At 36.6% G+C, this 267844-nt stretch overlaps 42 protein-coding genes, 2 non-coding genes and 1 pseudogene across 63 annotated transcripts; 24 read left to right on the top strand and 21 right to left on the bottom strand.

Moving 5' to 3' along the window:
• Positions 1–3174: 3174 nt before the first annotated feature.
• On the bottom strand, positions 3175–5405 carry LOC147276118 (dimethylnonatriene synthase-like). Its single transcript, XM_086255063.1, has 2 exons — positions 4364–5405; positions 3175–4128 (listed from the first exon to the last, which is right to left on the bottom strand). Exons 1-2 carry the CDS (start codon positions 5354–5356, stop codon positions 3499–3501), a joined length of 1623 nt encoding a protein of 540 aa, XP_086111189.1. The 5' UTR covers positions 5357–5405; the 3' UTR covers positions 3175–3498.
• A 3387-nt stretch (positions 5406–8792) lies between these two features.
• On the top strand, positions 8793–11142 carry LOC147276117 (cytochrome P450 CYP82J17-like). The gene is made up of 2 exons (XM_086253944.1): positions 8793–9992; positions 10310–11142. Exons 1-2 carry the CDS (start codon positions 9024–9026, stop codon positions 10934–10936), a joined length of 1596 nt encoding a protein of 531 aa, XP_086110070.1. The 5' UTR covers positions 8793–9023; the 3' UTR covers positions 10937–11142.
• A 4931-nt stretch (positions 11143–16073) lies between these two features.
• On the top strand, positions 16074–18585 carry LOC147276116 (cytochrome P450 CYP82J17-like). The gene is made up of 2 exons (XM_086253092.1): positions 16074–17099; positions 17507–18585. The coding sequence occupies exons 1-2, from the start codon at positions 16131–16133 to the stop codon at positions 18131–18133; spliced, it is 1596 nt and encodes a 531-aa protein (XP_086109218.1). The 5' UTR covers positions 16074–16130; the 3' UTR covers positions 18134–18585.
• Positions 18586–19648: 1063 nt separating this feature from the next.
• LOC147276115 (ER lumen protein retaining receptor family protein) lies at positions 19649–22633 on the top strand. Its single transcript, XM_086253093.1, has 6 exons — positions 19649–19877; positions 20888–21087; positions 21726–21866; positions 21974–22054; positions 22179–22306; positions 22570–22633. Exons 1-6 carry the CDS (start codon positions 19649–19651, stop codon positions 22607–22609), a joined length of 819 nt encoding a protein of 272 aa, XP_086109219.1. The 3' UTR covers positions 22610–22633.
• Positions 22634–24307: 1674 nt separating this feature from the next.
• On the top strand, positions 24308–26041 carry LOC147276114 (nuclear transport factor 2/RNA recognition motif protein). Its single transcript, XM_086255244.1, has 2 exons — positions 24308–25104; positions 25352–26041. The coding sequence occupies exons 1-2, from the start codon at positions 24399–24401 to the stop codon at positions 25906–25908; spliced, it is 1263 nt and encodes a 420-aa protein (XP_086111370.1). The 5' UTR covers positions 24308–24398; the 3' UTR covers positions 25909–26041.
• A 5994-nt stretch (positions 26042–32035) lies between these two features.
• Positions 32036–36422, top strand: LOC147276113 (Nuclear transport factor 2 (NTF2) family protein with RNA binding (RRM-RBD-RNP motifs) domain-containing protein). Its single transcript, XM_086253532.1, has 10 exons — positions 32036–32202; positions 32724–32794; positions 32897–33034; positions 33490–33769; positions 33842–34068; positions 34209–34386; positions 34493–34614; positions 34696–34755; positions 34917–34980; positions 35539–36422. The coding sequence occupies exons 2-10, from the start codon at positions 32735–32737 to the stop codon at positions 35856–35858; spliced, it is 1449 nt and encodes a 482-aa protein (XP_086109658.1). The 5' UTR covers positions 32036–32202; positions 32724–32734; the 3' UTR covers positions 35859–36422.
• An 11171-nt stretch (positions 36423–47593) lies between these two features.
• QUA1 (Nucleotide-diphospho-sugar transferases superfamily protein) lies at positions 47594–50203 on the bottom strand. The gene is made up of 3 exons (XM_086254798.1): positions 49961–50203; positions 48519–49766; positions 47594–48198 (listed from the first exon to the last, which is right to left on the bottom strand). The coding sequence occupies exons 1-3, from the start codon at positions 50129–50131 to the stop codon at positions 47923–47925; spliced, it is 1695 nt and encodes a 564-aa protein (XP_086110924.1). The 5' UTR covers positions 50132–50203; the 3' UTR covers positions 47594–47922.
• Positions 50204–52046: 1843 nt separating this feature from the next.
• LOC147276111 (acidic leucine-rich nuclear phosphoprotein 32 family B protein) lies at positions 52047–53341 on the bottom strand. The gene has a single exon (XM_086255340.1). The coding sequence runs from the start codon at positions 53339–53341 to the stop codon at positions 52088–52090; it is 1254 nt and encodes a 417-aa protein (XP_086111466.1). The 3' UTR covers positions 52047–52087.
• Positions 53342–58212: 4871 nt separating this feature from the next.
• LOC147276110 (uncharacterized) lies at positions 58213–61020 on the top strand. Its single transcript, XM_086254103.1, has 5 exons — positions 58213–58282; positions 58488–58615; positions 59476–59640; positions 59731–59850; positions 60232–61020. The coding sequence occupies exons 1-5, from the start codon at positions 58240–58242 to the stop codon at positions 61018–61020; spliced, it is 1245 nt and encodes a 414-aa protein (XP_086110229.1). The 5' UTR covers positions 58213–58239.
• A 1130-nt stretch (positions 61021–62150) lies between these two features.
• Positions 62151–65702, top strand: LOC147276109 (Pentatricopeptide repeat (PPR) superfamily protein). 2 transcript variants are annotated; one of them, XR_015123777.1, is made up of 3 exons: positions 62151–62261; positions 62402–65096; positions 65270–65702. XR_015123777.1 is itself a non-coding variant. In XM_086253351.1 (2 exons), the coding sequence occupies exon 2, from the start codon at positions 62599–62601 to the stop codon at positions 64978–64980; it is 2382 nt and encodes a 793-aa protein (XP_086109477.1). In that variant the 5' UTR covers positions 62151–62261; positions 62402–62598; the 3' UTR covers positions 64981–65258. The 2 variants fall into 2 exon arrangements, 1 of the variants encoding a protein (XP_086109477.1); XM_086253351.1 differs by lacking the exon at positions 65270–65702 and having other exon boundaries at positions 62402–65258.
• Positions 65703–65858: 156 nt separating this feature from the next.
• On the bottom strand, positions 65859–67448 carry LOC147276107 (wound-responsive protein-like protein). The gene is made up of 2 exons (XM_086253355.1): positions 67278–67448; positions 65859–66081 (listed from the first exon to the last, which is right to left on the bottom strand). Exons 1-2 carry the CDS (start codon positions 67346–67348, stop codon positions 66009–66011), a joined length of 144 nt encoding a protein of 47 aa, XP_086109481.1. The 5' UTR covers positions 67349–67448; the 3' UTR covers positions 65859–66008.
• Positions 67047–67108, bottom strand: LOC147276108 (small nucleolar RNA snoR101). Its single transcript, XR_015124111.1, has one exon. It is a non-coding gene; the product is annotated as a small nucleolar RNA snoR101 (small nucleolar RNA).
• Positions 67449–71390: 3942 nt separating the features above from the next.
• On the top strand, positions 71391–76688 carry LOC147276106 (Integrase-type DNA-binding superfamily protein). 3 transcript variants are annotated; one of them, XM_086253353.1, is made up of 7 exons: positions 71391–71650; positions 72685–72770; positions 72999–73117; positions 74350–74422; positions 74992–75172; positions 75898–76019; positions 76106–76688. In XM_086253353.1, the coding sequence occupies exons 2-7, from the start codon at positions 72728–72730 to the stop codon at positions 76258–76260; spliced, it is 693 nt and encodes a 230-aa protein (XP_086109479.1). In that variant the 5' UTR covers positions 71391–71650; positions 72685–72727; the 3' UTR covers positions 76261–76688. The 3 variants fall into 3 exon arrangements, with proteins under 3 accessions (XP_086109479.1, XP_086109478.1, XP_086109480.1); XM_086253352.1 differs by having other exon boundaries at positions 71392–71650; positions 72682–72770; XM_086253354.1 differs by lacking the exon at positions 71391–71650 and adding an exon at positions 72053–72263 and having other exon boundaries at positions 72682–72770.
• A 1752-nt stretch (positions 76689–78440) lies between these two features.
• LOC147276105 (Mitochondrial import inner membrane translocase subunit Tim17/Tim22/Tim23 family protein) lies at positions 78441–80770 on the top strand. Its single transcript, XM_086255027.1, has 3 exons — positions 78441–79059; positions 79194–79298; positions 80237–80770. The coding sequence occupies exons 1-3, from the start codon at positions 78855–78857 to the stop codon at positions 80512–80514; spliced, it is 588 nt and encodes a 195-aa protein (XP_086111153.1). The 5' UTR covers positions 78441–78854; the 3' UTR covers positions 80515–80770.
• Positions 80771–81224: 454 nt separating this feature from the next.
• FHA2 (SMAD/FHA domain-containing protein) lies at positions 81225–83979 on the bottom strand. Its single transcript, XM_086254627.1, has 3 exons — positions 83252–83979; positions 82203–82360; positions 81225–81753 (listed from the first exon to the last, which is right to left on the bottom strand). Exons 1-3 carry the CDS (start codon positions 83877–83879, stop codon positions 81544–81546), a joined length of 996 nt encoding a protein of 331 aa, XP_086110753.1. The 5' UTR covers positions 83880–83979; the 3' UTR covers positions 81225–81543.
• Positions 83980–85773: 1794 nt separating this feature from the next.
• DPMS3 (dolichol-phosphate mannosyltransferase-like protein) lies at positions 85774–90656 on the top strand. Of its 6 annotated transcripts, XM_086254364.1 has the most exons (7): positions 85774–85993; positions 86150–86263; positions 86411–86525; positions 87025–87465; positions 89152–89300; positions 89400–89507; positions 89982–90656. In XM_086254364.1, exons 5-7 carry the CDS (start codon positions 89199–89201, stop codon positions 90042–90044), a joined length of 273 nt encoding a protein of 90 aa, XP_086110490.1. In that variant the 5' UTR covers positions 85774–85993; positions 86150–86263; positions 86411–86525; positions 87025–87465; positions 89152–89198; the 3' UTR covers positions 90045–90656. The 6 variants fall into 6 exon arrangements, with proteins under 6 accessions (XP_086110490.1, XP_086110491.1, XP_086110486.1 ...); XM_086254360.1 differs by lacking the exon at positions 87025–87465 and having other exon boundaries at positions 85775–85993; XM_086254362.1 differs by lacking the exon at positions 87025–87465 and having other exon boundaries at positions 85775–85993; positions 86371–86525.
• Positions 90657–90899: 243 nt separating this feature from the next.
• LOC147276102 (uncharacterized) lies at positions 90900–95011 on the top strand. The gene is made up of 2 exons (XM_086254359.1): positions 90900–91998; positions 93377–95011. Exons 1-2 carry the CDS (start codon positions 91742–91744, stop codon positions 94767–94769), a joined length of 1650 nt encoding a protein of 549 aa, XP_086110485.1. The 5' UTR covers positions 90900–91741; the 3' UTR covers positions 94770–95011.
• A 1715-nt stretch (positions 95012–96726) lies between these two features.
• Positions 96727–101148, bottom strand: LOC147276101 (membrane protein of ER body-like protein). Of its 2 annotated transcripts, none has more exons than XM_086253846.1 (7): positions 100870–101148; positions 99948–100439; positions 99535–99585; positions 98661–99170; positions 97889–98068; positions 97545–97606; positions 96727–97398 (listed from the first exon to the last, which is right to left on the bottom strand). In XM_086253846.1, exons 1-7 carry the CDS (start codon positions 101078–101080, stop codon positions 96931–96933), a joined length of 1974 nt encoding a protein of 657 aa, XP_086109972.1. In that variant the 5' UTR covers positions 101081–101148; the 3' UTR covers positions 96727–96930. The 2 variants fall into 2 exon arrangements, with proteins under 2 accessions (XP_086109972.1, XP_086109973.1); XM_086253847.1 differs by having other exon boundaries at positions 98661–99161.
• A 4828-nt stretch (positions 101149–105976) lies between these two features.
• Positions 105977–109163, top strand: FATA (fatA acyl-ACP thioesterase). The gene is made up of 7 exons (XM_086254177.1): positions 105977–106450; positions 107259–107392; positions 107484–107597; positions 107979–108074; positions 108207–108294; positions 108366–108434; positions 108541–109163. The coding sequence occupies exons 1-7, from the start codon at positions 106064–106066 to the stop codon at positions 108814–108816; spliced, it is 1164 nt and encodes a 387-aa protein (XP_086110303.1). The 5' UTR covers positions 105977–106063; the 3' UTR covers positions 108817–109163.
• Positions 109164–110672: 1509 nt separating this feature from the next.
• Positions 110673–114402, bottom strand: LOC147276099 (RING/U-box superfamily protein). Its single transcript, XM_086254425.1, has 6 exons — positions 114227–114402; positions 113148–113431; positions 112924–112978; positions 112179–112288; positions 111340–111592; positions 110673–111082 (listed from the first exon to the last, which is right to left on the bottom strand). The coding sequence occupies exons 2-5, from the start codon at positions 113385–113387 to the stop codon at positions 111371–111373; spliced, it is 627 nt and encodes a 208-aa protein (XP_086110551.1). The 5' UTR covers positions 113388–113431; positions 114227–114402; the 3' UTR covers positions 110673–111082; positions 111340–111370.
• A 4605-nt stretch (positions 114403–119007) lies between these two features.
• On the bottom strand, positions 119008–121332 carry CDC45 (cell division cycle 45). The gene is made up of 2 exons (XM_086255231.1): positions 121269–121332; positions 119008–120982 (listed from the first exon to the last, which is right to left on the bottom strand). The coding sequence occupies exon 2, from the start codon at positions 120793–120795 to the stop codon at positions 119008–119010; it is 1788 nt and encodes a 595-aa protein (XP_086111357.1). The 5' UTR covers positions 120796–120982; positions 121269–121332.
• Positions 121333–122358: 1026 nt separating this feature from the next.
• On the bottom strand, positions 122359–125944 carry LOC147276097 (RPM1-interacting protein 4-like). Of its 2 annotated transcripts, XM_086255052.1 has the most exons (4): positions 125625–125944; positions 123204–123731; positions 122705–122887; positions 122359–122586 (listed from the first exon to the last, which is right to left on the bottom strand). In XM_086255052.1, the coding sequence occupies exons 1-4, from the start codon at positions 125628–125630 to the stop codon at positions 122557–122559; spliced, it is 747 nt and encodes a 248-aa protein (XP_086111178.1). In that variant the 5' UTR covers positions 125631–125944; the 3' UTR covers positions 122359–122556. The 2 variants fall into 2 exon arrangements, with proteins under 2 accessions (XP_086111178.1, XP_086111177.1); XM_086255051.1 differs by lacking the exon at positions 125625–125944 and having other exon boundaries at positions 123204–123740.
• Positions 125945–131658: 5714 nt separating this feature from the next.
• LOC147276096 (B-cell receptor-associated protein 31-like protein) lies at positions 131659–134188 on the top strand. The gene is made up of 2 exons (XM_086254931.1): positions 131659–132354; positions 133625–134188. Exons 1-2 carry the CDS (start codon positions 132069–132071, stop codon positions 133993–133995), a joined length of 657 nt encoding a protein of 218 aa, XP_086111057.1. The 5' UTR covers positions 131659–132068; the 3' UTR covers positions 133996–134188.
• Positions 134189–134556: 368 nt separating this feature from the next.
• LOC147276095 (Tetratricopeptide repeat (TPR)-like superfamily protein) lies at positions 134557–136403 on the bottom strand. Its single transcript, XM_086253485.1, has one exon. It carries the CDS (start codon positions 136396–136398, stop codon positions 134557–134559), a length of 1842 nt encoding a protein of 613 aa, XP_086109611.1. The 5' UTR covers positions 136399–136403.
• Positions 136404–139425: 3022 nt separating this feature from the next.
• Positions 139426–143624, top strand: LOC147276094 (putative methionine--tRNA ligase). Its single transcript, XM_086253484.1, has 14 exons — positions 139426–139850; positions 139959–140103; positions 140490–140643; positions 140762–140917; positions 141076–141306; positions 141471–141614; positions 141719–141809; positions 141995–142101; positions 142203–142317; positions 142433–142551; positions 142681–142746; positions 142850–142978; positions 143107–143250; positions 143356–143624. Exons 1-14 carry the CDS (start codon positions 139712–139714, stop codon positions 143473–143475), a joined length of 1860 nt encoding a protein of 619 aa, XP_086109610.1. The 5' UTR covers positions 139426–139711; the 3' UTR covers positions 143476–143624.
• A 326-nt stretch (positions 143625–143950) lies between these two features.
• On the bottom strand, positions 143951–144023 carry TRNAK-UUU (transfer RNA lysine (anticodon UUU)). The gene has a single exon. It is a non-coding gene; the product is annotated as a tRNA-Lys (tRNA).
• Positions 144024–144119: 96 nt separating this feature from the next.
• Positions 144120–148709, top strand: LOC147276092 (GPI transamidase component PIG-S-like protein). The gene is made up of 13 exons (XM_086253838.1): positions 144120–144339; positions 144452–145124; positions 145415–145499; positions 145623–145712; positions 145958–146031; positions 146261–146345; positions 146445–146531; positions 147150–147280; positions 147396–147477; positions 147580–147627; positions 147771–147843; positions 147959–148062; positions 148170–148709. Exons 1-13 carry the CDS (start codon positions 144186–144188, stop codon positions 148287–148289), a joined length of 1806 nt encoding a protein of 601 aa, XP_086109964.1. The 5' UTR covers positions 144120–144185; the 3' UTR covers positions 148290–148709.
• A 704-nt stretch (positions 148710–149413) lies between these two features.
• On the bottom strand, positions 149414–152283 carry LOC147276091 (nucleolar protein 56-like; annotated as a pseudogene).
• Positions 152284–154275: 1992 nt separating this feature from the next.
• Positions 154276–158566, bottom strand: LOC147276090 (uncharacterized). The gene is made up of 6 exons (XM_086253597.1): positions 158079–158566; positions 157032–157090; positions 156654–156916; positions 155534–155608; positions 155383–155445; positions 154276–154618 (listed from the first exon to the last, which is right to left on the bottom strand). Exons 1-6 carry the CDS (start codon positions 158180–158182, stop codon positions 154574–154576), a joined length of 609 nt encoding a protein of 202 aa, XP_086109723.1. The 5' UTR covers positions 158183–158566; the 3' UTR covers positions 154276–154573.
• Positions 158567–159774: 1208 nt separating this feature from the next.
• LOC147276089 (acyltransferase GLAUCE-like) lies at positions 159775–161183 on the top strand. The gene is made up of 2 exons (XM_086254097.1): positions 159775–160206; positions 160296–161183. Exons 1-2 carry the CDS (start codon positions 159775–159777, stop codon positions 161181–161183), a joined length of 1320 nt encoding a protein of 439 aa, XP_086110223.1.
• A 342-nt stretch (positions 161184–161525) lies between these two features.
• LOC147276088 (ubiquitin-associated (UBA)/TS-N domain protein) lies at positions 161526–166860 on the bottom strand. 3 transcript variants are annotated; one of them, XM_086254596.1, is made up of 10 exons: positions 166767–166860; positions 164484–164571; positions 164124–164198; positions 163886–163946; positions 163472–163539; positions 163277–163358; positions 162858–162941; positions 162632–162709; positions 162069–162188; positions 161526–161702 (listed from the first exon to the last, which is right to left on the bottom strand). In XM_086254596.1, exons 1-10 carry the CDS (start codon positions 166858–166860, stop codon positions 161526–161528), a joined length of 927 nt encoding a protein of 308 aa, XP_086110722.1. The 3 variants fall into 3 exon arrangements, with proteins under 3 accessions (XP_086110722.1, XP_086110721.1, XP_086110720.1); XM_086254595.1 differs by having other exon boundaries at positions 164124–164203; positions 164495–164571; XM_086254594.1 differs by lacking the exon at positions 166767–166860 and adding an exon at positions 165000–165133 and having other exon boundaries at positions 164124–164203; positions 164495–164571.
• Positions 166861–167735: 875 nt separating this feature from the next.
• LOC147276087 (amino acid-ligase) lies at positions 167736–169258 on the top strand. Its single transcript, XM_086255309.1, has 4 exons — positions 167736–168188; positions 168350–168478; positions 168708–168818; positions 168971–169258. The coding sequence occupies exons 1-4, from the start codon at positions 167888–167890 to the stop codon at positions 169105–169107; spliced, it is 678 nt and encodes a 225-aa protein (XP_086111435.1). The 5' UTR covers positions 167736–167887; the 3' UTR covers positions 169108–169258.
• A 43-nt stretch (positions 169259–169301) lies between these two features.
• On the bottom strand, positions 169302–173650 carry LOC147276086 (GPI transamidase component Gpi16 subunit family protein). 2 transcript variants are annotated; one of them, XM_086255307.1, is made up of 5 exons: positions 173278–173391; positions 171268–172541; positions 171002–171151; positions 170734–170914; positions 169302–170141 (listed from the first exon to the last, which is right to left on the bottom strand). In XM_086255307.1, the coding sequence occupies exons 2-5, from the start codon at positions 172501–172503 to the stop codon at positions 169963–169965; spliced, it is 1746 nt and encodes a 581-aa protein (XP_086111433.1). In that variant the 5' UTR covers positions 172504–172541; positions 173278–173391; the 3' UTR covers positions 169302–169962. The 2 variants fall into 2 exon arrangements, with proteins under 2 accessions (XP_086111433.1, XP_086111432.1); XM_086255306.1 differs by having other exon boundaries at positions 169304–170141; positions 171268–172527; positions 173278–173650.
• Positions 173651–174394: 744 nt separating this feature from the next.
• Positions 174395–177561, bottom strand: LOC147276085 (xyloglucan endotransglucosylase/hydrolase protein 2-like). The gene is made up of 4 exons (XM_086253430.1): positions 177381–177561; positions 175368–175471; positions 175013–175206; positions 174395–174885 (listed from the first exon to the last, which is right to left on the bottom strand). The coding sequence occupies exons 1-4, from the start codon at positions 177559–177561 to the stop codon at positions 174498–174500; spliced, it is 867 nt and encodes a 288-aa protein (XP_086109556.1). The 3' UTR covers positions 174395–174497.
• Positions 177562–179538: 1977 nt separating this feature from the next.
• LOC147276084 (ER lumen protein-retaining receptor-like) lies at positions 179539–182419 on the bottom strand. Its single transcript, XM_086253969.1, has 6 exons — positions 182237–182419; positions 181438–181703; positions 181143–181258; positions 180755–180828; positions 180004–180067; positions 179539–179900 (listed from the first exon to the last, which is right to left on the bottom strand). The coding sequence occupies exons 1-6, from the start codon at positions 182325–182327 to the stop codon at positions 179864–179866; spliced, it is 648 nt and encodes a 215-aa protein (XP_086110095.1). The 5' UTR covers positions 182328–182419; the 3' UTR covers positions 179539–179863.
• A 2448-nt stretch (positions 182420–184867) lies between these two features.
• Positions 184868–188279, top strand: XRI1 (x-ray induced transcript 1). 2 transcript variants are annotated; one of them, XM_086254656.1, is made up of 9 exons: positions 184868–185116; positions 185948–186003; positions 186096–186218; positions 186341–186480; positions 186921–186984; positions 187068–187170; positions 187251–187288; positions 187379–187462; positions 187616–188279. In XM_086254656.1, the coding sequence occupies exons 1-9, from the start codon at positions 185097–185099 to the stop codon at positions 187888–187890; spliced, it is 903 nt and encodes a 300-aa protein (XP_086110782.1). In that variant the 5' UTR covers positions 184868–185096; the 3' UTR covers positions 187891–188279. The 2 variants fall into 2 exon arrangements, with proteins under 2 accessions (XP_086110782.1, XP_086110780.1); XM_086254654.1 differs by having other exon boundaries at positions 186326–186480.
• Positions 188280–190486: 2207 nt separating this feature from the next.
• On the top strand, positions 190487–194203 carry PAP15 (purple acid phosphatase 15). Its single transcript, XM_086253173.1, has 7 exons — positions 190487–190979; positions 191157–191348; positions 191589–191922; positions 192028–192245; positions 192449–192639; positions 193061–193345; positions 193728–194203. The coding sequence occupies exons 1-7, from the start codon at positions 190712–190714 to the stop codon at positions 193869–193871; spliced, it is 1632 nt and encodes a 543-aa protein (XP_086109299.1). The 5' UTR covers positions 190487–190711; the 3' UTR covers positions 193872–194203.
• An 834-nt stretch (positions 194204–195037) lies between these two features.
• On the bottom strand, positions 195038–196684 carry LOC147276081 (RING/U-box superfamily protein). The gene has a single exon (XM_086253174.1). It carries the CDS (start codon positions 196345–196347, stop codon positions 195250–195252), a length of 1098 nt encoding a protein of 365 aa, XP_086109300.1. The 5' UTR covers positions 196348–196684; the 3' UTR covers positions 195038–195249.
• Positions 196685–199927: 3243 nt separating this feature from the next.
• On the top strand, positions 199928–201128 carry LOC147276080 (uncharacterized). 2 transcript variants are annotated; one of them, XM_086255038.1, is made up of 4 exons: positions 199928–200078; positions 200201–200265; positions 200565–200670; positions 200769–201128. In XM_086255038.1, the coding sequence occupies exons 2-4, from the start codon at positions 200259–200261 to the stop codon at positions 200851–200853; spliced, it is 198 nt and encodes a 65-aa protein (XP_086111164.1). In that variant the 5' UTR covers positions 199928–200078; positions 200201–200258; the 3' UTR covers positions 200854–201128. The 2 variants fall into 2 exon arrangements, 1 of the variants encoding a protein (XP_086111164.1); XR_015123972.1 differs by lacking the exon at positions 200201–200265 and having other exon boundaries at positions 200560–200670; positions 200769–200793.
• A 1628-nt stretch (positions 201129–202756) lies between these two features.
• On the top strand, positions 202757–206059 carry LOC147276079 (Pentatricopeptide repeat (PPR) superfamily protein). The gene is made up of 3 exons (XM_086254202.1): positions 202757–203216; positions 204153–204559; positions 205066–206059. The coding sequence occupies exons 1-3, from the start codon at positions 202788–202790 to the stop codon at positions 205790–205792; spliced, it is 1563 nt and encodes a 520-aa protein (XP_086110328.1). The 5' UTR covers positions 202757–202787; the 3' UTR covers positions 205793–206059.
• Positions 206060–220380: 14321 nt separating this feature from the next.
• Positions 220381–234180, top strand: LOC147276078 (chromatin modification-related protein EAF1 B-like). Of its 3 annotated transcripts, none has more exons than XM_086253388.1 (23): positions 220381–220806; positions 222396–222586; positions 222694–222748; positions 222829–222926; positions 223039–224494; positions 224583–224702; positions 224895–225176; positions 226058–226249; positions 226700–226780; positions 227073–227130; positions 227234–227745; positions 227866–227919; positions 228161–228218; positions 228313–228509; positions 228612–228665; positions 228764–228844; positions 229084–229221; positions 229367–229483; positions 230144–230244; positions 230442–230654; positions 230765–231146; positions 231297–233126; positions 233649–234180. In XM_086253388.1, exons 2-22 carry the CDS (start codon positions 222444–222446, stop codon positions 233043–233045), a joined length of 6141 nt encoding a protein of 2046 aa, XP_086109514.1. In that variant the 5' UTR covers positions 220381–220806; positions 222396–222443; the 3' UTR covers positions 233046–233126; positions 233649–234180. The 3 variants fall into 3 exon arrangements, with proteins under 3 accessions (XP_086109514.1, XP_086109515.1, XP_086109513.1); XM_086253389.1 differs by having other exon boundaries at positions 222385–222586; positions 233654–234180; XM_086253387.1 differs by having other exon boundaries at positions 222385–222586.
• Positions 234181–235058: 878 nt separating this feature from the next.
• LOC147276077 (uncharacterized) lies at positions 235059–238474 on the top strand. The gene is made up of 3 exons (XM_086254096.1): positions 235059–235441; positions 236047–236681; positions 237094–238474. Exons 1-3 carry the CDS (start codon positions 235157–235159, stop codon positions 238472–238474), a joined length of 2301 nt encoding a protein of 766 aa, XP_086110222.1. The 5' UTR covers positions 235059–235156.
• A 2450-nt stretch (positions 238475–240924) lies between these two features.
• Positions 240925–242052, bottom strand: LOC147276076 (Homeodomain-like superfamily protein). The gene has a single exon (XM_086255120.1). It carries the CDS (start codon positions 241931–241933, stop codon positions 241043–241045), a length of 891 nt encoding a protein of 296 aa, XP_086111246.1. The 5' UTR covers positions 241934–242052; the 3' UTR covers positions 240925–241042.
• A 1666-nt stretch (positions 242053–243718) lies between these two features.
• Positions 243719–253237, top strand: LOC147276075 (endoribonuclease Dicer homolog 3a-like). The gene is made up of 25 exons (XM_086254090.1): positions 243719–243813; positions 243943–244123; positions 244268–244381; positions 244705–244839; positions 245102–245171; positions 245562–245626; positions 245706–245837; positions 245974–246126; positions 246237–246366; positions 246538–246643; positions 246738–246930; positions 247020–247180; positions 247257–247475; positions 247615–247880; positions 248296–248564; positions 248667–249202; positions 249291–249376; positions 249525–249742; positions 249845–250054; positions 250440–250904; positions 250989–251261; positions 251523–251849; positions 252407–252659; positions 252766–252877; positions 253030–253237. Exons 1-25 carry the CDS (start codon positions 243719–243721, stop codon positions 253235–253237), a joined length of 4977 nt encoding a protein of 1658 aa, XP_086110216.1.
• Positions 253238–259580: 6343 nt separating this feature from the next.
• LOC147276074 (Sec14p-like phosphatidylinositol transfer family protein) lies at positions 259581–265278 on the bottom strand. 3 transcript variants are annotated; one of them, XM_086252904.1, is made up of 15 exons: positions 264863–265278; positions 264554–264605; positions 264157–264454; positions 263309–263408; positions 262815–263081; positions 262642–262719; positions 262455–262556; positions 262324–262373; positions 262109–262208; positions 261876–261965; positions 261687–261785; positions 261328–261418; positions 260466–260857; positions 260263–260337; positions 259581–260095 (listed from the first exon to the last, which is right to left on the bottom strand). In XM_086252904.1, the coding sequence occupies exons 2-15, from the start codon at positions 264558–264560 to the stop codon at positions 260039–260041; spliced, it is 1806 nt and encodes a 601-aa protein (XP_086109030.1). In that variant the 5' UTR covers positions 264561–264605; positions 264863–265278; the 3' UTR covers positions 259581–260038. The 3 variants fall into 3 exon arrangements, with proteins under 3 accessions (XP_086109030.1, XP_086109032.1, XP_086109029.1); XM_086252906.1 differs by lacking the exons at positions 264554–264605; positions 264863–265278 and having other exon boundaries at positions 260446–260857; positions 264157–264467; XM_086252903.1 differs by lacking the exons at positions 264554–264605; positions 264863–265278 and having other exon boundaries at positions 264157–264467.
• Positions 265279–267844: the final 2566 nt, after the last annotated feature.

Here is a 267844-nt window from a genome sequence, read left to right as displayed (position 1 = left end):
CAAATCACTCAAATTATAACACGTATATAATAATTAATTTTTAAAACCCTAAAATCTAGAAGAAAAAAAACCCTTAAAATCGTCAACGCGTTATAATTTTAGTAGATTGGTAACACCACGTCATTATATCATGTGGTGTTACAGTCACATACAATAATTTTTCCAAAAAAATATGCGCATAATATATACAAAATATACATGAGAATTGAAACTATTACCTTACAGTATGTGTCTAGTACGTTCATACGTATCATAGTTCCATTTGTCAAAATTTATTAACGACAAAATCGTGGACACTGTTTGGTACTTAATTTTGAGTATCACTTTATACTCATTACCAATCACATGAACTCATGATGAGGTTTATCATGAAAGAAAAGATGGTGGACTCCATCATAAACTCATGTGATTGATGATGAGTATCAAATTAATACACAAAATTAAATACCCAAATATTTTCCTAAAATCATTAGCTGATTTGCTCATAGCTTAGGACTAGAAAAATCATGACCACATAATCAGCTAGAAAAATCATGGCTAGAAAAGTCAACGAGAAATATCACGGCTAGACAAATCTTAGCCATGCAATCAGGTAGAAAAATCATGGCCATATGCAGCTAGAGCCACAATCGCTTTCTAGCTTGCATGTTTTGCATTTACACCACCCAAATTTTAGGAGTCGTCTTATAAATTGTACCCTTCAGCCGTCACAACTCTGAAATTAAAGGTGTGCATCATGTGAGGACATGCAATCATGCAGAATTGTCCTAGAACAGTCCGAAATTTTTTAATCCTAGATTAACTTTACCCCTCTTTTTTGTGGCTTTTTATCTTAATTTAACATTCGCGACTATCCCTTGGCCAAAAAATAAAAAAATAAACATCCGCAACTATCCAACTATATTATTGGGTTAAGTAAATCTATAAAGTTGAAGAATCAGAGAGGGCCGCCCACCCATAAATTAAATTTATATACCTAACGCCCAATTATTCTAACCCATATCAATCATTTCATTAATGTCACTATCGTTTAATATTTTTTTTTTGCCAAATGACACTTTTCGTTCTTGTATTTTCATCAAATTTCTATTGTAGTCTTATTTTTTTAATTTTGACATTTTCAATACTATACTTTTAGTATGATAGCAATTTAATCCAAAATATCAACCTCATTTAAGTTGTTAACGACAAATTTAACGTGCAAAGCTAAAATTGTGTCAATAATTTGGATTGAAGAAATTGGATCCATGATAATGTGGGAGCTAGAGTTAATTGAGTGGTAATTAATTATAGATAGAGATCAGTTGATAGTTTTCCATGTGTATTTATAGGAAATTAACAAACGTACGTATAAGAAGAAAATTCAAACTTAGAATATCTTGCAACAAAATAAAAATATATAGCTACTAGATATAACTTGTTAGTTGTTAGTTTGTTACTCACTTTCAAATGGTCAAAGAGACATAGACAAATGAAAGGACACCTAGAAACATACCTGCATAGCACGATGCAAAATATACATGAGAAACTCGCAAAACATGTTTTATTTGTTTGGTAAGAAAGAGGATTATTTCCTTACACGTCTACTACGTTACAACCACAAAAATTATTTTGTATAATTAATATACTATTACAGTGTTACATGTAATATAGTTAATTCACGTATTATAATATTTGATAAAAAAAAATTATGTGTTATAATATAAGTGGATATTTAATAATACTCTACAAGACCTTACAAATATAAATCGTGTCATTATAAATTTGTTTAATACTATATAGCACGTAGATTTATTACATCAAATAAAAGTATATATACCGATTTATACATAATAAATTTTCATCAGCCACACTCTCATTCAAAAATTATGAAGGACTATAAGAAGATAAAATCATTAGCTCATAAGTCATAACATGGCCCAGAGGCCCCAGATCAACTAGAGCCACAAATTTCGCTTTCCTGCATGTACGTGAGCAATTACAAATGTACAACGACATATATATATATATATATATATGAGCAAATTACAATTTAGTACCTCAACTTTATATGTTGTTTCAACTTAGTACCTCAATTTTGAAAACTTGCAAAAAAGTACCTCGACTTTCATTTTATGTCAAAATAGTACATCCGTTAGTTTTTCTGTCAAATAAACCGTTAGTTGACAGAAAAACTAACGGTTTATTTGACTTTCATTTTCTGCTACAAAAACTTTCATTTTGTAGCAGGGTATTTTCATCTTTTTCTTCAAATTTAAAAAATAATAATATTTTTAAAAAATTTTGAATAAAATTTTTTTAAAAAATAATTAAATAAAAAAATTTCATTAAAAAAAAAAAAAAAAAAAAAACCTTTCCCAGCCATGCCTATCCCCTCCCTCCTCCTTCTCCCCGCCCCCACCCAGCCAGCCACCAGCCATCCTCTCCCTCTCCCTCTTCCTGCCTCGACCCACCCTCTCCCCTACCCCCAGTCCTATCGTATCCCCTCCCACAGCCATGTGAAATTTTAATGGTGGCACCGAAGACTCATCAAATGTTGTGGCATTGAAGCAGAACTCAAGTGGGTCCACATCTTTGGTGACTCTTGGGTATTTGACAAAGCCTTGGTGAGTGCAGCCATCACAGGCTGGTAAGCTGGGGGGTACGACGGGGGCTGGGGTTGGGGGGGTGCGACGAGGTTAAGGGCTGTGGGAGGGGGTACGACGGGACTGGGGTGGGGGAGAGGGTGGGTCAGGGCAGAGAGAGGGGGAGGATGGCTGGGGACGGGAAGGAGGAGGGAGGGGATGGGTGGGGGGAGTGGGGGGCTGGTAAGGGACGAGGGGTGGGGGAGGGGAGGGGAGGGGAGGGGTTGGGGGCAGGGAAGGGAGGGGTGGAGGGGCATGGCTGGGAAATGTTTTTTTTATGAAATTTTTTTATTTTTTTATTTAATTATTTAAAAAAATTTATTCAAAATTTTTTAAATATTATTATTTTTTAAATTTGGAGAAAAAGACGAAAATATCCCTACCACGTCAGCAGATAACGGTTTATTTGACAAAAAAATTAAAGGAGGTACTATTTTGACACAAAATGAAAATTGAGGTATTTTTTTACAAGTTTTCAAAGTTGGGATATATATTAAGTTGAAATAACATGTAAAATTAAAGTATTAAATTGTAATTTACTCTATATATATATATATAATGAACTATTATTCAATGCAAACTCCAAAGAAAGGGCTAAAATACAGTATTGTAATTAATATAGAGGCGAATTAGATTCCCCTCATTCCCAAACATATATAGCTTGCACACAACTAAAATGGGAATCCTAATTCCCATTTGTTCATGAATGATGAGTACGTACATACAGCCAGGTGGAATTAATTAATAGCCCCTTGTCTTGCACTAATTGCTCTTATTTGTACTCTAGGCTGATGAAAATTAAGATGAAATGTTACTTGGATTTTGATAGATAAGAAAACACTTCCAGGTGCATAGCCCTATAACAATAAGTTCTTCAAAGGCATTGATAGAGATGAAGAGGAAGGCGTGGAGAGAGCACAGCTTCCAGTGGCCTCGCCTTAGGCAGGGCCAGGCCCAACCCTTCGCGCATATCTACTTCTTCATCACTTTCTCTCTTCATATCAAATCCTTGAAGCATTCGAGCCAAAACCAACTGAACCACATGCAGCCCAAGAGTCATACCAGGGCATGACCTTCTCCCCGAACTAAATGGAATGTACTCGAAATTTTGGCCTTTGAAATCGACGTCCACATGGGTCGTCATGAACCTTTCGGGTTGGAACTCACATGCGTTGGGCCACACATGTGGGTCACGCTGCAACTTCCATATGTTGACGAGTAAACGAGTGCCATTTGGCACGTAGTAGCCACCGAGATGGCAATCTTCTGTGGCCTCACGCAGGCCCGTTATCGGACCAGGTGGGTATAAACGTAGGGTTTCCTTAACAATGGCTTGGAGGTATTTGAGGTTGTTGAGGTCCGATTCTTGGACCCACCTGTCTCTTCCTATATTGGTGTCCAGCTCTTGTTGAGCTGCCTTCAGGACTCTTGGATTGTTGAGGAGTAGGGAGAGGACCCATGTTATTGTAACAGATGTGCTTTCAGTGCCGGTTAGGATTAGGACCTGTCAAAATAAGATGACCAAAAAAAGAAAAATAAGTCTCCCCAGATAATACTTAATTAGGTCTACCCTCCCACAAATGTAATCCATGTAACATGCATATGCCTTGATTGGTCCGCAAATGTACGTAATCCATGTAGCATTACTTGGTTACTAAAAATGTGATATGAATAGTTCTACTAAAAAAAAATTACTAGATATTTCACCAAATTATGAAATTAATTAATTAACTAATTACCAGTGCTGTGGCTTTGATGACAGTATCACTGCTATGGCCAGAAATTACACTCTCCTCTTCCAACTTCGATATCATTACATCCATCAAGTCACTCTCAACCCCAACATTCTTGCCCTCCAATCTTCTTCCACGATGCTCTTCAAGCCAGTTCCCAAGCACAGAGTCAAGCACCTTAAAACACCGTTTCATGGAACTCACATGCCCACCCAAATCCAGGCACTCAAGCCATGGCATGGCATCAGACCACACAAAAACCCCAAACAAATACAAAGCCTCTTTTATTGCTCTTTCGAAACGCCAAGCCTCGCTGTTCTTCTCATGATATTCGCCGTCCGTAAATCTCTTCCCAGCAATCAGCCTCACGTTTATATTGAACGTCAACTGCTCTAACAACTCACTCACATGCACTACAGTGGGCTGATCCACACTCTTCGTACAGAGCGAGAACAAACGTTTGATGAACGAGTCCACCTCTGAGACTCGTACGTGGCTTAGACTCTTGACCCGATGGGTCGAAAGAAGCTCTAGAGTGGCCAACTTACGAACCTCGCGCCAGTACTCTCCGTAGGGCGCGAGGGAGAACATGGCGTTGTTGTAGCCCAAGTACTTCCCTGCTGTGATGCTCGCTCGTGTGGCAAAAACTGTGTCGTTTTTTGTGAGACATTCTTTTACGAGTTCCCAAGAACTCAGGACAATAAGTCGGTGCCGGCCGAGTTTGAGGGAGTAGATTGGTCCGTGTTTGTCGGCAATGGCTCCAAGGATTAGGGCAATTGGGTCTTGAGTAGTACCCCCTAGAAGAGGGAGGTGCCCTATGAAAGGCCATGACCCTGAGGGTTGAGGGACTGGTAATTTGGTGCTCTTTGTGTTGTTGGTGATGGTCTTCTTAGCATAGGCTGTGATTCTCAGGGCACAGTAGAGAACCAGCAAAGCTAAGATTGTGTTGATGATTTGGATTGAAGAAATTGGATCCATTGTGGTGGTGGGAGAGTTCATTGAGTGGTGCTTAGTTACACTGCCTAGCTAGTGGTATATATAAGGAGAGTAAATTGTATACGAATCCTTTTAGACTAACTAGATCAATTTAGTCGGACAAAGACAAATGAAACAACACACAAAAAACATGCATGCCTATGGGCTATGGCCGTGGACCCCGAGTATTTTGGAAAGTTTTCTTACTACATATAATATAAGCCTCCACCACGTTTTTCACTACAATGGTGCTTTTGGTTGGCCATTCTCACACCCATCATAAGTTCATAACACTCACAACTCACAAGCATTGGATGGTCGCGGAGTACTATGTGGTCTATATATATATCATTGTACTGTAATACTACTATTGACCAGACAAAAAAATATCATTGTACATTTGTACTCCCAAACATTGAATAATTATATATCATGGCATATCATTCAACATGTTGGGGGGACGCACCTTGACTATGTGAATTCTGATTAATATATTAAATTAAATGTGTTCAATTTGTCAGACCAAAAAAACAATTGTTATATGTGAAGACAATTATAATATGGTTAATTTCAGTTCAGTACTTTAAGTTTGCTTCAAATTTTAATTTAGTACCTCATGTTTAAAATCTAGCAATCATACATCATTTTTTCAATTTTTTGCAATGTCATCGGTATGTATGATTGTTAAGAGATCTGATAAATGCTGATGTGACACTTACGTAGTACTCCCACAATGCTGACTGGATGCCACGTGGTTTGACAACATGACACATCATGCCAGGTGGCATACAAAATAATTTAAAATCTAAAAATTTAAGAATAATTATATGGCATGATGTGCCATGTTTCTATATTTTTTATGTCACGTGGCATGACGTGGCCTGTTATCAGATCACGTGGCATCTAGTCATCATTGTGGGAGTGTCATGTAAATGTCACATCAGTTTTTAACAGATCTCTTAACAATCTGACGGAGGTAAGACATTGCAATAAATTGGAAAGATGAGATATAACATTGCAAGATTTTAAACATGAGTCAATAAATTGAAATTTGAAACAAACTTGAGATACTGAATTGAAATTAACTCTAGTTAAGGGAAAAAAATAATTTTGATCCCTGTGTTTTATCCCAAAAACATATTGTTTTATGTGGTTTCAAAACTTCGCATTTGGTACTTGTGTTTTATATTGTTTGCAATTTTAGAACATTTTATCATCAACATGAATTTTTTTCTCAAATTAAAAGTATATCTTGTTTAAGTTCAATACAAAATAACAAAAAATCATATATATAACATTCAATTTGATTTTCAAACAAAAATTGAAAATTTGGGTTTGTTAAAATTGTCCTCATATTGCAAATGTTATAAAACACATACCAAATGTGAAATTTTGAAATCACATGGACCAAATATGTTTTTGGGATAAAACACATGACTAGAACGTACAACCTAGGACTAAAAACGTTTTTAATGGTTTTTATCTTAAATGATGGGTACAATCAGAATTCAGAAAGTCTTAATCCTCGGACGTACAACCTTATCTTAAATGTTTGCAATTATATGATTCTATATTTCTATCAAAGGGTTAAGTACTAATCTACACATTTTATCTTAACCAATGAGTCGTGGACCCCTGGTGGATCTGCTCTTATTGATGTCCTCTGTGGTTCGCGGTGTTGCTGATTAGAGCTTGGGGTATGGTGTTTTCCGTTTCATTGTTTTTGGGTTTTTGTGTTTTTGGGCCTTCTCTCTTGTGTTAGTTGGGCTAGCCTTTCTATAGGACTATGGATGTTGGGCCTCCCTTATTTCTAATGGATCTAATTACCTATTTTCGGCCCGGCCCGACCCGTTGCCATCCTAAAATGGACCGACCCCAAAAAATCTACAATGTTAGAAGGCCATCCATAAATTAGTGATATGTATCTAGACCCCAACTAGTCGTTCCATTGTCTATATTATATGTTATCCAACCCTTGATTTGTGTACCACATATTTAAGATATTCTACAAACTTCCCTTTCAGTCAATATTCTATTATTATTCATGTGTAGACGGAATTCACATGCATTGAAAATCAAATTATATATTAGTTGTGTGCAAGCAATTGAGTACTTGAAGATATATAACTAGACCAACTCAAAATTCTCAAGAAAAAAAGAAAAACATTATCCAACACGACATGTTCAACTCACCTAACGCTACTGATATTAAAATTTAGAATTTATTCTACCTCGATCATATTTATGTTCAAAATGTGTTAAAACCTATCTACAAAGAAAAATACGTCCTCTTGGCCAAAAAAAAAAAATACGTCCTATTTTAATTTTAGGTCCATTGATTTTAAGTTTTTAACTACTAAATTTCAATAACTTTTTAGTTTAGGTATCAAAATTAAATAGCATTTTAGATTAGGTACTAGTTGAAAAGTCAAACAAAATAATAAAGTAAAAAGTATTAGAATTTACAAATATTACATCACATGCAACTACAATAAAAAAATAAAAATAATATTACATCACAAATATTATATTAATTTATACTATATTGTATTAAAAAAAAAAATCAATCCAGTCACAACTTAACTTTGACTGTCTTGGTAAATTGAAAGAGAAAACTCACACCAGTATTATTTTGAGTAAAAGTATTGTTTTGACCTCTATTTATACTATATTAGTATATCGTAATATAATTTCTTTAAAAAAAATTCAATTAAGTCACAATTTAACTGTGACTGTCTCACAACCTTAGATGTGACTATCGTTCAGTCACAACTAAATTTGAAGTTGTGAGTGTCGTACAGTCACAACTAAATGTGAAGTTGATACTACATTAGTAAATTTTCAAGATAATATAAAAGCCTCAAGGGCAATTTTTTCAAAACCTTATAAATTTTAACTAACACTTATCATATGTGGGCCAAAGAACAAAAATGTCAAATGAAAAATGCTCAAATCAAATGGGTCAACATATTTGTGACATAATCTAAAAAACTACATTTAAATTTAGTAATTCAATTGAAATATTATATAATCTTCATGTTATATCAAAAAATTATTAGAATTTGGTATTTAATCCTAATTTTCTATTTAATTTTTAGTTACAATAATATTAGGTTTACTAAATAATGTGATATTAGAAATAAACAAGACACAAAGTGAGACTGAAATTCAATAAATAAAATATTGACAACCATTTATTAAACAAAATTTAGTCAATGCAAGAATCTAGATTAGGGTTACAGAGAAAGTAAGAACTTGAGAAAAAGAAGGAAGGAAAACAGAGAGAAAGAGAGTAAGTGATATGACTGAAGTGTTTGATTCAATGGAACAATAATCCGTACAATAGAGACTGACATATCTTATATGTATGGCTGTAAATCAATATAACAAACCTAACTGCATGACAGCTCACACAACAGACTAACTAATAATTAAGCTAACCAAACAGGTGCTGAGCCGAACCATAATACTGATTATACTGTTATGGCTTATCGTCGATACACTTTTTTTCTTTTGTTCAAGAAATGTAACAATGTTTAGTTGTTACGGGTCAATCATAAAAGTTTTGTCATTTGTCCTTGTCTTGTCTGCTATGATGGTCACCATGCATAAATTAACCATGAATTAGTTGGAGTCTTGGAGATTAAACTTTCATGTAATTGAGCCATAATCATTTATCACCATAGCCATCATGGATTTTATTTCTCATCTACTAACCATTGCAGGGCTCCTAGTCTTGGTTCTCTATCTATGGAGGGTCATGAGCTCTGGCAGTCCCAAAATGAAGGGCATGTTGTCCCCAGAACCATCAGGTGCCTTACCAATCATAGGCCACCTCCACCAACTCGGTGGCCGAATCCCACTTTTCCGAACCTTAGCAGCCATGGCTGACAATTACGGACCCATCTTCACCATATGGATCGGCAGGAACCGAGCCCTTGTGATCAACAACTATGAATCAGTGAAGGAGTGCTTCACCCAAAACGACAGAGTTTTGGCCAACAGACCCAAATCCACGCACGGGAAGTACCTCGGTTACAACTATGCAGCATTTGGGTTCGCACCTTATGGTCCATTTTGGCGTGATATGAGAAAGCTGGTCATGGCTGAGTTGCTGTCTAGCAGAAGGCTGGAGACATTGAAGCATGTCCAAGTCTCTGAGGTTGATGCTTTCATTAATGGGTTGTACTCAATCTGCAAATTAGGCAAAGGGCAAAATAGTCAGAAGGGTACAAGCCCAATCAAGGTGGTGAATATTAGTGAGTGGTTTGAGCACATGTCCTTGAATATAATAACCAGAATGATTGCTGGGAAGAGGTATTTTGATGGAAATGAAGGAGATGAGGAACAGAGGATTGGGAAGCTTATGAAGGAGTTTATGTATGTGTCTGGGAGCCCAGTGGCTTCTGATGTGATTGGGTTTCCTGAGTGGATTGATTTTAAGGGGCAAGTGAAATCTATGAAGAAGATTGGGAGGGAACTGGATTGTCTTATGGGGAGTTGGGTTGAAGAACATTGTGCAAGGAAACAAGGTGGGAGTGATGATCAGTCAAGCAATTACCAGCATGACTTCATTGATGTCATGATGTCTATGATTGATGATGGGGACAATTCCTTGTTTGGCCATGATCGTGTGACTGTTATCAAGGCAACAGCAATGGTATGTGCTCTTTAACATCTGACTATATATGTCCCAATCACTAATTAGACTTGTAAATGGTATCACATACAATAGATTTTACCATAAAAAAATCTACACTCGAGTAGTGAAAAAGTGAATTTGTTTAATAATATGAAATATCGATTTCATACTTGTTGTAAATAAATGAAATTTAGAATTGGTCCAGACACAAACAAATGGCATATTAAATTTATTAACACATCAGTTGTGATCTAAAATGTTGAAATAATCATCGGTGCCTCAGCTAATGGATTTCATCTATAATAACATTGTTCACAATTCTCATAATGCTGCAGAATCTTATCTTAGCTGGTTCAGAATCCACAGCAATCGGCTTGACATGGGCCCTCTCTCTACTGCTAAACAACAGGCAAACTCTGAAGCAAGCCCAAGAAGAGGTAGACCTCATAGTAGGCAAAGACAGATTAGTCCAAGACACTGATATCAAAAACCTGGTTTACCTCCAAGCCATTGTCAAAGAAACACTGCGCCTATACCCACCAGCCCCACTCTCAGTCCCACATGAGGCAATAGAGGACTGCAATGTCTGTAGCTACCACATTCCAAAGGGCACCCGCCTGTTTGTGAATTTGTTTAAGTTGCATAGAGACCCAAGTGTTTGGCCAGACCCAGAAGTGTTTTCCCCAAACAGGTTTCTCACAACTCATGCAGGCATTGACGCTTCTGGGCAGCATTTTGAGTTGATACCATTTGGGTCTGGCAGGAGGTCTTGTCCTGGTATCAATCTTGCACTCCAAGTCATTCACTTGTCTCTTGCAAGGCTGCTTCAAGGGTTTGAGTTGACAACACCATTGGACTTGGCTGTGGACATGACTGAAGGGTTGGGGATTACTCTGCCAAGGGCTACCTCACTGGAAGTTATCCTACACCCGCGCCTGCCCTCTGAATTATATCAGCAATAGGTAGAGACTTGTGATAGACTGATATATACATGCTCTGGTGATTGTGAAACTCTCATTGTGCTTGTTATGCAGTTCAGTTTTGTGCTCTGTGAAGTGTGAATAGTGTTATATATGTACCGATTAATATCATGTTTGTATTTTTTTTCTTTATAACATGGACAAGGTTGTGCTACCAACAATAGATCAATCGTGCGAGTTATTCTCAACCGTCGATTGATGTGAGGTTTGTGGTGATACTTGTATCATCAATGGCTAGCACTCGTCTTTGTGGACGTGGGTGAGTTTTATTAGTATTTTCCTATTTATTAATCGTGAACTCAACCAGGAGGTAATTTCCACATTTATTCTCTTACAAGAGTCTCTTATGTTGTAAATTCCTGGATAATGAGGGTCTTATTTGGTAACAAAGCCATTATATTGATCGCACCAACATTTCTAAAACTGAATTAAATTTTACAAAGTAAACTGTAAACCATTAAACATATATGCGGCTTATGTACTCATCTTTACATTTACGACAAGAGTTTAAGTTAATCAAAACTTAAAATTTCAATAATAGAGCACTTGCTTACTCGCTTTCACAATCATGACAAACATACTTAGAACTAATATCATACTGTATAACCCAATTGAGACATTGTAGAATAAACCAAGTATTTTTTATTTTTTAAAACAAAAAATAGTTTTTGAATATAATACCAAACAAGCTCTTAATGCCTTCTTTTTTTCTTCTCATTGGAGTTTTAGCAATTGTGCCGGCAAATAATAGGAAGAGAACGAATATGTTCAAGGATAAGAGAATTAAGAAACCTACAAGAAAGACTAATCCAATTCATAATGGAACGACTGAAGTGAGACTAATTACTAAATAATGTGATAATAGAAATAAACAAGACACAAGGTGAGACTGAAATTCAATAAATAAAACATTGACAACCATTTATTAAACAAAATTTAGTCAATACACTTATTTTCTTTTGTTCAAGAAATGTAACAATACCAATGGCCCCAAAAAAAAAAAAAAAATGTAACAATACACCTTTAGTTGTTACGGGTCAATCATAAAAGTTGTGTAATTTTTCCTTGTCTGCTATGATGGTCACCAACTCACCATGCATAAATTAACCATGAATTAGTTGGAGATTAAACTTTCATGTAATTGAGACATTATCACCATAGCCATCATGGATTTTCTTTCTCATCTACTAACCATTGCAGGGCTCTTTAGTCTTGGTTCTCTATCTATGGAGGGTCATGAGCTCTGGCAGTCCCAAACTGAAGGGCATGTTGTCCCCAGAACCATCAGGTGCCCTTCACAACTGTAAATATGAATCCACTGTGCACATATTTCTTATAGGCAACTTATAGCACCCACGTTTTTCACTACCTTCATAGGTCTCCACCACGTTTTTCACTACAATGGTGCTCTTGATTGGCCATTCTCACACCCATCATAAGTTCATAACAGTCACAACTCACAAGCATTGGATGGTCGCGGAGTACTATGTGGTTATATATATATATATATATATATATATACATATCATCGTACTTTTGACCAAACAAAAAAATATCATTGTACTGTAATACTACTATTGACCAGACAAAGAAATATCATTGTACATTTGTACTACCAAACATTGAATAATTATATATTCATGGCATATCATTCAACATGTTGGGGGCACGCACCTAGACTATGTGAATTCTGATTAATATATTGAATTAAACGTGTTCAATTTGTAACAAAAAAAAAAAAAATTGTTCTATGTGAAGACAATTACAATAGGGTTAATTTCAGTTCAGTATCTCAAGTTTATTTTAAATTTCAATTTAGTACCTCATGTTTAAAATCTTGCAATGTCGTACATATATCATCTTTCTACTTTATTGCAATATCATACCTCAGTCAGTATGACTGTTAAGAGATCTGTTAAATGCTAATGTGGCACTCTCACAATGCTGACTGGATGCCACGTGGTCTGACAACATATATGACACGTCATACTAGGTGACATAAAAAATAATTTAAAATCTAAAAATTTTAAAATAATTATGTGGCATGATGTGCCATGTTTCTAGATTTTTAATTATTTTTATGTCATGTGGCATGACGTGACCTATTATCAGATCACGTGACATCTAATCATCATTGTAGCAGTGTCATGTAAGTGCCACATCAGCTTTTAACAGATCTCTTAACAGTCATACTACGAAAGTATGACATTACAACAAATTAAAAAAATGAGGTATGACATTGCAAGATTTTAAATACGAGGCACTAAATTGAAATTTGAAACAAACTTGAGGTACTTAATTGAAATTACTCTAATAGAGGGAAAAAAAACAATTTTGGTCCCTATGTTTTATCCCAAAAACATATTTGTATGTGATTTCAAAACATCGCATTTGGTACTTGTGTTTTATATTGTTTGCAATTTTAGAACATTTTATTATCAACATGAATTTTTTTCTCAAATTAAAAGTATATCTTGTTTAAGTTCACTACAAAATAACAAAAAATCATATATATAACATTCAATTTGAATTTCAAACAAAAATTGAAAATTTGGGTTTGTTAAAATTGTCCTCATATTGCAAACGATATAAAACACATACCAAATATGGAATTTTGAAATCACATGGAGCAAATATGTTTTTGGGATAAAACACATGACTAGAATGTACAACCTAGGACTAAAAACGTTTTTAATGGTTTTTATCTTAAATGATGGGTACAATCAGAAAGTCTCAATCCTTGGACGTACAACCTTATCTTAAATGTTTGCAATTATATGATTCTATATTTCTATCAAAGGGTTAAGTACTAATCTACACATTTTATCTTAACCAATGAGTCGTGGTGCATCTACTCTTATTGATGTCCTCTGTGGTTCGCGGTGTTGCTGATTAGAGCTTGGGGTATGGTGTTTCCCGTTTCATTGTTTTTGGGTTTTTGTGTTTTTGGGCCTTCTCTCTTGTGTTAGTTGGGCTAGCTTTTCTATAGGACTATGGATGTTGGGCCTTCCTTATTTCTAATGGATCTTATTACCTATTTTCGGCCCGCCCCACCCTGTTGCCATCCTAAAATGGACCGACCCCAAAAAATCTACAATGTTAGAAGGCCATCCATAAATTAGTGATATGTATCTAGACCCCAACTAGTCGTTCCATTGTCTATATTATATGTTAGAGAAAATGTTAGCAAAAGAACTATAAATATACCCCTATTTTTAGTTGAGGATCCCGATTTCACTTTGATTCAATTAAGGACTATAATTTTTCAAATGGCTCAATCAAGTACATTCCGTCATGTCTGTCACATTTACCGTTACGAATTGGTCACGTGACCCTCACGTGACTAATTTATAAGGGCAAAAAAGTCTTTTCTCCCCTCCTCTCCCCTCCCCCCTCTCTTTTCTCTCTGCCCCCCAGCCAGCTCCCCCTCCCCGTCACAGTCATCCATCCCCGCCCCTCCTCCCTGTATACCATCGCCATCCCTCCCCCTCCCCCACCAGTCCCAGCCCAGCCCTGGCCCCATCTAGCTCCACCACCCCAACCCAGCCCAGCCCCGGCCCCGTCGCAAAACCCAGTCAAACCCAGTCAAACCCACCCCCAGCCCCGTCCACCACACCCAGCCGCACTAAGTGGGCAATGCCTGCTAGGAGCTCTACTGCCTGGAGCACGGCATCCAGCCCAACGGCCAGATGCCGAGCAACAAGACCATCGGCCGCGGCGACGACACCTTCAACACCTTCTTCAGCGAGACCGGCGCCGGCAAGCAAGTGCCCCGCGCCATCTTCGTCGACCTCGAGCCCACTGTCATCGACGAGGTCCTCATGGGCACCTACCGCCAGCTCTTCCACCCTGAGCAGCTCATCAGCGGCAAGGACGACGCCGCCAACAACTTCGCCCGCGGCCACTACACCATCGGCAAAGAGATCGTCGATCTCTGCCTCGACCGCATTCATAAGCTCGCTGACAACTGTACCGGTCTAGGGTTTCCTCATCTTCAATGCTGTCGGTGGAGGAACCGGGTCGGGTCTCGGCTCGCTTCTCCTGGAGCATCTCTCCGTTGATTACGGAAAGAAGTCTAAGCTTGGATTCACTGTGTAGGGGGAGGGATGGGGCGTAGAGATATGAGAGATGGCGCCGGGGCTGGGTGTGACTGGGTTTTGCGACGGGGCCGGGGTTGCGTTGGGGTGGTGGAGCTGGATGGGGCCAAGGCTGGGACGGGTGGGGGAGGGGGGGATGGCGCGCAGAGATACAAGAGAAAAGAGAGGAGAGGGGAGGGGAGGGGAAGGGAGGGAAGGGGAGAAAAGACTTTTTTGCCCTTATAAATTGGTCACGTGACCAATTTTTAACAGTAAATGTGACAGACATGACAGAATGTACTTGATTGAGCCATTTGAAAAATTATAGTCCTTAATTGAATCAAAGTGAAATCGGGATCCTCAACTAAAAATAGGGGTATATTTATAGTCATTTTGCTAACATTTTCCCTATATGTTATCCAACCCTTGACTTGTGTACCACATATTTAAGATATTCTTCAAACTTGCCTTTCAGTCAATATTCTATTATTATTCATGTGTAGACGGAATTTACATGCATTGAAAATCAAATTATATATTAGTTGCGTGCAAGCAATTGAGTACTTGAAGATATATAACTAGACCAACTCAAAATTCTCAAGAAAAAAGGAAAAACATTATCCAACACGACATGTTCAACTCACCTAACCCTACTGATATTAAAATTTAGAATTTATTCTACGGTTCTACCTCGATCATATTTATGTTCAAAATGTGTTAAAACCTCTCTACAAAGAAAAATACATCGTATTTTAATTTTTAGTTACAATAATATTAGGTTTACTAAATAATGTGATGTCAGAAATAAACAAGACACGAAGTGAGACTGAAATTCAATAAATAAAATATTGCCAACCATTTATTAAACAAAATTTAGTCAATACACTTATTTTCTTTTGTTCAAGAAATGTAACAATACCAATGGCCCAAAAAAAAAAAAAATGTAACAATACACCTTTAGTTGTTACGGGTCAATCTTAAAAGTTGTGTAATTTTTCCTTGTCTGCTATGATGGTCACCAACTCACCATGCATAAATTAACCATGAATTAGTTGGAGATTAAACTTTCATGTAATTGAGACATTATCACCATAGCCATCATGGATTTTCTTTCTCATCTACTAACCATTGCAGGGCTCTTAGTCTTGGTTCTCTATCTATGGAGGGTCATGAGCTCTGGCAGTCCCAAAATGAAGGGCATGTTGTCCCCAGAACCATCAGGTGCCTTACCAATCATAGGCCACCTCCACCAACTCGGTGGCCGAACCCCACTCTTCCGAACCTTAGCAGTCATGGCTGACAAGTACGGACCCATCTTCACCATATGGCTCGGCAAGAACCGAGCCCTTGTGATCAACAACTATGAAGCAGTCAAGGAGTGCTTCACCCAAAATGACAGAGTTTTTGCCACCAGATCCAAATCCATGCAAGGGAAGTACCTCGGTTACAACTATGCAGCATTAGGGTTCGCACCTTATGGTCCATTTTGGCGTGATATGAGAAAGCTGGTCATGGTTGAGTTGTTGTCTAGCAGAAGGCTGGAGACGTTGAAGCATGTCCAAGTCTCTGAGGTTGATGCTTTCATTAATGGGTTGTACTCACTCTGCAAATTAGGCAAAGGGCAAAATGGTCAGAAGGGTACAAGCCCAATCAAGGTGGTGAATATTAGTGAGTGGATTGAGCACATGTCCTTGAATATAATAACCAGAATGATTGCTGGGAAGAGGTATTTTGATGGAAATGAAGGAGATGAGGAACAGAGGATTGGGAAGCTTATGGAGGAGTTTATGTATGTGTCTGGGAGCCCAGTGGCTTCTGATGTGATTGGGTTTCCTGAGTGGATTGATTTTAAGGGGCAAGTGAAATCTATGAAGAAGATTGGGAGGGAACTGGATTGTCTTATGGGGAGTTGGGTTGAAGAACATTGTGCAAGGAAACAAGGTGGGAGTGATGATCAGTCAAGCAATTACCAGCATGACTTCATTGATGTCATGATGTCTATGATTGATGATGGGGACAATTCCTTGTTTGGCCATGATCGTGTGACTGTTATCAAGGCAACAGCAATGGTATGTGCTCTTTAACATCCGACCATATATGTCCCAAGTCATTAATTAGACTTTGTATATGGTATCACATACAATAGATTTTACGATAAAAAAGAAAAGTGAATTTGTGTAATAATATGAGATGTCGATTTCATACTTGTTGTAAATAAATGAAATCTAGAGTTGGTCTAGACATAAACAAATGGTATATTAACACACATCAGTTGGGATCTAAAATGTTAAAATAATCATGGGTGCCTCAGCTAATGGATTTCACCTACCATGTAATACGTCTAAAAATGTGTACCCTTAATCACCAAATTATCTCCCAGTCCACAAGATGATTACTTAGTGTGCCTTCTATATACATTTTCAAATTGCAACAACACTCTATAATAACATTGTTCAAAATTCTCATAATGCTGCAGACTCTTATCTTAGCTGGTTCAGAAACCACAGCAATCAGCTTGACATGGGCCCTTTCTCTACTGCTAAACAACAGGCAAACTCTGAAGCAAGCCCAAGAAGAGGTAGACCTCATAGTAGGCAAAGACAGATTAGTCCAAGACACTGATATCAAAAACCTGGTTTACCTCCAAGCCATTGTCAAAGAAACACTGCGCCTATACCCACCAGCCCCACTCTCAATCCCACATGAGGCAATGGAGGACTGCAATGTCTGTAGCTACCACATTCCAAAGGGCACCCGCCTGTTTGTGAATTTGTTTAAGTTGCATAGAGACCCGAGTGTTTGGCCAGACCCTGAAGTGTTTTCCCCAAACAGGTTTCTCACAACTCATGCAGGCATTGATGCTTCTGGGCAGCATTTTGAGTTTATACCATTTGGGTCTGGCAGGAGGTCTTGTCCTGGTTTGAATCTTGCACTCCAAGTCATTCACTTGGCTCTTGCAAGGCTGCTTCAAGGGTTTGAGTTGACAACACCTTTGGACTTGGCTGTGGACATGACTGAAGGGTTGGGGATTACTCTGCCAAGGGCTACCTCACTGGAAGTTATCCTACACCCGCGCCTGCCCTCTGAATTATATCAGCTATAGGTAGAGACTTGTGATAGACTGATATATAGTATGCTCTGGTGATTGTGAAACTCTCATTGTGCTTGTTATGCAGTTCAGTTTCTGCTCTGTGAAGTGTGAATGGTGTTATATATGTACCTATTAATATCATGTTTGTATTTTCTATTTTCTTTCTTTATAACATGAACAAGGTTGTGCTACCAACAATAGATCAATCGTGCGAGTTATTCTCAACCGTCGATTGATGTGAGGTTTGTGGTGATACTTGTCTCATCAATGGCTAGCAATCGTCTTTGTGGACGTGGGTGAGTCTTATTAGTATTTTCCTAATTATTAATCGTGAACTCAACCAGGAGGTAATTTCCAAATTTATTCTCTTACAATAGTCTCTTATGTTGTAAATTGCTGGATAATTAGGGTCTTAAACTCTTTGTTAGCCACCAATGGAGCCAATGTACAGACCATTTTTTTAGTCATTGTTTTCTTCCCCTGTTTTTGAGTTGTTCATTGTTTTTAATGAAAGGGTCAATGTTCGTTTCAGAATCACTTCCTTCTGAATTATTTTATGCAAGAAATTATATAATTCCACTTAGAGCCAAAGAAAGATGCCCCACTAATTTTATTTGGTAGCAAAGCCATAATATTGATGGCACCAACACTCCTAAAACTGAATTTAAATTTTACAAAGCAAACTATAAACAATTAAACATATGTGTTTATCTACTCATTTTTACATTTATAACAAGAATTTAAGTTAATCAGAACTTAAAATTTAGTAATAGAGCACTTACTTACTCCACTTCACAATCATGACAAATATATCTAAAGCTGACATTATATAACCTAATTGAGACATTATAGAATAAATCAAGTCTCTTAATGATTTTTTTTTTTTCTCATCAAAGTTTTAGGAACTGTACCGACAAATAATAAGAAGAGAACGAATATGTTCAAGACATAAGAGAATTAAGAAACCTACCAGAAAGACTAATCCCATCCATAATGGAACAACTGATCAAGTAGAACAATTTGAAAAATTAAAAAGTATCGTTAATTTTAAAAGCTTGGCTCTTAAGTCTTAATTAAACAAATAATTTAAAAAAATAAAAGCTGACAAGCATTGCATGTCCGTTTAATCGTTTTATTGTGTCATTAAAGTTTCGGATTAAATTCTTACAAAAAAAGAAAATTCATGGACTAAATCAACAAGAAAATCACCGAAAAGGTCAATACAAGGATTTGGTACCCAAATCCAACAGCCCCAAAAAGGCAAGCATTAACTTTTGGGATACAAAATCCATTGTCTGAAAATCAAAATTCCACGTGTCCATTCCTCATTGGCCTTGGAAACACTAACAACACAAGCGCCACATAGTATCGGACCAACTGCATGCCCAATTGCCCATCAAAACGCTCACACTCTTCTTCTCACATAACAACACAAACACAAATTTTGTTCCTTTCTCTCGCAAAAATCACTGCTTTTCTTTCTCCACAGGGCATCGATCAGGTGCAGAGCGGTCTTGGGCAGATACCATGGGGAGGAGGAGGACGAGCTCGTCAGTGAATGTGCTGTTTCAGTGGGTGAGGAGGCAGTCGATGAAGGTGAAGGTCTTTCTTGGAGCCTCGCTTGCGCTCTGTGCATTGTTGGCATTGAAGTTTTTTGTGAAGAACCACAACCACTTTTTCATTGCATCTGAAGCCGTCCATTTTTTGGGGATCATCGTCCTCATATATAAGCTCACCACCCAAAAGACCTGCTCTGGTATATAATCTATGACGTTGATCTCTATGTTTCTTAATCTTTCAAAATTCTGATTTTTTTTTTTTTGGGTTTTTGTTAATGGGATTTGTCATGCGTCTTGTTGTTTGAATTGGGTGGTTTTCAACTTCAATTTTTAATTGTGTGTTAGGTGTGACCTTTTATTAGTGTATTGTCATGGCAGAGTGGTTGCAACTTGCAAGGGTACAATTTTATAATTTATTTGGGGAGTATACTTTATGTGGCTGAAGAGGGTAGTATTATTTAACCAAGCATAGAGGTAGAAAAAAATCAACTTGTTAATGCCTAAATGCTCTACAAATAATATTAACTCACACTAATTATATAAAATTGTTATTGTTGTAAATAAATTGGACAAGAAAAACTTGTGTGTAACGGGGTATACACTCTTACTCTCACAAGATCTCTCACATACTAGTTATGTGAGCGCGTATTGTGAAAGTAAGGTGTATACCCCCGTTACACTCAAGTTTTTTTCTAAATTGAACATATGCGTGTGTCAAAAGAAAATGGTTACTGTTGTAAATAAATCGAATGAAATTTTCAAAATGAGAGAGAAATGATTGAATTAGCTACTTTAAAGCTTGTTGGTCAATGGGAAGTGTTCCAATAACAACATATATCTGGATAGCCTTTCTTTCCACATGAAATTTCCTTCAGTGCACTTTGGATTTCTTCTACCCTTATAACATTATATAAATTACTGCATGACTATGGACCTATGGCTGTGTCACTTTAGTTTTGTAGTCTAGCAAAATATCCATTTTCAAATGATTAATCTGATCCCTGTTGAAACCATGCAACAAAATTCGACTTTAGTCAGAAGAAGGTGTTATATTTGTAATTGGAATAAGAGTTAGCATTCTAGGTAACCATTTCAAAGTAATACATTTTCTTATTATCTTTATCAGTTCTAGCTTAGAACATATATATACCTTCAATGTGTATGTGTTAAAGAGTTTTTGCTAACCAGGTTTCTATTACCTAATCAGGTCTTTCCCTAAAGACTCAGGAACTCACAGCTCTGTTCCTAGCAGTAAGATTGGTTTGTAGTACCATCATGGAGTCCGACATTCACACTGTGCTAGATTTATCTACTCTCATTTCAACAATATGGGTCGTATATATGATGCGGTTTAAATTGAAGTCCACCTACATCAAGGAATTAGACAACTTTCACTTATATTATGTGGTAAAGATCTTCTGCTGTTTGCTATGGATAGAAAAACAGAACAATTTTACTCATTTCCCGTTTGGTTGTGTGTGTGTGTGTGCATGCGCCTGCCTGTGTGTGTCTATGTACATGTATTTGGGAATCATATTCTGTATGTCAATTCATCGGTATACAGTACCCATATGCTTTGTCATAAAGGGGGATCATTTGATGAAAATAATCAAAGACCAGTGCTATTAATTAAGGCAACATCCTCTTTTAGAAAGAACTTCATTAGAGATTAGAATTTTCAATTGAGACTACATTGAACATATAATTGTCAGGGTATGATCATTTATTAGCGAATTTAGTATGTTAATATTAATAGTAAATTTGAAGGGAAGACACATATTAGACATTGAAAATTGCTTATGCTTTGTAGTCTCTTTTCTCCACTGTGCACCACCAGATATTGCATCTCTCTTGCATGAATTTCAACGAATAGTATGGCCGGCCAGCCTCAATAACCTTATCATGCAAGACACACTAGATGTTGAATGGATATGTTTGCTCTGCTTGAATCAGAACTGAAACTAACATCATAGCTCTAGAAAAGGTACAAAAGTATTACAATTGTTTGACCTCATAAACCACATTTTGTTTTATTTGAATTGCAGGTGGTGCCTTCTGCTATCCTTGGCCTGTTTTTCCACCCATATACACTAGATACTCGCGTTAGTCGAGTCCTTTGGGCATTTGGTTCGTACATGGAAGCTGTTTCAGTACTGCCTCAGCTTCGTTTGATGCAGAATGCAAAGGTTCATTGAATCATATTCCATCTCAGATAGATTAAAACTGTTTATCACCTGTTTGCCAAGTGACCAGAATTGATCTTTGTTTTCTTCTGATATTGCTTTGCTTTCAGATGGTTGAACCATTCACAGCCCATTATGTGTTTGCATTGGGTATTTCAAGATTCTTCGCATGTGCTCATTGGATTATTATGGTTAGTAATGCTTTCTTCGATTCTAATATGCACATATACAAGTACTCAAACTTTAGTATACCGTGTGAAATTTGCAATCACAGTTGCATTGGACTAAATGCAACACTTTGCAATTTACTTGCAGATCTATGAAACTGGTGGGAGGTATTTATTCTTACTTGGGAGTGGGTATGTCTGGGTTTTGGCAGCTTTCCTCTGTGAGATGGTTCAAACATTCATCTTAGCGGACTTTTGTTACTATTACATAAAGAGGTACCCCCTCTCTCCTTTTGTTACTATTACATCAAGCTGATGTTGTATAATTATCCATGGCATGTGTTGAGACTAAAAAGACCACATAATATCATATACAAAGAGTCAAAGACCACATGATATGGTATATATCATGAGTAGTCATATATACCACATCACCATGATGATGACAAGGTACATAAATTTTCTCTAATTCCACATTTTAATGACTAATCCCAAGTGCCCCTAACCCTTTTATCACATATCCTTAATTTGTTTTGCAGTTATATGGAAGGCCAGCTCATAATGAGGATGCCTGTCTAAATTTCGAAGCTCAGACCAGCAAGGCATGCATGATGCTGTACTGCCTTTCTTTTTCTTTTATCAATATACAAGCATTTCCTGTAATGGTCTCTTATCTTTTTTCCTATGTTTATGTTTTCTTGGGTTCAGTTAGACACTTAAGACACATGTTTACTTGTGCATGCTTTCCTAATACAAAGTCATTCAGGAATTAATGAACAATTTTGAGTCAGGAATCTTGATAATGATGATGATGCGCGCTAAAATGGACAAACTAAAAGACTAGGTTTTTGGTGTGTAGTCGATTTTTCAATCTTGTCACATAAGAAAGACTATGCTTTTGGTGTGTTGTCGATTTTTCAATCTCGTCACAAAAGAAGCACACTTGATTTGACAACTAACAAATGGACTACTCTACTGAATGTTTTGTTATACCATGACTTAGTTCTACAGCATTAGCAGACAATGACATTATAGCCACCTTAGAACAACTCGATCAGGTAATTACTCAAAATTGTAATTGTTAGGAAGTTCAGTTAGAAAAGTTATAAAATTACCCAATGCAATCAAGTTCAATCCTCTTCCCCTCAACTCAAAAAAAAAAAAAAAAAAAAACACTCAAATTAAACTAAAGACTTTTATTTAGTTTATAATCATCATCGTTCTAATAAAAACTCTAAACTAACTTTATTGAACGTAATTTATAATATTGGCATAATAACTCAACTTATGTTTAAGAAACTATCTTACATAAAAGAATATGTTATCTCGTAAAGTGGGTCAAACCAAAGTTGCTTTTGATGGAGAATTCTCTTTTGGCTAGGAAATATCAGGAACAATCATAAGCAATCGCTCACGCAGCTACAGCTTTTATATCACGCGAGTCCAGCCAGCGACACGTGGCACCCATGCATCACATATTGAAACTGTAAGCATCGGTCATATGCACTTCAAACTCGGTCTATGCGCCACAGACCCTATCTTGTACTTTGAATAAAACCTCACTCTAAAACACCTCCACGTGTTCACCACGTGTCCACAGCTCTGTGCCTGAGGACACGTTGACACGTCAACATCAACACTCCGCAAAAGCTGCAGACCAACTTGACCCTGCTGCTGAGCTGTTGACGCTCAACATGCGCGCCACGTTTCGCTCTCAACTCCCCCCGTACTTCTAAGACTTCATGGGAAGCGGGCCCCGCATGAATCCGAAGGACACACGTGTCGCCACACAAAGGCGGCTACGTAATCTCTTCCTGCCCTGCGATTCGTGGAGTGAAAACGACGGTAGAGATTCGTGGGGTGATAGCGAGATCTCGCACCACGCGTCCGTACACTAATTCCAGCTTGTCAGGGGAGGCAGAGCCCTACGTTGTTATTTTAGGCCCGCCCAAGGATGAACACGTGTCCGACTCACATCTCTTCATGCACGTGGGCCACGTGGCGCGTTTTACACTTAAGGAGCTTCCGTTTCCCGCTAAAAACGAAGTAATAGCAAATTTTTCCACCGATTAATCAGGATTAGAGGTGAAGAGTTTGCTAATGCCATCCGCTAAATATAATCCAGAACGTCCTACGTGTCAACCACCGCCCTTTTCCCTTCTCCTATCTCGTCACGTGGCACCCTCCCTTGCCTATTTCCTCTCTTTCTCCCCCCTGAAAATCTGAATCCAATCCAAACCCTAATCTGAATTTCAAAGCAAACAAACTGGCCCTTACTATAAAACTCCAGCTTCAAGCTTGAAGTTTTGTTCTTTATGCAGTTTGAGGCTCTGCGATACATTGAATTAAATTATTGAGAGCTCTTACAATGAGGGAGGTTTCTGATCAGACGGAGTTGAAAGAGGAGGAGATTGAGCTCGATTTAGGTTTGTCGATTGGAGGCAGCAGTTTTAGAAAATCAGAGAAATCGAAAATCAACGGCGTCGAAAACCACACGACGGCGTTGTTGAGATTCAGCACTTTGTCGCCGTTGCCGATCGCCTCGTCAGAGCCGGAGAGCGCGCTTATCGATCCGCAGACAAAGCGGGAGATCCAGGCGCTGCGAAGACAAGAGGCGAAGAGGAAGCGAGAGGAGAAGAAGAGCCGTGGAGGAGGGAGGAACGAGTGCTCCCAAATCGAAGAAGAACAACAGCAGCAGCAACCGGCGAGCAAGAAAGAGAGAATAGACGCGAACGTGAATGTGAACGTGAATCTCAATTTGAGTAACGGGCAAATGGAGCAGCACCGGTACCCGGTCCAGCCGGTTCAGTACCCGTACCCGCCGGTGCAGTTTGTTCCGTGCTCGAACGGGTTCGCGTATCCTTGCGTGATGACGTGTTGGGATCCCGCTAGCGGCGGCGGTGGCGGGTTTAGGCCGTTTCAATCGCAGCCGGATTTGGTGGTTGACCCGTCGAATATCGATGGGTCCGACTCGGATCAGCAGAATGGTGGGTTTAGGAAAACGACGTCGTTGAACGGGTCCCCAATGTGCAGTTCCTCCACAGTTTCAGATCATTATAGCGGTTCACATGAAGGTATAAGTTTATAACTCTAAACTTTATTAATTATTTCTTTAATTTTCTTTTTTTCAATGTTTCCGATATTTAATGTTCGTCAACCAAAAAAAATATCTATGGAGGGTGTTCGAGTATTATTTGAGGGTGATAATTCTAAAACACTAAAACATAGGTTAAATGTCTCCCAAATTTTTTCTAGTTTTTCAAATTTCTAAAAAATGGGTTCTGATTTTTGGGTTTCAAATTCTTCTTCTTGTTTTATCAGGTGGTGGAAGCAGTGATACCAGAAGCCATTCAAGCCAGTGTTTACCAGAGCAAAACCATTTGAATGGTAATTCGAAAGCCAAAAACCACACTGCTACTTCTCACTCATTTGAATCTATTTACCAAGGCAATAATGGTGATCACAAAGTGGTTCCCAAAGAAGAACCCATTTCATCAGAAGCAAAACCACTTCCAATTCCCAAACCCATCTCACCCAAACAAGATCCTACAACTCCAACTCCAACTCCAACTCCAACTCCAAGTTCATTGAAGGAAATTACCAAAGTGGACATTCCAAAGCCCCCAAAACCCCAAACCCAGAGCCCAAATCCCCCTTCCCTCCCACAAATGCCGTATGTTTCGACCACAGGGAACGGCCCGAATGGGAAGACTATTCATGGGTTCTTGTACAGATACTCCAAATCGGAGATCAGCATCGTCTGCGTCTGCCATGGAAGCACATTCTCGCCGGCTGAATTTGTGCAGCATGCTGGAGGCACCGACGTCTCACAGCCTCTCAGACACATAACTGTGATCCCATCTGCTTTTGGAGGATGATGGTGACGATGATATTATTGTTCATCATCTTTGGTTTTTTCCAAATCTCTATTCTGGCTCGTTTGGAGTTCCTGGGTATGAAGGAGATGATGATCATGATGCAGAGGAATGTGACATTGCTTAATTTGTTGGTTTTTTTTTTTTTTTTGGTAAACCTTTGCTAACTGTCATTAACATACAGTTAAACCTTTTAGATCTCAGATTAGAGAGAATAACACCTGTCCCTATAACAGGGACAGGTAAGTTATTTCCTAGATGTCATGATGTATATTACAGTTATTACTCTATTTAGTATTTACATTTGACCTGCTCTTTTGAAAGTTTCAAGATTTTGCTTTCGCATACAGTTCTTCCTTTGTTTAAAAAAAGAAGGGGTACGGTTCGGCAGGCCCATTCATCGTGTCTATGAGCTTGAGCTTTGTCGTATTACTAGTAACAATGACGGGGAGGTTTTGGTACGAACCGGATAAAAGTTATTTGAAGTGGGTTTATGGAAGTCCCGCTAGGAAGGCTTTTTCGAGACTTGCATGTTCAAATAAACTTTACACAACTAATTAACCGTTTGGTTTAGTAGATGGCACAAGGTCTCTTCTATATGAGAGGAGGTCCTTTGTGCCATATGAGAAGAGGTCATTTATAGGAGGATTAATAAAATTAAAAAAATGACTGATGCTAATAGGTTTAATGTTCAAATCCTCCATATATTTGCCATATAAAGGATAAAAAGAACAAGAGCATCCTTCCATCGATTGTAGGTAGCTTGATTGATTGGTCGGCCATAATTTATTTCTTTTACAAACTCAAACTCAATTTTTAGATTGGTGGCAACCACAAATTGAGGATGTAACATTTATCTTTAAGTTTAGGATCAATGTCTCGTACATAAATAAGAAGCCTTCAACCCTTACAAAGTTTAAATTTTAAAAAAACTTTAATGTAACCTTGTGACAGTTTACTTCAATTTAACTATGGAGCACTAAACAAAAGAATAAAAAGTATATATGTGTATTATTGAATGTTGTGTTTATATGTGTAATTGTGTAAAGTATAGTATTAATAACATTCATTTATATTATAACACATACACTGATTATACAGCGTGGTAATATATCAATTATATTGAATAATTTATCTCAATTTAAAGAGCTCGATAAAATTGCTCTCGTACAATTACAGCACAGGCCCAAGTTACTTGGGGCTCAAGAATTATATATAACGTACACAACCTTACATACAAGGAATACATGTCCATAATTTTATTCATTTAACAATTTCAATGCCTTAAGTAATTGCCACATATATACTGAATACAGCCTAAAACAGTCCCAAATGGAAATGGAAATGGAATATAAAGAAATCAGTAGAGCCTAGAGGGCTAGAGGCATACAGATTCTTCCATCACATGACTTCAATATCTCTCATTTAGGAATATTGTATTCGTTTAGAATGGCTATATAGCAAACCAAATCATTTACTATGTTAAATGGGATTTTGAAACTTTTACTAAGATCCCTTGTGTGCGTTGAAGCACATCAATGCAAAATGCCCATGACCAGAAACTCAGTAAAACAAGCCGAGAATGGCCCATCCATTATGCAAAAGACAAAGCAAGCATTGGGAATAAAAAAGTCATTTTGTTTGTACCTCAAGAGGCAGAGAAGGTGAGCTGCTAAAACCCCTGCTAAGGAGACGGTCTTGGTCCGGAAAACGAATGGTCACATCTGCTTAAGTGATGTTCAGTTCACCATTAGGTCCATTACGGTGGCGTACGTGTAAAGCACCCTTAAAAATTGCTCTTTATCCCCCAATAATTGGGAAATTCGTCAAATTCCCCATTTTCATGTATTGCTACCTTTTTTTACCTTCAAGTAAAAAACTTAAAAATTTTGATTCTGTACGTGGACCATGTTTAATCCAAATTACCTTGTTCACCTTATTTACTTTGTCGACTTTCCTATGGTCGAGATAGTCTCTATTACTTCTCGATCGCCACCTCAATCACTCTCTTCACCAAAAACAATTATGATCATTTCAAACTTAAAGTAAAATTTAAATTTAAAACATTTGAGAGTTGCTCTCTATCCCCACCACTTATACCAATTATTGACCAACTATAATATCATCTAAGTCTTAATTCTTTGACACATAATCATAGTTGGTCAAGCAAAAGTAAATGATATGGATCCTGAATAAAATATATGTAGTTGACAAACCAAAAATAGAATATATGTACAATACTAGATCAAAGGTCAATTCTTAAATAAATAAAAGGATAATTCTTAAAGGACAATTTTATTTACTTCTGAAACCCACAATATAAAGTGGAGTGTCATTGAGGTTGAATAACCATGGATCCAACTTTGACACCTATTGATAGGTTAGTGGGTCGAGTTTTTGGTGTCGCTGGGTCACTCCCTCAAGTTTTGATTGAGCTTGAGCTAGGCATGGGATCATATTGTAGCTTGAGGATCTTAACAGTTTCGATCCTATGCAACCAGCTATCATCATATTGCACATAATCGGTTCAAATTATATAAACCATGAAGTTGAGTGGTTAGGTATAACTTTTTGAATTCCACAAACATCTTTTTTTTCTTTTTTTTGCCATAATTCCACAAACATCTTTCAAACAATCAAAACTGAAGAAAATATTAAAGAGAATTAAAGTAGTCAAACAATTAAATTGATTAAAAGTTAAAAAAATAAGGAAAGAAAAAAACAAGTTGAGAAAGAAAGTTGGATCTTGTTCTTTCTCATAACTTTATTGGTACGTAATCTACCATAAGTATACATATAAAATCTTATGGTGAATATGACAAAGATATCATTTAGAAACTCAGTTGAATCCGTGAATATGATGTTACAGTCAGAAGAGTATTTATTTTTCCCTTAAACAACTGATCGCTAATTGCCATTACTAAATGGAACCTTGCCAACTATAATTCCATACCAAACCCTCTTTTCATTTATCCTTCTGTGCTTACTATTTTAAGCAATACAAGCAATATAGTTAGAGATTGAAATTTTAATTACTTAACTAATTATTGGGAGTCACCAAACCAAATAAATTAATTATTTAGAAGTGAGTCATTTTGACAAAGGTGGGTGTGGGGAGGTTTCACAATTAAGCATAATAATCGATGAAGTTACTAATACCTCTAGTCCTCCATTGATGAAGTTCAATGTGGTTGAAAGGGGCAACAGTTCATTTCTCAAGGTAAAAATATTCAGTTTTATGTTTTTAAATGATTTTAGGTTTTTTAATATATTTGTAAAGTTTGAAATTCAAAATTGAACTTGTTTCAATACAGCTTCCAGTAAAATCAAAATTGAAAACAAGATCAGTCTCATCGGTCTAATATAAAATCAACAAATCTCCCTGTACAAATTATATCAATTGAAGATAAAATATTCCAAACGGATGAAACCCTTACTCCTTTCCTGTTTTGGCTCCTTTCTGACCTGATAGTAGTTCTGAAAAACAGAGGAAGCAGCGAAAAACAAAGCTAGAGATAATAGGAGATCGATGGTGGGAAGAGCAAGAGAAATTGAGAAATGAAGAGAGATTGAGAGAAGAAAGGACCAGGCGGAAACATGAAGAAGAAATGAGGATGTTCTGCAGTCCCACATCGAAAAAGGAATAGAGGCTGATGCGCTTTATAAATTATAATTGATTGCGCTAGTCAAACTAACAGAATCAACCCCTGCCGGAGAAGTTAACATACAGGCTTCACTTAATTAAACCTTTGACATTTGGCTGACCTGATTGGGCCCTCGATTTCAATTTAGACTTGGCTTTGAGCCTTTAATCGGTTTTTTAATTTTTTTTTTTTGCCAAATAGTTTTTAAAATTTTTCATGGTGGGAACTTCAATTCAAGAGTGAAACCAAATTCTAAATCATCCTATCTTCCATTTTCCGGACGAACAAAATATCATGTACACTAGAATGACAAACATACCTTAATTGAATCTAAAACATACCTCTTCAACCAAATTAAGCAGTCACAAAATTCTAAAGTGTTCACCGCAAAAATATATCAAATTGAAGCCAAAACATACCTCTTGAAGCACACTATGAGCAAATTTATTATCAAATTTGGGTGGGGTAAGAAAATTATAGCTAGGGTTTTAGAGAAAGACAAAGAGTGTCAATTTAGTATAAATTATTGGGTGTAACCGATACACTGATATGTGGTATAATCAATCTAACGTGCTATGATATTATTGTATGTTGTGTTTATAAGAAATTATTATGTATAACCGATGCACTGCCACGTGATTTTACCAGTCTATGTGTTATAATTTGCGTGAATATTATTAATATTATACCTTACTAATATAAACACATCGTCTAATAATACACTTACACGTTGGATTAGTTATACCACATGGCGGTATATCGGTTATATCCCATAACTTTTCTATATTTATATGTGTAGGATATAATATTAAAAACATTCACTCATATTATAACACATAAACTCAATAATGTTATAAAACTAACTAGTTAGTAAGTTAATACAAAACTAATCACCCTGTTAGGCCCATTGCACAATGTAATCTCAAAATCCGAACCGTTTATTTTTTAGGTCCTACTTCAAAGATCATTTATATAAAAAATCTCTAAAATCGGAAGTCATTTAGCCATTTGATTATAATAACAACTATTTCTATACTTTTATCGAAAATACTGATCGTCTATTTATTTGATCTTAATTACATGATTTTTGATTTAGTTGATTTTTTGCAATGATAATCTTTGAAATATAGCCTAAATAATTGATGGTTCGGATTATGAGATTAGTGATGTGGTGGGCCCAAAAGTATGGTTAGCTTCGTATTAACATGCTAACTGGTTAGCTTTAGAGCACTCCTCCACATAGACTAATACTACGTGACAATATATCAATTATACAAAATAATTTTTCTAATAATTTATTTGTTTTATCCAATATATCGGTCATATTTGATAGTTTGTTTTTCGTATTTATTTTTTTTATGCTACACTTGGTTGTTTTGGTCTTGGGGACAAAGCTAAATTTGCTAATATTTTTAGGGGAGAAAAAAAAAGTTACTAGAAAACTTGGAATTTAAACAAAACTCAGCATTTAAAAAATTACATGCTCTAATTTTCTTGTTTGGGTCCATAATTATAGAATTTACAAAATTCTATGTGGAAAAAAACTTGAGATTTGAAGGTTGTAAATTCAAAGTTTAAATTCTACCTAAATTGGTGTCATTTTCAAAATTCCAATTTTTATTAAAAAAAAAAAAATCGTGTCCACCCATCACCTTGCCAATTAATTACAATACCACACCACTACCACCATGCCGTCGTTACCACCACCACCACCACCACCACTACGACCGCCACCACCATCGCCACCACCACAGGCACCGCCATCTCCGCCTCCACCATCACTACCACAACCATTGACACCACCTCCGCCGCCACCACCACCTCTGCCACCACTACGACCGCCATCGCCGCCACCGTCACCGTCACCACCACTGCCACCACCACCACCCACCACCATCGACACCGCCACCACCACTACCACTGCCCTCTGCCACCACCACAGCCACTACTGCCGCCACCGTCGCCGCCACTGACACAGCCACCACCACCACCACCACCACCGACACTGACATCGCTGCCGCCGCCTGCATCACCAGTGCCATCACCACCTCCATCGCCGTTGCCGTTGCCGTCGCCACCACCACCACCATCGCCGCTGCTGTCGCCGTTGCCACCACCACCGCCAATGTCGCAGTTGCCACCACCTCCAATACCCCAATTTTTGCCACCACCATTTCTCTCATCGCTCGTGAGCCATCACCCCCTACTACCATCGACAACTCAGCACAAGCATCATTTTTATTGTTGTCACCATCACCATCACTCTTTTATAAAACTATTATAAATTTCATATTTAAATTCTATTATGATTACATTTATCTAAAAAAGAAAATTTATAAATTCTAGAATTTTAAATCACGTTATTTTTAATTCCGTCATTTGTGAATTTCTTAATAGTTTCGAACTATTTCATCAAAACGCTATAACAGTACGGTTACAATTCTCTGATATATAAATAGCCCAAAACCCTTTTCACTTTCTCTCTCCCCTCCCTCACTCCCTCCTACAAAACCACCGCTCTCTCGCGCCTCTTGAAGATCCGCAAAACCCTAGAAACCGCCAAACCCTCGACGGAGGTGAGAGAAGTCGCAGTCGCAGCGCACCACCAACCTCTTCCTCTTCTCTCACCTCGCTACCTCCGATCCACGCTCAGGTGCTTCATCGCTCTTCGATTCTCACATTATATATGCATTTCATATTTGAGTTTATTTTTATTTGTAATTTAAGCTCGCGTTAGATCTCTCTTTGTTTCAGAGAAATTTGGAATCGTAATTTTGAGTTGGTAGTGAATTTTAAGCTTCAACAGAGCTTGATTTTTTGTGTTTAGAGTTTAGAGTTTTGGTTTATGGAGTTAAGCTGAAATAGGTAGTGGATGCTTTGGGCCGGGTGTGCTTTGCTCGATGATTTTCGTGAAGGAAATTTATTTATAAAAAATATATTTAAATAGAGTGAGGTTGTGAAAGGAATTGTAATGTGTTTTCGGTTAATTAGAGAAAATATGTCTGACAGACTGAAATTGAAAGAAGTGTAGTAGTATTGAAATTTGGTGTTTTTCGTTGAACACATGAACTGTTTATGCTGATGAAGAATTGTTGATATATGTATATTTTGAAGAAACCATCTATTTCAATTTTTGTGGTTCATTGTGTGTAATGGTTTGTTTGGTTTCTGGAGGTCGATCAGAGATGGCATCTCCGGTGGAACAAGCCCCAGATGTGAATCTCCCTCCTACTGCCGCCGATGTTGTATGTATTGATATCCAATATGAACAGTACTTGATGTTTTATCACCGTATTGATCTTCATGGTTGCTACTTGGCTTTCAATGAAAAAATTGGTTAAATGTAGGTTGGCAATGCATTTGTGCTTCAGTACTACCGTATCTTGGAACAATCCCCTGAGCATGTTCACCGATTTTACCAAGATATTAGTAAGCTCGGTCGTCCGGAAGATAATGGGATCATGAGTATTACAACCACCATGGATGTGAGCTCCTTTCATGACCTAAATTTATTTTCTTTCTTTGTCATATTTGTGCATCTGCACGTCTATGTAATATCATATTCGTAGTTGTGATTAAAATATCCTATTTGGTGCCTAATGGCCATGTCTAGGGGTATTTTTAAATTTTTCCTCAGATTTTTTTGTATTGGCTATAGATATTTTCTCTGGGAAGTTTAAAATATAAAAAAATCTACATATTAACTTCTGCTGCTCTGGATTTTAGAGGCATCAACTCTCCCAGGCTAATTAATTCTTAGATTCAGTTGATTGGAGGTCCTTTTTTTTTCATTTATCTTGGATGCTGAAAATTATGAAGTTGTACAGAAGTCATCAATCCATTTTTCTCAGCAACTAAATTGATATAAACTACAAATGGAACTTATAAAAATTGTATAGTCTAAATCCTCTGTATACGTTTTTTAAATATTGTTTGGCAGGCAATCAACTTGAAGATACTTGATTATGGAAAGCTCAGTGCCAATATCATAACTGTGGACTCTCAAGAATCTTACAATGGGGGAGTATTTGTCCTTGTGACTGGGTATTTAACTGGAAAGGACAATTTAACAAAGAAATTTACTCAGAGTTTTTTCTTGGCCCCGCAAGACAAAGGTTACTTTGTTCTGAACGATGTTTTTAGATATGTAGATGATTTCCCCAATCAAAATGGGGATGATGGGTCAAATGATGTTGAATCTCCTGTTACCCCGGAACATGGTATGTATCCTTATGTAAAGTGTGTACTTTTGGTGTGCTAATTGATTTTGAGTGAGGGTATTCCTGTTGCAGATATTTCTGATTTGCAGGATAATCACGTCTCCGAACCTGTAACTGTAGTGTCTGAGGATGTTGGTGAGGAGGAAGTACACAATCCTCATGAGAATGGAGAAGTTTCAATTGCAGAAGAGGAAGCACCAGTACCTGAGGTAGTCGATGAAATTCCACATGATTCGCAGATGGTGGCTGAATCTAACTCTAAAATTGAAGAAGCGCCGAAGAAGTCATATGCCTCAATTGTAAGCAGCTGTTATACAATATCCCATGCCCTTAAATTTTTCATTTGTGGTTAATTTAGTAATCAAACTTGTGAAAGAAAAAAATCTCATTATCCATATCTCTCGTTCTTGTTCATATTCGTTGGGAACACTTGTTCCAGGTCAGGGTTATGAAGGACATTCCTGCGCCATTTTCTAATCCTGCACCTGCTTCATTGAGGTCTTTCCCAAAGAAACAAGAACAACAAGTGACCGCTGCTCCAACATCTGATCCGGTTTCAGAAGCAGTAGTTTCCAGCACAAATGACAAAGAAAATGGAATTAATCCAGAGGCTGAAGGTGTGCAGTTCATATATTGATGCTTGTTTTAACTCTCACTTGTTTCATATCCTACCATATGTTTGCATAAGAATATTGCTAATGTGAATTTGTTTCTTGTGAACAGCTGAAGGTCACTCTATCTACATCAAAGGTCTTCCTATGAATGCCACCACACCTCTAATTGAGAACGAGTTTAAGAAATTCGGACCCATCAAGAATAATGGTGTACAAGTTAGAAACCAAAAGGTTTGTTCTTTATCAACACAATTTTCTCTGTAAAATAATATTTGTAAAGTAATACTTATTGCTCCTCCATCTTTACAACAGGGGTTTTGTTTTGGCTTTGTGGAATTTGAGGTTGCAAGTGCTGTACAAAGTGCAATAGAGGTATTCAAGAGTTTTTCTGCTGACATTTTCTTTTTTTCTTTTTTATATTTAAGAAAAACAAAAGAATATGTTTAATCTTTTTAATTCTTTGACTTCACCAGTCTCTTATGTTGTCATATTTTAAAGTTCTTATGTGAATAATATTTCCATTGGTGTTTTAGGCTTCACCGGTTCTGATTAGTGGACGCCAAGTTTTTGTTGAGGAAAAGAGATCTACCAATCGAGGTGAGTTGAATTTTGAGGTTAACATTTTTGGATGCCATGCGATATCTAATTCTGTAGAGATTATATTATGGATTTATTATGGGTTCATGGCAATGGGCGTGCATCTCTATAAGGTATTGTTATATGCAACTAAGGTGTGTTACTGTCAGAATTAGATGGGGCCATGCACGATTTTAAATCTCTTGTATGCTTACTAGGGCGTAAGGGGAAATTTGTGATTTAAATAGCTTTGTTAGTACCATTCTTTTTCTGTTTGTTTTGGGGCACTGCTAATTACATATAGGGTTTATACGATTGTTACACCAACTATTTCTTGATTAAAAGGCATTTGTTCCATGAATCATTCCTATACTCCGTTTGTTTTCTTCCGATTAGACATAGATTGCATGTTGGCTGATTAGGATGTGGCTATTTAATCTGCTGTTGATTTGGAAAAATGATGTTTTTGTAGCATGATTTAATTCACTGAATTTTATATGGAGATTGTGCATATTTCTAGCCTCCTTGTTTATATATATTTTCTTAATATTTTTTGTGCTCATCTATTGTTATATGTAGGTAACAATAGGGGAAGGTTTCCATCCGGAAGAGGGAATGGATACAGGAATGAGTACAGAAATGAGTACAGAAATGAAGGACCAAGAGGACCAAGAGGAGGAGGCTACGGAGGTGGTAGAGGAGGTTACGGCCGTAGTGATTTTAATTTCAAGGGGGATTTTGGGGGTAGGAGTAGCAATAGGGGAGGATCATCGAGCCGTGGAGGAGGAGGTGAAGGATATCAGAGGTCTGACAATGCTGGTCGTGTACCCCGTGCTGTTGGGCTGGCTCTTAATGCTGCAGCTAAAAGTACAGCCCCCCGGGTGTCTGCTTCTGCTTGAGAGATAGTCATGGCTTTGAAGTCTGTTGGTTAGTGGATACAAATTTAATTTTGTTTGAAGTGGGTCGATAGCGAAGGTATTGGATAGGGCAGGCATTAAGAGAAGGGGGCCGTTTCTGTTCTTTTTGTGGATGAACCACCCTAATATTTTCCTTAGGATCTTATTCAACCATTTTGGGTCGTCTTTTTTTTATTTTGGGTTTCTGATTGGGGTTGATAGTGACGAAGATTTCTGCTTAGTATCTGTTTCTTTTGTTTTTTGTTTGCATGGGAAATGAGAATTGTTTAGGTTAGTGCTCATCTTTTGGTTTAGGTTTTCAATTTCCATGATTACTGTGGACTAATGTCAGCGGATGTGATCTTTGTCAAAGGAACTTATGAAAGGCTTCTGTAATGTTGGAGATATGAATTGATTTTATGCACCTCGGTTGAAATCTGACGACACTTTTAAAAATATTATTTAATGAGACTGAAGAATTTAGAATTAAATTATTTACTGAGTCTGAAACTGTGATGAATTTATAATAAATATTTAATGGAATAATATAATTTTTTGAAATACAAATTAATTTTACTTGTTTGTTTTCTCATCCTCAAAATGCCCAAAAGATCCTCTGTCATTCTGGGGACAGGATCTGGAATCCATAATTTGATTATAGACGGCAAATCAATCCGTCCAAAATTTAATAACCATCTAATTTTTTGTGTCTTTTTCCGAAAGATTCTTAAACCTGCTCTTAGGTGTACTGATCAACTGATAAAAAATAAATGGTTCAAAACGAAAAGCAGCCATTTGTCGTCCTTGCACCTAGGGCTCACCAAATAGCCCAAGGCCCGAAGCCCACCCGAAACCCGCCCAGCCCATTGGGCCCGAAGCCCGATGTGGCCCGACATTTGGGCCGGGCCGGCCCGGCCCGAAAATTTTTTGGGTTGGGCTTGGGCCATCCCCTTGAAGCCCACGGCCCGCCCAAAGCCCGGCCCGCTTAGGCCCGCTCAAAGCCCGCCCAAAGCCCGGCCCAAAGCCCGGCCCGAAGCCCAAAGCCCAAAGCCCAAAGCCCGAAGCCCGAAGCCCAAAGCCCGTTTAATATCTTCAATAAAAAAAAATATAGAATTTTGGCTATGTTCTAAATCGAACTTGAGACCTCATAGAACAAATTTCAACTCTCAACCAACTGAGCTAACTAGTTTATTTGTCTAATTGGTGAATCATAACATATTTAATAGGTTTTTCGTTTGTTTATTCTAATAAATTATTAATATGTTTATTAAGTATTTAAGTTATTATATAATTCTATAATGTTAGTAAATACTAAATAGTAATAGTGTAAACTATACTATGTAGTCTATGTAAGTATGTAATACCATAAATAATAAACTTTTAAAATTATATACAACATTACAAATTTACAACTATAATAAAACATAAATGTATATGTGCATATACAATTTTTATAATACAACTATAATTGAAGTTATTAAACCATGATGGCATGATTGTTCATTAATTTAACAATTTGAACCGTTCATTTTATATGTTGATAGTCAAATATCATCCTTACAAAAAATCGGTCGAATCGGAATTCATTTACTCGTTCGATTATCATTAAAAAAACCATGATCGTTAATTAATTCGACCATCATTACGTCATTTTTACATCTCTGATTGAGCTAATTTTTTGCAAGGATTCTCTTTGAGTGGGGAACTAAAACTTGAACGGTTCGGATCGTTGAAAACACGATCGATATATGAGCTTCTACATATAAATACACTTAAAGAGTTGAAGAGTATAATTCTAATAACTTTCTCGTTGAAACCTTATTGTTTTCATAATTGTGAAGACCACAACGTGATTTCAACAATCTGAACCGTTCATTTTCTATATTCATAGTCAAAGATCATCCTTACAAAAAATCAGCAAAATCGGAATTCATCTACCCATTCGATTATCATTAAAAAAACAACGATCGTTCATTAATTCGACCACCGTTACGTCATTTTTACATCTCTGATTGAGCTAATTTTTTGCAAGGATTCTCTTTGAGTGGGGAACTAAAACTTGAACGGTTCGGATCGTTGAAAACACGATCGATATATGAGCTTCTACATATAAATACACTTGAAGAGTTGAAGAGTATAATTCTAATAACTTTCTCGTTGAAACCTTATTGTTTTCATAATTGTGAAGACCACAACGTGATTTCAACAATCTGAACCGTTCATTTTCTATATTCATAGTCAAAGATCATCCTTACAAAAAATCAGCAAAATCGGAATTCATCTACCCATTCGATTATCATTAGAAAAACAACGATCGTTCATTAATTCGACCACCGTTACGTCATTTTTACATCTCCGATCGAGCTAATTTTTTGCATGAATTATTTTTGAGTGAGAAATTAAAATTTGAACGGTTCAGATCGTTAAAAACACAATTGCATCATTTGTTTATAAAACATATGTAATAAAATATATAATAAAGCATATATTACACATGTAATAAAATTAAAAAATCCAAACCCCATCCAAACCCCATCCAAACCCTGAAACCTCATCCAAACGGACCAAACCCCATCCAAACCCCTAAGCCCAAACCCCAAAATACCCTAAACTAATAAAATATTAAACCCTAAAGATAAGTCATAACTCATAAGTATATAAAGCTAAGTTTCACTGTAACCCTAAGTCTCTATTCTCTAACCATTCGCCGCCTCCTTCAACAGTTCAACATCAAACCCTCTCGGCCTCTCCAAACTTCTCACTTCTCAAACCCTCTCGAGTCTCGGCCTCTCCATCATCTGATCATCACCATCAATCCATCATCACTCTCTCAAACTCTCAGACCCTCTCCATCATCACGGTTTCACTGTAACCCTAAGTCTCTATTCTCTAACCATTCGCCGCCTCCTTCAACAGTTCAACATCAAACCCTCTCGGCCTCTCCAAACTTCTCACTTCTCAAACCCTCTCGGCCTCTCCATCATCACCATCATCACTCTCTCAGACTCTCAGACCCTCTCCATCATCATGGTTTCACTGTAACCCTAAGTCTCTATTCTCTAACCATTCGCCGCCTCCTTCAACAGTTCAACATCAAACCCTCTCGGCCTCTCCAAACTTCTCACTTCTCAAACCCTCTCGGCCTCTCCATCATCACCATCATCACTCTCTCAGACTCTCAGACCCTCTCCATCATCACGGTTTCACTGTAACCCTAAGTCTCTATTCTCTAACCATTCGCTGCCTCCTTCAACAGTTCAACATCAAACCCTCTCGGCCTCTCCAAACTTCTCACTTCTCAAACCCTCTCGGCCTCTCCATCATCACCATCATCACCGATTCACCATCTCGCCACCCCCAACTCCGATCGAACCCAGGCTACCCAGCAACCCACCAAACTCCGATCGATCGGACTCGATCCGATCAATTAATGATCAGATCGAGATCTGAACTGCGATCGGATAGTTGATAGCACTATCGCTCAGACAGTCCGAGCACCACCGCAACGCCACCTTCGCACCAGCGACTCCGCCGCAAGCTCCCTGCCAGTTTGCCTCCCTTTGCGTGTAACTGTGTAAGTGTAAGTCATTTTCCCTTTGTGATTTCAGTTAAGTCATTTTCCTGCCAGTTTGCCTCCCTTTGTCATTTTTGTGATTTCAGCAAAAAATTCATCACTGTTTCACTAATTGTGTTTTTTTTTTGTTGTGTGTGTAGCTGTGGTGAAGATTAATAGCTTGTGGTGAAGCTGTCCTGTGTAGGAGTTGGCCTCTTGTGTTGGTGCTGGTGCTGCTGCTGTGTGAGTGGCAAATGGCAATTTGCTGAATTTCAGTTTATTTGCAGTTTGCTGGTATTTTTTTTATGATAAGATCTGGTGTTTATGATAAGATCTGGTGTTTATTTGCAGTTTGCTGGTATTTTTTTTTGCTGGTAGTGTTATTTGCAGTTTGCTGGTATTTTTTTGCTGGTAGTGTTATTTGCTGGTATTTTTTTGCTGGTAGTGTTATTTGCTGGTTATTTGTTGGTAGTTTTTTTAGGATGTCTACTCACCCAGAGTCTAGTGTAATTGGAATCCATGAATCCATTGGTTCCCCCCCATCCACACCCCAATCTAATTCTATTCCTAAATCCAGTAGAAGTGAAGTGTGGAACTGGTTTGAAAAAGTTGTTGAAATTGAAAATGGTAAATCTGTTACAAAAGCAAAATGTGCAATATGTGGAAAAAAATTAGATGGCAGTTCTTCAAATGGTACAACTCATTTAGCTCGTCATTATAGGAAACATATTGAAAGCCAAAATGTTAATATTGGTAATCAAATGCTTTTACAATCAAATGCTGCTGGTAATTTGTCAAATTTTGTTTATAAAGAGGAAAATGCTCGAAAAGAAGTTGTTGATTTTATAGTTAGGGCAGAATTACCTTTTACTTTCGTGGAAAAACATGATTTTAAAGGAATGATTCAAAGAGGCTTTACTCCACAATATAAAGGAATTTCTGCCACAACTTGTAAAAGGGATGTTATGAAACTGTTTGTTGAAGGAAAATCTCAATTGCTGTCTTATTTTGAAAAATATGAAGGCAGAATTTGTTTGACTTCTGATGTTTGGTCTTCTAGACAAAAAATTGGTTTTATGTCATTAACTGCTCACTTCATTGATGCTGACTGGAATTTAAATAAAAGGATTATTTGTTTTAAAATGATTGAGTATCCACACAGTGGACAGTCACTTGCAACTCATATACATGAGGAACTCAACTCTTGGCGTATCCACAATAAAATTTTTTCAATTACACTAGATAATGCTTCAAATAATGATGTTGTTGCTGATTTGCTGCCTTTATATCTTATGATTGATGATGTGCCTAGACAAATGTTTCATGTGCGTTGTTGTGCTCATGTTATGAACCTGATTGTGCAAGATGGTTTGGCTATTTTAGGTCCTTCTATTGATAAAATTGTTGCAATTGTGCGTAGTTTGAATTCTTCAAATAAGAGACATGAAATTTGGAAAAAATGTTGTGTTGATGTTCGTTTGGATAAGAGAAACATAGACAATGATGTTCCTCATAGGTGGAATTCCACATATGCATTGTTAGAAGTAGCCATTCAATATAAAGCTGCCTTGCATAGATATGTTCAGACAATAAATCAATCAACTAGAAGTTCTACTTTACCGATTCCATCTGAACATGATTGGCTTGTTGCTCAGTTTGTTTGTGGTTTTTTAAAGACTTTTGATTCTTCAACAAAAATATTATGTGGTGTGTATTATCCTACTTCTAGTCGTGTGCTGACTTGTTTGATTGATATTCATTGTGCATTTCAATCATATTCTCATATTAATGCATTTCAAACTGCTATGGTTGCTATGAAAAGTAAATTTGATAAATATTGGGCAACTTTTCCTAAATTGTTTTGTTTTGCTACTGTTATGGATCCTAGGTTCAAAATTTGGGCAATTAGTGAGTGGTTAAATGTTATTGGTTGTGAGGAAGATGACATAAAGGTAAAGGTAGATGAAATTAAGTCTTCTCTGTTTAAATTGTATGACCATTACAAGTCTAATGTGCCTGCTGCATCATCACGAAACTCTACTGAAACCACAACTAATCCTCAAAGTACTGTTTCTGGTAGTACTAGTTCTTCCCCAATTTCTATTCCTAACTTTCAAAACAGTGCTATGAGAGCCTTGAAAATGGCAAAGGTGCAATCCTCTGTTTGTTCTACTTCTGATTTGCAATACTATCTTGATGCACCAGTTTTAGATGATGTTGATGAAACTACATTTTCTGTTTTGGGATGGTGGAAATCACATGATACACAATATCCTGTGCTTTCCATCATGGCTCGTGATTTGCTAACTGTTCCAGCTTCAACTGTTGCATCCGAAGCTGCTTTTAGTGCAGGTGGTAGAGTGGTATCGGAGAAGAGGGCTAGCTTGAGTCCGAACACTATAGAAGCTCTAATCTGCGTCAAAGATTGGCGCTTAGCTGAGGCAAGAATGCAAGAGGCTGCTCAAGAGGAGGATTGGGCAGAGGATCTAATGAATATCAAGCTATCAAGACCTGAATTTGTTGAAGAAGAGACCCCTTCCCCTGCTGAATCAGCCACCTGATTAACTGATTTTATTTTTTCAGTTTCACTATTGGTTTGTAATTTGTAAACTCCATAAGGAGTTAAGCACCATAACTCATAACTGCATATTGTTACTTTTAGTATAATTAAATCAATACATTTCAGTTTTGAGGGTTGTGTATGTGCCAACCTAGTTGGGATGTACATGTGAAATGCAAATGATAGATAGGTTGTGTAGGTGCCAACCTAGTTGGGATGTACACATTCTATAGTGATGCATTTCCCCCTCTATTTATAATTAAATTATATGTTGTTAACTTGTTAAATTGTGACTTTGGGAGCTGACATTGCAAAATTTTGGCAAGTTAAAACCAATGAATTAGATCTGCTAAGTTTTATAGTTATAATAGACATAAATTAGGCAATAAATTAAGCAATTTGAGAAGCCAAAAAAGCCTAATTTGGGCTGCCCGTTCGGGCTTATTGGGCTGCCCGTTCGGGCCTAGTCCGGCCCGGCTCTAAAGCCCGTTAGTCTCAAGCCCGATGGGTGGGCTTCGGATTTGTGTATTCAAGCCCAAGCCCAGCCCGGCCCGGCCCGAAAGTTCTGTTGGGCTCTTGTACTTCAAGCCCGAGCCCGGCCCGAGCCCGAAAGATTGGGCCTGGGCCAGCCCGGCCCGGCCCATTGCCGACCCCTACTTGCACCTATCCCAGATGGTGATCGATGCTCTCACTTTGAGATGGGAGTGGAGGTGGTCAACTATGGTCCCTTTTTTTTTTGGTTTTTGAGAAGGATATTTTGTTTTACTTGGCCAATACATTAAGGCAAATTGTTGGGTGGTAGTGTGGTATATTTAGAAATCTCCGGGCAGAAAAGTTGGTACTTGGTAGGTCAAGTTTGGGCTAGGACCACCATTTGACTCTAATAAGGCCTTCCACTATGCTGCCGGAATGTGTGACCCAAAACCCATTTTGGGCCACAAATGGGTCACACTTTAACACTACGGGCCGGAATGTGTGACCCAAAAGAGGGTGTAACCCAAAGTGTAACCCAGAAGTGGGTTTCATGTGTGACCCAAAATGTGTTGTGACCCAAATCCAAAAAGCAGCCCACGTGAAGAGAGAGAACCGGCTGCTGAGCTGAAAAGGAGGTGGGGCCCGCGCCTGTTGCTGCTGACGGAAGCTGCAGTTGCTGACGCAGATGTCGGCTGACGTCACGTGCTGGCTCGGTTGCAGCGCCTGGCGAGGACGAAGCTTGACGCGTGGCTGGCTTCCTTCTCACCAACGGTCCAGATCGGCCGACCGTTGGTGATCAACGGCTGCTGCGTTTTGCCTTTTTTTTTTTTTTTAGATGGGCCGGGTGATGGATCAACGGCTGATATTAATGGACCGTTGATAATCAACGGTCCAGATCGGCCTTTTTTTTTTTTTTTTAACAAATATTTAATAAATCATTTAAAATAGATATAATATCCGAAAAATTGCCAAAAAATTTCGAAAAAATTTTAAAAAATTCCCCAAACCCTCCAACAGCTATATTTTCAAGGATGTCTATATATATCACACAACACTCATATGGTTTCATCACAATTTACAACCTTTGTTTACCAAATTTACACAAAATTTTTTTTTCTTTGTCATGGCTCCAAGAGGAAGTGCTTGGGTGGTAGCTGAAGATGAAGCCCTAGTGATGGCATACCTAGAGAGGTCTCCCGACGGTTGTCTTGGTGCCCAAATTAGAGCCGCCATGCTTTGGGAACAAATTTATGAAATTTTCAAGCGTAACATGGGGGGTGAAACAATTCGTAAGGTTGGCGGTGTTAAAGCACGATTCAAAGATATTGCGCGTGATTGCAACAAATTTTATGCTTGCTTATTGGAGGCCGAGCGAATGCGTGCAAGCGGTGCAAATGATGCCAATGTGGTAAGTTTTTATGCATTTATATATTTGCATGATTATTTTTTGTATCCTCCAATTATCAAGCATATTTATATATTTGTATAATTATTATATGTTTTGTTTATAAATGAAGCATATTTATATAATAGTATTACTATTTTATTGTTTTGTATATGTATCAAACATATTTATATATTTGTATGATTATTTTTGGTTGTGTTTATAAATGTAGCATATTTGTATAATGATATTATTATATTGTATTTTCACTATTTTGTTTATCTATCAAGCATATTTATATATTTGTATGATTATGGTTTTTGTTTTGTTTATAAATGTAGCAAATTTACTATTTATTTAAGTTATGTTGCATTTCCACAAGAAAATTTATATATTTTAATTTTTATTTTATTATTGTAGTTTACGCAAGCACTTGAAGGCTTTCGAAACAAGACTGGATTCAAGTTTCCATGGGTGCACATTTGGGAAAAAATAAAGGAAAGTGCAAAGTATGCTGCCGTTCATGCTCCTGTTCGGGTTAGTGATTCAGAGACCCCCGCCACCGACGATGCCGACACTCCCGCCGATGATGATCCCGAGGAGACCGATCCAGTCATACCACTTGGCGAGGACGAAAACCCACCACCATTCCAACCATGCGGTTCCTCGCGGCCAAGGCCACCAGGGAGAAACCATGCAAAACGGGCCAAGGCAGCCGAGCCCGTCCAAACTCATATGGTTGAGGCAGTAGATCATTATAATGAAAATTCAAGGATTTTCATACAAACGAGAGTTGACAGAGAGCGTGCAAGGAGTGAAAGAGACGCCGCAAAGGAAGCAAGAGAAAGGATGAGGATCGAGAGGCAGCTAGAATGGGAAGAACAAAATATTATGGGCCAAGACCTCTCCAAAATGAATGATGGGCAACGGATGTATTGGGAGCAAAAGATGGCTGAAGTCATTGCAAGGAGGCAAATGCGTGCTAACCACCATTCGGAGTCCACTCCATCTGGATACTACCCGGATCTTTCCAACCTCACTCACTCAAACCAGGGGTACCCGCCTAATAATTAGAATTAGACCTTGCTCTTCAATTGTGTTTTTTAGTTTGAATGTTAATCTTGTTTTAAATTATGTTTGCTCTTTAATTGTATCCTTTAATTTGAACGTCAATCTTGTTTTAAGTCATGGTTTGCTATTTATTCAATTAATGTTTACATTTCCACCCAACATTGGATTCTCCCTTATTAACCACAGACTGATGCATGCTTTACAGTAGATAAGACTGATGCATGCTTTACAGTAGATAAGACTGATGCATGCTTTACAGTAGATAAGACTGATGCATGAAATGACTACACCATCATAAAGCAAATGAATGTGGACCATTCATTCCTTATCTCAAATGCAAGTGGTTTCAGTATAAATACCACTATATTTACCATGTTACACTCAATCTTATTTCAGGATCATTTCTCATTCCATAAACACCCAAATGAATACTTTGTATGTGTATTCATCCTCCTCCTCGTCTTCGGACTCTGATGCTGAATGGGATAGGGAAGAGGATGGAAGGGAGATGGTGGGTAAGTTGATTGTGTCAATGGGTCATACCGTCGTCGCCGGTACACCAAGGCATGGAGGTACTTCTTCAAATCGCCGGTACACACACCGGAATCGAGAAGCCGCCCACGAACGTCTCATGGACAACTACTTCATCCCCTCGCCAATCGAGGACACCGTGACTTTCCGCAGGCGATACCGCATGCACCAACCGCTATTCAATAGAATTCTCGAAGCGGTCTGCCTCCAGGATGAGTATTTCCGGCCAACAGTTGATGCCGTCGGTAGAGTGGGTTGCACACCTCACCAAAAGGTGACTGCAGCACTGCGGGTGATGGCATATGGCATTCCATATGATTTGGTCTCAGAGTCAATGACCATTAGCCAAACCACCATACGACAATCATTCTTGAAGTTCGTGAGAGCCATCACTGACGTCTTCGGACCAGAGTATCTCCGGAGGCCTACTCCGGCCGATTTGAGGAAACTTTTGCGAAAGGGGAGCCGTAGAGGATTTCTAGGTATGATTGGTAGCTTGGATTGCATGCATTGGGTATGGCAAAATTGCCCAATGGCCGAGCAAGCTGTGTACCGTGGGCATTATCGTGTCCCAACAGTTATCCTTGAAGCCGTTGCTGGGTACGACACGTGGATATGGCATGCAAATTTTGGTATACCTGGGTCGAATAATGATATCAATGTGCTGGACTGTTCTCATCTCTTTGATGATATGATTTCCGGCCGAAACCACAGGGTGAAATTCACTGTGAATGAGATAGACTACACCATTCCATACTTTCTTGCAGATGGGATCTACCCTCAATGGTCAACTCTTATCACTACATTGCACAGTCCCGTTCTTCCCCACCATAAGTTGTTTGCCGCTAGACAGGAGGGATACAGGAAGGATGTGGAGAGGGCGTTCGGAATTTTAAAAGCCCGGTGGCAGATTATAAAACGACCTGCTCGTTATTGGCGTCCGATTGAGCTTGGGTATATCATGAAGGCGTGCATAATATTGCACAATATGATCGTGGAGGATGAGCGCCCTGAGGATGACGGTAGGGATGACCCAATAGACCCAGAAGCGAGCACTAGAAGGGCAGAAGCTGAATACGAAGGTGTAGAACCATGTCCGACCGGTGCCGCTCCATCATCATTACCTGAGATGAATGTTCGTCGGAATTTGCTTAGGGACCGAAATGTCAACGAATCCCTAAAAACTAATTTGATTGAGCACATCTGGATCCGAGAGGGGAACCCACCACTTGCCCCAACATATTGACGACCTGGATCATGGTTCGTCAATATTGTTCTCATTATGATTGTTGTTGTTGTTTTTTCTTTAAATCATCGTATTGTTCTTGTTTTTTTTTTCCTTTTAGTGATCATGTTGTACTTGTTTTTCCTTTAAATCATCGTGTTGTTTTTCTTGTTTGTGGTTGTTGAAGTCCCGATGTTGTAAGGCTTATGTTGTCTAATTTATGAAATTTTCTTATTTTAAATATATTCAATATTGACCTTATTTTAAAGATCTCATTAAAATAAGATCACTAGAATCATTTTTATTATACTTTAAATTTAAAATTATCAATTAAATATCACTTAATCAATATTAGACATATTTTAAATATGTATAAAACACTGTGACCCAAAATGGATCACAGCACCATAAATGGGAGAATTGAGTCACAGCACTATTTGTGACCCAAAATGGGTTTTGGGTCACAAAAAATGGCTTTACCATAGTGGAAGGCCTAAGCAAAGGACCAAGGGGCAAAAAAATCGGTTGTCAAACATGAGATGAGAACGTCAACGAGCAAATACATGAGTGGGGAAGAACCCACTATCAACAAGAAGAAGCCCAACCATCTAACTTGAAGGTATATACACCATTTACTAATATTGGTCATCATCTATATTCTATAGCAGTTAACCTTCAACAGGTAGAGAGACTCAGGGTAGTCTCTATGCCAAACTATGCCACCATTGTTAACCTTGATCTTTTCTTGCCATGATATGGCTGACGAAAATAGATATAATTTTATTCCAATGGTGTCACCATGATATTTATAATGACAGAGAAATTGATCAGCGCGTACTCAGCATTGCATAAACATATTGAGCTTACAAAACCATCACAAAACTGAAATGCATTAGCAAATATCTCACATTATTACACCTATACTGATATTTGATAGATATGTTTGAAAATAGGACACATTATATTATGAAGATTGCTAGATTCTTTAGGGTCCAAGATACAGCTAAAGACAATTTTCTGTAAAGATCCATCGGTTTTAAAAATTAACATCTTCCAAGTAAATTTAAGTTGTATGAATCAATAAAAAGAGGACCTAAGATTAACATGGATAACAAGTATGCTACACTTAGCTTGGTGCAAATCTTCTCTATACTCAGTAAGAACAATTGGTTTGCAAGGAATGGAACCCACAAGAGGAATAATAGCTTACTAGCTTCAGGAGTAGCATTGGCAGTTCCTCCAACTAGAGCTTCACAAAACACTGTTCATTCAAAGACCAAAATTGCAGGCCTGAACAAACTCCATATCATAATCAACATGTTTTTCCCAGAGTGGCCGGAACTGGCTCATGGCTATATCAAGCCAAGGCTTCATATTCCCATTGAAGTGGACCACTGCAGCATTGCGAATCTCGTCCATGCTGATGCTCGGATTATAGCCAAGTCCCAGAACATGCCATGACTTGTCCAGTGGCTTTGTCGTTGAATAAAATGTGATCAAACCTGGGGGCAATGTCCCCAATTTCCACAAGGTACGGTTCTCATTCTGCAACAGGATCAACATCCCTTGTTATTACTCAAATACAGCACCAATCAATTAAAACCATACAAATGAAATCAATGCAAAGGGAGATAAAATGAATGAGATTTTCCCTTCTGTTTTTAGTAGCGCTAGTGACACAATCTTTATCATACCCTAAAGAATACTACAAGACCAACTAACAGGTGTATATTTGTCAAGCAACAAAAACTACAAATGCATCACAGTTTGCACAATATACACATCAGATATCACAATATTGATTTAAACATGTAAAGATACTAAGCAAAATTGCACCAAAAAGGAAAAACAAAATCATCTCTCACCAGTTTCTGCCAATGATGATACTCCTCTGTGCAGTTCTCCCTTCTCCAAGCATCCAAATCAAAGAAGTTCATTCCATAAGCCCACGCACATGCCTTGGGATTAAACTTCTCCTTGATCAAAGGGTGTGAGAAATTCATGTACTGCGCATATCGATGGAATGACCCAAAACATGTCTCGACCGCTCCATTCACCTTCCCATCCATATCAATCTTCCATAACCCCGTTAAGTCCTTCTGAACCACAATGTCATCATCTAAAAATAGAATTCTATGCAACTTTGGGTACATTTCTGGCAAATAAAACCGTAAGTGGTTCAATATGGACAAATACTTGGGGTTCCTAAACTTCATGTTTGTTGTATCTTTGGTTGCATTCTCCAGCTTATTCTCAAAGTAAAACTTCTGCAACTTCACATCCTCTAATTGCTTAAGCACCGGCACATACGAAGAATTCAAGAACTTGTAATCCTCCACGGCCTTCACTTCAACGTGTGCCCCATTATAGTCCTTTGATTTGAACATAACCTGCATTGCTCCAAGATTCATCTTGTCGGTCACCACATGGAACACGTGCTTCCATGGTTCCTTGGCGTTCTTCACCGCCGAATTCACCACCACAGATGCCGCAATCACATTATCCGAAAATATAGCATAATGGTAAAGGTTGGGGTCCTCAATTTCCGGCGGGGTTGGCTTCCCTTCATCAGTATACTTCTCGGGATGCGCGATTCGCTCCTCCATCAACCGCATTGCGACGCAATGCAAGCTCTTGGGGATCGATTTGGCGGCGATCAAGCTCGAGAAAGCTCCTTGCTTCTTGGCCTTTGTCAACTGCTCGTTCACCTGAAAAATGGTGTCCTTCAACTTCTGAATCTTGAGCTGATTATCGAAACTCTCCTTCGCTTCGGCAATCACTTGCCTCGTGACTTTGATACGCTCTTTCACTTCTTTCTCGAATTGGCGCAACACCGATTCGTCGATGGAGAGTCCATCAGATTCGAAGAGAGCGCGATAGGCCGGCTTGTTCATGAGATCGGAGTAGTTCCGCGAAAGATCGGCGAAGATCCGAACCAGCTTGGAGTTCTCGAGCTTCAACTTCCGAGCATAGCTAGCGTAAGCGAGGGCCAGAGTCCGATGATCATCCGCTTGCTTTCGGATCTGGTCCAGTCGGGGCTTCAGAGGATCCGATTTCAGAGCCAGCATGGTCCTTCTCGTGGATCCGAATCCATACGAACCCGAATTGAAACCCTAATTTCCACAATTAACAACAAAGTATTGATCAACAAAAAGCTTTGATTTTTCGTGCGAATCCAGTTCCAATAAACTTGAAATTCACGATTGGATCCGGAAATGCAAACCAGAAACTTGAAATTCCATTCCAAAAGAGGAATGGGTTTGCTTGAAAAGAGGACAAAACAGTGAGAGATGGGCGAAACACTTACCAGGTCGTTGAGATCAGACGAGTCGAAGGTTCGAGAAGTGAAGACGAAAGAGAGACAGATGAAGAGGAAGACGGAGACTGTAATGGCCATAGCCAAGACTCTGAAAGACGACGAGGTAAAGCTTCGCATGGTGGCTCTTCCTCCTCTGCTAGAGAATCGCAGGTTCGCCATTTTCAGTTTGGTTGTGACTTGTGAGATTCACACTCTCACTCCGATTCAGTCAGACATCACCATTTTTGTTTTGTTTTTGTTTTTATTTTTATTTCTAAAATATTAATTATTAACTGTAAAACCGCGGATAACAACTTCACAAGTGCGACTTGACGGTGCTTAATAAAATCATCCAATCATGTGGGGCCCGTTACAGATACTGGTTCATTTGACTTTTTCACTTGTTCCGTTGTTCGCTAGTGGTGTTTTGGTGGTTTAATAATTAGTTTTTTTTTTTTTTTTTTGTCGAATGGCGGTTTAATAATTAGTTAACTACGCATATTCATAAATGTAAAGTGTTTAAACTTTAAATTAATGCTTAGTAAGTAGATTTCCTCAAAAAAATGCTTAATAAATAGTATGTGGTAATTATAATTTGGTAATATTAATTGAGGTAATAAATATTCATCAATTGTCACATCATATGATCAGTTAATATAATTAGTGAGTTTAGTATTTTTTTTCCTAGTGTTTAATATTAATGCAGTGTTAAGTATAGTAGTCCACATATAAATAGGTTAATTAAAAAGTAATCATAATAATTAATATAATAAATACATATTAAGTGATTGATTTATTATTTCTTGGTGTTTAATATTAATGCAATGCGAAGCTCAATCTTCCACTTATTTGAGTGGTTATGAATTATTTATTGAGACATACTCTACTCATGAGGCCTATATTGTGTGCGTTGTTTTGCACCAAATAAAAATAATGGTTTAAAAATAGGCATACACTAATTCTTCAATGAGAAGAATCTCTTATAAATATAATATTCACATTGAAACTTTTTCATCTAAAATACTGTAAATTGAAAATATTCTTTATATTCTAAAAAATTATGATTATAATTTCCAACGTTTTGAAATACTAAAAAGAAAATGACATTCCCAACAATTTTCTTTAGTTAAACAAACGGTGTGTTATTAATAAGTGCAATTTATGCTGTTTTGCCTCAATAGCCCAACTTGGCATTCTCTTGCTATGGATGCCATTAATTTGGTCATGGCCACACCATGAGAAGAAGAACAAGGTATAATAAGGTATGATAAAAGTTGCAGTGTTGCAGGCTGTTGGGTGCAACTCTTATATGTCTGGTAGGTTGTCTCATAAACAATAACAGCACGCCATGTGACTTTTTATAACCTAAGGGGACTCCATTATTAAAAGAGGAAGGCTCTCCTAAATCCCATTATTAAGAAAAAGCAAAGCTACTTTACTAAAGGGGTCTTCTTACCGACAGAAATATGATAGCACCTCTATGAAGTATGTGTGCTTGTTGGATGTGCACAATGGAAAGCTCTAACTAGGTAGGAATGTAGGATGTCCAACTCATCATGCCTCACTCACACTATAACCTTACTATGAGTCTATGAGAATGATTCAAGCCATGGAAAGAAAACCACTTACACTAAAGTTATGGAGAGCTAAACTTACAGGGTATAAATCAAATTTAAGCTTAGCTAAGCTAAACAAAGGTACTTAGTGATTTGACTTTCTTATTGTTATGATCATTTTCGACCACGACGTATTATCATTGTCATGACTGCGACAATAAAATAAATTCTAACTATAATGACTTGATTATCTAGGCCACAACTACCACTTCATCATAAGTTTATATTTGTCCCATTTAAATAATTTTACATAGAAATTTATGTGTAATTAAAAATTCTATTAAAAGAGGTGGGATGAGTAAGATGATGAAAACAAATAAGATAAACACTCTTATTTTATAGTTAATTTGTGGAAGACAATTTCATATCTTAATTAAAGTGAAAGAAAAAGGCATTTGTTGTAAGACAAACTAATAAAGCATATTTACTTGTGGTTCTTACACAAAATACACATAATTTGCTACTTGGATTTAGCATCATTAATTAAGTACCAAAGTAATTAAAATCTAAATTAAATCAATCAATGGTACCCTTTCTTGCCATGCTTGGTGACATGGTGCAACCATCCAAACCCTTTGAGGGCCTTGGAAAACTTGACAAGATTTGGCCTTCCCATCCCCAAATTCATCTTCCCTGCTGAGAACTTCAAGGCCTGTAAGCAGCACAATTGCCCACCGAACTCTTCTTCTTCATCATCATCATCATCATCATATTCTTCATTGTTCTCAACCTTGCCCTTCTTGCCCTTCTTTGAGTTGCTTTTCTTCTTCCCCTGCACTTTACTTGACTCTGTCTCATCATATGTCTCCCAAAGCATGTCCATCCCTTCACCTCCATCAGCATTGTGTCTCTCCTCAAAAAGCTTGCAAGCCAATGTCCTCCTCCACTCTTTTTCTCTCCTCATTGACCCAAACCCTCCAAGATTTGGACCCAATTGAGAATCCTCCATAACTTCCATTGTACTGTAATCTTCATTATTAGCAGGGCTTCCAAGATTTGCTCCTAGAACTTGGGAATTTGCCTTGGATTTGGAGCTAAACCCTCTATAATCATCACCCATTTCCTTGGATTCTCTTCTCATGGATCGTTTTTCTCTTCCATCTTCAACTTTATCGAAGTGTGTTCTTAGTGGCTTGACTTCTTTCTCATCCTTTTTCTCAATCATATTTACCAATCCCTTTACTCCTGGCCAAGCAACCTCAACTGGGTTTTCATCTAAAATGGCATTTGCAGCTTCCAACAAACCAGCAGTAGCATCAAAATTGGCTTCATGGCTGGGCCTTTCTTCAACTGGTTCTTCAAAGGCTGCTTGTGAGCAAATTTCTTCAACTGGATTCTGGCTAATTTCGAAGTTAGACGTATCAAACACAATCTTATATGCTTCAAGCTCCACAAAAGATCGAAATTCTTCACGATCATCATCGCCATCACTACCATCTAGTACTTTAGAGCACTGCAATCTTTCTAAAACTGTTTGGTAAGTAGTGAGAAGGCAACAACCCACCTTGGTTTTCGACAGTTCGGGACTGGGATCGTCTTGGACAAGGCAGCTGGGAGAGACTGTGAGGTAAGCCAGAACAAGGAGAGCAGTAGTGATGAACAGAGGAGATAGAAAAGAAAGAAGCTTGAGGAGGTATGGTGAGAAGAAGATGAAGTAGGAGAAGTAGAGAGGGTGTGAGAAAATGAAGAAGCAGACATTGAAGAAGTCAGTGAGAAGAAGAGTAGAGAATTTGGTCTTCTTGGATGTGTTTGGTGAGAGAGAAAATTCAGACATTTTGGTGTGAATGGAATGGAATGGAGGTGTGGGAATTCTGGTTTTGTTGCAGGAGAGAAAGTGTGAAATTGGAAATGAGAGCGGCGTGAATAAAGGAAACAGATTGAGAAGAGTGAGTGAGTGAGTGAGTGAGTGAGTGAGTGAGTGAGAGTGAGAGAGAGAGAGAGAGAGAGAGAGAGAGAGAGAGAGAGAGAGAGAGAGAGAGAGATTAAGGAGCAACTATAACAAAAAGCAACTTTAGTTAGACTAATTATCAAAAGAAGGAAAACATGTTTGGAAACTTTCTTTTCCCTTCTTTTCTTTTCTTTCCCATCTACAACTACAACCACCAAATTATGTTTCATTTGCAATTTGGATTTACCCAACTGACCCTTCTTAATTACATTAGTGGGATCAGCACTGCAGTCTCAACAATGAAAATTAACTACTAATTATCACAGAGTTGTTACATGGAGTAAGATCAAATTTTTATTTATATCTAGGTAGCTAGCTAGCTAGAGTTTCATATTTGAAACTCTAGAGTGATATCCAATGATCTTGGCAATTAAAATTTGGTGGTTCTTAAATATATATGGACTAGCTAGTATAATATCATATTCAGACCATTCATTGCACCTTAATATGGGAGTTGTAACAGATCATATATATCCCAATACAAACCTGCAAAAGAAAAAAGATAAGATAATCACAAATATGATCAACAAATCTCTGGTTTAACACTTCTCCTTATAGAAAGGCTGACATGCTTGATATATGGGTGAAAATCATGCCATCTCAAAGGCCTGTTTTAGTTTGAAATTATGCTAATATGATAGGCTTGATAGCAATCTGGTCAAATTCCACCATACAACTATCTTCTGCATTTTTTGGAGAAATAACAATGTAAATAAAAACTAACCCCATGCGGAAAACTTTCCTAATATGTATATATCTTGAGGCTAATCATGCATGCATATATTAATTACAGGGTAATTAGCACCCTCATGAATGATATAATATTCCCTGGTCCTAATTCTCCACCAACACCAACTCATCACCAACTCATCACCAACTTATGTTTACTACCATTAATTTGTTTTTCTTTAAAACCAAGTCATTGGAGTCAATGCAATGGGCAAGCTGGGCCCACAGAGTAAATAGAAGGGGGGAAAAGGATGTGGGTTCAAGTGCAACAACACAAGGTGTGATTGAGGGGTTGGGGTGTGACTGTGAGAAATTAGAATTAGGATGCACATGGAAAGCCACTCATGGTCACTCAAGTACATGCCATGGCCATGCCATGCATACTTTCCTTGGTCCCTGGCTTTTTCACCTCTAAAGGGACCCATCTTTGTCTCCTGTCACTCTTTTTAGTCATGAATTAGGGTATATGTATAATTTTGTATATATATGGACAGTCATTTGGCAGAGTCATTTTTTCATATACGTGCTGTGCTTGACCTGGGTAAAGTCTTCTATCTTGCCTTTGTAAGTAAAATAATATAGGGTTCCTTCCTCTGCAAAAGGATATATATGACCCTTGGATCCTTGTGCAGTTGTGCTTAAATGGTAATTATAATGGCTTTGTATAATCATGGGCATTTGGGGGACCTCATGGAAACTAACTCAATCATGCACACACAGAGAGACATTATTATCCCTTATGACAGTAGCTGCAGGGACAAAATCAGAGGTGCTATACATGAGTTTAGAAAGATGATATGCAGTTGAAATATTAGTTAAAGAGTTAATCCTTAATAAGTACTTCAGAAAAAATGTTATCTATTAATTAGAGAAACTATTGCTGGTAGAATCAGGCCTTATTGATGGTTTTCAGTTGTGGTTTCTCCAAATCTTACATCACTGATTATAGAGTTTTCAAGGTTCCATTTAGTAATATATGGTAATTGGCGATCGGACTTGGAGGTAAACAACTTAATTGGGTAATAAAACCCTCTTTCTTTCTGGGTGACAATAGTTCTTCCTTCTCTGTTGAGGTCTTACAGACTTCGACTGCATGTACTTTTTTCAGTGTGTCAATCGCTTATATGCATGGGATGATGATATGGTTGTTAACTTGTTATAGTCACAGATAAGGGTGTTTTTAGTATGGAAGATGGAACAATCCAAAAAAATTAACTTTGTCGATCAATTTTTCTAGAGTGTTTGCGGGAAAAATAAATTCCCCAAAAGTTGAAATATCGTATTTATGAATTTAACCAAGTTTCTAAGTAGGAATGTCTTCTTCCATTCCACCATAAGATTTTATATGCATACTATCAATGAATTTATGAGAAAGAACAAAGTGGAATTTGCTTTCTTTAGTTTTGGCTTGTTTTTTTTTTTTCTCCTTATTTTTTAACTTAATCAATTTAATTGTTTGACTACTTTACTTCTTTTTTATATTTTCTTTCAGTTTTGATTGTTTGAAAGATATTTGTAGATTTACCAAGAACTCGACCCACTAACCTATCAATAGGTGTCAAAAGTTGGATCCATAGTTATTCAACCCCAATGACACTCCACTTTATACTGTGGGGGTTTTTTTTTTTTCAAATATATTGTTGGATTTCAAAAGTAAACAAAATTGTCCTTTTATTTATTTGGAAATGGTAAGATCTTTGGGGCAAGGAGTTGATCGTATCCTCTTAACTTGGTTCTAATTTCAACGGACTCAATATACATTTATAACAATTTTTAGGCGTGTGATGTACTGATATCACATTCCTAGCTACTAGGCCCTGACTCTCCATGTGAGATTTTGATTTTGATATGCAAAAAGTTGCTAAATCCTCCAAACCAGCAGCCAAATGATGAGATTTAATTTTGTATATATATTATTGCTTTCCAACTTGCTCCAGTATATGACTATTAACGAATGGCAATAATAACTACAATACTTTTTAGATAGTCTGATTTAGTAATAACTACAATGTTCCTAATGCAATTGACCTTTAATCTAATGCTACATGTATTAGCAATTACAACTAAATATACACATATATTATGTCTTCTAATTATTTTGACCTTTGATCTAATATTGTACATATATGATATATTCTATTTTTTTTTCTCAATTACATATATTTTATTTAGGGATATCCAAATCATTTACTTTTACTTGACGAGACTGTGATTATGTTTTAAAGAATTAAAGACTTTCTATATGAAAATTTGTATCAAATGATTTATTTTGCATGTTTCTAGTTTTATAACACAAGTTCTCCTCGAAAAAAGATTGACATGTTTGAAACACGGAAAAACAACCTCATGCAATCCCAAAGGCTATGCAACTAATTTTAACTAGTGCTAAAATGATAGCGCGCATCTGCTCAAATTAAACATTATGATTCTTTATTCGCTTAATTATTAAACAAAACAATGGATTTATAGATGATTTTCTTAAATGGACTCTACTTCCTGCGGAGGGTTAAGGATGAAGATCGGGGAGTACACTGCAAAGAAATTGAGCTTAAACTTTCATGTTTATGTTTTTCTTTATTAGATGGAGGGAATCCATTATCTTACATTACCACTTGAATTAATTCAAGAGTTTAAATAATGCAAAAGATATATCAAATTCGTATACCAAATTTTAAAGGATGTGACAATATACATGTTACAAGTAAATACTAACAAGTTCTAGATTTTTTTTATTTTATTATTATTACATGGATAGGGAAAAGGATTCCAACTCGAGTGTGTAAAGAGGCCAACTAGACCAACCCAATTCATTACAAGTAACTTAGAAATGATTCAATAAAATATTTTGGAATCCAAATTTAATACACAAGTTTTCTGTTTTAAATTTAAGAAAACAAAATTTGAACCCATTTTTTTTATCAACACACGTGTCAAAAGAATGTTGTGGTACGGTCAAATGGAATAATTTCGGGTGTCCGTACAATCTACCCTCCACTCAAAACAGTGACACACAAAATGCTGAGACAGTGAGACAGAATACATCGAGTACATTTTCCTTGCTCACCAAGTTCCCTTTCTTATGTTAAAACCCCAACCTCTTTGCCTTTTCCATGGATTTTAGCAGCTCACTGTGACTCTCCGTGGTCTTTGGGCTTCCACAACCACCACCTTCTCTGTTCCGAGGTACAAAGAAAATGACTCTCTCTTCCCAATGGCTTTTTTTGTCTAACGTGCTTAATGGGTCACCCATTTCTGGCTTGTTTACTGAGTTTCTGGTAATGGGCATTTTGCATTGATGTGCTTGAAGGCACAGAAGGGCTCTTATTTATTGTTGGCTTTGTTTATGGTTGCTCTTGATTTCTGTGCTCTGGTTTTGTATGAGAGTGTATTTGGACTTTGGAGTTTATTTTACATTTTGGCCGTGGGTTTGTTCACTTAACTTGGTGGGTTTTGGTGGGGTTCACTTAACTTTCCAGGTGAGAAATTTGGAATTCTTATGAATTTTTGTGTTTTTTACTTGGATTCTCTTAAGTTAACATGATGGATGATTTGGTTTGCTGTATGCAACCTAAAGATGACCGAAAATATTGAACTCATCTACTGGATGATTTGGTTTGCTGTATATTCTAATTCCATTTGGACTGTTTTGGGTTGAATGATTTCTCTAGTCACTTTAATCACAGGCACACAAGGGTTATGAGTGAGGAAGTTATTGTTTACCTTTCCGTTCTTTTTTTTCTTGTCGCCTTTGTTGTCTTCCTGCTACTGTGAGTGTTCTGTGTTACTTAGCTACAGCTTCTCACAACCATACATACTCTCATTTGTTGTCCAATCGTTTAATGAGAGTTTAATTGTTATGTCATTCCCACTTGAAAGTCAAATTTCCTTCATTATAATTAGTCTGCTTGTTTATCAAATTAAGGAGTACGTGATACACGAGAATGGCCAGCAAACCAAGTGAGCTCTCTGCAAGGGTAAAAAGTTTGGAATCAACCATGGTGAGCTTAAGAAGCCACAAACGCTTGAGAATATGCTCTGGTAAAAATTATACAAGATATGACTAATTGCTTTTGTTGAATACTTTGGTATTGTTCCACTGCTTTTAGTATTTAGCATGCTTATTCATACGGGTTTTAAAGCTTTGTAATTCTAATCTGTCAGGGCTTTGGTGACTAAGAACCTGATCAATAGGTTTTTGTTTATTCTTAACTGATATTATTCACCAAATTGTGGGTCTTTGCAGGGAGAAGTTCTGTTCTAGATCCACTTCCTTCGTTTTGTGACAAAGGAACTGCTCCTCCAAATTCTACCCATACAAAACCTGATATTGTGCATCCCATGCCATCAAATGATGTAAATCAGCCAGAGGGGGTAAGAATGGTTTACCAGTCAGTCCATATTATTAGATCACATGCATTAGATGGACCACTGTTTCTGTGAAGATTTTATTAATGTGTTAAAGCATTTGTCAGAATTCCTAGGTTAAAAAAATCTGTAGGATGGTAACTTCCATCCTGAATTTTGTCAAAATACATGTTATATAACTAATTTTTTAGAGGACTTCTATGAAAATAACTGATGAACCTTGAATAAAAAATTGTATATGTGTCAAATTGTAATTGGCTTGTGAGTAGTAGTGCCTCCTTATAGGTAAGGAGCCAAGCATTTTTGATGATTTATATAATTAAAAACTTATACTGTTTTTGTTTCCTTGTCGTGATTGGCTCTGAATATTAACCTGACTAGTTATACTTGATCCACCAGATCCCCATATGAAATAAAAGAGGAAATGAGAAAACTTTTCTTTAGGGAAATCACTAAGTAGGTGACTTGGCAAACAGTTTTTGGATGTTGGTGTCTCCAGACCTGGTTTTATGATCAACTATGCTCTTAATTCCTAGTTGCTTGGCCTAGAAGGTTAAACAGCAGCGTATTCTTGTACTATTCTTATTATGACTAAGTCATCCGAAATAATTAAAAGAATTAACAGAAGTAGGAAATCTAAAAATCTATTTTGGAATAACCAATTTGAGATTCTAGATTCCCAGTCAATCATTTCTTGCTTTCTCCGGTAAGTTTCATTTGCATGCAATACTCAGATATGGTCAAAACATAAATTCTTCTTAAATGTCTTGTAAAACTCAGGTCAGTCAGCATTAGATTCAATGCTTTGTTAATATGTAAAATAAGTATTATGATGTGTATATTCCAAAATGTATTATTATTTCCAGTATATGACTGCTACAAGGGGGTCCCCTGAGAAAATCACTATGTTGAAAGAGCCAGCTGCTGCAGAGAGAATTTTGCTGGGCCTACTTGGCCCTGATGATACCAGGATTATGCAGGCGTATGCTGACGGTGGTCTGAGGCAGAACTTAGCCCACCATGCCCTTGCTGTGAGTGATTGTCCTGAAGATTTCATTGCTTTAATTACTATTTCTGTGTCAGTTTGAATAAATTTTGCATTGCTGTTGATTATTATTCAGGCCTGCCTCCATTTTGCCATGTGGCTAAGGGAAAATGGGGAATCTTCTTGTGCCTCCAGGGAGCGTGGTGAAGCCATAGATTGTGTTGCAGAGCTGGAGGAGACAGTTAGAAACTTTGAGGTGCCATATGCAAAATGGCCAGCTGAGATAATCACTATGTTGAAAGAGCCAGCTGCTGCAGAAAGAGCGTTGCTGAGCCTACTTGGCCCTGAGGATACCAGGATTATGCAGGCGTATGCTGATGGTGGTCTGAGGCAGAACTTAGCCCACCATGCCCTTTCTGTAAGTGATTGTCATGAAGATTTCTTTGCCTTAATTACTACTTCCATGTTAGTTTGAATAAATTTTGCAATGCTGTTGAGTATTATTCAGGCCTGCCTCCATTTTGCCATGTGGCTAAAGGAAAACGGAGACTCTTCCTGGGAGATTGATGAAGCCATATCTCGTGTTGCAGAGCTGGAGGAGACGGTTAGAAAATTTGAGGAGACCATTGCCAAGAAGGGGGCAACTGAGATTCTGAGGCATCAGGTCCAAGAATACACTGGCATGGAGAAGGAGTATGAATCTAAGCTGAATGGTGTGTTAAATGATGCTGGCCAGCAGGGGCAGAAGGCTAAGGAACTGGAGGCCTTGCATCAGGAGAAGGTTACTTGTCTGGACGAGGTCTTGAGGCAGCTTGAGGAAGCCAAGGCCGACCTTGCCAAGGTCACTCATGGTCGTGACATAGCTATGACACGTGTTAGACAGCTGACAGGTGCCCTGACTTGGGCTAGACAGCTCTATGAGCAGGCTGAGGTTGAAATGAAGCAGGTTCAGGAGGACTGCGAAATGTATAGGGTCCTGTGGGACATGGAGAAGGAAGAGCATGCCAAAGAAAGGATTGCTCTGATTGCCAAGCTCGAGCTCAAGGAGGACCTCCAAAGCCAAAAGCAAAAGCAGAAGAAGGAAGATAGGGTCATGCTAACCCCAGAGCTGATTGAAGCCCTGAGCTTTTTCTGGACGATATGCAATCAGTGCAATACGCACTATCAGTTTTTCAGGATTTATCTAAATCGCTCTGTACACTGCCCTAATTGTAAGAAGAACTTTATGGCTATAGAAAAGGCTCCACCTCCATGCAGTAGCACTTCTCGCCAGCAACATCAGAATGCTCGGCTGGAGATTTTTGACAAGGCTGTGGGAACACTGAAAAAGGAAATCGAGATGGGGATGTTGGGACTCTCGGAGAAGAAGCAGCAAGAGATGCTGGCACTGATCACAGAGTTGAGAGGTGCTACCCCTTCCCACTGAAAAGAGTAGGAGATTAACTAACATCCATAACAAAAGGCAACTTTAGTTTAATTAAAAGATAGAGATAGAGGGGAGAAAACATTTTGGAAACTGTCTTCTTTTTTGTCCCATCTAACCAACCTTCTCAAATATCAAATGCACATTGTTATTATATGGAAGTAGGATCTGTCTTTCCAAGTTTGGATTTTTATCAATCTTGTTAATCTCTTCTAGCTTGGTGATCAGGTTGATCCATTGTCACGATAGAAGACTACTGGAAATCCCCGCCTTGATCATTTTCGGAAGCACCTTCTAATTGCATTTAGATTATGAAAACCCTTGAGTGATCAAATGATTTTGGGAGTTCAAACTTGGCGGGTCTCCTCTTAAATAGGGACTGGTAGAATACCATGTTCATACCATTCATTGCACCCTTATATTGTATCAGATCATATAGAAATACAAGCCTACAAAAGAAAAGAGGTAATCACAATTATGACTGGATCGGACACCAAGGGATTTATAACATGGAAACCAAATTGTTATTCAGAGAGACATAAACTGTGAGTGTAGTACAAGTTTACAGCCAGCAATATTAACTTATGTTGCTTTCCTTATATTTCCACCAAATTTTCTGCCCTTTGTTATAACATTACTTGGGTAGATTTTTCTATAAATCGGGTGCATTGCGCGGGGCTTTAATATAAATCATGTGAAAGCCACGGCTTAACCCTCAATTATTAAAGTCGGGTGCAGTAATTCTTATGTATCAAATAAATTTTTGAATTACTTGACCAAAGATATTAAAGAAAAGGTTAAAGAAAACCATATTTCTAATTTTATGACGCTAAGTTATCGTTGAAGGAAGACTGACATGTTTGAAATATGGTTAAAAATCATGCAATCCCAAAATAGAAGTATGATCGCTCATGCATGAGGATTAATGAATTGAGTGTCCTTTTTTTTGTATTTTCGGCTTTTTTATTCCCTTGTTGGGTTTGTTTACTTGGAGTAGAAGTGTATTCATTATTGGGCCCAAGTCACCCAAAGGACTAACAACGCTGAGGCCCATCCAACATAGTAAATTACGAAATTACCCTCTGAGTCCCTTAAATAGTTAAATTAAATCTGTTTCAGTCTCAGGCTCTCAGCTGCTCCGAGTGAAAAATTATTCACTATGAGTCCTCTCTATACCTCAATAGAAACCTCACGCAGCTCTCTAGTTCTCTCTCACTCTTGTTTTTCCCTGGACTTCAAACCAGGTCAGTACCTCTCTCTCTCCCTTCCTGATTGATTTGCACTGAAAATGGAATTGTATTTCAGTTTGTTTGTGAATATTCTGTCTATTTTCAACTAAGGGTCTCTCTCTTAATTGACAATGTGATTAATATTTTACATGCAGTCTGTCACAATTTTGAAGCGATAAGCTTTTTTATTCGTCAATCTTGATACCCCCAAGTTGTTCATTGAATACTTATTCAACCCAGTTTTGGGCATGCGAAGTTGTGCTATAAAAAATATATTTATCGGCAAAATTGAAGGGTGGTTTTGTTGGTAGTGAGCTGAGTGTTAAACTTTTCTGTGTGGTTAAGAATTAAGATGCTGTCCATGAGGATAGTCAGCCATCGAACAGCTTCAGTTTGCCCATCTGCTTTATATCTTTTACTTGGTGATGCTAGTTATAGTGTATCTCGGGTCTTGGGGTTCCAGCTTCGAGCTTATTCAAATTCCGGATCTGTTTCTGGGTTTGTTGGCTCTTATTCTTTGGCAAACTCAAATGTACAAGATGTTGTTTTGAGAATAGGGTATAAATTTACTCTTCAAGTGAATTTCTTTTCAATTGCGACGGGAACAATCTTGGTTCAGGCTCGAGACCCGGCTAAATTAAATGAGGAGATACAGAATGCAGTTGATGAGCATAAACTAGATGATGCATGGAAGTTGCATGAGCAGCATATGCAGATGGATGGGTTTCCTAGGAAATCTGTTGTGAATAAGCTTTTAACTAGTTTTTCAGAAAGCTTTGAAGTCGAGTGGCTTGAGAAGGCTTATGGGTTGGTAGAACAGGCTGTTGAGGAAAGCAAACAGAACTTGTTGGAGAAGGAGACACTCATTTATCTCTCTTTTGGTCTTGCCAAAGCTGGATTACCCATTCCTGCATCAACAGTTTTGAGAAGGATGGTAGAAATGGAACAATTCCCCCCTGTTTCTGCTTGGTCTGCTATCTTGGCCCACATGTCTCGAACAGCTCAAGGGGCTTACCTTGCTGCCGAGCTGATTCTTGAGATAGGTTACTTGTTCCAAGATAATAGGATTGACCCACGTAAGAAGTGTAATGTGCCTTTAATTGCTATGAAGCCTAATGCTACTGCTTTCAACATTGCTTTGGCTGGTTGTCTCTTGTCTGGGACAACTAGGAAAGCAGAGCAGCTCCTTGACATGATGCCTCGAGTTGGTGTGAAAACTGATGCTAACCTTTTGATATTAATGGCACAAATATATGAGAGAAATGGACGAAGAGATGAGCTTAGAAAACTTCAAAGATATGTCGATGAAGCCCATAACATGAGTGATATCCAGTTTCGGCAGTTCTACAATTGCTTGCTGACATGTCATTTGAAATTCAGGGATCTAGGTTCTGCATCCAACATGGTTTTGGAAATGCGACGGAAAGCAAAAGAAGCAAGAGGATCCCTTGCAGTAGCAACATTGGTATTTGATTCTACTCATAGTGGCATCAAGTCCCCTCTTGGACGGGGTTCTGGATCTGAGCAACGTTCAAGTTATAGAGAATCATATGGTTATGAAGTTAATGGATTATTCAGAAGCCCTGTAATATCTTATGAAGAGTTTTCTAGGGATAGAAATTTCTTGAGACTTGAGGCTGAGGCAAAGGAAGTGCTTGATGTATTGTTAGCTAAGTTGCAGAGCCAAGTTGAATTGGTAACAACTGATCGTGGTATCCTCCAGCCAACTGAAAAAATATTTGTAAAATTGGTCAAGGCCTTCTTGGAAGCGGACAAAACCAAGGATTTGGCAGAATTTCTTATAAGGGCAGATAAAGAAGATTCCCCAGCTTCCAATGATGATTCAGCCTTGGTTCATGTCATTAATTCATGCATATTGCTTGGATGGTTAGATAAGGCACATGACCTCCTTGATGAGATGTGCTTGGCTGGTGTAAGAGCTGGTTCTTCTGTATACGCCTCTCTTTTAAAAGCATATTGTGAAGCAAATCAAGAAAGAAATGCAGCATCACTTTTACGAGATGCTCGTAAGGCTGGGATCCAGCTAGACTCAAGCTGTTATGAGGCATTGATCCAATCCAGGGTGCTTCAGAATGATACACAGGGAGCCATCCATCTGTACAAAGAGATGAAAGAGGCTAAGATACCAAAAGCTGGTCATCAAAAGTTTGAGAGGTTGGTTAAGGAATGCGCAGGGGGTGGTGAACCTAGGTTGATGGTAAAGCTCTTGCAGGAAATTAAGGAAGGGCAGACTTTGGATTCTGGGGTTCATGACTGGAACAATGTAATCCATTTTTTCTGTACGAAGAGATTGATGCAAGATGCTGAGAAGGCTCTGAACAAGATGAGAAGTCTGGGGCACACACCTAATGCTCAGACTTTCCATTCTATGGTCACTGGGTATGCTGCTGTTGGAGGAAAATATATAGAGGTAACAGAGCTGTGGGGCGAGATGAAGTCTCTTGCTTCTGCCACCTCAATGAAGTTTGATCAGGAACTCCTGGATTCTGTTCTTTACACGTTTGTCAGAGGTGGATTTTTCAGTCGAGCAAGAGAAGTTGTGGACATGATGGAGAAAGGGAAAATGTTCATTGACAAGTACAAGTACCGAACACTCTTCTTAAAGTACCACAAAACAATTTACAAGGGCAAGGCTCCCAAATTTCAGACCGAAGCCCAACTAAAAAAGAGAGAAGCAGCATTATCGTTTAAGAAGTGGGTAGGATTGTGTTGAGGAAACTTTTTATCTACTTCATTCATTCCGAAGCCTAAATGTAATAAGCAAGAGGCACTCTTATAGAGTCCGGCGAGTAAGATTGCCATGGGCAACACAAGTTAAGTACACAATAAGTATGTAATTATGCTCCTTTCTTACACATTGTCTTGTATGCCTTTTTTTCTCCTTTTGGATGAGTAAATTTGAACCACAAATTTGGGTGAATCTTTGTCTTTTATAGTTGTATGTATTAGTTCTTCCTGCAACATCTGATCTTAATTGTATTTTCTTTTCCATGTGGGCACAGGTCTTTGTAGCTACATGAATGTGGCCGGAAAGTCTCCTCCAAGTTGTGTGAATCTTGAAGATTGGCTTCATACCTCTCCAGCTGACATTTATGTTTTTGGTTCTATAAATCAAGATACACTCTCTTTATAGTGTTGATATTTTAGTTATGCAACATTATTTGTAGTTACAGAATCCTCCTCAATTCTTTTGGTTTCCAGGTTTCAAGACATGGTTCCTTTGACGCTGGCAATGTTTTGGGCACGGAAGACAATGGGCCAGCAAAAAACTGGGTAGCTCTTATAAGAAAGCCTCGAAATGTCTTACTGGCAGAAGTGGTGGTTTCAAATTGTCATACACCTTCAATTGTAGAATTAGTTGTAGGCTACAGTGATATGTTACTCAGAATTTAGATCCTTTTTAAAGTGTTAATATTTCTATTCCAAATTATTTCTTCACCATTTAAACTTGCCTTTATATTTTGGCCAAAGAAAAAAACTTGCCTTTGTATGAGTCAAGGGTTGAAACTTAAAAAAATGTTTGTGCCCCATCTCTTGACTCTTGAGGGAGACTCATAAAGACAAAAGAGATTATTAAGAGACTCCGCAAAATGATGAGAATTTACTGGTCACGACATCATATTAAAATCAAAATGTGATCTTTGGGTTCGGTAGAACCGTAGAAGTACATCAATAGTAAATGTATTGATGAGTTACATAAAAACAAAGACATAGCAATAAGTTTATTATGCCAAGCTGTGGTCACTCATTCATAACAGGCTTATTCTCGCTGGCCTTTGGTCTCTGTTCCTTGGGCTTCTGCTCTTCCAATTTCCTGGAGTGCCCAACAAAAATACAACCATATGTCAGGAGGCATCTCATGAAAACCATACCAATTGCACAATAAATAAAAAGAACAAAGAAAAAAAAAACCATGCACCATATAAAAGAGTGCCAACAGAGCATGTATCAACTGAGCAGAATCCCATATGCATTCCGCATGTGAAAGTTCCAAGTAAGGAGCGCAGAAAAAGAAAAAGGAACACAAAACAACTATATAAAGGGAGAGCCATGTTACTGAAAGCTCTTCTTCTCTTATTAGAGAATCTGAATTTCCCATAATTGACATCCTATTGACACCATCTGACTGCATAACAAGACTTTAAAAAAAATCAAAGGGGATTATTCAAGACAACTCTAATGAAGTAAAACTGGTTATACAAGAGCAATAAGTAATGATCTACTGCCTGTCAAGCTCATATAAAAGTTTACACACAACCAGTAACATTGGACAAAGTATGCGCAAAGCACCAAACTTGATAAGATGCACCTTAAAACTTAGCAATCTATCACACATGCATAAGTAGTAGAAGTGTAAAACCAAATAAAAAATATGCATACCAAAAAAAAAATTCACACTCAACATAGTATTAGTATGTTTTATAAGCAAAACCAAGCATTTTAACACAAACGTCAAGTTGATGGACACTAATGCATATCCTCAAGTTGGAGGTCTGCTAAAAGACCCCTTGAATCATCAACAACTCTAACACAGCTATAGCATAAAGTCATTTTTTTCAAGGTTATTTACATAAAATTCTCAACTGAATCCTGGTTCGGCCACGCAAAGTACACTCAAAGACAGAAAATTTATACAAAATGAACTTGAATAGTTTTCCATAGGTTTGAAATCCCAACTTATCAATAACCCATTGCAGTATTTTCCACATTTGGATTTCGACAAAGTTAGAAGACTGAAATATCCTCACTCAGAAATGTTTCTCAGTAACAGTTTGTTTGGGCATCAGTTAATAGCTTGTCAACATTGAACTTACCTGAAGTTCAGAGATCAAGTGTAAACCATCATCTGCACCATCACACACACACGCGCGAAAACATGCACTCATGCTCACATAGGATTGTTATGAACAAATTCGAAAAGTTCGAAACAAAAATCCCCAATTTGAAACGAATTGAACCCAAAAAAACCCCTAAAAAATAATTGAAGAAAGATTGAAGAGAAGGGAAAACCTCTTGTCGGAGGAGCCTCCCTTCTGGCTGAGGAAGGATCGGAAGAGGGGTGAGTTGACGTCGTAGATCATTGTGCCGATTCCGCTTTTCGCTGATTATGCTCTGATGATTGGAAAAACCCTAACCCTAATTTTGTCTGCGTCGTACAGCTTGTGCAACCGTTAGCTTAAAATGTCGTATGATGTTTTATAGTGCCCAAGGCGATGGACTAGGCTTTTAAATTGGGTATGGGCCACGTGATCATCTTAATATTGGGCTTTTGGTCGGATGCGGACATTGAGCCTTACTGCTTTTCAGGCCCAAAAAGCCCAATTGCTTTTTGGGAAAATAAAATATCTAAGAAAATTCTGTTGTGATATTCTAATAATGGGCTCAGTAAAAATTTTCTTTAGAATATAAAATCATTTTTTATACAAATAAATTAATATTAAAATAGGTTAAAGGTTTGATACCTCTCAATGTAATATCGAAAAACAATCATAATTTATAAGAGATGTAATCTAAAAAACTTGTTCAATACATATTTCAAAATATATTATCATGGTTAACCGGTGTCCGATAAGATTTTATTTTTATAGCCACACTACCACTCAGCGGTCATATATTGCACCAAGCAAAAATAATCAAAATGTCTAATTTTCTAGTAGTGAGGAGACTAGAAAGGCTGCCAAAACTGTTTTGCAATGGTAATTGAGAGAATGTAGATAGAAGGATGATGAAGTTCAAATAAAATCTCAAATTTTAAATAGTTATTAATGGTGATAATATTTTTATTTGTTCATATATTCTTACTCTTTTTTTTTTTTTTTTCAAAGTGTATACATTCCTACTATAATATTCATTTATGTTTAACAATTAACAGACTTTCATATTATTTACCAATTTAAACACAAATTGGTGTTGTATTATTGGAGTGGAGACTATGGACCATGGACTTTGAAGGAGGCAACCACATCACATGGTTGATTGGAAGGGAACTAGTTTTCCAAAGTCCGAATTACAGCCATAAGTTCATAGCCCATTTGTTGTCCTTTGTTTGGCATTGTCATATTAATTTCTTTGTCAGGGAGGTTTGCTTTTTTCTTATTCTTAATAGTAGCTAGGTAAGATATTTATCATATTGTATATGATTGATAACAATTGACAACCTTTAAACCTTATAGAACAAAATTTAGTGAAAAAATTTGGTTAACTAAATTTTGTGAATGTATCCGTACTCTTGCTTATATTTTGCTCCTAAGTCGCAACAATTTTTCTTCTATTTCTTGTGAGACTAGCTTCAATTAAATATAGGGAATACAAATTTCCTATTATAGATGTGTATATCTCTTTTAGAGTACACATCTGTTATATGGAAATTTTATTTCAAATTTAAAATCAAGAGATAGATACGATGAATGTATACACATATTATACAATAAATTTATTCTAAATTTATAACCGAGAGACAAATACAATGATTATATATACTTGTAACATGAAAATTTTATTCCAAATTTATAAATGAGAAATAAATGCAATGGATATATACACCATCTGTAGTGGCATTCCTTTATGCCAAATTCATAGGACTTCTAGAGCAAAATAACAATATATCAAAATCTTATCTGGCATATCTGCAAATGACTCAATACTCTGTTTCATATGCTGTTGTTAAGATTTCTTGCATATGTTATGGTGTCCTTAATAGGGGGATGAACAATTTCTAAGGCCAACCCAGCATTAGAGGAAAACAAATCTTTTTAGAAAGCCTTAAATTAATCCTTGGAAATATTGTTGTGTTTGTTTCCTTTTTGGTGGACTAGCATAATTATTATGATGTACAAATAATAAAATCGGATTAGAACATAACACTCCCCCGGATTAGAACATAACTCTCTCCCGGATTAGAACATAACCTACCCCCTAATTAGAACACAACTCATTTAATTAGTGGTCAGCATTTAATTGACTTTATAATTTTAATTAGTGGTCACTCTATTATAATTTTCTAATAGAGTGATATTCTATTAAGCGCAGTCTAGTGTCATGAATGAACATAAATGGTTGTTCGGCCAAATTATAGCCCATCTTACATTCTTACCCCACTAAAAATAAAAATCAGTTGTAAAATCTTTGGGCCAATCAAATATAATCCTGTCCTTTTCTAGATCAATGGACCATGGGTTTAGGTTTAAAAATACACTTGATAAGTCTTTTTACGGACTTGATCAAGTTATAAGCCTAAACTCAACTGACCCCTAATTAGCGTCGTATATAGTTATCATCTCATTTTATGTATGTAATAGGTTACATTATATAAATAACCATAATTAATATATTTTATTGTATTTATTGTGAAATATTCATCATAATTATAATTATGTAATATATCGATTAAAGATGACGTGTAATATTTTTCTCAAGTTAATTAGATCGGCCAACGCACCTTAAAATATTGTAAGCATATTATATCTTTCTAAACATCAATTGTCCATTAAAATCATGTTACCAAAACCCAAACAACCAAGCCATATGTAACGTGTTAGTTTGATTAGAAAAGTTGATTACTCATGAGGACAATCATTATGTAGAAAAGTATGTTTGGGTTAGGGGCCATATCAGCCACATTGAGCCCAAACAGTTTGGGTTTGGGGTGTGGTTGGCGGGACATTATCCTCATTCTTATATGGCAGGCCGTCCATCCAATCACCGTTTCGTCGGTGCCCTTCGCTCGCTACCAACCAACCCGCACTATTTAATAGTTTCGCTTAACCCTTTGTCCACCCTTCACTATTTTCGTAATTACTAATTTGTCCCTTGCCCCTCTAAAGTCTAAATTATTATGTCCTCTCATGGGCACGGCACTGAGGAGTGAGGACTTCTTATTGAATGACTTAATTGCCCTTAATGTTCTTTCGCCATCACCATATAGTGTTGTCATGTTATACCATTCAACTATTTTTGTTTTTCATATATTTCAGATAATATTTATATGAATAGAGAGAATTTCTCTCTAATATTGTAGAAAAAAAGGTACTATTAGACCAATATCTAATTGGTATCCATTCATGAAGTTAAATATTACGTCTTTTTAATAAAATTATTGTTAATTAACAAAACTCTTAGCTCAAGTTAAAAATAATAATAAATTAACAAAAAAGATCAACATAAACATCACATGGTCTAGTAATGCCCATACGATCAAGAAATTATTTCATGTGATGGTAATACTATGTAGCACACTTACCCTAAATGATTGTACATGTATTATGAATTGAATGGATATGTATTATGAATTGAATGGATTCATACACGACTTTACATATAATAATTTATCTATTAAATCATCAATCAAGAAATAAGTTAAAGAACCAACAAATGATGATAAAGAATCGAATCAAATACATCCCATATTTAGATTAGTATCGAAGTTTGCAATTAAATCTAATTAAAAAATGTAAATTTCTCCTTGGAACGATGATTTTCACCATCAATTTGGGACTATGTAGGGCCCTATTATTTATGAGGAAGGGATGTTCAAAATTTTTTTTTCTCAAAAAGAGAAGGTATTAGTGCTTTGCCTTCGAAGTTCCCGTTAAAGTCGAAAATGAGATGAAAATAGTAAATCCGACTCCATCTCACTTATCTGATTATCATTTATATTTTTCTAATAGTTCGCCAAATAGAAAAAGAACTCTAAACCATACAAAGCAAATATTAAAGAGTTTTCATTGTAGGGAAGGTTTGACCTTAATTAACAAAGAAATATCATAATCCAATTTCACTTTAATATCTAATACATTGGTTTCAACAACTTTTGGAACAAATGCCCTTTATTTAGCTAATAACCACAAAGCATAAGCATGATTTGGAGTTGAGTCTTATCTATGGGCGGAAACAACAAGAATGTTATGAACAAACAACACCATTAATCACCCAAAAGGGCCGAAACAGAAATCACCAGGGGTATTTTGGTCAACTTCCAGTATCTCAAGTACATCACTAACCGTGGTATTTGGCAAAGATTCAAAGGTAAAACTGGAATTTCAACCCAAACCAAAGTACACACAGAAAGCATACGTTCCCCTTTTCTATTATTCATCCGTCTCTATATCTTAAGAGACTTGTCTCTCTACAGTCTACACCTAAATACCACCACCAGTCCACCACCACCCTCTCTCTTAATAACACACAAAAATGGGAAATAAAAACAAAAGGTGGTAGATGCATGAGACACAAAACAGCATAGACTTTCTTTCCTATTTCACCACCTTCCCTTCCTTAAAAATCAATCCCAATCTCTATTTGTCTATTTGAGCCTCTGCCAGGGATTTTTACCAACTCCCTCTGTCTCTCCGCGGTCTCTACGCTGCCACAACCGCCACCTTTAGGTACAAACAGACGTCTTTCTCTTCCCAATGGCTTGTTTTTGTCTTTTGCTTTAATGGGGTGTCTCATTGTTGTTTTGTTTACTGAGTTTCTGGTCATGGGCATTTTGCGTTGATGAGTTTTAAGGCATAGAATTGTTCTTGTTCATTGTTGGCTTTGTGGGTTGGTCTTGATTTTTGTGTTCTGGCTTGTTTGAGAGTGTATTTGGAGTTTATTTTGAATTTTGGATGTGGGTTTGTTTTTACTAATAGCCATTCCATGAAAGGTGGTAGGTTGGTGGGGTTGACTTAAACTTTCCAAGGTCTTGACATTAGGAATTCTTATCAATTTAGGTGTTTTATTTTTATTTTTTTGGATTCTTTCGATTTTAATGCCATTCACAATTTCACATGATGGACGATTTGGTTTGCTATTTGCAACTTAAAGATGACTGCAAGTATTGTCACCTTGCACCAATTATAACAGTTTTGAGCGAAGAGATACCTAAATGAGAGATATTTCAGTCATGTCCTGGAAAAAATTTTGCTTGTCTCTACCGATTTTGTTATATTCTAATTCCATTTGGGACTATTTTAGGTTGTACAAGCCTAGTCACTTTAATCAAAGGCACACAAGGTATATATTGACAGCATAACTGCTCACAACCATAAATATTTCTAATTTCCAGTTCCTTATAGCTTTTGTTGAGGTGATTTTTGGTGGTAGCAATTGGAATCGGAAATATAGTTTTAGATCATGCAACCTCTTGGTAATCTTTTATCCTGCATATGAATTTAGTTGATGTATGGTGATAACAACATAGTTACTTGCATTAACGATGTCCTTTATAGTTACTCGCATTCTGTTTTGATTTTCCTTGTTCATATTTACATGTCTAGTGCTTGTATAATGCAATGAAATCTTTTAAATTAGTTTCAAATGTGTTAATAAACATGTATACTCTTTTAATGACAGCTTAATTGTTAAGTTGTTCCCTTTTGAAATTCAAATATATACTTACTTTATTATGATTGGTCTGTTTGTTTTATCCAAGGAGTAAAGTGAGCATTGTGCATCAATAATAAGGGTTGGAGTCAACCATGGTGAGCTTAAGAAGACGCCGACTCTTGGGACTATGCTCTGGTAAAAATTAGTTGATACAAGATAAAATTAACTGCTTTTGTTGAATGCACTTAGATCGTTCTTCTGCTCCTGGTATTTAGCATGCTTATTTAGTACAAGTTTTAAGTTGTGTTATTCTAACTGGTTGTGCTTTGAGATGAATTTGCAATTTTTATGACTAGGAATCTAATTCAATAGGTTCTCGTTTATGCTTAAAGATATTATTCACCAACTTGTACTTCTTTGCAGGGCCTGCTCCTGTTTTTGATCCTCAGTTTTGTGACAATGGAATTGCTCCTCAAACTACCCATACAAAACCTGTCAGTGTGCATCCTATACCTTCAAATGTTGTAGATCAGCCAGATGGGGTAAGAATGGGTTATTAGTCAGTCCATATTATTATATCACATGCATCTGATGGACTACTGTTTTCTTTTAAGTTTGTATTTGTAGTGTTCTTTTAAGTTTTTATTCTAGTGTTAAATTCACCTGTCAGGATTCTTAATTTTCCTTTTTTTGATGTTATATATATACACTATATGTTTTAGAAAGAAAAATATGAAGGATGATAAAGTCCATCCTGGTTTTGTCCAACTACAGATAAGGAAAAAAGAGAGAAGAAATAAGAAAACTTTTCTTTAGTTCAAAAGATTTTATAATTCTGCTAAAGACAGGATGCACATATATGCCCTTTTAGTGTGTCATGTGTAAGACTTTTTTTTTACTAAGTAGGCATAACGAGTGAAAATGAGCAAGAGTTGAGTAATTATTACAGTGCTCTTCTTATAAAAAAGTAATTATTACCGCATTCTAGGCTTGAGAAATCAATTTGGAAAGTGATTGCCAAATGTAACTTTAGTTTCATATATCTATTTGCATTGGCAACCATCTCATGCAACTCATGTCTAATGCATTGTCTTTAGTAATTGTAAAGGTAGTTATATTATAGCTGCATGTTAAAGTAAGCTGAGAGGGGGAACCTATGGCAACAAGATAAGGTGAAAATGATCATCATATAAAACCTAAAAATACCTTTTTCATTATAAAATTATTTCCTTTTGATGAATGAATAGGAACTTAATAGGAAAGAAAATTTCATTTGGATAATTGGATATCATGGCTTTTAATGAGTCAAAATCACTAAGCAGGTGACTCAGCAAACCATTTATGATGTTGGTGACTGCAGACCTGGTTTTGTGACCAAATATGCTCCTAATTCCTAGATTCTTGACCTAGAAGGTTAAACGGCAGAATGTTCTACTATTCTTTATTATGAATAATTTAATGCATCCAGAAAAAGAAAAAGAAAAACCAGAAGAAATTGAAAACTCTATTTTGGAATAACCAACTAGAGATTCTAGAGTTCTAGTCAATTATTTCTTGCTTTCTATGGTTAGTTTAACTGGCATGTAATACTCAGATATGATCAAAATATAAATTCTTCTTAAGCAACATCTTGTAAAACTCAGGTGCATAACAGCATAAGTTTCTGTGCTTTATTTATTTGTAAAATAGCTATTAAGACATGTATATTCCAAAATGTATCATTCCCAATGCTTCAACTTCTGTTATGTTTATCTGATGTTTTATTTATTACCAGAAAGTAGAACCTCGATCATCAACTGCATCTGGTTCTAGCTTATCAAAAGACCAACACGACCAACAAGATGCAGGTTAGTTGTTTCAACTACGTGTTATGTGTGTTTGAGTTATCTTGACCAATTGGATGTTCATTGATTGCTTCTACAAAGGGCAGTTAATATTTCTTGGTTTCCTGTTAAACTATTCTTCCTAATGATAGATTACATAGATTAGAATTCTGGATGTCTTGGAGGCACAGATGTGCGAATTCATCCTTTTGAAGTGTATATTTTATGTCTTTACATTCTGAAGCTGTCACAAAAAATTTCTTTTGTTTTTTGCTTTTATTTTCCCTAATTTCTTGGAGGAGCTGAGAGTCTAGGATTTTGCAGTTATTTCACCTTTTTGTATACCTTGCAAAGTTATGGGTTACACCTCCTCTTTGATGCTTTTAATCATATATTTAAATTCTATATATCAATTGAAAGAATCTTGTATTTATCTATGAATCCACAGACAAACATATTCTTGATAATGGAAATAATTCAAGTAATGTGTAAGTTTATCCTTTAGAAAAAGCTTTTGAGGTGCAATGTCAGTTTTGGAGTTTATGCTACTATTCCAGTTTGATCTTTTCTAATACATATTATGCTATTTGTAGGACCACCAATAAAACGCAGAAAGCGACATCGCAGAAAGCATTTTCTAAACCAAGAACCATGTCTAATGAGAGGTGTCTATTTTAAAAATATGAAATGGCAGGCAGCAATAAAAGTTGACAAGAAACAAATCCACTTGGGCACTGTTGGTTCCCAAGAAGAAGCTGCCCATTTGTATGACAGGTAGAGTTACATATTTGTCAATACGAGCAATTGCTATTGGATAAGGAATAGTAAGAATATGCAGTAGATCTATCACTTGTGCATAACATCTGATAATGACCTGGTCCTCCTCCTTTTCTGAGAGAACTTCTATCAGCTGACTTGACATAAGTTGGACAACCATAAACCATGCACAGGGATTGGCTACACAATCCTCTTTTGTCTACCCAGTACCTTATTTTAAATAGAGATTGGTCATCATGTTGTTACAAACAGTGTGAACTTAGATTCTTCGTTGCCTTCTACACTTTGAATTTCTACCAGCTCCAAATAAACAATTTTAGTCTTCATTGTTGCTTCACTGGTTTTTGTTGCCCGCATTCTTCAGACAGACAGGACCTCCATCAGATAGGACATGCCATCCACAATGTTCATTCAGTCAGTTTTCTGCTAGGCTTCTAATCCTTCTTTGTCTTTATTTCCTCCATCCTTTCTTTTGTCTTCTAATGGTTCTGTGTTTTCCTTTTTCCGTCATTGTTTTCTTTCTCTTTTCTCTGGTTTTTGTTATGTTAATCTAGACCTTATTGTTTATGCCCTTTCCAACGTGATATAGTGGTTGATGCCATTCCCCCAGCATGCAAAACATGAAACATGATAAGCCAAGTGGGAAAAGGGATGGTAATCATTATGTGTCAAATACTGCATTCGCTCATATAAACTTTGTTGTTTTTATTATTTGTATTCAGGGCGGCTTTCATGTGTGGGAGGGAACCAAATTTTGAGCTTCCTGAGGAGGAGAAGCAAGAACTCAGGCAATTCAAGTGGGATGATTTCTTGGCCATGACTCGCCAATCAATTACTAATAAAAGTACTTTCTCTCCTCTTGTCTTGTCTATCCCCCTCCGGCTTTACGTACCTCAGTTCTTAAATGGTTTACTTTTATAAAATATTCAGAACACAGGAGAAGGCCAGCGGAGGCAGAGTCACAAAAGAGGTCCGAGACTCCTCCATTGGAGAATGATGGTGACTGGGATGATGGCAAGGAAGGAGAAGGAGTAAATGGTCTCTCAGCTTCAGAAGATGTGGAGGAAGACCCATTAGCCTCTTGAAAATAATGGTTCATGCCTTCATGGGCAATGCTTAATCTCCAGCTTCTAACAGTTAAGTGCTACCTGATAGGCCTCCATTTTTTGGTTCATAAACGCCCATATTAGGGCAGACATGGTAGTTTTCATTATCTTTTGCTAGGGAAATGCCCAATAATTAGTTCCAGATTAGAACTTTTATAGTTGCCAATCGCCATAGGTCAAAGGAACCTTTGCAAGGCGATAATTCTATTTTTGCAGCGGAATCCTTTTAAGTTCTAATTTATTATATGCTGTCCAGGTTAATTTATTTATGATTTCCTTATAGTTGACCATATCCTAAATTTGTTGAGATGCTGATACAAATAACAGTGACTCTGAGTTTAGCAACATTTTTTCTGATATATTGGGGAATAGTCATCAGATAAGAAATATATGTTCCTTTAAGTTTCTCTTCTTCTCTTATTTTAGTGTTTCTTTATTTAAATAAGTGATCGCATGATAGCTTCTTTAAGTTAAACATTAGCAGAAGTTTCTTGTTGAAAAAAGGGGGTTACTTTTGTTAGTTTGACTTTTAAAGTGATTATTTAGAAGAAAAAAAAAAGAAAAAGAAAATAAGACATTGATCAACTTGATGTGTCTTGGAGCCTTGACAAATAAGGTGATAGAGGACAGTGTATTTAGTTGGGATGGTAACGAGGCGGGGGCGGGTGATGGACTGATGTCCATCATCCCCGTCCATTTTCCATTTATTTCTCCCTAAAAAGTAAAAGTCACTCAATTATGGGTGAATTAAGTTTAATGGAGAAGATTATTATCTATACTAATTAGTAACTAATATGAATTTGAAAAAAAAAAATAATTTTCTATGTTTGAATTAAAAAGAAGAGATACTAGATTAATTCAAACACACACATGTATGATATAATTATAATGGCCATAACACGATACTTTTTTCAAAGAGCTTGAATTAAAAGAAGAGATACTAGATTAATTCGAACACAACACACGTATGATATAATTACAACGGCTATGACATGAGTAGAGCACGAAGTGAGCCCAAATGCCCTAATTAAGTACAAGTGTACAACCTATTTACCATTCTTTTTTCTATTTTGTTTCTTTTAAAAAAACTTTTCAATATAGAATTTCATCTTTGGAAACAAAACAATACTAACTTTCTAACTAGTAGTTTTCTTCTCACAATTTTGAAGAATCGTCAAGTTCGTATTTCTTTTTCTCCAAATAAAGAAAATATAAGCAGAAAAAAACATTAGTTAAAAAATAAAATAAAAACAAGAGAAAACTTATTTATTACGGGTGATATGTGTGTGATATATGTCTCTCTCTCTTTCACCATGTGTTATGTCACCTGATGAGAGATATAAGTAATTAATGGACCTGGAGCCAGGCAAAATATACCAGACTTGTACCCAATTTTTAATCTCAACCCTTGATTCAAGTTTGATGGCTGAGATCTTGCCATATCAACAAATCCTCTTTTTTCATAAAATAATAGGCCAAAATAATATTGAAAAGATTTTTTTAAAAAAAAAAAAACCACCATCAGCCCACCGCACCACCCACTCCTCCGGCTCTCCCGACCACCCTCCCTAGTCCCTACCTCCTACCCTTTTTTTTCTCTCTCTTCTTTTCTCTCCCTCTGCACTCTCTTTCCTTCTCTCTCTCTTCCTTCCATATCGAAGTCCCGAAGTCCGACGCAGAGATGATGGTGCAGCGGTGGCTAGGGCTTCTTTCTTGTTGAAGTTCACCATCACACCATGCCCACAAAAATTCAAAACTTTGAGCAGCAAATTCTGGATATGATTCAAGAGGGAGAGTATGGGAAGAAATGGGTTTCAGACTTGGGGGCTTTGCTTACACCACCGTCATTATGCCGAGTGAGTTGAGAGAGAGAAGGGAAGATGGAAAAATGGGAGGTAGGGACTGTGGAGGGTGGTCGAGAGCGCAGACAAGGAGGGTGGTCCGATGGTGACGTGGAATGGGAGAGGAGGTGGGGAGGGTGGTCGGGAGGAAATGAGGGGAGGGAGGTGGCGGTGGGGTGGGTCTGGGCAGTGTACTGGTGTTTTTCTTTAAGTTTTTAATATTAATTTGGGGAAAATTAGTTTGGTGATGTGGCAACATCTCAACTATAGAAAAAAACTGAAAGGCTTGGATTAAAAGTCTGGTACCAGTCTGGTATATTTTGCTCGGCAGAGGATCAGGTCCGTAATTAATGTATAAACTGGTTAAATGAAATGAAAGTTTTACTCGTAACATGTAACTCGCCCATTTAGGGCACATCTTGAGGATGAGATGGGCTTCGGTGTGGGCCATGCCGTCAATGTACAAAGTACAAACGGGTCAAATTTTAATGGGCCGGCCTGTTTGACACCGAAAGTCAAGTTAGACTTATGGTTGGTATTCCGAATACCCGACCCACAAATCGATCCAACAGTGGCGCAACCGGATTCGACCTCATGGTTTGTAGTCTGCACCGCCACACCGCTTCCATCAACAAAAACGACTCCGAATATTTTGGGTTGAAGACTGAAGAAGTGAGAACTCAGGCGAAGCAAGAAAACGAGCAAAAGTAATTTTGATAGGTTTCGTTGTTTATGGCTTCGGACGATCCAAAAGCCGTAGAAGCAGAGGCTCCATCTTCGTCTTGGTGGAAGGAGCGCATCGTCTTCTCCACTCTCCTCGCAGGGGTTGCTGGCGGAGGAGCTGGGTTGCTCTCCAAGCATCGCAAAGTTGTAGGTCTCCCAACCATTTGTGCCACTTATGCTGCGAACTTCGCCATTGTCACAGCTTGTTATTGCGGTAATTTCGCTGTTTTCATTTCAAATTTCAATACCCATTTGGTTTGATTGACTGGTGTGTGTGAAAATGCCAAAGAGAGCTTATTATATGGGAATGAGTTGTTGTGTGATAATGGGTTTGTCTAATTTTAACAGGGGCTCGTGAGTATGTTAGAGTAACTCGAAAAACGGAACATGATGATCTGCTGAACTCTGCAATTGCGGGGTTTGGTACAGGTGCTATTCTTGGGCGCATTCAGGGTTAGTTCCTTGTCTGTCTGTCTGTCTGTCTCTCTCTGTCTCTCTGTCTCTCTGTCTCTCTGTCTCTCTCTCTCTCTCTCTCTCTCTCTCTCTCTCTCTCTCTCTCTCTCTCTCTCTCTCTCTCTCTCTCTCTGTGTTTGGAAACTAGACTGAGAAATTGGGTTTACTTTTCTGTAATCAGGTTGTGTATTCTTTTATGGGACTGGGACCAATGTGATATAGCCATATAGGTAGTAACTGAAATTGCATTGTAGCTTGGACTTGTGTTATTCATTTGCAGTGGGTTGGAGTGTCTATATGATCTAACCCAACCTAATATGGGAGGGCAGTAGTAATATGTTTTGGCTATTGGGAATGAGTTCTTTGGCCTGTAAAAGAATCATGAATATAATTTTTTGGTTTCTATTAAGAAATGTGTGCCCAGTTGCTGAACTCTGAGTTATACAGTCTTGCTTAGAGGAACTGGAAAATTACCTGATTCCAATGACGCTCAAATATAGCTTAGCTGGGACTTAGTTCTAGGTGTAGAAAGAATTCATCCACTGCTATCTTTGAGCAGGACATCACTAACTAAGAGACAGGTTAAAGGCTTTAAGCTCTTAAGTTCTGGGTGGGGGCTAACTCTAGTGATAGAGCACTTATTCCACACCCACCACAAAGTTCGACTCTTGCCCTTCCTCTCTTAGGTCTTAGATTAGGCCTCCTTTAAAACCAAAAGAAAAAATTTATTCGGTTATGATATGTGAGCTCTGTTCAACTCAACTAAGTCCCAGAGTCCTTAAACCACAAACTTCTTGACACAAACTGTGTCTCTAAAACTGGTATTTGCTAGTAGGAAAAGGGTTATATGTGTTAATTGTATCCTCTAATGTTCATAGTAGTTTGAAATCCTTCCTCCTCCCTCCTGTAGTTAAATTGTTTTGTTCATTGGTGTGTAGGTGGTCGAATTGGTGCTGTCCGCTACTCAATCATCTTTTCTGCTGTTGGGGCAACAGTGGATTATGCTACAATTAAACTACGACCTGTCTTAAAGAGCTACAAAGAATCTATGGTTGGGAGTAATGGCGATTCACAGAAGAATGCTGGTTGGCTGAAATTGCCTGATTGGTCTCCGATCAAAGTACTTGATGAAGAAGCCCTTGCTGCAAAACAGGCTCGTGAAAAACAGATGTATGCACAGGGGACACTTGGTAAACTAAGCAAAGAAGAGTCCTAAAGTTCTGTTACACGTATCTTACATTTTTATGTATGTCAATAATAATGTTTCTAGGGAATGCTTGAAACGTTTGTCAGTTTTGGTTGCCTTGTGTTTGTGTCACTGTTTATCTCCCATTTTGGAGATGAATTTGTACCTTTTACTCCTATTTACTAGGTAAGGTCTTTGCGAATAGCTAAAAGAAGATAAAAATATGCAAGGAGATTATTGACTTTTGGATTCACATTCACAATCAAACATTAATTAAATTTCCTCATTTCTTTGCAAAATCTTGCTTTCTCTACTATGGATGTCTCTTCGCTCAACTTCAACCTACTATGATAAAAATAATAATAATAATAATAATAAATAAAATAAAAACTTACTCCGATACCACAACAATGTTTTTGCAACTCTTTATAGAAACAAGGAAAATTTTGGCAGATACTTCCTTAAGATTTTACTTTGACCAATTTGCTTCCCTTCTTCTATCAGGCTTCCATTGGTTATCAAAATTTTCTTTGAAGTGGATGGTTCATTTTATTTTATACGTCCTATATTACTATCACTCAATCCCCATTTCTTGTGTTTTATCAGACCAAGAAAAAACCTGGATAACCATATTATTAATTGTAACATCATTTAAAATTGACAATCATATACTTAACAATCTACCCAGAAAGGATCCATGGAAATAGGACTGGATTCAAACAAATTGAGAGTGATGATAATTTCAAATAATAAAAAAAACAACAAAATGATATACGGCTAAGGGCTGATGTTGCATACATGAGTCATTAATAGAAAGAAAAAACCAATTTGGTCCAGGGGATAAATAGTACTATCATGTACAGAAAATGTCATTGCAAAATAGTCCATATCATTGCTAATCGTTTTACATGTACCCAACCAGGGATCCCATAGCTCATATTGCTGCTTGACAACAACTCACAACAATTGTACAAATCCCGGCAATCTGCAACCCACTTTCCGGAGAACCACATTGTAAATGATCAGCATCAAGGAAGGTCACAATGATGTCTTGTAATTTTATGAAAGCAGAGAGACGAGAGAAACGAATTCCAGTGTTACCCGGCCCTTGGACCTAGTGTTGATGACAAAGTGTTCTGGGTATTTTCTTAGCAACATAAGCAAGCCGTACCATGGTTTCCCTTTTGACTCAGGACCAGGCCAGTCCTCAGAAGTGAGATACCTCCTCACTCGAGTGTGATGCCAAACGCTACTATACTGCTCCAACAACTGAACAAGAGTGATATGGGAGTAAGACAGAAATCCAGGGTTCAAACATCATAGATATAGTAAAAAAAAAAAACCAGAATTCACTTCACGGATTATATACATGAAAAGCAAAAACCCCAAAAAAGTGCCAGTCAAACACCATTAGGAGACAAAATTATGATTTGTACTTGGAGAACAATAACTAATGATGCTGCACATCGCAGATGACTACAAAAAACTGTAGCATCCATCACAGTCTTCACAGATGAGACTAAGTAGTGGAAATAGCTGATGCAATCTACAAATGATCATCACCAAACAAAAGAAAAAAGTACAGTTGCTTTTCTGACCTACCCTGGAATGGATATTGAAGGAAGGGTGCAGTTGGAAAATAGATGAAAGAGGAGCGTTGAAGGTTATCAACTTATCATTAACAAATATTTTGTCCAAGAGAATATGTCAAGACTAACCTCAGCATGAAGTTTCTCCATAGGCATCCATTCTCCAGGACCACAAAGATCAGAGAGCACAATAGCAACAGATGACACCACATCCTTTTCCTCCAAATGAAGAAGTTGCTGATTGTCAGTGTCTCGATCAACCCTTGATCTTCCATCTCCCTTTTTCTCTGCAGAAGTTGAAGATAAAATTAACGAACACAACAATAGTTACAACTTAATAGTTTAAAATAAATACGCATGTCCTATTCTGATTAAAATTCTTAAGAAGAAAAAGGAAAGAATTCTCAATGCGGGTGTGTGAAAATTGGGGAAGATACAACTTCAGTGTCACCAATGTTCAACATTGATGGGATGAACCCTATCAATTTACCATAGCATCTTAAGTTAGAGGTCCAACCACAATGAAAGAACACCAGCTCATGAATTCCTAGTGAAGAATCAGTGTCATGTATTCATGGACACATAGCGCAGCCCAGTCTACTTGGAAGGACACCATTAACATTAATATTAACAAGACAGGCAAAGATTCTACAGGTGAAGCTTTGAGCTAACGATGGCTTTCAATCTATTGGTTTGGCCTAGTTCCACTGAAGAAATGAAAAACTAGTTCTTAACCATTGGAGGTGTAAGTTGTTTGATTATCTAACACAAGTATAAACTGATTACATACAAAACATAAAATAGCTCATGTTGACAACATAAACAAAATCAGAGAAGAGCCATCAACAACTAAAACGAGTACTGCTACAAAGGTTCGAATGCAAAAACAGTAGAACAATTCATCTCATAACCCCTTTCTACAAGAAGGCTACCAATTGAACAAAAATTCAAGCAGAAATGGGCATGAATGTAAAGTGGCTAAACTCAAGACTGAACCTAACAAGCAATGGGAAACACTTGACAATGCCAGCAATGGTTGATCAATCCAATCAATCAAAATGAGTCCTATCATATGATTCAACAAAAACAACTCTTTTCACAATTCAATTGCCAAATTAACATCAAGCCCATCAATTTATCAAACTCTAGAGAAGAGAAAGCTAGACAGAAGCACTAACCCAAAGCCTTGGTGCCCGATCCAGAACCCGACCCGCCACCATACCCAAAACCATCATACCCTTCCCTCCTCATCTTCTTCCCACTACCACTACCACCACCAACATCATCCTCATCCTCATACTCCTCCTCATAAAACTCCCTCCCCCTACCCTTCTTCCCCACCGACCCGCCCGCCGCCCCACCCGAATGGTACCCGTAATGGGCCGGCACCACCGGGCCTCCCGAAACCGCCACCGCCGCGGACCCGTAATGCCTGGGCCCAAGAGGCCCACCCAGAATGCTCCTCACGGGCAACAAGAAGTAGAATTCCTTGTCCCCAATCTGGAGCAGGTCCTGCGAGTCGAGCTTCACGGGCGGGTTCCCGGGTAAATGGAGCACGCCCTCGACGAGGCACCCGTTCTTGCCGAGCACCTCCAGCGCGAAACGGCGCCGTGCGAAGTCGTAGAAGATGCGCGCGTGGTGGCGCGAGATGTTCATCCCGCCGCCGAGGCTCGAGAGGTCGACGTCCACCGTCGATTTCTTGGAGTTCCGGCCGAGGATTATTGAGTAGGTCTGCATGTAGTACTCGAAGTCCTCTCCCTGAAGCTTCGCGAACCCGGCCTCCACATCGCTGCTGCTCGTCGCCATTGTCACACAAATTTCGCAGAGGATCGAAGAAAAAATTGGAAAATGCCCAATTGGACCACAGGGTGGGCATTTTAACAGTGCACGGTCAAAAAATCGCGTTAAAAAAAAAAAAATCAATACCGTCAAAAAAACCGAACCGCATCGGTTCTCTCCGGTTTCGATTTTGATTCTACACCTTATTTAACTGCACCGAATTGAACTGCACTGCATATTTATAAAAAATATATTTTTTATATTTTTATACATATATATACACCGAGGGCCCTTCCAATAAGAGATCCCTTATTTAGTGTTAAATAAGGGATCATCCTGTGTGGCCCACACGGGTCGTTTTGTGTTAATCTGAACCGTCCATTTTTTACATCTCCATTGATAGATCATCTTTGCAAAAAATCAGCCAAATCGGAAATCGTTTACCCATTTGTTTAAGCGGTCAAAGTTTAAAACAAATGGACGAACAATAATTCCTCTATAAACACCTAAACTTTGACCGCTTAATCGAACGGGTAAACGATTTCTGATTTAGCTGATTTCTTGCAGGGATGATATATCAATGGAGATGTAAAAAATTGACGGTTCGGATTAACACAAAACGACTCGTGTGGGCCCCACAAGGTGATCCCTCATTTAACACTAAATGAGGGATTCTTTATTGGAAGGGCCCTATATATACACCATTTTATATATATTTTTATATATATTTATGTCATTTTTATATACTTTTTTTACACATTTTTATACATTTTAGACCCTAAATCCTAAATTCTAAAAAAATATTAAAATTAATTTTAACGTAGCTATATTTTAGGGTTTATACCCTAAAATATATTTTATATAACCCTATGACCTATTTTCTAGATATATAATACAATAATAAATTAATAATGTTTTAGTATATAATTTTAGTTATACCCATTATCCTATATAATAAAATTAGTATATTTTTTATATTCTATATAAAAATAACTAGTATATTATTTATAATTTATACTCTATATACTAAAATTTTTAATTGTTTATAGTTTTATGGTATAATATATAGTTATATACTGTATAAGTGTATAGGGTATATGTCATATAAGGTAATAAGGTATAAGATTTAAAATTTATGGTATAAGGCGTCGAAATTTCCATCGAAATTTCCATCGAAATTTCCTCGAAACCCGAAATTTTATTCCTTGGTTGCAACTCATCTCTCATTCTCTAAACCATAAACCATAAAGTTTAAAATTTTATATATTCTATATACTCTATATAGTCTAGTTACATAAACTAGTTTGCCCAACCAAACCCCAAAGTCCCAAACCCCAAAACAAACTCAATTGCTCAAACCCCAAAACATATATTTTATATAAATTATAAAACATTAAACAATTTAAAACATATGTAAATGTAATAAAAATACCAAACCTCAAACGAAACCCCAATATGACCAAACCCCAAAAAACATGTTTTATATAAATTATAAAACATTAAAAAATTTAAAACATATGTAAATGTAATAAAAAAACCAAATTCCAAACGAAACTCCAATATGGCCAAAATCCAAAAAATATGTTTTATATAAATTATAAATAATAAAATATTAAAATAATAAAATATATATAAATATAATAAAAAGACCAAACCCCAATCTTACCAAATCCTAAAATATATGTTTTATAATTTTTATAAAACATTAAAATATTTGTAAATGTAATAAGAAGACAAAACCTCAATTTTGCCAAACCCCAAAATATATATTTTATAATTTTTATAAATCATTAAAACATATATAAATGTAATAAAAAGACGAAACTCCTATCTAAACCCCAACGAAACCCCGGTCTAAAGTTTTAAACTCCAAAAATAAAAAACTTAATTCTACAACAGTAAAACACAAACCTAAAGGCTAAAACATAAACCAAACCACCAAACCCCAATCTCGCGCCGCCCTCTCTCTTTCAGTCTCACAGTCTCACTCATCTCTCTCAGTCTGACTCTGAGCTCTCAGTCACCGACTCACTCGACTCACTCAGCTCTCTCTCTCTCTCTCTCTCTCTCACTCTCTCGCCATCTCTGTCGAAGACTAGAAGGTCACACCGTCGCAGGCTTCGCAAATCGCAACTGAACAGGTATGTCTCATTGTCTCTCACTCTCAAGTCTCAATGTCTCATCTCTCTTTCTTTCGTCTCTCAGACTTTACCCTCTCATCTCTGTCTCTCATCTGTCACTAGGGTTTCGAATTCTAATTTGGGGATTTTTGGGTAATTGCACTGCAATTATTGCAGCTCTCAGTCATCTCTTTCACTCTCTCGCCTCTCGCCTCTCACCTCTCGCCTCTCATCTCTGTCGAAGACTAGAAGGTCGCACCGTCGCAGGCTTCGCAAATCACAACTGAACAGGTATGTCTCATTGTCTCTCACTCTCACTCTAAGTCTCAATGTCTCATCTCTCATTCTCTCGTCTCTCATACTTCACCCTCTCATCTCTGTCTCTCATCTGTCACTAGGGTTTCGAATTCTAATTTGGGGATTTTTGTGTAATTCCAGCTCCCAGTCATCTCTCTCACTCTCTCGCCTCTCGCCTCTCGCCTCTCATCTCTGTCGAAGACTCAAAGGTTGCAGGGTCACAGGCTCGCAGGCTCGCAGCTTCTAATCTGAACAGGTATGTATGTCATCTCTCTCACTATGAAGTCTCGTCTCTCATCTCTGTCTCTCACTCTAAAACAGTGAAACTAGGGTTTCGAATTCAAAGAATCAAATTTGGGGATTTTCGTGTAATTGTTGCAAGTTTTGAAATTCAATCAATTAGGGATTTTTGTGTAATTGCTAAAAGAAAGTGACTTAGGAACTGAATTGATTTGTTACAAGATAGTGAATTTAATCAATTAGCACTGTAGATTACACTAATTTGCTAAAAGAAAGTGACTTAGGAACTGAATTGATTTGTTTTAAGGAATTGAATTGATTTGTTTATATGTTGTGCATCTTTCAGATTTGTTTATATGTTGTACTTGTGCATCTCTCAGATTTGTTTATATATTGTGCATCATTCAGATTTGTTTATATATTGTGCATTTGTGCATCATTTAGATTTGTTTGTATATTGTGCATTTGTGCATCATTTAGATTTGTTCATTGCCTTCTCATATTTACTGCATTAGGGTTTAGGAGGGATGGACCCCCAACATCAGAAGCAAGACGAGTGAATAATAGCCATTAGGCCCAGAACCGTGGTGGAGAACCGCACCGCACCTTGAATGGTCTGGTTTGGTTTGGTTTTTTTATTTCTTTCACAGTTTTAAGCACCGAACCGCACCGTGTATTAATGTTCGGCGCGGCGCACGGTTCCGGGGGAAAAGTGAGTCGAACCGCACCGCGCCCACCTCTACAATTGGTGTTGTTTGGGGTTTTTAGTGGCACAATGTAGAGTTTTAATAAGTATATGTGGTCAAAGTGAAAATAAAGCAAATCGTTTTCTTCATTTTTTATATTCCCAACTTACCCCCATATATACCTCTGAATTTTCTTCAACCCGCCTGCCCTAAACAAACACCTTCTTCGTTCCCTTCGCTTCGCTCTTCTTCTCCGCTGCGAAATTCACGGTAACTCTCTCTACCCATGTCCAAAGACTTCAAATCTTTGCTAAAGATTCGTGCTTTGTTTCAAGTTGAGTGAAGTTTGATGTTAAATTGTTGGCTGTCTTTGACAAAGTTTTTAGCTTTTGTTTGAATCCTTGTTCCCCTATATGAAATGTGCGATTCCAGTTTGTACTGCAAAATGATGATTGTTCATTGTATTTGTTTGTTTGGGAATTGAAGGGATCGCTTATTGGAATTTGTAAACATCTAATTCTGGATTTGAGTAGTTTTTGGTTCGGGATCTCATATGTTTCATAGATTAAACAAGCTGATTATTTGAAACTTTCAGTCTGCCATATGATGTTGGGAAATTGCGCAAGGGCTTTGAGTTCCAGATTACTGTTACATGCACTGGAACAAATGAAATAGATACCGTTATCTATCCCCTCTGATGGCAGCTATTGGTCAACTATTGCACAAAGTTTACATTTTTACATTGCACATGCAGAGAACTAAATTCATCTGTTTTCTCTCATCTCGTCCTGGAGAAGGGACCACTGGCTCCTGTAGTGATGCAGGAGCATCTCCTAGGGTTCCAAGACTTATTATTATTTTTTAATAGCTTTTTAATTTTTATTTCCTAGTTGGATTTAGAGTCTAGTTTCCTTATTTCATTAGGTCTTTTAAGGTAATTTTACTTTATGTTTTCCTAGTTAGTTTAGGTTTATGTTTTTCGTAGTTATCTTAGGTTTATGTTTTCCCTATATAAGCTTAAGGCTTAGGTTGTAATAGACAGTTTTTGGCATAATATTATTCAGAGATTTCTGATGTGAGAGCTTCTTTTGGGTTCCTAAACCCTAGAACTCATCTATCTACGTTCCAACTTTGATTCTATAGCTTTATTCTCTCTCTTTTCTACTGTTATTGCTGGATTTTCCTTTCCACTGTGGTTTTTGCCCTATTACTATAGCTGGACAGCAGCCCTATGCTTCTGTCTTACATCATGTAGTACAATGGTACCTCTCCCCCTTTGTTAATGAGTAGGTCATGGGTTCAACTACTTATAGAGTAGGTAGTCGAACCCCCAAGGGTGGGAGGAGTTAAGGGGAAGGGGAGGGATATTGGACCGAAAAAGGATAAAAAAAATGTGAAAGTGGGCAGTAAGGGCTTTTAGTTTTTTTGAGCAATCTTGGGTAGAAAATACCGGGACAAGCATTATTGAATGAATTAGTTGGCTCTAAGGTCTAATCAGATGTAGTATAATCTGCACTCCTTATTTTTTTAACAGTGCTTTATATGTTATTATTTATTTTTTGCCTCATTGCTGTTATATAACATTTTGTTTCCCATAAGAGGCAGCCTGTAGTTCAGAAAAAACTAAATATAAACAGGTCATGTTAAGTTTATTTATAAGTTTAGTCAAACTTGCTACAATTGCTGTTGAAATGATTAGTGATGTGTAATGTTCATAGCTTAGTTTTCTTCCCATTGTGATGTTGTTTGCATATATAGGTTACGTGCTTCACAGTGGATACATTACATAAGAAATCCACCTGTAGAAATGCATTGCCTTGTGTGCTCGGTCACAACTTTTTTGTTGCTTTAATGCATGTATTTGAAAAACATCATATTTTATCAAATAAATTATTGAGAACAATATTTAATAGTGTTCTGTCATGCGGCTTTTTTTTTTTTTTTTTTTTTCGCCAGTGTTATTTGAAACTTACAGAGGAGTAGGAACTCTTTAATATAAACCAATGAAGCATATTGCGAAAATTATGACATTGGTGGTGGCCATCTCTGCCTTGTGGATTGGCCTCTTACAGATATCTATTATTTCACGCAGTCATACTTGGTTGGTGAGTTATTTTCCTTTCCGTTGGTTTATATTATGTCCCAGGTTATATTTTTCCATGTTATAAAATGCTTACTATGCCCTGTTTTTATTCTCTTCCCAGCTGCCAATATATTTCATTGTATCTCTAGGATGCTATGGGCTATTAATGGTTGGAGTTGGTTTGATGCAATTTCCAACTTGTCCTCAAGAAGCGATACTGTTGCAACAGGTAGTATACATTTCAATTTATTTTATGTTCACTTTACAATTTACATTGCTAAATCATACTTTTGTTTCTCTCTCTCTCTCTCTCTCTCTCTCTCTCTCACACACACACACACACACACTCTTTCTCTCCTGGTCTCTCCCCCCCCCCCTCATGTATATATGTTGTCTTTCAAGAAGCGGTACTGTTGCAACAGGTAGTATACATTTCAATTTATTTTATGTTCACTTCACATTGCTAAATCATACTTTTGTTTCTCTCTCTCTCTCTCTCTCTCTCTCTCTCTCTCTCTCTCTCTCACACACACACACACACACACACTCTTTCTCTCCTGGTCTCCCCCCCCCCTGCTATTTGTTGCGCACATCGCTCACCTTTTGCATGTATATCTGTCGTCTTTCAATTTTTTTTTTTTTTTTTTTTGAAAAGAAGACCTTTTGTATAATCTCTTTTCCCTTTGTCTGTTATATCATGTAGGACATAGCTGAGGCCAAAGAATTTTTGAAGCAGAAAGGGATTGACGTGGGTGGTTGTGATTGATATTGCAAACAAAGTTCTCTTTTGTCTTTGGATACAAAGAAAAGACCCAATTTAATACAGAAGCTGTTGAACTCCGCACATTGTGGCAGTGATGTGGTGACAGACTTTAGAATAGGTTATTGCTTCTACCTGACGGAAAATCGGGAATAAAGGTCAAAGCTTCTTTGGCACATAAAGGTCATCATGAATCAGAATATGTAGAGCCTCCAGAAATACATTTTCCACAAGTATACAGATCCTTGTCAAGTGGGACTCTCTCTCACAATGTCAGCAAAATGTATTTCTGGAGGCTCTACATCTTCTGATTCATGATTGACAGTTATGTGCCAAAGAGGCCAGTGACAGAATGGCATGTTTCTCCAGCATCCATTTAACACATTAAGAGGTCTTCCTGCATCCATTGTGGATGCATGACTAGGGGTAAGAACCACACGATGTGCTGACTTCATCAAGAGGTCAATGCATCATATGGTACCGATATCCATTGCGGATGTGCGACTGGATGCAGGGAAAAATTTTCTGGTGGATAGTACTAGGATCCGGCTTCATGTATATATGCTTGATATTGGGTGCCTACTGATCAAAAGAAGAATGGTCAAAGCTTGTTATCTTTGTTCTTTTGCCATCCATTTCAAGTCATAAAAATTACTCGGGTTATAGTTGTCTTGGTGTTTCCATCACATCAAAAGAAGAATAAAGTTGAGTTTTCTTTGTTCCTTTTCTTTTCCTCAACCCCCAAGACTTTTCCCATATCAACCATCAATCCCAAAGAATGTACTATCACTCTAAAGTGCTGAGCAAGTAGTGTGAAATTGGGCAGTCACACAGAGATAAGGCCATGATTAAATGACCCTACCTGCTCTGTTTTCCACTCCATATTTATGAACTCATTTAGTCATTTTTATACCCAACTAATCTACTTGATTAGATATGAGTCAAAAGGACAAAGCAGCTAGACAAAGATGTAACATAACCTAGCTTTAATTGATCTTTCTTTTTCCTTTTGTGTGGCGTCCCACAACTACCCTTCACCTGTAGCAGCGTATAACACAATCATCAAAGGAGTTATTCTTAGTAATAAAGTCTCTTAATAATAATGCATTGAAGATCTTATTGAAATTAATACTTCATCAAATACTGTATGATTTAAGAAATTATTGAGTAGTTAAGACATCAACATTAACAATAAAAACTAAGTTATTTACATTGAATTTTTATTGGTGGTCTATAATTATTAAATAAATAAAATAAGAAAGAGAAAAGACCATTTTGACATGAAAATTAATGAACTTCACATGAATATTCCATTTCCACAATAGTCAATAGAACAAGTAAGCCCAGAGTTATCCCCAAATTGGTCCACTCCATTTTACTCCTTCAGTCCTTGTTTGTTTTGCTCAGTCACTCTCGCAAGGCTTCACAGTCCCAACTCCCTTTCTCAGTCAGACAATTCCAGCTCACATTAACAAAACTCCCTTTACTCCTTTCACGACCCTCTCGTCTCTCTCTCTCTCTCTCTCTCTCTCTGTCTCTCTTTTCTTCCTTTCCTCACAATCATAGTGAAAAAGAATGCAAACCCATGTATAAAAGCATCAGCCTAGCGAAACCAATGCTGAACTAGCTGTAGATCCACATTTCCATAACCAAATAAGCAAAACCCATTTCATTGAATCCCCTATTCTCGACCCACTTCTTAAATGGGTGGTCTGAGAGAATCATGGTGTTTCTGCAAAGGAGTCAGCAAGTCTGAGAAAATGAAGGCTGCCATTTTCTCCGGCAAGGCTCCAGCCATGGCCAGAATATCCGGCGCCGCCAATGGGATCTCCGGTACCGGATTCTTGATCCACCGTAGCCTCCTGTTGACCACCCACGTCAACCTTCCGTCTGTGGCAGCTGCCGAGAGCTCCGAGATCCGGCTGCAAAACGGTGTCGCTGCAAGCCTCGTTCCCCATAGGTATTGAATGTTAGCTTTGCTGAATTTATTAACTTTTTCATAAATTTTGGATTTTTCACGGTTATGGGTGGAGATTGAATGAAACTGAATACTGGGTTTTGTGTTTTGTGGGGGTTTGTTTTTGGAATATTTGCTTAATTTTAGTGGGTCCCAGATCATAGAAATTGAAAATATTGAATAGTTTGATTCTGATATATGTATCTAATTTTCTTAGCGACCAATGGAGAAGTGATTAGTGTTTATTAAATGGTTGGTTGTATCCTCTGTGTTTGTATAGGTGAAATTTGAATTGGTCAAAAGTTCTAATGTGAAAACGATTATTGGGAATTATGAGTCCATCGATGCTGCTAAGTAATTTGATTGATTTGTATGCAACTTGTTGTGATTGTGCAGGTGTTGGGTCTCATTGGATCATATTCATACATGTTACAGTAAACTACTTATTAGGGAAAAAAATGGTCTGTCAGTAACTATTCAAATTAACAGTTAAATGTAGAAGTCTTTAATGGTAATGATGGAATGGAATGGCAGAGCTAAAATAGGCAAGAATTTGGAGGCAATAGGATATTCCAGTGACTAAGAAATGGAAGAAACTGCTAGGTAGTTTAGTACTCAGTGAAAAGACCACAAAAGGTTAGTTTGGTAAGGAGAATAATGGTTCTATGCTCTAACAAAGTAATAAATTAGTTTTTGAAATTGTTTTCTCAAACTATCTTAGATTGTCCTTTAGTAAACCTCTTGAATGTCAATGGAGCTGTCCTTAATTGAGAAGAGAATTCAATTCCTAGGTCTCAGTTAGGATTTTTGTGACACCCTATTGCGCGAGCATATGTAAATTGCCACATTGGTTTATATACTAGGTCCATGCGGTTAGATAAGTGATTATAGAGTGAGTCATTCATGAATAGTCTGTTTGGAGTATCAAACCAATGTGATGATGATCTCTGGGTGAGCATATGCTGAGTGCCACATTGGTTGTGTATTGAATAGATTTGGGATATGTAAGCGATTATAGGAAGTTTGAGTGACTAGTCCTTTTAGGTACCTCACCAATGTGGCGAGTCTGTTCCTAATTCGTGACAAATTTTGTTGTTCTACTTTCAAGTTGGGTTCCCAAGGCTTCTTTGTATGATTATCATGCGCTTATATTTATGTATGAAAAAGGTAAGCATCATGATGATTCAGGCTTTTCCACAATAATTGATAATTATTGAATACAAATTATGTTGAATCTGAAAAAAGTGCAGTTCTATACTTGTAAACTAATGGGGAAAGGAAGATTTGATGGCATTTGTCTCAAAAAGCATCATGGTTTATGGTAGCCTTTGCATTATTAATCATGTCAAATAGTTTTTCTCATTCTTTCATTGAATTGCAGATTTTTCATCACCAGCTCCATTTTAGATCTCACAATAGTAGGTTTGGATGCTGTGGATGGAGATTCAAATGCCCAGGGCCACCCCCACTACTTGAAGACCTGTTCTAAACCAAACCTGGATCTGGGCAGTGTAGTCTACCTTCTAGGCTACACAGAGAATAAAGAATTAACAGTTGGGGAAGGTAAGGTAGTGATAGCTACTGACAATCTTATAAAGTTGTCAACTGATGGAGTAACATGGAACCCTGGTTCAGCTGGATTTGATGTGCAAGGCAATCTTGCATTTATGATATGTGATCCAATGAAACTTGCAACATCTCCAAACACCAAATCCTCATCTACTTCTTCATCATCCTCATCATCATGGAAGAAGGATCTTCCAATGCAATTTGGTATCCCCATTCCAATCATTTGTGATTGGTTAAATCAGCATTGGGAAGGTAGCCTTGATGATCTTAACAAACCAAAGTTACCACTCATTCGATTAATGTCTACTGGCCAGAAAAGTGAGCACTCTTGTACTTCCTTTACACTGCGTCGGGTTTTTAAGTCCACTGAAGCTGATAATGATGGAACACCTTCTTCATCAAATACAGTCTCGAAAACTAGGGACCACCTTGGACCAAGCTGCTCTGCTGCAGGAAACACCGTTGAAGAAGAGATACTAACAACTGGTCCTCATGCTGCCCATGTACAGGGCATTCCTACTCCAGAAATATATGAATCACCAAAGTTAACAGCTATTCCTATTCGGAAAAAAGAGGGTTCCCAAATCCAGCTTTTGGACATTAATTTTCCTCCAAGGGTTGCAAAACTATCAGTTCTACCACAGCCAACCAAAAAGTTACCCCCGAATCCTGATGAGAATTTTGTCCAGGTGCCTCCCCCGCAGAGCCCAATAAGAGAAGAAAACCAAGTCAAGGATCGAGGACCGAGCAGTCCTGGTGCAGATGCTGAGATTGCCTCAACAGGTTCTGTAAATGGGGCGCAAAGTGAGGTTGAGTCTAGTTCATTCCCAGTGGAAGCTTCAGATATGCACAATGGGTATAGCAGTGAGGGAGAGACTATGTACTCTGCCGAAACTGCTGAGAGTCGAAATTATCCTAGTCCCACAGGGGGAAAGTTTCAGCAAGTGGGAAGGAGCCAGAGTTGTGTGAATTACAATAGATGGGGAACCGTCCAAAGGAACCCAGTGGCTCGCCGGGAGTTGCTAGAAAAGCAAAGGAGCTTTATCCATGGAAGGAAGATGCATTCACAAGGGGCAACTTCTCAAAGGAGCAATGACTACTACAGTCCAACTGTCTCGTCAATCATGAAGAAGCGAAACAACTCAGAGCAGCCTATCAGACCCCGGCAGATTGCTGTTCATTCCTCCCCGAAATGGAATTTCTAAAAAAAGTGATTCTTAACGAGTGTGATACCTGAAGGTGATTAGCAGTGAAAATATAGTGTTTTGCGGTGTTTGAATCAATACCTATTTAGTTTTCCACTATGGTATAGTGTAACAAATTTGTTGTGACTGTGCAGAGACAGATATCAGGTGAATAAGAAAATTCAGCAAAGTTGTAATTTTGCTCCTAGTGAGTTATGTAGTTACTGGTTACATATCATCTATAAAATTATTTTGAGGGTGAATGACTCCGATGGCAAGTAGAATGATTGCAGGAGTGTTAGCTTGTATTGTGTTGTAATGCATCTTTTGAACAATTTTGAAAGCTCATTAATGAGTGAGACAATATTCCTTTAAGAGATAATTAGGCTTGGGTCACAATATTTCTTTAAGAGATAATTAGGCTTGGATTTTTTGGAAAAATAGTTTTTAAATGAAGATCGGGAGTGTTTTAAAATTTATAAGAAAATTATTTTAATTCATAATAAAGTCCTTTAATTTATAAAAAAATAATTTAATTAATAATAAAGTCTTTTTAATTTTAAGAAATTTTTTTTTAATTCATAATAAAATCATTTCCCAATTTGAAGGGTATTTATCTCTTCCAGGATATAGAATGAGTTTTGTAGAGGTTGCATGATATAAAGTCGTCAAACAAGAAAAATAAAATGACTTTATTAAAAACCCTAAATCAATACCGGTTTTAGTTTAAGAAAGACTCATAAAATGAACTGAATTTTAAGTCTCCCTTGCTTTAATTGTCAAGATCCGAAAACAACATTTAAATGCAATAATTCTCTTATATATGGTAAATACTAGCTTTCTAAACTTATAATCGTAATTATAGTTCTAAATAAGTGTGAATCATAAGATATTATAAAAGACACGTGTCACTCAATAATTAAAAAGTTAGCAAGGTTGGAAGATTAAAGTGTTTAGGAGAGCATCTAAATCCATCATATATATTGACGAGAAAAAAGTCTTTTTATAAACAACATTTCAAATCTTTAAAATGAGAGATGTCAAAAACTCATGTGTTGTCTTGTTTAGATATATATAACTTACAATTTTTTTGTTTTTTATGAACATACAAGATACAACTTGCAATTAATAACCCATAGAATAAAGAATAATAAACTCTGTTTATCAATTTATTGATTCTTAATAAAGGCCTAGTTTAATACCCAACCAATATGTATTTTTTTTTTTTAAGAAGAATTAAATGCCTAGTTTAATACCCAACCAATATGTACTCTAAAAGGAAAATGCCCAACCAATTAATATAACATGAACTAGAGAGCCCTTTGGAGTTTGGGCTAAGAGCCTAAGATTCATCCAAATATAAAAACTTGAGCAACCCTACCGCCGGTCCCTCAGTAACCTGTTGGCTTTGTGCTTCAGCTAGAATCCATGGGTCTTTGGTTCGACTGGCATAGAAGGAGAGAGAAGAAGAAGAGACAAGAAAGAAAAAAAAAAAAAGGTATTCCAAAGTACCTCTGTTTTGTGTCTTTTTGGTGCTAAAAATACTTCTCTTTTTTCCCTTTTAATTAATTGTAATTATTTACATGACTGAAAGGCAGAGACTCCAAGTATGAGACAAACAAGTAGTAGATAAAGAAAGAAAGAAAACACAGTTCTACTGCTAGCTATTCGTTTTTGATCAACTGCCAAATTTGAGCAGATTGGAGAAGGTATGCATGTGTATGTACCAGTTTCCATTTCTTCTTTTCGAGGTCTATTGCATGTGTGGATCTTAAGTTTTTTTATAATATATGTTAACAGAAAGGCTTCTTCCCCTTCAAAATATATGTGGTCTATTGCATTCACTTTTTTTTTTTTTTTGAAGACATTCCAAAATAATGTTACAAATTGTTGTGAATCTTTCATCCATGTTATTCTGTTTAGAAATATACGGTCAACTCGCAAGGTCGTGACTTGTGACTCAATGTAATTATTACAGTTCATAAACTGTGTTGCACTATGGCATTATTCCTCAAAAACTACAATGACCATCATTCACATATTGCTGCACTACAGCTGAGCAAAGGAAATCAACCTCTTAATTCTTCCTAGCGAAAAATAATTGCTATATGATAATTGTTGCCGCACTAGGACATAGCACCAGAAAAAACTACAAAAATTTGTTAAGATCGATCTTGTCATATCAATAGGACTCCCATGCAGCAGGCTTCACTATACCCATCTCAGGAAGAGGCAGAGTGCCAGCCACATTTGAGTTGAACCAGCCAAGCTTTTTTATGAGTTTGTCAATCAGTTCGCCTGCGAAGTAAGAAACACCGGCAACCCCAATCCCAAAGGAAACATAGTACAGCACAGTTTTGATGTACTTCTGTGGCCTCTGGATGTGAGCCTTCCCAATGGCAAGAACTATGATGCATAAAAGAGAAGCTCCTGCAACTGCTGCAATCTTTAGGTCTGTGTCGTTGCTCTGGCGGAATGAGAAGCCATAAACCAAAGGAGGCACTAACCCGAAAACAAGGAATGATAATATAGCAACTGAAGCATTAATAAAGAAATTTTCTCTTTTCCCCAGTACTTTCTGGTACGTATCTACTTGTTCGTCTGTTTGGTTGGCGGGCACACTTGATTGATCATTTTTCAGTTCCCAAAGCTGTAATATTTCATATTAGTTGAAGGTAAAAAAAATATCCTGGTATCACTAAACAATAATAATAATAAATGATGGTCTGCAGAGTGAATGCATTAGTAAGAGCTGCTATGAAAGTTCCAAGTTTTTTGACATGTAAAGTCACTCACATTATGACCGATGATGAAAAGTCCGCCCAGCAAGTTTGCCAATGCCAAAGCTAGAATGTTCACTGCAAATAGATTACAGTTAATAAAGCAACACATATTCAACAAACTTAAACATTACTAATCTGTAGTCCAAAATGAAAGAACAAAATATTAGAGAAGATTGGGAAAAACTCATCATGATCAGATAGATTGGATGATGTAATTTATGTAACCAATGAGCAAGTCAAGAATGATTCAATTGGAAATCAAGGCAAGTGAACAATCTACTAAGACCTAAACTGTCAATTACCTCATACATAAATAGTATCTCAAGCAGTCTAAGAACTAAGATAGAAACCACTTACATGTGGCTGTACCAGCACTAGCTGCAGATGTCACAATGCCTAAGCTCGCAATTGCTTCATTTAAACCTCCGTATACAATGCTTTTGAGGATTTCAAGTGTTTTAGCATGACTGTTGTTAATGACTGGATCAGATGTTATTGTTGGTTCTGTAATAATGACTGTTGTGCTCTCAGCTGGCCCTGCATCAGCACAAAGTATCATATCGTCCTAGATTATACTGTATATATAGAGAGTGAAATCAACTATGAGAACATAATTGCATAAGATGAAGCTACGTAATATCATTGACAAATTGACAGGATTGACAAACTTTTGTTAGAATGAGCTTGTTTTCTTCTTTGCCTCATTAGGCTCTTGTTTTCTTCTTTGGAGATCTGCTTAGGTATTTCATTTCACGATGGTAGTGGCTACAGCATTGATAAATTCATATGTATGTGATCCATCATGTTAACATCGTAAACCATATTTATGTGCATTTGAGCAATAATGCAATGATGATTTATGTAACAGAAGGCATCAAAAACTAGTTTGGTACAAGACATAGCTTGACTAATATAAAATTATGATTTGTACCCTTAGAATTTTCTGGTCTCAAACATATGGTCTGGTTGTATAAACAGGTCAGAATGAATGGTTAAAGCATTGAGTCAAACTCATGTAAAATTGAATTAGTATATGTTGCATAGATGTAGTGCTTGATGCTTAATTCCGCATTCTAAAGTGACTTCTAGTTTATCGTTCATATATATGACACTAATGTCTTTCCCGTACCTGCATTATTTTCTCCCACAGCACCATCTAATTTACTTTCCCCAAGTTGAGGGGGATCTCGTGAAATAGTCACAACATCTATTGTAGATGATGAGGATTCAGTGGTCACAGTTACACTGACTCCAACTGGCAGACCAGGCACTGGAGGTTTTTGATTATGTGATGCTTCATTCGAGTCATGTAATGGAATTGGCACATGAAATCCAGCACTGCTATCAAAATTATTTCCTGAGGGTTTAGCTGTTGTGATGATACCAACACTAGTTTCAACAGGTTCACCAGGCACTTGAGCTTCAGCTATTGATGCAGCTTCACTAACTTCGACTGACTGAGAAGGCATTGGAGGTTTTTGATCATATATTGCAGTTACACCAGCTCCAACAGACTCATTAGGCAATGGGCCTTTACTTTCTGATGCAACTTGATTATTTTGATCTTGTATTGTTCCGTTCAAGTCATGTGACGGAATTGACACTGCAACACTGTTTTCAGTATTGGTTCCTGCATCAACTGATCAAGAGGTTAGCCTACAAACACATTGATAAGGAGAAAACTTGAATGCCACTGATTTAATGCCTTAATAGCTATTAGCTAGATAGCAAACACCAATGAACTAAAAGGCCAGATTTCATATCTACCATAAGCTTTATAACAGTATAGAGAGAAAAGCATAATATATTTACTTTTAATAAATATCTAGAGAATTTCAGTCTGCTAGCTGAACGAACTTTCTTTAAAGATTCAAATTACTGGTACGACATTTAATAAAATACTGAACAACCGTAGAGACATGAGCTTGTGATATAACTAGACCAAACAATATTACAGAGAATAGCTTATCCATATTTTTTAAAGAATAGTAGCAAAAGATTACCTTGCTCAGGACGATTTTCCTCAACTATAGATTTAGGAAAGAACCAACCGCCTGTTACATTGAAAGAATGGTTAAACTATCAGCCAAGATTTGGAAGAAAAAAAACAGCAAATGCCACCCCACAACATGCCTAATTGGTAAATGAAAACATGACAAGAGGATAGATTCAGGTTCAAAAAAGTTTATGGCAATTAGTCTATCTACCATGATGTACATATATTAGATGCAGATTACATTCATATACCTTCACATCCATCAAAGGTAATATTCTTCTTTCTTCATCTAATCTTCATATTAGATGCAAAATTCCATCAAATTTGTTTTTCATAGTGAATTTTACAAATAGGTGTTCTGTTATAGTGTAGAATTCAATAAACAGATAAGTTTTTACGAGAGTCAGCATGGAAAAGTACCAGTTGGAATGAGGAAACTAAAGCATGACGTGCATATAACTGGATCCTCTGGCTCAGGAATTGGTGCAGCAGCAGGTCTATTTTCCCACTCCCTCTCGCGGATAATAACCTTTGTGATGCAAGCATTGCAATTAGGACAGTAGAAATCATGCGCGGCCGGCTTCTCATATACCCTTTCAAGATATAATTCAGACACATCTTGTTCACTTGTGTCTCTTAATTTAACTCTCCCTGGTTCAGTCGTCCCATTGCCGAGAGAAGTATAATGCCCATTTTGCTCAAGTGACTGCTTGGAGGGTGAAGAATCAAAACCAGGCAACACTTCATCCTTCATGATATCCTCATCTTGATGGTTGGTTACATCACTCTTTTGAAAGCTTAGAGTCTCTTCTCTGTTCACTTCCAGTATTTCAACTACAGGATATTCCTTTGAAGTAAAAAAATCAGCATTTCCACCATTGAATTGAGAGATACCATATGGGTTTTCAGTACCTGAAACCACACAGCGCATACAACATCTCATCAGAAAACCCTTGAGCTTGGACAAGCACAATCATACACACATACATACCCTTAGCATGAATTTTCCTATTCCATGTTCACCAACTGTTAGATTAAAGTGAAACAGTTGATATTTACACTCTACTGAATCCCCTCATATAAGTGTATAAGATTATTCAATAAAGTGAAACCCGTTTGATTCATCCTAGCCAACAAAACAGTTTAAAAAGGGAAAATAAATAGAATAAAAACTGAAAACCCAACCAGAATTTTCATTATCATACATCATTGAAGGTAGCTTTTGATACATAAGCTAGTGAACTAAGCTAACAGCAACCCAACTTAGTCAAAAAGGCTGAGAAAAAAAAACAAGCAAACAAACAGCTCCCATTACAAAGTTCATGTTAATAAGAGATTATACCTCCATTTTTGTCAGAGAGAATACCATTTCTTGGATTCCCATTGCCTTCTGTCTCTTCCTCGAGAGCCTCAGCTTCACTGAAACTCTCTGAGGACAAGACAACATCAGAAGTGGTGGTGGGTGTGTTGCTGTGTTGGCGGGGCAGCCTTGCTCGCAAAGCCATGCTGGGTTCCTCTGTCTCCTCCTGCCTCCTCTGCTCCATTGCTTCCATTTTCAGGAAGGAGCACAGAGACAGCTAATCTTCTACTGAGCCTTGCCTTTCTCTGAAGGAAGGGTCTTTGTTGTGTGAGTTCTATTTATATTTCCATTCTTAAATACTTAGGTGCTGACTTTTTGACATTTAGACATTGTAATGTACTAGACTTTAAAGTTTTTGATTTGGTTGTTGAATGAGATCATTATACTATGCACGTTGTGCTTGAAAAAAAAAATGTATTTAACAATTCCATCAAGTAATTTAATAGAAAGTTGATGGGGTAGGTTTTTTTGTCAAAGAACATGTTTACTTAGGTGTATTAGAATATTAAACATGCTTTAAAATTGAAATGACCGATTTATATTATGTAGATTGAGATAGAGATAGATCTTCATCTTTAACGCACATATTATTTTTTGAGGTTTTTTCTACAGTAGAATGCGTAAAATAAAATAATAATGTGAAATGTGAAAGAATATTCAAATGTTACACCCTAAATTTTCAAAACAAGTAATGCAAAATTTTGTTTGATTAAATATGGTACAAAACTTAGTGGCCAAAAAAAAAAATGGTACAAAACTTGTTATTTTTTAAATTTGAAACAAAATAATTAAAAATGGGTATGAATGTATGATTGACTCGTCTTTTGAAGAAGTCCTTATAAAATATAAAAAGAAAATTATATTTCACTAAAACATGGAAGGCAAGGATGGATCATGTGAAAGCGTGGTCTTAGTTTAAGGTTTGGCAGATTAAAATCTTTGCATGTAGGCCCACGTGGCTAGCTAAGCAGTAAGCACAGATTCCTTATGAAAAAAAAAAGAAAAAGGAATAAATGAACCAGTAAATAATGGATAGCATTTAATGGCAACAATATTATACTTATTTAATTAATTAATTAAATGAGCCTGTAATTTCCACGGGAGAATCTGAGGGAAATATTTATTGCCTTTCACATATTTAGATAGAAGTTCAACAACCAGCTTAACATTATGACATATAAGACATTATTTGATCGGTTCACCCTTTAACTTAACAACAATATTGATGGGTTCTCTTGTCCGAACTACTTTTTTGCCAGACATTATGACCACATAAATATGTTTACATTGTGAAACATGAATTTGGGTTATTAATTATATATGTTACTCTTTGTTGGTGTATAGTTAAGATGAATAATATGAGAGACATTAACTATTATTTATCAAGATGACATAGTAGTTTCTTATTTGCTGTAAGAGAGTAGTGTTAGACTATTCCAACTTTTTATATCCCAAATTTCATTTGTTTAATAACCACTCATTTATTCACAGCTAGTTAGAAATTATATAATTTTGATGAACACAAGTTGGAATAATAGCTAGAATCTCTAACATTATTGTTCACTACAAAATAAGGTTCAAAGTAGACCCAATTATTAAACAAATTAAATATTACCACATTAGTTGAGATCCAAAAAATTTAGGTAATAGACAATTAGTAACTCTATTAATCCTCAGTTTAGATTCAAATGTTAGACCGATTAGTAACAAAATATTATTGCATCCAATTACAATACGAGTTCATTTTTAACATCTATTGCCCCTAAATAAGAAAATTTAGGGAAATCTAGAGTCCTTACTCTTATAGTGATTTTTTTGGAGGGAACAGTGTCCACACAAAAAGTTTAAAATTTTTGAGCCAGAACAATGTTATCTAGTTTCTGACCTAACTCAATTGTAGCCATTAGAGAACTCCAACTAACAGTCAGATTAATCTATAAGATATTTTAACATGTGCCTGTGAAAGTGTGAAACACATGGTAATTGATCCCATTGACAAATAACTTCAGTGATCTACACTATCTAAAAAAATAATTGAAGTCAATTGGTCATTCACATCATTTCACAATTGGTCATTTACTAATCATCATTAAAAGTCACACTTGCAAAAATCATAAAATTTTAATGATAATTCAAACCAAATGCTCAGTTCTATTAAAAAATAATAATAATAATAAATAAAAATAAAAACAAATGCTCAGCTGACAACATATATCCCCACAACCATGGGATTATACGTTTTTTTTTTTCTACAAGGATTCGATAATCAAGAAATATATTATATAATTGCGAGCAAATTACAAACAAGTATGCACAAGTGACAAAAATGAAACATATACATGCCCTAAGGTTTTATTGGGTCTGACCACCCAACTCACTCAATTTCCAAGACAGATGACTCCAACCTATAGTCAAATAATCTGCCAACATTTTCACATGTTATTCCACATGAATAACCGATTCCATGTTGGCAAATAACTATCAGCACGGAAAAGATGTGACAAATCTACATAAATGTTATCATATTGTGAATGTAAAAGCATTAATTATGTTAATTATTGACTGAATGTAGTGGTCAATATTCACAATTTAACAAGAGAATATTACCATTAAATTTAAATTTATTTTAGATCTTATTTATTTTTCACAGATAAAATACTAACACATAATTTAATAACTTAAAAAAAAAAAAAAGAGAAACATACTTTAATCATATGGGTGAAATAGTAGTAGCAAATACAGCATATAGCCAAGAAGGGTCATCTCCAATCTATACAGTTAAATGAGGAAAAATAAACGCATGCTTAGCAAGAAAATGTGCAGTTTGATTTCACATTCGAAGTACATATATAACTATAAGGGTCTACAAGTAACAAAAGAATGACCTTGTCATTATTAAATAGGTTTTTTGTTTTCTTCAATATTGGTACATGAATTTTGGCCTTTGTTTCGTTTAGGCACAAAAAATATTATAAAAAATTAGGTCCGTTGACTTTAGGTACCAAATTGCAATGTTTTTTTCATTTAACTACCAAAACATTTATGTCATTTTATTTTATATACTAAATTTCAGTTTATATACCAACTTTAAAAAACATGGTTATACCGAGCTGTGACTGTCTAACAGTCATAACTTTTTTATTGATTTGTTGTTTTTTCAATATTTGCAAAGCTTAAAATTTAATGTTTAGTCTCTAGAACTTCATCCCTCAAGCCTAAATCAAAAACATTAAACCCTTAGAAATTTTGAATCTTTATAAATTTGAAACAGTCACAACTGTATTGCAAACCAACATATGACCTAATCTAAAGTATCTTGTTTTAAATTAGTACCTAAACTAAAAAAAATTAGTATCTTACTGCATTACTATCCTACCTATCCATACCTCTTAGGGCCAGTTTGATATTGATGTGCGAAAAAACAGCTGTGAAGTAAAACAGCTGTGAAGTAAAGCCAGCTGTAAAGTAAATCAGTTGAGTGTTTGGTAAACTATGTTTTCAAAAGTGCTATGAGTGCAAAAAACAGTATCAAAGTGTTTGGTAAATGTTAATATAAAAATGTTGTGACTGTGTATAATTACTAAAATGGACATGATGTTGAAAGTGCATTTCACTTATTTGTTTGGTATAAATAAAATTTTTTTTTTACTTGTTTTTGAAATTTTTGACTACAAATTTTTATCAGCATTAATTTTTCTAAGAATAACATTATTAAATAAGTATGCCTATTATTTTTTTAGGTATATTATAATTTTAATCATATAAATAAAATATCATAATTAATTATCACAATATAAAATATAATTAACAATGGACATATTTTTAATTTAAAATAAACAAATAAAAATTATAGAAATCAATGAGGGTATTATGGGTAAAATAAAATATTCATTGTTGCTGTGAGTCACTGCAGCTTTCAAAAGTACTTAAAAACCTACTTTCTGTTTTTGCTGTGGGAAGTTGAGAATTGTGAGAAAAAACAATTTTTTATTTTTTTACCAAACACCAAAACTGTTGTAGGTGATTTAGGCTTAGTTTGGGATTACTGTGAGAAAAAATAGCTGTGAAGTAAAGCAGCTGTGAAGTAAAGTCAGCTGTGAAGTAAAGCAGTTGAGTGTTTGGTAAACTATATTTTCAAAAGTGTTGTGAGTACAAAAAACAGTATGAAGGTGTTTGGTAAATTGTAATGTAAAACTGCTGTGGCTATTTATAATTACTAAAATGAGGGTATTATGGATAAAATAAAATTTTCATTGTTGCTGTGATTCACTGCAGCTTTCAAAAGCACCTACAAACTTGCTTTCTATTTTTGCTGTGGGGAGTTGAGAATTGTGGGACAAAGCACTTTTTCATTTTTTTACCAAACACCAAAACTGTTGTGGGTGATTGAGAATTGTCATCCACAACAGCTTTTGGGTCCTCCACAACAATCCCAAACGGGGCCTTAGAATTGTCATCCACAACAGCTTTTGGATCCTCCACCACAATCCCAAATAGAGCCTTAATTTCATACCAAACTTTATCTTGTCCAAATTCCATATATATGTGACTTCGTCAAATAACACAACCCTTTTTTATTTTTCAGCCACACCATCTTACTATCCAAAATTCTCTCTTTTTGGGCCACCATCTTACTATCCTACCTATCCATTACCTCTTAGCCTTTTTACAGTGGGCCACTATGGGCCCATGTATTCATGGCCGGCCACTCAAAAAGAGAATTCATGCATCAAAGTTAAGTTTAAAGTCCAAGTTTATGTGGGTACTTAAGAAGCTCATCAAATGCCCTTTTAGGCCCATACATCTTAGCCCAACCCGACATGCCTCTAACGTCGGTCGATTTAAACGACGATGTTTTAAACGTCGGTCGCTGAAGCACCACGTGCATGGCACAATGCATTTCGCGCACTCCACTTGGCATCCATTGTCCCTTACTCAGTTATTACTCCATCCACTTGTCTCTCCGATCTGATGGCAGCCTCGTAAATTCCCCCCAAACCCAGTGGCATTTTCAGCTCCCGAGTTCCTCCTCGGTCCCATCGACGACATCGACAAGAAATTTATTTTTATAAACAGAAATCTTTTTTAAGTCACGCATCGTTCACGCCTTGGTTGGCCGCTTGGGTCTAAAAAACTTGTAATAGAAAAGAAGGGAGAAAAAGAAAGCAGAGCAAAAATGTTGAAGCTTTCGTGCAATGGAGTGGACCAAATCCAAGCCGTCACGGCCCAATGCCGTGGCTCGTTGGGCCCACCATCGCCCAAGGCCAGGCCCACCGTTTTCACTCGCCGGAAAGATGCTCCTCCTCCTTCTCTTGTTCCCAGCAGCTGCAATTCGAAGACTCCGATTCTGGCAGTCGTGTCTAACAGAGGGGCTGGGAGTGTGGGCTCGGAGAGTGTCCCAGCGGGCCGGGTCGAGCCCGGTTCGATGAGCCTGGCGGACCGGTTGAGGCAGGGGAGCTTGGCGGAGGATGGGAAGTCGTATAAGGAGTGCTTCATTGTGAGGTGCTATGAGGTTGGGATTAACAAGACTGCCACTGTTGAGACCATTGCCAACCTCTTGCAGGTGAATTCATTCAATGAGTCACTGTCTCTCTCTTAGTTTTGCGTTGTTGTGGTGTTGGTTGATTTGAATTCTTGTGGGAAATTTTCATTCTTTGTTGAATTTTAGCATCTGGGGTTGTGGTTTAATTGTTGAATTTGATATGTTTGGGGCAAATTTGAGGGCTTTTATGAAGTGGGGTATGCCCATTTTTCTACTTCCCGACATGCATTTATGCAGGTTTGAATTGTATTTGTTTTTTTTTTACCAATTGAATTGTATTTGTTTGATTTAATACTCCAGTTGTATTTGTTTGAATTTTTGTTCTGTGACTTCTGTCTATAGTCATGTTACTCTTTTAAATATCATGGTTTGATAAGTGTCCCTGCAATCGATTCATCTGCAAACAAACTGAAGCATTTCTCTTTGTTCTTTTTTTTTTCACTGAGATTGTACAAATTGTACAGTGCAGTCAATGGACATGTACAATTTTTTTTTTTTTGGCCTGGATGGACATGTACAATTTTGATTGCTACAAGTTACCATATTACCTGTGATAACTTATTTATTTAAATATTTAGTCACTGTAAATTTGTGATTTAATTAATTGGTATTTTTGTTTTTACTTGTTTGAAATCCTACTTACCTCAAACAAAATTGAGGACCTTGCGGGATTGGTTTCCTTAAATGATTCTTATTATACTATATTCTGGGTTAACTAAGTCAGTTATTACATTGAGGAGAAAACCTAATTAATGACCTCATACCATTGGTATTCTTCTAATGATTTTCATACAGTATTAAATTTTTCTTGTGAACATTTGTGATGTAGGAAGTTGGATGCAACCATGCTCAGGTTGTTGGATTTTCAACCGACGGTTTTGCGACGACCACCACCATGAGGAAAATGCATCTCATATGGGTTACTGCTCGCATGCACATTGAAATCTACAAATATCCAGCTTGGTGGGCTATATTCTTTATAGTTTATATTATAGTTCTTATTTGGATTTCCAATTCAAAAAGTGTAATCTTAATATGTGGGTGTGTGAAACAGGAGTGATGTTGTTGAAATAGAAACATGGTGCCAAGGGGAAGGGAGAATTGGAACTAGACGTGATTGGATACTCAAGGACTATGCCACTGGTCAAGTCATTGGAAGAGCAACAAGGTGCATATTGTTTCACTTTTTGTTATACAATTTATAAAATGTTCAAGAGAACATGGTATTAGTATGGAAAACGATAATGTTTTCTCATTCTATATTGAAATTTGCATTGGAGAACATTTTTATTGTATTGAACCAACTTTCTCATTCTCCTTAATCTAACATTTGAGTCTGAAAACTTTTAAGAACTGGTAAGCATGTACATACTAGGTCATTGTGTGACCAGTTCTTTAACATTTTAGTCAGCTATTTGCAGGAATGTTATTACGGCAGTCTTGGTCATTTTTTTTTTCTATTTTCAATAAAACAGTCATCCACTTTGAAAATCACCTTTGACGAAGTTTGCCGATTATTTTAACAAATCAACTTTTGTCATGGTTTCAGTAAGTGGGTGATGATGAACCAAGACACTAGGCGACTTCAGAAAGTCAGCGATGATTTACGGGAAGAGCATCTAGTTTTTGCTCCACGAGAATTGAGGTAAGAGGCTCTGTTTCTCTTTTTTAAGGCTTTTCTCATTTCTATATGATATGGTTAACATATAGACTTGCACACACATGTGCATGCTCCCTCTTTCACAATTCTAATTGTTTTTTTGCTTGGCACTGGTAGATTGGCATTTCCAGAGCCGAACAATAGTAGCTTGAGGAAAATTGCAAAACTGGAAGATCCTGCTCACTATTCCAGACTGGGCCTTGTGGTAAGCTATTTTTGGTTGATTCTCAGTTCTCAAGTTTATTCAGTTTTCTCAGTGTGCTTTGAAATTCACAGCCAAGGAGAGCAGATCTGGACATGAACCAGCATGTTAATAATGTCGCCTACATCGGATGGGTTCTAGAGGTTGGTACATCTGGATATGTCTGTTTCTTTCAGAATTTGGTTTTCATGGGTTTTATGGCCATAAATTATTACCGGTCTCAAAGGAGTTGTTGCCTTTCTATGACAGAGCATGCCTCAAGAAATCATTGATAGCCATGAACTGCAAACAATCACCTTAGATTACAGGCGGGAGTGTCAACAGGATGACATAGTTGATTCCCTTACAAGTGTGGAACCTGAAGAGGCTGAAGCAGTTTCAAATCTTAAAGCAACAAATGGGTCTCCTGCTACAACAGAAGACAAAAAAGACGACCGTCAGTTTTTGCATCTACTGAGATTGTCCGGTGATGGATCAGAAATAAACCGGGGACGGACTGTGTGGAGAGAGAAACTTGCAAGATGAGGAAACAATTCTATCTGTCGATGTCACTGGTTTTTGGGTTGATTTTTGTTTTCCTATGTTTTTGCCCCTTGTATGAGAGATTTTGTTTATTAGTTTCATGTCATTGTCATATTTTCTTTTCTCAACTTTGCCAATTGTCCCTGCTACCAAATGTCATTATGTCCTGCTCTGATATTAAAATGTCCTTAAAGATATTTAGTCAGCAGCTTAATGTTGTATCTGACATGTTCAAATGGAAGCAAGTGTAATATTAACTATTAAGAGGTTGAAGGTCAGCAACATTGGTTTTAACGTTGTTCTATGGAATTGCTGGTTTCTTCCCAATTAATGTAAGGTTTGGATTTTGGTTGCCTGCTTTTCTCTGATTGATCATTGTCTTACCAAAAGGCGGATAAAAAAGGTGTTAGTCGAATACATTTTAGTTTACGAAGGGGATTCATTTTCCATTTCGGGTAGTTGAGTTCCTTGCATTTCAAGCTATCTGAACATCTTGACTTAAATGCTGCTTTTCGTGATGAACCCACCAAATCCATGTTGGGGCCATGAGGCTATTAATGAAGTTACCAAATGTTCCTACCTATGACCATCAGAACAACCTAATATCACACCAAGAAAAAGAAGTCATGGTCATGGGCCATGCAGATTTAAAAACCACAATTGCCTACTCAACTGAAACGTTCTATAACGATCAAAGACTCCATGCACACGCCATTGGATATCATCCCCAAACTGAGTACCTTGGCGATTATTAATAGGGTGGCTGCTATGCAAAACACTAAGCGAGAGAGATGAAAGTTAGTATGGAGAAAACAAAGGCGATGTTCATTATTACACTGCTTGTGGGGTTTCTGCTGGGTTCTGAAGGAGGAAGAGACATACAAGAGAAAGAGGATCAGGTCTATAATCCTCAGAATTTCTTGGGCCTTGGCCGGGGGCCTGGGGGATATGGACTTGGGCTCGGGTTGCCAATTGGACTTGGATTGCCAATTGGACTTGGACTTGGACTCGGACTCGGGGGATTCAGGGGACTCGGGGGACTTGGGGGACTCGGGGGACTCGGGGGACTTGGGGGACTCGGGGGATTCGGGGGACGTGGGGGACTCGGGGGGCGTGGGGGATTCGGGGGACGTGGGGGACGTGGGGGACTTGGGGGACTTGGGGGATTGGGGGGGTTGCCTTTCCATGAACCTGGGTTTGGCGGGTATGGACTGGACGGCTTTCATGGGCCTAATAAAGATGGGGGCCAAGGCAAAAGCAATGGCAATGACGAGAAAGGAGGCAATCCTAATCCTGATCCGAAAGGAGATGGTGGTGGTAATGACGGAGGCCGAGCCGGTGGCCAGTATCCTTAATCAAAGAGCCCATGCACGGTTGTGCCAACTGAGGTTTACTATCACCATATAATAATGAACCTGAATATTGAACATTGGTGCTACATATTATGTAATGGTTCAGTCTTCAAATAAATGTGCCTCAGTAATTTTTTTTTTTGGGTAAGAATGTGCCTTTGTTTCACTTATTCACTGCTACTCTCTCTTGTTCATATCTCTGTTGACCACTTTTAATCTTAAAAACACAGTTTCATTTAGTGTAATCGAAGTTCCAAACGACATCTACTAGATTAGATCAAATTTCTAAATTTTGTTTTTCTTTCTTTTTAATTTGGTACTTGAAAAGCCAAAAGCCCTAAATAATACAGATTAGCCACAAAGGATCCTGTCAGCCCAAGGCCTAGAAAAGCAAACCCATCCGCAGAAAAAGTACCTTTGAAGTTTGATTAAATTTCTAATTTCTGATTTTAAATCTATTAAAATAAGATTATAAAACTTGAAAATGTAAGAATAACGATTCTGAACTAATCAACATCTTCCTTAAATCTTTCCCGATTTTTGTCATTAATCCTATTCCAACATCCCAGACGGTTAACCATAAACCATAAAACGACAGACGCAAAAATATAAATTTAAGATCCTACCCTAGTTCAGAACCAAGAAAATTTGGAATATACCTAACATATACTCCCCTTCCTGATTGCTCACGCAAAAGCTACTTCCATTAATATCTCAGCTAAAACGGCATAGGATTAGATGGTGTTTCAGGTATTACGTAATACCCCACTAATATCATAAAAGTTTTCCATACAGAACCCCACTAGTGTAACTTAGCCTAATCAACTGCACATATTTCAGAGAATTCATTCCAAGTTCTGCAGGCATGCCAAAAATATTCTTCAATCCTCTCTCCCCAAAAAGCACTTTGCAAAGACCTGCCAAGAGAGAGCGAGAGAGAAAGATCATTTATCAGTACGAATACAATGAACAAAACCTAAATTCAATAACCATAAACCGAACATATTGTATTAACATAGTTATTCTTTTACAAACATAAGAAAAACCACATACTAGTGTGCGTTCTCTTATAAGCATAAGAGAATCAGCATATTTAGTGCTACTAATAATTCCACTAACGATTCTACAAATAGAAATAGAAATAGAAATAGAATAGAACACTGAGCCAACTTACCAAAACAATCACATAGGCATGAGTTGCACACTCAGCAGGTTGTCGGAAGGAATACCCTAATGAGTTCTTTCATGGTTACTTTTCTCCTACAAGTAGGGCATTTACTCTGTACACTTATCGCAGACTTGATGCAAGCCTTGCAGAAAATGTGACCACATTTTGTTGACATCTCCTCAACTAATGGGGCCATGCAAATGGGACAGGTAAAGGTGGGCTCTTTTGGTGGTGGAGGTGGCTGTGTAACCTTCTCCTTCTGCAAATAAAAATATTTAAGGTGAGCATAAAAAATTCACACACATTCACAGCGAACAAATACAATACTCTAGTCTCAAGAGACATTTATTTATTTTAACAATTTTGCCAGGCAATTCATAGAAACCAGATTCTTTATTGGTCAAGCATTACCGACTTCTAGAATTACTAAGCTAAGTTAGTAATCAGTTCAGATATCTAAAGCCTCACTGCATGCATTATGAATTGCAAGTGTATAAGAAAAACTTAATAAATGGCAGATGATGAATGAAGTTTTTAAGATCTCATTGTTTGCTGACAGAAGTTTCACATTTACCTAGTTTTATGTTAGCAATTTGTATGCAAATGTTTATTTGCATCTGCAATAACCAGTAGGTGAAAGGAACAAGTTTGAAAGTAGATAGCACCAGGAAATAACGACAATACAAGTAACATCAAATATAAAGACAGAATTATCAGTTACATCTATGGTCTTTCAACCTAAATAGCACCACCAAAACCAGAGTATTGGTGCATTTGTAACAAAGCAGACAATCACAAGAGCGCATTAAGCAGAAAAGAAGAAGACAAGGAACTACTACAATTACCGTGGAGTTGCTATTGCTTTCCAAATTTATGTAAAAATCACAATTAATAATTGTTTGGCTTGTTGCAACTCTTCTGCGCTTGTTAATATGAGAAACCCTAGTCCGATCTTCTGCAATGATGAATGAGAGAGAGAGAGAGAGAGAGAGAGAGAGAGAGAGAGAGAGAGAGAGAGAGAGAGAGAGAGAGAGAGAGGTGAGATGCACATAAAGACCAATGCTAAGAAGAAAACATAGATTAAAAACAATGTGACCAACAAACCTTCCACAAGTATTTAACACAAGTCGCAATAGGGGGAAAACTAAGACTTGCCGCTGACAAGGTCTAGCTCAAAGGCGAGCAGATTGTCTAGCAACCACCTCCCCTTCTTATTTAGAAAAATAATAAAGAAAATATTGGGTAAACAATATGTCAGCAGGCAAGCGAAAAGTGATGAGTTGACCTCACCCTCGCAATTTATCTCATAGGTTGCACAACTTGCAACAAAATATTTTTCTCATTGTACAGAAAAACTGAAAGTGATACAAAAATCCAAAGGAAACAATCAATTTATCCACTGATCTCATGAAGTTGGACAGAATGAACTAAGGAAAAAGAACATACAAGAAAACAGAATCCTCAATCCTCCCATGCGAGAAGTATAATAACAAGGAGACAGGATATTATGCAAAACAAAATACACATATGACAAGAAGTTCCAATGTAATGAAATGATAATAAGTTTATAGTATAACAGACCAAAATTACCTGAATCTACATCAACTATGGTCCTTCCTCGGTTCCTTCTAGAATTGTTTTTAGCCTAACAAAAAATATTACAAAATAAAAGATTTAGTTTGATATATATATATATATATATATATATATGGCTCATGCTATTAATATAAATATATACACACATATATTTATATTAAGTGTACAGAAATAACCGACAAAAATAAAAGAATGTGTAAACTTAATATAAGACATACCTCAGCAAAAGCCCTGGGGGAAGATATAACAACATCATCATCAATAGCCTCAACATCAATCATAGTAGGTGGTACAGACTGCCCTTGCAGGCTAGCTTGAACATCCTGAGGCTCCACCTGAGTTGAAGTCCCCCCCTGATCCCGATTCTCACCAGGTGGCACACTATTGAGGTCTAAGCCAGTCCCATTCTTCCTCCGCCGGGACACTCTTACAGGGACCCTGCCCCCCCGTTGGCTCATGCTATTAATGTAAATTTCCTACCCAAGATGAAGCTTGAAAAGACCTACATTTTTCCAAAATGAAGTCATTCTTATTCAAATACATGCTCCACTTTGTTGTAAAGCAAATCAATGATAATATAACAAAAGAATGATAACTTCATTATTTGCATGCCTCAAATCAGCATTATATATCAAATTCCAATGAAATGCATTCAGTTCCATAAAACTGGAGCATAAAATCTAGAATTAAAACCCTTGTTTCAATTCAAAGTCTGGTCACCGAGCATATTCAAATTGACACCATGTCTAAACCTGAAGTGAATTACATTAAAATGCAGTTCACTACAATTACACACCTATTTCGATTATATCAAGCTCTGTGACTGCAAACTCTTCTACCCAAACATAACCAAATCAGAATTTGCAAAATAGACAAACAAATCAATCATAAAAATAGATATGTACGATTTGTTGTAAGCTTCTTCAAACCTCATCAGTGAAATTGTCAATTCTTAAACTCAAAAATTCAATTTCTCAAACAAAGTCGCAATTTTAAACTCTAACCGCTCAAAAAATTGCCGAAAAAAGGAGAAAATCATAGGATTCCATCAAAATCGAATTTTCCTAGGCCCCAAACAGCACCAAACAAGAAAGAAATCAAGCACCGATCAGCAATCAAACTCGATTCTAAACTTTTGCTAAAAAAAAAAAAATTAACAAAGGCATCGCAGAGAGAAACCCTAGGTAATCAATAGGCACACACCATCGAGAATCATCCAGAGAGAGAAATCGAGATTCGAACCTCCGTTATTCGAAAAGAAAACGAAAATATAAAAATTTGAAAATAAAAATCGTACCTTTAATCAGAGGGTTTGAGAAGAAAAGCAACTTGATAATGAATATTTTTTTCCCGGATTATGTAAATAAATAAATAGGGATTATATATAAGGCAGTTGGATTACTAAGAGAGTACACGTTCCTCTTCGCCTTCTTCCCTGCGTGGGGTTTTAAACAGGGAAGTTAGGGAGAGATTGAAGTGCAAACACAAGTGCTTTGGGTCTGTACGACACACGAGTCGGTGAGGCCCTGAACAGGTCCACGTGGCCTTGTACGTGTGACCTGTGCAAATGATGTCACATGTTGCACTTTTGAAAAAAATGAATAATCTATTTTATTTTAGGGTTTTTTTTTTAAGTAGACAGTGTAAGCTTGAAAAATAAAGTTGATAACCCAGTCTACACGCTATAATAAATTTCAATTCGGTCCACTTTAATGAAATGTTCGGAACTTACCAAGTACTCGACAATTGTCACTGTCTAATTGTCATATTGCAAAAGTAGTTATTTGAATTGCATAAAAATAATACTTATAAATATAACTTATGTCTTTTATTATATAAATATATCAAAAACTAATGAAACCAACATAAAATACATAATTCAAGCTTGTGAAGTCACATTCACCCGTATTATAACGTAAAAATGACTGTCACTAATTATTATTGTCGGACAGTAGCAATTTGCCTAGTTTAAAAAAAAAAAAAAAACACTTCGAATGCTTGGCACAAAAAAACATAGAGAAATTATAATATGAGTTTTTTTGTCATAAACTACCTATTGTCATTGCAACTTCTCAAGTGAGTTTAGTTATCATTAAAAACTGTAAATGGGGCTTTAAAATAATTTACTGTTTATTTTATGGATTATTTGATTTTTTCTCTTTTTTTGCTCAAAAAAAAGTATATATTATAAAAAGTGTAGAAAACAAAGGAAAGATAAAAAATAAATATATTATTTTTTTATGACCTATGTATTTCTTTAACATTTTAATTATAAATTATAAAGTTTTAACTTTTTGAGTCAAGTTTTAACCAATGAATTAAATTTAAATCAAACTTGAGTTATCTTGTAAAAGTATATGAATAATTCACGAACTTTATGATTTGAGCTTCGAGTATATCAAAACTCAAGTTCAACCCGTTTTTCTAACGAGTCTAATGTTTAGTTTAAGCTCAGTTTGTTTTTTATGAACCAATGAATTGAACATAAGTCGAGGTGAGGGGCCAATATGTTATAATTGGGTGCAAAACGTAGCCTAATTGACACTTCATGATTCTTGTTTATTTATTTATTTATTTTTTTAAATTAGGATTCATTGGACAAAGTTGTTTTATGAAATTTGTGGAGTGGAGTGGTGGGGTCGGGTGGCTGTTTCAGCTCTGAGTTATTTCTTTTTCATTATTATTGGAAGTAAAATTGGAGGGATTTGAGAAATTTTTTTAAAAAAATTGGGGTTTAGAAAGTAGATTATGGGGTTTTTTTAGAATTCCTTTAAAAATTCCTAGTTTAATGTCCGCCCAAAATACTTGGGTTTGGGCTTAATGTGCCTAGGCCGGGTTTAGTTCCAAAAGGGCCAGTTGGTTCGTTCGGGCTCTGGGCTTTACAGCCTAGCTACGGGTGTTTTCGTTTTTTCTTTGGTAGTTTATACGTGTAGGTCTGTTGTCGTTGACTTTGACCCTAACATAACATTGATGTTCTTGTTCTGGTGACATTCATCAGTGACAACTTTATTTATAATTTGTTAAGAGATAATTCGAATTTGAATGGAATTAAATTTTAATCTTTATTTCTTGGTAGGTTTGGGTTATATTTTTGGTGGGCGTTACATGAAGCTTCAATTTGGATTTGTTACTAACTTATTCAGAAACAATTCTGTGGGGATGCTCCCATTTGTGGTCCCGCAGCTCCCGCTTCATGTTCCAACCCCAAATTCATACGAACATCATTTGTTTTTCTATTTTCATACGAAATATATTTTCTAGATTTGTTTTTCTAACTCACATTATCTCAACCACTAAACATTTATTATGTTATCATAAGAACAAAATTGTGCAATGAGATACTAGAAGAAGTTAAAATTTGTAATAGAATTCCAATTTTGTGATGGTAATGGCGGCATGGAAGGAAGAGGAAGACGAACACCAGGAGGTAGAGGATTGGGAAGGAAAGAGCTCAGAAAATATGTCGTTACGAGACACATGCACATGACGGTCCCGCATTTGAAGGCTGGCATGTAGAGGAGAGGTGAAGAGAATCAACATGATGATTTACAAAGAAAAGAGAAAAAGCCTTGAAGATATTTCTAGAGGGTGTAATTAGAGACGCAGTGACTTACACTAACTAAATAGATTGCTTCTTTGTGTCTTCTCCAAAAATGAGTTTAAGTCCTAATCTGTTCATAAACATGTATGCCGTTTAATTGTAGCAAACTCATTCATAAACAAATATGGAACCATATTTTGAGTGTTAAAAGTCCAATATAGTTAATCACTTTCATTGAATTTTCATAAAGGTTGGGAAGACTAGTAGTTCTCCATCCTTGATCATGCATTAGGAGCACTTTTACTTACATGTAATGAGAGTGGAATGAATAGGAGTCATAAGCCATTAAGATTCTTATTTATTTTCATTCCACTCTAATGCAAGATTCTTGTTTATTCTGATTTCACTCTAATCTTGTGTTTACTTGTATTAGAAAATTAAAAAATAAGTTGGGCCCACTCTAAAATGAGGAATCACTCCCTTAGGGGGGTGTACTCAATCAAGACTTTTAAAGACTTTTGTTAAATTAAAAAGTCATGAGGTACTCAATCAAGACTTTTATATACTTTTAAAAAGTCTATGAAAGTTAGGGAGTACTCAATTAAGACTTTTAAAAAGTCTATGAAAGTCATACGGTACTCAAAATGTTAATGATTTTCATAGATTTCTCAAATTCATAAACTTTGAAAGACTTTTGGCATTAAAGTATACATACCAAATCTTCTTATTTCTCTTCCATTTCCCCTCAAGACTTTAAAAGACTTTTGAGAAAATGCTTCCCCTTTTCTCTCTCTGCCTCCTTTAGCATTACATGCGCACGTGTATGTCCCTTCCAACATTGATACACCTATTCCTTATATTGTCCCATCACTATGCCATTACATATAAATAGACCTGTCATATATGATTCTAACTCCAGACTTTAGTGCTCCAGAAGTTAGTTTTAAGGGTTTACAACATGTCAATTATAATATATTGTTCCACCCTTTTATTTTTTGTATGTTTACGTTGAGAGTTTTAAGAATGACTTGAGTTAGATTTATCTGTTAGATACAATAATAAAGAGATTAGTTCAACATTATTTAAATTTTTGACTTATATGTTAAGTAGTAATACAACATTATTTCTTTCAAATTTTAAAACTTATATGCATTTCTCAATATGTATTATTTTATTTTTTAATTTAATTGTCTTCACACTTGTAAGCTCGTTTTCGTCAACGTTATCTGAATTTAACATTATCCATGTAACATTGAATAGTAAGTTTTGACAAATATTGAAGACCAGTTTTAGATCATTCAATATATTAGTAAGTTTCTTAACAATCTTGATTTTTTGGAGATTATTCTTTCATCAGCTTGTCATTTTTTGTTTGATTTCACTATTTTTTATTGGCCTTATGTTTGATTTCATTGCATTTTCATTGCCCTTTGTGATATACGGATGCTATATCTTACAATATTTCATAATGATATTTGTATCAAAAAGTCATTGAAAATCTATCAATGTCTATGAAAGTTTTTTTAATAAAACTTCATAAAAGTCTATAAAACTCTTTAAAAGTCTATCATAATTTTGAAAGTTTATGAAAGTCTCTCACTTAAAAAAAGTCTTTAAAAATCTGGATTAAGTACACCCTCCTTAATCTCATTTCTTGGGGGGACATGGTATTGACTTTCATTCCATCAAGAGTCATTAATTCAATACCAAAAGTACCCTTAATTTTTTTAATAATTCTAAAATACTCATCAAGAAAATAATTTGTTTTTTAAACAACACTTAAACTTTTTAGTAATTAACAAGTTTTTATTTCAATTCATGATCATTAGTAAACACAAGAGTGAAAATCAACTTCATTTTTATTCTCATTATAGATAATTAGTAAACAACTTAGCGAGAATCATTCCCCCACTCCAATTCTTTCCAATTCTTTCTCCATTTTCTCTCATATTCCATGTTAATAAACACAACCTACGTAATAACTTCTCCCAAAAAGAGGTGGGACCGCTGTAAAGGAGCACCATCATCATACATCTGTCTCCCTCCCTCGTACCAACGTTTGTGTTTCTCATTCTTTTCCAGTTTTTTTTTTTTTTTTTTTTTTTTTTTTCAGGTTTTTTATTATTAGCTATAACGCCACATAAGCCCCATCTTATTTAATTGATTAAAAATGCCTACATTAGTTTTGTTTAAAGTCCTTGGATTTATGAGATCTGGAGGCTCAAAACTTTGTAAAAGTATTTGTTAACACATGTTGTCCCATAAAAATGATTAATGGGATATATATGAAAGAAATTGATTACCTACTAGAAAAAGGTCAAGTTGAATTTATATATGAAAAGAAAGAACATGTTAGTATGTTACAACAAAAGTGAATGAGAAAGATTTATTGAAAAAAAAAAAAAAAACAGAATTATATTTCATGGTACAGATCAACTAAAACATATTAATTATTGGTCATCTCAAACATGACCCAAACTTCGCTCAAAGTAGCTAAAGGGTGGAGTAAGACATTTTGCCTTACAAAAAGTTCTACATCACAGTTTCTCAGTCAATTTCACCATAAAGGAATTAACTACAGATGCATCCAGAACAATCCATGAAGACTCAAACATCTCATGGAAGAACTCTGAGCCAATCTCCTGAGCTGCATTTCTAAATGCCATTCCAAATGCATTCCCCTGAACTGCCCCAAGTCGAGGCTTCCCAGAAACCCCAACAATGAAGACCTTTTTGGGATCTTGTGACAAGCAAGCACAAACCAGAGGCTTCATTCTAGCTCCCCTCTCTTTCAGAGCATCCATCAGAAAAAAGCAGAACTTAGTCAATGCCTGAGGGTACCCCAACAATTTTGCATCCACAGAATCTTGAAGTTTCACCCACCTAAATTTCCTTCCACTTCTTATACAACCACTCTTGGTTATGGCTAGGCTTCCTTGTGTAAGAATTGCCCTCTGTATCCTAATTGCATGTTGCATTCCAGCTTTCAGCTTATCAAGATTGCTCAATGACAATGCATCATAAGCCATCCCAAACTGCTTGGAAGCACAAGAGCCATCCGATTCCACAAACGATTCAAGCAAAGCTGTGACTCCATACACCACATCAGCTGCAGATACCCTTGAGCTATAACCATGGAGCCGCAGAAAGCTCCTGTAGTAGAAATCAGTGAGTCCATACTCCGGTAAAAACCGTTCAAACTCGTCTTTCATCTTCTTTTTCACTTCAAGATTCATGTACTGAAACTTCTGTTTGCAATCCACAAGTGCAAAGCCCATCCTTGCAAGAAGAAGCTTGAGCTTTTTCATACCATTGTCACTCCACGTCTTCAATTTAGTTGCAATGTATGAAGAACAAAGCATTGAATCAAACAAATTCCATTCCTGTAACAGCATTAGTCTAGGTTCATCTTCATATTCAATCCTAGATGAATTGGGTGCACGAATCTTTGTCCCATCTTTGAGAGTCACCGAAGTCACTGCCTCCAAATTCCCTGAACTGTTAATATACTGCTCAAGCTCCATAACCGCAGCTTGGTACCTCTCATCTGTTAACCTCTCGTGTACAAACTGATCCGTCAAAGAAACACAAGCCAACCAAAGCAACTCATTTGTGTTCTTCCTCAAAAAATGTGACAAATCATACATCAAACACCCTGAAGGCTTACCATGAAAAGTACCCAAATGATAGTATTTCTTCTTCAGCTTCCCAAAAAGCTTAACTGGGTCCTCTTCCCGAGAAACCCTTCTTCGCTTTCTCGACCCATCATCATCCCCAGCTTCGTCTTCATCACTTTGGCTGTCACTATCATCATCACTATCCGATACAGGATCAAACTCATCATCACTATTCAAATCACTCGCATTTGCCAAAGCCGAAACATCATCAATATCATAGGCCAAATCAGCCTGGCGTTCATCATCCATAGTATAAAGCACAACCACACGGTCATTCTGATCACTCAGGTTGTGCAAATGAATCGGACGGTGACTGTCAACCACGAAAACACGTGCCACCGGGGACAAATTGAGAATCTTCCTCAAGTCCCGGTGGCACCCCCAATTGATCAAAAGGATTGAAACAGGCTTTTCGGACGAAGAACACAGATCAGGTCCTGCGTACTTGTGAATTTCTTGAAACGATGAGACGGGGTAGCAAGCATATTGGATTGAATCCGATTCAAGGACATGGAAAATGATTTTGAGAGCACAGAGTGAGTCCGCATCTGAAGTCGATGGGAAAATGAGCAGAGGGGACTGAGACGAGGCTGTTGCCGATTCACACAGCCTCTTATAAAAGGACTCCACCGTTTTCTCTCTCACCATGAGTTTAAGCTCAATTGGGCATAGAAATCCCAAATTTCAAAACGAAATGAAAGCTACCCTGTAGATCCCAATACAACCCAAAACAATTTTCAACCTTTTTTCACACCACTGCTCAATTGGGTACACGAATTTGAGGGGAAAACAATCGAGCTTCCAGCAAAATTTGGGGAATATAAATATGTGCAATCTGAAAATTGAAGCGAGATATGAAGCTTAATTGGACATAGAGATCCCAAATTTCAAAGCGAAATGAAATCTACCCTGTAGATCCCAATACAACCCAAAACGATTTTCAACCTTTTTCAACACAATTGCTCAATTGGGTACACGAATTTGAGGGAAAACAATAGTCAAGCTTCAAGTAAAATTAATGGGGAATATAATATGTGGCTGTGCAAACTAAAATTGAAGGGAGAAATGAAAAGGGATTTGCTCCGCGAATGGAAATGGAAATTCGAATGAAAGTGAAGTACCTGAGATTTGTTCGGATTCGAACACAGCGATCTGCTCTCTGTATTCAATTCAGCTATGGCAAATTGGCAATCAGATCCCGGTGAGAGAGAGTGAGAGCGAGAGAGGGTTTTAGGTTTCGAGCTTCTAACATTTGAGTTTTAGTTTCTTAACGTTTTTTTCGGGTGAAATTTGAATTTTCTGAAACGCGCCGCGAAATTTTGGCGCTCGATTGGAAATGGGTTGGGGTTCAATTTCAATGGGTTGTCTGTGGAGCAAGAAAAGTATGCGAGCAACCTCAGGCTGCAGTGCTGGACTCTCATTATTTGGACGGATGGATTATTGATGAGGTTTTGAGGAGTGATCTGATTCAACGGTCACGATTGACTGGTTGCTGCCACTGAAACACCTATTGACTGTTGACCCTTTTTTCTCTCTTTTCCTTTTTTCTTTGTCGGCGGCTCAGATTCTAATGTGAAATATTACGGAATTTACCGATAGACCCTCGAATAAGTAGGTGTGGGTCTCATGCGATTGGGAAAGGGAACGATAGGGCAAATGACCATTTGGTCCTTGTAACTTTGGCCTTCTTTCACTTAAGTATATGTAGATTCAATTTTTTCCGAAAGCACTAATATGTAGATTCAATTATTTGATTAAGTTTATCTTTTGTTACAATTAAGTCTAGATTTTAGATGAAATTCTCACATAAAAATCACGTGCATTATTGGCCTTTTATAATGCAAGGGCAAAGTGGTCATAAAATTCAACAATTGCACGTCCATGTTCACAAATTCAAGGCTTCAGTGCTTCACCATCTAAAATTTGGATGAATTTTAATTGAATTTTGGACTTTGATTATTAAATAATAGGTGTAGCTAGGCTTCCACCAGATTATACAATAAGCAAAATGAATGTCACACATATTTCCCTAGGAAAATGCAACCCAAGAACGAAGACAAATATTGCCGCCATATATTGGAATAGAATCAAAGAATCTGTATCTGGTTTTTCATAGCCACATATAGTAGTTAAATGGATAATTAAAGGGCTCCAGGCCAAAAAAAAAAAAAAAGGATAATTAAAGTGCACAACACAGTGAACACAGCTAAAGATGAAAAGAAAAAAGAAAAAGATTTCCATTCACTCATTCAGAGACTGAAATGAAATCTTTATTAATACAAAATAGCAACACATGCTCAGATAAAATGAATGCACTTTATAGAAGGTACTCATGGAAAGAAAGAGCCTTCAAAGATATTTACAGGTCCAAACACATACACCATATAATTACCCATAAATTCAGAGGTATCATTTTCTGCTCCATGGAAAGCAGCAACTCTGTAAAATGAGTTAAAACAAAAAGAAAGAAATGAGACAAAAATCCAGAAGTTCCATGAAAATAACAAAACCACAAGAACCAATGCTTGGAAGAAGAACAGTGATCAATTAGACAAACCTTAGCACTGTCATTGGGAGCAGGCTTCCGAGAATTGTTGTAAGACGAATCAGGAGGTGTGCCGGGTACTTTTCCTGCCTTCTCCTCCCTCACTTTATTGAAAATGTGAGTGAAACCATCAGCTGATGCTGGGTTGTTCTCATCCCACTCACCAAATTTTGGAACAGCAGCACCTTTCTCAGGCTGCCACATTAAAAAGCCACATACTCAGGAACAAGACTTGACAAAATACTGTATCAGTTTATCTAGGAAGAAGATAATTTCGAAACAAAACCATGTATGAAACAACTCCATTTTAAGCTTTGTTGTGAACTGCAGGAACAATCATTTTGAAAACAATGGTTTTTACCTTGAATGGTGCTGCACCATCAGTCAAAGCAAGTTTTTGAGATCATACTTTGTTACTGTCAATTAACATAGACATTGCAAATAGACAACACTGTGACAAGTTTATGCTAATATGGCAAATATAATGATGGATATCAGGAAGAAAATTTACACTTTCGTTGCCTCGGGGTTTAAGACGGGATCTTCCAGGAGTACCATGGCTACCTTCATACGAAGCCTTTCCTTCCCAGGAGGGAGAATCTCTCCCCGAGACCCTTGCATGGCGATGGAGAGGTGAACGTTCAACGCTGTTCTCAGACCCAAAACTTGGTCGTACAGGTTTCCGATGAGTTTCACCAGAACTTACTCCACGACCTCTATTATTTGTTGATTCACCAGAAGTTTTGCGGACCAAATTGTCACGATGGCCTGGAGAGTTGGAATATTGCCTTACGTCATTATCATCCCTGCTTCTTCTCCGTTCATGACTTGGTTTTTCTGGTTCAGCTCTAACTTTGGGAGGAGATGATGCTGACGATGATATATCAGAGAGCATATCCGGGTTCTCTTGGGGGTCATTTGGGTTAATCATCTTTCCCCCGGCCCCAGTTCGACCCTTACGAGCCTTGTCAAAATAGGCTGTGTAAGGAACATTGTCTTCACCTTCCCAATTGCCAAACTTTGGTACATGTGAACGTTGCTGCAACATAAAGAAATAATGTCATATCTACTACATCTGTAAATGGATCCATTATTCATCAGTTCATATATTCAGTACATCAAGCAGCATCATATGAAGTTTATGAGACTTCTTCTATAAGCAGGGTCATTGGACAGGTGAGTTAAAGTAGGATGATGAAACCATGAAGAACAACGAGGCCCAAATTTTCAAAGATGATATGGACAAGTATAGCAGGTGGTTCTGCATGAACACAAATTCATCTTCCTCAACCGCATTATAATAAACACTCAAATTGGCAAAGTTAGACCAGGTTAGGGAAGAAAAAGACATTCAGAATCTATTGCAACTCCCTAAACCTTCTCAAAGTAATGCGAAAGAGATACTTCTTCAACAAGCTTTGCTGACCATCCAAAGAATGAGGTAAAAGAGGGAGGCCACACAGACATTTATGCATTTGCTCAAAGACACACTTCAGACAACTTTCCTGATAATTTTCCATGTCTATTCTGATCAGCCTAAAATGAGGGCAGTAAATGACTCGACAGCCCATGGAAATGAACGTGGGCCAAAAGATCTACTAGATGACACATACAAATCATACCAACTCCATGACTGTCCATGGAATTGGTTTGGTTTAGACTGCATATTTATGCACTTAAAAGCAAAGGACAAGCATTGTAATGCAAAATCCTGTTTTAAAGTTTTAAAGGCATATACTAGAATCAGACCTGACTTCCTCTAAACTCAGTAGTATGGAAGACTATCTTGGTAGATCATGAAACCAAGGTCAACCCATTAATTTCATTTATCTTGAAATGCTAACATATAGAGGATATCTTATCCAAGTTTCTCACCTTGTGCCTCAACATTATCAATTTGGAGACACGGTAAAATGCATAGCAAAGTAATGTATAATGATTTCTCCATCCACATAATGAGAACCCATATATCCATTTTCACTAAGAAGCCAGAGAATTTCCAATGTAAATACCCAAACCAGAAAGTTAATCTACAGCATCATAACAGAGCTAGATCATTGACTTCCTATAATCAACTAGTTGGAGAGAAAGAGAAAGAGAGATTATCGTTTATCCAAAGACAAATTAAGTATAATGCATAAAACCCTCAGAAAAACTAATATGGCCCCATCAAAAGATTTTTCCACCCACAATTTTTGAGCATGAGTTTCAACTTCCAAGATTTAAACTACAGGAGCCACATGTATCATTAATTAAACATAATACAACATGAACTAGACTGCAGAACCCCAGTGCAATTCTACTTACATGATGCTCAAAACAATAATTCAACACAAACTCAACAGGACTATTATGCAATATAACAAAGCTCAGGTTCAAATTCATCAGCACACAAATTTTATGCAAATTCAACCACATGAAAAATGCAAGAATTTTTTATTCATTCTTAATTATATATAATGTGCACAAGCTGAAAATGTAGGTCAATAAGGATTGATAAAGCACTCTGATTGATCATCCTCTTGTTCTCTACTGCCCGAGTAACATAAACCCTAAAATCCCTACTGAAAAGTATCCAGATCAACAATATATCCAGGTTTACTACAGACTTCATATGTCAACAAACTATAAAAAAGGCAGTGTTGTTAGTCAGGAAAAATTAAAATAAAATAAAAATCCCAAGTCTGCTTTGTCCATTCCAACATGGTAGATAAATCCCAAAATTAGAAGAAAAATCATCTATGCTATATCAAGTTCATATTTTTTGGAATTCAGGTAAATAAATAGAGCATGTTCAACCTAATGCACAAGATTTAAAATCCCCTTCTCTTTCTTTTCCTCAGCTTTCTCAAAAAGCAAACAGAAAAATCATACATTAAACCTGAGAAAGAGAAATCAAAATAAAGCACAAGAAGAAAACATGTGAACTTACTGCCATTTTTGTCTCAACCAGATTCAGAACAGACCCAAAAAATGTCAGAGTACAATCTCTTGGTCCGCACCAAATTCAACCTCTGCAACCAAACCCACCACAAAATAACACAACCCCAAGCTCCTCCAAGAAACCCTTCAACGACCCACCAAGGAAACAAATTGTTTTAGAGGGAGAGAGAGAGGGGGCAGAGGGATGGAGGGAGCTTTAGAGAGAGAAAGGGAGAGTTGTAGAGGGGTTTATCAACCATTGACGGACGCTACCCGTCATGTTTGACCTTTCTTTCTCTATGTAAAAGTCTCTGTTTCTTCTCCTCTGTTCAGACATCTCTCTCAGCGAGTTGAGTCCATTAGTTTTCTTCAATTTTACGTGAAATGCTATTGGCAGATAATGTTTTTATTAATTACAATCTGCATAATGTGAAATTTGGAAAAATAGTCTACATTTGAGTCAGTCAAACACTTTTTAACTTTATGAAATTATGACCAAAAAAAAAAAGAAATCTTTTAGTCAATTTTTAAAAATTTTATAAATCTAACTCTCAATCACCCGATCAAATTTAGTCGAGTAATGCTTGAATCTTTCTCTAATACTACTTGATAAGATTTGAACACAGTCTTCAAGAAGACTGCTGACTCGAGAATTAATTTTAAAAATACATTAAAAGTCTTTAATAAAAATAAAAATGGTTAATTTTCAAATTTTCTCTCCATAATTTAGGGTTAAATTATTATATTTTTCTATTAATATTGTAGTTTTCAAGTTTTTATTTTAGAGTCCTAGACTCCTAGTACCCCATTTGGTTCAAAGAAGGTGGCAAGTTTTGTTGTTGTTGGGTGTAGAGGTTGGAGTTAATTAGCGGCGGCTGACTTCAAAACAGTAACTGTGAATTATGAAAGCTGTGTTTGCTTGTCGGCTTCTGTGGAAACATTTCTTTGCTGACTCAGTTTTTTGTCTTTTTCTGGGCTTTGTTATTCTTATTCCAATGAATTGTAAATTTATTTTTCGACTTTTTACTTTTCTGTTTTTTAAAAAGGACATTTGTTAGTTACCAAAATAAAACAGCTAGTTGCTGGTATTTATTATTTGATGATTTTAAAAAGGTTAAAAATTGATTAGCGTGGTTGGAGCTTCTAATTTCAGTATGAACGCAACAAGAGTTCGGCCTTGTTTTTTCTAAATAAGGGTAAAAATTGAAGATTGGTTAGTGGGATTTAGCCTAAGCCTTCTAGACGTTACATAATATAATAGCTTAGTTTATGTTCTATTTTTAATGATTGTCATTATTGCACAGAAAGTATACTAAATCATAAAAGCCCCCAACCTAATTGGATAGAATTATAGAATATTTTGAGTGATGATATAATCATATAAGCAAAAATAAGTTGGGAAAAGTAAATGGAAAAATCACACATTCACCAAAAACAAATATTGTTAAAAGCGTTAATTGTCGTGTGAATGGTTGTTCAAGATTCAAAATAAATTTTATGTTGGTGAATAGTGTGTTGTGCATAAGTTGTGAATGAATTTGATCACACATTTTTACAGAGTGTGTACACACCATACATGTCTATATTCTTCACACATTTTTATAAAGTGCGTACATATTATACATGTCGATATTCTCCATAATTATATAATTTTTTAACAGCAAGTGACTCTCTACATATCCTAAATAAAATTATACACAACTCTAATCTATATCATTATGTTGAAAACATACTGATCATCTTAGTTTTCACTATCCCCAGCACTTTGGAATTGAAGAGTGCATTTTATATATTCTTTTGGATAGCCCTATTAATTGTGATTTTCAAGATCACTTGCTAGAGTGGCCCAGTTGATGCTAACAAACAGTTTGCTCCATTTCATTTCATTGTTTAATTTGAAAAAAGAAAAAAAAATATATTGTATTTTTGCCATATGGAAAGAGGATTTTGATAATTACATTATTGCCCTGGTCAAATACATAAAGTGGAAACCGCAAAAATAAACAACAGTGGGCTGGCTTGGGTTGACAGACAGTTCACATTAATATTGGCCACTAGGCTCTTTAATTTGAACCCAACGTGACATGCACTATAGTTTAGCAGCTTAGCTGGAGTTGATATTTTAATCCCATAGGAAGTTCTTCCACAGAAGAAGGTCCATAGAATATCAGTGGTAGCTGGTGCACGAGTTATTGACTTCTGATTTTTTCAAATAAAATACACAATTAATCAACCAAACCAAAGGTTAATACTGCTCAAGGTCAACTGGGTCAAGTTTTAGCTGGGTGTGTTTAGAAAAATAGCTCGAAAAGATTTTACTTTATTTTTTAAATTTTATAAGAGAACAAAGAGTGATGGAATTCAAACTTTGTATAGCGTGGGATTAGATACTCTCTATAAGTATTATGAGAATTTTTATGCACCACTTATATAATTCATGAATTTTACTACATAATAGTGAATTTTAAATTATATATAATGTGGAATCGAAATAAATTATTTATAACCGACATATACAATATGAAGTAGCTAAACCCTATATAGACATAAAAAAAGAGTATTGTGGAATTTGTTGTACCAGCAAAGAGTAGTGATGAAAAATGGTTGTATGTATTGGTTGACATTATATTATTATTTAGATTAATTTTGGGTTTTCTTTGTTCTTAATGCATCAAGATTTGAATTGGGTACCATCCCTCATTCATTTCAAATCAATATCACTTGAACTTTTGGGACTAAATTATTAATTTTGGGTTTTTATCAATATCACTTGAACCCTTCAACCATGAGCAGTTTGAACAATTATTTCAAATTATTTCCCCTTGAAATAATGCTCCCATCTTTAAGATAGGTTATTAGTTATATATGCAACTTCTGGCAAGCCAACTTGCCAGCTAATTAAGTTTAATTTAATTAACAAGTGCATGAGTTGTTAAAAAAATAAAAAGAGAATTAGAAGAGTATGGAGGCCCTTATTCAAAATCCATCAACTTGTCAAAAACAAATGTGCAACAGTGCAAGTTGTGGACAAAGGCACCCATCCCTATGGGAAGAGAGGCTAGGTTGAAATAAAAACAACCTTATAGAGGAGCTGATTCTACAATACTAGCTATAAAGTATAAACACAAATAAACCATATGTTTACTCACTAACGGTATCCATCCCCAAAAGAAAATGATGACCAGCTGTTTAACTATACATAACTTATTGAATATAATTAAAAAAAAAAAAAAAGAGAGAAAGGAAAAACTGTCTAACTTGTTTATAGCTTGTGCATGTTGCACTTGAATGAAATGATAATATTCTATCAAAAAAGGAAAAATTGATGAGGGTTTATGTTTGTTGGGTTGCACTGAATGCTCAACTACATAATAAATGGTTCAACTTTTGTATGATTGAAGACTTTTGGCATAAAGATAGTCTTTTAAACTAAGGGCCATATTGTATTCCCATGTAATTGCTCAATCTTTAAAGAATTAATGAGAAAGAGTGCTGCTATTTGCACACCATTTTTTTCTTTTTGCACACTTTTTCTTGAAAAAAAAAAAATTCAATGGAAAAGACCTTAAATCTCATCCATTTTTCTTTTTGCACACCCTTCCTAAACAGAAAAAAAAAAAAACACACACACACCCAAAAATCACATACTCCATCCCCATCTCCCCCCCCCCCCCGGTACACACCTCATCCCCACCTCTCCTCTCTCCGGCACACACCCCACCCCCGTGAGTAACCACCTGTCGACCACCCCAGCCCCGGCCCACCCCACTCTCTCTCCTTCCCTCTTACCCCACCGACCACCACACCCTCATCCCCTCATCTTTCTCTCTCCTAGAAACCCAACCCCAGCCCCTGCCCGGCCCGCCCTACTCTCTCTCTTTCCCTCTCCTTCATCCGGCCACCACCAGTCACCCCACCGGTCGGAAAATACTCTCCAGATGCCAGTCATCACTCCCCAGAACATCCCTTACTGGCCAGCCACCTGCACCCACACCCACACCCACAAAAAAATTGCAGCGGGTTCGGTGGACTAGTGCCGAACCCGGTGGTTTCGTTCGGTAGGTACCCACCAAACAATCCTATTCCAATCAGCGGGTACCTGTCAAATGAAACCACCGGGTTCAGCACTGGTTCGCCGAACCCGTTGCAATTTTTTTTTTAAATTTTTTGGCTGTCTGCTTGGGCGGTGGTGCATGCAGGGAGGAGGGAGGGAGGGAGGGAGGGAGGGAGGGAGGGAGGGAGGGAGAGGAGGGATTGGGAGGTGGGGGGTGGGCTTCGACGGTGGGGTGTGTGCTAGGGGGGATGGATGGGGTGTGTACGGGGAGGGGAGATGGGGATGAGGTGTGTGGGTGAAGGGAGGGCCAAATGGTCTTTTTTCTTGAATTTTTTTTTTCAAAAAAGGTGTGCAAAAAAAAATTTAAAGATGTGCAAATAGCAGCCCTCATGAGAAAAAGAAGGAGTACACTTTTTGCTCTTCTGTATTATTAACAAATTATCTTCTGCAGTCCACAAAATCTGCATGAGCTTTTCTTTCTCTCCCCTCTCCCCACTTTTATAAAGTCTTTATATATAGAATACTCTCATAATCTCATTAGTTTGATTAACTTTCTAATTTATACAATAATTATTAATAGTAGATTATGTTGTGTGAATTGGGGTTAGCCTAGTTGGTCGAGGATAAAAACTCCCCCCTACACACTCCGGTTCTAACCCTCCCCTCTCCCCTGTAATCTAAAAAAAAATAGTAGATTATTTAATACATTAAGTGTTTAAAATGACACCAATTAGTTATTAATCTACAACTCGTAGTATTTCACAATCCTCCGAGTCCCTACCAATTCTTACAAAGCATTTTATACTTTAAAAAGGCCGTCCATTTTATTTTATAGAAAAAGATACATATATATATATCTTTCTTTTTTACCAGAAAATGTGAAATTGTGAATGAATACTTGGGAAAGAAAATTGACCAAAAAAGTACTCGGGAAAGAAAAGGAAATAATTTACAATGTTGGTTGAAGAATTGGACATAACTCATAGTGTAGCCCATTGGACTTTTTAACAATGTTATAGCTTAGCCCATTAGACCTCAGTCTTGGACTATATGGGGTAGCTGCCTATGAATTTTTTATTTTTTGGTCTGAACTGCCTATGAATTTTTTAACAATGTCATAAATATTTGACCCCAAAAAACAAGAATGTCATAAATATACCAAAATTTTAGCGATGCATGTAGAGTGTAAAAATCATGTACTTGACAAAACAGTGGCTTGGTTGAATGTGGAAGTAGGTAAGTGTGGTACAAATTAGCAATAACTTTCTCAAGAGTCAAAGACCATTTGTCAAATACAAGTACAACAAGCGAGTTGCTACAATTTTTATCCACATTGGTATTACGGTATTACCTAGTACACCCAACAGTACTCCCTCCCTGTTAAAGAAGACAAAGCTAAAACAACAGTTCTCTTTCAATAAAAAACTAATTGATTCTCCTTTTTAAGAAAAATGTAAATTTCATAAAATTTGTAATCATGATAAGAAAATGTTAGTTAAAAACAATAATGGACCATGCTTTGTAATTGCATAATGTAATTAACATTTAAAATTTACTTACAAAATGTAGAGACTTATGACTTTAATGATTAAGAGCATCTAATCCTTCACTCAAGATATTAAGTTCGAATACCAATTTTCTAGTTCGTCTAAAAAGTTAAAAACAGTTCCTTACATACCTTCAAACACCTCAATACCTCATCATGCTTCGCTTCCTTCACTCCTCCCAATTATAATTGCTTTTGCTTAGGAAAAAAGAATCCTAATTGTTTTCTTTTTGGGTAATACTGTTCCTCATTGAACCCTTTTCCGTAAATTCCACTTCTTTTTTGTTTTTTCTGGTCAGACGTCAATTACACTTCAAGCTATTTGCTTTTGACTGTGATGACTTGTTTGGTCCGGAAAAAGTAAACCCATTTGCTAATCACACCCTGCTAAATTAATTTATTTACCAAATTACACCACTAGTTCAATGAAAAGTCACTGACATTAGTAATGGGTTTATGCAGAAAAGCTTCATGCTTTCTTCATTTAGCTGAATGTATAGATCTGTGTTCTTAAATCAGCATTCTTTGCCGATAAAACCAGCTTTAGTGAAGAGGGTTACCCAATGTTGATGAAGAATTGATACCCATAAAAAAAAGTAGATTTTTGGTCACCAGTTTGTAGTTGAAGTGAGGTATTTTTTGCTCCAGTAGGAAGGGAACAAATAAGTCTGTGTAAGAGAAGCTTCTTTCTTTCTTTGTTTCAGTCTCTTTAAAAGTTCATGGATCTACTGCTTTAGTTTCCGAGAAATGAAGCTGCTTTTTTGAGGTGGGTTTCAAATTTTGTTCCCAGTTGAGCAAAAATCAGAGCTTTGTGAAGGTTTCAGCTAGGTGGGTATTGTTTTGTGGAAGCAGAGATGATTCAGTTGTTGTTCGTAGTTCTATTTGTTGAGGGTGTTGTGGCATTCCTTCTATTGGTAAAAATTGGGCCATTGAGAGAGCTTGTGATAAAGAGTTTGGATCAGCTGAAAATGGGTAAGGGTCCAGCTACTGTAAAAACCATTGCTGGCACCATGTCTGTGATTCTCATATCAAGCTTTATCAGCATTGTTAAGATCCAGAACAAAGGTGTAAAGCTTGGCACTATGTCACCCATGGATCAAGTTCTATGGAGGACCCACTTGCTTGAGGCTTCATTAATGGGTATGTTCCTGCTCATTTCTTCTTAGTAGCTTTGAGTGCTTGTGTATTTACTTTTTAAACTTCACAGGTGGCTTCTTAATTAGGGTTTCCTACTTTTGTTGGTCAATTTATAGTTCGATAGGTTCATAAATCACAGTGATTATATGGTTTATATGAGACTCACTGAAGAATAAGAAGTAGAATTTGTGTGACACATTTGTTGCCTGTAAACAAGAAGAAACACCTTAAAGAGGAAAAGTACAACATGTTTAAGGCTATCACCACTGGAAAAGGATGGCTTGAGGGATTCAGCCTAGGCTTTACTATAATACCATTTAATGGTATTGTACATATATTGTAACAATCTCTTGGCTGTGCATTTGTCATGTGGCTTCTTTAGAATATGTTAAAAGATTGGTCTGAAAACTGTTTCTTTTATGTAACAGCTTGAGGAATGCTGTTTATTGTGTTTTTCATTTCGTTCCTCTGCAATAGCTTGATGATAATTAAATATTTGTATATCTTCTATGATGTGCTATTAATTATATATTATACTTGTGTATATATTACAAAAGGAGTAATTCAGTACAAAATCAAATGACTTGAATGTTTCATAAAATTGTGACCAGGTTTACTCCCAAAATCTTCAATTTGATTTTTTACCACCCTCCAAATCATTGACGTGAGAACTGAAGCCACTCTAACTAAAGTCGGCATGGGAACTACAGGATTTTGATACTGATATTATAATTAGTTGCAATTTTGTTATTAAAAACTTTAGTTTGGCTTTATAAGACCACCATCCATCATATATGTGATTGGCTACAGGTTTCTCTCCTATTGTCTTGATTACCTTAATTAGTTTCAGTGTTAAGACCTATTTTTACCCTTCCCTTTTTTGTGGTTCAATAATGCAATCCCAGCTCATTGGTTGAAAATACAGTGCATTATATCTTTCCATGTAATACAGTGCAAGCCACTCTTCCTTCCTTATGATTGTTGCTATGCTCCTAGACTCCTAGTCCAGCCTCTCTGGTCTTGGACACTCACTATTTACAGCATTGGTAATGCTTAAGTTAATTATATAATCTTCTTGAGAACGAAGTATGGTCTCTGCACTATGATTGATGTCTGAACAGTTGAGAGTTGCTAAACTAGCAGCTTAACTGTATATAATTTACACCTATATCTGACCACTGTTGTGCTGTTCCAGTGAATAATTTTCTTATCCCTCTTATAGTCCTCTATACTCCGCATGTCCCTGATGGCCCAAACTTGATCTTACTTTCAGGTTTTACCCTATTTCTTGGATTCATAATTGATCGAATGCACCATTATCTTTCAAAGCTTATTGGATTGAGGAGTAATGTGGGAGCTTCAAAAGAAGAAGTTGACAGGCTTCAGAAAGAGAAGATTCAGCTTAAAGAAAAGGAAGAAAAATCTTCCCTGGAAGTCAAGCTGCTGCAAGAAAAAATTTCAACTTTATCAGCGGATTTGAAGAAGTTGAAATTGGAATGTGAGGAGAAAGATAAAAGTGTTGAAACAGCTGAAGCCCACGTTGCTGCACTCCAGAAACAGGCTGCAGATCTACTTCTTGAATATGACCGTTTGTTAGAAGACAACCAAAACCTTCAGACTCAGTCTGCAGGATATAGGAGATGAGGAAATTTTGAAAGGCAGCCACAGTTCGAATTTTGAGAATTATTTTGCCTATTGGTGATGTTTGTGAAACATCTTCTGCTAGAACTGGTCATTGTTCCGTCCTTTATAATGGAAAAATGGGGGAGTAACTTATTTTTCCCAATGTTGTTGAAAATTTTGTAATGCTCGTAAAATTAGGATTTTTCAGTTTGTCCATCTTTGCCAACTTGTTCTTTGGTTGATACAAACTTTTTACCCCCTCAATTTTAGTTCAATATAATTTTTGTTGAATACCTGGTTCCAAAAGATATGCAAATTTAGTGGAACTGGGCATTTCTAAAGCTAGTTTGATTTTGAATTTCTCTTGACAAGTTGAAGATACTGATTTTGCATTCTAGAAGGTATGTAGTAGTGTAGGAATTAAGGGAGAAGATTTTGGTCCAAATAAACTGGGTACCACTAGATCGTTACTCTGATCTTGCCAAAAATAAGATGGGGGAAGATGAAGGTTAATTTGGATACTCAGATTCTTCTGTTTGTCAAGTGGGTTTTAAAGTAGTAATGGGATCGAATATGAATTTGTTAAAGTAATTTGATAAATCGTCTTTGCTCTGAGGAATGTTCCTCTTCAAAATTGTGCAACAGAAATTCAGTTCTTGGGATATATCCCATGGCTCTCACGTCATGATCCAATCTATTCAAAAGTAGCATAATATCTTCATAATCATGGTGGGTCTTATCTTCCATAAGAAAACCATGGAGCTCTCCATTCACTTCCACTACACTATAGCCAGGCACTTTCTTCATTCCTGTCTGTTTCATGATCTTCTTCATACGTGCTACATCATCCCACTTCCTTGCCTTGGCATAAAAGTTTGAGACCAAAGCATATATTCCCAAGTCCTCTGGATTTAACTCAAGAACCTTCTTTGCTGCGCTCTCTCCAATGGACAACTTCCCATGATTGTGGCAACCTGCCAGGATGGCAACCCAAACAGCAATCCCAGGTTCAGTGATCATAGAATCTATTAGCTCACAAGCTTCTTCAACACGTCCGGCACGAGCCAATAGATCAACCATACAAGCATAATGTTTCTCCCCTGGAGGGATCTTGTACTTGTCAACCATGATATCAAACCAATACCGGCCTTCTTCTATGAGACCTGAGTGACTGAAGGCTGAAAGAAGAGAAGCAAAAGTAGCATGATCAGGCTTTGAGTTTGTCTCTGTCATCTGGAGGAAGAGTGCCAGAGCTTCCTCTCCATGCCCATGAACTCCATAGCTGGCAATCATAGCATTCCAAGAGATCAAGTCTCTGGAACCCATCTGATCAAAGAGAGCACGAGCATAAGGAAGGGATCCGCATTTAGAGTAGAGGTCAATGACTGCAGTACCCAAAACTTCATCAAGATCAAGCCTTCTCAAAATATAGCCATGTATGGATTTACCCAATTTCATTGATCCAACTTGTGAACATGCTATAAGTGAACTCACAAGGGACGCTGAATCCGGGTCAAATCCACTACCCTGCATCTCTACCACCATTTCAAGTGCATGCCCTGCAAAACCATTTTGAGCAAAGCCAGAAATCAAAGCACCCCAAGAAATGGCATTCTTGTAAGGCATCTTATTGAAAACACAAGAAGCCATCTCCAAATGTCCATTCTTAGCATACATATGCACAAGGCTGGTTTGAACCATAACATCCATACGAAGACCTCTCCGAATCATAAACCCATGAACAGAAAGACCCAATCTCAAGTCCCCAAGACTTGCACAAGCCTGTACTAACCCCATCATCACAACCCCATCAAATTCCATCCCCTCATTTTGCATTCGTCTATACATATCAACTGCTTCCATTGGCCTCCCACTCTGCACAAACCCAGTTATCATTGTTGTCCAACAAACAACATCCCTTCTAGGCATCTTATTGAACACCACCACCGCTTCATCCATCTTCCCACACTTGGTGTACAAATTCAAAACAGATGACCCCACAAACACATCACACTCGTAACCGCAATCCACCGCCTTAGACCAAATCTCTTCACCCACTTCCAACTCCAATGTGCTCGCACACGCCTTAAGCGCAACAGTGAAAGTCGAGCTATCGGGTCTAACTCCATCCAACACCATCTGATTATATAAACTTAACACTTCAAATGGGTAATATTTACGCGAATACGTGATTATCATAGCATTCCACGCATTTACGCTTCGTTGAGCCAATTTATCAAACACTTTACGGGCAGATACAATATCGTCAATACGCGCATACAATGCTATAAGCCGGGAATTGGAGTTTCCATGGGAGATGGTACCAGTCAATATCATAAGAGCATGGATTTTGACTATGGATGCTTTGTCTTTGCAGGATAAGAGGAGAGGTCTGAGTCGGTTTGCCCATGGAGGTAACTGCATCTATGCATGGGAAACCAAAGCTTCAATTCTGTTAATGGCTACATGTTTTTAGTTCATATCCGTTGCATTATTTTATAAAAAAATTATTTTATATAATTGATATATTCACATATAGTATAACTGGTCTATATATTATAATATAGAATGTGCTTATGCTTGCATTTTTTTCTAAAAACACTTCTACTCATAATTAAGCACGTATAAATTTTTATAAAAATTTAAAATGTTCTATGCAAAAATATTTGGAAGTGCTTTTTGAAAAAGCACATGACATGTCTTAAAAAACTACTCAAAAATACTTTTATTTATTTTTGACAAACACAACAAACAATGTTTTTACTAATTTAAAAGTATTTTTTTATAGTTTTAAAAACAGTGTCAAACGAGTTTGTAATTGAATTTGTTATATTTAATTAAATGAATTAATTACATATAAGTTTAAACACATTATTAATCAATTTGATTAAACAAATGTGAATTATTGAAAGAGAATTTGAAGTTCTTAATTTTTTATTTTTTCCGATTAAGACTAGGATTAGGACAAGAATTTTTTTTTTTGGCTAGGAATTGTAGTAGGATTAGGACAAGAATAGGTTTGCATATTTACTATTTAAACTCTTGTTTTTAGACTTTCTTATTGTTATCTTTATTCACAATTAATAAATTTTAGATTTATTTCATTCTGGGTAGATTTCATAATTTTTGATATTTATATTGCGTTATCGAAGAGTTATACTCTTGATTTGAATTTCGTACATAATAGTGATTGGGAAGAAGACGCAAATAAAGTGTGAGGTACACTCATACAACATTTTTTTTTTGTTAGTATAGCAAAGAAATAAAATTTCGGGTTTCGAGGAAATTTCGATGGAAATTTCGACTGAAATTTGAAAGATTTTTAAATTTCGACAAAGATTAGACGGAAATTACTATCAAAATACGGAAATTTTGAATGAAACTTTACCATATGTTTATTTAACATATTATGTACTACATTGATAAAAAACATTGAAGAAACCAAATTATATGGTAGGTTTCATGTGATATGTGATGAATATAATGCGCACTGGAGGCATATACTGTTAAATAAAATTAATATAATAAATAGATAAAATTAATATATTTTTTATACTCTATAATTTATACAATAAACTCTATACTTTATAATTTATATGCCATGATATTACATTAAATCTTATATACTCTATATTCTTTAAGATATGATATAGAATATTAGGATTTATGCCTTTTAGAATATTTTTAATTATTTTTTATATAGAAATGTATTATGATTTAGAGTTTAAAGATAACCAAACGAAATTCTAAAAGAATCAAACAAAATCCCAAATCTTTTTTTTTTTTCTTTCCAATTGCCCAAAGACCTCAAACTTTTTTTTTTCTTTTCTTTCCTTTTCTCCTTTTTTTCTTTCCTTCCCGTGTTCCACTTCTTCCCTTCCCTTCCCGTGAGTCATGTCACGTCATGATGTCATTGACTTTCTTTTTTTTTTTTTTTCCTTTTCTCTTTTTTTCCTTTCCTTCCTGGCTTCCACTTTCACTTTCTTCTTCCTTCTTTCATTCATCTCTCTCCCAGCCGCAGGCTCGTAGCCAACACAGATCAGAAATTTCATGCAGCCAAGAAGTTCTTCTCCCTCCCCGATCTCCTTCTCTTCCTCCTCTCCCTCCCCGAATTTCTTCTCTCCCTCCGACCGACGATGGCGCGGCTTTGCAACTCCCTCTCCGATCTCTTCTCTCCCTCCGGCGACGGTGCTCTGCCTCCCCTCTCCCTCCGGTCTCCGCCTCCCCTCTTTCTCTTCGGCCTCTACATCAAAATTTCGCCGAAATTTTGAGAATTTCGAAAAATTTCAGTGAAATTTTGGAAAAATTTTTCGAAATTTTTCGAAATTAATTTGGTATGGTGTTAAAATTTCCATACCCTAAAAAACGAAATTTTACTCTTTGGGTATAGCAGTCAAATAATAATATTAAAACCCTAAACGACTCGCTCACCCACTTCTTTACAATGACCTAAATTTTATAAATTCTAAAAAAAATTTCTCTTTTTTTCTCATATTATTAATTCTTTGATTAAATTATTTTTGAGTAATGAACAATCAAATAGTTGATATTTGGTGATCATTAAGTATTGAATAATAATTCAAGGCATTCATTGATTGTTCAAATTTATATTTAATTTTTTTAGTTTGGCAGCCCCCACCACCACCAGACCGAGTAGGGTTTCAGGGGGATTTTCTTTTGAAGCTTTTGCAAAAGAAAGAGCTCTCAAGGTCTCAATCTAAATCCCCGTAAACCAGGTTTATTACCATTATACCATCGCTTCCATCATCACACCCACCTCTCTCTGCGCACTTCCACTGTTCCACTCTTTCGCAACACTGGAGGTTCTCGAATCTATGTTTTTTTTAACTTTCTTGATTGCTTAAAACCTTTGCCCTAGCTGATTCACGTTCTCCATGGCTATTTCTACAGAGTTTGCATTTAGGCGATTGGGCTTTAGCTCAATTGGTAAGAGATAGGGTGGGTGAAAGAGTAGATGTAATTAGCTCTAATCTTCATATATATATATATATATATATATATATATATATATATATATACTAAATATAGCGACAATGATGCACATTACTCCATGTTGAACACGAGATATTTGTTCAATGATGTCATATAACTAAAGTGATTCTGATAAAATGAAATTATAGAAAAAAATGGGTGGGTGAATAGTTAAGGGGTGAGATGTTCAAAGTGTATTATAAGAATAATGAAACATGAAAAAAGTGTTTTTATAAATTTTTAAAATTTATTAAGAGATAAAAAAAAGAGAAAATATGATAGAGATGTGATAATATAAGCACTCTAAAAGCCAAAAAACAATATTAAAACTTCGTACCCACCGATCCGTTAATAACAATAGTCTAGCTTTTACTAATCATGAATTCATTCTTCCTTATCATCTTTAGATAGTTAAAAACAAAGATTCCAGTAGTGGAACCAACTTGGGAAATCATATAGATTCTATTAATCGGTCAATTTGGTCAATACCTAAACCCTCAACTTAACAAAGAAAAAATAGATTATTCCATTAGTAAGTTGGAGAAGCAAATGGGCAATCTTTATTTGATCAATGATATTGATGTATTGCTTTAATTTGCTCAGAGACTTCATCACCAAGCTAGCTGAGTATAAAGTAAAAATGGGCACTGCGTATTCTCTCCCAAGTCCCCTTGACTTTGGTACTGAATTCACAGTTTCTGTGTCACCAGCTCTGTAACCCAAACCCCTGCTGTAGTAGTAAGACATGGATGATCAATCAGACGGCAGAGAAGGCATCAACAGTAGAAATCCAAAGGTACCCATACCAGGAAAGAGGAACATACTCATCACTAGCGCCTTGCCATATGTCAACAACGTCCCTCACCTTGGCACCATTATAGGCTGTAAGTAATTCACTGCTCTCTCTTCATTTGCCTTGTTTTAGTTGTAAGTTGTACATTTTGAATTGACATATATCATATAAGTATTTATGTATGTGCATGATGATTCAGGTGTTCTGAGTGCTGATGTTTTTGCTCGATATTGTCGTCTCCGTGGATACAATGTGATATACATATGTGGGACTGACGAGTATGGCACTGCAACAGAGACAAAGGCTAGGGAGGAGAATTGTACTCCACAAGAAATTTGTGATAAGTAAGTTGTGACAATTGTGTAGGCTGCTAATCCGCTAACAGCTTTAAGTTTTTGGGGTCTATTGGTTGTTTAACATGTTATCGGAGTTATGATTGTAGGAGGTCTTAGGTTTGAATCCTCCAATCCTCATTCACTTCTTTGTTGGGTTGTAGTGTCTGAATTTATCTGCTCCATGTGCATGATGGGATGCATATGGGAGAAGATGTTGAGTTGATATACATTGTTCGTTCATTCCCTAATAACTTAAGTTTTTGGAGTGTAGTAATTGTCTAATATGGTGTTGCAGTTTGTTGCTAGTTTCATCTTGAACTGTTGGAGATTATGCCTCTTGGGATATGAATAAAAAATCATAAATTCTTAACTTATGGTGCTTGCTTTTGTTTTAGGTATCATGCAATTCATAAAGAGGTCTATAACTGGTTCGATATAAGTTTTGATGAATTTGGACGCACATCAACTCCTCAACAGACTCAAATTTGCCAATCTATTTTCAAGAAACTGATGGAGAACAGATGGCTTTCTGAAAACACTGTGCAGCAGGTATGCTTGTACTTATGCTGCATATTTCTTGAAAGAATGAAAAATTCACTTTACTGCTAACTTAGTTGATGTGCTATTTTCTCTTTTTAATGTTTTTGAATTTCAAAAACAATTTCAGCTCTTTTGTGAAACATGCAATTGTTTCTTGGCTGATCGGCTAGTGGAAGGCACTTGCCCATTGCTAGATTGCAATTATGATTCTGCACGTGGGGACCAATGTGATGAGTGCGGAAAGCTGTTGAATCCAACTGAATTGAAGGATCCTCGATGTAAAGTATGTTTCAGCTCTTGAAATTACATTTTTATACTTCCTGCCAATTTTGTTAGGATTTACTTGAAATTACATTTTTTCTTTGTGCAAATTAGAGGTTCAAAGCCATTTCTTCTAAATATTCCAGGGTTAAATTTATACTTGAAAACTGTAATCTACAGGTATGTCAGGGAAGGCCATGTATACGCGAGACAGAACATTTATTTCTAGAGCTTCCATTACTGAAGGATAAATTGGAAGAATATATCAATGACATTTCAGTTGCAGGATCTTGGAGTGAGAATGCTATTAAAACGACATATGCATGGCTTAATGAAGGGCTGAAACCCCGTTGTATTACGCGGGATCTTAAGTGGGGAGTTCCTGTACCCCACGAAAAATTTAAGGATAAGGTTAGCACTTAATTTCTGTAATTATTGTACATTTCCCTTTTCTCTTTGTAGCAGAGCACTTACTCCTCTTTGTTGCATATTAGAAATTTGCAGGTTCCTTTGCTTTCTTGCTTATTTTACAATTACAGATTGATAACTATTTTTTCCAATCTCATGATGCTTAGGTTTTCTATGTATGGTTTGATGCTCCCATCGGTTATATCTCAATCACTTCATGCTACACGCCTGATTGGGAAAAGTGGTGGAAGAACCCTGAAAATGTTGAGCTCTACCAATTCATGGGCAAGGATAATGTGCCATTCCACACTGTAAGGATTTCTCATCTCCTGTGTTCTGGAGTTCAGAGTTCTATATCTACATGAAGTTTTATTTTGTTTCCAATATTTGCTTATCTGCTTAGAATTGATTCCAGGTTATGTTTCCATCTACACTTCTTGGAACCAGAGAAAAGTGGACATTGATGAAGAATATTAGTGTTACCGAATATTTGATGTACGAAACAGGTACGTGGGATCCATTCAAGGTGGTTATCATTATGGTGAATAGCAAACAACCATAGCTCATGAGTCATGGACCATGGTCATGGTTGCTAGAATGCTATGATCTACATGGAAGTTTGATGTCTTCAAGTTTAAACTATGTCTCATAATCTATTTTTTTCACTTTCAAACATTGAATGATGCTGCAGGAAAGTTTTCCAAGAGCAGGGGTATAGGAATTTTTGGCAATGATGTGCAAGAAACAAGTATTCCCGTAGAAGTTTGGCGATATTACTTGCTAACTAACAGGCCAGAGGTAATCTGTGTTTCTGCAGCTGCTGGTGATTTGCTTGTTGCATTCTACTTGGATACTTGCATATTCTAATGGAATATTTTTATTTATTTAATGATAATTAGGGCTCAGACACAGTGTTTACATGGGCTGACTTACAAGCAAAGCTAAATACTGAGTTGCTGAATAAATTGGGCAATTTCATCAATCGAGTATTGAGCTTCATTGCAAAACCTCAAGGTTAGCAGACTGCAGATGCAAAATTCCCGGAAAATTTTATTTGTCAAGAAAAAAGCCTTATAAATTAAGTCATGTTTCCTAGCAACCTATTTGATGATAAAAAAAATTTCTCCAGGACTAGGATATGGATCTATCGTTCCCGATGCTTCAGGTGCAGAATCACATTCCTTGACAAAAAGATTGGCAGAAAGTATTGGTACATGTGTGGACGAATACATAGAAGCAATGGAAAAGGTGAGTCCATATGCAAAGCAATCTTTCCTATATAGCTTTTGTCTTATTTAGAGCCCTGTTACTTCCATTTTTGAACTATACTGTTTTACAAAGAAGTTACACTATCTATAATTGATGTGACATATACAGGTGAAGCTAAAGCAAGCACTGAAAATCGCAATGAAGGTCTCCGGTTATGGCAATGCATATTTGCAAGTAAGCTCATTAAAGCTTACTTTTTCTTTGAGTCAAAGATAAAATGATTGTTTAAACTATCTTCAATTATTCTTTTCTGACTGTAATTCTGATATGTATTTAGGAGAGCCAATTCTGGAAGCTTTACAAGCAAGATATAGCTTCATGCTCTCTTGTTGTGAAAACTTCTGTGGGACTGGTTTACCTTCTTGCATGTTTGTTAGAACCTTTTATGCCTTCATTTTCTCTCAAGGTATGGCATTATGTCTTTGCATCCTGTACAATTTTGGTCACACAAAATACCTTCCAAGCCAAATGTTTGGCCTCATTATATTTACTCCTTCCCACCTTAATACTTATCTGCCTTTCATGATACCAAAGGTACTAAAGAATCTCAATTTGCCCCCGGAAAAGCAATTTTCGCTATGCGACGAGAATGGAGATCTTGAAAGTGCAAGAAAACCTTGGGAATTAATACCTGCTGGTCATAAGATTGGGACACCAGAACCTTTGTTCAAAGAATTGGTATATATATATATATATATTTCATGCATAATCAATCCCCAGCATCCATTTCATTCTTTTTTCCAAATGGTAATGTATCATTCATTCAACTTTTTGTGTTCGCAGGAAGATGAAGATGTGGAGTCCTTGAGGAACAAGTATTCTGGAAGTCAAGCTGAAAGGATTGCTAAGGGAGAAGCTGAAGCTAGGAAAGTAGCTGAGCAATTGGAGAAAATAAAACTTTAATGTTTACTTGTAAAGTTGTATATATTCCCTGTTACATGGCTGCCACTCTCAAGTGGTTAATATTTGAATATAATTTTTATTAGTTTTGAAGGTTCCAACTTCCAACTCTTTTTCTGTTCCATATTATTTGGAATACAATGTTTCTAGGACCAAATAGCTCTGCAAACTTATTATATTATATGACTTGATTAATCCTATCTACTTTATTATCATTCCACTTTCTCTTTGGACATTCTTCCTTCTTTTGATGCCACTGGATTTCAAATTTTCAATAACTCTTATAATTAACATTTTAAAGTTATTGGGAAAACAGAAAATAAAAGTTATCTTTCTTCCAAATTTATCCTTTAACAGTTTTAAGAAATGGGGTTAAAGAGGTATCCAGATAGACTGATAGAGTGATGCTGCAGAGCATTGAGTTGTGGCTATGAACAGTGTAGCAATAAAAGAAAAAAAGAAAAAAAGAAAAAAAAATCGCCGTCTGTGGGAATCGAACCCACGACCACACGGTTAAAAGCCGTGCGCTCTACCGGCTGAGCTAAGACGGCATTTGCGAATGGTTTTCGAAACTTCATGGTTTTAAAGGATATTATTCAAATTCAACGCCCTTTAGCTCCTAACTAAAAGTAACTAACTCTGTGACTCTGTGTTGCTCGATTTGAGTAAAACAGCTCGAACTCAAGAGCTTCAGTGCCTCAACCTCAACAACAATGGCGGAAATCACAGAACCTCTCATCCCTGTAACAGAAACATCAAAACCAGAAGAACCAGCATCAGCCTTCGATCCCGAAACGATGCGCAAAACCAAACCAGGACTCAAGCGACTCATCCTAACCGTCTCAGTCCTCTTCTCCTTCATTCTAGGTCTCTCTCTCTCTCTCTCTCTGTTTGTCTCACTATCTCTCTCTCTCTGTTTGTCTCACTATCTCTCTCTCTTATTGCTATTTTCTGCTTTTTAACATTGGTTTGTATATAGGTGTTCCATTCATATACAAGTCCGTCGAAATCTACCGCGCGCCACTCCCATTCCGCGAAATCGATTCCCTCTCGGCCGAAATCGATTCCAATCCACTGCTATTCCCATGTCGTTTCCAAGCAATCTTCATCGGCTTCGACTGGGAATCCTCAATTACCTCTCTTGAATCTTCCATCCTCGGCCAAATGACCAAATTGACCTCCCAAACCCCTCAATGCGGCACCTGTAGCCCCAACCACAAGGTCTCAGTAGTCCTAGACTCCGGCTCCCACTGCCTCCAATCCCGAACCGGGTCGTTTTCGTGGAAATGCGGCGCCATCAGCGCCGTTGATTTCGACGGCGACGATGAGGCCGTGGATGAGGTCCTGGAGTCTGTGTTTGGAGATTGTTCGGGTTTGGTGTCGGGTGGAGAGGTGTATAGTGTGGTGGTGATGAATAAGGGCGAGGAGGTGAGAGCCGTGGTGGGCAAGTATAGGCACGCTTGGATTGTCGGTAGGGTTTCGGAGGCGGAGGTGGTGTCGAGGGCGGCGGAGATATTTGTGAAAGTGTTTGTGAATGGCGGGAAGGAGGAGGGATTGATTCACGGAGAGTTCATGCCTGTTGGTGCTGATGGAATGGTTGTTCTTTCGTTTAATTTGCTCAATGCAGACCCACGTGATGGGATTTATGATTGGTATGGAGCTTCATATATTTACTTTCAAGCTCACTTGTTATGGATGTTATGGTGCTTTGTTTGTTCATATTTTTTTTATGCTAACATCACTTTGTTTGTTTGAATGATGATTAGCTTCATATTTGTTTAATAAAAACTTTTGCTTGATCTAAGTTGTGGTACAAGCTGAGTTGAATGGTCTGATAGATTATAGGTCATTCCCATTTTATATATACTTGAACACTTGTTGAAGTTAAGTCTCAAAAACTTATATTCAAGTATGCCCATGATGCATTCCCTTATACCTGCAGGGACTTTCAAACAGTAGATGAGACTCTGTTGGCCCCTCTTATCGAGGCTATGAGACCAGTAGCTAACATAAGTGTGGAGAGTCAGGTAATAGATTTTCTGTTTATTTTGAAAATGGTTATGCCATTGATTTTTTTTGGTATTATAGCCAATCTGGGTTGTCATCTTATCAGGTTGTGATCTGGTTTTGTTGGTTTTCTCCTTGCACAGGTGTTATACCATACGCCCAAGTCCTCACTATCTTACTGGGATGACAAGTGGGACAGCTACATCTTTAGTACCAAGGATCTTCCTTTCTTTGTAAGCTTCATTAAGCCTTTTGCTTCTCATGATATGATTGTTAACTAGAGAAATAATAATATTAATCGTCACATTTTCTTTAGATTCCTAAATGTTTTGGTACAAACTTTAACAGCCGTTCATATACATGCATATTGAGTGTATGTCTTGTTCCATATATTCATATATGTATCCATGTGCAAACTTTTGAATCCTGGAATTATTATTATTATCATATCCTTTAATGTAATCAGTTAAATTTATAGGTGAATTCAAATGAATGGCACTTGGACACATCAATTGCAGCAGGTGGGAGGTCAAAGATGCTGCACTTTGTGGTGTATATTTCTAACTCAATCCTTTTTCTTAATTATTTATATACTTTCCAATGGTTAGGTATGATCATGTATAGTTGAAATGCAATGCATATTAGTTTATTAATCATGTGATAAATCATGAGCATTTTGGGATATTTGCATTTTAGTGGATGAAATCCGATTACATTCTATTCACAACTCACAATGTCAGTTTTTCCTTTCTTCCTTTTTCCCCCTTCCATTTGTTGTCAGATACATACCATCTGCAGACGAGAGCCCTCTTCTCCTACAACTTCCAGATGGAGAGATTTCAAAGACAAACAGCTTTATATCTCCCGTTAGTTATCATGCCTTTCTCATCATATATCTAGTGTTATCCCATTTTTCTAGTGAATTTTTTTGATGTGACTAAGTTTTGATGATTGGCATATTACAGATGTGGGGAGGCGTTATTGTTTGGAACCCAACCTCATGGAATGATTCAGAAAGTAAGCATCCTGCTAGCCATACAATTTCGCATCAGGTTAGATGCTTTTTTTATTTTAATTTATAATATTGTTGAAGTATATGACTAGTTCATCTTTTGAACATGGACTTTACAATTTCAAAGTGGAAGTGCATCAAAGTGAAAAGAATCATATGTGACACATCAATGTGTGAATATTTGTAAAACAATATTGGCGTATATTTTAAAGCAATACACATACACACACAGTTTATACATGTGGAAATACCTAGGAAGATACATAATAGAATCCGTATGGTAAGAAATATGAAGTAAGTTGATCAAAACCCCATTGTCTTTCGAATTAAAACTCTTGTGCCGTCATCATGTTAAGTGATTGATTTTAGTATGAGTAATATTCATAGAAAGATGGAAATGTTAGAGTGGAGAAACTTTATTACTACTGAGATTAGCATGAATTACTTTGGCTTTGGTTTATGTTATTTCTTTTACTGGCCACAAAGCATATGATTTACAGATTACTTTCTTTCTTATTCATTTGCTTTAACTTAAAAAGGACTATGTTTAAATCTTCAATTATTTTTTAGCTCAAAATGACTAGAAGTCCATATTCTATTATCGCAGATGGGTTCTAGTTAATTTTCTCAAGATTGATGCATGCACATTCTTAAACAGGATCTTCAGAAGGTTTTTGAAGTTTTCATGGGGCAGTTCCGGCAACTTTTTGGTTTTAAATCTGATCATCTGTATGTTGGGGCTTCAGGCACATCCAGCCTTTTAGCTAGTGAAAGAGGCTTCACGGTATGGTAAGAACAGTCTAATTAAAATCAAGTCAGAAACATTGTGGTTTTAATAATTTTGCTGCATGTGTGTCTTGTGCCCCCCAATATGTGGGTATTCTTACTGGCCAGTCTTCTGCAGGGAATTGGATGTCTTGTCGCGGATGCATACACGTTTTAATCTTCATTCATGTGCTACAACCCTTGGATCTCTTTCCAGATTGGTATGTTATGAGTTTGCTCTCTCTTCATTTTGGCATTAATGAACCTATTTCCCTAATTCAGGCAGATTCTCTTCTGTAAGAGTGACAATTTTCTCCTTGCAGGTTCAATCATTGCCAAGGATGATAATCATGGATGAAATTGGGAAGCAGGTGACTTATGAAGATGATTTTTATTTATGATTAAATTATCAGCATTTGTAGTTTATTTTTATGAAAATTTGTGCTTCTAATATGTTTCTGCACATGGTAAGATAATAAGTAGCTAAATTTTATGGTGGCCTCTCCTTGAGCAGGTAAAGTATTCTTTGGAGGCAGCAAAATTGGCTCAAACTAATGCCTCTCTTGGTGTCTATGATGCTTCAGCTGGTATGTTTGTATGCGCCTTTGTTGGTCATAGTTTACCCGTAGCTTCATTTGAAGGATTTGTTGTCTAAATCTCATATTGCAAGGAAACTCATACGAATAGTTGTTTTATTGTCAGTGTCTTCTAGGCAAGCAAGGTCTCTAGCAGAGGATGCCTTTTTTCATCCTTCAATCATGTCCGTCAGCTACTATTCGTTCGAGCACTGTTTTGCCGTCTATTCGGTTTGTTACCAATACCTTCTTATGCCGACACTAAAAATGTTTGTTTGATAAACAATTTGTGAGGCAACTACTATTCTCATAAGTACACTCTTCTGCTATGTGCACAGCCTTTCTTTCTGCCAGTTTCAATGCATGTTCTCCTGGCAGCCCTAAGAGAATGGAGAAGATACAAGAAAGAAAATAAGAAGTACTTGGTATGGAAGGCCAAAGTGAAGGAAGCATCTTGATCTTATCAATACAATTGTTCGAGCTCACATGAAGCAAGGCTAATCCATTGTTTGGGTAGAAGGCCAGAAGGCATCTGAAAAGCAATTCAGCTGTTGTGATATATAAATGTGTTTCTTGCGGCCTTGGGGTTGGCGGTTGGCCTAAGTGATGCAGGAAGTGGGGAAAAAGGTTATGATTGTGATTGGTCATGGTTTAATCTCATCCCAATGTGCCAAAACTGTGTTTCTTGAAGTTGAATTGATGCATGCTCTATAATTCATGTTGGGGTCATTTACTCATTAGATATTGGCCTTGGGGTCAGCTGTCGGGAACATATGCTTTAGAATTTATATCTTATTTCTGCTGGTTTCCCTTGTGGTTTTAGGTTGTAAGTTTTTTTTTTTTTCTCATTATATATATCATCCAAAGATAGATAGCTAGAGATGTTTTACAATACGTTATTACGATGGCCAAAAATAGAGCCAATTTTAACTCTCCAAATGAGTTATTTATTCACTTTATGTTCTGACTTTATAATCTCTAAGTTTTACATGGGGGCCATGTGGCTCCTCTATCAAATATCATGTCTTTATTACTACATTGGGATTTCTTTTCCACGCATCACACCACGCCACATTGTAGTCATATGGTGGCAAAACAAAAGAAAAACAATGATTTAAGATGCTTGTGTACAGTCCAAGTCATGATAACTAATACAAGGGTTTTGGGTTTTTTGTTGATCAGTTAGTTTTTGCTTGGTAGATCTCACATTCATTTGTTTGATCTTTACTTGCTGTCTAAGCTTTGAGCTAACCTTTTAGTTTTCATTTGGTGGTTTCAAGGCTCAAGGAGGAAAAATATACTTTTGGCATTCGAATCAAGAGACTGTCATTTGAGGGTGGATTAGTTTCTTAATTTGCCTGATCTCATGCTCATACATTATAATGACCCAGTTTAGCAGGATTTCAACCTGCTTTGAGCTCATTATTTATGTAAACCATGTGAAATTGCAAGCTTGGAACAACTGCAAGTTTGAGTTTAATAAATATAACTTGAAAATGGGATCTTAAGCATCCTTGATCGTTCTACTTGTTCATATTTATATATATATATATATATATATATCATCATTATCAAAATAATGTTAATAAAATTTATTAATAATATCAAGAGCCCTTCTTGTACGTTTACTCTTCTTTTTCTTCTGTTTGGCTGCTCCATCCTCGTCAACATCTCCATTATTCGCATCCTCCTGATCTGATTTTCGCTTGTCCTTCCTCTTCTTTTTTTCAGATTTATCCTCAGTGGCAACTCCATTTGAAGCTGCTCCTTCAGTAGGAGCTTGTTCTTTTTCCATCTCTGCATCTGCTTAAAAGGTTGCATTACATGACAATTAGTAAAATGCAAAACTACTTAATTCCCAAGATTTCTACTCCAAATCAAATGTATGGCAATGGCATGCCTCTGCTCAATTGCTCACCTTTGCTTTGAGTAGCAGTACTCCTCTCAATTGCAGATTTCATCACATCAATATTTTTACGCGGTGCAATACCCTGGTCATAAAAGTCAAGTCGCTCCTCAACTTGTTTACAGAGTTCCTTCCCAAAACCATTCATGCTACCATCTGCAGTGCATACACAAGGTTGGTTGCAACAAATTTATATATGTGGAAAAGAAATAACCAATATTGTATGAGGAATTAAGTCACCTACCTGCAAAGCAATCAATGCGAGAAGCAATAGAACACTTGTTTGCAAGATAACGAGCCATTCGACCCTTGTTCCGAGCAGATGCTCGACCAATAAAAGATGAATGGAATATCAGTCCATACTTGGGTGTGTTTCCCCTGGTTTTCAATGCCCTGCATGCATGCAGAGAAGAACAAATAATGAACCAAGAGGGGGGATGGATCTTTTAGTTTCGATCTTTTGTCATACATACTATGAATCAAGTGAAATCAATTTGGTCAAGGGAAAGACAGGCTATGTACTAAATTAGCACCTGAAGAGAGCCTTCTCTGCACCGAGGATCTGAAGGGTAGAAGAAGGGCATTTAGCCAAATTCGTAAGATTACCAGCACAAGAAATCAAACGAGCTCCAACTACTTCACCAATTAAGGAGGCCAAATTGGGTGCAATGTCATTCATTTGTTTAACCACATGATCATAAACATTTTTCCTCAACACAGCTAGGCTGATCACCCTCTCTGCAAATTTTTGAAGCATAGTCGAGTCAATTCCAGACAATTCCTGCCCCATGTATGGATGCTTTGGCAGCTTCTACAATCTCCTTTGCCTTATCTTCATCTCCAACAATGTCGGTTAATTCGGGAAGCTTGTCTTCAGACAAAGTAGACTTGTCTTGTACAAATGTTGCAACTTTAGCAAAGAGATAATTGTCATTGACAATCTTCACCAGTTCAGGAAAATGCCAAGAGTACCATTCTCTGCAGACAAGTGACAAAACAAGCTTTATCATCAAAGTTTCATACCCATATATGCTTTATTATCATAACTAAATCCAATCAACAAGCTCTTCCAGAGGATACAACTGGTTAAATGTTATAAGATGTGTGTATATATGAATACCAATTACCAACCTGAATCTCATGGAGAAGGTATTGACATCCTTATCAATGATATCTAGAAGGGAGATTGATTGAATCACCATATTGTCATCTCTGTTAACATCAAACTTGATCTTGCCTCTGCTGTAACTGTGCCTGAGACCGCCGGGATTTCTCTAAGTCCACAGGCTTAGGCGAGAAGGAGAGAAGGAAAACAAAAAATTGAAAGACAAAAAAAAAAAGAAAGGATAATGTCTTTAATTAATTATATCTTAAATCCACAAATAAAAGAACCAAGAAGAAGACTAATAGACATTTATAATTAAAAGATAGGATGTGGTATACATATATATATATATATATAAGAAGAATTCAAACCTTTAGGTCCTTGATAAAGGTATTGAAATGTTGCCGCACTCCACGAAGAAGCTCAAGAACAAACTCATTGCATTGGCAAGAAATTTTAGTCACTTCAAAGATGTGAGACCAGATATTGGGTTCAACTACTCCCAAACTGAATTTTGGCTTCTTACCTTCCTTGACTTTTGGGAGATTAAGTTCCAAGAAACTCCTTAGCTCATCAGTCATAATCCCTGAAATTAAACCACAACTGATACGCACATGCAGACCCTTTGTGTTGACAGAACTTAACAAAACCGAATTTATAAACAATAACTTCATTGAAAATTTGAAATACGCCAAGGAACTTGAGAAGCAAAGTATATATAGAACTAGCAAACTTATAGTATATATATTACATACAATGAATATTAAACCAATTCAATTAAATTTTTCATATATGCCGAATGAGATAGTTGTTGCAAGTTTTGGGAAGAAAAAAAAAAGGGGAAAAAATTGATCTCGGTATCTGATTATTCAAAGCCATGGAAGAAACAAAAAAACATAACCATGCACAGTTTAATATCTTTTAACTTTCAAGTAGTACATGTATTGTTTTGTTTTCTTGTCAACATAGTATTTCAAGTATATATATATATATATATAAAACACTTTCAACCAAGTAAAACCAGGAAATATGCTAACTGGTTTAGTTGGTTTGGTTCCAATTGTCTTATCATGCATACCCAAATAATTGGAAACCGACAAATTCATGTATAGATTACATAATAAGCAAAGCTATACACTCAAGTAGAAACCACGAGGAAAGCGAATGAAGACAAAAACCTAAGACATGTTTTAGTTTTTGTACCTTCAGAGACTGAGATGCATTGGGTATATGCATCAAGGGCCGACTCAAATGGATGAAAAGGTGTGAGCTGGATCACCTTCCCAAACCGGTTTAGGTCCGAAACGGAGCCCCGAACGGCTTCCGTGTTCTGTCCTATCTGGTCGAGCCTGTGAGCAAGGAATAAAGAGCACCCTGCAGCAGCTTCATGAAGCAGGTAAACCGGAGAACCACTCAAAACGCAGACGTTTAAATCCGACATGGGATTGCAGCAGGCCTCAATAAAACTCTCTACTTCCTCTCTCTCTCTCTCTCTCTCTCTCTCTCTCTCTCTCTCTCTCTCTCTCTCTTTCTCTATAAAACTGTCGGAGTCGGGAGTCGGCCAACACAGGAAGAGAAACAATGAGGGTTACTTGGGTCAGGGTTTAGGGTTGTGATTGTATAAAGCTTATAAAAATTTAGAGTTTATAAAGGTTTAAGGCTTTTGATTTAGGCTTGAGAGATGAAGCTCTACAACCTAAAGACTAAACATTAAAGCTTAAGCCTTTAACAATAATACAAAATTAAAAAAACAACAAATGAATTGAGCTGTTATTGTGTCTCAGTAAAAAAAGTTGTGCATATTGTATAGTTACAGTTGAATGATTTTGATGAGCGCTTGGTGTTTTTTTAAATTATTTATTCATCCGTTTTATTCTCTCTTAAAAAAAAAAAATCTCCCTCTTATTCAAATTTCTTGTAATAATCATGTTCTCAGAGTTCGAGTAAAATGAACTTCAAAAAATAAGAGATCGAGTAAAAGGTACGTGGTTGCTAAATAAAATTGAAATTGGAATCTAGCTGGTTGGGAAGATGTCAATTTGGTAAGTGTATACAATCAAAAAAGTCAAAATAGCTAAAAAAAGCTATATAAGGTAAAAAGTCAAAATTGTTAATTTATTTGGTTTTTTTATTTGTTTATATATTTATATGAGGGGTAAGTGACCATACCCAAAATAGCTTAAAAAGTCAAAATTGTTCATCAGCATGTGCACAAGCTCCTCATAAAAAAATTTGTGCCTTATCTACAAATCATTTTAGGTGTTGAAAATCAATGGATTGTAATCATATAGTGTTTAAGCAAATGGAAGGTATATTATATGGACTTTCCATTGGAAGGTATATCATTTTAGGTGCCGATGCTTTGTTTTCTAGATGCAAAATCAATATAGTTCTGGACTTTCCATTGGATACCCAACCACAATCTTATAGATTTTTTTTTTTTTTTGGCCGGGAACCACAATCTTATAGATTAAGCCTCAATCCATAATAGAAGGCCACAATCTTTTTTATTTCTAATACGTTATTTTTTTTTTCTTATAAGTGAACACATGTCAATTTGTTATTCATCCAAATCAACTTGCATGAGAGTCAGGCTTGTTCGAATGAGAATAGTGGAGATATGGGTGTGAGGTGGTATTTTCATATCAATCATAGACCTGCATGGCCCTTGATGTGTACCAAGAATGTGTCCTTTTTCGGTCCTCCAAGCAATGAGGACCAGCCTATTCACTACCCGAGAACAAGTGACACCAACATGAAACTATTAACAACTCACAAGTCATAACCAAACTCGCCTTATCTATTTGTCCCAACAGTACATTGCCAACCTCAAAAGAGCATTCGAGTTAACATGCAGGATGAAAAAACTTCAACGATTATGATTCGAGTTGATGTTCAAATAGAGGCGGACACAACACCAACTTTTGTAACCCGTTTGTTAGATTTCAATCATTTTGGATTAAACGGGTGATAAATATGTCATACCCGGTCATACAAGTTTTGCTAGCCCGACTTCAAATGCATTAGTTAAAAAAATCATGTAATTAGGACGTGTTTAGCTAAGCTAATCATCACTTAACCCAAATGCCTAAATGGCATGTAGTAGTAATGTAGTACCAAAGTTGTATCAATGTGTCCTCTTAACTTTAATTTTGAAGTCAATTTGCCCCTTTCATTAGTCCAATTAAAATTTTCGTTCAAAAAAGGTCACGTATGTGAAATTGTTTAACTTCATGTTATTGTATTACAAGTAGTATGATAAATTTACACCTAAATAAGTAATCACATGTGTAAAATGTGATACTTTTGGACAAAATTTGCAAACCAAATTGATAAAAATGGCATATTGACATCGAAAGTAAAGTTGAGAGGGTAGACTGGTACAACCTATAATTCATATTCTAAATCGGGGCAGAAGTCAAAGTTTAAGTCTTTTTTTTTTTTTTTAATTTCCCTTTTCAAGAAAGCGACACAGTAAATTCATTAAAATTTAAATTTCAGCTGTTCCAAGCTAACAATTTCAAATGGTTTATATCAATAATCAGCCCACTGAAGCCACTTACAGCAATGCATACTAGAGAAAGACAAAAAAAAAAAAAACAAAATGGAAGGGGGTGAAAAGAAAAGTTACAGGCAGGTTGATACTAGTCAAAACAAAACCTGCTGGATTGAGCCATAATAATTAATAAACATGATGAGATCAGGTAACGAAACTGCTCCACCCTCAAATGTCAGACTCTTGATTCCAATGCCAACAGTATCTTCTTCCTTGGGCCCTGAAACCCCCAAATGAAAACCAAAAAGTTAGCTCAAAGCTAAGGAAATCATGGGATAATTACCATGACTTCCATTATATGTATACAAGCACCTGAAGTCAATGGAGGTTAACAAAACAAAAAGTAGTGCTGGAAAAAAAAAAGCTACAACAGAAATACCCATATTTCACCTAGACATATAAGATATACCATGGTGTGCCAAAAGTTCCTTTTCAATACCGATCTAGCATTATTTAAAGCATTGCATTTATTTGACAAAAAATAAGCATTGCATTTAAGTAAAACAAATAGTTAAACTGCTTGAAACTACACAGTGGTAAGGTGACAGAATTTGTTTCGGGTCAAAAGAGCAAACACCATCCTCACCGTTAATAGATGTGAGCTCTAATTGATGTTTTAAATTCTATGTTTAATCAAACCTCCGAGACCTCTGACTGATGTTAGGAAAGCAATATCTAGTTCAACCCTGTAAACTTTTTATTAGATTAGTGTGAGGTTGGCATCATTTTTAATAGATGATATTGTCTAATTGTTAAAGTTATCTTCAAAAGACTTCCATGCCACTTTTGCAGGTTAAAACAAGGTTATACATGACCCACCCATTAACCAACACTTAGCATACTTTAAATCACAAGAGCACACAACAGGTTTAAGTAAAAATTTGGATTTCTTTGGGAAACAAGAATTAAACATATTGGTCCTTGGGATATGATACTCATTATTCAAGTTTCAAGAGTTATAGCTGGGAGTTTTGTTGAGTTTACCATTGGTATTCCTAGAGCCTTGAGATCCTCATCAGTCATGTGCACAAGAGCTGTCATATCAACCTGCATAAATATGTGGAATTGAAAAATCAAAGGTAAAAAGTATTTTCCATAGGTAGGTGATAAAGAAAAGGACTATAATTTTGCATACTTCCTCTGCCTGAAATGTAATGGAATATTTTTCAAGATCCAAGGACGTCAAAAATTCATCCACTGATGTGCCAGCCTGCACCAAAAGAGGCATGAACGTAAGGTGAGAAGCATGAATCTAGAGTTGAGAAGCATGAATCAAAGAATTGAAAGGCAAATTGATAGTGAGTGTGTGTATGTCTCAATGTCTCGTGATGATATCCTGGAATGCTCAGTACTTCAATCAGGCAAAAAAATACATTATCTTTTTTTGTTACTTAAGGTATTATACCGTGCAACCAAAACAGTATACCACCACCAAATAACCCCTCTTGATGAAAGGATTTCCTACTGTCATGCCAAGTGTGGGAAAGAAGTCTTTATTATCATTTATGTCATTTTTATATTTTTTATGGTGCCTGTTACCCTTTAGCACACCCATTTTGAAGTAATATAGAGCATAATACTGCTTACTCAATACTAAATCGAGAGAACCTTTAAACCAAGTCCTAATAAAACCTCAAAATTCTATGGTGTAACAACAACCCAAGAATTGCTACATAAATCCTATCCCAAACCCGGCTGTGCCCTAAAAAATAGAAATAAAAAAATGAAAGCAGAAAAGAATGCAGATATAATATATATATATATACACAAAGAAACAGCTGAGAAGTAACACTATGCATATACTATGATATAAAAATATTCTTATATCATGCATTATGCAATAGTTCAATGTGAAATATCCAGCCCTACAATAGGATATTTTGCATTGTGCTTCACTACTTCTAAGAGAATCTCAGTTTAAAACTACCAACTTAGCATGCAACAACTAGAAAATGAATGCATAAGACTTCCCCACAGTTCTATACAGCAAGTGGAGCATCTCTACTATTATAAATCAAACTTCCACTAGTTGAAAAAATTTAAATATCTAAAAATTTCCCTCTTCCACAATGTAATAAAAACGAATCTAACAATATTTTAAGGTTATCTTATTGAATTTTAATTTATTTAAAAGAAAAATGTATTTTAACTTCTCACTTCCTACAAAAGTAATCAAGTGTAGTGAGCAATCTCAAACACACAAAGTGTATGTGGGATTTCTGGTAAAGAATTAAAAGAAAACAGACAATTCATGCCTTTTGTGAGGACTTCTTTCTTGGAGCTGGGTTAGTAACTCTCTTAGTCTCTGCTGCAGGGGTTCCAACAGCAATACTTCTCCTGGCTGGTTTAGCAGCCTCCGCTTTTGACTTTGGTGGATCAGCATTCACTGGTTGTGGATTCATAGTACCAGATAGCCTTTCACGTAGGTCCCTTACACCTGAAAGAGATCCCCTTGACATTTGTTTCAGACTTTTCCTTTGGAGCTTCAAACGAAGGTCTCGAGCACCGACATTGCGATCTTCACAAGACATTAACACACAGTAAAAAACTACAGAAAGATGACTCAGTGGAATCAAATAATAAAAAAAATAACTGCAGTTTTTAGTTGCATGAGATAATATCATAATCCATACTTGAAACTTGATGTTCATCATCATAAAGATCATGTTCCCACTTGTCATCTTGTCTCCCCCTGCAAAGGATATGCAACCAACTCACTTTTAAAGTTCTTCAGACTGTAGTAGCCAAGTACAATAAAGCATTAATATATACTGACACACTGAAACCAGAACACAACAATCAGTAACTAAAACCATTCTACAGATTGCATCCCCTTGCACTTTCTCATTGTAAGAACCAAGAAGCCAATAACAAGCCATTACTAAAACCAACATTAACAACGATGACGACCCAGAATTTCAAGGTATGTTCATATCCAATTTTGCTTCCATTTCTTTCCTTCATTTTATTTGTATTCAATTTTGCATCCATATCCGATTTTGTAAATAATCCCCATCTCAACAAAATAATAGATCAACAGAGATGAACACCAATTTAGTTGAATACATTAAAAGTGATATTATAATAATACTATAATGCAATCGTATCCTGAGTGAAGGTACTGCTAATCAATATCTAAACTTTTGTATTTATATTCATATTATGGTTATTATTAAGGTCTTCCCCACTGGGAAAAACTCCTGGTTCTGTCAGTGACTTTGACTATCCATATCTACTCCTAAATGCCTTCATATAACCTATCTAAACATTCATATTTTATATCAATCTAGTGAATCACATGCACAATTCGCAATAAAAGCAAAAGGGAAACAAAATTCACACTCAAATTCAAAATTGAAACCCAGAACAAGTATAAACTCTGGTCCAAAAAAAGCAAAATAACTTTGACTATCCATATCTACTCCTAAATGCCTTCATATAACCCATCTAAACATTCATATTTCCTATCAATCGAGGGAATCACATACACTATTTGCAATAAAAGCAGGGCAGAAAAAATCACACAAATTCAGAATTCAAACCCAGAACAAGTATAAACTCTGGTCCAAACAAAGAAAAATCCGAAAATACACCATGAAAATTATTACCATCAATTTCCGCACGAACAATTTGTTTTCTTTTCTTCTCAAATAGAAACAAAGAGGGAAGAGAAAGCGGACCTTTTTCCTGCTAATTGTCTACGGCGAGTATCATCCCTGAAGCTTCCATTGAGACGCTCCTTTATGGACCTCTTGGTTTCAGCTTCCTCTCGATCAGCATACATCTTCTTCTTCCTGATTACTGATTATAAGAAACCCTAACACTAAACCCGAACCCTAAATGGGGCGGCAAACGGATGAAGAAGAATCCGACGGTCTGGCACTTGAAATTTCAGAGAGGGAAAGGGGAACAAGAAACCCTAACCCTCGTTTATGAGTAAAGCAGAAGCACTCGTTTTTTGGGAAGGAATTGAATTCCGAAGAGAGAGAGAGAGAGAGAGAGAGAGCTGAGAAAGGAATGAGAGAGATAATGATTGAAGACACAGAAGCCGCTTCTGCGAATTGAGACGGAGGAAAAGGTCCGAACTTTCACGCCGTCACTTGTTTGGGACTTCGGGTTTCGGATTCGGAGGGAGTTTCGGGTTCGGTTCGCCGCACGATTTAGAATTGGTGCGCGGCTAAACGAACCGCGTCGACATAAACCGCCTTTTACAATTTTTTTTTCTTTTTCTTTTTTGTGTTTTCTTAAATTGATTTTAAAAGTTTTTGCCATCAAAACACAGCGTTTTATGCTCTGACCCGCCGCAAAAGTTATTAGTTATTACTAGGCCATGGCTGCATTATCTTTCATTTTGGGAAACTTGGTAAAATTATCCATTCTCTGATTCTCATGAGTTGTTTACGATTCTTACTTGTGTCTTGAAAAAGTTGACAATTTACAGAAAAAAAAAAAAAAAAAAAAGTTGATAATTTTGCCTATTTTGAGTTTCGAATTTATTGAATTACCTAAAATAGTAAAGAAAATCAAAATTAGAATCTATTTGATTGAGAAGATGTCAAATTACAAGTGTATATGATAGTTTAAAGTCGATATTACAATTGAATTTATATATTTATATGAGGGGTAACCAAATTCAAAATAGGTTTAAAAGTCAAAATTGTTTACTTTGCTCCTCATAAAAAATGAGTGTCTTATCTACAAATCATTTTAGGTATTGAAAATCAATGGATTGTAATCATACAGTGTTCATGCAAAATGCAAGGTACAATTATATTGAAGGAGAAAACCAAATGATAGGCTCCTTATGTACAAGAAGTCATTCCTTCTTACAATTTGAGTTGCTAAAATCACAATGGTGTTCATTAATTTACATTTTTATTTTCTAATAAATTGTTTTTTCTTATACACGAACACATGTCAATTTGTAATTCATCCAAGTCAACTTGGTTGTCCGAATGAGAATAGTGGAGATATGGTGTGAGGTGGTGTTGACGATAATGAAAAATTACCATAGATAACTAGATGGATCGGTATGTGCAATGCTTAATTATATAAGGATTAACACAAATATCATATGAAGGAAGGAGAAAGTAAGTCAAATTTGAGCTTCAAATTAGTATTTTGCAACTCCAATATAACATGTGTGTAAAAGTAACTGCACTTCACATGTACAATTAATTGGAGTTACATTCAGAACTTAATTGATAGTGGATAACTGTCCTTTTCCCTTTATTAAGGTTTATTTATTACATTAAACGGCTTCCTTAGTACAGAAAACCACATTGTACACTTCATTCATCCTATAAAACCCCCATTGTTGAATTAAGAAACCTCACACAGAACAGATATAAACCTCTGGTAGGGTGGCTGCATACAATGGAGAAAGTGAAACTAGTTAAGAAAGTTGTAATTACACCAGACAGGCCAACACAGAGCCACAGAATTTTCTTATCAAACATAGACCAGGCCCTTGTTGTGTACCAAGAATATGTGTCATTTTTTGGTCCTCCAAGCAATGGGATGAGTTTCTCTGAGGCTTATCTTAGCTTGTTCCGGGCTCTCGGTGCCTTGCTATCCGAATATGAATTTTTGGCCGGCCGGCTTGTGCCAAGTGTGGAGGACAGCAGTAGGTTTGAGATTGACTGTAATGGTGCTGGTGTTGTGGTTGCTGCAGCAAGGTCAGCTACCAAGTTGACTGAGTTGGGTGATCTTTTGTTGCCCAAGAAAAAGTTCAGGCAGTTTGTTGCTTTCTTACAAGAAGAGGGTGAAGAAATTGATCTGAAAGACAAGCCCCTTCTGTCTATACAGGTCTGCTCTTATTGTGTTTTCATTTCACTATTCAAATAAGTCCTTCTGATCCCAAATTCTCAAAATGACAGTTATGTCTGTTGTGACAGTTCACTCAGCTTGGATGTGGAAGCCTAGCATTTGCCTCTAGACTCAATCACTGCGCTCTGGATGGGGTGGCAATCCGGGACTTTCAGGCGAATTTGGCTGCTCTAACTCACGGTGATGACCTTGTCATTCCACCTAATGCAGATCGAACGGTGTTTAAAGCTCGAAACCCTCCAAAGATCAGTTACCCTCATTTTGAGTACTCAAAAGCCACTGACAGAACTAGCCTATTCACTGTCCGGGGTACAAGTGACACCAACATGAAACTATCAACAACTCATAACCAAACTCGCCTTATCTATTTGTCCCAACAGTACATTGCCAACCTCAAAAGGGTGGCCCTTAAGGATGGGAAGTTGAAGGACTGCACTACTTTTCAAGTTGTTTCAGCAAAGATATGGAAGGCGAGGAGCATTGCAGTTAACATGCAGGATGAAAGAACTTCAACGATTCTGATTCCAGTTGATGTTCGAAAACGAGTGGTGCCTCCATCCCCATCTGGGTTTGCTGGTAATGCATTGGTTCCTGCTTTTGCACAAGCAACCATGAAGGAGCTTAAGGAGGAAGAGGTCTCTTGGCTTGTGAGGAAGGTACAAGAAGGGGTAGAGAGATTGGATGATGAGTATGTGAGGTCAGGGATAGATTGGTTAGAAGTGAACAGAGGGGTGCCTTGTGGGGAAGACAGCTTCTCACTGGTGGCATGGTGGAAATTAAGACTCGAGCAAATTGAATTCTCATGGGGAAAAGTTAAGTGCACCACTTCAGTTGTCCTCGAGCCAGGCCTGGTCATGCTGTTGCCAGTACCAGAAGGCAATAGAGGCCTTAGTATCTGCCTAGAACTGCCTGATGATCAAATGGAGTTGTTCTGCAGGTTGATGATGGATGCATAATATACAATTATACATGATTAGATACACTGATTTACTTGATTACTTCTAAAAACTATATAAATTCAGTAAATCAGGTCTTATGCAGACTTTATATCTCAACAAGTTAAGACTATGTTAGCTTAGCATTGGTGTACTTTGGTTAATTTCCTTGCTACAAGTTTCAGACAGTCTAGCTAGCAATAAAAGTGTTGTATTGATAATATTCCAATAATTCCATTAGGAATCCATGAGAACAGAAATTTTTTTGTCACTTTACAGAAATAATTCATCAATATTACATACTTAACCAATTTTCCTTCCACCCAAGTCACTGAATCTGGTTTTACAATCTTCTCTTGCCCACTATAGAAGGCCAAAGAAGGGGTTCGTCATTGCAGACTTCAGTTCAGAAGCAGCTGAGATTAATATTGCCATGTCAACCTTATCACGAGGAAGGTACAAGAACTCTCCCCCTTCAGTTCTCTCAAACCCACAGAGCTCAAGAAACTCAATTCCTCCAATCAAACTCCCAACTCTATCCTGTTCAAGAAATGACAACAACAATTTTATGAATTCACAAAACACAAATTTAGACAAGATATAACAGTTTTTGGTCATTGGTTGACAGTAGTTCTCAAAACAAAAAATGTAAATTCCAAGAAGCATGAAAGTCCATCGATCAAGAGGGAGAGCTCTCAGTTCTCTGCATATGGGTACCCATTTTATATAACTAGATTCTAAAATGATAGTTTGAACAATAAAAAAATGGTCTTAAAATTTGGCGGTAACAAATGGACAAGTTGGGCAATGATGGAAGTTATAATTTATCTGTAACCATCCCCACGGAAAGCATGCACACACTCACCGACTCGGAGAAAGAAGAGAGAAATCAAGACAGCACCTTACCAAGAATAATAGATTACTGAGTCTGATCTTCCTGAATTTTTCTTCATTAGGATTCTTTGCAACATTTCCAACATAAATCAGCAGAGTTTGGAAAGCCCGTCGCACTCTGGCATCATCATCCTAAACCCACCAAAACAATATCAATAGATATGAAAATATGCCTACTTGAAGTAACATTTATATGACCTCTCTTCTTGCATGGCACTAATGGGTATCGATGATAGTTCTAGACCAATGTGGAATGAAATAAAAATAGAATTATAAGTTTTCAATGTCCACAAGGGCTCTGAATGATATTTTTAGATTTATTCAAAGGTATGTAGGTCTAAGGGGCAACAAAGGCCTCCTCTACACTATTGCTTCAAAATTGTTTAAGATCACAATTACTTTATAATTGGATTAGTCAATTTCAATTAAATGCCATCTATTCAACATTACTTTCTTTCTTGTAACAAGACAAGTATGGAAATCCCCTTACTATGTCAAAAAAATGGATCCCCAGTTCTTGTCCTTGTTCAATTACCATAAACATATATCAGAGGACAGAGAGCAAAGTCATTTACCTTGTGGTTGCGCCTCAGGGACCTTAAACACTCTCTCATATGGTCTGATTTTGCAATAGAACGAACATGCAATGAATTCTACCAATTGAAGAGTAGGAAGAGAACATAAATGATAATTTCTACTCAGGTATTCCAAGAAAAAAAAAAAAAAAAAAAAAAAGCTTATGTTTTGAAATGAGATAGAGGATCCTTTAAGTCTATAGATACCACTACAAAACATTGATACCTGTTTTTCCCTCACCACAGGTGTAGAAATTTTCACAGCTGAAGGGAGTCCTGGTGGCAATCCAAGCTTATGCCTTCTTTCTAACTGTAAAGACATGCATAAAATTTTTGGAGTCATGCAACACTATTGAAACTCTGTTAGGACTCAAAATCAAGAACACTGAATTGAAAATAAAGATCATGTTCAACCAGTGCAGCTAATATGACAACATCAAAGTAACAATGCTATGAACTATCGATGTTGTCTTAAATTCTATCCCCCAGACTTGTATCGTCTTTTGTAGTCACCTAGTGTGGGGATACCGTATTATAGTCGAGGATACTCAGGAAGTTCCCTAAGCAGGGATTTGGAGCAGCACTCCTGAAGCAAATGATTGGAAGCAAAAGATAAAGATAAGTGGATAAGCATTATGCAAGCACCTTATCTTGTTCTAGTTTCCAGCGAATTTTCTCTCTTGCTCGTTTCTCTTCCTCTTTCTCAGCTTTCCGAAACTCTATATGACTGGAAAATAAAGTGCTTCTTTCATTCAGAAGTTAAAAATTCTCAAGTAATAGCAGGCTAAAAGAAATAAAATAGACACAAACAAACACAATAATAACTGAATTAAGACGGACCGTTTTCTTTCATTTTCTTCTGCAATTCGCTTTGCTTCCATGAGTTCCTTACCAGACTGAATCCTCCCCTGAAAAAAAAAACAGTATCTGGGTTAGTTAAACAAAGACTTTCTGCAGCTTAAGTTTACAACATAGATGACGGGATGTAGAGAGCATGTCGTGTCCAACAAATAAATAAGCAGAATTCCAACTGCAATTTCAGACAAAAGACCAAAGCATTAGAACAAGCAAACATGAATGACAATCTGTGATTCAATAACAACCAAAACCAACTCATTAGCAGCCACAACTCTTCTAAACTGAAAAAGGGTATGGCAAGTTCATCGTTGAATCCATTTATTATTACACAATCCAACTTCATCATGCTGTGGTCAAACAACAAAGAGAGGAACCACATAGATGACTGCACATTACCTTCTCCCTTTCTCGTTCCAATTTTTTCTCTTCTTCCTCCCTTTTCTTGCGTGCTCGATCCCTACAAATAAGTAAAATAATAACAAAAAAAATGGATATAAATAGAAAGAAGACTCCAAAAAGTCCCAAATATCAAACCACTTAAAGAAATCAATGAAGAGAAAACTTGTATGTGTGCACATGCACATATAATGTTGAGTGAAAAATACAAAGCCATAGAGAACAACAAGAAAGTAACCTTAATTCCTGTGCTTTCCTTTTCATCACTTCTGTGATATGGAATGGTTCTGGAGATTCGATATTAACGTCCATTGTTACCTGTGAGTAGTTGAACAGTTGAGCCATAGTAAATCCTGTGACAGTATGTGCAGATCAAATGATTTCAAAAGCCGTATGCAAAATGTATGATCTATACAACTAAAGTTCCTTTTTCATCCACCTTCATTCATAGATAATAAAGATCCACCAAAAACAAAAATGAAAACCCCCACAGGAAACTATCTCATGTTATCTTAAAAACTGACTAAACCAGCAATTGGATAGATTTATTCATATCAATGAAAATCCGTATGCAATGTAAGAAAGAAACATAACCAATTCAGATAATACCAAGGGCATCTGATCAATGTCCGAGTCGTTCTCATGATCAACAATCCAATCTATAGCAGCCTCTACGCTATCATTGCCTGGTAAAAGAAAAAAAAGTAAGAATTACCTACTAAACTTGAAAACATGTTCACCCAAAAGAAAATAAAATACACACACACACACACACATATATATATATAAATGAAAACAGCACATGAAATGCAACTATTCCAACTTTCCAAGCCTGACAGACACATAAAACTCGTACATCCTCTAAGGAAGAATACTCATTAAACTACCCATAGAAGCTAAAACACTTAAAGGGACCAAGTCTCAGAAGAAAATGAGCATACATCTGGATCAAATAACCATGATTAGTGAAACAAACCATCAACTTAATTAAGGTTGAAACCTTCATTTAAATGAAGGAGTTCTGTTTCACCTTTTAATTCTTTACCATAAACACTTCATAAATCATAACAAGTCTTTCAAGCTTATATTTGGATTAGCAAAACTAAACCCTCACCAGAATAATGAAGTGCTCGTGTTGCTCGAGCTTTCGGAAAACCCATTGCTTCAAGCTCTTGAAGCAGGTTGTTGTTTACTTCCGGAACAGCCATTCCTCTCTATCTGGGTCGGGCAAGGTTTGCACTTTGCAACGAAACTTGGAGGTAAAAGGAAGATAGAGAGGCTTAAGTGAAGGGTGTTCAGAGAAGCCCTGTATTGTAAGCATTGTAAAGCTTGAGCATCCATTTCAAGAGATTTCTGAAACCTTCTCAGCTCTGAATCTTCTGATTCTCAAATTTATACCTTTCGGCCTTGTGGCTGTCAAGAAAAGAATTCTCCACATGGTATTGGGTTGGGCCCAACTTTAAAGCAGCATGTTGGGCCAACTAAAAATAGCAGATTCGGCCATATTTTAGATAGAGCTAAGGGTGCTTCTAAAATTATAGAGCTAAGGGTGCTTCTAAAATTCTGCATATGTATTTTGTGTTGGGTCGTGGACGGGCTGAGGCAGATCCAAATAAAATCCCCAAATCTGGTCCATCACATTCAAACAAATTATTAATTATCCTTTGAAAAACAGAGGTGGGCCCCACCTGCATTACATCAGAGCTGTTGAACCATGTTACTGGAATGATCGAACGTGATTTGCCAAACAGGGATATGTTTCATGCTTGCTATGCAACAAATTAAGTAGTAGATGATGATGCAAGAGGTCCATTATTACTCATGGGAAAAGTAAAAAGCTGATATTATTAGAATCTTGAAAATGATGATGCAAGAGCTCCTTATTTTCCATGGAAAAAGCTGGTTTCATGACCAATAAATTACAGAGCACGCAATAATAAAAATAGTAATTCAAACGCGTAGGGGTGGGCACGAGACGAAATGGGTTGGGATTGACCTCATTCCATTTCTAAGATTGGAATGTTTGATCGAGACAGAATGACCATTTTCAGAAATGGTACTGTGTCAAACTTATACCATATGGTTCAGGATGGGTTGGTACTGGCTTCAATATCATTTGCAAACCGGCGGTGGGCTGGGCTTTTCGACCTCGATTTACTGTAGTTGGTGGTCGGCCGGCAAGGGAGAAGGACGAGAAATGATGGCTAACGAGAGGGAGTCATTCTAGTGGCCTTGGGTTGCTGGGAAAGTGGCCAGACAGCGAGGTGGGTGGCTCGGGTTTGAGGTGGCTAGATGGCCTGCCTGGTGCTATTCGCGAGAGAGAAGGAAGGAGCGGGGTGTCGGGGAGAGAGAAAGAGTAAGTGAGAAGGAAAAGAGAAGGAAATAAAGTGAGGGCTTGTGGGGTGTCACATGTTGGAGAGAGAGAAAGAAGGTTTTAAATTTTAAAATTTAAAATAATAAGTAAAAGGTTGGAGAGAGAGAAAAATGAACTTTTAAAATTCAAAATAATAAATAAAATATATTTCAACATGGTACGAGACGAGATGGTTTTCAAACATCATAATTATTTCCATCCTATTTAGGAACGGGACATGACAAGATTTAGATGGCATGTGAGAAAAAAAATTTGGGACGGGATTGACCGGGATGGAATGGCATGGAATGAGATGGTTTCAATATTTTTGGTCATAATGCCTACCCCTAATTGAAAAAGACCCACGACAGACTGAAATTAATTAAGTGATGATCTTTTCTTCATCATTAAGGAGATTCGTATGAATAAATTAGTAGCTAGGACTGTAAATCGACTCGATACAGCTCAAGTTTGTCGTGGGTCAAGTCTTTCAAGCTTATATTTAGATTAGCAAAACTAAACCCTCACCAGAATAATGAAGTGCTCGTGTTGCTCGAGCTTTCGGAAAACCCATTGCTTCAAGCTCTTCAAGCAAGTTCTTGTTTACTTCCGGAACAACCATTCCTCTCTCTATCTAGGTCGGCAAGGTTTGCACTTTGCAACGAAGCTTGGAGGCAAAAGGAAGATAGAGAGGCTTAAATGAAGGGTGATCATAGAAGCCCTGTATTGTAAGCATTGTAAAACTTGAACATCCATTTCAAGAGAGTTCTGCAACCTTTTCAGCTATGAATCTTCTGATTCTCAAATTTATACTTTCGGCCTTGTGACTGTCGAGAAAAGAATTCTCCACGTGGGATTGGGTTGGGACTTGGGCTTGGGCCCAACTTGCAAGAAGCAAGTTGGGTGGGTCAGCTTTTGGATAGAGCCATAGTGCTTCTAAATGTACCCCATTTATTTGCTCAAGATACCCCTAAATTATTTCCTCCAAACCTTATATTTTTACCCTCAAATAATTAAAGAAACCCCAAAATCCCACCCCAAACCGAGCGACGACCCACCCCACCACCTTTCCCTCCTCCCTCTCTTCCACCCCATTGGTTGGCCCCACCACCCTCACCACTCGACAACCCCCTCCAACTCTCTTTTTTTCTCTCCCTCTCTCTTTCATTTCTATCTCTCCTCCCTTCTCTCAATATGCATGGCTCGAAGAACGGGAGATGAATGACTTTTTTCGATCTCAAAATCAAAAGGGAAGAGAGAAAGAGAACGGAAGAGTCACTGGCCAATGAAGATGGTAGGGTCGGCCACTCAGCCAGCATGGTGGTATGTGGGGAGGGAGGGAGGGAGGGAGGGTGGGGTCGGTGGGGCTCGGGTGGGAGGGCTGATCAGGAGGGTAAAATAGGAATTTTCTAAAAAATATTAAATGGGGGTATCTTGAGCAAATGGGAATTAAATCCCAAATGGGCCAGGCCCAAAGGGGCATCAGCTTCTGGTTGCATCCCCCACCCGCCCTAACTAAAACAGAGTTTTCAGACACTTCCAGAAACCGTTGGAACCATCACTCTGAGACTGTAACTAATTTCACCGAAGAAAAATCAATTTCTTGCTTCACAACAATCAGAGAGAGAGAGAGAGAGAGAGAGAGAGAGATGTCGGAGAAGAAAGCGAGATTGGTGAAGCTGTTCTGCCCATCAGTGGCGAAGATGGTCTCATTGGAGGCATGGGAGGAGCAGAGGCTGGACTTGGGCTCCATAGCCCGAGCCTTTGGGCTGGACCCATCGACGTTGAAGCTCAACGGTCACTTCATCGGCAGAGGGGTCGACCTCGTCTCCTCCTCTGTGACCTGGAAGTCCCTCCTCTCTTTCTTCTCTGCCAAGGGACTGTCGACAGGGGCAAACGACGGCGACCCGATTGTCGTTGATGGAAAGCTCTGCAAAGTTGGCACCAAACGTAAGTAGTTGTAATAGTGGCACTGCTTTTCTTGCACATTTCTTGGATGTGACGATGCCTCTTTGACATTTGGTTTAGTATGTGTTCTGGGTTTTGATGGGGTTTGAGTGTTTGTTGCTCTGAATCATGCAAGATTGATTTTTGGGTTTTGGTTTTTGCAGGTGGGCATGAGTCTTGGATTGGGTATGTGGCTGAAGATGAGGTTGTTGTTGGTGCTAACAGTGGAAGGCCAGCAATGGAAGATATCAACTTGGTCAAGAGTAAGAAGATGAGGACAACCAGCAACTCAGGTAATTAAAAAGATGTTTGTAAACAAGAATATGCATTTATTGATTCATTGATTAAGACTGTGATAGATTATAACATGCCAAAATGCTTTAATCTGATAAGAGCATGTTGTTTCATATAGTGGGGATTGGATAGAATTTTTGGCAAGTTTTTTCCCATGATGAGAATGAGAGTTCACCATATGAAATTTATGGCTTTTTTTTGTGTGGGTTTTTTGTTCTCTTTCTCCAGGGTTTGATTCGTTTGAAGCATCCAAGTACAATGGCATTTGCTCCAAGAGAAAGCAGTTGTTGGAAGATGTAAGCTTGCTCAAAAAGCTAAGAATAAATGACACCAACCCAGGTAGGTAATTCAACTATAGATATATGCATGCACTTTGTGATTCATTCATTCGGGCTTTTTAATCAGTGTTTTTTTTTTTTTTTTTTTGGGGGTCTTTACCATTGATGTTGCAAGTTTTATATAATTGGTTTTAATGTATGGGCATTATTCAGATATCCAAGGGAGAAGTAATAACCTATCCAACAGCATCTCAAGCTCCCAATTTAGATGCAGCTATATGAATGGGAATATGAAGCGAATGAGAGAAGATGGGGCAGTCGTGGCTGCTCCTTGCAAAAAGATTAGATGAAGCTTCTCATGCTTGTTTTTAATTTTTGTTCTTGATTCCCTTTGTCCTTTATAATTTGGTCCTGAAGCGCCTGATTTCAACTTGTAAATGATGACAATATGATGTAGATGATGTAATCATAAAACTTTTAGAAAGTAACATACATTTCTCATTTACCTTGATATATGCTTTTAACAGAACATTCCATAACCACTGCAGCAGTGGCAATCATCATATGTTTCATACACTCAGCCAAATAAAACAGATGATAAATAAAAAGAACAATGGAGTCCCTTGGTTGAAGTGTTCATTGGCCCTCAAAACTGAACAAACATGGCCAAAATGAAAAATTCAACTGAAACAATAACCAAAACGAAAATGATTGGAAAAAGAAGGTAAAGTTAAGACATTCAACGGCTATAGACATGGTGGATGAAATGAAGCCAAACAAAAACTCTCCTTCCTTGAACCTCATCCACCGACAAACACATATACCCGATCAGATTCAGCCCCCATCAAATGAGGCCCAAGTCGATATTGGCTTTGAGATTCATGAATTTTTGCAGCAGTGGTGTAGTTGTAAGCTATCACAGGCTTCACAGCTTCCCCAGCCTCATCAAATATTGTTTCCAATCCAAAATTCCATATAATACACATAGACAGTAGTTTGGGTCAATTGGGTGTGACTAGTGTACTGTTTGTCAACATGACCTACTACAAGTTTGGGGGGGGGGGGGACCGAAGGAACAGTACCTAAGGTACTGTAACTAAGTTTTGCCCCTGATATAATTAGGGCTCTAAAAATTGGAAGCTCATATTGAACAGTAAAAGGACCTAACTGGCACCTATTGTACAATGAAGTAGACGTATCACATATCATCCAAAATAGACTTGCCACAAGACGGCCATTCCAGCCACTAGTATAAAAAGTGCTAGTTTTGAACTGATGAAGGATGATGAAGTGGAGGGTGACTGAACTGGTTCCAATGGTCTTCCTCTAAGCTTGGCAGACAACTTCGATAGCAGCTGACGAATCCGACCAGTTTTCTTGGCAGCTGCAAACAAACATCAGAAGCTGGGCATTGTAAGTCGGTGAAATTTTTAAGAACAAAAGAAAACAATGCAATAAGACAAATTATATGTTCCCCTTTAGTTAACATTGATAATTAGCTTAATATAAGTAGCTTCAACCATACATGATGAAAAACATTTTTTAGTATGAGTGACTATTCTTGGCACCCACATAATTCTGAAGTATCTCTATTCATTTATTAAAAAGAAATAAAGCAATTAACTTCATTAGCTACTCTACCAAAAAGAGTAACAAGCTAAAAGAGGAGTACTTCTGTCCTACAAGGAGTATGGTGTCCAATTACTGGTGGACAGAACTAAATACTGACTATCACCAACAGGAAACTATGTTTCTAACCATAAACCCAGATAACTGAATCAAGAATCTCTAAAGAAAAACCAAACTTACTTTTGGGGAACAGAAATTAATTCAGACAATTGTGCAAAAAGTACTTAATGCTGTTTCAACATTTGCCACTCAAGCTATGTTTTAAAAACATGAGATTGCCACTCAATATGATTCTACAAAGACACTCCTACAGTTAATTTTAACAATGTTTCATCAAAAGAGATTACCTTTGCTCTTCGAATATCTTTCCTCCTCACCAACACGCCTTCGAAGTACATTGAGCAAAGAACCAAAATACAATGCACATACAGTGCAAGTAATTGTTATAACATTGTAAGGCATGCTAAAATCAGGGGTTGTCAAGGGTACAAGTAATACTTCTGTGTATGCCAGAACATCGCTGCTTTCCTACAGAAATACAGAGAGTCAACAATAGGTATAAAAATACACACATGGGACACACGTATAAACAAGAAAATATAGCAGTTTGAAGACCTGAAATTTGGATAAGATAGAGGACTTGTCCAAAGATTTATCTTTAAGAAACTGCATGCTTGTATGGAAATTGGGAAAGCTTATTATGGCCGATGGAATATCGAATCCCTGGTTTGCATCCGGAGGATATTCATCAATATGCAAAAACCCCTACAAAGATATTATAAAATAGTCATAAGAAAATCAACAAGTACAGGAGAAATTTCTTATTACTTTCATGCCAAACTGATGCTATAAATAAGGAAAAAGAAAATGCCAGAGCATACCTTATCAAATTCTAAAGTTATAGCAGCTGATTTCATTCCGCAAGGAAATTTCAGGACCATCTCCATCACCCCAGGTGACACCTTGTCTACAGAAGGTGAAACACGCATCTTTTCAACAACATCTGAAACTACTTGAGGTTGTTCATTAACAAACACTTGCAGTGTATGAAAATAAACCTTAATATACCAAGGCACAACCTGAAAAACTTTGACTTGCAATTGGCACCTGCCTTCGCTCATATCAGTATGCAATAACCCATCACTCAGTTCTGTAGATTTCAAGGATATTGCAATAGCACCCCTTTCATTCCCACTTCCCATCAAGAACCTACTAGCATGTAATGGTGCTTTCTGACACGACCAAACTACAGGAAGCTTCCAAGTTAGGCCTAAATCAAATGGCTCTGACTCACTGTAATTCTCAATAGAAAAATCATACAGAACAGATAGGTTCTTCTTTTCAAAACCATTCAGTTCTTTTAACACCCTGTCAGGTTTAACAGACAATTCAAAGCCAGGGTTACTCCCTAAGCCTTCAGAGACAGATTTATCAGCATTAGGTATCACATTTTCTTTCTGCAATTTATCCAGTTCAGCAACTAGACCCCTATCAAGCTGAAGGTATACAGTGGAAGACTTGGCAAGAACACATCTTCCACTGACCTTCCTCCCAAAGATTGAAGTCAAGGACCAGCTTGGTTGTAATTTTGTTTCCTGGGAATAAGTCATAGCAGTTCTCTGACTATTAGGCTGTGCAACAACTGTCAGTGTTTGTTCTAGGACAATTCCTGATCCTACCCCCTCTGATTCAAATTCACTTGTGGTTATGCGCAACCGCTGTGAATGATAAAATCCTCTGTACATAGATGGTCTGTCCATTAATGTAGAAAGCCCAGCTTTGTCTCGGCAAGGAAGAAGCTTCAGCCAGGGAGTTAGGTTCTCAGTGCAAACAGCCTCACGGGGCAAAGTACCATACCTCAGACTGCCTGAAGCTGGGCGGTAGCCCCATTCAGGAGCAGAATATGTTGTAGACGATTCGAGGAAGTTGATTGAAGCACAAAAGAGACCAGAAAGAGCATGGGTTAAATTCTTCCAGGCATCATCCACCTGTTTATGAGGGACATCAAAGACAGCCCACAACTCAACTCCAGAAGGCTTGGCATTGTTGCTTGATATGGGATCAAATCCACCCCAGCGATCATAATTCCAGCGACCTTTTGTGAAAGATAATTCCATTTCCTTTACGTGAAACTTCTGAACCTGTCCAACAAACACTATCCCGCAAGTTATTTAGTAGTTTCAAAATAATAACAAGATTTTCACGAATTCACAAAAGAATATTGGAAGCAAATGGACAGTTGGGTTGTGCTAGCAGCATGACAGAAGAATGTTAAAAAGGGTGGAAGGGATTGTCAGGACCTTGTATGTGGTACATATTGGAGAAAGCAGAAGATGGTATAATGGCAAACTTTTTGATTGTTGGCTTCATGTGGGTTAAGCTAAAAGAAGCAAGTAAGACAAATATATATAGTTTCCTCTTACATCACACAAAATGGTTCTTAGTTTCTTTTTCTTTTTAAACACCATATGAAGGGTTAATTTTGAAACTAAATGAGAACAGATACCAAAAACCGAAATGCACACAATACAAAGGGCTCAGCCAGAGCTGCTCCGATCAACTTGGCCCAAGTTGAGGTCAAATTATAAACCCTAAACAGGCTAAAATTGAATCTCAGTGCTAAAGCTCAAACCTCAAACAGGGTAATGTTAAACACAGAAATCCCAACACAACCTTTTCATTAAAACACCAAATTCAGCTACCTTCCTACCTTAAAAGCCTTAATTAAACCAAACCCAGAATAATTAACCAAAAATAAACAAAACCCAGAATACAAGATCCAAGATTTATCAGTTTATCATCTTCTGCTAACCCCAATATAAACAAATATAAACGGAAAAAAAAAGAAAAAAAAAAAGAAAACAGGCAGCAGAGGGCACGTGATGACCTACCAGCTGAGAGATGGCTTTGGGGAAGAGGTGGTGGTGGTGGCCATTGGAGGTGGACTGTGGAGCTCTGCTTCGAAAATGAAAGTGGGCCAGCACTTTCCGATCCGGCAACGGTCTCAGCAGCAACTCCTCTGAGAAGTCTTCGTTGGCGACCGGTGATCCCAAGGCAGCTTTGGACGAGATGATTGGGCCGAAAAGCAAGAGAGAGAGTAAGAGGATCGGTCTGAGATGAAGAAAAAGAAGGGCCATGAGTGACCTTGAATCAGAGTGTGGGTTGCGAGTGAGTGAGTGCTATGAGATGGTGGTGATGGGGGCCATGGGGAACCGAGTCAGATAGTCCGCCATGGGAGCATAGCTGAATAGCTGGAAATTTGGTTCAGTGAAAGACTAGTGAAGTGACTAGTTATGTTGGTCTGGCCTTGGGCCTTTTAGAAATATTAATGGGCTTTTCAGTCTTTTGGTCAGATTAAGGCCCAATGCTTATGAACCTTTCATTGTTAAAAAATAAACATTTTGTTCCAACTTCCAAGTGAAATATATATCTTCATGGTTTTCTTATATATGATTTGCTTTTCCAATATATCCGATTTATTTCAATGGCCCAAGAAATTAATACACAATTTTTAATCCACAAGTTATACATGTTATTGAGTATTAGAAAGTTTTAGTAGATGTATATGTATAATTGTTAATCATTTTACATGCATGTTATTTTTCATTGTCGTTAAGTTTGAATACAACTTATACAAGTTTAAATAAAAATTCATTTGATTAACAGTTTGGATTGACAAACTAACGCATAACATTTTTTAGACAGACGAGAACATTTCTCTAAAAATATGATCTAAAGAAAGACAAGAAATTGCAAATCCATCAATGGTTCGTAATTAAGTTTGCTTAATTAAAAGTCGACTTTGCTTGCAAGAGTTTCATATATATGAGACAAATAATGCTCACCGATTCGAAGTTTTTTGTTAATTGTCTCAAATTGCAGGGAACAAATTAACCATACAAAGGTAATCAATATATTGATCATGCATCATAAATTCATAAGAATACACTTGAAATACGTTATTAATGTTAATCATGAGAAGTATACCCAAACTTATTAATTGTTCTGAAAGAGCTGTATATAGGGTACCATATTCTCATCGATTCCTCATATCCGATCCATTGGTACTTCATTTTTTAAAAATCTTGCTAAGCCTCTTTTGATACTTCCACTAACTATTACTACTGCACTCTTTGGGAGGTGTACGGAACCTACCCCTATCAGAACAATAGTCATAGTTCATATACTTCTTTCTCACATTCTCATATGCTTGTTGTTGCTTGGAGTCTAGTTGCCAAAGCTTCCAATTATTCCACCAATATTTGGATGCATAGCATTCTTTAATGGAGTTCTGTGGTGAGCACCCACTTATGTCAAATCCTTGGAAGTTGGCTTTGAAAGGTGCATAGGTCCAATTAGTCTTTGTTTGGCCTCCATTAGTTGCCCAGTCTTCTCCATCCCACAAGCTTGCTGTTATTTTCATTGGCTGTGATGGGTAGGGAACTCCAATCTTTTTGTTATTCCTAAAGACCCTAATTGGGATGTTGTCAACAAAATATCTGCAAAGAAATTAAGAATTATATTCTTAAAGAAAGGTTAGATTCAAATTCACAGTCTAACAATACCTAACAGTATATATAATTAAAAAAATAAGATTATTGAAGAGAGATGATCAGTCGTTCTTACACAATTTGATGATGGTTCCAAAGAATTTGGTAATCATGGAAATCTGCAGTGGGGTCAAACCAAAGATGAATCCTTTGCTCTCTATTGCCTTGACCATTTGCAAATACATTTGTTTGCAATGTGATTGGCTGACCTTCGACGTTACCCAAGAACTCAAAGTCCAGTTCATCATGTCCATTACCACTTGAAGTTAGCTGCATATAAATGTATATAAACTGTCATGAATCAACCTCCTCCATTTGGGGACATTATATGTCGAGAGAAACATATATATAAAGAGCTTAAATATATATATATATGTTGTAGTAATTAAATGTTGACCAAAATTTGAAGAGAATGGATTAATAATATTCACATAAAAAGCTGTAACAACTCCTGCAGAATTCCTCCCTGGTAACTTGATCCTCATATGAAAGAACCCAGTACCATAGCTTAGTTTGGATTCAAATCCAGCCCCCCCTGCAATATGCAAATTAAGCAGCAATTCAAATCATGTACAAGGAAAAGTGGCCAAAAAAAAAAATTATGTACAAGGAAAGAGATATATAACTAACCAAAAACTTTTTGTTACAGTTTTTTAAAAGCTTTTAATATTTTTTTACCAAACAGTCTGACATATTATATTGTTAAACTGTCAAATATAAATTAATAATGACAATTTACAACATATATGTCATATATTTATCAACACGACATATTTGCAATGGGTCACATGGGTCTCTTTTGACTTATTTTTCTTAATTTCTCAAAGATGGGTACGAAGTGTTAAATTTTCAAATAATTAAGTTGCGCATGCATATATAAAACCTGATGTATTTGGTCGACCAACTTAATATATAGTCATGCAATGAAATGACAAGCTTAATTAATACTTGGTTAATTTCAATCTCTTTCATAGCAGCTTGTATTAATAAGCTAGGAAAATAAAGGTACGTTATACCAGATCGAAGAAAAACAACAAGAAATTAAAGAAGGGAAGGGTATATATATATCATCGATCATTATTATTAGTCTTTATACTCCTTGATTTTAACAAAATAATATATTGTTAAAATATTAAGTAATAAAGACAGCCCCAGAGAAAAAAGAAAAAAAAAAGGTATGGATGATATAACTATATAAGAAATGGATATAGAAAATCAATAAAAACAGCCAAGGAAAAAAGAAATTGTTGGGTGGATTATAATGAAAGCCCAACAGAAGAAGAAGAAGAAGAATAAGAATAAAAAGAAAGTGATGGTGATGGTGATGGTGATGATGATGATGATGATAACCCGAAGACTTATTCATCAAAAGCTGGATTTCTCTGCCTTGATTCAAAGACAAGACATGACCATTACTGACCACTGCTTTATAGTTTTGATCAAAGCTAATCTGGTCACCACCGTCTTGATGAACACTTGCAACAAGCATCACACCAATAAGTAGGAGAAACACAGACAAAGCCAGCGTTGAAAATGCCATTTTAGGGCAAACCCTAGTGTTTCACGCTTCACAAGTGGAGGACTGTGTCTGTGAAAACATGGTGCAAAGATAATTATATAATAGAGATCCATTGATCCCTAGCCTTAACCCTAGCCCATAAAATTTATTACAATAATGGTGTAGTAGTGCATTTACCGTGTTCTGAAGTATTCTAAACCATTGGATGAAAATTTCACGTAGTAGTGGCATTAAGATTTTTTTTTTTAAGGGAGGCAAAAAAAAAAAAACAAAAGATTTTTCTTTTTTAAGAGAAAATTAGGTTCCCTCCTTTCTAGACGTGATTTATTAATTTAAAGATAATTTTATAATTTGAGTGAATTGGTAACACCACGTTTATTATGTCACATGATGTTACGATCACATATAATAATTTAATTTTCTAAAAATTAAATATAAAAATGGGAAGTGTTTGAAGGACTGAAATTAAAAAATTAATCTCATTTTTTAAATAAGAATAGAAAGGAAGTTTGTTTCATCCCAAAAAAAAGGAAGGAAGTTTGAAAAAGATCGATGATTTTAGAGGGGTGCATGATAAGTTGGAGTTGGGCTTTGGGTAGATGTAAAATCATCTCAATACAGATAGTAAAATTAAAAAAAGATACATTGGGCTAAATTTTGGCTTGATCAAACTAAATATATATTAAGTGATATAGGAGTCTATGCGGTCGTTGGATCTAACATATAGATTACCCGTTGTGATAGACTCATATCATTTAAAAAAATTTAGAGTGTTCAACCCGAACTCATGATTGGCCACATGTCATTAAGAGAAAGAAGATGAAAGACCAAAACACAAATAATAAAAGTTGAATCATGCATGGAGAGATTATCATTATAGCATCTAACAAAAAGAAGAGAAGAAGATGATGATGATGATGATAACCCGAAGACTTATCCATGAGGAGCTGGACTTCTCTCCCTTGATTCGGAGACCAGACATGATTATATCCCCATGTGATATGATAAGTTTGATCAAAGCCAACGTTGTCGTTTTTTCTTGCAAGCACCCCCTCACCTACAAGTAGCTGCAGAAACACAAAAAAACCCAGCACTGAAAAACCCATTATTTCTAACCCAAACCCAAACCCTAGCCTAGTACTGTTTCTCCACAATTCGCAAGAGTTATGTATACATACATATTCATACACACACACACACATATATATATAGATGATTTTGAACTGTCTTCCTGAGAAACCCAAAAGAGCTAAAAGGGTGTGAAGCCATCATTCTTTCTATTACCCCTGTTACAAATTGTTACCCACACGCTATTGACTTCTCCATCCATGATATCCTCCATAACCAACCACATCATTATACTATATATTTTTTGAAAGCAACTACTTGGGAAATTGTCTCCCAATATAACCCATTTTAGTCCAAAAAGTTTGATCAAAAGCCACTATTAAAAAAAGAAGTTTGATCAAAATAAGTCATTCGAAAGCATGCATAGTTTAATTTCCCACAACATTAATAGTTATTTTTTGGGTTATATGCAATGTACTATATATTGATGTTAATGGAAGTATGGAGGTCCTAAAAATATAAAGATATTGACTGAAATATATACCGACAAAAAAATTATTAATACGGACAATAATTGGTATTGTATGGAAATTTTGAGGGAAATGTACTAAATAAAATTAATAAAGAGATACATACAATAGGTGTAGCTCCACTCTAGAAGAAATAAATGAAAATAAGTAAGAGGTAAAAGTTGAAAATTTTGGGCTCAAAATCGCTCTTAAAATTAGAAATCTGATACCACATGTCTAATGTATTGAACTCATAAATTTAAATTATTTAAATATTATACCAATAATGTATATTAAACTAACAAAAAAATGTGACATCAAATATTGGGACTCATATTAAAAAATATTTCCATGAATATTATCAAAATTTTAGACCTTTGGATAAAGAAATTGTATATGAATCGAGTTTGTTAGAAAACGCTTCGAAGCAATGATGTGCAAGAAAGGAACTCGATCCATCCTAGCTTGCACTGTTGTACACTTGTACCCAGCTGTTACAGTCAAGCTTGACGTCTGAGATTGGTGGATCAAATATATTTGTATACTTGTATGCATGTATGTTCAAAGGTACAAGCTTTGAAAGCAGGACGTTCATGCTGGGCTAGCTTGATCCCTACAGAGATAGGGAGGTTTCCAATTCAGTTTTGGACTGTGGGGCCCATCCATGATGGGGTTTACATCACAAGGGCTTGGGCTGTCCTACTGGTGTTATTAGGCAGAAAGGTCATGGGCCCCACTGGCCCACCATGACGATCCCACCATGCAAACTTTTTGTACTATCTGATTTGGTACCAAGTAGATTTGCACATTGGCATTTTACTATTATTTTAATCCCAAGCATAATCTATTCTGTATTCTGTTCCATGCATGCATCAGCCATTATCACTAAAATCATTTTATATTTTCTTTCTGACTAATGGTGAAATGAGAAACCCAAAAATCTTTTCACTAACTGAAAATGTCATTCAACATTAATTAAACACTCAAATCAAGTTTAATTTTGATGGCTGGGTTAAAATAAAAGAAAAATACAGGTGTAGTAGATTCAAAGACAGCGCAAGAAGGATTTTTGGATGAGCTATACTATACTAATTTTTTGTCATTGATAAGAGAGGTGGGCTACGTGACATTATGAGTACTTAATGAGCTTGATGAAAATGGTTTAGAAGACTAGAAGACTGACTGTCATGTAATGTTATCATCACATACAATAATTTATCAAAAGACCAAATGTGATTTAATGTTAATCTGCCCATAATTTTCTTATTTCTGCAGCCTAGCCAACCTATGCATCCGCCACTGAGTAGGTTCACTACTGTAACAACCAAATTATGAAATGCATCATATATAAAATTGTAACAATGCAATCTAAATACAATTCACGTTTACGAACAAATACCCAAATTTATTTTTCTGATATAGCTAGCAAGAATACCATTTTCATCCCTCTTGATCTCCTTAATGTGGTACTTTTTTCTAATGCATGGTTGTTGATGGCTTTTGAAATGTATTTTTTCGAATATGACTCCTGTGTTTCTAACCAAGTCTTCAACATGTTCACATATTCAGATCAAAAAAACATGTTCACATATTGGGGTTGAGATTGAACATCATCGACTCAAAATACAACATTCTTTACATTCCTAAACGCAGAAAACAGTAGCCTTGAGAAGCCATGTGAAACATGCAAAACAGGGAAGATAGCAAAAATAGCACAGTTTTGAAACTGCAGTCCAGTTTAAGCGCATCCCGATCATTTTGCATGGAATCTCTTTTTCATTTCCTAAAGCAATGCATGACAACCTGGGCTCTGAATAAAGGGTGGATGAACTCAAGCAGGTAACTGGAGCTTTTTGTTGTTTTTCCAGCTGCAAATCATGATTATGAATTATCACATAAATGAGGTTAGACTCAGATGAATACATTTTCACCATAATCTAAATACAAATTTGTAACATTAGAATTGTTTACCTGTGGAAATAATAGTAGAAGAAGTCAGCATAAAGCAGTGTTTGAACAAGTCCAGAAATCCATGCTGCAGCAGCCAAAGAATATAAGTATAGAGTCTAGGGTAAAAAGCAAAAGTCCACTAAAGTAGAACAAGAAAGGACAATGTCACATAATATGGAGGATGTGGAAACAAGTAGGAAACAATTGCTTTTAGAACTTAAAGCATAGACGGTTGTTTATAGGAACAGCTTCTTAGATAGTTGCTTGGGCATTCAAACTATGTGAGACGACCCGTTCAACAGGCTCCCATTAATAAAGTTGCTCAGTTTATATTAGTAACTTATTATGAGCATATTGAGGTAGGCCCTTATTTTAACAGATTATCGCAGGAGATAAAGGTACTACTTAGAAGATGGTCTGTGACTCCCCACGATTTGCAGCTTGGTCAGTGTGAAATTAAGTCTCAATGTAAAAATTGAAATATAAAAAACTTGAATGCTACAATATCAGTAATAATCCAATGTATGAGTTTTATAATGGCATGTATATTGCTTGTGTTGTATATTTATAGTCCTTAATGCAGAACATGGATTCACTGGAAACTAAACATCAAACGATCATGCATTGAATACATTTGCATCCAGCACAACACTTATAATTCTATACTTATCCCTATATATTAATAGAAATTGAAAAAAAAAAAATCAAGTGAATGCACACGGGAACACACACAAGGACATAGATACAATGAGAGAGAGAGAGAGAGTCATACGCATCCAATGGACAAAGTGTGGTTCAGTGAAGTAGCGGTACATCCAGTTGAGAATGTATAATCCTCGGTATGCGCTGCACAGATAGTTAAGCAAATCAACACAAACACCAAATCTATATCATAAGGCAAATCTAGCATAGATAAAATGTTGTAGGTAACAAGTTGGATGAGAAAACAATTTCAAATGACACTGCTACAGAGGATATTTCCAAGACATAATTACAAATTAAAAAATACAAAAAGGAAAAAGCATTTAACTTCTGGATGAAATCTTTAGCTAAGAAGAAGATACCAATTTGCATGGCTATGCACTGTATTAACTATATTAGGAAATGAAAGAACCAAATATCTGAGGAGGGATAGAAAATATTAGGGGAAGTTAGAATACCCAAGAAGGAATACATATTGCCCTGTCAAGTTGTCGATGTTTCGAGTTCTCTGTAACAGCACAAGCTGAGGAAGTATAGCAACGGCTTCTAAATATACTGAAAATGTCCACATTACCTGATCCATATTATTATTGAGCATATAAGAAATACAAATTAAGAGAAAGGAAGGTACAGCCATTGTTGTGGCACAATTTCTCTTAGAGATGTAAAGAAAGTTGAGCCGTGAATTTGTACTTAGCAGCTACAGGCACAACATATGTGTAAACTGCAACTAAAAAGAACATGCAAACGAACCTCCTTAAAGGTGAATTTCTCATTGATTAGCAGGGCTAATAATACACACGGAAGCACAAGGAAATAATGGCGGAAGGTGTCATGGTCTTTATCGTATGACCTACGAACAATCTTGTGCTGCCTAATGTACCAAACAATCGAAAATGAGCTCCCCAAGAATATTAACTTCATGACGGTATTATATAGAGATATAAAATCGGTGAAAATGTCCAAGTAGCGAGTAGCAAAAACAAGGGAATAGAGTTCTTGAGTCTTCAAAGAAATACCTGGATACAATGAAATACATCAAAAATACATTGGTGGTAGTAGCAGTAGCAGTAACTAAATAAAAGACCCAATTAAGGGCCATTGTCAATTTGTCAGATAGCAAGATGCAACAGAAAAACCAATCCCAAATATTCAATGCTAAGAAAAAACTCAACTTTAGCCCTCATTTTGATTATCCAAAGGGAGGCCAATAGGACAAAATCACTAAACCAACAAAATTTTAGTGTTTGTCCATTGTGAGCTGGATTATAAAGTTCAAGCTCAGAACCCAATATTCTTTTCAATAAAATTCAGCTTGAAAATTCTTCATTTTAACTTTCTAAGCCACCAAACAAAATGTTATACACAGTTTCATATACAAATAAACTGAATTACCACCTCAAATCTTCATCTATATGGTGGATTCAATTCAACACAAATTTAAATGCAGGATATGCACGAAAATGCATTGCATTGCATTGCTTGCCAAGTATTTCAATTCTAAACATACATATAACTACAGAAAAAAATTAATGATGGGTTGTTGTTGTACCAGCACAAGATTTGATTGTGTGGATCTTGAGGAGCAAGACGAGGACGCTGGCCAAGTGGGTCATGTCACCCGCTAATCTGAATATATTCATTTTGCTCTTCCCTGCCAATGAGCGAGTTGGATTGGAAGCACCGACTCAGTTGAATGTTCTGGTGTTTTTTGTTGGGTGCAAGGTTTTGTTCATTGACGAAATGTCAGCGAGAAGATCTTGCTTAGTTGGTTGGCAAAGCCGCAAAGCTCTGCTCAAACTCAAAGTCATGAGTTGATGGGCCTATTAAGGTATTAAACAAGCTTTGATTCATGATTTCCCGTTTTATTTTCAACTTTTCATATGGGCCTTAGGCCTTCGGGACCTTGTAAGGCTTGTATTCCATATTGATATTAGACCCAAAAACTACAAAAAAAAAAAAATTATATAAAAACAAAAACAAAAACAAAAACTTGCCTCCACCAGTGCCACTGAGGTGGCATCCCAGTGTAGACATTTGCCCAACTTCTCTTTGCACCGGGATGTCATCTCAGTAGCACCGGCAAGTAAGTTTCTCTCAAAACGAACATATATTTGACTTTCTTAAAACATTTTTCTAAACTTTTACAATGATCATCTATGAGGTTACCCAAAAAAAAAAATCCATGTTAAATAAATATATATATATATGTTTTGATTTTTCAGGTACTATAAATTGGGTTACACCTTAAATCCCAAGCACTTAAAGAAGGTGTAGTTTGCATAATTGATATGGGGGTTTATAAAAAAAATTAAAAAAGAAAATTAATTGTTGGAGATTTTGTGTTGATAACATATAGGGGGTGTTATGGGACGAATTTCGGTTCCTTGGAGGATATGGACGCTTGTTCTGTTGTTCATAATATTGAATTTCAAGTTGAGATATATTTATTTGAAACTTATTGTGTAATTGATGCACTTGTATTTTTTAATTGGTTAAATCTTCACATACTTTTTTTTTTTTTATCATAATTGTCGTCAAATTATAAGCACATTACATTTATGTAATGCATCTAATATCCTACATAGAAAAAAAAAAATTGCATTATGAATTGGACAATTAGAGGAAAACAAATGTATATGGGAAGAAAACCTTGTGTTTAGCTAGCATTAAATCATATTCATTGCATAGAGTATTTATTAATAATATAGGGACATAAGGACAATGCTCCAAAAAAGGTAAAATCACAGTTGGTCCAACATATGACACATCAAAATGCATCTTCCTTTTTTTGTTTTTTACCTTTTGTTTGGTATTGGATGGCAATAATTGAATGATTCGCTCCAAACCCTTCACTATTGTTCTAGTAATATGATAGGAGGACAACGACTAGATTCTTTGGTGAGTCTTATTTGTGTTTGCATTTACAAACAAATTTACAAGCAAACATTATAATTAATGTTTGTATTCAAAACTAGTTTCATACGCTCCTCATAAATGAGCTCATGGGAAGTGTGTGAACCCAGTTTTTTGGAATGCATGTATCATTTCTCATAATTTAATGTTCATAGAAAAATTATTGTTATTATTTCAAACTTTATATCCATCCTTGAATGCCATACCCGATCCACAAAAACATTGGGTCAGCCCATATATGAAACTCCACATTGCTTTCGAGCCCAAAATGATCTCACCCTACTAAAGACATGTCTCCTCCATACAAGTAGCCTATCAAGTATTCAAGTCTCAACCGATAGCACACGCGCCAAAAAAAAGTGGATAAAAAAGCATTTGGTACACATGGCGTGAAAGAACAAATTAAAAAGGAAATAAATAGGGGAAATAAATATTATTCATTGACAAAAAGAAATTTCTACTATCTAACATTGTATATTATGCAAATACTCTTATCTTTTCTTATAAGGTATAAAATGATAACTATTGTTAAAATGCGATTGTATAAAGAATATAAAGTTATATTGTAGAAGAATTGTAACAAAGATGCATGTTTATTATGGAGAAAATCAAGGATTAGATATTCATAAAAATGAGTTATTAGTGATTAAAGAAAATATATGCAGAAATGATTTTATAACATAAAATGTTTGTATTGCCCATTGTGAATCTAGAATATTTATTATCTCGATTTTTGACTAAATATATGGTTTAGACTTTAGAGTCCCATTATGTTGACAAATAATCAATCTAATAAAATTTTTTTTGAAATTGATCATTAATTGTTGCACTAGAATCAAGAGTTGATATTGATTATAAAAGTAAAAATATCTTATTATTTTTCAACGTTTCTTAAAAATCAATAGTTGGTGACCATAGGAATTTGTAGATCACATATTTATTCACATGTGTAACATGTATGTATCCGAACAAAACAAAGACCAACGAAAAGTCAATAAGACAGAAAAGAAATTGAAAAGAGAAAAAATAAAACAGAGAAAATAGAATAATCCCACGACTCCACGAGTCTCTGTGTAAGTGAGTAACGGACTGGACTGGACTGGAGCGTGGTCCAAAAAAAAAAAAAAACCGGACTGGAGTGGAGTGGGCCCCACAAGAGTAAAAGCATGCTCTGAGCCTCTGACCGAGTGTGATATATATTTCCATGTCTATTAAATTTCGGTGCTAAATATTTGATATATGAAAGAAAGAAACTTCCGTAGAAAACAAAGAGAGAGGGTCGGCCGCTTTTTTACTTCGTCTTCGCAAACAGAGAGCACGCATCTCAAGCACTAGAGAGAGAGAGAGAGAGAGAGAGCGCAGTGAAATGCGAATATATATAGTGAGCAAATCGGTCTCTTTGTAACGGCTACTTTTGCTGGAAGTGGAAGAGAAAGAGAGTGAGTGAGTCTGTCTGTCATTTGGCGAGGTTGGTTGGGTTGCTGGTTGCTTCGTAAATGGATTACAATAATGACAAGTAAATACCCCTCTGGCCCTGTCTCTCTTTCTGTCTGTTTGTTACTGGGTTTGTTTGGGAATGGATGTTTTTGTGATGAATTTGTTTGTTTTTTGTGTATATTTTGAGCTTCTTGTGGCAATGTAGACTCAGATTTTGCTTGTTCTAGTTTGATTTGGTTATGCAATTTTTTTTTTCATTTTTTTTTTTATTTTGGGAATTGAATGCTGGTTCTGTAAATTGGGTTTGCTTCAGTTTTTTACTTAGATTTTTTAATTATTTGGGAATGATTGATATTTATCTGGAACTTTAATGGTGAAATGAGGATATGATGTGGGGTGGGCTCTCTGATTCAGTTGGTGGGTCATTGTTTTATACTTTTTATTTTGCTTTTTCTAAGCTTAATTTGTTGGCATGTATTACTTAAAGCAAAATGCGCAAATATGGATTAGGATAATGCTTCCAGATCCTAATTACAGAAGCATCCCTTTATTGATATATGCTTTAGCATTTTAGGAATGATCAGATGTTCCTTTCCCACTTTTTATTCTTTGTAATTTTGGGCAAAATACATTTCATTTGGGTTACCTGTAGGTGCTACTGCTTGCTGTTTGGTTATTTTCTCTGCTTAATGATAGATTCGAAATGTAGATTCTACAAAACATTAACTAAATGTGCTACATATGTAGTTCAGGAGGCTGAGCTTATCGTGTTCTGTGTGTACATTTTCCATTGTGGCTCATATTTGAGAGTGGAGCTTTGTGGTGTTTTCCTTTCAGTTGTTTGAGGTTTAGAACTAGTATTTTTCTGATCACATTTTGCCTTCCTTTCTATTGTGTGAAATGATAATAGTGAGCACTGGGATTGGCAAAGGAATAATCATTGTTCTCAAAAGAACTCCAATTATGGTATGGTCTTACCACAGTTCATAATTTGCTAATAAATTATTATACTTGGATGAAGCTCGTGATTTCTGACTTGGTACTATTGTTTTGAGCAGACATGTCTGAATGCGTGTGGAATGGAGTGCCTCAGAACGAAGAAGATCTTTCCTACATGCTTGACGAGGAAACAACACCAGTTAAGGCTTGTGGGGATTTGGCCTATCATGTTAATGATAGAGGTTTGGTCTCTATGTTGTTTTCCCTCAATTGTTCTTTGACATTTCCTTGCTTTTCTTGTATGTGCAATTCAGAACACCGCCCTTTATTTTTGTTCTTTTAATATCAGAAAAGTGGGGTTCAGATAGTAGGAACAAGGAATTGGAAGAACGGAGGGAGTCTTTTTCGCATGTAAAGAGGCGCCGGATGCTACAATTTGACACTGAAGCTATGGATCCTTCCCTTTTAAGTGAAGACTTGTCATCTACTTTCCTTAAATCAAATGTCTGTGCTGAGTTCTCTTTCTCAATTGAATTATCACATCTATATGGCATGCTACTTTGTTCATACTTCATAGACTGCATACCAAACTACTTTTGAACTTGTTATATGGATCAGTTAGTGCATTTTGTTCTATCTTAATGCTACTGCACTGCTATAGTGCTATAGTGTTCATCAGTAAAATGAATGTTGCATTATTTATGAAACCCATTTGTGGTAGATATGTCATATTGGTGTGTTATGTATGTCATTTCTTATGCTAAACTGGAGTAACATTCTCTAGTAGACTAGCTGTGGCCTTGGTTTTGTAAATTTGATAAGGGAATATTGTTGACTACAGCATATTAAATGTGCCATGGTTTTGTAAAAAGGGAATAATGTTGACTACAGCATATTAAATGTGCCATGGATTTTTCCTAAATTTATTTTTTTGTTCTTTATAGGAGAGGGTGGACTCAATTGAGGAAGCTTTATCTGAAGTGTCGCATTGGGTATCGGGGCTTTCAGGTTTGTCTCTTCTAGAATATGTTTTTCTACATTATTTGAATGTTTACACCCAGGATTTTCTAATAACAATATTATTATGTTAGAAAATACATCTGCCTCCGGCTATGAATGCCTAGATGAGTCAACTGATGGGTGGATTGCCGAATGCTTCAATGATACTGAGATGCATTTCAGCCCTGATGATTTGTATGCTTCTCGAAGCTTTATATTCTTTTGGTTCAATCGTAATTTACAGTAATCTGATTGCTTTATTATGTGATACTCAGGAGTTTCTCTGGGGCATCTGATCAGATTGACATTACAAGTAAATTATCTTTGTTCTTTCCACTAAATTTTTGTTCCCTTATATCCTTATCCCCTAGATCACTTATATAAGTTTGATTTGCTGTAATAGAGTTGTGTGACATCCAACCTGAGTATGAAGCAAATGTGGTTCAACAGAGAATTACTCGAACGCCCCGAAACATTGTTTTTAAAGGTACTTCCCTGTTCTTGACATTTCTATGTTTCCTATATTGCATGTACGCAAAGAATCAGCTCCCGGTCCTCTTTCAAAATTATCCCACTAATTATGCTACAAAATTATTGAAATAAAAACTAAATACTTTAGGCTCTATGTTTGTGTGTGTAGGCAGGAAGTCTTACATTCGGACTCCCACTAAGTTAGCTACTTCTGTGGCATATCCATTTACCTTCATTAAACCCTCTGGGGCCCATGGAGATGTAACTCTGAAGGACATAAACCAGCGGATCCGCACTCCGCCACCTTCAAAATCAAAGCAAAAATATGAAGATCCCTCTTCTTACCCCACTTCAGCCTTTTCTGGGAAGCCTGTCGTTGGCAAAACCAAAATTCGCACTGAAGGTGGGAAAGGCAGCATTACAATTATGAGAACCAAAGGCTAAGAGTTGGTAGATAAGTGTTACTCTCAACTTCCCTTTTTTGTGGCCCTTCTGCTTTGCCCATTATTTTTGGGATGAATTTTTCCTGTAATATTCTAGAGCAGTCAGGTACAGAAGTTGATCTGCATTTTTTTTCAGTTGGAGTTTTGGGAAATCATAAATCACATCCGAGTGTTTATGTTTCCAAGTGTGTGCTAGATGTCAAATAGTAGTTTTATACATTGTATGACTGAGAATGTCAAAGTCTACTAGGAACTATTTTATTTTGGTTTCTCAAAAACCTTGGTAATGCTTTACGGAATTCCATTAGATGCAAAACTTGTGTATCTAAATTATGTCTGTAAGGTGTATTTAAGATGAAATGAAAAGCTCAGACTGTATCTGGTTTTGCATGTGTTAAGGCATTATCTCTCCGAAACCTCTCCTTGTATATGGTATTAAGCTCTGGCTTGGCAATATTTTGGAGCTCAAACTTTATTTCTGAACATCTTAACTTGAACTAACTTGATAACCCTTGCCTTGTGTGTTGAATGTTGATGGTTGTTGACACACTATTAGTCTTTGTCTTATACATAATAATATCCCTACAACACTTGTTTCTTGGCTAGCTCTTCTCTCATGGATGGGGTTTTGTTGGAAGAATATATTCCAACGATACAGTTTCTGCATTTTGAAACCATTAGTTTTTTTTTTTCTTCTTATGTCCGTTATATCTTATTGCATTTCCAACCCCACGTTGTGTTAAACGGCTGAGATTAAAAACACCCATATCCCAAATATTGGAGATGTGTACTCAACAAACTGGAAAATATGTTTTCCTGCACTTAAATTTGTTAGAGTATATTGTGATATTGCTTGAGCAGTTGTCTGAACAGTCATAGAGCCTCGGAGACCTTTCACTGTAATGGTCTCCTTGGGAATGAAAGCAAAGTTAGAGCATGCTTGCTTGTGGCAGGCTTTAAGAAGGGGGAGGGAAAAAGCAGTGTTGTTGAAAGAAACACATGAACACTGTATTCTGTATCAGCTTCACATGTTTGATGTTTCCACTTTCAATGCTTACATGGGGGGAGAAATTATTTAAAGTAAACAATATGGTTACCACTTTAACAGAAAGCACTAAAACTGCTCCTATGACCCAAAACTAAGTCACTTTTCTATTTTCCCCAAACATTACAAAAAATTTCGTCATCACTTAAAACAGAAAGTGCTTCTCTAACTAAAAGGCACTTCTCTATCCTATCCAAACATTACCCCCAAAAAAAAAAAGAGAGGAATTTTTGGTTATCTGAAAGTGGTTCTAACTTTACAACTACAGCAAATTGCTATGTTAGTTTCATGATTTCATCAACCAAAATGTAAAAGAACAAGGAAGAAGTAGAAGAGAAATGGTTGGACTATCACATGGTGACTAAAGGAATTTTTGGAAATGACAGTGGCCCAAATGGCCCAACCCCAGCGTAGTAATGTAGGTAGTTCAAGTTGTATTGTAGAGGTCCATCCTGGCCTAACTTTTTTTGGTCAAGATCCTGGCCTAACTTTAGACATTGTAAATGCGTTGATCCAAGTAGTCAAGACTAAATTAGGTTTCAGTCCATGGATATCATTTGACTTCGATTCAAAACCATGCATCTAAAATTCACCTAAAATGTGTGGGAGCTTGTAGTTTTAGTGGCTAGAATATTTACCCATATACCTACGGTTCCAAGTTTGAATCTCTTCGAATATTATTTGATAACAAAATATATCTACCCCAAACTTTTGAAAAGATTAGTAATTGGTGTCAATTTTAATTTTTACTGAGTTTGAATTTAATAAAATAGTTTTGTGAATACAATGTGGATTTCAAATTCGAGATTAATATGAGATGTGTGTGAGCGTTCAAACGACCAACATTAGAACACTATCTCACATTCCGCATTCCTTTCGTATTTGAATCTCACACCAAATAAAACTTCTAAATAAATAACACGTGAATATTTAACTAAAGGTAAATTGGCCGGTCCATTTATCTAAGTAACTAAAGCTTTGTAATGGGAAAAGATTGGGCATAAATCAGTTGGGGTAAAGTTAGGGTTAAATCATCTTCAAATTAAGCAAAATTGTATTAGGAAGTGAAAGTGTCATGGCAATACACAATTATTGATTGTGTAACCCCCAATTCGAATTTGGACCATTAACAGATATGGTTTGGTTGTTGTTAATACAAGGATTTAAAACGGTAACGTTCATTATTTAAATTGTAAATTTAGACCACATATTCAGTTAAGAGTCAATTTAATCAATAATTCAGATTCAGTATGATAAAAGAGTATTCCAACAAATTTAAATACCACATTTTTCAATTGTAACTAAAATTCATGGGATGTTATGGAAATTTTACCCTTTAATTTAAAAGTTTCATGATCCATGATCTCTGTGTCCAAGTATCCAACATGTTAGCCATGGTGTGATGAACCCAATCCTTACCCAGCATGCCCAAAAAACGCGGGCTTTATGCATTCCAGCTTTTAAAAGGGTGTGATAGGCTGATAGAATCCTCTGCTATTTGTCTTTAAGCCCTATTAAATACATTATCATTTTATGACAGCCAACAGCGGACAAACCAATCCCCCTCCTTTTTTCCTATTGGCCCGAAAGCGGACTAAGATTTTCAGTTAACCCAAAACCAAGAGGAGGAGGAGGAGGAGGAGGAGCTGCTGACGCTGTATCCAATTTTGCCTCCGACGCAAATATTCCTTCCCTCCCTACGTCACAATATTCTATTATTCCATCCTTCTCTCTCTCACTGTATATCTGCTCCGAAGCAAATGCCATTTCGAAAGCAATGGCGTCCTTCTCATTCTCCTCTGTTCCTGCACTTGTTGCAATAATAGCATGCTTGGTTCTTCTGGTCGAGCCCCGAATCCCCACCACTTTGGACGGCCCGTTCGAGCCCGTCACCGTTCCGTTCGATGTTAGTTTGCGCGGCAACGCCGTCGATTTGCCCGACTCCGACCCCCGAGTCCGCCGCCTCGTTAAAGGCTTCGAGCCCGAGCAGATTTCCGTCTCCCTCTCCGCCAATTATGATTCCGTTTGGATCTCCTGGGTTACAGGTTCTTAATTTTTTTCTTTTCTTTTTCTGTTGGTGTTTAAAGTTTTGAGCTTTGTTTTAGTTTCAACATGTGGGTTTGAATGAAATTTCTTGAATTGAGAATTGAGGTTTTCAGTTTCGAGGAGTTTGGCCAGTTGGGTTTGGTGTAACTTGGGTTCTTCGTGAATTGGTGTTGCAGGGGAATCCCAAATTGGTTACAACATAAAGCCATTAGACCCCAAAACTGTGAAAAGTGTTGTTCGTTATGGGAAGCTGAGATACCCACCATCACATGAAGCCTCAGGATATTCTCTTGTTTACAATCAGCTTTACCCTTTTGAAGGCCTCCAGAATTACACTTCTGGAATCATCCATCATGTTCGTCTTACAGGTTTCATTTCATTTTCTAAAGATCCTCTTAAACTTTAATGGAAAATTTCAAATTTGGGTTCGTGTAACTTTGGCTGATTGATTGACCAATTAACTGTCTCCAACTTATAACATAAGTTGTGATGAAAAATAGATTGTACTATAGATAAACATCAAACATCTGACCATGTTGTTTTATGACCTCATCAAATTGTGCTTGTTGTAATAAGTTGGTGAATCCTTGCTGTGTGTGTATGTGTAGGGTTGCAACCAAATACACTGTATTTTTATCGATGTGGAGATCCGTCTATACCTGCCATGAGTGATATCTACCATTTTAAGACCATGCCAGTTTCTGGTCCGCGGAGCTACCCAAACAGAATAGCAGTTGTAGGAGATCTTGGCCTTACTTACAACACAACTGCCACAATTGATCACTTGACTAGTAACAACCCTGATCTTGTTTTATTGATCGGTGATGTTACTTATGCAAACCTATACCTCACAAATGGAACTGGCTCTGACTGCTATTCTTGCTCATTTTCACACACTCCGATACATGAGACCTATCAGCCTAGATGGGATTACTGGGGAAGGTTAGAATATACCTTTCTTTCCTTGTACCTTATGCAATGGGTTCTATAAAGTATGACTTATGCAACTTGTTTCCTCATGTTATCATTGCTGGATATTTTGTATAGGTTTATGCAGAAATTAATTTCTAGAGTTCCAATAATGGTGGTAGAAGGGAACCATGAAATAGAAGAACAGGCTGAAGACCGGACATTTGTGGCTTATAGTTCTCGGTTTGCATTCCCATCTGCAGAAAGTGGATCTTCATCCACATTCTACTACTCCTTTAATGCTGGTGGGATTCATTTTATTATGCTTGGAGCCTACATTGCCTATAACAAATCAGGTAAAAAAGTTTGCATAACTTATAGGTTCATACTTTGCCTAATTGTTTGAAGAATTTTTATGGGGCTTTTCTTAAAATTAATTAGGGATTACATGCGTTTTGATTTCTTGCATTTTCTTTTTTCCCTTTGTGAAGCATATTTTTATTGCTTGAGTTATTACCCCCTTCCCCCCCAGTGAATACTTAATATACATTTTTGTCAGCGGACCAATACCGGTGGCTGGAGCAAGATTTGGCTGATGTGGACAGATCCACAACTCCATGGCTGGTAGCTGCTTGGCATCCACCCTGGTACAGTACCTATAAGGCCCATTACAGAGAGGCAGAATGTATGAGGGTGGAAATGGAAGAGTTACTTTACTCTTACGGGGTTGATATAGTGTTCAATGGACATGTAAGTAATGATAACCACCAATGATTATATCAATCTCTTATAGGTAATAGGTTCTTTTCCTAGTCAGAAAATATCTGAAGAATCCGGAACAGGTCCCTTTGATTTTGGTTTTCTTGTTTACCAGCTATTGATAGGAAAAACTGCAAATTATGACTTTTTTTTTTGGCCCTTGCATTTTAACTTTTAAGAAAACAAGTATAATGTGAATTCAACTGATATTGGGTTCCGTAATGCTAAAACATGCAACTTACTTATTATAAATGCTATCAGAAGCAAATCATTGCTGATGGCTTACATAACAAAGTGAAACTCTGTCCTTTCTTTTTGATATCTTCATGCCAAATGAAATTGTCTAACTAGTTTCACCACAATACCAACTGCACTGAATGTTGTTTTGTTTGCTTGAATAAAATTTAATTAGGTTCATGCCTATGAGAGGTCAAATCGAGTGTATGATTACAAATTAGATCCCTGTGGTCCTGTGTATCTCACTGTTGGTGATGGGGGTAATCGAGAGAAGATGGCAATAGAACATTCTGATGAACCTGGTAATTGCCCAGAGCCATCAACTACTCCTGATGAATACATGGGTGGCTTTTGTGCAAAAAACTTTACATCCGGTCCAGCAGCAGGTAAATTTTGTTGGGATCGGCAACCTGATTACAGTGCCTTCAGAGAAAGCAGCTTTGGCCATGGGATCCTTGAGGTAACTCTTTTTTCTCTGTGTTTATGTTTGGGAATAGTCATGTTCAACAATACATTCAATTCACTATAAATGTTTTGATTTATATTTTATGACCCTAAGTATGATACAACTTGAAAATCGATGATGGAAATATGAATATGTGCATCTGAAGACTAGTTTAAGCAATTTTATATGCATGATATTTATTTATGTGGAGCAAGAAATTTTAAGACATGTTCTTGAGGATCCCATCACTTGCAAGAATATCCTCGATGGCATTTGTGTTGCAAACGTGTAGGTCTATGCTATCAACTGCAGAGAATATGTATATACTACAATTACAGCTCAGTTTCAGCACCTGGATTATAATCTAACCATGTGTTTCAATGTGCATAACTTGCAGATGAAGAATGAGACTTGGGCTTTGTGGACATGGTACCGAAACCAGGACTCTGGCAATAAGGTGGGAGATCAAATTTATATAGTGAGGCAACCAGAAAAATGCCCTATCCGGCAGGTGTTTACAAGTTGGCCTGTTGGTATGTAGTTCGCACTGCTGGGACATTAACCACCTCTTCATCTTTGTATTTTTACTGTGATACATCTCAAATACTGATATAGAGTGCTACTCATACCTGAAGATTGTTTACTGTAATACATCTCAAATAGTGATATAGAGTGTACTTAGACCTGAAGATTGTTTACTGTAATACAAATCTCAAATAGTGAGTGTTACTTACACCTGAAAATTGTCTACCTCCCTCCATCTTTGTATTACTGTAATACATTTTAAATACTATGCCATTCAAATATGTTGCATACTAAATGATAAATCTCATTTATATATCTCAAATATAATCTGACAAGGTTTCTGAGACACATGGTCCTGGTTGAAATCTATAATTATAATGGCATATGCTATCATCTGTTTTACCAACATTATTGTGATAGCATGCTGTCGGCTATTCCCAGAATGTGTTAATAATTGTTTGACTAAAAACCCCCACTTTTCGAGAATAACTTAGCTGTCCTATTCAGGTGTTATTCTAATTAGAGAGAGAGAGAGAAAAAAAGGGGGGGGGGGGGAGGGGATAGCAGGTGGCATACCTGCCTTGCAGGTAAGTCCTTCTCCCAATTTTTTAATGCCTCCTTGTTCTGTTGTAAATTATTGAAGGAATATGCTGTTTAGAATAGAAAAGTTACCTAAACAATAAATTGATTAAAGAATATTCCTCTAATTGTATATGGTCTTCACTCTTAAACAGTCTAAGTTCAGGATCCAGTCAGCAAGCTCTCCCTTTTTTAACATTATTCTGAATATAAATTCGGTCTCGCCATAGTCTCATGTTACTAGATTGAATCTGTATGGTGTATTTGAATGTGCGGTCCAAATTCATAATTTGATAGGAGAATATTATCCTTATTATGGAGTGCTTGATAATGTGGTAACCTGGAGTGGTTATATTAATATGGTCAACTTAATCCAAACCACCAGTAAATAAGCATCAAATGACCTCTACCAAGTCCCAAATGTAAGTGGTGCATAGCTTATGATCTTTGGAAAAATGTGAATTTCAATGCCATTAAACAACAGCTTTGCTAAACACAATGGTACGTGCACTATTGCTAATCAAACTTGTAATAGGTATCAACAAGAAAGAAGCAATGAAAAATCTAATTACCATAACAGATATACAGAGAAGAACCCAGAGAGAAGGCAGTCACTGAAAATCTGAAACTAAGGATAAGTGAGAGATACATCAAGTTGAAACTTGGAAACCAAATATACAAAACCATTATAAAAAAAACAAAATTTCTAATAACTCCAATTCAGAAAACAAAGGGATGAGACTGAGACTGAGACTGAGACTGAGTTGTATACCAAAGAAAAATGAGTTGTTTCAGCACCAATCAAATTTCTTGCTTCAGAAGATATCGAGAATTTCCAAGATGAAATTGTTGCAGAGAGGGCAGTTCCCTCTTTGGACCCAGAGTTCTCTGGAGCACATTCTGCAGAAGGTGTGCCCGCAGGGGATAAAAGCCGCACCTTTATGCCTCACCATGCACACGCAGCAATTATACTCTACGTTCCCTTCTACCTCCTCCTCCTCCTCTTCCTCTTCTTCCTCTTCCTCTTCTTCCTCCTCCTCCTCGCCCATCACGTACCTCGACCCCTCGAACCCCATCTGCCTGTCGGTCTCTTCCAACAAGTCCATCAACGACATTCTCACCGGCTCCGGCCCCGAAGCCGCCGTAGCTCCAGCCTCCTCCGCCGCGCCGTCCCCCATTTCTTCTCCTGCGACTGCTTCCGCCTCCTCGGTCTCAGCCGCCGCAGCTGCGGCGGCTTCAGCCTCGGCGGCCTGTTGCGCCGCCACGGCTTCTCTCGCCGACATCGATCTCTCCCCGGTCAGATCGGCCGAGTAACGGCGTCTCGGCGAGTCGACCTCGTCGGTCGCCGGAGTGAACCGCACGGAGCTCCGGCGAGAGAACATCGGCGCCCTGCAGTTCTGAGCCGAGGCCTCATCGGACTCGTCGACACCGTGATCGAGCGGGACGGAGCTGAGCCGAGTCGAGCTCCGGCGCGAAATCTGCCGCACTCCATCGGACTGAGTCATCTCGTTGTAATTGGACTCGGGCGTCACGTACCTGATAACTCCGCGGCGCGAGTTGGTGTGCGATCGTATGTGGCTGTAAGTGTTGGTATTCCGGATAGGGATATCCGAGGCGGGGACGCGGACAGACGAAGCCCAAGCAGAGCCGGCGCGCTTGAGTCGGAGGCGGTCCTTAAACGACTTCCAGGCCTTCTTATCCTTCTTGCCAATCAGGGCTCGATACGATTTGGGCTCCTCGTCTCGGATAATGTCAAGTAGGGTCCGACCCGCTATAGTTGGAGGCAGGGCAGGCGCGGGAGGGGGCTGTTTGGTTGCGGACAAAACGTCGTCGAGGCTCAAACCAGCTAAGTCTCTGCCGTTAGTACTTGCGGACATCTGATCGAGAAGCGTTAGCCTCCGGCGACCTTCCATTTGAAAAAATGAACTCGTTTTCAGTCACAGACAAAAAAATTTATGCAAACAGGGACAAATGCAACAAAGGAATGGTTTCTATTGGAGGAGGGATTCAAGGATCGGAGGAACAGGAACCATCTTTTCCATTTCTTTTCTTTTTTTGTCTTGGTTTCTGGGTTTCAGATGTCTTGGAAATGTAAGTGAACACTGAAATGGATCTAGGAGGCTCAATATAATTCCTTTCGGTTGAGAATACTCATTTTCCGAGGGTATCAAAGCAAAACGAAAACCTTGGAAATTTTATTTTATTTTGTAAGGAAATTTAATAACATAGACACTGCAATACTGCATGACGATTTAAATTTGTTTGTATTACATTGGATGATTGGACAACCAAGAAAATTTTCACAACCCACTTTTCCGTTCAGTAGAAAAGCTCGGATACGAGCAATTACCATAAAGGTAAATTCCAGGGATGTTGTATTAGCATTTTCCTAATTTTGAGATCAACAATTATTAACAATAGAATTTGAGTTTGTGAATCACTGATAAAATTTGAGTTTGTCAATCACTAATAATTTCGAATGGCATACCAATTTTGACCAGTTATTTGTTAAACTTTATATTGAAATAAGTTTACAGTTGGTCTTATATTTGTGATGAACAGTGTTAGACGAGTTTTTATCAGTGATTTAAATGAAAAAAGGAGTGGAAAATAGAAATGGCATGGGATACCTTATGGTACCGTCAGAAACGATGTCTCCGCCAGCTTTCAACAATTATTTTCTCTGTAAAAAAAATGTTCATTATCTCACCACTACAGACAGAGACAAAGAAAAAGAAAAAGAAGCATGCATATGATGAGGGAAGAAAAGCAAAAATAAAGAGAAAGAAAATTACCAAATTAAAAAAATTGTAAAAAGTAATTAGACGAGATAAGAGAGAGGCATGACAAGCATAAACGCACGCAGCAGCTAGCAAAAGGCAAAAGCTAGTATAGATGGATTATTGCAATGGTGGGTGTGTCTTTTTTGGTAATAATGGTGGGTTGGTGGGTGTCTTTGTTAGTTTCTTTTTTTAAGTGTTGTTTGATGGGTGATGGTGATTTTCTCTCTATTTTTGTTTGGTAATTTAGTTTTCTAGTTTCCGATTTTCTCTCTCAAAATGTGGGATGGGGAGAGAAAACGAGTGTTTGGAGGGTTTGGGCAGTGGAACGAGTCATATGGGGGAGCACTAGGTCCCCTCTCTTCCCTTTGTTTGCGGGAAATTGTCATTCATGGCTTTCTAGTATGGACTAGAAGTGACCTAGCTAGGTTATGATGAGATTTAGATTGTGTTGAGCAATAAACTACAAGTAGAAGGATCTTTTTGGGTTGATAATTGCTTACCTACATTAGGAGTAGTGACATGGCATATCCAAGTATCCAACATGATTGTAGCAAGGGTCTCAAAATTCAATGTCTCAACTCTTCCTTCTCTAATGTTAAGGATATATGCCACGTCAATACCTTTGTTGTGAGTAAATTCTTATCTGTTGTCATAATATGGGCATGTTCGTCAAGTTGACGTGATACTTCAAAATTAATAATAGGTATTTGACAATTCAATAAAGACAAATGTTAGATATTTGTGTATCTCGTGTTTGTAGAATAATTTCTCTAATTAAGAATAGACATATATAAATTATTTTTTAAGGTTTGTTTATATGAGAATGAATAAATGTGGGATGACTGCTAAAGCAAAATGTTAATCTTACACGCCTCAAACATAATTTTTTATTTCATTCTTAATCATAATAAAACTTGATCTTATTTTATCCATTATAAAAAAATGGAAGGATTCTTTTTTTTGTCTCATGACAATGACATGCTCACATGCATATTATGATTTGGTTGGAAGGTTGTCCTTCTTTGGGGTATTGTTTGGAAGGTTGAGTGGTTTTTCCGATTTTGTTCTAAGAAGGGTGAGTGGCTTAAGTTGTTATGAACTTGGAGATAGCGACTTATTACAAGCTACAAACAAATGGGATGTGTGGATGTCAAAGCAAGCTAACTGTTGGTTCCACCTTCCCATCCACTGACCAGATATATTGACTCATCTCCCATGAAACTTCAATTTTCCATAATATATGGTATTTGAAACAAGTTATGGATAGATATCATTGGCTTTTAGTGATTTTAATGCAAACTATGATAATCTTATTATTTTCTTTTAATTTAGGTGTAGGTTGTTGATATATATTGAAATGGCATTATTTTATTTTCCTTTATCGATCTGTTATTGATGACTTCACATGTTTTACCACTACCATTTTAACTACTCCTATCAAACCAAAAGAGGGGAAAAACATGGACCACCAACATTATTTTTGTTTTGACATTAAAACTTTGATGAGACTTTATGAACATGAATTTTCTCAACAAGAAAAAGAAAAGGAGATGAATTTCGTGGGCTAATTTAAGATAGCCATGTAAGCGTCGAAAGGACACAAATGCAAAGCTAATGCATGTTCGGGATAGCTTGAAATAAAAGAAAGAAAAGGAAGTTTGTTTTACATGCTCCATCTCAATTTTCTTTTCGATCATTAAAATACAAAAGGGAGTAATAAATTAATAGGACAATTAATGTGTATAAAGATATTAAGCAAAGTCAGTTGTTCTCACCTCTAGCTGTGTATACTAACATTTTCAAGGCATATAAAGATTATATTGTGTTATTATGTTCGTGTGATGAATTACCCTTCAAAGGAACCTATTTATTCATATATATATATATATTTTGAATGACTAGTCATATAATGTAGTCCACTTAATGAAGTTTATCTAGATCGATTCAAATTCTCTTGTTTATGCTTAATTTTTAATTTTAGTCATATATTTATTATCCAAAAGGTAGAGAGTAAAATGTGAAATAAATTCGTACAATATTTTGAGTGGTGAGTGATGTTACATAAACCTTTAAATATAAACAAAAATAAGAAAAACAGAAAATTCAAATCGGCAAAACTATTACAAGTAGAGGTGGGCATGGTTCAGTTTTGGGCCCATATCGTAGATCAAACCAAACCAATTAAAGTCGATTTTGGTTGGTCGGTTTTAACAGTTTGGGCTTGGCCCAAAAAAACATGTAGATTTAGGCTCAAAATCAAGTTTAAGGCCCATTAACAAGTAATATTTAGATTCATCACTTCATTATATATGTGATGCAAAGTAAGAACTATAATGAGTCTAAAACTAACCAATAATGTATTGCCAAATGTATATTTAAATATATATACTTTTTAGGTCGGGCAAGTCAATTTTGATCGATTATTTGAGAGCTCAACCCGTTAACTAACCCATTGGTGGTCGGGTTATAAACCCACGTCCATTTTTTGGGTGTTAGAAATTAGACCAATCTAACCCAATTTGGTTGGGTTGATCGGTTTGCATTGGGTTTTGCCCACCCCTTACAAGTGATTGTTACCGTAGGCCCAATTAAGCTGGGCCTGGCCGGAAGACTATGTCTTCCCCAGCCCAAAAATGACAAAATGCCAGTAAGCACGCAATCATCAATTATGCTCTTGTTTTATTAATGGAAAATAGGGAATCTCCGCGGCTTCTCGAGACTTCCATAGATTGATTGGTGCGCAACAACTCACCCTTTTTTAGTCGTCAGCTTCTTCTCCAGTTCTCCGTCAATGCCAACAACAAAGCCTCTGTTTCTCTCTCGCTCGCTCTGTTTCTCTTTGAGCTCACAACGTCGATCAGGTAATTTTCTTTCCCGCTCTTTTTTTTTTTTTCTTCAGTGTTTGTTTTATTGTTTGAAAATCTTTGATATTTATGCAGTAAAATCGTTAATTGATTGCTGCTTGATTTTTGTGACATTTCAGGGGCTTATTGTATTTGTGATCTTTGTTTGGCTGTTTCAGCTTCACACACAATTCAATAATGACCCATATCCTTGGATCTGTTTCTTCTTCCCTCTATTTCTTCCAAATCTTAATTGTTTTCTTTTTTTACTCGTTTGATTGCCAAGAAACGCGAGGAAAATAAATGGAAGATTAGATTTTCTTTGTTCATGATCTTTGAAATTTTTTGAATTATAGTCGTTAATAGATTTTATGTTAAGCGTTTTCTCGGCAACCAAACGAGTTTATCTGGAAAATTTACGGTTTGAGAGGGAGAGAGAGAGAGTGGTTTTGTTTGTGATGCTTGTGTTTGTTTGTTTGTTTGTTTGGCTTAACTGAAGCGAACGCGGAAACCAGAGAGAGCGAGACCGTGACAGGGCTCAGGCCCGATCCGGCAGCAAGTCCAAGCAGTCCAAAACCGATGGATTAACTCCCGAACAACGCCGAGAAAGGTCTCAATTTTCTCTCTCTTTCTCAATTTCATTCCTTTGAAGCCCAATTTCAAGGTGGTCTGATTCTGGTTCTGAATTTGGATTGTTTTTTCTTTCAGGGACGCGAAAGCGCTGCAAGAGAAGTTGGCGAAGAAGGCGGCGCAGGGAGGAGGCGTCAAGGCCGCCGCCGGCGGTAAAAAATAGGAATATGGGCTGTGGAGATTAGGGTAGAAAAATTGGGAGCAGATGTATATTTGTATGAAGATGAGAAATTAATTAATGTGGGTTTTGCCTTTTTGGTTTGGGCTTTGGAGAGATGAACAATCAGTTCAAAGGGTTTGTCTTGCTTTCTACCCAATGAAGTTTTCTTTTATTTAATGTGATGGTCTTCTTTAGGAGCTTAAATTTCTTTTTTTAATTTTAGGGCCTGTAGTTCGGTGGATGAATCGTTTATACCCTTCCTCATTCAGGGGAATGGAATGGAAATGGGAATGAATAATTTAGGGAGACTTGCATTTAAATGCTTTACTTTTATAATTTATTGGATAAAGTCTTATGATTTTTAAAATTCTAACTAAAATTGAAGAATATTGTAGTTATTTTAAAATTCTAATTAAAATTGAAGAATATTGTAATTATTTTATATTATATAATATTAATTTATTATCTTTTATTTTTTTCACACATATCAAGCGTCGAGTGATAAGTGGTTATTTTTTATTGTTTGACAGTATATTTTTAATTTTTTTGTCAAGTTTTGATTTGTTGCTTTTATATTAGATTTTAATTCAGAGTTAAAACTTAATAAATTTAACTTGTATTTTATACTCTCAAAAAATAAAAAAATAAAAAAATATTTATTTGACAAAGCAATAATCAAAAGACTTTATTAGAACAAATAAGAATTTTATTTGAAAAAAAAAATGTCATAAGATTTTTTTTTTAAATAAGAAATGTTAGAATGATTAAATTTATTTTTTTTATAATTTAAATAGTGTTTGGAAATAAAAGAAATTGTAACCAATATATAGCCTTGATGAGCCCGACAAAAATAAAAAAGATCTAATAAGGGTAGTTTGGTTATAAAAAAACGCAATAAATGCTTTATCATGAAAGGGAAATTGTATATCCAAGGGGGCTGAAGGATAGGGTATGAGATGTCCCCTACATTGGTATCTGAAATTCATGCGGTCATGATAACAGATTTCTACCAATGCACATACCAAACATTAGAATGGGATCTCGTATTCGTACTCAAGCTCCAAAACAGTGAACTAAATCGGTCTTTAAAAACGGTTCTTTAGGAGTTAAAAGTATTAACAACGTCGTCAGTTTGGTAAACATATTTTTAGTAGCATTTAATAATAATAAATAAAAATATTTTTAATTATATTTAAAAAGTAACTTCCAATGTTTTTGCATCAATTACTTAAAAATTTTTTTATAAAAACTTACATGTGTCTCTTAGAATAAGCGATTTTATTATTAAACAAAAGTTCTTAAGAAGCACTGTCAACGATTCTAAATCTCAATGAGCCATAAAAAGAGCCGAGGTGCCTAATAGAATGAATTCATCAAGTGGGTATGAATTGAATCAATCTCAACCTTTAAATTGGACTTTGACTTGAGAATGAATTTATTAAGTGGGTATGAATTAAATTAACCTCAACCTTTAATAAATTGGACTTGGATTTATGTCATTTTAACTCTAAGGCCAACTTGAATTACAACTTTGATTTAAACAAATCAAACCTTGAATCCACAACTAGTGTACTATCAAAAATCTAATTTAATTTGAATTTGACACAAAATTAGCCAGTTTAGATTAAATTATTAGATAATACTTATACGACATTTATGAATTAGTGTTTAATCATTCAAGATAATAAATTAATGAATTATTATCGAGTTAATTTGTGTTTGAAGATGAAATGTGACATGATTAAGAATGAGATCGTATCGAGTGATTTAAACAACAGTTAACTATCCTATGGTTTGTTCCTAGCAGACGACGTCAGTCCGTTATCGATTCCCCCAAAAAAACGACGCCGGGATTGATGCCGTTTTTTTCCTTCTTAACTATATCTTATGCGCGCTCTCCTCCTCCTCTCACTCTGACACACAGAGACACAGAATACATGGCCTCACTTTCGAGTCCCAGCCAACCATTTCCACCGGCGTTTAACCGACGACCGGCGACAAAACCAGTGACAGTACGGGTGAAAACGACGCCGTATCCCCAACACACTTCATCATCATCATTATCTTCTTCTTCTTCTACTACTAATAGCAATGCAAACAAAACGAGTACAACACTGGCAGTGACACAGAGAAGTCGAAGCAAAATCCTAGAGCTTCAGAAGCTGAAAGAGAAGGAGGAGAGGGAGAGGAAAGAGGAGGTGAACAGAAAAATAGCTTCTAGGAAAGCAATCTCGGTCATACTGCGGAGAGAAGCTACCAAGGCCCTCATTGAGAAGAAGAAAGGTTCCAAGAGGCTGCTTCCCAGGACTGTGCTCGAAGCCCTCCATGAGAGAATCACTGCTTTGCGTTGGGAGTCCGCTCTCAAGGTCAGTCCTTTTTCGCTTAGTTCTGTTCCAATTCGGTTTTGGCCAATTGGGTTTTTTGAATTTCTATCTGGGGTTGCTTGGAGATGTAGGAAAAGGAAAGGGATTGAGGTTTGATGTCTGGGTTTTGTACTATATTTGGGAATGGGGCACTGAACAGGTCTACTCTGCTAGGCTTGAAGCAATTTATTTGTTGGTTAGCTTGAGTTTTATTCAATGTGGTCTCAATTTGGTACATCTCATTTTGGTCGATTTCGGCTTGGTTGCTGAGAAAATGTAGGAATGGATGTAAAAGGTTTGAGTTTTGGTTTATGGGACCCCTTGGAAATCAGATTGATCTTAGTCCCAGAAGCTTGTTTTGATTGCTGTCCTTAGTTTTGAAGATATATCCATAGAGATAAGTAAATGGACAAATAAATCCCAAGGTTCAGCCTTTTTAATCTGTAAAGAAATCCCACGGTTCAATATATGGGATCATTATTTTAAGATACACCCATACTATTGGTAGATAAATAAACCTTAAAATTTTAATTACCGGGGATCATTCTTTCAAGATGGGAAATACATGGTGAGAAAAAAGTTTGAGTGAAACCTTTAAACACTTGATGAAACCAAATAAAGAGATTAATTGAATGGAACGATTGGGCTTTGAAAGAATGGGGTATGAAAATTATTAGGATAGGGAAAATGAAGAATGAAATAGAGTTTGTACCAAGAAGAATGAAATAGAGTTGGAATTTCATTCCACTTCAAGGAAGAAGAATTACAAAATGAAACTGTATGTTTAAGAACTTCCCAAATTGTAGTTCCTCACTTTTTCTAATGCAACTTCTATTACTATTAATTTCCTTTTTTTTATTGGACAATGTGATTGCTCATGATTCTAGTAAATATTATGAAGGTCTCCTCTCATGGTTGCCTTATCTTTTAAATTTTCAGGTTTTTGAACTACTTCATGAGCAGCTCTGGTACCGGCCCAACTCTGCTGTATACATTAAGCTAATTGTCATGCTTGGAAAATGTAAGCAACCAGAAAAAGCCCGTGAGCTTTTTCAGGCTATGATTGACGAAGGCTGTGAGATCAACCATGAATCTTACACTGCTCTTTTATCTGCCTATGGTAGGAGCGGCCTCTTTGACAAAGCATTTTCCCTTCTTGAGCAGATGAAGATTACTCCTGATTGCAAGCCTGACGTCCATACTTATTCAATCCTCATAAAATCATGCCTGCATTTTTTTGCATACGACAAAGTGCAGGCTCTGCTTTTGGATATGGAAAGTCAGGGGATAAGACCCAACACCATCACATACAACACCCTCATTGACGCCTATGGAAAATCTAAAAAGTATTGCCCACATATCCTTCCCTTTCGTAATTTTTATTGCTCCATCTAGTTGCTGTGAATATTATAATGTAAGCTTGCATCAAATGTTATATTTGCGCATCATTTGATCACCAGTAAAACCAAAAGAGGGCTAGACTCTAGAGAGAATTTAGGGCATAAGATTTCCTAAAATTTTTAGGAAATCTTATGCCTTTTAATGGGTTAAAAAATTGTTGGACAAATGGGAGTCATCAACTTCCAGCTTCACCTTCATTACTATTTACTACTGCTGCTACATAAATGCTTTCACCCTTATCATTTCCCACATCATAATCATTTATTGTCCAGTCAATAAAATAAAAGAATAGATTCTCAATTATTTTCCTATAAATTTCTCTAATATTCTTCACACACATATATATATATACAAGTTTCTCTTGTGTTCTTGTCAATTAGATGGAGAGTGAAATATGTAGTTTAATTTTGGAGGAATTATTCATTCTTAATTTCTTTCTCTTTCTTAAAAGATTTGCAGAGATGGAATCGACGCTTGTGGAAATGCTTAGTGAAAAGGATTGTGAGCCTGATGTTTGGACCATGAATTCCATACTGAGAGCCTTTGGCAGCAGTGGGCAAATAGAAACAATGGAAAAGTGTTATGAGATGTTTCAGAGTGCTGGGATCCAACCCAACATCATGACTTTCAACATTCTCCTAGATTCCTATGGAAAAGCTGGGAATTATGAGAAAATGAGTGCTGTGATGGAGTACATGCAGAAATACCATTACTCATGGACGATTGTCACATACAATGTGGTGATAGATGCATTTGGGAGGGCTGGAGATTTAAACCAAATGGAGTATCTGTTTAGGCTAATGCGGTCGGAGAGGATCAAGCCAAGCTGTGTCACACTTTGCTCACTCATAAGGGCTTATGGTCTAGCCGGTAAACCTGAAAAAATTGGTGGTGTTCTACGTTTCGTGGAGAATTCAGACGTGATGCTTGATGCTGTGTTTTTCAATTGTCTGATTGATGCTTATGGGAGGATGGGATGCTTCTCAGAAATGAAGGGAGTGCTTGAGATAATGGAGCAAAAAGGATGTAGGCCTGATAAGGTTACATATAGAACTATGATTAAAGCTTATTCAGTCAACAAGATGACCGGCCATGTGAAGGAACTCCGTGAGCTTTTGGAATCAGCAGAAGGAAGTCAGGCGACTTGGTTGCAGAGAAAAAAACCTGACTTTCGGTGAGCACTTTTTGCAGGCCATGCATCCCTGAGATATACTGTACATTATCGTTGTTTGTAACTGACTCCTGATTTTTGTACATACATATTTGGATGACAAACAAAATGTAGTGAGTATAGTGTATTAATGCTGTTATATGACCTGTAAAGTGTCCGAGACATGAATTTCTGGTTAAAGTGTTAAGCCTGCAAAGTTGTAATATGCTAATTTTTTCATACAAAATCATGAATAATAAATATCGTATGATGTGTATCTCTATTAATGATAGCATATGTAATCTTTGTAAGACCACATATGTAACCTTTAAGAGAAATTTTGTGGTCTCGTATGTGTGGTTCTAGCTCAAAATCCATTTTTTGATCAAATTTTTTGGTGGGGGTCGCAACTCACAAGTGGTTATATAGCTGATCTAATCATGCTAGAGATGAATAAATGTAAGTGTGTTCTGATAACTTCTGACCCCAAAATTTTTCTTTTGTTTGGACAAACAGAGTATATATATATATATCTTACCTTACATCTTTTTTCTCAAATACCTTTTATTAATTTATACACTTTTAATCATCTACATCATTCCCCAAGAGTAGATATTTATTTATGATGAATTGGGAATCTCTGCAATTTATACTTCATCTTAGCCAATAAGCCAAGGGATTTTACTTCCTATATTAGTTGATTTGGTTTTTTTTATATATTTTTAACATCTTTTTTTATTTTGATTTGGTATTAGTTCATTTAGTTTTTCTTTTTAAATTTGGGGAGGTTGATCTCAACATTGAATCTCTCCTAATAAAATGGAGAAATATAAACCTTTGTATTATTTATTCAGTAGTGATAGTGATCCCAACTTATTTTCTCAATTTTTTTTTTTCCAATATGCATGACATTTATACATTAGACACTAAAAAAAAAATTATATTCAGTAAATTAATAACACAGAATGAGAAAGAAAAGTTGGGATATATCCCTAACACTACTAAAATAATATATATATATATATTCGCACATAATCTACGATCTCTTACTATTTCTATTAATTAAGTTTCTTACATCAAAATGACCATCTTTATATACTTTATGTGAAATATCTAATTCATTTGGACCATGCAATTTCAATATATAATTATATATAGAAGCACGTGTGCATACATTTATGAGTTAATTGGAAGGATACTAGATTTTGTCAAATTATATATTTATCATACCTTTATATAATCAATAATGCTAGTTGTCCCACATTTTTTTTCCCACATTTGTATCCCACCTGATGTGTCATTATTTTACTGGAAATGTATTTCGTTTTTAGATTTTTTTTTAAATTTTTAGTGTCCAATATATGAATGCCATGTAAGATGGTATAAAATTGTGGTATAAAAATGTGGTAAATATAGCATTACTGTACCTTTATATAATTATATGCATGTCGTTACTCGGTCAAACAAAAACATATACTTTACCGTTATATATTTAATATAATTACCGTTATATTATTAGTAAATTATATTCATGAAATGAAGTGGCAGTATTTTCTTAATTTATATATTTAAATCTAGTTTCATACTTTATATTTCTATCAAATAATACAGTATTTATCAATTTTTAGTTAACTCTAGAGTTTTATCTATCCATTCAAAACATGTATATGGATTTTGTGAACGTGACATATTAGTGCAAGGGGAGTAATTTATTGGTCCTTCAATTGGGCTACACCCGGTGAAATTTTATAATTACAATAGATTCATACGAGTTAAGCTAAAGGCGGTCAATTGGCTAATTGACTTAATAACTTTTTCTACTTATCTTTAAGCATATAATCAATATTAATATTATATGTGTTTTTTATAGGTTGCTCTTACGAAGTTTGGTAAAATTTTTTGAAAATCTAAAAATATCATTTTTAAAATAAAACTATTAAAAGTGCGTTACAAAACATATATATATATATATATATATAGTTAATAAAGATGAACAAATAACTTTGGATGTGAACATTTAAATGTGATTTTGTAAAGAAAAAAGAATGACCGTTAATAACTTTTACATGATAAGTTGGTCATAATAAACTTATTTTTCTAACTTATGATAACCAAATATAAATTTGTCTCAATAAGCTAGCATAAAAACTACCAATGTACTTTCAAAAAACACTATATATCAATGTAAAGAAAAATTGATCGAGTTGATATGAATGATTCATTATTGATATATATATCTATATAAGATATTGGAAGAAATAAAAAAAAAATTGTTAATATATTATGAGTCAACCTCAGGCTTGGTGCCCTCGCTGAGGTTGAGGGGGATGTTCTGGCTTTATTCTATTCGTTCATCACTTAAATGAATTAGTTTGTAAAGTAGCCATCAGGATTATGACCGGCTTTAGTTGAGGCTTTGTTAGAAAGTCTATTAGTTGGTTAGTATTGTAATTTTCTGTTTTGCTGTATAAAGCTATGTGCTTTAGTCATTCTCTGTACGATTTCATAAATCTAAGCTAGAGATTTCTTCAAGCATTTCTCTTTTCTCTCAGGCTATTCTTGCTTCTTCTCTTTCATTTTTATTACTCACTCCCAATGAGTAAAATTCCTAGCTACTCCACTGCATATCCTTGGCCTTGTCTACTTTCTACTCAACATTCATGTCTTTGGCGATGTCTTCCTAAATTTTCTCCTCGACATTCTTCATATCCTTCGCCTTGTCTACTTTCTCCTCAGCATTCATGTCCTTGATGATGTCTTCCTTAACTTCTCCTCGACGTTCTTCATATCCTTGGCCTTATCTACTTTCTCCTCAGCATTCATGTCCTTGTCTACTTTCTCTTCAGCATTCATGTCCTTGGTGATGTCTTCCTTAACTTTCTTCTTACCCTTACCCCTTCCTTTCTTGCTCATGTTCAACCTACAGAGAAATGAGAAATTAGTGAAAGCCTAATGAAAACCCACCCAACCCCAATATGTAATACAATAAGCTAACTCTAAAGGTTGAAACTATTAATCTATTAATCTGTTAATCTTAGAGACGTGAGAGAACATAGAATTATGGGTTCTGCATATTTCTTCCAAGCAATCTTGGATACCCAACTCAACAATTGAATAAAGAAACACAATCAAGCAAACTACACTGTTCGAACTCTCACTGCTTAGAAAATCAATTAATTAGCTTCAACAGGTTTAAAGATCCGAATGAACAAATGCAAACATGCATTTTCTGAAAGAAACTTAACTGTGTAAAAATCAATCAATCTAATAATCTTAATTGCACACTTTAATAAAAATATAATTTTAATTCTATCCTAATGTAAATTACTAAATTGACCTTCATCAAGGACTTAAAAATTTAATTAAATTAACTTGAACCTATACTAACATTTCTCAATACCCAACATCAATTCTCCACTCATATCGTCACTCAACTTTATATCAAAACTCTAAACACGTTATAACACTCTCCATATTGATGCAAACAAGTTTAATATTGACAAATGAATGGTTAAATTGTGGTTTGAGTGTCTTTAGATGAAGTATTTTCATCATTCTTTTGAGTTTCAATAGACTAAGTGTTTATTTTCAAAAACTAAAATCAATGTTATGAGTCGTTCGGCAATAAAGCACCGAACATAGTGTTGTCCGTTCAGCCCTAGACTATTGAACACCTCTAAAAAATTTAGAAAAAAGGTATTTGATGGTTGCCAACCAAACATCCTTCTACTCGTTCGGTTGTGCGCTGCCGAACATCTTTCTACTCATTCGGTTGTTTTCCGCCGAACATCCTTATACTTACTCGGTTAACTAGTGTTGAACAAAATCTGAAAAAAAAAAAAAATTCAAAACTCTCCCCTTTGTGTTTAAGTTCAACATTAAACAACTATAATTCAAATTATTGTAATCCAAAAATAAATTTTTTCATGCAGAGGGTAATGGGTGGTGGTGTTGGTTGGTGGGTGGTGAGGTATTGGCGTTGAGTATTGGGTATAGGAATAAGTTAAGTTTGTTGGATATTAGTAAGGGTATTTTTGGAAAAAATGTTAAGTGTGCTAATAAGTTTTTAAACTTTTAAAATTGAAAGTGAGTGTAAAAAGTGTGTTGGGGTTATAAATAAAAAAGTTGTGTCCTAATAGTAGCACCCATATTTCATTCATTCTATATGTTTATTATGGATGTACGCCGGTCAACAAGGAACAGTTGGTTAGTTGTCTTAGAAGTGCCCAACACACCATCCATGAAGCACTACATGACCTCAGCCGTCTACAAGACAGAGTGGAGAAAGAGTTGAAAAAGCAGTTGAATCGGAGGTGCAAAATCAGAGACCTCCAGCTGAAAGATGAAAATACAATCATGTATTTCCTTTTCTTCTAGCTCGACAAAATCACAAAACTCAAATATGACACGAGCATCAGCAGAGTCAGGATTGGTAATTCTTTATCTTTATATATTTTATTTTTTTATTTCTTTAAGTTTTAGCTATTCATTAATCTTTTAACCCTTGTTTATTGTCGAGGCTCGACATGTGATTACTCATTTACTCTGGCCCAATAGACAAGGAGAAACTTGGCACTCTTCTTAACGATTTACAAAACCCCATCTTCGAACCATTTTACTTGATTGACATCTTCTCTATCCCAAAAGTGGAGGTGAACAGTGACGGTGGAATGCTAGAGTTTCATGCCTGGTATGTTTTAGTCTTTCAGAGAAGTAATTATATATATATAATATAATATATATATGTATTTGTTGGAGGGACTTATGGATGATTTTTTGGGATCTTTAGTGATGAAAATGTACCAAGGCTTGATGGGGGGCACCTTCTGATTTACGGTCAAGCCTTGGTACCTTTTTGCCACTAAATCCCAAAGAATCATCCATAAGTCCCTTTAACAAATACATATATATATTATATAAAATTACTTCTTTAAAAAATATAAAGATAAAGAATTACCAATCTTGACTCTGCTGATGTTCGTGTCATATTTGAGCTTTGTGATTTTGTCGAGCCAGAAGGAAAGGAAAGGAAATACATGATTGTATCTCACTACTACAAAAATGTAAATAGACATCGGTCAATAAACAACGTTCTTATTTTGTCCGTTATCTTAATTTACCACACAACGGTTTTTTAAAAACCGTTATATGAAGGTATATTATCCTATGGTATTTGGTTTGATGATTTTTTCTAAATTATTATACACAATAGTATTAGGCAAAATCGTTGTGTTGGGCAGGTGAAAAAAAAAACACGCTCTCTCTCCTCCCACTTAAAAAAACACGCTTTCTCTCTCTCCTCTATCTAAATTTCATTTCACGCTATCTGTCTCTCTCTTTGCACTTAGATCTCTTTGTGTTTCTTCAACACCGAAACAATATCTAAATCTCTCTCTTCGTCTTCGTTGGTCTTCTGCTCTGGGCTTGAAGATGTCGAACAAAGCCGAATCTTCTGACCCATAAGCCGCAAATCCTTCTTCAATTTTACTTGCTTCTGCTTTGCTTAAATTTGTTTTGAACTTTGTTTTTTTGGGGGTTTTGTGGGTTTTAATATGATTGTGGTTTTTGTTTCAGTAAGGGGACCAAAAGGGACTTCGGCACGACGATTTTGGAGTGCAAGAAGGCTGCGAATCGGCTTGTTGAGGATGAAGCTATCAACGATGACAACTCGGTCGTCGATCTCCACCCAGAGGGCATGGAAAAGCTTCAGCTCTTCTGTGGCGACACTATCTTGATCAAGGTTCGATTTATATGTCTATTATTCTTTTATTCCTTTATATATAAAAATAGAAATATTATTGATGGAGTTTTGGTTGCAGACATTTTCTAGTTAGGGCTAATGGAAAATTAAGGTTTAGGGTAGTGCGTAAATGCTTTATTTTTAGCTGGGTTGATAGGTTTTATGTATTTTCTTTGGGATCTGGGAATTGGGCGTGTTCTAGGGCCGGTCTGAAGTATTGAGATTTTTGTCTTGAATTTTTGGATTTTTGTAGTCAAGTTTATGTTTTTCTGCATTGCTCTTGCTGATGAACCAAAGATCTCTCTATTTCTCTCTCTCATTCTGCTCTCTGAGGTATTTTCCTATGTTTTGTACTAATTATATGTTCGACCTTGTATTTGATATGGATAGGAATCTTGGGGATTATGCTTTGGCGATACCAAATTACCAATTATATTTGCAAATGCTAGTTGGTGTTTGATTTGAATAATAAGGTTTTTAGTGTTATTTGTTACAGCCACTAATTATATTTGACAATTCTAGTTGCTGCTTGATTTGAATATAAAAGTTTCTATTTTATTTGTTTCAACTTTCATATCATATTTGACAATCCTAGTTGGTGTTTGATTTAAATAATAAGGATTCTAGTGTTATTTGTTTCAATCACCAAGAGTGATATTTGTCATGTAAAAGACTTTTTGTTCTGTTTCTGTACAATTTTGGATGATTTTTTTGGTCAAACATTCTGTTTTAGTTAAAGAGGGGGCATCAATTACATACATTTATGTCTGTTTTGTAAATGGTGAATGTAATATCCAATATTATATATCTTTTCAAATAAAAAAAGGGGTTGCCTATAGATTTAAAGCTCTATATTTGATGAAAGTATCATATATTTGCATTTGCATAATGTTATAAAAGCATCAAATAGGGAAAAAAAAACTTTTGTATTCCTTTTGAATAAGACAATGCTATAGATTAGACTTAAAAGTTTTGCTCTTAATTTCTTGAGAGTTTCTATTGCATAAATATATTATCTAGTTTGAAGACTTGCATAAGGTTAACTAAGGCTTGATTGATAATTTCTGCTATCATATGTTTCTTATTTCATTGATAGTTTTGGTCATATGGTTCTTATTTTATGGTATCCATTGTCTATCATTACTATGATTATTGAACTTTCCCACATGTTGTTTCTTTTTTACTTCCATGCTAATTTGTCTTCCGTAGGAATTAGATATAATGGGTTCCAAGAGGTTGTTCAGATGACAAGCTTCCTTGGGCAATGGTTTGTATATGCTAATTGATAAAATTTCAAAAAGAAAAACAAAGATTCATTATGAAGTTGTGGTCAGTAGTAAATTAGTAAAGTTGTCCTTTTTTTTTTTTTTTTTTAGAAATTCAGAACTGGGAATCCTTTGGAGACCAAGTATCCGTAAGTGTGTAGTGTGCTTTCTTAAACTCCATCTTGATTTGTGGTCTGTTGTTTACTCTAAGAATGAGGGTCTGACATTATTTTGGAGCTGCATCTAATGTCTGCAATTATTCTCTTACACTTCAAAAAAAAAAAAAAAATCTAATGTCTATCATTGTCTTCTTTTTAGTGCACTAATTAAATTTATTTTTTTCTTAATTTATTTCATTTTACTGATTTCTTGAACTTTACTTTTGATCTTAGAGGTATTGGTTTCTTTTTTGATGACTGTGATAAATATCTTCAGAGAGCCATATAAGATTTTTTAAACTGGCATTATTTCTCCATTGGTGCAAGAATATATTAACTATCATAGTTGCTATTTGAGGTATGAGTTTTATGCCTTCTACACTCAAAAAACTGAAGCTTCTATTCTTATGCTAGCTCACCGTAGTTTCTATTGTTAATATTTGTTATTTATTTCTTGAGTTGTATCTACTTACAGATCAGCACTTGCATTAATGAATTTTACTGTGATCAATTCACCCCAAAAGAGTCCTAAAATGTGGACTGAGAATTGGAGTGGATGGTAAGGTGCTTAAATAATCCTATTACTTTCTGATGTTTGGAACTAGTTTTTTGTAAATATGAATTGATTTATTGTATCATATCTTTTTGATCTGATTGTATTTTATTGGCAATGTACCTTCAAAACATTTTTGATTGGGTTTTACTGATATGGGGTTTGTTTATTGATTTTGTAAATTATATGGGTTTATTGATATGAGTTTACTGATATATGCTTATTTATTTTGCTTGATCTTTATTGATTTTGTTTACTGATATTGGGTTTGTTTATTGATTTGGTTTTAGTTGAATCAGTATTTTGGTTGTTCAAAATGTTGTTTCCTTTTGTTTAGTCTTGGTTGCTCAGCTTCATGTTGACAGAAAACTGAGTTCGCCACTGGAGGTTCGGTCCTCAAAGGAGAGGTCCGGACCTCAAGCCTAGGTCTCAAACACCAATCTTACTGGAGGTCCGGTTCTCAAGGGTGAGGTCCGGACCTTAAACCTAAATTTCTAAATCCAATCTTACTGGAGGTCCGGTTCTGAAGGGTGAGGTCTGGACCTCAAGCCTAGCTTTGTATTCTAATTTCTTGTGGGATTGAATGCTAGATTAGAATGAAATTTTAAAGCTTACATGATTATTCAAATAATAAGTTGGGCACTAGATTAATGGACCAAACATGATTTGTGCATAGACTTTGTAGTGATGATTATTTACAGAAATTTCAAAAAGATAAAAATATTCACTTATCTGCAAATGAGAAACCCAACAATGAAAAAAATGCATAGACCCAACAATATTTGGTCAAGATACAAAAAGTTAGTAGATTTTCCTTCTTTCAAAACTTTCTTACTTGACCAAATAAGTGAATATTTGTATCTTTTTGAAATTTCTCTGAAGTTTATCTAAATGTGATTTTGTGTGTGTTTGTGCTCTTTTACAAGGACTTTGATAGTTTTCTTAGAGCTTTGGACTGGGACAGCTACTTAAAAAGGTATGGGGAAGCGAAAGGACAACACTTATACCCAAGAAGATATCAATGTGTAAATATACAAAATTATCAAGGATTATAATAGTGTTTTCAATTCTTTTATTTAGAGCTTGCATATGACTTACCTATTGCTTTGCATTGCATTGGTATCCTATTAGCTTTGTTTTGATTGTAGTTGACAGTAAGAAGCTGGCAGATATGGATGCATATGCTTGTGACTTGGGTCAAGTTGGAAGGAAGTAAATGTGTTATGTTAAGCTAGTTTTTTTATTTTTTTTTTTTCTGTGCCTTTTCTTTTAAGCTAGTTTGACTGAATGTATTTTTTGTACAACTGATCACACTTATGGAGCCTATCATGTAATGTAATCTTACATATATTTATGAAGTATCTTGTGGTTTAATTCTGAGCATGAGCGTGCATTGGTATACTATAATTAAGCGCTGTATTGTATTGGTTTTCAATAAAAATCAATGTCCCAAAGCATTATATACATCAAAATCAAATTGGAATTATCATCTTACACAATGGTTATATGGTTAAAACCAGTTGTACTAAGTGTCGTCCTACAATGGTTTTCAACAAAAACCATTGTACCAAAGCATTATATACATCAAACTCAAATTGAAATTATTATCTTGTACAACGTTTATATGGTTATAACCGTTGTTTAAAGTGTCATCCTACAACGGTTTTCAATAGAAATCGATGTACCAAAGCATTATATACATCAAAAGCAAATTGAAATTGTTATTGTACACAACGGTTATTATACATAAACCGTTGTCTTAATGGCTATTTCACCTCGTGTTTATAATTAAAACAGTTGTAAAATACATGCTTTAGGGTATAGAAACCGTTGTCTCGCCTATTAGTACACAACGGTCTTTAAATAAAAATCGATGTCTAGATAAGTACACAACAACGGTATCTCCTAAATCATTAGTTTTTGAGGGTGTATATACAACGGTTTTAAATTAAAACCATTGTGTTAATGTTTACAAGACAACAGATATTACCCGTTGTCTATTGGTACCCCAATAGACGTCGGTCGATTAGACGACGGTATTTTGGTAACTTACACAACGGATTTTATCCGTTGTGTATTACGTTTTTTGTAGTAGTGTCTTCATCTTTCAGCTGGAGGTCTCTGATTTTGCACCTCCGATTCAACTGCTTTTTCAACTCTTTCTTCACTCTGTCTTGTAGACGGCTGGGGTCATGTAGTGCTTCATGGATGGTGCGTTGGGCATTTTTAAGACAACTAACCAACTGTTCCTTGTTGACTGGCATACATCCATAATAAACATATATAATGAATGAAATATAGGTGTTGTTATTCGGACACAACTTTTTTATCTGTAACCCAACACACTTTTTACACTCACTTTTAATTTTAAAGTTTAAAAACTTATTCGCACACCTAACAATTTTTTCAAAAATACCCTTAAAATTCAACATTGATGAAGCAACAGTAGCTGATCCATTCGTTCTGGTACTGTTGCTTGATCAATGTTCATCCCCTCTCTTCTTAACATAGCTTTCCCATACGGCCCAAAACGAATTTCTTTTTATCCGACGGCCTCTCACATAATAGAGAAGTTACTGGGATTAGCTGCATATGATCATATATAGAGCATTTGTTTAATCAAATTGTGAGACAAGTTTTTGGAACCCAATTAGTTGGATAAGGAAAAAGTGAGTACTACCTCTCTTTTTTGTTTAAAATCCGTGCAATCTGGATAGTCTGAGACACTCTAGCTTGCACACCAAGTTATATCTGGTGTGCACAGGTACAAGTTTAGTTAAATCTTAGTGCCTTGCAAAACTCTACCCCGGGGTCCTTTACAAGTTGATGTTACAGAAGGGGTTAGAAATTTGATTAAAAAGGCCCTATTTGCAGGTATATTTTTTTGATCACTTGTCAGTTGACATATAAATGAGCTTATCAATTTTATTTTCAGTTGTCTTGCTGACCAATATATATTCCAAAATTTGAATGTAGAGCAACATTTTATTCTAAGGAGATGGTATTTTTTCGTCTGAACATGCTTGACCAAATGGCCAACGCACTGATACCCCTTTCTCCAGAAGCAACCGATCTTTATAATGAACATGAAAGATATTTGTAGAATTCCAAATTCATACCTAACTTCGGAGTTAAGATATCATTAGCCTCTAATTAAAGGGTAATGGATCCTATCTGATTCCACCACACTACAATCACAATGCAGCAGTGAACTGGTAAGAAAAAGCATGAAGGACCATATTTGATATTTCTGTTTAAATCACTCCCCTAGGCCCTAGAAACATCAACATACAGACATGGATATCATTTGTTCTGAGATTTAGAACCAAATGATGGGCCAAATCAACTATTTCAACTGTACTATATGTATGTATAGTTAGTCTGGTTCACATACCAAAACACAATATGCATCTCCAATGACTACATGAAGATCTTATATTGCCTAGATGATCTAGGCCACATATGAGTTATTGTCTTACTCTAGTTAAGCACAAGCTAAAGAGAAAAATGTGTTCCCTACATTGGCATGATACTCTAAAAAGACAAATCACTAATGGGGCTTGCTATAATCATTTCTTCAAAATGCTGACCAACGCTTTCTTCACCAGCCTTTTTTGTGCATCTCAGATTCTGTCTTTCTCTTAAGGATTCCTTGACTCAAGCTTTTCACCTTCCGGGGGTTCTGCTTATATGCCTGCAAGTCAACAATATGCAAAGACTTTCATATTTATATATACTTAATTAACCAATACACAACAATTAATGGCAAGGTAGGTTTTCATATTTTTATTTCCTTAATTGGGTTGAATATTATTGTTAGGGGAATGCTATCCACCTTCTCCACCGACCTTCTCATTTATTATTCTCATTTCACAATATATTTTCATGATCGAAATGTTCATTTTTTAGATAATTATTTGAAGATCTGTAAAAAATCAACTAAATCAGAAATCGTTTGATCATGTAATCGTTATCAAATAAACTAACGGTGAATCAAATTGTTACCAAAATCGTCTATTTATTTGATTATAGTTACATAACTAAATAATTTCTGATTTGGTTGATTTTTTGTAGAGATGATATTCATAGTTAGATCTAAAAAATGAACGGTTATGATCATGAATTTATACTGTGAAATGAGAATAATAAAAGAAAAGGTGGATAACATTCCTCTTATTATTAAACATATATATGTACGCATTAGCGGATTAGATTGTTATTTACAATAGCTAGAGGCAAAATTAATATTAAATGAAGATAGTTGCTTTTGGCCTTAATGGTGGTGAGGGAGGATTAATGAGTTAAGATTATACCATATCGATTAAGAATATATTTGATTTTCCTTCCTTTCAATATAACTACAAAAATTAAGGTTAGCTCTTAAATGAAAATTAATGTGCCCATACCCAAATGTTTCAATTTAAGAGATAGGAAAATTATTGAGGGAAAAAGAGAGATTGTGGTGGACAAAATCTAATACATAATTTGGCCTTAATGATCACCTTGCAAGACAACAAACTTAAGCAAAACTTTGTTATAGCTGTGTGGAAGAAAGGAAGCAATATATAGCACAATATAAGAGTTAATTACATTTACACCCCTTGAATTTTATCGTTTTTTCACATACACCTCCTGAGGTTTTAAAACTATAATTATATGCAATAGTTTTGAAACCTCAGGGGGTGTATGTGTAATTTTTGAAATCTCATGAGGTATATGCGAAAAGAAGATAAACCTTAATGGGTGTAAGTGTAATTAACTCCACAATATAATTGTTTTAGGGAGACGATATTGGCATTCCACTTTTCTACATTTGCACTCCTCTTATTTACTTTAGTATTTTTATTTCTTTTTATTACTTGAAATTCCAAAACTACCCTTAATATTGATTCTTTAATTAGCTTCACCTTCTATGTTATTTATGTTCGCAATCTCTTTCTAACATAGTCCTCATTTGTCTGCACCTCATGGACCTATTAATAGTTCTCCTTATAAGTGATTAACCCTGAATGATGATTGAAAAGATGAAACAAATCTCAAGGTTAAGGAGAGCTTCATTCTTACATTAGTCACATAGAACCCATATTTTTAAGGCCTACAATATCATTTAAAATCCAGCAAAAAAAATCTTTTATTTGAAGTTTTAAATGAATTGATGAAATGGACCTAGTAGTTGTGAGAGACCCTTTGTTTTTGCATCAAAAGAATTAAGAACAAAGAGTCCTTCATGTTCTTGAAAGGTTTCTTCTTCGTCTTCTTCTTCATCAATAATGGTTTTGCTTTAATTGATTCAAAGACCAAACAACAAAGCAAGAAAAATATTCTTCCGAACTGAGGAGTGATAACATGAGGTAGAAAACTGAAACATGTAGGTGGAGCTAAAATGGGTATAGAAAATTAAAAGGATAAATGATAGTTTTGGAAATTAAAAAAAAGAAGATATAATAATATTAAAATAAATTTGAGGAGTGTAGGTGTAGAAAAATGGAGTGTGAATATCACCTCCCTTTTTTTAATTCTTATTTTAAAAGTCATTATATGTATTTTGTCAAATCTCTTTATCATCTCTTATTTTCTTTCTCTTCCGCAAAGACTTAATAGAATCCAACTGGTTTATTTCATGAGTAATTACTTTGTAATGTATTATATAATTTAGACAAGTATAAATCTGTTTTTTTTTTTTCATTTTTATAAATTCACATAATAATAATGAAAATACTCCTTCGATTAAACATTTTGTTTTGGCGCGCATATAAAGAATTGCATCCAATGTTAAACATGCGTGAAATCTACCATATAAAAGTGAGTTCTACATGTTATTTTGTTAATGTTTATACAATTAATGTATTGGAAACATTTAATACGTTTCGTTTTCATTTAGTCTAAATATCTTGATATACTTTTATATAGTTTCTATAGTTTGCAATCCTCATACTTCTAAAATAAGTCTATCTAATCCTTGAAATTAGGCTAAGTACGAAAATTATTTTCTTGATTAATCAAGTACAATATGTTTATTCGTTAGAACTATCTTAAAGCACTTGATTGAGTTGTTAAAAAGCATTGTAGCAAATGAGCTGCTATGTTGTGCTAAATTTGAAGGATTCTATAATTTGAGCTTCATACATATGCAAAGTTCTAATCACGCATTTAAGATAAACAACCACCAATCACCTTTTTCATCAATTAATGGACCCCGGTCTCCCATTAAAAATAATCAATAAATATATTATACAGTTAAATGCACAATAATACAAGAAAAAGTTTTTAAATTTTGGTTGTCAAATAATATCTCATGATAGATCATATCTTATGTATTAAAAATAAAGAAAATCCTAAGTATGTTATAATATTGTTCATCAAATAATATGGTAGAATAATATTACGTATAAAAAACAAAGGAGATTCAAAGTAAGTCATATTTAATTTAAAATTGAGTTATTTCTCAAAATTATATAAATTTGACATGAAGTTACAAATACATAAATCATGATCTAAAAAATCATATATAATCATGGATCATTTGATAAAATTTCAACTACTTTAAATTATTAAAAGGAAATACCTAAGTGAATTTTTTTGTTTTTTTGGCCAAGAACCTTAGTGAAATCTTTGATTCAATGGTTTACGAACATAGAAGATCAAAATTAATAATAACAAGAGATAAAAAAAATAATAAATAACGAGTGCAACAATAATAGTTACTAATTAACAATAACAAAAAAAGACATTTTATAAGCTTGATTTTATGTGTTAAAAAAAAAAAAACACATAGGATTTTTTTTATTTTTTTAAATTTTAGGCAAGGAAATATTTCTCGTTAGGATGTTGTGCCCCCCTTGGCCTGTTTCTTCTTCCTCATCGAACCCCAAATCGAAGCTAATCAAGCACACAAAAAAATAAGTAAAAGACTCGAAAAAAATTTAAAGCACGTAATAATAAAAAGCCCAAAATGGACGTCCAATTTCTCTAAGCCCTCTTCGTGTTCGTCTTCCTCCCCATGCGCAGAGCCCACTATTCGCAGAGGTCGCATAGTCCCCAACACACCCCGAGAACGAAACAAACCCAAAAGCTAGGGAGGGCACACAGAGAAATTTGAAGAGGGAGAGTTTCCTAGAGAGTCTCTGAGCAACCAATTTCATGGCTGACATTTGCAGAGAGGTGTTGGTTTTGTTTTGTGCTAGGGCAAATTCGGCCCTATTTCATTTCTGAGCAGGTGCGTTGTTCAAAACCCTAGGAGAGAGAAATTGTGCGGAATTGAAGTCCCTCAGTGGTCCCACTGTCGTGCCCTAGCTCCCAATTTGGGTGCTCCGTTCCCAATTTCAGGTATTTTGTTGCTCCCTTGGTATTAGGTTTTTGTCGTTGGAAACCCTAGAATTTTGAATTGGGCATTTACCCGGGTTGAATGGGATTAGGGTTTCGTCCGTTGGGCAAATATATGTGAAGTTGTCTTTCATTTGGGATTGTGTAATGCATTGGTGATTGAATGCTTGCAGTTTATACTGTGTTATGCTAGTTGTGCGCTTATTGTATTGACATGGAGTTAAATGCCAGAATTTGACGTGCCCAAATGGGAAATTGAGTAGGGTGTTTATAGCAGTTGTATGCTAGTGGTTTTGAAACTGTGGATTCATGTGAAGGTGCCCATGTGAGGATTCGAAGGAAATGATTGGCTGCAAGGTTCTTGCATGCAATTGTTGCTCATAATCATTGCATTAGATATGGTACCAAATCATATATTATTCAGTATCTTTGATTCATATTATGACTTACCATATTTTGGGCATTGCTTTTCATGTTCCAATTTTCGACAGAAAACATATTTCCTTTTCTGTACTTGGCTGTTTGAACTAGGTTGCACTTTTCAGTGGTAGTGCCTGGTTTGAACCTGAACATATGCCGCTCATGCAGTGTGCTGTAATATTCCGAGGTTCATAATGGATCAATAACGTGGCTGCTTTATTACCTTTAGTTGTCATTTTTAGGTCTTGTAGACTGGATGTAAATTGCAATGCGCTCAGCAGCATACTTTTGAATGGTGACACTACCATTCATTGATATAATTTTAATGCAAAGAATTCTCAGTGAAATATGGGGAATAACGAGGATGTGCCATAATTTGGTGATGTTTATGAGCTTGCTGAATTTACACCTGTACATTTTTTTTATGTGTGATTGCTTTACTTATTTACCTTTTTTTTTGGGTTGTATGTGTGTTTAGGGTGTTTGGGGGGGGGGGGGGGGGGGGGGTTGAAGGAATTGGACATGTGCATGGGAGTGCTTTTTCATTTTCAGGTTCTTCTTTTGTTATCGAGCATTGTCTCCATGCAAATCATGTTATACCTGTTTCTACTCTTGTTATCATGTCATCATTTTAAACTGTTTAAATGCTTAGTACAACTGTTAGTAGTGAAGTGACAAATTAAGAGTCGACTCAAAGATTTAGATAATTTCAACATTCTTATTAAATATTATTAGCTGGTCCAACACTAAATTCAGGCATTCGAACATCAGTGCATACTTTTTGGATGGTTTGACACAAAGCTGACGTCGTTTGCCAACTGATATAGGATAATTTTATGTATTCACAATATATTGTTTTTCATATCATCTGACAGCGTCTATCTTTTTGCTTTCTGTGTTGACACTTTTGTGTGTCTCATTGGAGCACTGTGTCTTTGGCGACTTCCCATTTGGTGTAACTAGTCACTTAACACTCATGTCATTTATTCAGTCAAATGGGGATATTTTCCCCTGGGTTGCTTACAATGCAGCATTCCAGATTTAGTGAACTGAGTTCTGTTTATTTATTACTTGTGTATCAGGTTATCATCCTTTTTTCAACTAAAATGTACTTGGTCAATTCTTTATTCTTATTTGACTTTTTGATGCTTGTGCTTTCAGAAATTTTATAGGCCTTTGGATTAGATGGGAGATTAAAGATTGTGGGCATTAAGGTCGGAATGCATGGATGTAGCTCAGAATCTGGTCTCCTAGTAAATGCAGAGGTTGATTCCATGGGTGGAGTGGTTGACGGCGGAGTTGGTATTGGTTTGAAAACCTCTCCGCGCCGAGTAGCAATTGAGAAGGCTCAAGCAGAGCTTAGGTATGGTTTCTAATTTGTGTTTACTTCTCATCCCTTTTAACTTCTACTTTTGGATGTTTTTCCTGTCTGCATTAAGTGTACAATGAACTGTTATTTGCTGATAACAGACAGGAGTATGATGTGCGGGAGGAAAGAAGAAGGGAGCTAGAATTTCTTGAGAAAGTATGGAAATTTTGATCTCGTGGTGGTTATTTATTTTGACTTCTTTATGTAGTGATTATCACAATGCTCCTTACTTTCAGGGTGGCAATCCTTTGGACTTCAAATTTGGTAATGCAGCTTCTGTTAGTGTCCAGTCTACTTCACTCACTGATCAGCATCCAGAACAGTTTGTGACCAGGTAGACTTTTTGTTCAATTGTGCATAATTGGATAATGTAATTTCATGGTTTTTCATTTAACTGTTAAACTTATTGTCACTTTACTTTCCTTATATTGTGGTTGTTATTGCAGTGAAGCAAAAGGTAGTTTTGCATTGACTGCATCACCTCGTGGGGACTCTGTTGAAAGTAGTGGTCGACCAGATGTTCCTACACTTTGTGAACCCAATAGTGCAGATAATCTCTTACTATTTGATGGTGACAATGATATACCTGAAGGGGAAAGGAACTCTATGCATGTTAGTAGAAGGAATAACATTGCTCCATCAGAACAGTCATCCCAGATGGATGGGACTCAAAATGCCAAGGAATCAGAAGACTCAGCTATTTTCCGCCCTTATGCTCGAAGGAACAGGTCCAGACCAAATCGTGATGGTACTCGATCAAATTCAACAGATATACAGGGTCGTGGTGGTCAGGGATCTTCTTTACCTGCTCGTGGGGGGTCAAAGGATCCTAAAGGGCTGATATCTGAAACAAACAACCAAAAGGACCCGAATATACCTTCTGTCACAAACCTGAAGTCTACGAGTTCAAATGGTGATATTGTTCCAAAAATTGTAACTTCTGATAATCAGTTGGATATGGACTTGGATGGGGTGCGGGCTCCTGAAATAATGATTGGTCCAAAAAAAGATAGTCCTGAAAGCAAATTGGATGTTACAACTCCTAAAAGTTTGAGAGAGAGCCAACATAGTCAACCATCTCAGGTCGATGCTCTGGAAACCCCCATTGATGTGGTTTCTGGGAGATCTGATCTTGTTGAAGAAAGGGAACCGATAGTTTCATCTGTTCTTGAATGTCTTCCTTGTGCAGCTACAACAAAGACTGAAAATGAAATTAGTTCTGTCCAGGTGAACGGGTTTAGCAATTTAAATAGAGAGAGTAAAAGTGCACCGAATGAAGGTCAAGTTAGCAGTGCAGCCTTAGGCACAAAGGGTTTAGATTCAGAATCTTCTTGCACCCAAACTAGCATAGGATTAGATGTAAATAATGATAGTGACATGTGTACTACAAGGAATGCTGATAATGGAAATAATATTGAAACATCAGATGTTGAAGGGGCACAAAATCCAGCTGGTGGTGAAATGGTACAAGAAAAGAATGAAACCAGATCTGTTGACAGTGGTGCTGTTGCTAATGATCACCCTTCTTTTGTTTTTCAAAACCACTCTGGCAATGGTGAAGTCAAAGTTGAGGAAGATACAAATGAAAGTAGACCTGAATTGCATATTGACGTCAAGCTTCATTCAAACATTGAGGAAGAGCAACCAAGTGACTATACTATATCAGCAGCTGATAAGAAAGTGGATGATGTGTTGGATAATAGTTCCAAAATCAACAAAGAGAATTTCTGCACTGGCAGACCGCAGGGTCCTCAGGATATATCTATATCTGAGCTTCCCGAGACTGCTTTGTCAGGGAGAGATACTGCTGCTGGTTCTGACTGTCAGACTTCTAGTAATCACTTGAAAGTGGTAGACAAGGCACATGAAGATTCTATTCTGGAAGAGGCTCGGATGATAGAGGTTAGTTCCCCCTGCCCGTGATATATGATGTCTAAGTTTTCAAACTTTGAGGAAGCTTCTTACTTACTTCATCAAATGTAATAATCAGGCTAAGCGTAAGAGGATTGCTGAATTATCCGTTCGTTCTTTACCCTCGGAGAATCGCCGAAAGTCTCAGTGGGATTTTGTCCTTGAGGAAATGGCGTGGTTGGCAAATGATTTTGCTCAGGCATGACATTGTGATTATACCATATAGTGGAATTTATCCCATGCATTATCTCTTCCCCATCCCCCTCTCCTTTTCCCGAAGATTAGTTCTATTATGAGTTTATATGCATATTTTCAATAACTAGTGTCAACTATATCCCTTTTTTTATTTTATGTTTCTAAACATTTTTGTCCTTTAATTATATGTTTATAGGAACGTCTTTGGAAGCTAACTGCTGCTGCTCAAATCTGTCATCGTGTTGCTTTTACTTCTCGGTTGAGAATTGAAGAGCAACATCAACATTTGGAGCTCAAAAAAGTGGCTCATGCCTTGGCAAAGGCTGTTAAGGAATTTTGGCATTCAGCCGAGACCCTTTTGAATGGTGATGATTCAAGTGCTTGTCAAAAGAACTGCCAGAACGATTTGGATGGTTCAATCAGGGTTGATAGAAATGAAGCTTCTAAAGACCAGAATGGAGAATCTAATACGGTGCTGGTCAGTTATTTGGTCTTTTTTTTTTAATTTTTTTTTTCGAATGGTCTCTACTTTTGGTCAATTTAATGATAGGAATTCTATGCTATTTATACCGTTTGTCACCCTTTGTTTCTAGCATCCAATAATTGTTTAATTATTAGTCCATTTCTGCTAGTCTGTTTTATAATGATAGACGCAGCTTTGTGGTTACTTGTGTCGCTGAACTTTTAAAATGTTTAATAAAAGATTAGAAATGTAGAGAAGGAAATAATAAGTGTAGAGAGAGAGAGAGAGAGAGAGAGAGAGAGAGAGAGAGAGAGAGAGAGAGAGAGAGAGAGAGAGAGAGTTTATGTCATTAAGAAAATACTCTGTCATCATAAGCATGGATCAGTTTACTTTTTCCCCTATGCTCAAGGTTATTTGAAGAGCGATTTCTGTTGAGATGTTACTTTGGAATTGCAGAATGTCTATTAAATATGTTTCCAGGATATATGTGGTTAGAAGTACATCAACTGACAGAAGTGTGTTGGAGTTCTTGATGCATAAGATTCTCGTTTTATATGTATCTTGTTCTTAAATAAATGATCAGAGATATACTAGGTTCATAGTTTCAAAGAGGGGTGCAAAATGCTTTAGTATCGTCTTGGATAAAACCCACATGAATGTTTGAATTTGAGTAATCTAAGATTGCTTCCTCTTATCTGTTTTGGGAATGGATGCTCTAACTTGAGATGGTTGCCTCCTCCCCGTTTTTTCTTAAAGTTGCATTCATTTGCTAAAAGTGTTATTTAATGCCTTCTTAAATTGTATGTCATTGATATTTGTGCTTATAGGCCAGAAAATATCAAATCCTTTGTCTTACCTTTATGTGCTGTATGTTGTTGATCTTTGGTCATGGGCAGGAGCCAAGCAAAGAGTTGGAGTTGCAATATCCCCGAAAAGATCTTGCACTTTCTGTGCAGGGATATGCTGTGAGATTTTTGAAGTACAACAACTCTCTGTGTCCTCATCTTCAAGCCGAAGCACCTGCTACTCCTGAGAGAATGTCTGATTTAGGCATTACGGAAATGTCATGGGAGGATCATCTTACTGAGGTATGGTCCTTTTTATTGAGTGAAGCTATCATCGTTGACATTGCCACCCATCTCTACCATCCTCCTCTACCTTCTTCATTCCTCTCTCTCTCTCTCTCTCTCACTCACACACACACACACACCAAGGTGATTTGTATCTATTATAGCAAAAGAACTATTAGGTGCACCTCCTTCAGATTCCCATGTCTTATACCTTGAAGGGATAACTCTTGCATGTGTTTATGCTTTGCTTGTCTGTTATATATATATATATATGTGTGTATGTGTGTGTGTGTATGTATTACTTAGTTTTTGGTAATAAATCTCCTATATTTGCAAGCATTGAGACTTGTACCTCTAATATGATAGTGGTAAGCTATCCTTCCAAACCACTGACCAAACTAAAGTCTGTTATATATTAGTCATGCCTTTGTATGGGTTTATTAAAAACATGAGTTTTTGCTTTGGCAGGAAAATCTCTTCTATGCTGTTCCCTCTGGTGCAATGGAAACCTACAGAAAATCAATTGAATCTCATTTGGTTCAGTGTGAGGTAAATGCATGCCCATCATTGATTGATATATATGTTTCCTGTTTCTGGTTCACAAAGGAAATTATTACAATTTAAAAGGATAATGCTGGGGGATGAAATGTTCACCCACTTATCTGTTTTGGATATTATAGGAATGAAATTCATGTTTGTATTTGCTATGATATATATTAGTATTATCCTTCTATAACCATGTGTTTCTTTGTACACCGTTGCTTACCATTATTGATTTGGCGACTCTTTGATTTTCTAATTTTGGTTACCCTTGCTGATTTAGTTACCTGAAAAATTTCAGAGAACTGGCAGTAGCATGCAAGAAGAGGTTGAGACATCTATGTATGATGCTGGAGCTGGTACAAGTTCAGACTGTTTTGATATAACTTACTTGAGTTCAGGTTTTATTTTATTTTTCTAGCTAATCTCGAGCTCATTCAAGTTTTAAATTTTTAACCACAGAGTTTGGTTTTCAAGAGACTGCATATGATGAGGATGAAGGAGAAACAAGCACCTATTATTTGCCTGGAGCCTTTGAAGGTAGCAAGTCATCAAAATCTAACCAGAAGAAACGGAAGAACCTGAAGTCATACACTTCTAGGTCATATGAAGCAGGAGCTGAATTGCCTTATGGACACTGCACAACTGCAACTCAACAGTCCATGTTGATGGGAAAAAGGCCTGCTAGTCTCAATGTTGGTTCAATTCCAACAAAACGCATGCGCACGGCTTCCAGGCAGAGGGTTGTTAGTCCATTTGGTGCAGGACCTACTGGGAATGCTCAGGCTCAAATTAAGACAGATGCTTCAAGTGGAGATACTAATTCTTTTCAGGATGATCAGAGTACTTTGAATGGATCCCAATTCCAGAAAAGTGTGGAGGTTGAGTCTGTTGGGGACTTTGAAAAGCAGTTACCATATGACTATGCAGAAACATCAATGAAGCCTAAAAAGAAGAAGAAGCCAAAACATCTGGTACATAAAGTACTCATATTTTGACTCAACTTACATATCCATGAATTAATATGGAAGCTTCTCTAGTTGCTGTCCTACCTTAATCATTGGTTAAGTTGCTTGTATTCTATATGGTTGCAGGGTTCCACATATGAACAAGGATGGCAGTTGGATTCTGCTCTTCTTAACGAACAGGTAATTAGTGAAGTTACTATATATGATCTGGGTTTTTTTTTTCCTAATAATTTTTTAATTTACAATTTTACATTATTATTTAGCATTGTGTTTTCTTTTATATGCATTTTTTAATTTGCAAGCTTGATCAACATTTTTTTTTGTTTTAAATTTCATTCTCCCTCAATTAAGTGTTTATTGCATCACATCAGCTATATTTTAAACTGGTAATCAAATAATTGATGGTGCCTTAAATATGCAGAGGGATCATTCTAAAAAGAGATTGGATAATCATCATTTTGAATCCAATGGAACAATTGGTAAATGTCTTCACTGTGATATTTGTTTTAGCATTTGATTGACAATGCTCTTGTTGTTCTCTCTCATTTACATTCTATACTGTGTTCTCTGTAGGCTTATATGGGCAACATAGTGCCAAGAAGCCAAAAATATTAAAACAATCACTTGATAATACTTATGACGGTATAAATCCAATGACTGGGTCCATTCCTTCACCAGTGGCATCCCAAATGAGTAATATGTCCAATACCAGTAAATTTATTAAGTTGATTGGTGGTCGAGACAGGGGCCGGAAAGCTAAATCACTGAAGGTACTCTTTGGTGATGTTTTGTTTGATAGTGTGCTAACAAATGACCCCCATTACTGTGCTGTTTTTTACCTTGTGCTGATGTCTTGTACTATTATTTTGCAGATGTCTGTTGGGCAGCCAGGATCTGGAAGTCCATGGTCTCTATTCGAAGATCAGGTTAATATGTCATTATTATCTTTCTCAAATTGTTCTTTCTTCAGTTGTTATATAATTATCAATAGCTACCCTAAATTTCCCTGTTTTTTTGACATTAGGCACTTGTTGTTCTTGTACATGATATGGGCCCGAATTGGGAACTCATAAGTGATGCTATCAACAGTACTCTGCACTTGAAGGTTAGTATTAATGTTGGAGCACCTTCTTATGCTTATTGTCTATTGTGAGGGTGATCTATGATGCATTTGAAGACAGTCTAAAGCACAAAATAGTGCATGTTTCTTTTTCTGAAAATGTGTTTCTATTTTCAACTTTTTTTTTATTTTTTTAATAAAAAAATCTTGGCTTTTGGAGTAATATTGTTGGTTTTTATGGTCTATTTTTTGGGTGTTGCTCTCGTTGACTCCATACCATACAGTGTATCTTTCGCAAGCCTAAGGAATGCAAGGAGCGTCACAAAATATTAATGGATATGAATGCTGGTGATGGGGCTGATAGTGCTGAAGATTCAGGATCTTCACAGCCTTATCCCTCTACAATACCGGGCATTCCAAAGGCAAGAGTTTTTTTTTTTTTCTCTTTCAAAGTACATGCTTTAAAGTAAAAGTTGGCCTCATGTTGGTTCATGGTCAGCAGGAAACCTACATACTGTCAATCTAATTTTAGCTACTTTGTTGGTTGGTCTTTTGTCTCTCATGCAGGGCAGTGCCAGACAGTTATTTCAACGTTTGCAAGAGCCAATGGAAGAGGATACTCTCAAGTCTCATTTTGAGAAAATAATTAAGATTGGGCAGAAGCATCATTATCGGAGGAGTCAGGTTCGTGAGAATAAGTTACATTTGTTGAATCTGTGCAGATCCTATTGTGGTGGCTCGATTTTGATCGATATTGCCATCAGTGTCTCTGTAGCTAGCCCATCCTTATGATCAGAAATATTCTACCTTTCCACAAAGGCAACATCTTTTTACAGTATTTAATGTTCGAATCTTCCACTATTTGTTACACCCAGATTGCATCATTGGAATTTTTTCAATGTCTTAGTTTGCCATATTGACCTTATGGTTGGATTACATGCTACATTTGAGATGTCAATCCTTTTAGTTTTTGTGCTCTGACCTGGCGTTTTCTAATATTGTAATCCTGTAGAACTATTCTGTTTTGACCAATTGACATATAAGGGTTGTAATAACAATGAGCAGCATCGTAGCGTCATAAACTAAAGTAAAATGATATAGGGTGTTGTCGATCTTCTGTCACCAGTTTGAAAAAGGATTTGCTTGAGCCAGCTGAAATTATTTGTGGGATAAAGGCTTAGTTGAGTTAAGATGAAATAAAGTATTTTTTAGATGTTGGGAGAATAGGCACTACATGCGTGAGGCCTGGAAGCAATTTAAGTACACTGTTTCTCACTTATATGTTTTTATGTATTGTAGAACTCCTTCCTGACCATAATTCTTTGTGCTTGTGTATTTGTGAAGAATGAGAACCAGGATCCGAAACAAATAACAACTGTCCACAATTCTCATGTCATTGCTCTTTCCCAAGTCTGTCCAAATAACCTGAATGGAGGTCTTCTAACGTAAGTTCCATTTATTTCTTGCATGTTAATGGTATTGTCTGCTATTTATTCAAGTAAATGTTAATTTTGTCTTTTATAAAATAATTGTATATCTTCATCTGTATGTTATTGTATCTCTTTTGTATTTTCTTGGCTCGTGTGCTTGTTTCTCCTCTGTGAATATGTGCAATATAAGTATTTGGATTTTATGTTTGAAGGCCTCTTGATCTCTGTGATGCCACTTCATCAAGCCCAGATGTTCATTCCCTTGGGTATCAAGGTTCTCATGCTAGTGGTTTAGCGATGTCAAATCAGGGTGCTATGGCATCATTACTTCCTTCTGGGGCAAATGCTTCGCTACAGGGATCTTCTGGTATGGTTCTCGGAAGTAACTTGCCATCTCCATCCGGTCCGCTTAATGCCACCATCAGGTAGTGTGTTTTTGTAGTTATTATATATATATATATAATTTTTTTTTTTTCATAAGGTTGTTACTACATACGTTTGATTAATTTGTTAATGACTCATAATCATGGTATAGGGATGGTAGATACAGTGGTCCACGACCATCATCCTTACCAGTTGATGAACAGCAAAGAATGCAACACTACAATCAAATGTTATCTGGTAGAAATATTCAGCAGCCCAGCTTGTCTGTACCTGGGACTCTTCCAGGAACTGATCGTGGTGTTCGTATGGTACCTGGTGCAAATGGTATGGGCATGATGTGTGGGATGAACAGAAGCATGCCAATGTCAAGGCCAGGGTTTCAGGGAATGACTTCATCATCTATGCTGAATTCTGGGAGTATGCTTTCATCCAGTATGGTGGGAATACCAAGTCCTGTAAATATGCACTCTGGAGCTGGTTCTGGTCAAGGAAACTTGATGATAAGACCTCGGGAGGCTTTGCATATGATGCGGGTGAGTCATTAAAAATTATATTGTTCTTCTAGATTAAGGTTGCTTCTGTGATAATAGCATTTAGTATGTTACTCTGTGCACTGACTAATTTAAATGGTCGCGTTCTACCGAGGCTTTATGTTTATTTGACTATAGAGTTTTGTGTCATAGCCTGGCCATAATCCGGAGCATCAAAGGCAACTTATGGTTCCGGAGCTTCAGATGCAGGTCACGCAAGGGAGTGGCCAAGGTATTGCTCCATTTAGTGGGTTGAGTTCTGGTTTTCCTAATCAGACAACTCCACCACCTGTTCAAACATATCCAGGCCATCCACAGCAGCAACATCAGGTATCCCCACAACAATCCCATGCACTCGGCAGCCCTCATCATCCTCATCTTCAAGGCCCCAATCATGCTACAGGGTCGCAGCAGCAAGCTCATGCAATTCGCATTGCTAAAGAAAGGCAGCTGCAACAGCAGCGGTATTTACAGCAACAGCAGCAACAGTTTGCTGCATCTAATTCTTTGGTGCCACATGTCCAGCCACAGTCCCAACTTCCCATTTCATCAAATTTGCAAAATAGTTCCCAGATTCAATCGCAAACTTCACCTCACCCTGTATCTCTATCCCCGATAACAGCATCTTCCCCAATGACTCCAATATCATCGCAGCACCAGCAGAAACATCACCTGCCACCACATGGGCTTAGCCGGAATCCTGGTGTCAGTGGGTTGACCAATCAGATGGGGAAACAACGACAAAGACAACCGCAGCAGCACCATCTTCAACAATCTGGTAGGCACCACCCTCAACAGCGGCAACTTGCACAATCTCAGCAGCAGGCTAAACTATCAAAGGGAATGGGAAGAGGGAATGTAATGGTGCATCAGAACCTCTCCATTGATCCTGCTAACCTCTCCATTGATCCTTCTCATCTGAATGGGCTTTCAATGCCTCCAGGAAGCCAAGCTCTGGAGAAAGGAGAACAGATCATGCAGTTGATACAAGGCCAAGGTGCATATTCTGGGTCTGGCCTGAACCCAGTAACATCGAAACCATTGGTCCCTCAATCATCGAACCATTCTCAGTTGCAGCAAAAGTTACATACTAGTTCAGCTACCCCTTCATCAAAGCAACTCCAGCTAATGCCTTCTCATTCTGATAGCAGCACTCATGCCCAGATTCAAGGCCAGGTTCCACCAGTTCCTTCTGGTCATACAATATCAGCTTCATATCAAACTGTCTCCCCAGCAATTTTGTCTTCCAACCACCAGCAGCTGCAGCCACAGCCACAGCCACAGCCACAACAAAAGCAAGCTAATCAGACTCAGCCTTGTGTTCAGAGAGTGCTCCAGCAGAATCGTCAAGTGAATTCGGAGCTTCAAAACAAGCCTCAAAGTGATCTAGCTAAGGTTGATGAGCTGCCTGTGAATGGTAATTCTCAGGTGGGTGCGAGCATGGCAATTCCTCAGTCCTGTATTGATTCGTCTAATGAAGTACCAGTTTCTTCTGCCATTACTCCTCAGTGGAAATCATCAGAACCAGTGTATGAATCTAATATACCAAATTCAACAGCTCAAGCAAGTCCAATTGGGAGCCCACCGCTAACAAAGTCATCTGGTGATGAGTCAATGCCACCTATCAGTCAAGGGTTAGGCCCAAGGCAGTTATCTGGTAGCTTGCCCTCTCATGGACATAATGTTGGAGCACAGTGGCAGCAACAACAGCTTCTGCAACAGTCTTCGCTGCCATCCTCATCTCAACAACATTACCAGCAACAAGAGCAACAGCAGCAGCAGGAACAACAGTCACCCCAACATCAAGTGCCACTGCAACAGCAGTCGCAGAAGAAAATGCAGCAACTGCAAGCAGGGCAAGGCGGTTTGTATATGATGCCAAGTAATTCAAAACCAGAATGAATGATTCTAAGGAATTGAGCAGCTGCAGCAACCCGTCCTGCCAGGGTTGGGTCCGCATGCCCTTGTTACAGCAGTGTACAGGTAGTTAATGTTCTTTAATAGCATACATCCACAACATGAGCCTGATACATTCAGATATGATATAGCATTCAAGAATAAGATGGATATAACATGATAGGGCATTGCATAGACTTGAAAGTATAGCTAACATCATCAGAGAGTATGCTCTGGCATTTTGGTTCTCAAATATTTCCAAACCTTTTTCGTATGAAGTGTTTCAAATATGATAATAGTGATGGAGCATGCATTACTTTACTACCTTTTTTTTTTTTGGTCAAATACTTTCACCATCTAGATATGAAAACTGCATTGTTTTTTTTCCATTTTGAAATCAATTATTTAAAACTTTTCTACTCCTTTTTTATGTTATCGTCTTATTGTGTTTCTCCCTAGTAAGACCCAACTTTGAAGTCATTATTGCCTGAGTATTGCATGAGTGCTAGTACTTTATGGGTTGTCTTTTTTTTTTTTTTTTTTTCCTGGCACTTATGGTGTAGTTTATTTCAGTACAGAAAGGTATCTGATTCGAGGTTTGGGGTTTAGTGCAGATGAAGCTGATTATTCCATAAGGACATCGACGGGAAGAGGTGGTCTTGGTATTTGCAGATTTTGTTAAAAATTTAGCTGAACAACCCAAGTGATATTGCAAGGCATTTCCCTTTTGTTTTTGAAAATCATGTAAATTACCACTGGTCTAGAGCTCTGGGAAGATAGAGACTGATATAGAGGTATGTGTACAGGGGTCTTATCTTTCCTTTTCTAGTACCTTTTTTTCTTTTAATTTTTTCTTTTTTTATTTATTTTTGCTGGTCTCCTTGCTTATTTGTCGAGGGGACCCTATTTCTTTTTGCCCCAGTAGATTAGTGCATGTATTATTACCCTTTCAGATTAAGGGGGTTGCAATCTCATTTTTATGGGCAAATCCTTTTGCAAATTTTGTGAATATTAGATGGTCTGGTGTATACATTGGTCAAAGAACATGAATCATCATCTGTTACTGCCATGTGCGCCTGTGGAATTCTTGTAACTTGTAACGGTTCTCAGTTTTATAATGCAAGGAGTCTTCACTTAGTGCTGCTCATACTGACCAAGAAAATTCAGACTGTTATTTGTCTCACAGGATTTAAAGATCGTCTTCTTCGTTGGAATCTTATGTTATGAAGCACAACCATCAATCCTAATTTTCCTTGAAAGAAAACCTTTTGGACAGGCTTCTTGTGATTTTTTTCTACGTCCTCTTTTATTTTTTTAGTGTTATGCTATATGAAAAAGAAAAAATGAATTAAAGAAAATAAGAAAAAGAGACGAAAGAGTAGGATTGGCGCTCTAAGGCCTTCCACTATGCACCGGATTTTGTGACCCAAAAACCCATTTTGGGCCACAAATGGGTCACAACTCCTCACTACGGGCCGGAATGTGTGACCCAAATGCAAGTGTAACTCAAAGTGTAACCCATATTTGTGCTGGACTGTGACCCAAAATGTGGTGTGACCCAAAATATTTTCAAGCCCACGTGAAGGAGAGAGAAACCGGTTTGGGCTGAAGAGAGAGGTGGGCCCCGCGCCTGACAAAGCTGACGAGCAGCTGCAGCAAGCTGACGCAGGTGTCGGCTGACGCAAGCAAGCTCGGAAGCAGCGCCTGCCTTTCTGCTTGGATGACGCGTGGCTGAAGGAGAGAGAAACCAACGGTCCAGATCTGCCGACCGTTGGTGATCAACGGCTGGTGCGTTTTGGGTTTTTTTTTTTTTTTTTTTTTTTTTTAGATGGGCCGGAAATGGTGTAAACGGCTGGGATTAATGGACCGTTGATAATCAACGGTCCAGATCGGCCATATCCTTTTTTTTGATAACAAATATTTAATAAATCATTTAAAATAGATATAATATCCGAAAAATTGCCAAAAAATTTCGAAAAAATTTTAAAAAATTCCCCAAACCCTCCAACAGCTATATTTTCAAGGATGCCTATATATATCACACAACACTCATATGGTTTCATCACAATTTACAACCTTTGTTTACCAAATTTACACAAAATTTTTTTTTCTTTGTCATGGCTCCAAGAGGAAGTGCTTGGTTGGTAGCTGAAGATGAAGCCCTAGTGATGGCATACCTAGAGAGGTCTCCCGACGGTTGTCTTGGTGCCCAAATTAGAGCCGCCATGCTTTGGGAACAAATTTATGAAATTTTCAAGCGTAACATGGGGGGTGAAACAATTCGTAAGGTTGGCGGTGTTAAAGCACGATTCAAAGATATTGCGCGTGATTGCAACAAATTTTATGCTTGCTTATTGGAGGCCGAGCGAATGCGTGCAAGCGGTGCAAATGATGCCAATGTGGTAAGTTTTTATGCATTTATATATTTGCATGATTATTTTTTGTTTTATCCAATTATCAAGCATATTTATATATTTGTATAATTATATAATGTTTTGTTTATAAATGAAGCATACTTTGTATAATGGTATTACTATTTTATTGTTTTGTATATGTATCAAACATATTTATATATTTGTATGATTATTTTTGGTTGTGTTTATAAATGTAGCATATTTGTATAATGATATTATTATATTGTATTTTCACTATTTTGTTTATCTATCAAGCATATTTATATATTTGTATAATTATATAATGTTTTGTTTATAAATGAAGCATACTTTGTATAATGGTATTACTATTTTATTGTTTTGTATATGTATCAAACATATTTATATATTTGTATGATTATTTTTGGTTGTGTTTATAAATGTAGCATATTTGTATAATGATATTATTATATTGTATTTTCACTATTTTGTTTATCTATCAAGCATATTTATATATTTGTATGATTATGGTTTTTGTTTTGTTTATAAATGTAGCAAATTTACTATTTATTTAAGTTATGTTTGCATTTCCACAAGAAAATTTATATATTTTAATTTTTATTCTATTATTGTAGTTTACGCAAGCACTTGAAGGCTTTCGAAACAAGACTGGATTCAAGTTTCCATGGGTGCACATTTGGGAAAAAATAAAGGAAAGTGCAAAGTATGCTGCCGTTCATGCTCCTGTTCGGGTTAGTGATTCAGAGACCCCCGCCACCGACGATGCCGACACTCCCGCCGATGATGATCCCGAGGAGACCGATCCAGTCATACCACTTGGCGAGGACGAAAACCCACCACCATTCCAACCATGCGGATCCTCGCGGCCAAGGCCACCAGGGAGAAACCATGCAAAACGGGCCAAGGCAGCCGAGCCCGTCCAAACTCATATGGTTGAGGCAGTAGATCATTATAATGAAAATTCAAGGATTTTCATACAAACGAGAGTTGACAGAGAGCGTGCAAGGAGTGAAAGAGACGCCGCAAAGGAGGCAAGAGAAAGGATGAGGATCGAGAGGCAGCTAGAATGGGAAGAACAAAATATTATGGGCCAAGACCTCTCCAAAATGAATGATGGGCAACGGATGTATTGGGAGCAAAAGATGGCTGAAGTCATTGCAAGGAGGCAAATGCGTGCTAACCACCATTCGGAGTCCACTCCATCTGGATACTACCCGGATCTTTCCAACCTCACTCACTCAAACCAGGGGTACCCGCCTAATAATTAGAATTAGACCTTGCTCTTTAATTGTGTTTTTTAGTTTGAATGTTAATCTTGTTTTAAATTATGTTTGCTCTTTAATTGTATCCTTTAATTTGAACGTCAATCTTGTTTTAAGTCATGGTTTGCTATTTATTCAATTAATGTTTGCATTTCCACCCAACATTGGATTCTCCCTTATTAACCACAGACTGATGCATGCTTTACAGTAGATAAGACTGATGCATGCTTTACAGTAGATAAGACTGATGCATGCTTTGCAGTAGATAAGACTGATGCATGAAATGACTACACCATCATAAAGCAAATGAATGTGGACCATTCATTCCTTATCTCAAATGCAAGTGGTTTCAGTATAAATACCACTATACTTACCATGTTACACTCAATCTTATTTCAGGATCATTTCTCATTCCATAAACACCCAAATGAATACTTTGTATGTGTATTCATCCTCCTCCTCTTCTTCGGACTCTGATGCTGAATGGGATAGGGAAGAGGATGGAAGGGAGATGGTGGGTAAGTTGATTGTGTCAATGGGTCATACCGTCGTCGCCGGTACACCAAGGCATGGCGGTACATCTTCAAATCGCCGGTACACACACCGGAATCGAGAAGCCGCCCACGAACGTCTCATGGACAACTACTTCATCCCCTCGCCAATCGAGGACACCGTGACTTTCCGCAGGCGATACCGCATGCACCAACCGCTATTCAATAGAATTCTCGAAGCGGTCTGCCTCCAGGATGAGTATTTCCGGCCAACAGTTGATGCCGTCGGTAGAGTGGGTTGCACACCTCACCAAAAGGTGACTGCAGCACTGCGGGTGATGGCATATGGCATTCCATATGATTTGGTCTCAGAGTCAATGACCATTAGCCAAACCACCATACGACAATCATTCTTGAAGTTCGTGAGAGCCATCACTGACGTCTTCGGACCAGAGTATCTCCGGAGGCCTACTCCGGCCGATTTGAGGAAACTTTTGCGAAAGGGGAGCCGTAGAGGATTTCCAGGTATGATTGGTAGCTTGGATTGCATGCATTGGGTATGGCAAAATTGCCCAATGGCCGAGCAAGCTGTGTACCGTGGGCATTATCGTGTCCCAACAGTTATCCTTGAAGCCGTTGCTGGGTACGACACGTGGATATGGCATGCAAATTTTGGTATACCTGGGTCGAATAATGATATCAATGTGCTGGACTGTTCTCATCTCTTTGATGATATGATTTCCGGCCGAAACCACAGGGTGAAATTCACTGTGAATGGGATAGACTACACCATTCCATACTTTCTTGCAGATGGGATCTACCCTCAATGGTCAACTCTTATCACTACATTGCACAGTCCCGTTCTTCCCCACCATAAGTTGTTTGCCGCTCGACAGGAGGGATACAGGAAGGATGTGGAGAGGGCGTTCGGAATTTTAAAAGCCCGGTGGCAGATTATAAAACGACCTGCTCGTTATTGGCGTCCGATTGAGCTTGGGTATATCATGAAGGCGTGCATAATATTGCACAATATGATCGTGGAGGATGAGCGCCCTGAGGATGACGGTAGGGATGACCCAATAGACCCAGAAGCGAGCACTAGAAGGGCAGAAGCTGAATACGAAGGTGTAGAACCATGTCCGACCGGTGCCGCTCCATCATCATTACCTGAGATGAATGTTCGTCGGAATTTGCTTAGGGACCGAAATGTCAACGAATCCCTAAAAACTAATTTGATTGAGCACATCTGGATCCGAGAGGGGAACCCACCACTTGCCCCAACATATTGACGACCTGGATCATGGTTCGTCCATATTGTTCTCATTATGATTTGTTAGGTTAATCTTCGCAGTTGATCCTGAAGTTTGTTATTTGTCTTTGTATTTGCCGTTTAAGTGTGTTTGTGTTTGTCAGTTGCAGTTTCTGAAATGAAATAAAGGCATTGATTTCTCTTACCTGACATGACATGACACAACCATCACATATAGCAAAATAATTCACTGAACCAATGACAAGACTATACACTGACTCCACACTCCATCACATGCATAACACTGTTGCTTCACATGTGAGATTCGAGTATTAAATTATCCATCAGGGAATCCAATGGGCAAGTTATGCACATTTTTTCCCTATAAATACCAAGGTTTAACTATAAGGCCAACACATCCACATAACTATCATTTAGAAATGGCTTCCTCTTCCAAGCAAAGTGTCGGTGAGAGCTCCAAGCAAGGCGTTGGTGAGATCTCCAAGCAAGGCACCGGTGAGATCTCCAAACAACAGTGCGATCAAAGCTTCTGTAAGTGCCTTCCTAACTGTGCTGCACCATTGTGCGATTATTGTTTAATGATGGAGCGTGCAAAAGAACCAGACTGGAGGTGCTGCAAGTGTTCGGATGATATTTTGGTCCCTTTGTGTGCATTTTGCAAGAGATTGGAGCTCAAGGATCTAGCCAACCACCCAAATCTTCGCCACCAATGGTTGAACCACCTGCCAGAGCCCAAACCACCCGTGCCATGCACATGCGGGAAGAACCCTCCGATTCAACCATGTGATGAGTGTGAAACCGAACAGAAGATCACAGATTGGTATAATTACGTGGGTGTCAATTCTTCATCATCGGACTCCGAATAAGAAGTTCGATTCATTTTCTGTCATGTCGAATGCAGTTGTTGTTGTTGTTTTTTCTTTAAATCATCGTATTGTTCTTGTTTGTCGTTTTAGTGATCATGTTGTACTTGTTTTTCTTTTAAATCATCGTGTTGTTTTTCTTGTTTGTGGTTGTTGAAGTCCCGATGTTGTAAGGCTTATGTTGTCTAATTTATGAAATTTTCTTATTTTAAATATATTCAATATTGACCTTATTTTAAAGATCTCATTAAAATAAGATCACTACAATCATTTTTATTATACTTTAAATTTAAAATTATCAATTAAATATCACTTAATCAATATTAGGCATATTTTAAATATGTATAAAACACTGTGACCCAAAATGGGTCACAGCACCATAAATGGGAGATTTGGGTCACAGCACTATTTGTGACCCAAAATGGGTTTTGGGTCACAAAAAATGGCTTTACCATAGTGGAAGGCCTAAGAGTTGGGAAAAAGTTGAGAGAGAAAAAAAGAAAGAAAAAGATGACAACCCAGGTCCCTCTGGGACCCAAATCCTAATTTTTCACTCAGTCTTGATTGTCTTTTAGACAGTGTAATGGAAACAAATGGTTGATGATTTACATTCTATAACATAGTTGAATCCACATTGATTTACCCACTCTTTCAAATACAAGTTCTCTCTCTCTCTCTCTCTCTCTCTCTCTCTCTCTCTCTCTCTCTCTCTCTCTCTCTCTCTCTCTCTCTCTCTCTCATTTGAAACACTATGTTTTGCGATTCTAGTATTAGATTAATGCCCATAATTTGGGTTCAAAGTAACTGCAGATGCGAATACTACTGGTAGGTGTTTTCTACTTTATAAGTCATAGTTCTCTTAATACTTCAATATGTCCAAAAGAAGCAAAAAAAGGAGCCTAAGTGATGTATGAGAATGCAAATACAAATATTTGGTCAAGAAATAACCATACGAGTGGCGAGTGCTGCTCCAAGGAGGGAAAAGAACAAACTTTGACCAAAATTTGATGTGAAATAATTCATCCAAAAATAGAACAAGACGCAGGAGACATGAAAAAAGGCCAATGTCCAAGTACATAGCCTTTTAACCCAAGTACTTTGACATGGCCTCTCACATCAGTCTTAGGCAGATTAGAGTGATGGGTCCTAGTGTTTAGTGTTGAGATTAGAGTGATGGGTCCTAGTGTTTAGTGTTGAGATTAGAGTACAGAAGCAATCAGCAGAATCACCAAGAGCTCAAGTACTACTATGCTGAAGAAAGGCATATTGCCTTTTGACTTTGAAGGTTGCCTAGTTTTAAGGGAAAAAACAAAGAAAGAAAGCCCATGTGCATAGAAACAAAAAGGCAGGAGTAGACCAGAAGCTTATACAAAACAGTACGTCAGTACAAAGAATGATGCAAATTAAGCTGAACATGAAACTGTTGAAACCCAATAAAGTTTATGACCAAAGCATGAAACTTTCTTGGCCACATTACCAATTACAAGTACTTCATCAATGAAAATAAAAAGAGTAACTAACAATTGCATCATATTGGAATCGAATCTTCAATTTCTGAACCCAGAACACCATGAAACATTGTTCTTAGGTTCAAGTGTCAACTATACAACCAATTAAATAACACAACACAACCAACTTTACATTGAAACAAAAAGGAATTAAAAAAACAAAAACACAATGAAAAATGAACCTTCAAATATCTTGTTGAAGAAGGCATTGGTCAGCTAACTACTGAGCTTGTTGGTGGCAGAGCCAAAAGCTTTGGCAATGGAATCAACAATCTTTCTCTGCGATTGTACAATCATGTCAATCCGCTTATTCTCCATCTCCAATCTACACCTCTCTGTCTCCTTCATGATCTCCATTCTCATACTCTCCACCCCAACTAACCGCCTCGAAAACGCCCTTATCTCCGCCGCCAATTCTCTCACATCACTCCCTCTTCCTTTCTGCCCCTCCACCGCCACACCACCATTCTCAGCCCCATCATCTTCCCTCTGCCTTTTGGCCGCCGCAGGGGCCGAATCCCGAAAATACCTCTCTTTTCCTCCAGAAAACCTGTTCACAATCGTAGGCCTCCGTAGTATGTAATCAATACTCTGCAACTTACTATAATTCTCATCATCATCTTCATCACCATCACCACCATTACGATCATCGCGCTCTTCTTCTTCTTCTTCTTCTTCATCTTCTTCTTCTTGTTGCCTCACAGACATTGGTCTAGCGGAGATGGGCATCGGGCCGCGCTCCAAGCGCTGCATGAGGTCGAAGTAGGGCCAAACCGACCCGAGACCGAGACCGACCCGATTCTTCTCGGCTCGGTAGCGCTGGCGGAGCTTCTCCATCTTGTGGCGGCACTGAATGGCAGTCTTGGAGGGCTCGGTGTGGTCGTAGCCGCAGCGAGCCGCCACGGTCACGGCCACCTCCTCCCATTGACTGGACTTGAGCTGCCCTCGTCTGAGCGCGTACCATTTTTCCTGGTAGGCTCGGATTAGGTGCACCGTTTCTTGGTGCGTCCATGGTATGGGTTGGACCTTCTTGGTGGAGACTGGTGAGGCCGAGACCGAGGCTGAGGCTGAGGCTGTGGGTGAGGAGGGTGGGGGTGGTGTGGCCATTGAGGAGGGTTTGGGAGAATTAGGGTTAGGGTTTGGGTTTGGTGGGATTGGGGGTTTTGTTTGGTTGGGTTAAGTTGGGGGAGTGGGTGGCGGTGGTGGTGGCGGTGGTGGTGATGATGGGTGAGACTGGTCGCTGGGGGTTCGTTTAGGTGGGCCACTGGCTTACAAAGTTTTAAAGTTTTAAAGTTTTTAGTCAATGGACCCGAATCCGTATTGAAGTAAATGTCAATGGACCCAAACCCGTATTTGACAACCATTTGGGCTTTGTTAAATTTGGGCTGTTTATACGAAAAATGTTTGGGCTTTTTATACTGGAAAGGTTAGGGCTCTTTTAATCTATACGTTGATCCAGATTCCAGACAAAAAAAATTACATGTTGACCTTTCGTACTGGTTTGTATTGTATGACCTGCACTCGGAAACGGCCCGAAGTAAATGGTAGATGGACATCAAGCTTTTGAGGGATAAATGCAATGTGTACCATATTTTGGTATTATTTTGTGTATTATATTTTGGTACTATTTTGGTACCATTTTGTGTACTATATTTTGTGTATCACCTCTCTAATAGAAGTTGACACATCAATACAAGTAGATCTCACCTCTAATAGAGAGGTAATACACAAAATGATATCAAAATATAGTATACTTAACATTATTGTATAAGAATGTGATAAGAATAACATTATTGATCATTTATAATTAAATATTTTTTGAGCACCACAAAATTTTCAGAGTTTATAGAGGAGTTGATTGAATACTACAAAATTTTTGAAATTTTTCAAAAGTCATTGAAAATTCTAATTGAATACCACATAAACTCTTTAAAAGTCTACATTGGATATAGTGATATATGCTGACTTTTCAATTTCACCAAGTTTTTTTAAAATCTCACCTGCATAAATGTGCTATTTTTAGAATTTATCATGAAATTTATCCTTTTAGGTGTTGAAAAATGAGTTACCATAACAAATATGTCAAACAAGAACATAAAAGATATTTATGCGCTTAACCTACATTTTCTTCTTGAAAAAAGGTACGTAGGATAATCATATTACGTTAATATGCTAATACAACCGTTTCAATAAATTCTAACAAAATTATAAAATTAAGCAAACTGAATAATGTGGTATCCTAATTCTAGTACAGAACAAAATTATGGAAGAATGGAAGACCATACAAATAATAAGTATCATCGTTAATAATCCCAATTCACACAAATTTTGGTTTCTTTTCTTGGTGGTTGTAAACTTGTGGTGCATTCACGTTGGTTGCATTTGGACATGTTTCTTTCCTTCCTTTCATGGAAGATCACTATAAAGAGCTGGCTGAGGAAAACTCAGATGGAAGTTGTTAGCTTAGCTTGGATGAAGGATAGAGGTTGTCATTTTAAAAAAGGGTAAGGGCATTATTGGGAGAAAGCAGTCAACCAGCTGCTTCTTTTAGAATTAGCTTTTTAAAACTTAGAAGGAATCCTCTTTGTCTGTTTCTCAAATACGTCGAGTACTGCAGTACTGGTTCAATGAGAAGCATTTCTATTTTCGTCTCGCCAGTCAGTCAGTCACCAAACACATTGAACAACAGGATTTGAAAAGGAAGCACTTTTAATGCTCTTCACAGCTTCCCCAAAGTGCCCTTAAGAAACAGAGAGCCATAGACCGGGAGAGGAAGACAGAGAGACGTTAATGCCAGTGATAAAGAAACCATTTTAACGTTGCCACACATTCTTCAAAGCAAGTCATTCTCCATATAACTCTAAGGAAGAGAAAGCTTCAATCTTTCAAAACATGGACTCAACTTCTGACATGGGTCTCACTGCTCTTGATCATTCTCTTCATGAATCACAATCTTCCCCTGATACCAAGCATTTCATCCCCAGAAGGTTCTCTTCTTTTTCCTTGTACTAATGTGATGGTTTTTTATTTGTTGCTAGTTTGAACATTTATTATGTGTCAGGACTCAGTGGAAGTGTGTATGTTTGTGTGTGTGTGTGTGTGTTTGTGTTGTATAGATACCAAGAGAAAGTGTTTGAAGTTGCAAAGTTCCAGAACACAATTGCAGTGTTGGAAACAGGTGCTGGGAAGACCATGATAGCTGTGATGCTCATCAAACACATTGCTGAAGATTTCAAGTCCACTGGCAATAGAAAGTTGATAGTTTTCTTGGCTCCAACCGTTCATCTTGTCATTCAGGCAATTACTTCAATTCACTTCTCATGATCACTTCTTACATTCAGAAAAAGAAAATAGTACTGTTTTATGGACCTTTTGGGATTTGTGTTTTATGTTTAATTAATTATCATTCAAATGCTGAAATTAGTGCATGTTTATTAGCAGCAATCTGAGGTTATTAAAAGTTCTACAACCCTTGAAGTGGGAGAATACTATGGAGCCAAGGGCGTGGACGAATGGAATCTAAACTGTTGGAAAGAGGAAGTTGATAAACATGATGTAGGCTTTTCTTCCTATACAACTCAAAATGACAGAATTAATTATCTGCATACTGAAGTTTTAGTGTATGTTTCCTTCTTGGTGATTCTAATCTCTTTTCCCAAACAACAAAGAAAAAGGAAAACAAAAAAGCAAAACTCTGTCTCATTGCAGCATGTAATCTTATGGATCTCAATTTCAGCTTCCTCTCCTACAATTTCTTCGACTATTCTTTGTTTATGCATTTAATCATTTTTGAATGATGCTTTATTAATCATTTTTGTAACTATATATATAGTATTTCAGAGATTTAGAACTACTGATTCTTCCTTGTTATCTTGTAGATTCTGGTCATGACACCACAGATTCTCTTGGATGCCTTGAGGAATGCATTCCTGAGCCTAGAAATGATTTGTTTAATCATCGTCGATGAATGCCATCGTGCTACTGGCAATCACCCCTATACAAGAATAATGAAGGTAGTTTCTAGACAACTCCCACTTTTTCTTTTGTTGTACTGGCAATCAACCCTGTGCCATCGTGGTGCCAACATGATCAACAATGTCAAGCAAATGCTACACACAAACACACACACAAACATACACAATGTCAAGCAAATGCTACACACACACACACACACAAACATGATACTCACTAGCGAGTATCATGACTATACATATAATGTATGCATAAAATTTTGATTCAAAAACATCTAATGATTAACATCTTCTTTTGGAGAAGGAATTTTATCACAAATCCGGGACCAGGCCCAAGATTTTTGGAATGACAGCATCCCCTGTAATAAAAAAAGGTAAGACACTGGTGTTTCTGCGTACTTATGTGATATGTTGTTGACAGAGATAGGTGGGCTCAATTCTCTTGATGTGTTCAATCAATCATATATGAAACTGCATTGACAACCATTTGAAAAATCTTAAACCTTTTTCAAAGATTCTCACTTATTGCATTTTGGAACTTAAAAAGGCTCAGTGAGAAGTTGATAAGCCTCTGAGATAATTACCATAACATATCATTCTACAATGGGTGGATATGATTTTCTTTTTCTTGTGTTCTCTACAATCTTAGAAAGACACTATTGCAGTTTGCTACATATTCATTACCAAGTTTATGTGGGCTTCATAGCTAGTGCTATTATACCATGTATTATGCTCAATTTTCATGACAGCTTTTTGCTTATCAGGTGTCTCATCCACTATGGACTGTGAGAGGCAAATATCACAACTTGAATGCATCTTGGATTCGCAGGTATGAAAATTATTCTTGATTTATCATGAGAATTAGTATCAATGTTGATGTCTACATATCTTGGTATGTGGTGGTGCAGGTTTATACTGTAGAAGACAGAACAGAAATTGAAGCGTATGTTCCCTCAGCAGTTGGAACTTGTAGATTTTATGATCAAGCAAGATTTCCCAATTTGGATCTGAAAGCAAAGATGGAAGCTTTGTGGTCCAAGGTAGTCCTAACTACATATTTGTATGGGTTTGTGCTGTGTATAAAATATGTTTTTGCAAACAAAAATATGATAATCAGTCTTAGCTTTTATTTGTGAACTTATGAGGATACTAAGAGATATTTAACTGCATGGACAGTTCGATGCTTCTGTGTTAGAGTTGCAAGGGCCAGTGCAAAGTCAGTACCAAGACATTGATGATAAAATAAAGATGCTGCGAAAGCGGTTGTGCAATGACTACATGAAGATCTTATATTGCCTTGATGATGTTGGCCTCATATGCGCATATGAGGTATTGTTGTACGCTAGCTAAGTACAAACTAAAGAGCAAAAGAATTTTTGGTCGAAAATTAATGGATTGGTCTGATTTTATACTTCTACATGATGATACATATTTTGTAGGCTGTTAAGGTCTGTCTAGAGAATGCCCCTGAAGTCAAAGAGGAGTGCCAGTTTTATAAAGAAAGTTCTTTGCAGTGCAAATATTTTTTCACCGAAGTCTTACAGATATTTGACGAATATCTTCGACCTGGTATACAGCTCAGTAACCTAGTATCTCACTTGATACTTCTTTTGAATTGGTCGATTTGAAGAGTACTACATGTTCAGGCCTACTAAAGCCTGAGTTTTAGGCAGTAAGACGTTTGGTTTCTGCTTATAATATAATACTTGTTACTAATATTATTTCCTTCACACTGCTGAGGCTATGAACTTGATACAGATTCTGAGTATGACTATATAAAGGCACACAATATTGGCCACATTTCTCCAAAGTTATATGAACTTCTTCAAATTTTCCAATCATTTGGGTAATACAATTACTTCACTGCTCAAGTCCTATTATTATTATTATTATTATTATTTTTTACAAAGTCAACTTATCAGAATGCTTTGCTATTGCAGAAACAATAGGGAAGTTCTGTGCCTCATTTTTGTAGAGAGAATTATTACAGCCAAAGTAGTTGAAAGATATGTCAAGAAAGTACCGTGCTTATCTCATTTCACGGTTTCATTTTTGACTGGAAGCACCACATCAGTGGATGCAATTACACCAAAATTGCAAAAGGAAATTTTGGAATCATTTTGCTCTGGGAAGGTACCTAATCTTTTACATGATAAATGTCAATTTATATGAAGTTTGGTATTTGGAAAACCACATAATCAGTGAGGAAACCCTTCAATCAGGTCAATCTATTATTTGCTACTGATGTAGTAGAGGAGGGAATTCATGTTCCAAACTGCTCCTGTGTAATACGTTTCGACCTGCCCAAGACAGTTCGTAGTTATGTCCAGTCTCGGGGACGAGCTCGAAAAAATGAGTCCCAGCTTATTATAATGCTTGAAAGGTTAAGGCTTCTCTTTGTTGAAATGAGTCCTCAGGCGCATGAATTTTGGGAGCTTAGCTTTTGACATATTTTACAGGGGAAATGAGAAACAAAGAAGCCAAATATTTGACATCATTAGGAGCGAGCACTCAATGATCGATACATCAAGAAATAGAGATCCTGAGGTATGCATTTTAAGAGCTTGCAACTTTGAGGAAACAAAGGCATATTATGTAAAAGCCACAGGAGCATCAGTTACTGCAGATTCTAGTCTCAGTCTCATACATAAATACTGTGAAAAGCTCCCTGGAGATAGGTATGGATATTTTTTATTTTCCCTTGTCAGATATTCAGTTATTGTGATATGTAATTTATTGTCCTCTCTCTTTCCTAAGTTTTTATTCATTTATGCAGTTGTTTGTCTACATTTTCTAATTGGTTACTGCAAAATATAGGTACTTTATTCCAAAGCCAATATTTGACACGACAATTTCTGGAGGGTTGTATCAGTGCAGAATAACATTACCCCCTAATGCGGCTTTTCAAACAACAGTTGGTCCTATGAGTAGCAACACTCATTTATCAAAGCGGCTCGTATGCTTGGAAGCTTGTAAAATGCTCCATCAAATGGGTGCTTTGGATGATCATCTTCTCCCACTCATCGAAGAGCCTCTAGGAGATGATCTCGCCGTAAAAAGCAAAGAATCATCTGCAGGTGCAGGTAGGTGTATGTATGAACCTAGTTCTTGGACTTCCAATAGATGGTTTGGTATACTGTCCACAACAATGCATAGTTCTTGGACAAATAGAATACCCTTTTGCTTGCAACCAAATTATTCACTTTCCAAAGTACTAAAATATGGATTAATTAATCAAGAAATCAAGTTGTTTGTTCTAACCTTCATACATACGGAAACATCTAATTAGGCATTTAGCAGTGTTAGTATACCCTTCATGAGAGGACAGCATAACTAGAGTGTTATTGCTGGTTGACTCTGGGCTATTTGAGTTATCTTATGGTTCCAATTTCTTTCTAATTTTGAACTACTATTTGTGTTCTTATGTCCAAATCTTTGTTTAAGTACATCACATCTTTAAAGTGCCAAGGCATTTTAATTTACTTTCATTGTTATAAGGAACAACAAAAAGGAAAGAATTACATGGGACGACTGGCATTCTTTCATTATGCGGAACATGGGGAAAAGAACTTGATGGTGCAAGTTTTGAGGCCTATAAATTTGACTTCTCCTGTAATATCGATGAGAGATACTCGGGATTTGTTCTACTGATTGAGTCAAAGCTTGATGATGATGTGGGAAATATTGAAGTGGATCTCTACTTGATCGCAAGGATGGTTAAAGCTTCTGTTTCTTCACGTGGAAAAATGTATCTCAGTGTAGAACAGGTAAGTTTGTTAGTACAACTCCCTGTCCAGTTTCTTCTTCCCTTATTTAAATATTTTTTGAAAGGACTTTCTGTAATTCCATGCTGCCTATTTTCTAACCAGATAATGCAAGCCAAGAGATTTCAGGAATTTTTCTTTAATGGTTTGTTTGGGAGATTGTTCGATGGATCCAAATCAGAAGGAACAAAGAGAACTTTTTTACTTAAGACAGAAACAAAATCACTATGGAGTTCATCATACATGTACCTTCTTTTACCAATTGACACAATATTAGAAACTTCACATAACAAATCTTGGAGAGTGAATTGGACAGGAATCAGTTCTTGTGCTAAAGTGGTTGAATTTTTGAAGAAACACTATCTCATGGATCCTGAGCATTTTAATGCTGATCGAAGAAATTTATCACTTTCTAGAACTGGTTCATCCATTACAGAGCGCAAGGCTGCAAATCTAATCCACTTTGCTAATCGTTCAGTTGATGTTGATAAACTCAAAGATATGGTAGTATTGACTGTTCACACTGGAAAGATCTACTCTATTGTTGAAGTTGTTAGTAGCAAATCTTCTGAGAGCCCCTTTGTGGAAAATGCTGATGCTGACTCATCAGATTACAGTTTTTCTGAGTACTTCAAAACAAAGTACGTGAGATGTATCCTGTACAATGTTTTATGTTTATTAAAAATTTTTTTCCCTACTATAACTTCCATATAATATGAACCTGTTCAGGTATGGAATTGTGCTTGTGTATCCTGGACAGTCTCTGTTGCGGTTAAAGCAAGGTCATAATCCCCATAACCTGCTTCATGTTGAAGGTTTGTTTAAGTTGTATACTTAGAGCTTCGTTATTACATTTCTTCTCATATATAGTGTACTTGTTCAGTACTGCACATGTATTATTGTAATCTGATATAGTAATAGTCACATTTTGTGCATGATGAATAATTTCTTCTAATTGAGCAGGTGCTTCATCACAAGATGGTCTAGTTAACGAAAAGCCACAAGATCATGTTCATATGCCACCAGAGCTATTAGTCAGTATTGATGTTGGGGTAGATGTTCTAAGATCATTTTACTTGCTACCATCATTAATGCACCGTTTGGAGTCTCTTATGTTAGCCAGTCAGCTTAGAGAAGAGATTGATGGACAATCTAGCAACTTGTACATATCAAGTTTATCGGTTAGTTCTATTATTTGATTCCAATATTATTTTTTTATTTTCTCTAATTCAAATGAATCATTCAGTACTATAAGTAATCTAATGCAAGTATTTTTTGATTAGATTCTAGAAGCACTCACAACACTTAGATGTTGTGAAAACTTTTCACTGGAACGTTTGGAATTACTTGGAGATTCAGTTCTCAAGTATGCTGTGAGCTCCCATCTCTTTCTTAAATATCCTGAGAAACACGAAGGTCAATTAACTGCTCGACGCACAAGGGCTATCTGTAACGCAAACCTTCATAAACTAGGAATAGAACACAAGTTACAGGTTTGTGATATTTCAAGCTATAATTTGTTTTCATATTACTTAATACATGAACATATTTAGTCCTCATAAGGTGGTTTCATAGTCAAAGCCTTGAAAATCATCATTTTTCGTGTGGAACAATCAGCAGTGCATTAGTGTTGATTGCTTTTCAGAAATGTTTGTGTAGCTTTGTGAATATGTCAAGTTGTTGGAAGATCCTATAATGTATGAACATGCATTGAATCCTGTAACTTAGGCATGAAGGTGCTTCAATACCTAACTCAGTAACTGGCTACTAATTTAGCAGAAACCTCAATTTCTCACCTAAATACAATCATTTATCTGTTTTCACCTGTTGTACATAATTTTATGCAGTAGAACAATGAATCTATTTCTCATTTGACAGGGATACATAAGAGATTGTGCCTTTGAACCACGCCGTTGGGTTGCTCCAGGGCAGCGTTCTAGATTCCCGAATCCATGTGAATGCGGAGTGGATACTTTAGAAGTGCCTTTGGACAGCAAGTTCCAAACTGAAGCTCCTGTTAAGGTTGGAAAATTCTGTGATAGAGGTCACAGATGGATAAACTCAAAAACCATAGCTGATTGTGTTGAGGCCCTCATAGGAGCCTATTACGTCGGTGGAGGATTGATTGCTGCACTTCATGTGATGAAATGGCTTGGAATTGATTGTGAAATTGAACCCTCATTAGTCACTGAAGCCATCACAAGGGCATCTCTGAGATCCTACAACCCAAGAAGTAATGAAATTGCTACCTTGGAGTTGAAGCTTGGCTATGAGTTTTCTGTAAAGGGTCTGTTGCAGGAGGCCATAACACATGCCACTGAAGGTGCCAGCTACTGCTACCAGGTTGCAATTGATATTTTGTTCCATTCTTTTTCCCATAAAGAGGTCTATGTAATAGCTCATTTTTACTTCATGGATTATTGACAGAGGCTTGAATTTCTTGGAGACTCAGTGCTGGATCTACTAATCACACAGCATCTTTATCAGAGCCACACAGATATTAATCCAGGACTGTTGACTGACTTGCGTTCAGCTGCTGTCAGTAATGAAAACTTTGCTCAAGCTGCTGTAAGGCGAAAGCTTCATCCACATCTTCAGCATTGCTCTGGGTTACTTCTGAGTCATATAACAGAGTATGAGAGGTGGCTTACTGAAGCTCACAACACCACCATCTTACTGGAAGACAAAAAATGTCCAAAGGTAAGTTTTTCTGATGATTGTTTTCATTATATTTTTTAAATTCAAATATAAAAAATTTGGATGTCAGATGTATGCATCAGCTTGATATATAATGTTGACCAATTTCCTAACAACTTAAGCATTTGGTGTCAAGTGGTTGTCTACTATGGATTCAGAACTTGAAAAGTAACCGGGCTCACAACTTTCCAATATTTCATTCAAACAAAAATTTATTATGTAAATTTTTAATTTTCTCACAGGCATTTCTCTCTTCTGATACAGGCACTTGGTGACATGGTTGAAAGTATAGCAGGGGCTATACTAATTGATACCAAGCTTAATGATGATGAAGTCTGGAGGGTTTTTGAACCATTATTATCTCCAATCGTAACCCCTTCTAGTCTTAAGTTACACCCACTACGCAAATTGACTGAATTATGTGATTCTCTTGGGTACTTTGTGAAACGTACATGTGTTAAAGAGGATTCAATGGCGCATGTGGAACTGAGTTTGCAGCTGGAAGATGTTCTTTTGGTTGGAAATGGATATGACCGGAACAAAAAAGCTGCAAAACACAAGGCAGCTCGTCAACTGTTGAAGCAGCTTGAGGTTTGCCACTGCTCTTCTAAATGCCTGAGTTATTTTTTACCTCGGTATATTTACTATTACAGGCACCATATCAAATCCCAATTAATGTAGAGTCTGATTTTTTGTGCTGATTTTGTGCTTATGTCTAAACTTTGTTGTGTTAGACATCCATTTAATTATTTTCCCGACATAAATCTTAAAGACTAAACCCTAAACCCAACAAGCTTAACCCTTAATGGCCTACTTTTTCGACATAAGTACAAGAATCAAGACCAATAAAACCGGCATTTGCTTTTATTTGAACCCACTATTAACCTCATTATTTTCAACAAGATATGGTCATGCCATCTGCCTCTTGGTTTAAAATTTGGCAAAATTCTTCTCTAGTATTATTGTTCCAATAATAGGAACATTATATTTATAAAACTTTGAGCATTCAGTTATATGGATTGTTTTGGTAAGATGTTGCTCATTATGATTGATATGATTGGTCAAAGTTACAATTTGTTAATCAAATATGCCACATGTCTCAGATTAAAGTTGACTTCTCACCACTAGTATGATACATTTTAATGCAGCAGAGGAGAGAAATTTCTAATGGCCAGTGTCCTAAAAGGAGAAGACATGATCCTGACCATGTTGATGATTCATCTTCACTGGACATGGATATTGATACCTGCAGCCAACAAACTGATGATGATTCTTCTGAGCCAATCATCCATAGAAAGCAAAAGATGACTAAAACCCAATCATCTTCAGAGCCAACAGCAGATCCTACCCCAGCCAATGACTGTTCAAAGAATGTCCTCAGTCATCACATTGCAACCCCAAGTATGGCTGCACTTATACTCAGAATTATCCTTATTTTCTCTTTTTTTTTTGGTTAAAAATACAACTAGGCTGTTCTGATTTATTTGCTATTGGTTCTTGTTTGAAGTTATTGCACCAATCTACATGAAGAAAGGTGAACCTCGAAAATCTCTCTTTGAGCTATGTAAGAAAATGCAGTGGCCAATGCCTACATTCTCAACCACAGAACAACAATCAAGGTGATTCCAATCAACCAAACTCTACTTCTCTTTAATCATTCCCTCAAACTTACATTCTCCATTAAGGGTTTAAGAAAAAAAATTTATGTGGTGTTTGTTAATTATTCTGTTTTCCTGTGGGCTTAACTAACTAGCGTCTTCCTCCTGTATAGAACTCCGATTGAATTTGGCAAGGGCTCAGAAAAGAGAACGGGTTTCAGCAGCTTTGAATCAAAAATCAGTTTGCACATACCCAAATATGGCACTATTGAATGCAAAGGAGATGCTAGAGCTGATAAGAAGAGTTCATTTGACTCTGCAGTAGTTGTCATGCTTCACAAGCTTCAAGAACAAGGAAAGCTTGTCGTTGGTGGCTCTTAATATGTTCTGAGCAAAAGCATCTGTTATTTTCTTTTTTTCTTAAGGAAGAGGATGGTGCGTGATATGATGTGCCCTGATATTTGGTAAACGTTTTGTAAATTATAATGTATTTGGGTTCAATGAAATTATTTAGGTTTGTACTAAATTAGGCTACTCGTAGAATTAATTCAGTTTCATACTTCAGCATTTGAAAAGTTGCCTCACAAACGTAGGATATGTTTCGTTTCAAGTGGTTCGGTGTGATTATAAGCCAAACAAACCAGATAACATCTTTTTGGTTTTTTGGGTGTGCAAGGGAAAAGAGCAAAGACCCAATAATATGCAACAAGAATTCTTAAGCAAATATATATTTCTTAAACTCTGTATATATATATGTCTACCAAAAACTTGGAGGGAACCAAGCCAGTTTAGACCGCATCGACAATATAACACTTGGAAAGATCGCTCAATTCTTCCGGTATCAAAGTAAAATATGCCGATCTCACGACTTATATACGCCGATCTCAATTCTTCAGGGTGTGTGGGCTGGCTGGGTTTCAGTGTGTGTGTAAATGAGAGTATTTTGAATATTTTGGAGGTGTGTTTTAAGAAATTTTTAAAAAAAGGTATGAAGTGAAAAAAAGGTGTGTAATAAGAGAAAAATGGGTAAGCAAATAACAGCACTCAAAAGGAATTGAGTCTCAGTCTCTCGGAGTTATTTATTACAATCCTTCATAAAAAAAAAATTAAAAAAAACCCCTAACTACTCCTCAGCCTCCACAAGAGCATCGTTTTCTAGAAGTACCGACAAATCCTCAGGCAGCCACTAGAGCTGCCTGAGGATTTGTCGGAGCCTCCCCCAGGAGTAGCTGCCAAATCGGATCAATCCCGTCATAAAAATCTCTACGGCTACGACATAAAAATCTCTACGCTACGACATAAAAATCTCTATGTTAAAATCGATCATACAAACCAAGATAAACACATAAGCATATGAATCTAACCACTGTGGCCACCGGTGGCTTACTCAACAAGTTTAACTGAAAAAATGAGAGAGAGAGAGAGAGAAAGACATCGGGTAGAGAGAGATATTACCTTCATCTTTTGTGCAAAGTTTAATGAATGTAGGAGCCTAGGAGGTGTGACCTGTTTTATATAAGGTGGTGAACCACTGAACCAAAAGGAGTGAGGGAAGTGTTACTGTGCTGAGAACGATCGCATGGCAGTTACAAGGATATTACACATCTACTCCTGCCTGTTTAGCTTCACCTGACCAAATGACTTAAAACCACCCACTTCACATTTTTTATTACCGGGCAATGCCACTGAACATTGCTTTAATAGTTCTAATTTTCCATAGATAGTAATTGGGTCACCCTTGGGGTACCCCCACCCTCCAAATAGCATTCCAATTGTTGAGAGTGCGACGATTAATCAGAGTTGTAAATTATAAAGACTGGGACAATAATACAAGTAATAAAAGTACTCTTAATAATATGCAACAATAATTCTTAAGCAAATATATAATTCTTAAACTCTGTATATATGTCTACCATAAATTTAGAGGAAACTAAGCAAGTTTAGACCACATTGACAATATAACACTTGAATTGGAATGGATTGAAGCAGCGGTATAGAGTCACAACCACAAGGCAACCGATGCATACAATCTGAATCATTGTCTCTGATTATATATGCAACTGAAAATCAAACAATTACATTACACTTGATGATCGATCATAAAGAAGAAAGAATAAAGAAACTAGCTAGCATTAGCAATATGAGGATGCCGATAGGACCCAGTTCATCAATTCCATTCAATCGGATAATTAACAAACAAAAAGTAATTAAAGTGAATATTCACATAATTTAGAAAAGAAATAAGCTTTCAAAAAACAGAAAAAATAGCGTGAATGAGGGCTATACCGGACGCAGAGAGAGGGTGATGTGGCAGGGTGGCGATGAAGTGTCGAGTGGGGACTGTCTGTGAACTTCTTCATTCACTATATTGAGGCCCAACCCAGTAACCTTTGTAATTTTTATTCGAGAGAATGGACTGGGATTAAGTCAAATAAAAAAATCCACGAGCCCATAGGCCATAAGGTGTTTTGGGCAACAAGTACTTTTTGTATTTAAAATAAAAAGGTATGAAGTGAAAAAATGGTGTGTAATGAGAGAAAAAATGGATGTGCAAATAACAGCACTCAAAAAGAACTGAGTCTTAGTCTCTCGGAGTTATTTATTACAATCCTTCATATAAAAAAAAAAAACCCCTAACTACTCCTCAACCTCCATAGGAGCAGCGTTTTCTGTAAGCATCGTGGCAGAGGCAGCCACCGGAGCTGCCTGGGGATTTGTCGGAGCCTCCCCCAGAAGTAGTTGCCAAATCTGATCGATCCCATCATAAAAATCTCTACGCTCCGACATAAAAATCTCTATGTTAAAATCGATCATACAAACCAAGATAAACACATAAGCATATGAATCTAATCACTACAATGAATGCAATGTCTCAAAGTCACATTACCTTACCTAAACAGATTGACCATCGAAACTCACCCTAAACCCTTGAGAAATGCTTCAGGATTTGAACCTTGATTTATATGCTTCAACCTAACTTAATGCTTACATGTTGATCGTTTTGTCTTAGGAAATAGCCAATTATATAAAATTACTTTAACATATTCGAGTTGGAGTTTTAATGTTCTGAAAATTTGAATTAGAATTTAATTTTAATTTTTGGATTGTGTGTTTTAATCTGTTTGGCTCAGGTGAACAAAATGGGCGGTAAAAAGCATATGGTTGGTTGTGTGAATTATCGTAAGGAAGCGAGGAACATAGAATGCAATGAGAGGGCCCAAGCAAACTACCGACTTGATCAGGCGTTGAAGGCTATAGCCTTCGCACTCCGTCGTAGTCCTCAGCCACTACTTCAGCCTAAGTCTCAAATTGAACCTAACCAACTACCACTGACTTAAGAGGTGGAGGAAGGTGCTCAAGCTTCTGTTGTCAATGTTGATACACATGAAGAGGTGGAGGTGAATCTAGAGGTAGCAGGTAGCGCTTCCTGGAATTGGAGCCATAAGGATCTCGCTAAATATTACAAAACAAATTCTGAAACAAAGGCAAATATCAAACAAAGCCAATGAAACAAATACATGCAGCAGTGGTTCACATGTCAATTTGATCTACCAAACCATGTAGATATTAATAAATCAAAGAAATGAGACCTCCTTTATACCATTAACTTGAATTATATATATCATACATGCATAAAAGAATGGACCTTTTCAAACCCTCATTGCAATTCTTCTTGTTTAGGATGTTTTGATCTTTCTGGACAATTTGGTCTCATTGCAACAACCTTATAATGTAATGCAAATGCTGGAAGAATTCAAAAAGCTACTGGAAGGTGTAATGAAATATGGTTTGAAGAAGGAGAAGAAAAGAGTTTCAATGAATCCAGTTGATATTAATCAGAATCTTAAGATACAACTGTACAAGAAGAAGAAGAAGAGTTTCAATGAATCTAGTTGATATTAATCAGAAGCTTAAGATACAACTGTACAAGGTTAAGTTTTTCCTTCTTAAGTACAGCTTGCTCAAAGTTCATCGTAAGAGGGAAAAACTTAACCTTGTACAGTTGTATCTTAAGCTTCTGATTAATATCAACTGGATTCATTGAAACTTTTTTCTTCTCCTTCTCCTTCTTCTTCTTCTGGAGACCATATTTCATTACACCTTCTTGATAATTTAAAACTACAACCATTGATAATTTATTCTTGTAGTTATTTTTGTTTGGAGGACCATACCTCTTCAAAACTCACTTTCTTAAATAAAACCCCTCTATTAAATCAAACAAGAAAATCAATATTTAAGAACTAGGTATTACACAAAGAATCAAAGACAATTGATGATGATGATGATGATTAATGCAACAAATGTATAAAACATAGTATTCCAACAATAATGTTTTAACATGCTCAAAATAAATAATAGAAAATTAGGATTAAATACCAAATTTCAATAATTTTTTTGTATAGCATGAAAACCATATAATATTTTAATTGAACTACCAAATTTAAATATAGTTTTTTAGATTAGGTCACAAATATGTTGACCTCTTTGATTTGAGCCTTTTCCATTTGACATTTTTATCCTTTAGCCTACATATGATGAGTGTTAGTTAAAATTTATAAGGTTTTGACAAAATTGCCCTTGAGGCTTTTATATTATCTTGAAAATTTGCTAATGTAGTCTCAACTTCACATTTAGTTGTGACTGTACAACACTCACAACTTCAAATTTAGTTGTGACTGAACGGTTACATCTAAGTTGTGAGACAGTCACACTTAAGTTGTGACTTAATTGAATTTTTTTTTAGAGAAATTATACTACATTATAGTATAAATAGAGGTCAAAACAATACTTTTACTCAAAATAATATATAGTATAGTGGTGTAAGTTGTCTCTTTCAATTTATCAAGATAGTCACAGTTAAGTTGTGACTTGATTGATTTTTTTTTTAATACAATATAGTATAAATTAATGTAATATTTGTGATGTAATATATTTTTTTTATTGTAGTGGCATGTGATGTAATATTTGTAAATTCTAATATCTTTTACTTTATTAATTTGTTTGACTTTTCAACTAGTACCTAATCTAAAATGCTATTTAATTTTGGTAATTAAACTAAAAAGTTATTGAAATTTAGTAGTTAAAATCAATGGACCTAATAAATAAACCCTAATTATAAATATCTATATAGTCTATATGAATTCACAAAATTCTTATGAATACATTTTGGGTGTAGTGTCATTCAAAGATTGTGTCATATCATATATATTAATTATATGAGGATTTAATATATGTATATGTACACAACTTAACAATTTCATATTATTATTATTTTTTTAAGAATGGAAAGAGTTAAAAATAAAAATAAAAATAAAAATTAGACACTATTGAAATTATTTGATGAGATATTGGTGAGAGAGAGAGAGCGAGCGAAATTGATAACGTCCTTAGAGCCTTAGGAAATTTATTTTTCTCCAATCACAAGAGCTGTAGGAGGTGTGTGACCTATTCCAATTTTCCGCAATTGCGCTCTTGCAATACCTTAACATTTAAATTGCATTCTATGTATTTTAAAACCAAAAAATGTTTTGGCTTGGCTTCTTACAAAAACATTTGTGTGGGTTGAGTCCAATGGATGATATAGTCTGATTCCAATTTGCACAAATTTTTTTTTTTTGTACTAATTACATGTAGTGGTTAAAATATAAATTTATGTACCCAAACATATTTATTTATGTTTTATGTATTTATTATAGGGCTGTTTGTAAAACATATGTATTGTAGTTCGTAAAAGGGTCATGTCATTGTTTAAACAAAGTATCATCTTGTCGACTCTATATATGCGTAGCTTACCTTGAATGCAAATATGACATAGGTCTTACATGAGTGTAACTCTGCATTGATCACATAGATGCGCGCTCTAAGGGTTTGGCCGTAAAATGTTGGGCGGTACGATTTGGTGCATTAGGCATGTATGCCAATGATCAACAATTTACATCAAACAATATTAAGGATTAACAACAAAATCGGTAATGATCGAGGAGGTGATTACGCTTGTCACCCATTAAACCGGCACAACACAATACATAAGGGTGGGAACGACATGACACATAAGAGTTCCTTACGTCCCACGGTGGAAGTCTCCTCCAAGGTGATTCTATATTTGTAATAATTAATGGTTATGGGAGCTTTTGTAATTCTAATTAGTGTTTTAATTAAGTAGTTAATATTTACTATGGTTTGGTATGTGATGGTAAATCGAACAATATTTTGTACTAGTTATTTTGTCAGTTTTAATTAAGTAGTAAAGTTTTACGTTGGTTGTTTCTGATAATAATTTCACAATTTCCTTCGCCTGCCTCGAAGATGTGGTTGTTGTGAGCTTCAGGAATCCACGAGTATCATAATTAATTCTGAGCAAAAACTTCTTTCCTCAAGGAAAAAGATGGTGTGATTCTTTATATATATAACAGTTGGAAATATAGTCAAGCAATCTATTAAGTCTAACATTTGACCCACTTGACCCAAACAGTCATCAAACTTGATGAGGCTTTGCAACGGGCAAGTATGCATTTTTTGGGACTGAAATTAGAAAGCTTTTACAGTAATTACTTTTGCAACAGCAAAATTATACGAATATTCTAGTTTCTCCATCAGGTCAGCACTACATATATAGTTGCTAAAGTGAGAGTCATAATGTAAGTATAGCCTAAAAGTAGCACACATCGTATAAATTCAAATATATGGAAATCTAACATTGCTCTAAGAAAATGTAGATGTAAAATTTGCTTTTGTGAATTTGCTATTGGTATAAATTGCAAAAAGGTAAAGTATTATACTGTATCAGTCACAAAGCTAGAAAAAGAGAGAAAAAAAATTTGTTATGCTATGTACACAGACGTTTATACACACTTTTCTTCACTTTAAATGGGCCGATCAACAACCTTATTTTCTTTACTCTTCACTCTCTTGATAACTACTTTCAACCGCCAACTACAAAGAAAGCTGAGGGGAAGAAAAATCTGAACGAGATGATGACTCTGCACACTAGTGTGCTTTTGCCAACATGCACACTGGATAATCTTGTATCAACATTATATGGATGAGGGTAAGTCACCTTAAATGACAACCCAACTAAAATTGGCTTAATGAACTCGGATGTGGTAATGATTGCATGTGTTTGAGTCAACAGGCATTGTTGGCCGGCACTATCAGTAGACTTCTGTCCCAAGAAACCGGTGCTCATCTTCCCGTGTTGTGAGTATATTTACTACTTCTTGGCCAACAAGAGTTTGCTCCCTGAAATTGAGAAAGCCTGATGTTTTAACAGCATATTCATGTTGTCTAGCGACATTAACAAATCAAAAGAATACATAGCCAACCTCATACAAAGAAAAAGAGATTCAAAATTTGTCCATGTTTATAAACAAAATTCAATTTTATCTCCACGGGTAATAGGAACTTACAGTCATGTTGTCCTCCTTTAAATTTTCTAGCGACTCAGCAAGCTCCACTTGTTTTGATGCAGTTGCAAGCAGTGCCTGCAAGAAAAACTCTTGTTTTTAGTAGCCAACTCTATACAATGGAAACAAGAAGCCTGATTGGTACAAGTACTGCATACTTCAGAAGAACCCAAGGTTACAACTTACAAGACAGAAGGTTGTCTTACTTTCTTTGTCTTCTGTAAGTCATGTTCTATAGATTTAATACGACTCAAAGATTCATGAAGCATGTCTTCTTTCTCTTGAGGAATTTTTGAAGGTTTGTTAACCAACTCAGTAACCAATCCTTCTAATTGCTGCAGCCTCTGCCAGAGAGGGTCTACTTCTATTCCCTGTGAAATGTGTTGTTCCTGAGAACTAGAATTTGCAAATGGAGGTGGTTTGCATGGTCTTTCTGAGCGGTTCTCTGCATAATGCGCTACAAATATTCTCCCCAACCTTGGGAATACGAGACATATGCATGCTAATATTTTGAATATGAAGTGAACAACTGAGCTCGCTACACGTGGAATGAATGTCTTCAGCAGCCTTCTCGGGGTAAAATTTGTGGTCGAATCACCTGTCAAGAACAAGTTAAGGACATGTAAAAGCATCCTTGGATAACCATATCTTAAGTGCTTATGATAACTGGGAGATAAATGAAAGAATCTGGATTGGCTTGGGAATCTCAGATATATGATAATGGAGACATATGCATAACCACATCCTAGGCTATAATGGGAAACCAACACTACAATGTCGTTGTAGGATTGAAGACAATCCAGCAATGAACTCTGTTCTCTTTTTATATTTAAAGCCAAAATTTGGATTGGCTTGGGAATTACAAAACCAGCCTGGCCAGACCTACAGTTTATATGCCTCAATAGTGATCCCCCTGATAAGACTACTACTTTTTTCAATGTTATTCTTGTTGTTTGTCACCAAAAAAAATATAGTCTTTATTTACCACAAAAAATTGCTATAAACCATGCCTGAGGCATTAATATCATGAGTCTAAGCAACTATGATAAATGACTGATGATCACCTACTTGTTGAACTTGAATTAACAACTTCCATTCTTCCAGTGGCACTGGCCGGTTCAACTAGGCTACAGATAGATGCAGAGTCAGTTGCCCTCTCCTGAGAAAAATCAGACAAATTAGTGGAAAGCAAGAGTTACATAAATTAATTAATATTTTATCATTCGGTCTATGGGGAATTCAAGAAGTACATCAAGGGACAAAGATTACATGTGATGATTAAATATATCCTTAGCCTTAACCATAAGTAAAACCTTTAGTTTGGGTGAGATAGATAGCTGCTATTGACGAAATAGCTGTTAAAGATGCAATCACTAATGAAGTTAAAGGATAAGACACCCAATAAAAGATAACTTCAGAAACTTTACTTTGTCAGACTGAGACATAGATAATTGAATGAAGCCAGAAGCACTTGACCTCATCTCTGATCCTGACTCAGCTGCAGATATTATTTCACTATCTGTAACCTGCACAGAAAACCCAAGTACTGTGAAATATGATACATGAGTAGAAGGTAATTAAGGACAGCATCCATGGTAGATTTGCCTTCAAGTCACCTTAGGGGCAAGCAGCTTGACTCCTAAATCGTCGCCGTCAGAAGAACCATTGATTTTCCTCAAGTACATTGCTTCTCCAGTGCATACCAGCTGCAAATAAAATTCATATGAGTAATGATGTAAATTTTCTGGCAAAGAAAAAACCCATAATATATCAGTCTATTTGTTCAAAGTATTCAAATCTAAAGTAATTCAATATCTGTGACAGCACTGTTACTCCACTAGATTCACACCTTCATTATTTCTGGATCATTCCAGGGTCCCTTGCCAGACCTAAGGCACCCACCTTCATTTGGACATGAACAAGTTCCCCCAAGGAAATCTGGAAGTTGACTGTTTAAAGAGAAAGTCGCTGAATTAAGTTGTGTAACACAAACCAGAACAAATTTAACAGTCATTCTATCTATTAAAAATCAGAATTATTTTAACGGACAGTAAAATGTCCAACCTTGAGTCTATAACTTCCAACAACTTGTTTCGAAATCTGTTGCCTAATACCTGAAGAATCAATGCAGAAGAACTTTAGAGTAGTTCATAAAAACCTTCAAATGAAATAAGAAACCAAAAATATTATCATACATGTATCTTTGCAGTAGTCCTAGGGTCAAGAAAGCCTTTTGCTGTGTTCCAAAGCAGCTTGAACCCATTACCAGCATTTACCACAAACATCTGATGTAATGTCTGTAGAGAATGAGCTAATATCAGAACTGAATAAATAGATTTTTGTATAATGTTATCAGTTGGTTTTATATAATAATAAATCCACCTCAGGATAGTTATCGCCATCAATTTTCTGCATGCGCATAACAAGGTCATGTGCAACCTTGCCAAAGCTCACCCAATTCTGCATAATCCAAAAAAGATAACAAGTACAGTTATTGCACACAATACATATGATGCACAGAAGTGAATAAGTGCATTTGTAGGTTAGGAAATTACCAGTCCCTGGACATCTAGTATAGTTATTGTAGAATCTATATGCCTTTTGGCAGCAATAGAACATGCTGGGAACTTCTCAGCAAAAGCCTTCTCAAAACCCTGGACATGATACTTTAAAAACCGGTCCACTGTGGTGACATTCATTAGCTTGCTAGGTTCAACTTTTCCAACTCTTTCAATATAAACAGGCCGTCCCTCCTTGTCTACACCATGATAACCATGAGGATAAAAACGCTGAACCTCTTCATACTCACTGTATACAAAATCCTAAGAATTTATCATTGTATCAATACCTCCATTAGAACTTTCGAAATGAAATTAAATCTATGCTAATACAGCCAGTAAAAAGGTTCATCTTATTCACAATTCTTAAGTTGATATTATGAATAAAAGTTTATTTCTTTTCAAAAAACAAAATGCAGGTATTAAAATGTTAAATCACACTGAAATTACATGCACCAGTTGTCCATCATAATCCTAATATAACATTATACCTTCACAATAGATTCTACTCCAAACTCTTTCCTCCAGTTGAGCATTTCTGCCCACATGTGGACAGTTTTATCAATGTCAAACTTCCTTGCCTTTAAAAATCTGCATAAACAAGGCTTAGTTATTTGTAATTAGATGCAAAATCTAAAAGGACAATTAAAAGTACTGTGTTTAATGCCCTCTTGGAAATATTTGTGCCATTAATAAGAAGTAAGCACCTTTTCAACAAAACAGAAAAAAAAAAAAAAAAAAAACCATAAGTTAATAGACTCACTCTACCATCAACATTCCCCTGCTCCTATTCATACATGGCTTCAAGATTTTGAATTTAATTGGTTTCTCTCTTCCTGAATAGATCCTCCATAATATCACAACCCTACCGATCTTATATTTTGGTGCATCGATGTCAAACAAAAGAAGTTATCATCCTCACTTCCTCAGATAGGGTTGAGTGGCAGAGGAGAATTCAGGTAATCAACCCAAATTAGTTTGAGTCGAAGCTAAATTGGGTTTCATGATATTGTTAACAAAAAAAAAAAAAACATCACGAACCAACTGAATATGCCATAACTTCTCATACTATTTATGCTGCATACCAATACAGCTGCTATCTCGAAGCCTTGAACCTTTAACATCCATCTCATTAACCAATTTCATTCTTAAATTCCAAACTTAAACAAGAAATTATATTAAATTCATCATTCAAGTTCACCGTAATCATTTGTCATTTCAAAATGCATAATTTCAAGGAAATCAAAGCCATTAACAGCTAATAAGCACTGTGTATGGTATAAGAGATATCAACATCACTCATGTAAAATATATGTTATCATTGCAATGATCCAATTACCTCAGCATTGTATGATAATCATCGTAGTGAGCTGGGAGCATGGCTTTAGCAACCAATGCCTCACGAAATGTAATCACAGCTTCTTCCTCCTTGGCATCCCGAACATCTTCAATTGAAATCATGGCGTAGCGACAATGGGCGACACGGTTGCCACGCTTTCTAAGACTATTTGTTAATCTCATGGCGTTCACAGTCTTTCTCTTAAGAGATCTGCCACGAGACTTCCGCCTCTCCTCCTCGGAGGTTTCAATATCGAAATTTCTAGACTTGTCATCTTCTTGGACTGAAACTACTTCTCCTACAATTAACATAGCAAATATACACAATTAAAACTGAAACAAACTAAAATTAAGATCTGATTCGATAGAGAATTTACAGAGGCATTGAATTGATGTACCTGGCATATTGTCGCTAATCAAATCGGCTTACAGTTCGACCTCAGATTACATCTGCATCGAATAAGAACAACAAAAACAGAGAAAAATAAATAAACAGATCATGAAATTTACTAGTAAAATGTGGTGTTTAAATGCGAATATCTCAGAAAATACTCGTAGTTCAAGAAAGTGACGAAATCTACCAAGATTTCAAGCAAGAGCCGACAAAACCGACAAATAGATCGAAACAGAATCCAGAAATGAAAATTCAAAGCGACGAAAAATCAAAATCAAAGTAAAAATAAAAACATTCAATTCTGCATTCGTACCATAAGCTGATCAGCAATCGATGATCAATTGAAACCGCGTGGCTTGCAATTGCAACGAATCACATTCGCGGAATCGAGCCTCCGCCGGGCTCAGAATTCGAAGAATCGAATCGAATCGAATTGAATTGAATTGAATCGCTTCTCTTTCTCGCTCTCTCTGAAATAGCCACCACCTGAGAGAGAAAGAGAAAGCGAATGGTGTTGCTTTCGGACTACGATGGCATTTACAATTTGTTTCTCTTTCTAGAAATCTCTCGCGCGCGCGCTCTCTCTCTCTCTCTAAACTGGCTGTGAAGAAGACGGAGAGAGAGCTAAGAACGAACGTAGCGGTAGCGGAGAGGAAGAGAGAGAGAGAGAGGCATGTCGCTGTCAAAAGCGTTAGTACTAGAGAAGACGTAGCGTACAACGGCCGCTTTGGCTCCGTCACCTGTTTGGCTCCGTCACCTGTTTGGCTCTCTTTGCTGTTTTTTCAGTTTTTGTTGGTTCCTCTGTTTTTTTTTTATTGTTTATTGGAGCCGTTTGTTAACGGCGGACGGAGGGTTCGATTGGGTGCTGTGGAATTTACGCTACGCATGAGCAGAATTTGTGGGTTTAGTTTTGTAGATGCCACGTCACCACCAACTTGGATGTTGACACGTGGGTTGACGTCGGTGATGCTGCTCACAATTGGATGCTGATTCAAGGATTAGATGCCACTTTAGCCAAGGTCGGCCTCGTGCGCTTGCCATGACATAATATACCTCCCTCACATTTGTTGGCAAGCACCATATTTGAGCCCGTTTACGTAAACTTCTTTCTATGTAAATTTCATTTTATTTCTTCTCTTTTTTAACGAGAAAAATCACCTTAATTTACGGTTGATTGGATATAAGATAAACTTTGTAGACGTATGATAACTCTAATGGCATAGAATTATGGAATTAAATTTCAAAAATTTCTTCAAAATTTCTAATTTTTTTAAGTTTCGAAATGTTACCAAGTCAAAATTGTTGAAATTTTATTAAAAGTTTCAATTGTTTTAGTCTAAATTTTCAACGAAATCGAAATTATTTCAAGATTTTCATATTTTTTAATCCTCAAAATTCTAAATTAAATTTCTTGGATAGAATAGAGTGGTTTAAGGGTAGAGATTTTATATTTGATTCCCTTTCTGTAGCATTTTTTGATATTCAAGAAACATTTAAACACTAAGGTCCCGTTTGGGATTGCAGTGAAAGACCCAAAAGCTGCTGTGGATGACAATTCTCAATCATCTACAGCAGTTTTAGTGTTTGGTAAAAATATTGAAAACTGCTTTTTCTTACAATTCTCAACTCCCCACAACAAAAACAGAAAGCAGGTTTCTAGTTGCTTTTAAAAGCTGCAGTGAATCACAGCAACAATGAATATTTTATTTTACCCATAATATCCTCATTGATTTCTATATTTTTTAATTTGTTTATTTTAAATTAAAAAATATGTCCATTGTTAGTTATATTTTATTTTGTGATAATTAATTATGATATTTTATTTGTACGATTAAAATTATAATATACCTACAAAAATAATACACATACTTATTTAATAATGTTGTTCTTAGAAATATTAATGTTAATAACAATTTGTAGCCAAAAATTTAAAAAACAAGTAAAAAACATTTTATTTTTACCAAACAAATAACTGAAAAACACTTTTAATATCATGTCTATTTTAGTAATTATACACAGTCACAGAACTTTTACATTAACATTTACCAAACACTTTGATACTGTTTTTTACACTCACAGCACTTTTGAAAATATACTTTACCAAACATTCAGCTGCTTTACTTTACAATTGACTTTACTTCACAGTTGTTTTAGCTCACAGCTGTTTTTTCACACAGCAATACCAATCTGGCCCTAAGTCAATGAGAGATTAACTAAGTGGTAAGTAAGTTAGCATTAGCCATTCTTTTTTAGTTCACTCAACAATGTGATTTCATAATCAGTCTATTTTTATACTTCTTTTGAAGAATCATTCATGCAATAGTTCAGTCAACTCGGAAATCAAAGAATGTAAGAATCTAATTTCAGTTTGCAACAAACAATTTCCTAAAATGACAAGAGAAACATTTGGCAAAAAAAATGAAATGATGGAAGATATATTAGAATATAATTAAAAGACCTAGGGATCTAAATGAGGATCGAATATAATTGAAATGATAGAAAAAAGAAAAAACAAAGGTCAACATCACCTTTAACTACTAAATATATTAGCAGATAATAATATGCAATTAATGAAAAAAATTTGAATGAGATATAGAAAGTATAAACCTCTTCAAATTATTATGTAACTTATTACTAATGACCTGGTCGACATCAGTTTCAATTTTGTTTTTTTTTTTTTGTTGGAGTAGGAAATTTGGTGGTTTATATATGGATGATCTTATACTACAATGGGATCTTTGGATAAAAAAGGTATTATCTGCTTCTTTTTCCAATTAAAAAGATCTAGAAACTCTGTTTTAATCTAAAAAACATCGACCAGCTGCTTATTAAAGATTCAACATCACCTAACCAGTTTGACAGGGTCGATGTCACATATATGGAAACAAGACCACAAGGCCCCAGAAAAGATTCATGGTTATAGTACCACATGAGGCCATTTTCATGCACGTGACAGTGAAAGACTCCTAGAGAAGAAAGTTGGGGACTATACAAGAAAAACAAACTAATCTCATGGGTGGCAAGATTACTAAATTATATTGTTGCCATCACTTTGTCTTCCCTCTAATATTCTAATATTGTGTTTATATTCAATGCGAGGTCATTTTAGCTTAATTGCTATTATTATGGTGAATCTTGTACTCTTTATTGGCCATGAAACAAGCATGTTCGAGGCCAGAAATTGCCAAAACAGCATGTTCGAGTCATCAAGTGTCAGCACATGAAACCTTGTTTAGTCAAAGGTGGCAAACATGGGACTTGATCTTCATTCTTCAGCCATTACCTAGCTAGAAGA

The sequence above is a fragment of the Dryas octopetala genome, chromosome 8, assembly GCF_963921425.1.
Source record: "Dryas octopetala chromosome 8, drDryOcto1.1, whole genome shotgun sequence".
Taxonomy (NCBI): domain Eukaryota; kingdom Viridiplantae; phylum Streptophyta; class Magnoliopsida; order Rosales; family Rosaceae; genus Dryas; species Dryas octopetala.
Note: the sequence above shows the minus strand (reverse complement) of the source record. Positions and strands in the feature narration are given on the sequence as shown.

Bases quoted from the DNA above. Each gene is read 5' to 3' on its own strand.
- LOC147276118 (XM_086255063.1), bottom strand. From the start codon at position 5,356: ATGAACTCTCCCACCACCACAATGGATCCAATTTCTTCAATCCAAATC. The intron at 4,129-4,363 runs GTAATTAGTTAA...TTATTTTGACAG, and splicing joins TCATCAAAGCCACAGCACTG to GTCCTAATCCTAACCGGCAC.
- LOC147276117 (XM_086253944.1), top strand. From the start codon at position 9,024: ATGGATTTTATTTCTCATCTACTAACCATTGCAGGGCTCCTAGTCTTG. The intron at 9,993-10,309 runs GTATGTGCTCTT...ATAATGCTGCAG, and splicing joins TTATCAAGGCAACAGCAATG to AATCTTATCTTAGCTGGTTC.
- LOC147276116 (XM_086253092.1), top strand. From the start codon at position 16,131: ATGGATTTTCTTTCTCATCTACTAACCATTGCAGGGCTCTTAGTCTTG. The intron at 17,100-17,506 runs GTATGTGCTCTT...ATAATGCTGCAG, and splicing joins TTATCAAGGCAACAGCAATG to ACTCTTATCTTAGCTGGTTC.
- LOC147276115 (XM_086253093.1), top strand. From the start codon at position 19,649: ATGGGGAGGAGGAGGACGAGCTCGTCAGTGAATGTGCTGTTTCAGTGG. The intron at 21,088-21,725 runs GTAAAGATCTTC...TTTGAATTGCAG, and splicing joins ACTTTCACTTATATTATGTG to GTGGTGCCTTCTGCTATCCT. The intron at 22,055-22,178 runs GTTAGTAATGCT...ATTTACTTGCAG, and splicing joins GTGCTCATTGGATTATTATG to ATCTATGAAACTGGTGGGAG.
- LOC147276114 (XM_086255244.1), top strand. From the start codon at position 24,399: ATGAGGGAGGTTTCTGATCAGACGGAGTTGAAAGAGGAGGAGATTGAG. The intron at 25,105-25,351 runs GTATAAGTTTAT...TTGTTTTATCAG, and splicing joins TTATAGCGGTTCACATGAAG to GTGGTGGAAGCAGTGATACC.
- LOC147276113 (XM_086253532.1), top strand. From the start codon at position 32,735: ATGGCATCTCCGGTGGAACAAGCCCCAGATGTGAATCTCCCTCCTACT. The intron at 33,035-33,489 runs GTGAGCTCCTTT...ATTGTTTGGCAG, and splicing joins GTATTACAACCACCATGGAT to GCAATCAACTTGAAGATACT. The intron at 33,770-33,841 runs GTATGTATCCTT...TTCCTGTTGCAG, and splicing joins TCCTGTTACCCCGGAACATG to ATATTTCTGATTTGCAGGAT.
- QUA1 (XM_086254798.1), bottom strand. From the start codon at position 50,131: ATGGCGAACCTGCGATTCTCTAGCAGAGGAGGAAGAGCCACCATGCGA. The intron at 49,767-49,960 runs GTAAGTGTTTCG...TGTGGAAATTAG, and splicing joins CGTCTGATCTCAACGACCTG to GGTTTCAATTCGGGTTCGTA. The intron at 48,199-48,518 runs GTGAGAGATGAT...ATCCTGTTGCAG, and splicing joins ATCATCATTGGCAGAAACTG to AATGAGAACCGTACCTTGTG.
- LOC147276111 (XM_086255340.1), bottom strand. From the start codon at position 53,341: ATGTCTGAATTTTCTCTCTCACCAAACACATCCAAGAAGACCAAATTC.
- LOC147276110 (XM_086254103.1), top strand. From the start codon at position 58,240: ATGGTGAGCTTAAGAAGCCACAAACGCTTGAGAATATGCTCTG. The intron at 59,641-59,730 runs GTGAGTGATTGT...ATTATTATTCAG, and splicing joins TAGCCCACCATGCCCTTGCT to GCCTGCCTCCATTTTGCCAT. The intron at 59,851-60,231 runs GTGCCATATGCA...ATTGCCAAGAAG, and splicing joins AGACAGTTAGAAACTTTGAG to GGGGCAACTGAGATTCTGAG.
- LOC147276109 (XM_086253351.1), top strand. From the start codon at position 62,599: ATGCTGTCCATGAGGATAGTCAGCCATCGAACAGCTTCAGTTTGCCCA.
- LOC147276107 (XM_086253355.1), bottom strand. From the start codon at position 67,348: ATGATCTACGACGTCAACTCACCCCTCTTCCGATCCTTCCTCAGCCAG. The intron at 66,082-67,277 runs GTTTTCCCTTCT...TGGGCACTCCAG, and splicing joins GGAGGCTCCTCCGACAAGAG to GAAATTGGAAGAGCAGAAGC.
- LOC147276106 (XM_086253353.1), top strand. From the start codon at position 72,728: ATGGTGAGCTTAAGAAGACGCCGACTCTTGGGACTATGCTCTG. The intron at 73,118-74,349 runs GTAAGAATGGGT...ATTTATTACCAG, and splicing joins TTGTAGATCAGCCAGATGGG to AAAGTAGAACCTCGATCATC. The intron at 75,173-75,897 runs GTAGAGTTACAT...ATTTGTATTCAG, and splicing joins GCTGCCCATTTGTATGACAG to GGCGGCTTTCATGTGTGGGA.
- LOC147276105 (XM_086255027.1), top strand. From the start codon at position 78,855: ATGGCTTCGGACGATCCAAAAGCCGTAGAAGCAGAGGCTCCATCTTCG. The intron at 79,060-79,193 runs GTAATTTCGCTG...TAATTTTAACAG, and splicing joins TGTCACAGCTTGTTATTGCG to GGGCTCGTGAGTATGTTAGA. The intron at 79,299-80,236 runs GTTAGTTCCTTG...ATTGGTGTGTAG, and splicing joins TATTCTTGGGCGCATTCAGG to GTGGTCGAATTGGTGCTGTC.
- FHA2 (XM_086254627.1), bottom strand. From the start codon at position 83,879: ATGGCGACGAGCAGCAGCGATGTGGAGGCCGGGTTCGCGAAGCTTCAG. The intron at 82,361-83,251 runs GTTAGTGCTTCT...CAACTTCTGCAG, and splicing joins ATCGGGCACCAAGGCTTTGG to AGAAAAAGGGAGATGGAAGA. The intron at 81,754-82,202 runs GTTAGTCTTGAC...ACTCTTGTTCAG, and splicing joins TGGAGAAACTTCATGCTGAG to TTGTTGGAGCAGTATAGTAG.
- DPMS3 (XM_086254365.1), top strand. From the start codon at position 89,199: ATGAAGCATATTGCGAAAATTATGACATTGGTGGTGGCCATCTCTGCC. The intron at 89,301-89,399 runs GTGAGTTATTTT...TTCTCTTCCCAG, and splicing joins CACGCAGTCATACTTGGTTG to CTGCCAATATATTTCATTGT. The intron at 89,508-89,981 runs GTAGTATACATT...TATATCATGTAG, and splicing joins AAGCGATACTGTTGCAACAG to GACATAGCTGAGGCCAAAGA.
- LOC147276102 (XM_086254359.1), top strand. From the start codon at position 91,742: ATGGGTGGTCTGAGAGAATCATGGTGTTTCTGCAAAGGAGTCAGCAAG. The intron at 91,999-93,376 runs GTATTGAATGTT...ATTGAATTGCAG, and splicing joins GCAAGCCTCGTTCCCCATAG to ATTTTTCATCACCAGCTCCA.
- LOC147276101 (XM_086253846.1), bottom strand. From the start codon at position 101,080: ATGGAAGCAATGGAGCAGAGGAGGCAGGAGGAGACAGAGGAACCCAGC. The intron at 100,440-100,869 runs GTATAATCTCTT...GTGTGGTTTCAG, and splicing joins TCTCTCTGACAAAAATGGAG to GTACTGAAAACCCATATGGT. The intron at 99,586-99,947 runs GTACTTTTCCAT...TCAATGTAACAG, and splicing joins TAGTTTCCTCATTCCAACTG to GCGGTTGGTTCTTTCCTAAA.
- FATA (XM_086254177.1), top strand. From the start codon at position 106,064: ATGTTGAAGCTTTCGTGCAATGGAGTGGACCAAATCCAAGCCGTCACG. The intron at 108,075-108,206 runs GTAAGAGGCTCT...TGGCACTGGTAG, and splicing joins TTTGCTCCACGAGAATTGAG to ATTGGCATTTCCAGAGCCGA. The intron at 108,295-108,365 runs GTAAGCTATTTT...TGAAATTCACAG, and splicing joins ATTCCAGACTGGGCCTTGTG to CCAAGGAGAGCAGATCTGGA.
- LOC147276099 (XM_086254425.1), bottom strand. From the start codon at position 113,387: ATGAGCCAACGGGGGGGCAGGGTCCCTGTAAGAGTGTCCCGGCGGAGG. The intron at 112,289-112,923 runs GTAATTTTGGTC...TCATCATTGCAG, and splicing joins CATAGTTGATGTAGATTCAG to AAGATCGGACTAGGGTTTCT. The intron at 111,593-112,178 runs GTAATTGTAGTA...TTTTATTTGCAG, and splicing joins AAAGCAATAGCAACTCCACG to AAGGAGAAGGTTACACAGCC.
- CDC45 (XM_086255231.1), bottom strand. From the start codon at position 120,795: ATGGTGAGAGAGAAAACGGTGGAGTCCTTTTATAAGAGGCTGTGTGAA.
- LOC147276097 (XM_086255051.1), bottom strand. From the start codon at position 123,740: ATGTTGCAGCAACGTTCACATGTACCAAAGTTTGGCAATTGGGAAGGT. The intron at 122,888-123,203 runs GTAAATTTTCTT...TTAATGTGGCAG, and splicing joins AACCCCGAGGCAACGAAAGT to CCTGAGAAAGGTGCTGCTGT. The intron at 122,587-122,704 runs GTTTGTCTAATT...CTCATTTTACAG, and splicing joins CTCCCAATGACAGTGCTAAG to AGTTGCTGCTTTCCATGGAG.
- LOC147276096 (XM_086254931.1), top strand. From the start codon at position 132,069: ATGATTCAGTTGTTGTTCGTAGTTCTATTTGTTGAGGGTGTTGTGGCA. The intron at 132,355-133,624 runs GTATGTTCCTGC...TCTTACTTTCAG, and splicing joins GCTTGAGGCTTCATTAATGG to GTTTTACCCTATTTCTTGGA.
- LOC147276095 (XM_086253485.1), bottom strand. From the start codon at position 136,398: ATGCAGTTACCTCCATGGGCAAACCGACTCAGACCTCTCCTCTTATCC.
- LOC147276094 (XM_086253484.1), top strand. From the start codon at position 139,712: ATGGATGATCAATCAGACGGCAGAGAAGGCATCAACAGTAGAAATCCA. The intron at 141,307-141,470 runs GTTAGCACTTAA...CATGATGCTTAG, and splicing joins ACGAAAAATTTAAGGATAAG to GTTTTCTATGTATGGTTTGA. The intron at 143,251-143,355 runs GTATATATATAT...TTGTGTTCGCAG, and splicing joins AACCTTTGTTCAAAGAATTG to GAAGATGAAGATGTGGAGTC.
- LOC147276092 (XM_086253838.1), top strand. From the start codon at position 144,186: ATGGCGGAAATCACAGAACCTCTCATCCCTGTAACAGAAACATCAAAA. The intron at 147,281-147,395 runs GTAAGAACAGTC...AGTCTTCTGCAG, and splicing joins GAAAGAGGCTTCACGGTATG to GGAATTGGATGTCTTGTCGC. The intron at 147,844-147,958 runs GTATGTTTGTAT...TTTTATTGTCAG, and splicing joins TGTCTATGATGCTTCAGCTG to TGTCTTCTAGGCAAGCAAGG.
- LOC147276090 (XM_086253597.1), bottom strand. From the start codon at position 158,182: ATGTATGCTGATCGAGAGGAAGCTGAAACCAAGAGGTCCATAAAGGAG. The intron at 156,917-157,031 runs GTATGGATTATG...TGTCTTGTGAAG, and splicing joins TGATGAACATCAAGTTTCAA to ATCGCAATGTCGGTGCTCGA. The intron at 155,446-155,533 runs GTATGCAAAATT...ATATTTATGCAG, and splicing joins TTACATTTCAGGCAGAGGAA to GTTGATATGACAGCTCTTGT.
- LOC147276089 (XM_086254097.1), top strand. From the start codon at position 159,775: ATGGAGAAAGTGAAACTAGTTAAGAAAGTTGTAATTACACCAGACAGG. The intron at 160,207-160,295 runs GTCTGCTCTTAT...CTGTTGTGACAG, and splicing joins AGCCCCTTCTGTCTATACAG to TTCACTCAGCTTGGATGTGG.
- LOC147276088 (XM_086254596.1), bottom strand. From the start codon at position 166,860: ATGGTTGTTCCGGAAGTAAACAAGAACTTGCTTGAAGAGCTTGAAGCA. The intron at 162,710-162,857 runs GTATCAATGTTT...TTCAATTGGTAG, and splicing joins CTGTGGTGAGGGAAAAACAG to AATTCATTGCATGTTCGTTC. The intron at 161,703-162,068 runs GTAAGGTGCTGT...TTTCTTGAACAG, and splicing joins TCAGTAATCTATTATTCTTG to GATAGAGTTGGGAGTTTGAT.
- LOC147276087 (XM_086255309.1), top strand. From the start codon at position 167,888: ATGTCGGAGAAGAAAGCGAGATTGGTGAAGCTGTTCTGCCCATCAGTG. The intron at 168,479-168,707 runs GTAATTAAAAAG...CTCTTTCTCCAG, and splicing joins GAGGACAACCAGCAACTCAG to GGTTTGATTCGTTTGAAGCA. The intron at 168,819-168,970 runs GTAGGTAATTCA...GGCATTATTCAG, and splicing joins AATAAATGACACCAACCCAG to ATATCCAAGGGAGAAGTAAT.
- LOC147276086 (XM_086255306.1), bottom strand. From the start codon at position 173,523: ATGGCCCTTCTTTTTCTTCATCTCAGACCGATCCTCTTACTCTCTCTC. The intron at 171,152-171,267 runs GTATGCTCTGGC...ATATCTTTGTAG, and splicing joins TAACTTTAGAATTTGATAAG to GGGTTTTTGCATATTGATGA. The intron at 170,915-171,001 runs GTCTTCAAACTG...GTATTTCTGTAG, and splicing joins CTATCTTATCCAAATTTCAG to GAAAGCAGCGATGTTCTGGC.
- LOC147276085 (XM_086253430.1), bottom strand. From the start codon at position 177,561: ATGGGTTTTTCAGTGCTGGGTTTTTTTGTGTTTCTGCAGCTACTTGTA. The intron at 175,207-175,367 runs GTGAATATTATT...ATTTATATGCAG, and splicing joins GAGTTGTTACAGCTTTTTAT to CTAACTTCAAGTGGTAATGG. The intron at 174,886-175,012 runs GTAAGAACGACT...ATTTCTTTGCAG, and splicing joins TGGAACCATCATCAAATTGT to ATATTTTGTTGACAACATCC.
- LOC147276084 (XM_086253969.1), bottom strand. From the start codon at position 182,327: ATGAATATATTCAGATTAGCGGGTGACATGACCCACTTGGCCAGCGTC. The intron at 180,829-181,142 runs GTATTCTAACTT...CTATCTGTGCAG, and splicing joins CAATATGTATTCCTTCTTGG to CGCATACCGAGGATTATACA. The intron at 179,901-180,003 runs GTAAACAATTCT...CATGATTTGCAG, and splicing joins TTCTACTATTATTTCCACAG to CTGGAAAAACAACAAAAAGC.
- XRI1 (XM_086254654.1), top strand. From the start codon at position 185,097: ATGGATTACAATAATGACAA. The intron at 186,985-187,067 runs GTTTGTCTCTTC...TTATTATGTTAG, and splicing joins TTGGGTATCGGGGCTTTCAG to AAAATACATCTGCCTCCGGC. The intron at 187,289-187,378 runs GTAAATTATCTT...TTGCTGTAATAG, and splicing joins TGATCAGATTGACATTACAA to AGTTGTGTGACATCCAACCT.
- PAP15 (XM_086253173.1), top strand. From the start codon at position 190,712: ATGGCGTCCTTCTCATTCTCCTCTGTTCCTGCACTTGTTGCAATAATA. The intron at 192,246-192,448 runs GTAAAAAAGTTT...CATTTTTGTCAG, and splicing joins CATTGCCTATAACAAATCAG to CGGACCAATACCGGTGGCTG. The intron at 192,640-193,060 runs GTAAGTAATGAT...AAATTTAATTAG, and splicing joins ATATAGTGTTCAATGGACAT to GTTCATGCCTATGAGAGGTC.
- LOC147276081 (XM_086253174.1), bottom strand. From the start codon at position 196,347: ATGGAAGGTCGCCGGAGGCTAACGCTTCTCGATCAGATGTCCGCAAGT.
- LOC147276080 (XM_086255038.1), top strand. The intron at 200,671-200,768 runs GTCTCAATTTTC...TTTTTCTTTCAG, and splicing joins CCCGAACAACGCCGAGAAAG to GGACGCGAAAGCGCTGCAAG.
- LOC147276079 (XM_086254202.1), top strand. From the start codon at position 202,788: ATGGCCTCACTTTCGAGTCCCAGCCAACCATTTCCACCGGCGTTTAAC. The intron at 203,217-204,152 runs GTCAGTCCTTTT...TTAAATTTTCAG, and splicing joins GTTGGGAGTCCGCTCTCAAG to GTTTTTGAACTACTTCATGA. The intron at 204,560-205,065 runs GTATTGCCCACA...CTTTCTTAAAAG, and splicing joins GCCTATGGAAAATCTAAAAA to ATTTGCAGAGATGGAATCGA.
- LOC147276078 (XM_086253388.1), top strand. From the start codon at position 222,444: ATGCATGGATGTAGCTCAGAATCTGGTCTCCTAGTAAATGCAGAGGTT. The intron at 227,746-227,865 runs GTACATAAAGTA...ATATGGTTGCAG, and splicing joins AGAAGAAGCCAAAACATCTG to GGTTCCACATATGAACAAGG. The intron at 230,245-230,441 runs GTAAGTTCCATT...TTATGTTTGAAG, and splicing joins CTGAATGGAGGTCTTCTAAC to GCCTCTTGATCTCTGTGATG.
- LOC147276077 (XM_086254096.1), top strand. From the start codon at position 235,157: ATGGCTCCAAGAGGAAGTGCTTGGTTGGTAGCTGAAGATGAAGCCCTA. The intron at 235,442-236,046 runs GTAAGTTTTTAT...CTATTATTGTAG, and splicing joins GTGCAAATGATGCCAATGTG to TTTACGCAAGCACTTGAAGG. The intron at 236,682-237,093 runs GTACCCGCCTAA...ATCTTATTTCAG, and splicing joins CTCACTCACTCAAACCAGGG to GATCATTTCTCATTCCATAA.
- LOC147276076 (XM_086255120.1), bottom strand. From the start codon at position 241,933: ATGGCCACACCACCCCCACCCTCCTCACCCACAGCCTCAGCCTCAGCC.
- LOC147276075 (XM_086254090.1), top strand. From the start codon at position 243,719: ATGGACTCAACTTCTGACATGGGTCTCACTGCTCTTGATCATTCTCTT. The intron at 244,840-245,101 runs GTAGTTTCTAGA...CTTTTGGAGAAG, and splicing joins CCTATACAAGAATAATGAAG to GAATTTTATCACAAATCCGG. The intron at 246,127-246,236 runs GTATTGTTGTAC...CATATTTTGTAG, and splicing joins GCCTCATATGCGCATATGAG to GCTGTTAAGGTCTGTCTAGA.
- LOC147276074 (XM_086252903.1), bottom strand. From the start codon at position 264,467: ATGTTAATTGTAGGAGAAGTAGTTTCAGTCCAAGAAGATGACAAGTCT. The intron at 262,557-262,641 runs GTGGATTTATTA...CATTCTCTACAG, and splicing joins ATGGCGATAACTATCCTGAG to ACATTACATCAGATGTTTGT. The intron at 260,096-260,262 runs GTAAGTTCCTAT...TCTCAATTTCAG, and splicing joins TAAAGGAGGACAACATGACT to GGAGCAAACTCTTGTTGGCC.